Here is a 274,647-nt window from a genome sequence, read left to right on the forward strand (position 1 = left end):
CTTTTCTGGGTCTTCCTCCCTTGCTCCAGGTAGGTCAAAGGAAAGATTTCAAATGCCTCCTCTTTGTCCAATTCACGGGCTGTTAAAGGGTTCAAGGTGAAAACAGAACCTTCTTGAACATGGTCACATGTCCAGATACAGTGTCTTCCCCTGTCACTCAAAAACTGCTCTGAAGAAAGGTCAAACCCCTGTGGTTTCCTTGAAATTGCTGGTTTTCCTGTCATTGTACAAGTTCAACTTCCTTTCAAAGCAGCCATAATGTTCAACTGTTGTTATGAACTTCCTTCCAATTCTTTGCAGGAACTCCAACTCTTTGCAGGTCAGTGTCCACTGTGCAAAAAATCCTTTTCTCAGTTTTTTAAATACACAGAATTCTAAGTTTTTTTTAATACAGAAACAAAACACTTGTAACACTATTCTTAGACCCACACTTCTCACCCTCAAACTGAATGTGAAATTCTATCAGTTTATGATCACTGTTGCCTAAAGTCTCCTTTACTATGAGGTCATTCAATAATCCTGTCTCATTGCACATTACCAGGTCTAAAATAGCCTCCTCCCTGGTTGGCACTAGAACATACTGCTCTAAGAAATTGTCCCGAATAGACTCAATGAACTAATCTTCCAGGCTACCTTTGCCAATCTGATTTGTTCTATCTATATGAAGATTAAAATTACAATTAATTATTGCAGTACCTTTCTTACAAGCCCTCATTATTTCTTCCTGTGTACTCTGTCCTACAGTATAGCTACTGTTAGGGGGCCTATAAACTACTTCCACAAGTGACTTCTTACCTTTGCTATTTCTTATCTCTTTCCAAACTGATTCTACGTCTTGATCTTCTGAACTAAGATCATCTGTCACTACTGCACCAATGTCATCGTTAGTTACCAGAGCTAACGCACCACCTTTTCCGAGCTTCCTGTCCTTCCAAAGGTCAAATACCCTTGAATATTTAGGTCCCATCCTTGGTCACCTAGCAACCATGTAATGGCTATCAAGTCATGCATATTTATTCCTATTTGTGCTGACAAATCATCCGTTTCGTTACGAATGCTGCGCTCATTTTAATACGGAGCCTTTAATTCAGTCTTTTTGCCATTCTTGCAAATTCTGGCCTTATCTGCTGGTGCACTCTTCAGTTTACACACTCTGTCCTTTCCTACCATACCTTGGTATCATTACCCATATCAGTGCCCTGCTCTATTGCTTTGTCCTTTCTCTTTAATTTACCACATCTCACCTCATGTGATCCCTACCCCCAACTATTTAGGTTAAAGCCCTCTCTACCACCCTAGACCAGAGCACTGGTCCCAGCACGGTTCAGGTGAAGACCATCCAACGGTACAGCCCCCACTTTCCCCAGTACTGGTGCCAGTGTCCCATGGATTGAAACCTGTTTCTCCCACACCAATCTTTGAGCCACGCATTCAACTTTCTAAACTTATTTACCCTATGCCAATTCGCTCGTGGCTCAGGTAGTAATCTGGGGATTATTACTTTTGCGATTCTGCTTTTTAATTTTGCCCCTTGCTGCTCATAATCCCTAAGCAGAACCTCTTTCCTAGTCCTATCTATTTCGTTGGTAACCATTTAGTACCTGGATCCTGCCCCTCCCACTGCAAGTTCCTCTCCAGCCCTGAGCAGATGTCCTGAACATTGGCACCGGGCAAGCAACACAGCTTTCTGGGCTCTTGATCTTGGCTGCAGAGAACTGTGTCTATCTCCCTGACTATACTGTCCCCTACTACCACTACATTTCTATTTACTCCCTCCACATGAATGATTTCCTGTGCCATGGTCAGTTCACTCATCCACCCTGCAGCCCTCATACAGGCTGCAAGAACCTCAAACCTGTTGGACAATTGTAAGGGCTGAGGCTCTTCCACTTCTAACTTCTCAATCCCCATACCTGCCTCACTCGCAGTCTCACCCTCCTATCCCTGACCATGGACCAAATTCGAAGATGCTAGCCTAAGGGGTGTGACTGCCTTCTGGAACAAAGTGTTCAGTAACTTTCCCCCTCCCTGATGCATCGCAGTGTCCGAAGCTCAGCCTCCAGCCCATCAACTCTGAGCTGAAGTTCCTCGGGCTGCAGACACTTATTGCAGATGTGTTTGCTGTGGATCACGCTGATGTCCAGCAGCTCCCATATACTACAGCTGTAGCACATCACCTGCACTGTCATCCTTATTGTGCTTTAATTAACTGATTAATTAAGTATTTTCTTAATTAAATTTTAATTAATGCCTCAGCTGGGCTTTGTCCAATCACCATGCCTTCTCCTGCAAATCCCAGCTGTCTAAGTGATGCCAGTGACCTCACGTCGCTCTTCGGATTCCTACTACCCACCACTGAGAAAAGCAAGTCTTACAGCTGCAGCAATGGCCACTCTGTGGCTCATTTGAAGCAGCTGAGCATTTTCTGTGCCTCTTCAATGCTTTAATCAGCCCTTCCCATCTCCCTTATGGCCCCCTGCAGTGTTCACAACTTGAACACCCTGTGGTGTTCCCCCCATGGCGTCCTCTACGTTCCCAGACTTTAAAAATTAAAACCTGCTGCTGACAAGCCTGTTAATGAGCTCTTCAATAAGCTCAGCAGGCAATTAATCGGAGGCATGCAGCCGACCCGTTCCCTCCCTCCCGGCGTCGCTTTTAAAAATGGCGTTGCATTCCAGAGGCAGCGGGTCCCAGTGCTGACCTCCAAGAATACGATCTTCGAATCATGCTCACCTCTGCACCCGCACTCAGTGGGCTTTAAAGATCCATCCCAGAATGGTTCCAACCCAGTTGTTTCACTTACAGCATGGAACATTGCAGGATTTTGAGTTGGCATGCTGTGCAGAACTGAAACAGGAGGTGCAACAAAAAAGCCAAAAGGGTGATAGGAAAATGAGAAGGTTATGTGAGAAAATAGCATAGCCAAAATGTCAGCAAAAGAAAAGCCAGGAGTAGATGAAATTAATATACCGAGAGGCCTGATGAAACAGTGACGCGTGAGAAACTGCTTTCTGCTTTCCACTCAAAACATCGGACAGAATCTTGCTGGCCCGAGTGGCGGCTGGGAGGCAGGTGGTTGGTAAAATAGCAGGGAGCCGCATCGGATTGGCTCCCCAACACAATCCCACTGCCAGGGAATTTTCCCAGCGGCACATTGTGAAGCAGATCGGTTGCCCGTTCCAAGGAGAAGGGTAGCTGATTTGCATAATTAAAGGCCCAATTAAGGGCCATTTTACAGGGCTGTTGGCATTTTACTGACAGCGGAGCAGCCCTGCCGCCACATGGGGAGGCCGCCAACTTCATGGAGAGCCATCAGAGACCTGAGCTTTTTACTTTTAATGTACGTACCTGCAGGTGCCCCAAAGTGTCCTTCCTACATCAGCAGCACCCACCTCTCCCAGAGATACTGCTGGGGCTTCAAAGCTGCCAGCCCTCTGATTGCTGCTGGCTGTATTGGGAGCTCACCCACCATCCTTAATTGAACAGCAGGCCCGGGGCAGCCAATTAGAAGCACTTACATTAAAATTGCAGAGCCGGACCCTCTGCTGGCAAGTGCGGGCTCGGGACCCCTATTTCACCCTGATGTTGGGGTCTGAAGCCCATGGTAAAATTCAGCCCATTGACTTAGAGTTAAAATGAAAGGACAGTAGTTAACTTTACACATTGACATAATATACTGTAGTAGTGGCAATGGAGAAGATAAAAATTGAGAGGGAGAGGTACTGAAAAGTTTGACTATGCTTATGGTAGATAAGTCACCTGGTCCAGATGACTTGCATCCCAGGTTGCTAAAGGAAGTGAGAATGGAGATAGCGGAAGGGCTTGCCATAATCTTCCAATATTCCCTGGATATGGGGGAAGTGCCAGAGGATTGGAGAAAGGCAAATATGACATCCTTATTCAAGAAAGGGCGTAAGGACAGTCCGAGTAACTATAGGCCAGTTAGTTTAACATCAGTGGTGGGTAAGGTTTTAGAAACTATAATCAGGGAAAATATCAACAGACACTTAGAGAGGTTTCAGTTAATTGTGGATAGCCAGCATAGATTTGTAAAAGGCAGATCATGTTTCACAAATCTAATTGAATTTTTTGATGAAGTAACAGAGAAGGTTGATGAAGGGAATGTGGTGGATGTTGTTTATACGGATTTTAAGAAAGCATTTGATAAGGTACTACATAAAATGCTAGTTAACAAAATTGTAGTTCATGGAGTAGGAGGGTCAGTGTCCAATTAGATTTTTTAAAATGGCTTATGGACAGAAAACAGTGAGTCTAATTAATGGTTACTTTTCAGACTGGAGGATGGTAGACAGTGGTGTTCCTCAAGGGTCAGTGCTAGGACCACTGCTTTTTTTGATATATATAAATGACTTGGATCTTAGAATACAGAGTAGAATCTCAAAATTTGCTGATGACACCAAACTTGGAGGTGCGGCAAACAGTGTGGGTGATATAAAGCACCTGCAACAGGACATAGATAGGCTAGCAGAATGGGCAGAGAGGTGGCAGATGGAATTTAATACTGATGAATGTGAGGTGATACATTTTGGTAGAAGGAATAGGGAGAGGCAATACGTACTTAATGGCACAGTTCTAAAGAGTGCGCAGGAACAGAGAGCTGGGGTTGTATGTGCATTGATCTTTGAAGGTGGCAGGACATATTGAGAAAGTGGTTAGTAAAGCATATGGGATTTTGGGCATAAATAGAGGCAGTGGGTACAAAAACAGGTAAGTTACGCTAAAGCTTTATAAAGCTCTGGTTAGGCCCCAACTGGAGTATTGCATCCAGCTCTGGTCCCCACACTTCAGGAAGGATGTGAGGGTCCTTGAGAGAGTGCAGAGGAGATTTCCTAGAAAGTTCCAGAGATGGAGAATTTTAGTTACAAGGTTCGGTTGGAAAAGCTGTGTCTGTTCTCCTTAGAACAAAGGAGATTCAGGGGAGATGTAATAAAAGTGTAGACGATTATGACAGGCTTTGTTAGACAAGGAAAAGCTGTTCCCATTAACAGATGGTACAAGGACTAGGGGACACAGTTTGAATGTTTTGGGCAAAAGATGCAGCGGGAATATGAGGAAGCACTTTTTTACACAGTGGGTGGCAATGACCTGGAACTCGCTGCCCACAAGGGTGGAAGCGGAAACAATCACTGACTTCAAGAGGTAGTTGGAGGGCCACTTGACAGAAACAGGCTTGTGGGGTTATGGAGATCTAGCTGGGAGTGGGACTGACAGCATAGCTCCCTGGAGAGCTGGCATAGACTCGATGGGCTGAATGGCCTCCTTCTGTACTATAAATGACTCTATGACTATCATCAATGGGCTTATATTCCACTTGTTCCTTGGGTTATTCAATTTAAAGTTTTAATTACAATCAGATCTTTATGTTGAACAGCAGTCAATTATGATTTTTATATTTAAACATTTTATTATTAAGATGGGCAGTAAGATTACCATTCATACTCATGGAATAAAAACAGCAATACGTTCCTGCACCTATTTTTAAACAATAACATTTCTATGTGATTTTCTCAGTGGAAATCAATTATTTTTTAATTGCTACCTTATATTTATGGAAAGCCTTAATAGAATCAAAACCAAATGAACATTATTCAGTACTAGACATTAAAATGCATTATGTATGAGAAAGATGCTGTACTGGGATTTGTTACACAGTACAAAATCACGTATCAGACGTCAGCCGAAGCTAAGCATTAGCTCTCTCACCTCTGAATGCAGAAGATTATAGGTTCAAGCCCTGCTCCAGAGACTACTGCACATCATTAAGGCTGACATTTCAGTACGCTACTGAGTTTTTCACTGTGTTTCAGATGAGGCATTAAACTGTCCATTCAGGTGGATGCAAAAGATCCCATGGCATTATTTTGAAGAAGAGCAGGGAGTCCTCACCAGTGTTCTGGCCAATATTTATCCTTTAACCAACATCAGTAAAAACAGATTATATGGTCAATATCTCATTTGTGTTTGTGGGACCTTGCAGAGTGTAAATTGGCTGCTGCATTTGTTAAATTGCAATGGGACTACACTTCAAAACTCCTTCATTGGCTGTAAAGAAATTTGGGACATCCTGAGGTTGTGAAAAGCGCTATATAAATGCAAGTTCTTTCCTCTTTCGGGTTGTTTGTTTTGTCCAGTTTCAGCCCTAAATTTTTCAGTGATTTGTAAATATGAATTCAGCATCATAACAATATTAATGGTTTGCCGATTTTGCTCTATTGCATTAATGGGGGGTGTTTTAACCTGACAAGGTGGTTCAGTTTTCCAGCAGGCAGCAGGTTTAAAGGATTAAAATTGCCAGTGTGTCGGGAAGCCAGCAGCAATCCATCAAATTCGCCTTTAGCTTCAGCAAAATCGCATTGAGCATGAAACCCCTGTGGAACAGGTAGGTTAGCAATTTAAAATGCTCATTGTCAGTGGTTTTAACCCTGATTTGGGAATTGAACTGTGCACCAGTTTTCCGGGCTTTGTGGAATTGCCAGGGAAATCAAGGTGAAAGAAGAGTTAGAATTGAGGGGGCTGAATGAGTGACAAGCAAGAAATGTATTAAATGCTGAGATCGCACACCCTTACCTAGGTGAAAGGTTTTTGCTCACAGGCCTTGTTCTGAGGGTGTGCTTTCAAACCTTTGGAGATGATTTCCACTACTTTCAAGGTAATTTCTACTATTTTGTAGTCTACTGCATTTGATCTACACTACCCACTGTCAACCTTCAGCTTATGCATCTCTACTTTGGACCTCCTATGATAAAGAAGATGAGCAGCAGCAGCAACATGAACACCAGCAGGAACATCACCAGCAGGAACAGTGGCAGCAAGAACATCACCAACAGGAGCAGCACCAGAAAGAGCAGCATCAGCAGGAGGAGCAGCAACTTCTCTTCCACTACCTATTGCTCCACCAGACAGAGGGGATGAACACAGAGCTCCTGCCCGTAGGAGACCATCTCCCCAACACGGGGTTTACAGGCAGAGGATAAGCTTCCTGGATATGATGGAGTATCAGTGCCTCTGAAGGCTCAGAATTTCTCTTCAGGTGGTCTCTGACATTTGCAGCCCCCTGGAAGAAGACCTCCTGCCAATTGGACCAGGTGGGCACACATTGCTGGTGGCTGTCAGAGTCACCACAATCTTTAATTTCTTCACCTCTGGCTCCTTCCGGTGATCAGCAGGTTATAGTTGTAGAATCGTGCAATCTATTGCCCGCAAGTGCATCTCACAGGTGATCAATAAAATGTTTGTCAGTGCCGGGACTCATGTGCACTTCGCTACTGATGAGGTCAGTTAGAATGAGCTGGTGCGTGGCTTTTCTGCTCTGTCTGGCTTCCCGCAGGTTCAGGGGCTCATCAACTGTACACATGTGGTGATTAAGTGCCCAGATCACTTTCATCAACTGAAAGGGATTCCAACCCATTAATGTTCAGCTTGCCTGCAACCACAAAAAGACCATCATCCATGCCTGTGCAAGATTCCCAGGGAACTACCATGATACTTTCAGCCTGTGCCAATCAAGGCTGCCTGAGATTGTCATACCTTGAAGCAGAGTTAACAGATGGCTCCTTGGAGACAAGGGCTGGAATTCTGTAGAGATGGCAAAAGTCCCGCCACCAGGGCTGAAAGCAGGGTGGTGGAGGGGGCAGTACCTAGAGAATGGGGCCGTATTTTCCAGTTGGCAGCCAATTGCCGCTGGGGCTGTCATGTTATTAAGGTCGGTGGCCTGCTCCCCACAGCAGCCTCAGGAGCATCATTGCTGGGGCTGCACCTGGAGGATGAGGATGCATCGATGGCCATGCTCCCTCAAAGTCCGGTAAGTGGGGTCTGGGGGCACCGGGGCCAGTCAGACGGATCCTGGCGAAATTATCGGTGGGTGGTCGCTGAGGACAGGCAGTGTTGTTACTACGGGGGCGGCCATTGCCACCAGTGGCCAAAGAGTGCCCAAAAGGAGGGTCTTCCCCTCCAGAACCCACTGGGTGGCTGACAGGGTTTACTTGGCAGTCTCCCCACATGATGGCGAGCCCTCCTGACGGGCAAGATTCCCACAGAGGCAGGAAGAGGTCCTTATTTGGCCACTTAAGTGACTCAATTGAGCTCCAGGCAGGCAGGCAGTCTGCCACCTTTCCCGCTGCTGGCAAAACAGCACAATGGCGGGATGACGTCAGACACGCCACTTGACACCTTTCCGCCCCATTTTTCCAAACTTCCCTCCTCCCAGCCCATCATTAAAGGGCTGGAAAATCAGTCCAAGGACTACTCTCTGAACATGTGGCTGATGACTCCTGTGAGGAGCCCAGACAATGATGCTCAGGAATGGTACAATAGAAGCTGCCTGCCACCAGAGCTGTGATAGAGCAAGCAATTGGGATGCTGAAGATGTGTTTTAGGTGCCTCAACAGATCTTGAGGCACCCTTCAGTATGCACCAACCTGGATATCCAGAATGTTAGTGTTTTGCACAGCATAGCACAGTATCAAGGACTGGAGCTCCAAGAGAAAGAAGAGGCTGAGCGTACTGCCACTTCAGAGGAGAAGGAGCAACAGGAGGCGAAGCGGGATGTGGCGAGGGCACTAGCAGTTACACACATAGCGGCCCAGAATGGCCTGATTCAGGCTCGATTCCCTTAGACTTGTGGCACTGCAACCAACTGGCAAACAAATTCTGAACACACTTGCCCCGCCCCCCAAACACCCCCTCCTGCTACAATCCCCAATGTAAAGCAGTCCCACAATTAACAATTCATGCCTTTCACAGACACCCACTGCTCATCTTTAACATCTCCAATGGCCAGGCATACCAAGATTCAGCTTATCTTCAGTGCCTTCTCCTCTGTAGTTGTCAAAAAGGAGACAACTGGAGGGCCACCTACGGTCCTCTGCTTCTCCCTGATGTTCCCTGCTCTCTTCTCCTGCAAGGAGGGAAATAAGAGACCTATTAGTGTGAGAAATGGAATGTGTTGAGAGGATGGAAAGACAACATTTGTAGAGGGTAGGAACAGAGAGAGGCACATAGAAAATAGGAGCCTGCTCCACCATTCAACTAGATCATGGCCGATCTTCTAGCTCAACGCCATTTTTCAGCACTCTCCCATATCCCTTGATATCTTTAGTATCTAGAAATTCATCGATCTCTGTCTTGAACATAGTCAATTTCTGAGCCACCACTGCCCTCTGGGGCAGAGAATTCCAAAGATTCACCACTCTCGGAGTGAAGAAATTCCTCCTCATCTCAGTCATTAAATGGCCTACCTCTTATTCTGAGACTGTGTCCCCTGGTTCTAGATTCCCCAGCCAGGGGAAATGTCCTTCTTGCATCAACCTTGTCAAGCCCTGTAAAAATTTTGCATGCTTCAATGAGATCACCTCTTATTCTTCTAAACTCTGAAGACTATAGGCCCAGTCTCCTCAATCTCTCCTCATTGGAAAATCCCGCCATCCCAGGAATCAGCCTGGTAAACATTCGTTGCACTCCCTCTATGGCAAGTATATCCTTCCTCAGGTGAGGAGACCAAAAGTGTAAACAATACTCCAGGTGTGGTCTCACCAAGGGTCTATAGAATTGCAGCAGGACTCCTTTACTCTTGTACTCAAATCCTCTTGCAATAAAGGCCAACATACCATTTGCCTTCCTAATTGCTTGCTGCACCTGCATGTTAGCTTTCAGCGACTCATGAACAAGGACACCCAGGTCCCTTTGCGTGTGATATTGCATGAAGATGAGGGTGAGTGTCAGTGATGGATGGTCAGATGGGGATTTGAATAAGTGCCTCGACAGAGATGGATGGATGCACATGTAATACATGTTGGTATTAGGAGTGATGTGCAGGAGAAGGCTTAGGAATGCAGAGTGAGGTGTTTGGGGGTATGACACACATCAGGATATAATTAAATGTGCCATATCACTCACCTTTCCTGCCCTAATTAGATCATTAAACCTTTCCAGCACTGTATCCATGACTGTGGCATCACAGTCCTCATGTTGACCTCCTCAGCAACTTTTAACCAAGACTTCTTGTTTTTGGAGGTAGGCTTCTTCCTTCTGTCCATAGGGAACAGAATCTCTCTGAAGTTCCATACAGCCTGCAGCATCATCTCCAAAGAGGCATCCTCGAAGTCTGGTGCTGCCTTTCTCTGCTGTGTTTTCATAACTCCAGGTTCTGGCTCTGTCTGTAGACTTCTACAAACCTTCAAGACTGATCCTCACAGGCTGCCTTTAAACAGTTGAACTGAAACAGACTGACATGGGCCGTCATCATGCCCACTCGCTCTAAATGGTCAGGAAACCCAGATGTCCATTTCAAATGCAGTGGATGCATTAAAAAGTGACGGATAAACGCGTTGCTGAAACCTCCGGGTTCCCCAGTTGAAAAGTTAGATTCACAGGGATGGAATGGAGAGTAAGAGAGAGAGAGGGAGAGGGAGACAATTTTATTCTTGTTTATGCTCCTATTTCCAGGAATCACATTCATCATTAACATGATAGCTCAAAGTTAAAATTAGATCATAAAATTGTAAATGTTTGAGAAGGTATTTGAGTGAACAAGTCCTTCTTTCCACAGACATTGAAGAATTAATTACCTCAAGGAATTTAACCCCAATACATATATTTTGGAGCAGAAATCAGTATGCACTGTGCCTGTTTGTTAGGTATTAAACAGGCGCAACGCTGATAAATATAGGATTGGGAAAGCCTGCACCCAGTGTGTGTATACGTACATCTTAACTGGGCGTGAATAGCGGCACATGACTTCAGTGCAAAGGACAATTGAGTTGAGGCATGAGACAGGCAGCTGACCCAATGTTGCCCATTTGCCACCCTATGGAAACAGTTAAAATTAGTTAAAAAGGTTAAAGGGAAAGCAAATTGGCCAGGGCATGCCTATTTTAAAGTCCTACATTTTGTCCCTACTTTCATATAATACTTCGATTTTATATTGTTATTAGCAGTTGAACAGCAAAACTTACAACAACATTGAAAGCAAAGAAGCAGAATTGTTTAGAGCATAGGAGTTTTCTTTAGTCTGAGGAGGTGAAAGATACAGAACTAAGGCGCCGCAATTCCACCACTGATATATTGATGTAATTACATTGTTTATATAGACAGTTTCCATTTCAAATGTGGACATAGGAATTTATTATGTTTAAAGCTGGTACAAAGTGCGAGAAAAATGTGACAATAGAAAATGAGTTTTTGCATACAGGAAGCGTGTGCAGACACTTAAAATTTCCTTTTAAGTCTGATAAACATTATTTCAACATTGTATTGCAGGACTATACTTCCATAATGTACTTGTCAGGAAATGTGTCAATAGAACCATTACATCTGATCTATTTGCTATACACTTGTGCATGTTTCTATTTGAAAACTTGAAAGTAGCTCTTTAGAAGATTTACAATTCAAAAATCTCTGGAATGACTAATGTAGCAGTAAAGCCAGTACAGTATTTTTTGTAGTAAATATGTACAATTATTTGCATGTCAACACTGATAATGTAAGCTTTTGCCAACTGTGACAGAAAGTAAAAAATCATGTGTAGAAAGAGAAGAAAATTCTATTAGCGAAAGTTTAAAACTTTTGAAACTTTTGGTCTGGGCCCATTTTTGCGAGCTGCTGGCACCTGCTGTGCCTCCACTGGCAGTTCACCTGAACAATGCCTACCTTGTCAGGGAAGTCTTGGAAGATTGGATTGGAATGGGAACGGTGGGCATTGTGACTCCTGTGGAGTTGGCAGAGCAGTCCTGCACCTCCTGGCTGCACAAGAACTTTGTTTATTAAAATTTAACACCTTTCATTGGTGGTTACCAGGGCCATAGAGCGACCAGACTCTGGAAGTGGTTCAAGAGTTCACCTACCTAGGCTCAACTATCACCAGTAGCCTGTCTCTCGATGCAGAAATCAACAAGTGCATGGGAAAGGCGTCTGCTGCTATGTCCAGTCTGGCCAAGAGGGTGTGGGAAAATGGCGCACTGACATGGAACACAGTAGTCCGAGTGTATCAAGCCTGTGTCCTCAGTACCTTGCTCTACGCAGCGAAGCCTGGACAACGTATGTCAGCCAAGAGCGATGTCTCAATTCATTCCATCTTCGCTGCCTCCGGAGAATCCTTGGCATCAGGTGGCAGGATCATATCTCCAATGCAGAAGTCCTCGAGGCAGCCAACATATACACCCTACTGAGCTAGCGGCACTTGAGATGACTTGCCCATGTGAGCCGAATGGAAGATGGCTGGATCTCCAAGGACGCATTGTACAGCAAGCTCATCACTGGTATCAGACCCACCGGCTGTCTATATCTCTGCTTTAAGGACGTCTGCAAACGTGACATGAAGTCCTGTGACATTGACCACAAGTCGTGGGAGTCAGCTGCCAGTGATCGTCAGAGCTGGCGGACAGCCATAAAGGCGGGGCTAAAGAGTGGCGAGTCGAAGATGCTTAGCAGTTGGCAGGAGAAAAACAGAAGTGCAAGGAGAGAGCCAACTGTGTAACAGCCCTGACAACCAATTTTATCTGCAGCACCTGTGGAAGAGTCTGTCACTCTAGAATTGGTCTTTATAATCACTCCAGGTGCTGCTTCACAAACCACTGACCACCTCCAGGCACTTACCCATTGTCTCTCGAGACAAGGAGGCCAAAGAAGAAGAAGAAGAAGAAGATATACCCTGAGCCTGCTGTTCAACTGCTAATTAATTTCAGCAAGGGACTGTTAAATAGGCATTAGAAGTTTCTAGCTCTCGATCCAGGTCACTAATGTAATTAATGCGGCACCACTAGCCAGGTGTGTTTTTTTCAATGATTGCCTTTCACGGGTTGCCTTTGTCGGTGGGAGAGGTCATCGCACCTCACAGGGCAGCTATCGCCCGCCTCAAACCGGGCAGCCCCCGGTCAATAAGGTTCTGTCCCGCCACAGACCACCTGCTTCAATGAGTGCTTGGAGCTCAGGGTCATTGCCCAAAAAGTGGACTGCAACACCGCACCAAACAACATGAAAAAAGGAAAGAAGGTACCAGCCCTTCGCTTTGCAAGCTGGAACGTCAGAATTGTGTGTCCTGGCCTGTCGGAAGACCTTACACAAATCAACGATTCTCGGAAGACCGCCATCATTAACAACGAGCTCAGTAGACTCAATGTAGACATTGCAGCACTTCAGGAGACACGCTTCCCCGCGAGTGGATCTCTAGCAGAGCAAGATTACACCTTCTTCTGGCAGGGCAGGGATCCTGAAGAACCAAGACAGCATGGAGTGGGCTTCACCATCAGAAACTCCTTGCTCAGCAGGATAGAGCCTCCCTCAAATGGCTCGGAACACATACTGTCCATCCGACTGCTCACCACCTCTAGTCCTGTACACCTACTCAGCATCTATGCTCCAACACTCTGCTCCCCACATGAAGCTAAAGACTAGTTCTATGAACAACTCCATAACATCATTAGCAGCATCCCCAACACCGAACACATGTTCCTGCTGGGGGACTTTAATGCCAGGGTTGGGGCCGACCATGACTCATGGCCCTCTTGCCTTGGGCGCTATGGCGTTGGAAGGATGAATGGGAATGGGCAGAGACTGCTTGAGTTGTGTACCAATCATAACCTCTGCATTACCAACTCATTCTTTCACACTAAACCCTGTCACCAGGTTTCATGGAGGCACCCAAGATCACGTCGTTGGCACCAGCTAGACCTCATCGTCACAAGGCGAGCCTCCGTAAACAGTGTTCAAATCACACGCAGCTTCCACAGTGCAGACTGCGACACCGACCACTCCCTGGTGTGCAGCAGGTTAGACTCAGACCAAAGAAGTTGCATCATTCCAAGCAGAAGGGCCACCCGCGCATCAACATGAGCAGAATTTCTCATCCACAGCTGTTACAAAAATTTCTAAATTCACTTGTAACAGCCCTTCAAAACACTCCCACAGGGGATGCTGAGACCAAGTGGGCCCACATCAGAGACGCCATCTATGAGTCAGCTTTGACCACCTACGGCAAACGTGCGAAGAGAAATGCAGACTGGTTTCAATCTCATAATGAAGAGCTGGAACCTGTCATAGCCGCTAAGCGCACTGCACTGTTGAACTACAAGAAAGCCCCCAGTGAGTTAACATCTGTGGCACTTAAAGCAGCCAGAAGCACTGCACAAAGAACAGCCAGGTGCAGCGCAAATGACTACTGGCAACACCTATGCAGTCATATTCAGCTGGCCTCAGACACCGGAAACATCAGAGGAATGTATGATGGCATTAAGAGAGCTTTTGGGCCAACCATCAAGAAGATTGCCCCCCTCAAATCTAAATCAGGGGACATAATCACTGACCAACACAAACAAATGGACCGCTGGGTTGAGCACTACCTAGAACTGTACTCCAGGGAATGTTGTCACTGAGACTGCCCTCAATGCAGCCCAGCCTCTACCAGTCATGGATGAGCTGGACATACAGCCAACAAAATCGGAACTCAGTGATGCCATTGATTCTCTAGCCAGCGGAAAAGCCCCTGGGAAGGACAGCATTACCCCTGAAATAATCAAGAGTGCCAAGCCTGCTATACTCTCAGCACTACATGAACTGCTATGCCTGTGCTGGGACGAGGGAGCAGTACCTCAGGACATGCGCGATGCCAATATCATCACCCTCTATAAAAACAAAGGTGACCGCGGTGACTGCAACAACTGCCGTGGAATCTCCCTGCTCATCATAGTGGGGAAAGTCTTTGCTCGAGTCGCTCTAAACAGGCTCCAGAAGCTGGCTGAGCGCGTCTACCCTGAGGCACAGTGTGGCTTTCGTGCAGAGAGATCGACCGTTGACATGCTGTTCTCCCTTCGTCAGATACAGGAGAAATGCCACGAACAACAGATGCCCCTCTATATTGCTTTCATTGATCTCACTAAAGCCTTTGACCTCGTCAGCAGACGTGGTCTCTCCAGACTACTAGAAAAGATTGGATGTCCACCAAAGCTACTAAGTATCATCACCTCATTCCATGACAATATGAAAGGCACAATTCAACATGGCGGCACCTCATCAGACCCCTTTCCTATCCTGAGTGGCGTGAAACAGGGCTGTGTTCTCGCACCCACACTCTTTGGGATTTTCTTCTCCCTGCTGCTTTCACATGTGTTCAAGTCTTCTGAAGAAGGAATTTTCCTCCACACAAGATCAGGGGCAGGTTGTTCAACCTTGCCCGTCTAAGAGCGAAGTCCAAAGTACGGAAAGTCCTCATCAGGGAACTCCTCTTTGCTGATGATGCTGCTTTAACATCTCACACTGAAGAGTGCCTGCAGAGTCTCATCGACAGGTTTGCGGCTGCCTGCAATGAATTTGGCCCAACCATCAGCCTCGAGAAAACGAACATCATGGGGCAGGACGTCAGAAATGCTCCATCCATCAATATTGGCGACCACGCTCTGGAAGTGGTTCAAGAGTTCACCTACCTAGGCTCAACTATCACCAGTAACCTGTCTCTAGATGCAGAAATCAACAAGCACATGGGAAAGGCATCCACTGCTATGTCCAGACTGGCCAAGAGAGTGTGGGAAAATGGTGCACTGACACGGAACACAAAAGTCCAAGTGTATCAAGCCTGTGTCCTCAGTACCTTGCTCTATGGCAGCGAGGCCTGGACAACGTATGTCAGCCAAGAGTGACGTCTCAATTCATTCCATCTTCGCTGCCTCCGGAGAATCCTTGGCATTAGGTGGCAGGACCGTATCTCCAACACAGAAGTCCTCGAGGAGGCCAACATCCCCAGCTTATACACACTACTGAGTCAGCGGCGCTTGAGATGACTTGGCCATGTGAGCTGCATGGAAGATGGCAGGATCCCCAAAGACACATTGTACAGCGAGCTCGCCACTGGTATCAGACCCACCGCCGTCCATGTCTCCGCTTCAAAGACGTCTGCAAACGCGTCATGAAGTCCTGTGACATTGATCACAAGTCGTGGGAGTCAGTTGCCAGCGTTCGCCAGAGCTGGCGGGTAGTCATAAAGGCGGGGCTAAAGTGTGGCGAGTTGAAGAGACTTAGCAGTTGGCAGGAAAAAAGACAGAGGCGCAAGGGGAGAGCCAACTGTGTAACAGCCCCGACAAACAAATTTTTCTGCAGCACCTGTGGAAGAGCCTGTCACTCTAGAATGGCCTTTATAACCACTCCAGGCGCTGCTCCATACACCATTGACCACCTCCAGGCGCTTACCCATTGTCTCTCGAGATAAGGAGGCAAAAGAAAGACTAGCCAGGTGTGTTTTTTTCAATGATATCATTGAGGAATGCTGTCCCCTGAGAATCAACCTAATGCAAACTAATTTCTCCCCCCTCATTCTGTTTCCTCACTTCTAACCGGTTTTTCATTCAGTTTGTTCTGTGCTTTAACTTTGTCTATTGCTTGCCTCAGTGCGTTACGTGAAGATATATTATCTTGAAAGTGGAAAAACGATGTTGCAGTTAATGAGGCTTTTTGTAACTAAGTTTGCATATATAAATAAATGCTTTAAATTTTCTTGAATTTTGCTCCTCAAATGACTCAAGCTCTAAAATGCTAGGTGAGCATTCAATTTGCTTGTTACTAATAATGAAGTAAGTTCTCCAAAGCAAAATTAAAATAATATTACATCATAATAAAATGTAACATTCAAAAGGTTTAGGCTGAATTCAAAGATTTGCATTAATTCTGTCACTGTTTGTTATGTGTGTAACTTGTATTTGCAAGTACTGAAGTAAGCACGATGTTGTCTGTAGCTTCCGGTGGAAAATAATCCAATAGAATGTCATTGAAATTATAAAAACTAAAAATGGTCAGAGGCCAAGTATATGTAAATTGACCACGGTGAAAGACAGAAATCAATTGTAACAAATTACTGTTTGTAAATCAGGCTCAGCATGGACTCGCGCTTTGTCATTTGCTGTACTTAAGTGGAACTGCCATATTATAGATAATGAATAAATGTGCCTCTCTCAATGTTCATTTTGTTTTCAATTGATTTCTCTTACATCTGCCGGACAAACCACTTATGTACTCAAATGGTTTTGGTGGTGAACTGTATGAAAAATACTTCAAACGTACCAGTGGTCATTGCAGAATCGCTTAAGGGATGTTTAAATGTGCAGTCTCTTTTGAAACACCCCCTGCTTCCATTTCAAATTGATATATTATCTTACTTGCAAGATGTGTAATATCCATTTTCTTGTGATAAAACAGACTTACAGGATCTAAAGAGTTCAATAAACCCTTGGGCAATGCATTTCTGTAACTGAACCTGTACAACCTGGAACTCAGCTCTCTCCATTTTGGCATTCAAGACCTCTAAGCAGGATACAGGAGACAATGGGCCGGATTATACCACGGGCATATGGACTCCGACATTTGGATCAAATTGGGGTCCTGAGCCCGCACGTTCCAGCAACAGTGCAGTCTTACCGGAGGTGGCTTCCTAATTGGCCACCTCCATGGTCATGTCCTATTTAGGACAGTGGGTAGGCTCTCTGCAACCAGCCCAATCAGAAAGCGGCAGCTGTGGAGTCTCGGCAGCCCCAGTGGGAGAGGTGCGAGCTGCTGAGGCAAGTTGGGGGACCATCAGGGTGGCTCAACATGGTTTTGCCCTCAGAGGCATGGAAAGAATTCAAGAATTAAGAGGGCTGAAGCCATTATGCACCTTGAAGTGGAGGTGAAACCCCTCCCCTCCCCCAGCAGAAATAGTTTGGGCCAGGAGTGAGGCCTTACCTGCCCACAGCCCCGTCATTGGGGCAAGGAGCCTCTGGCTCCAATGGACCCTCACCTTAAGTTCAGAGAAGTTGCCTCCATTGAGATGGCGGCATCTGCACATAACGGGTGCTGCTCCACTGGGAGTAAAATGTTGTAAAATTGCCCCAATTGAGGTTTTAAGCACCTTAATTGGCTGCCTGCATCCATGATGTGGGCAGCCGGTCCGGTTTTCCCACCCACTCCTGGCAGCAGGAATGCATCAGGGAGCCATCCCAATGCGGCATCATCCCAACGCGGCTCCCCCCCTGCCCGCCCCCGTTTTCCCAGCCCCTCTCCACGGCTGGAAAAATCTAGCCCAATGTCTCTGTCCCTAAGGCCTCATGCAGGGCTCCTGCTGCAGGTGTTCGATGAATTACCACAGGATCCATAGTAGACTGCAGTGCTATTACATGATCTGTTAATACACTGCACATGTTGATATAGATCCAACCACTGGAGCTATCACCTAGTGCAGTGTTCAAGATGGTCAGTTACAAAGCATCTATTGAAGATGCTTGCTAATTTAAGGCATTCGAAGACTGCAGCAGCTCACTGTACTCCACCCCAAATGAACAAGCTCTCAAACAGAGGTATTTCTAACACTTGGAGTTTAGCAGAATTATGCAAACCAGATCCAACATAGCCAGGTGCAGAGTAATGTTTCTACAAAAGTAATGAAGATTGCTGGATAGTTCCATACAATTTATTCGAAAGAGGTTTTTTTTATTCATTCATAGGATGTGGGTGTTGCTGGCTTGGCCAGCACTGATTGCCCATCCCTAATTGCCCTTGAGAAGGTGGTGGTGAGCTGCCTTCTTGAACAGCTGCAGTCCATGTGGGGTAGGTATACCCACAGTGCTGTTAGGAAAGGAGTTCCAGGATTTTGACCCAGCGACAGTGAAGGAATGGCAGTATAGTTCCAAGTCAGGATGGTGTGTGCATTGGAGGGGAAGTTGCAGTTCCCATGCATCTGCTGCTCTTGTCCTTCGAGGTGGCAGAGGTCGCGGGTTTGGAAGGCGTTGTCGAAGGAGCCTTGGTGCATTGTTGCAGTGTATCTTGTAGATGGTACACACTGCTGCCACTGTGCGTCGGTGGTGGAGGGAGTGAATGTTTGTGGATGGTGTGCCAATCAAGCGGGCTGCTTTGTTCTGGATGGTGTCGAGCTTCTTGAGTGTTGTTAGAGCTGCACCCATCCAGACAAGTGGAGAGTATTCCATCACACTCCTGACTTGTGCATTGTAGATGATGAACAGGCTTTGGAGAGTCAGGAGGTGAGTTACTCGCCACAGGATTCCTAGCCTCTGACCTGCTCTTGTAGCCACAGTATTTATATGGCTACTCCAGTTCAGTTTCTGGTCAATGGTAGCCCCTAGGATGTTGATAGTGGGGGATTTAGTGATCGTAATGCCATTGAATGTCAAGGGGAGGTGGTTAGATTCTCTCTTGTTGGAGATGGTCATTGCCTGGCACTTGTGTGGCGCAAATCTTACTTGCCATCCAGGTCTTGCTGCATTTCTACACTGACTGCTTCAGTATTTGAGGAGACACGAATGGTGCTGAACATTGTGCAATCATCAGCAAACATCCCCACCTTATGATTGAAGGAAGGTCATTGATGAAGCAGCTGAAGATGGTTGGGCCTAGGACACTACCCTGAGGTAGTTCATCAGCACCTTGGAAATGGGCTGAGAGATGGGAAGGCTGGTAAAATTGTGCGGGAGAGCGTCAGGTGGCATGGTCATTGTCTTCCTGCCACCGTGCCATTTTGTTTACAGCAGGAAAGGTGACAGCTGGCCTGCCTACCCAGAGCCCAACTGAGCTGCTAAAGTAGCCTCGTCCCGCCTCCGCTGGCATTTTGGGTAGATCCTGGCGGCCTCCCAGTGGGCTCCGGGGGTGTCTCCTTTTTGGGCACTCTTTGGCCCACGGAGGGCACCTCCCCCTCAGGTGGCGACGCACTGCCTGACCTCAGCAATCCCCCATCCTCTTTGCCAGGGCCTGCCTGACTGGCCCAGGTGCCGCAGACCTCACTTACCTGACTCTGAAGGCGCATGGCCCTCCAGGTGCAGCCCCATCCGAGGCCACTGGAGGCAGCCCATTGTCCTTAATGGAGAGTCCCAGCAACAGCCACTTAATTGGCTGCTACCGGCAAAATGCGGCCCTGGGTCAGCTGCCCACCAAAGCAGGGTCGTTTTATCCCTCCCCCCAACCCAACCCTCCACACTTGACCCTGGTGGCAGGACCACTGTCACCTATGTAAAATCCAGCCCAGAGAATCAAAGAGTCAGTATGGCACAGAAGGAGGCCATTTCACCCATCGAGTCCATGCCAGATCTCTGTAGAGCAATCCAGTCAGTCCCATTCCTCCACTCCATCCCTTTAGTCCTGCAAATTCATTCCCTATTGAAATCATTCATCATCTCCGCTTCCATCATCCTTCTAGGTGGTGTGTTCCAGGTTATTACCACTCACTGCATAAAAGGTCCTTTCCCACATCCGCCCTGCATCTCTTGCCCGAAATCTGTGTTCCCTAGTCCTTATACAATCAACTAATGGCTTTTCTTGTTTACCTTATCTAAACCTGTCACAATCTTGTACACCTCTATCAAATCTCCCCAGTACCTCCTTTGCTCCAAGGAGAACAACTCCAGCCTCTCCAACTTAACCTTGTGGCAGAAATCCCTCATCCCTGGAACCATTCTGGTAAATCTCTTCTGCAACCTCTCAAGGAGCCTCACATCCTTCCAAAAGTGTGGTGAGACCAGAACTGAACACAATACTCTAGTTGTGGTCTAACCAGAGCTTTATAAATGTTCAGCACAACTTCCCTGATTTTGTATTCAAGACCTCTATTTATGAAGCCCAAGATCCCATATGCTTTGCTAACTGCTCTCTTAATATGTCCTGCAACCTCCTTGTACTAAATTCCATCCGCCACTTTTCTGCCCCTTCTGCTAGCTTATCTCTGTCTTGTTTCAGGTATCATCCGCACAGTATGACACACTTCTAAGTTTGGTAACCTCGGCAGATTTTGAAATTACACTCTGCATTCCAGGTTCAAGTCAGTTATATATAGCAAAAAAAGCAGTGATCCTAACATTGACCCTTGGGGAACACCACTGTCCCCCATCCTCCAGTCTGAAAAACAACTAATCTTTATCCAAGTTGGCACTGACCCTCCTATTCCATGAGCCTCCATTTTGTTAACCAGCCTTTTATGCGGTACTTTAGATTTAGATTTAGAGATACAGCACTGAAACAGGCCCTTCGGCCCACCGAGTCTGTGCCGACCATTAACCACCCATTTATACTAATCCTACACTAATGCCATATTCCTACCACATCCTCACCTGCCCCTATATTTCCCTACCACCTACCTATACTCGGGGCAATTTATAATGGCCAATTTACCTATCAACCTGCAAATCTTTTGGCTCTGGGAGGAAACCGGAGCACCCGGAGGAAACCCACGCAAACACAGGGAGAACTTGCAAACTCCACATAGGCAGTACCCAGAATTGAACCTGGGTCGCTGGAGCTGTGAGGCTGCGGTGCTAATCATTGCGCCACTGTGCCGCCCTGTGATATAATTTATTAACATCCATATAGACAACATCCTTTGCTTTCCCTATACTAGCCTTTTCTGTTACTACATCAAAAAGTGCAATTAGATTAGTCAAACGCGATTTACCTTTTACAAAACTGTGCTGGCTCTCCTTCATTAATTCAAACCTCTCCGAGTGCCTGTTGATTCTTTTTCCCCTGATAATTGTTTCCAAAACTTTACTCACCAAAGATGTTAAACTAACTGGCCTGGAGTTACTAGGAAGGTCTTTACACACTTTCTGGAATAAGGATGTCAGATTTGCCACTCACAATCCTCTGGCACCTCCCCTGTATCTAGGGAAGATTGGAAGATTATGACAAGTCCTTCTGCTATTCCCACTCCCACTTCCCTTAGCAACCTGGGATGCAAGCCATCCTGACCAGGTGACTTATCCGCTCTAAACTAGTACATCCTTCCGATCAATTTTCAACCCATCCATTACCTCTACCATCTCCGCTTCTACTGATATTTTGTCAGCATCCTCTTCCTTAGTAAACACTGGTACAAAGTACTCATTAACTCTTATAGCCTTGCCCTGCCTTTGTTCCTAGAAAGCCCACTCTTACTATCCGTTTACTATTTACATGTCAGTAGAAGATTTTTGAGTTCTCTTTTATGTTGACTGCCATTCTATTCTCATTTTCTGTTTTTGCCAGTCATATTTTCCTCTTCACTTCCCCTCTCAACTAATTGTATTTGCTTTGGTTCTCACTTGAAGAATTCATCTGACATACATCATACACTTTTTTTTTGTTTCATCATATTCTCTAACTCCCTCATCATCCAAGGAACCCTGGCTTTGGTTCTGTTACCTTTCGCCCTTGTTGGAACGTACCTAGCCTGTACCTGAAACAACTCCTCCTTAAAAGTCACCCATTGTTCTGTTACAGTTTTCCCTGTCAATTTTAACTCTTTTTGTCCCATTTTACCCTACCTAGATCTCCTCTTGTCCCATAGAATTTAGCCCTCTTCCAATTTAGAAGTTCTACTTTTGCTTGTTCCTTGCTCTTTTCTATTATTGTTCTTAACCTTATGATACAATGATCACTCTTACCCAAGTGTTCTCCCACAGACACTTTGTCCACTTGACCCAGCTCATTCCCTGTTGTGTTGTTGTTGTATTTTGTAGCATAGCTGGGGCATTCTGGAGAAAGTCTCAGACTCAGGATAAGGTCAACTAAAAACTCTTTGTTATTTACATAATACTATATGCACTCTCATCAAGGCTCCTATGGTAGCATCTTTCATGCTACTTCCTCTTCTTCTCCCAAGCCTAACCTTATGTGACTGTTACATCATCACTCTTACAGTGGGAGGGGTTGCTCTCACTGTTTTAAGGACTAGCCCTTTACCTCGTTATGCCACATTTCCCAGCACCAGATTGAGCAATGCCTCCTTCCTAGTTGGACCGAAAACTTACTGATCAAGGAAGTTCTCCTGAACACATTTCAAAACTTTCTCCCCCTCCTTACCCTTTACTCTAACATTATCCCAATCAATATTTGGGTAATTAAAGTCTCCCAATATCATAACGCTATAGTTCTTGCCCATCTCAGTTATTTCCCTGCAGATTCGCTCATCTCTCTCTCTCTCTCACTATTTGGAAGCCAATGGAATACCCCCAGTAGTGTGATCACACCCTTTTTTGCTTCTCAGTTCTAATCAATTAGATTCTGTACTTGCCCCCTCAAAGCCATGCTTTTTTCCAAAACTACAATGTCTTCCCTAATCAGTACAGCCACCTCACATCCCTGTCTTCCTTCCCTATCTTTCCTGAACACTTTGAATCCATAAATATTAAGCACCCAGTCCTCACTATTTTTAAGCCATGTTTCTGTTATTGTTTAGGAAGAAGGCGGCAGTGTAGAGGTAATGTCACTGGACTATGAATACACAGGCCTAGGCTAATACCCTGAGGACATGGGTTAAAATCCCACCATGGCAGCTGGTGGAATTTAAATTCAATTAATTAATAAAAATCTGGAATTGAAAGCTAGTCTCAGTAATGGTGCCATGAAACTATCATCAATTTTTGTAAAAACCCATCTGGTTCATTGATGTCCTTTAGGAAAGGAAATCTGCCGTCCTTACCTGGTCTAGCCTACATATGACTCCAGACCCACAGCAATGTGGTTGACTCTTAACTACCCTCTGAAATGGACTAGCAAGCCATTCAGTTGTCAAGTGTAATTAGGGCTGGGCAACAAATGTTGGCCTTTCCAGTGACACCCACATACCATGAAAGAATAAAAAAACTACATCACATTCCCACATGGCTATTTGGCTTGTAATTCACCAAACTTTGTGCATGTACATACATGGATTGTAAACCTGCCTTTGTATTCTGCGTAGTCCTTCTTAGTGTGCTCCTATTTAATATGGTACTATTTCCTTCTCTAGTACGATCCAACACTCTCACTGCTTTATGCACCTCAGTCCTCTTTTCTACTTCCACATGCTGATGCCTATCCCTCTGCCAATTTAGCTTAAATCCTCCCAAACCACACTAATGAACCTCCCCTCATGGACATTGGTCCCGGTCCTGTTATTGCTGAGTATTTCTGCTTCTGATTATGTTCAGCCGAGAATTCAGTTTGGTTTACAGTTAATTTCTTCATATCCTGCATGTATGATTTTAAAAATAAATTAAATGATTGACTTTTTTACAGAATAAATTCATTTTATTACAATAATGCTACATTCAGGTGTCAACTGATTGTGAGCAATAACCAAGAAATTCCTTGACGCTCAGATACTGAAGGGATTCTTAAGTGCACAGGAGAAATCTGTTGAAAATTTGCACAGGGACACCCTTCTTCATAACTTCCTTCAGCAACTCTACATACTCCGGTTTTGTGCAATGAACCACACATCGACCAGAAGAGTAATCTTTTCTAATATAAATTAAGTGAATAATTGACAGCTCTCAGAGGGCAGAAATTCTGTGTGGGCTGCAATGATCTCCTACCATAACTCTGGCAGGATACCAGTGGAACCCACAGAAAAGTGGCAAGAGCAGCTGTTTCCACAATTTCCCTGGTGGTTCTACCAGTCTCCTGCTGGTGTTAGGGCAGAAGATCTGCAAAATCCCATGGACTTTCAACACTGTGGGTAAAGGGGAACCAGTGGATGTACTGTACTTTAGATTTCCGGAAGGCATTTGATAAGGTGTCTGTTATGCAGACCCCCGCCTGCCAAGAATGAGGCATATTAATTTTGTCATATGATTTTAAAGTGTTTCTGGAGTGAAAAAATGACTTGTTTGAAGATCACCAGACACTGGGCTGGAAGGACATTTGCATACTAAGAGACACTGCTTGTGGAGACGAAGGACTATTCCCTGATCCAATTAACCCAAATGGATTTTGATCATCAGACATTGAAGGTGTAAGGAAGCACATTCCAGGGCCTGCTAGGATAATACAATCCACAAAACTCGCAGGAGAGACTGTTCCAAATAAAGAGCTAGTCACATGACTAACCTGCTGGGCAACCTGGTTTTTTTCATTTGTGCCATGCAGAAAGGAACAGAAGGCAGTTTGCAAGACTCGGAGGGCGGAGTTCCAGAGCGGTAAGTATAAAAAACTTACCTCGGGGATTCTCGGAGCAGACTCGGAGGGCGGAGTTCCAGAGCGGTAAGTAGAAAAAACTTACCTCGGGGATTCTCAGAGGGCGGAGTTCCGGACGGTAAGTTGCCGCGGGTGGGGAAAAAAAAACTGAAAAGGTAATGTCACAGGGAAACTGTGACCTGATTGGCTGGTAGGGAATTTGTACTGAATTTGAAAATAAAACATGGGTAAAAATTGATTAAAACACTAATTAACTAACTAATAAATAGAGTAACTAAGCCAGAGGGAGGAGATTACTGTATTTAGTTAGCATTTAATATTTATAGTATCTAGCACTAGGGACGATAGAGTTAATTATAACAATTTAGTAAGGATTTAATAAGTATTTATTGATTTTATATTAATTAATTAATTAGTGCTAGAAATGTCAGTTAGAGGGGTGAAGTGCTTCACCTGTGAGATGTGGGAGGTCCGTGACGCTTCCAGCGTTCCGGAGGACTACATCTGCAGGAACTGTACCCAGTTGCAGCTCCTCACAGACCACATGGATCGGTTGGAGCGGCAACTGGTGGCGGAAAGCGTGATAGACAGGAGTTTTAGAGAAGTGGTTACACCCAAGGTGCAGGCAGATAGATGGGTGACCGCTAGAAGGGGCAGGCAGTCAGTGCAGGAATCCCCTGTGGCTATCCCTCTCTCTAACAAGTATACCGTTTTGGATACTGTTGGGGGGGATGGCCTATCAGGGGAAAACAGCAGCAGCCAGAGCAGTGGCACCATGGCTGGCACTGTTGTTCAGCAGGGAGGGACACAGCGCAGAAGAGCAATAGTTATAGGGGACTCTATAGTCAGGGGCATAGATAGGCACTTCTGTGGACGTGAAAGAGACTCCAGGATGGTATGTTGCCTCCCTGGTGCCAGGGTCAAGGATGTCTCTGAACGGACAGGGGGCATTCTGAAGGGGGAGGGTGAACAGCCAGAGGTTGTGGTACACATCGGTACCAATGACATAGGCAGGAAGAGTGATGAGGTCCTGCAGGGGGAGTTTAGGGAGTTAGGTAGAAAGTTAAAAAACAGGACCTCTAGGGTTCTAATCTCGGGATTACTCCCTGTGCCACGTGCCAGTGAGGCTAGAAATAGGAAGATAGTGCAGCTAAACACGTGGCTGAACAGCTGGTGTAGAAGGGAGGGTTTCAGATATCTGGACCATTGGGATCTCTTCAGGGACAGATGGGACCTGCACAAGAAGGACGGGTTGCATCTAAACTGGAGGGGCACAAATATCCTGGCTGCGAGGTTTGCTAGCGTCACTCGGGAGGGTTTAAACTAGTGTGGCAGGGGGGGTGGGAACCAGAGCAGTAGGACAGCAAGTGAAGTAAATGAAGGGGAACTATTAAATAAGGCCAGTAAGACTAAGAGGAAGAGCAGGCAGGGAGATGTTGCGGAGAACAGCGGGACTGGTGGTCTGAAGTGCATTTGTTTCAATGCAAGAAGTATAACAGGTAAGGCAGATGAACTTAGAGCTTGGATTAGTACTTGGAACTATGATGTTGTTGCTATTACAGAGACTTGGTTGAGGGAAGGACAGGATTGGCAGCTAAATGTTCCAGGATTTAGAAGCTTCAGGAGGGATAGAGGGGGATGTAAAAGGGGTGGGGGAGTTGCATTACTGGTTAAGGAGAATATCACAGCTGTACTGCAGGAGGACACCTCAGAGGGGTCATGCAGCAAGGCAATATGGGTGGAGCTCAGGAATAGGAAGGGTGCAGGCACGATGTTGGGGGTTTAGTACAGACCTCCCAACAGCCAGCGGGAGGTAGAGGAGCAGATATGTAGACAGATTTTGGAAAGATGTAAAGGTAACAGGGTTGTAGTGGTGGGTGATTTTAACTTCCCCTATATTGACTGGGACTCACTTAGTGTTAGGGGCTTGGATGGGGCAGAATTTGTGAGGAGCATCCAGGAGGGCTTCTTGAAACAATACATAGATAGTCCAACTAGGGATGGGGCAATACTGGACCTGGTATTGGGGAATGAGCCCGGCCAGGTGGTTGAAGTTTCAGTAGGGGAGCATTTCGGGAACAGTGACCATAATTCCATAAGTTTTAAGGTACTTTTTATTAGATATACAGCACTGAAACAGGCCCTTCGGCCCACCGAGTCTGTGCCGACCATCAACCACCCATTTATACTAATCCTACACTAATCCCATATTCCTACCAAACATCCCCACCTGTCCCTATATTTTCCCTACCACCTACCTATACTAGTGACAATTTTTGTCACCAGTGAACAAGGATTCATGAAGGGGGAGCTAAAAACACAGTGTTTCTAAAATTAAACCCTGTTACGGTGAAACCAGGCAATGTCTGAGAACGAACCCCCAAGATCCCTTCTCACCTGGTTGTACAGAAATGTGGGGGCTAGCATCCTGCATTTGACCCACAGACAAATGAGGAAATTGGAAGTGGGAAGTCAAATTGATCCCAAACAAAAAGAGAAAAGATTTCAATACAGGTTTTCTTGTGATTGTGTGTGCCAGAATACTAACATGTCTGCGACTGAAGCTAGTAGCTCCCCAAGCCAAGGTGAAGTAACTTGGGATAAGTTAAAAGCACTGCCTATGGAGGAATTGAGGAAAATGGCTGAGCAGTGTGGGAGCAATGTACGTGGCAAGGCTAGGATGTCTGAACTCCTAGGACATTTTTCCCTTGAATCTGAAGAAGCAGAAACAGGGTTAGAAGCAGACTCCAACAGGATATTGTTAGCAAAGATACAATTGGAACAGAGGAAACTTGAATTAGAGGAGAAAGAAAGAGAGAGACAGGAGAAAGAAAGAAAGAAAGAAAGAAAGAAAGAAAGAAAGAAAGAAAGAAAGAAAGAAAGAGAGGAGAAAAAAAGAGAAAGAACCTTCCAGAAATAATGGGAAGAGAGAGAGTTAAGGCGGCTTGAGTTAACTCGGGGGTGACAGAGTAACCCGTGAAGCATGGCCAATATGGAGGAACATAATTCAGAGCTGGGTACAGAATTGTTAAAACGCTCCCAACTGATCACAAAATTCAATGAGACGTGGAAGTGTTTTTTGTGTCTTTTGAAAAATTGGCAAGGCAGTGAAAATGGCTAGCTGTGGCTTGGACTCTCCTGCTACAATGTAAGCTAACCGGAAAAGTCCATGAGGTTCATTCCATGTTGCCAGATGTGAGTTCATCAGATTATGAACTGACAAAAAATACTATTCTCAGGGCATATGAGTTAGTACCAGAAGCCTATCGACAAAAGTTTAGAATCCTCAAGAAGCAAGCTGATCAAACTTGCCTGTAGTTTGAGAGAAATAAGCAGCTGGCTTTTGACCAGTGGCTGAAGGCTCTTAAAGTACAGCTCAGCTATGAAAATCTCAGAGAAGTAATTTTGCTAGAGGAATTTAAAAACTCTGACTCTTCATAAAGACACATGTCGAGGAACAAAAGGCTCATAGAGCCCAGCAGGCAGCAGTTCTGGCTAATGTGTTTGCTCTCATTTATAAGTGAGTTTCCCAGGGGAAAACTTTTCCAAATCTCCCCTACAAATCTGAAAAGGACAAAGGGTGGGAAGGTGATAGAAACCCAAGCAGTTCTGGGAGGGAAAGAAAAGCAGGAGACCCAGGGGGTCCTCCTCCAGCCAAAAAGGAAAGTGTCGTAAGCAGGAGTGAGACCCGGAGGCCTGTGTGTTTCCATTGCAGTAAAGCAGGGCATTTAAGAGCTTTAAGAGCTGACTGCTGGAAACTAAAGGGAAAACTTGCAGAGTTAATCAGGGCACACCTGCTCAGTGAAGAAGTGAACCCTTATGGAAAGCACAGCTGTGGCTTTAACTGCAGTAAGAGAGAGAACCCTCAAGACCCATTGTCACATGGTCGTAACAGTGTTACATCAAAGGTTATTGTGGAAAATAAAAGCTCATGGTTTAGAAGGTAACATGCTGGCATGAATGAAACTGGACGGACCACACGGCATAGACCTATGCATCGGAAATGACAACGGCAATCCCAGCCCTGTTGACCCTGCCAAGTCCTCCTTACGAACATTTGGGGGCTTGTGCCAAAGTTGGAAGAGCTGTCCCACAGACGAGTCAAGCAACAGCCTGACACAGTAATCCTCAAGGAATCATACCTGACAAGCAATGTCCCAGACACAGCCATCGCCATCCCCGGGTATGTCCTGTCCCACCAGCAGGACAGACCCAGCAGAGGTGGCGGCACAGTGGTATACAGTAGGGAGGGAGTTGCCCTAGGAGTTCTTAACATCGACTCCGGACCCCATGAAGTCTCATGGCATCAGGTCAAGCATGGACAAGGAACCTCCTGCTGATTACCACCTACTGCCTTCCCTTAGGCGGCACAGTGGCGCAGTGGTTAGCACCGCAGCCTCACAGCTCCAGGGACCCGGGTTCGATTCCGGGTACTGCCTGTGTGGAGTTTGCAAGTTCTCCCTGTGTCTGCGTGGGTTTTCTCCGGGTGCTCCGGTTTCCTCCCACAAGCCAAAAGACTTGCAGGTTGATAGGTAAATTGGCCATTATAAATTGTCACTAGTATAGGTAGGTGGTAGGGAAATATAGGGACAGGTGGGGATGTTTGGTAGGAATATGGGATTAGTGTAGGATTAGTATAAATGGGTGGTTGATGTTCGGCACAGACTCGGTGGGCCGAAGGGCCTGTTTCAGTGCTGTATCTCTAATCTAATCTAAATAACTGATGAGTCAGTACTCCTCCATGTTGAACACCACTTGGAGGAAGCACTGAGGGTGGCAAGGGCACAGAATGTACTCTGGGTGGGGGACTTCAATGTCCAAATACAAGAGTGGCTCAGTAGCACCACGATTGACCAAGCTGGCCGAGTCTTAAAGGATGTAGCTGCTAGACTGGGTATGAGGCGGGTGGTGAGGGAACCAACAAGAGGGGAAAACATACTTGACCTCGTCCTCACCAATCTACCAGCCGCAGATGCATCTGTCCATGACAGTATTAGTAGGAGTGACCACCGCACAATCCTTGTGGAGACGAAGTCCCGCCTTCACATTGAGGATACCGTCCATCGTGTTGTGTGGCACTACCACCTTGCTAAATGAGATAGATTTTGAACAGATCTTGCAATGCAAAACTGACCATCCATGGCAGTGGGCCATCAGCAACAGCAGAATTGTACTCAACCACAATCTGTAACCTCATGGCCGTCATATGCCCCACTCTACCATTACCATCAAGCCAGGACACCAACCCTGGTTCAACAAAGAGTTCAGGAGGGCATGCCAGAAGCAGCACCAGGCATACCTCAAAATGAGGTGTCAACCTGGTGAAGCTAGAACCCAGCACGACCTGCATGCCAAGCTGCGTAAGCAGCATGCAATAGACAGAGCTAAGCAATCCCATAACCAACGGATCAGGTCTAAGCTCTGCAGTCCTGCCACATCCAGCCGTGAATGGTGGTGGACAATTAAACAACTAACAGGAGGAGGTGGCTCCACAAATATCCCCATCCTCAATGATGGGGGAGCCCAGCACATCAGTGCGAAAGATAAGGCTGAAGCATTTGCAACAATCTTCAGCCAGAAGTGCCGAGTTGATGATCCATCTCGGCCTCATGCTGAAGTCCCCAGCATCACAGATGCCAGTCTTCAGCCAATTCGATTCACTCCGCATGATATCAAGAAACGACTGAAGGTACTGGATACTGCAAAGGAAACATTCTGGCAATAGTACTGAAGACCTGTGTTCCAGAACTTGCCGCACCCCAAGCCAAGCTGTTCCAGTATAGCTACAACACTGGCATCTACCCTGCAATGTGGAAAATTGCCCAGGTATGTCCTGTGCACAAAAAGCAGGACAGGTCCAACCCGGCCAATTGCCACCCCATCAGCCTACTCTCAATCATCAGTAAAGTGATGGAAAGTGTCATCAGCAGTGCCATCAAGCGGCACTTGCTTAACAATTACCTGCTCAGTAATGCTCAGTTTGGGTTCCGCCAGGGTCACTCAGCTCCTGACCTCATTACAGCCTTGGTTCAAGCATGGACAAAAGAGCTGAACTCAAGAGGTGAAGTGAGAGTTACTGCCCTGGACATCAAGGCAGCATTTGACTGAGTATGGCATCAAGGAGCCTTGGCAAAACTGAAATCAATGAGAATCAGGGGGAAAACTCTCCACTGGTTGGAGTCATACGTAGCGCAAAGGAAGATGGCTGTGGTTGGTGGAGGTCTAAAATCTGAGCTTCAGGACAGCACTGCAGGAGTTCCTCAGGGTAGTTTCCTAGGCCCATCTTCAGCTGCTTCATCAATGACCTTCCTTCAATCATAAGGTGAGAAGTGGGGATGTTTGCTGATGATTGCAAAATGCTCAGCACCATTCGTGAATCCTCAGTTACTGAAGCAGTCCATGTAGAAATGCAGCAAGACCTGGACAACATCGAGGCTTGGGCTGATAAGTGGCACGTAACATTTGCGCCACACAAGTGCCAGGCAATGACCATCTCCAACAAGAGTGAATCTAACCACCTCCCCTTGACATTCAATGGCATTACGATCGCTGAATCCCCCACTATCAACATTCTAGGGGCTACCATTGACCAGAAACTGAACATAAATACCATGGCTACAAGAGCAGGTCAGAGGCTAGGAATCCTGCGGCAGTTAACTCACCTCCTGACTCCCCAAAGCCTGTCCACCATCTACAAGGCACAAGTCAGGAGTGTGATGGAATACTCTCCACTTGCCTGGATGGATGCAGCTCCAACAACACTCAAGAAGCTTGACACCATCTAGGACAAAGCAGCACGCTTGACTGGCATCCCATCCACAAACATTCACTCCTTCTGCTACTGATGCACAGTGACAGCAGTGTGTACCATCTACAAGATGCACTGCAGCAAGACATCAAGGCTCCTTAGACAGCACTTTTCAAACCCGCAACCTCTACCAACTAGAAGGACAAGGGCAGCAAATGCTTGGGAACACCACCACCTGGAAGTTCCCCTTCAAGTCACACACCATCCTGACTTGGAACTATATCACCGTTCCTTCACTGTCACTTGGTCAAAATCCTGGAACTCCCTTCCTAACAGCACTGTGGGTGTACCTACCTCCCATGGACTGCAGCAGTTCAAGAAGGCAGCTCACCACCACCTTCTCAAAGGAAATTAGGGATGGGCAATAAATGCTGGCCTAGCCAGCAACGCCCACATCCCATGAATGAATATTTAAAAAAATAGAAGATTGGCTAGCTAACAGGAAACAGAGTGTAGGCATAAATGTGTGTAACGTGTGGTGTGCCACAGGGAACAGTGCTGAGGCCTCAACTTTTTACAGTGTTCTCATAATGCATCCCAAAAGGTTAGTATGCAGTTTCAGCAAGTAATTAGGAAAGCCAATAGAATGTTGCGAGGGTAATTGAATACAAAAGTAAGGAAGTTATTCTTCAGTTGTACAGGGCATTGGTGAGACCACAACTGGAATACTGTGTACAGTATTGGTCTCCTTATTTCAGGAAGGAAGTTAATGCATTGGAAACAGTTCAGAGAAGGTTTACCAGACTAATATAAAAGCAAAATACTGTGGATGCTGGAAATCTGAAACAAAAACAAGAAATGCTGGATTCACTCAGCAGGTCTGGCAGCATCTGTGGAAAGAGAAGCAGAGTTAACGTTTCGGGTCAGTGACCCTTCTTCGGTTCCGAAGAAGGGTCACTGACCCGAAACGTTAACTCTGCTTCTCTTTCCACAGATGCTGCCAGACCTGCTGAGTGAATCCAGCATTTCTTGTTTTTGTTACCAGACTAATACCTGGAATGGGCAGATTGTCTTATGAGGAAAGGTCGGAAAGGATAGGCTTGTATCCACTGGAATTTAGAAGAATAAGAGGCGACTTGATTGAAACATGTAAGATCCTGAGGGGTTATGACAGGGTGGATGTGGAAAGGATGTTTCCCCTTGTGGCAGAATCTAGAACCAGGGGTCACTATTTAAAAATAAGGGGTCACCCACTTAAGAAAGAGATGAGGAAAAAGGTTTTCTCTCGGAGGGCCGTGAATCTTTGCAACTCTCTTCCTCAAAAGGCGCTGAAAGCAGAGTTTTTAAATATTTTTAAGGCAGAGGTATATAGATTCTTGTAAGCAAGGAGGTGAAAGGTTATCGGGGGTAGGCGGGAATGTGGAGTTGAGGCTGCAATCAGATCAGCCATGATCATATTGAATGGTGGAGAAGGCTCCAGGGACCGTGTGGCCTACTCCTGCTCTTAATTTGTATGTTCGTATGTTCATAAAATGAACATATTCTATACTATATTTCTATACTGTATGTTTGGGTTTCATTATTGGCAATTATTAGGAAGGTTTGTCATGTCAAAATATCTCATTACAATTCACAGAATGCAGTATTTCTGTAGTACTGTTCTCACATAGGGAAGCATGGAGTTCATTCTATGCTGGCAAAATCCCACAAACAATGAGTGAGCAAACAGTGAATCTAAGCTTCCTTCGATGTCATAATTGAGGGAGAAATGTCAGGAAAATTTATTTTTATTTTTTGAATATGCCATGTGTCACGGTCCTGTGTTTTTTTTCTCTCTCTCCTTGGAAATATTGTGGTGCGCCTTTAAGAGTGTAAAGAGATCAGTGCATCTTTAAGAAATCTCCGGAGATAGTGAGCCAAAGTGCATTCTGGTTGCCAGGCAACAGCCGTACAGAGAGGGAGAACAGAGGTTCAATTTTACAATTTTGACTTTTAAAATTTAGCTGAACAGTAGCCAGTTGGGACAGACTGTTCCAGCACGTGAAGGAAGATGGAGAGCTCTCTGAGACAATTTAAACTGAAGGAACAGAAGCTGATTGATTTCTCTCTCAAACTTCTAAAAAGCTTCAAGCCAAATTAAATCCTAAAGAAATAAGAAAAAAAGATTTTTATTCTTTCACGACAAATTTTTGATCTGCTGTGTCCATTGTTGGAAAAAAGAAGAGTTTAATACTACAGCTGCTGAACTGCTGAATTCCTATTGTTGGAAGGATCTTCAGTTTCATCAGGCCTTGGAAGACTGCAAGTGAACTTTGACTGTGTTGTATTAGAAGACCATTCATCGGGGACATAATCTGCAAGGACCTTTTTTTCCCTATTTTTTGGTCAGCTAATTTAAAACCAAGTATATGTATGCAAATGCGGGAGTTAGATTTTTAAATAAGAAGTTACAAGGTCTTTAGATATTGGTGTATCTTAATAGTGTTTACATTTTTTTTCGTTTTTTTAATAAATAGTTGATTTGTTGATATCTAGATACCTGGTTTGGTTCGCTTCATTCGGGTTACTAGATTGTTCAATTTGGCTGCTTTTTTTCTCATTTGGGAAAGTTTAAAGAAATATGATGTGATCTATGGAGCAATGGGACTGAATTGACAGCACGTTGTTCCCACCGCGATCAGAACCATATATTTTGATTGGGGGCTTTGTCCTGAGTGGTCGTAACACATGAGACCTTTAACTTCCATTCCCTTAGGACAATGTTTGGGCCTCAGAGGCTTCGGGCTTCTCCTCAGGTACAATCCAGTTTCTGCTCCTCTGATCAACAGCAAGACGTGGAGGAGGGCCTGGTCAGAAATGTTCTTGGGTAATGCCTGATTATTAGGCTGGGCTAGGAAAACCATCGTGCCTTCTCTCCTCACTGACAATGCTTAGCTCAAATATGCTCCAGCATTAACTCTCCATGGTACTTCAGTCTGGCTGCTCTGATGGCACACATGTTTTGCAAACATGTTGCCTTTCACTCCAAAAAATTCACTTTTCCTTGTTGCATTTAAAGCAATAACACCTCCAAAGCAGCACCTTAGAAATCACAGAATCACAGAATTGTTACAGTGCAGAAGGAGGCCATTCGGCCCATCATGTCCGCACCGGCTCTCTGAAAGAGCAAGTTCCTCAGTTCCATTCCCCTGCCTTCTCCCCCTAACTGCAGCACCAGCTTTCTGGCCATTTTCATGAATCATATTTTAAATCCAAAACCCCAATAAAGAACTGTACTGTTTACAAACTTGTGGGAGTGGCTTAGGGAATAGGATTGACTGGCAGGAGTTTCGAGCCAGGCTAACCTGACTAAGGTGCATTCGTATGCAAATGGAGATTTCACACTGACAGGCTGGGTGGAAGGAACCCAGGAAGATTCACGTCATCACCATTTAACATGATTATTGGAAACAATACCCCAAGAGGTAACTCAATAAAGCACAGTCACGACTCAGTCCCAACTGAAACGGGTGGGAGGCAGGAGATGGCCGGGCCATTGTCTTCCAGGAGATAAGTCAGTTAAGTGAGATCAGTTTGAGATTGAAACCCATTACCTGCTAATGGGAGCCGTCAACTCAGGAAACGACAGACATTCAGTAGTCAGCACTCATTGTCTCTCCGAGTGCCAGGCCTGGGAGTGGGAAAACAAAATATCATTTTTCACAAAGATTTCAAAGATTATGAGTCACTCCAGGCCATGACGGGGTGGGGAGAGGGCCAGACAGATCACCTGAGTCAATACATCGATCAGTACGGCGGCGCAGTGGTTAGCACCGCAGTCTCACAGCTCCAGTGACCCGGGTTAAATTCCGGGTGCTGCCTGTGTGGAGTTTGCAAGTTCTCCCTGTGTCTGCGTGGGTTTCCTCCGGGTGCTCCGGTTTCCTCCCACATGCCAAAGACTTGCAGGTTGGTAGGTAAATTGGCCATTATAAATTGCCCCTAGTACAGGTAGATGGTTGGGAAATATAAGGACAGGTGGGGATGTGTTAGGAACATGGAATTAGTGTAGGATTAGCATAAATAGGTGATTGATGTTCAGCACAGACTCGGTGGGCCGAAGGGCCTGTTTCAGTGCTGTATCTCTAAACTAAACTAAACTAAACAGTACTGGCTCTTCTCTCTTCTCCTCCACATCAATCTACAGTGAGTCTCCCAAGTGGAGATCGGCTCGATTCAACGGAGCACCGCCAGAAGCTGAGGGCTGCTCTTCATCCCTCATCAACGGACCTCGACTCAAACTGGAATTCTGCATCAGCGGTACAGAACCAGGAGCGAGATGTACAGGAAGAAGCTGCAAGCAACACAACGGGCAATCGGGGTGAGCCTGCGCCTACACATCCACAAGACCACTTAGCTGTGTGAGGGGATGATTGTAAGTCCCAACCAAACCTTAGAAGGGTTTAGTGCTGGGGGTCCTACATTTATTTCACGGGACGGTTCTTTTATTAGGCTGTGGTAATTTAGCACAGCAGGGCTTGTTGGACAAGCCAGGGTTGTACTGTTTTGTACTGTTTGCGAGTGTTATAGTTAATCTTATTAAACACAATATGGTTGAGCCCGAAAAACGTGGGTCCAAGTCTGATCTGTGCATATAATCCCTATCATCCAGAACTTGTAGTAAGAGGTGTGCTTTCGGTATGCTGGAGAAAACCACTTGCATAACCCTGCACATTCTTCCTTTTCATATTACTAGTATTGTTCTGCCTCTGTGCCTTGCGACTGCCACATTTTGGGGGGGAATCTTAACCTCCAAAAATAGACAGATTTGATTGAATGGTGGGTTGTTAAAGTATTGAAAGTCTGATTCCCGACCCCAACCTGTCACCAACCCACCTACTTTTGGTTTTAACGGAAGTGGGACAGAGGGTGAACAGTCAACCCACTCCAATGAGACATGTTGGCACTTTAAATATTATAATGAGGCTGCATTCCTCATTTTTATTGACCATTTGAAATTTAATGCTGCAATGTGTTTCCCGGTCTTCAGGAAACCTGACAGCTGAACTCAGGCAAAGGAGGTAAGTGCCTTTCCACTTACCGGCTGGATCCAGCCTGCGTACCTGGCTAACAACCATTGATTGGACAACCCTGTTGTGCCTAATACGCACTTGCTCTTAAAGAATCCACGGAATCCGATCGGTGAAAGGTATATCAATATTTTATTCACACACTAAACCATCAAGTACAAGCTCTCACTATCTTGCACAGTATACTACCCGCCAAGGCACGAGGTGATCAGTCTCGGACTTGCGGCTGCTCTCCTGTTCTCTGAGCCCTTGACTCAGAGGTATCTTCTCGAGTGTTCTCCACCAGGGTTCCCGTGCCTTTCCCAGTTTCAGTCAGGGGTTAAATCTTGCTTCCAAGACCCTCCCCTCTTACTTACTCATAGGGATTTGGTACATTGAAATAATTCCTTATTTGGCTCAGTGAGAACCCGTTCAACATTTTACAGTTTCCCATTGTTTACTATGAGTCTAATCATATCTGGTGTCCATGACGACTCCTTTATCTGCTACTTGCAAGGACAGTATCTGAGATCATCAATATGTCTTTTCTATACCATCTACAATTCCTTGGCCATCCATGTGCTGTGACCCCTTTCTACCCAGCCCCCTATGCTATATCACACTGTTCATTGTTCTGTAACTAGCCCCTTTGCTTCAAATAAGTTCTCATATGTTTTTACTATATGTGTTTTTACTGGGTCTACAGTCCCCCCTTTGATCCTGCAGGGCTATGCCCAAGGGATCACAGTCTCATGTCTCTTAAGTAGTACACTTGTGTAATTACAATTTCATTTTCAAAGTAAAAGCATAAGCAGTGTATTGTTAAAGAAAGCACAATTTAAGCATCACTATTGCATAATCAATCAATTGTGTGAACATAATACCATTGCAATTTCATTTTTAGAGTACATTGATCATTCATTAATTCATTTTAAGTATACATGAATAGGTTGTACAATTACCCTCGTGTTACATAACTAATTGTCTATCTTTTTATAGAGCAAGTTCAAATACTGATTGCCTTTAAGGTAGCTGTCCAACCTGCGTTCATACATCCTCTCACATTGCTTAATTAATTTCTTAAGTTTCCAAATTAAGTACGTCAAATATATCACCAGAATACCCAAAACCACTATCAGGACATGGGAGATATTTCTAAACCGGGGGTGTATCTGCACATTTGACCTCCATAAGTCCTCCCACCAAGTAGAATCGTTTATCTCGTCAATCTCATCTTGTAGCATCTTCGACTGTTCCAGATTGTAGTACACTACAGCAATGGCTTCTCTCATTACCCAAGTATGTGGGCAATGGCTGAATAGTATATTCGTATTCCCAGAGGTAATTTATCAAGTTCTCTTTAATACTTTCTGTCACAGTTATCGTTTCTCTCTTTCGTTTATGTATGTCTACCAACTCCATCTTTCCTACTCTGGTTGGTATTTGTGGGTTGAAACAGAACGTACTGTTGCTCACTGGACAAGTCCGGTTATGTCTATACTGGTACTCCTTCACCGTGGTGGTTAAGCAATATCTCCCCTTTCCCATATAGGCGATATGGGTTAGCCCTGACAGCGCTTTCCTAGCTTCCATGGTGCAATTTACAGTGGCATTAAATCCACATTTTGACTCTGCTGTTTTATATATAGGATGAAGACATATGACCACCTCGTTTTTCAGACTACACTCAGACAATGTTGTTCCAACTATCTCGTTTCCAATTTCCACAACATAGGGTAATATATCATAGTATTTTATGTAATCCTTTCCCCTTATCACCCCTATATTTTCTACTTCATATAACTTCATCCCTAACTTATCTCTCAGAATTACAGAATTATTCCAATACTCATAGATCTTGTATTTACACACTCCTGACCTTTCCATACCTTAAGTTTTCTGAGTTGGCACCTGGTAATTTTATCATTTGTGTGACTAGCTAAGTACTCCAACTGGGTGTCATTTATCCAAACTGGCACCTGTCCCTCATCAATTTGCCTCAGATTTTCTCGAATTTGTTCTAACATCCACAAACCGCATATACTACAAACACTTTCATTATCTGAAATGTCATGGACCTCCTTTACCTTTTCTATTATATCATTAATAGTATGAACATGACTTTCCAGTACTCTCACCAGTCCTGTCACTGTGTTCGTCAAATCCTGTCCTACTTTAGCTACACCACTCTGTTCCTTTTGTTCCTTTGTCAAAATATCTGACTGAGAGTTCTAACCTTCTGGTCCACGCTTTCCAAATCTATAGTATTGACAATTGGAGTTCCTGTATTAAAGACTGTGGCTGCATCATTCACTAAACTATGTTTACGTCTCTTTCCCTTCATTATTCCCTCATCACCAAATTCTTGTCTCAGCAATTGTTGTAGTAATACCTTGTACAACTCTTGGGTCTTCTCAGGGCACCAGTCAGGTAGCTGGATATCTGAGATATTAAATATTACCGGTACCAACTCAAGCTGTATATTATCACATACATTTTATTAGTTTTTATTATTGCAAGTCCATTTTCTGGTCCTACAGTTAAGGCAGGGCAAGGGAGATCAGTCACTTGTGGCTGCTGGGTCGTAACTTACTCGTTAGTATTTTGGATGTGGGGGTAACCATGGGGGTTGGTGTTTCTTGTCCATTTAATCTCACGACCTGGAATAGGAACTGTCCTTTTTTATTTTCCCCAACACAATAGAGCCAATAGCCCTTTTCATTGTGTGGTTTCACACATATTGATTGGTTTTTACAGTCTTTATCGTCGCACTGCCATACGGGGAACTCGGGGCCCCTGGTGGGTCCCTTTTGGGCATTCGAAACATACCCACTATCCGAAAGTAACATTTACAAGACCCACCACAATTCGTCCCTGAGTCTGGGATGTCCATCCTCCTGTACATGTAATCCACATCCTGTCTGCCCAATGCCATCCTCCCCTGTAGAGGCACAGTCAACAAAAAGTTTGATTGCTGGTTTGATTGCAGGCTGCTTCCCTTGTACACCCCCAATGATTTTGACACAAAAGGTCCCTTGAGGGCCTTTGCTGTCAAAACCTGACACTCATGGGGTTCGCCCTGGTAGATTAAATTGTCCACCAGGCATGTAGTAGTTCTTATTTAGGAGATTATATAAAGGGGCTGGCTTTAAGGCAAATCCATCGGTATGGTTCCTGCGATACCCAACAAGGCCCAAAAATGATCTCAGAGCCTTTGTATCTGGTGGTAGGGGGAGTTTGAGGATTATCTGTACTCGCATCTGCTCTATCTCATGCTTTCCCTGTGTTATTACTATTCCCAAATAGGAAACCTTTTCCTTCATTATCTGTGCCTTTTTAAGCTTAACTTCTGGAGGAAGGTGGAATATCGACGGACTATTCTGAAAACCCTGGGGGAGACACATCCAGGTGTACTGTTGCCCCTGGAACGTAAACATAAATTTATATTGACATTCTTGTGCCAGCGGTATGGACCAGAACCCATTGTTAATGTCCAACACAGTAAACCACTTCGACTGTTTTTATTTGTTTTCTAAAACTTTCTTTATCCTCTTAAATGTCAGATAAATTTCCCTTTGAGTGCTTTAAATAACCACTCATATCAATTAAGTTGTGTTTATTAATTCCAATTTCCGATGCTGACAGAAGTGTTTGCAACTATCTCTCCTCAAGCACTTTCTCTCATTGATAAAGATGCTGTGACGTGTTGTCTGCAATTCAGTTCTTAAATTCTTAAAGCTGCTGGATCTCTTGCTGTTGCATCAGTTCTCATGTGGCCTTGGAACCTTCCATCACCTGCTTAAAAAAAACAGAAAGAATCAATTGTGGCTCTGCCCCTGAGCCCAATGGGTGAAGCTGTCCAATTATATCTGTCAATTTAGAAATTTAAGATTTAATAATGTCCAATATGTGTAAGTTTTACTCTCAGCAATGCAAACATTGTGTGGTGGATTAAATGAAAAAACAATAGCTGCAGCAGGGTTAATTTCTTTGTTTGTCCCCAACGGGGCAGAGCAAAACATTCTCAGCTGCCTCACTTTACGTAACCTATTTTTTCTGATCGAAAAGAAGTACACTCCATTTTAAACTTTTTTTTCAATCCTTTTGGTATCCTTAGGGTTTGAAAGCAACAAAATAATCAGTAACATTATCACCTTCAAAGGAAAGGATCTCCATCAGGAAAGACAGCATTTTAGATTAAACTGCAATTGTTTTCAAACTTTTAGCATCTTTTGTAAGTGTTTTCTAATCCCAGGATTTTTTATAACAAAGATGATTCCAAATTCCAATTCACTGCAATAAATATTTAAAAATCAAAACTGCCAATGTTATATGAATGAGTCTTATGTCTGGAATTAAAGACTCCCCCAAAACTTGACATAATAAACTTGAATGTTCATTGCGGCCACAAATGAAATTACCCGTTTTTTCAACTTAACAGGTCAATTAACCTTAATAGTATAAACTTAATTCAGACTTATTAACTTAAAATACTTATTAACTACACACAGAACAGAATAGCACATGCTTTTTTTTTAAAGATAGGTAAATTACATCATTTTTCTTGTTCTTCCTTCAGGCGCATTTTCAAATGTCTGTAATAAAACCAAAAACCAAAGAAAAAGTTATTTAACATTCTTATAACAAAAGATTTAACACCAGCTTCTTAAACAAACTTTAAACAGACAGAATCTTTCCCATATCTCATTTGTTTATCCTTCTCTCCCTTAAATCAATATCCAATTCCTGACATTTGCTACTTAAAACAGTCAGTAAAACATGTCTTTAATTTAAACTCCAAAAAAAACAAGAACAGATTTTAAACTGGAACTCCAATTAAAGCAGTGTTTTAAACTTCAAATTGGATTTCTGCCAGACATCTTCAGACCTTCAAGGATGAAGCTTATCTCTTAGAAAATTGTTCATTGCCTTTTCACAGTTGCAAAACCAACTTTTAAAATAAAAATAAAACTTTAACTTAAAATATAATTCAATTTTATACCCATTCCTGGGTGCACAGTCTTAAATTGAAATGAATACACTCAACAATCACTTTTCACACTCATTCAATTCCAAACAACTTAGAAAATTGATTCCTACAATGGGTTATGAATTCAAAGTACCAAAATCTCTGTCAAATTCCCTGTTCCGATGCCAAGGAACACACAGGTTCAACTATTTAACAACCAAAATAGGTTCCCACAAAATATACACGTGTAAAAATAGAAAAAGTAACAGACTCATGCTTTCATCATTAAGGCCAGACAACAAAGAGTTAGTTCTACAGAACACAAGCTGCAAATCCCAAGGACATTCATTTCATTCGGGGAAGCTTCCCACATTCACACATTCGAATCAAAAGACACAGTAACTTGTTTTTATTCACTTGAAATTTCATTGAAACATAGTTTTTTTTCGGTCACTCTGATATAAACTTTGTCACGGAGCCATTTGAACTTATCTGCCAAGTTGGCCCGATTAAAATCGTCATTGTCATCATCCTCCCTTTCCGCAAAAGTGCATATTATGCCCCTCTGTGCTGAGAGTTGAGACTGTATTTTACTTATCTCTTGCTGACATTTGGTATGATCTACTGGCTGGTACACCTGCTCCTTCTGTGAGTGGTGCAGAACAGTCAATGCAGTCCGTAAGTCAGAGCACTTCTGTTCCACTCCTGTAAGCTGTTCCTTCGCCTTGTCCGCTTCCCTCTCAGCCTTATTACGACTGTACTCCGCCTTTTCAGCCTGAAACTGGAGTTGGATTAAATGCACTACCTGTGCTGAAATAACTGTTTCTGCCTTCAGGGCCCTATCACGCCACTCATTCTTTTCTTTTTCTGACTTTTGCAACTCCTGCTTCAATCGTTCAACTTCATTCTCTTTTTCATCTAATTCCCTCATACAAGCAGTGGCTTTCACTAACTTAGGTGCCTGTTTGGCTTGGTGGGTATGCACATCCTCCTAATGCTGTACCCCAAAGGACCCTTCGCCCGTGTACTGTTTAACTGCAAACTCTATCCACGAGGACCACTTGCCCTTCATATATTTCTGGAGCTCCAACTCTCACTCTGGCCTGGCCAGGTCCATAATTACTCAAAGGTTCAACAATCCGATCTGTCAGACTCGTAACTTTGTTTATAATTTAGTTCGAACTCAGCGAGGCTATTCAAGATAACTTTAAATAGCATTACATCCGAGTCCCTGTTCAGGCGCCAATTATGTTGTGCCTAATACGCACTTACTCTTAAAGGATCCACGGAATCCAATTGGTGAAAGGTATATCAATATTTTATTCACACACTAAATCATCAAGTACAAACTCGCACTAACTTGCACAGTATCAAGAATCATCAATGTACAAGCTCTCACTACTTGCACAGTATACTACCCGCCAAGGCACGAGGTGATCAGTCTCAGACTTGCGGCTGCTCTTCTCTTTTCTGAGCCCTTGACTCAGAGGTATCTTCTCGAGTGTTCTTCCCCAGGGTTCTCGTGCCTTTCCCAGTTTCACTCAAGCGTTAAATCTTGCTTCCAAGACCCTCCCCTCTTACTTACTCATAGGGATTTGGTACATTGAAATAAAGATAATTCCTTATTTGGCTCAGTGAGAACCCGTTCAACATTTTACAGTTTCCCATTGTCTACTATGAGTCTAATCATATCTGGTGTCCATGACGACTCCTTTATCTGCTACGTGCAAGGACAGTGTCTGGGATCATCAATATGTCTTTTCTATGCTGTCTACAATTCCTTGGCCATCTGTGCACTGTGACCCCTTTCTACCCAACCCCCCTATGCTTTAACACACTGTTCATTGTTGTGTGGCTAGCCCCTTTGTTTCAACTGAGTTCTTATGTGTTTTTACTTTATGTGTTTTTACTGGGTCTACAGTCCCCCCACTCCTGACCCTCTGGATTCCTCCGCCGCCAATCTCCTCCCCAGGCCTCTGATTTCTCTGCCCATTTACCCCCCCAGGGCTTCAACCTCCCCACTGAGGCCTATGATCCACTCCCTCCCACTGAGGCCTCTGACTTCCCCCGCGGCATCTTACAACCTCCCATCCCCTCAACCTTCAGGAGCCGAGAAACAGACTTCCCCTACCTTGGGACTGGATCCCCCCCACCTTCCCTCATGGGATCAGCTCTACACCACCACCACCACCCCACCACCCTCCCCAAGGTGCAGATCTACCTGGTCCTGAGGCCTCTTTTGTACTGCCCCCTTCCCAATGGAGGCCGGCGGGGAACCTGTCATTGACATGCACACTGTGGAGTTAAAACCACACAGAATGAGGAGGAACCCAACTTCTAGGTTCCCCACGCTCTACTAGACTCCTATGCCTAGAGGATCAGCTAAGTTAAATCAACCCCCACCTCCCCCCCCACCCCCCACTTTGTATTTCCTTTTTAATTCCTTTAAGATAACAAGGCAATTGTTCCTGACACTGTGGGCCAGCTATGCTGAAAATTTACTAAATGAGCTAATCTCTCATAATGTCTTCAGATGTTTAGCATGTTTAAGGTGATCTGTAATTGCAAGTTGTAGTGTGAAAATCCTTTAACCAGGGCTTTCAAGCTTTTTTGTCATGAATCATATAGCTGTACACTCTGGAGCCTTTAGGATCGTGTTCAAGTCCACACTTCCGTTAATTTGTATCTCAAGTTGCTGATACTAAGAGATCATGCTATTCTGATTTAAGATTTATCTAACAATAAAACAATAATACTAAAAATAACACTTTTTAAATCTCCATGTCCATAAAATTCACAGGCTGACTTGTTAGGCCCCAATGGGGGAAAGCACGGAGGCGGATGGGCACATAAATTCATGCCACTGGCCAGTGTGCCAGTTTCCCAGCACAGGAAGCCTTGTCCTGCAAGCGGCGGGTAGCCAATTCAGCTGGTTAAAGGACGATTTAGGCCTATTGTCGGAGGCCAACTGGAATTATCTAGTCGGCCTCCAGGTCCCCAGAAGCTCTGTGGAGGGCCTTTCCATCTGCCATGGTGGCCTGGCTGTTAAGGGCTTTTTTTATTTTAACTTAAAAAAAAGTTGGAGATAGGGCACCTCCACCTTAGGACGCCTTCTGTCTCACTGACCTGAAAAGGCATCCTGCTTCTTCATCAGTGCTAGACGATCCCCTATCGGCCCTCCAGTTTCAAGAGCCTGCTGGCCATGCTTAATTGGATGTCAAGCCCGCCTTCTGGCAATTAATTGGCCAATCGGAGAAAATCACGGCCGGGTGCCTGCTCCCTACACAGTGCTGGTTTCTGATTCCCATTTGACCATGACGGCAGAAAATTTTGCCCCAACTGGAATAAAACATGAATAAGAAAAAGCACAAAAAGGACTGATTTGCCTGGCCTTCGAGGGTTGGATTGGCAAGGCTTGGGTTGCACAAATAGTCCTTGGGCTACAGAATGGACATCCCTGCTTTACCTGTTATTTCAACTGAGGTATTAACCATTTTAACCTTTCGCTGTCAGAAACTCATTGCTTTCATTTGTGTTTCCAGCACTTACTTGTTATATTTCAGGCTTCCAACATTTGTATGTTTTCTGTTTAACAAGAACAAATCTATTTATTGAGCTGAAAATAAAACTCTGTCCAGTCTTTATTCAAAGAAGGAATTTTTAAACAACTAAATCTTAGAAAATTAGTCATTATAGAAGAATTTTTCAAATGAGCATTTATACTTGAGGACTAATTAATTTTGTGATTTCAATTTGAGGCTGGCAACTCCAAATTGTGTCGATAGCACATATGAAAATATGGTTAATAAACTTCTCATGAGGTTTGAAGATTTATTGCACATGAGCTGTTATGGCCCAGAGAAAGACAGGGAGAATTTGAACATGTGTAAGCATGTCGGTTTGGGTGCGAGTGAGTGGTGAAATGCCAGAAACAGGTAAACATGTCGGGAAGTCGGCTCCAAACCACTGACTTCCGCATTTCACTGCATTGTGTTAGGCTGCGTGCGTGCAACCCCCTTGGCAGTAGCGGGGGTTGTCAACTTCAATATGTTTGCGCTGGTGTGCTCAAGATTCTGGGTAGCTGCCATAATGTTTTATCCTACGGCAGTCCACCCTCCCAACATCTTCACACCTGAAAGAAGAGCTATCAACTGGCTGCTTGGAAATAAGTGATATGCGTTTTAAAATTAGCTGATAACACCTCTCAGAAGCCCAAGGCATGAGGCACAGGAGCGATACAATGCCATATGACCACCAGATCTATAATCGAATAAGCTATCGGCATGCTGAAGATGTGCTTCAGGTCCCTGGACAGATCTGGAGCTGCCCTTCAGTGTGCACCAGCCAGGATCTCCAGAATGGTCATCGTATGTTGCACTCTGCACATTATGCAGCAGCGAGGTTTGGAACTGCAGGAGGAACAAGGCACAGAGCACACAGCCTCCTTGGAGGAAGATGAGTGGGATGGGGAGGAGGAGGCGGAAGGTGAAGTGGGCAATGCACCATCGGTGGCACATATCGTTGCCTGGGATGCACACGATGCCCTTATTATTGCAAATTTCACTTAGGTTTCACCATACGCTCATCTAACAGCCCCTTGTAATAGATTCTTTTCTAACCCTCCCCATGCATCTCCCAACCACCCCAAGGCACTAACACAAAGCAGCCATGCAAGAGACCAAGTGGCCCTGTAAGACTTTGTGCTTTCTAAAACTCTCAATCTACTTAAAGTTCATCTTGTTCGACGAATTACAAGAGAACACACTGATGACTCACAAAAAAAAGTTATGTTTGAGGGGCTTAGTTTATTTTGTACCCACGATTGCAGATTTAAAACGGGCACCAAATTAAAATGATTATACGAAAATGAAAATGGTTACAGATTTAACAGATTGAGAAAGAGGAGGAAAGGAAAATGATGATGAAAAAACTATTTTACTGCTCTCACTCCCAGCAAATGAATGCTTCACCGATATCTAGCATTTGAATTCTCAGATATGTCCCCACCCACCCCCCCCCCAGCAAGTAAATGCTTCACCTAGATCTAGATCAAATATGTTATTAACTATGGTCACACAATCATCCAAAGTGGCCAGCTCCTGTGGTTGTAGATTCTTCTCCCGATGATCAGCCAGGCTCTCTCCTTAAGATCGCCTTCTGACAATTCCACTGGGGTCTCCTTCCCCTAAGTGCAGTAAAGATCTCCAATATGTTCAACCTTTGATACCTTTTTTCAGGGGATAGGGTTAGGTTATTATGTTGACAGACCATACCATTCTATGAAGCTTCTTTTAGAAGCACAATACCCAATTATAATTCTGCACCTTCCTTGAGATAATATGATTCCATCAATGTATGTGTGGTCAGCATCCTGTGAAGACAAGCATGATTTGCATATGCAAACCAGGGGGTGCCTAATATTTGTTTCAGGCTGCCTTTCCAAAATTTGATCACGCATGACAGTAGCATGCACTGTGCATGCCGCGATACGTTTTTTCAAATGTTTACCAGTCAAACCAATGTTCCTTAATGGGAGGCTGCCAGGAAAGGGAAAATTTAAACTTTTTTGCTTACCCTACTGTGGAATCAGTAGGAGCAGGAGTTGTGCAGTGATCACGTGCCAATTTGGATGTAATCCAATTTCTAGACTGATGATTCCTGAAATTGCTTTGAACCATGTCATAACAACTTGCTGAAATCTGCTTGCTGTTGTCCTGATTTTGTCTCAGTCCAGACTTTAAAGGGAATGGGCAGATTACCAGCCTGTCTTGCCTATATAAAAACAAAATTGCAACAAATGCATAGTGATTTTCCTGTTGGAATGATAAGTTTATAGATTCTTGTAGGGGTAATTTAGCTTGCTTCAAATGTAGTATGGAGGTAACTACATTTGCTGCAGGCAGTTGGAAAACACAAGCTGAATTTGCATACAAATAAGCTTGTTTTTTTCACTGCAAGAGTTAGCTCCGGATGAAAGGTAAATAAAATGGGTAATTTTAGCTTTGACGTGTCTGCTCACACGGATTTTTTAAAAAATCTGTAGGTGGCAGCTGTAGGATGGTATATCACTTTGTATCAAATGTTGCGCAGAATAGCATATAGAATCACTAACCTCTGTGCATAACATATTTTTAATGAAAGGAATCTTTTATAAAGAAGTTTCCATATAAGACCCACAGTATCATATTGTCCACCGTCGTCAAGCCCAAAGTTTCTTTAATACCTGTTAAAATGTCTTCTGGCACTGAATTTCCATGCGCCTCAACCCCATCCAACTGGCAGGGGTGGCGGGGGGGCACCTAAGTTACATGGGATTGGCAAGTGTCTGTGCCAATATGGATAAGTCCTTGGTATCAACCTACTCCATGCAGCTGGAATATCAAAAGCCAGCCCACCATTGGGGTGGTGATTTTCAAGACACCCCGCCCCTAAAACACTATTTTGCTCTCACTCAGCCCCCTGTGCAAGAGTTTTTTCTTAAAGTCTTTATCCTTTTCTCAAGACTCACAGACAACTCTCCTGCCCTGAGCTTTGTCCCCTCCGGTGGGCCCATTTGTGCACATCTGGAGAAGGTTTGCTTATTTTTTTCTATTATCTGTAACACATTAAAATCAGTATAGGTTTTAGGAGCATCATTTTGCACATAGTTAAGCATCTTCTATGGATTTCTGCCATGTTAAAATATTAACACTTGTCTGTCACCATTCCCTTTCTTCTAGGTATTCTCTCAGTAATATTTTCCATTGCTGAATAGAATTTCCTCTGTGTTATTTTTAATTTATTATTACCTTATTTTCCTTATTTTATAAAAACTAAATGAAAAAAATATTTTGATACATTGTAGATGTGATATCCAAGTGCACCAGCCTCCCTTACTAAGTTTCACTGATCCTCTAGATCAGATCTCCAAGCTATGCCTGGATGGCTCTCCCGTCTGTCATTCTTAAACTACAAATGCTTGAAGTATTTCTCTTTCAATCTTTATCTAAATTTAATTACACAAACTAAAACTTAAATATTTCCCTAAGTAAAATAACATCAATCATCATTTCACTGAAATGTTACATTTTAATATTAAAATTAAATTTTATTATTTTACTCAGCCAATGGAAGGAAACATTGCAGGCAGCAAGACTGTACATGTTGCAACTGTTTCTTGGCTTGTCACACAATAGGCATGCAGCAATGGATGACTTGGGCGTGATAACACTGGAATGGCGCACTGGAGAGGCAGCACAGTCATAGCAGATGGCAGATGATGGACTACACAGGAGCAGTGTGGATGGCTTTAACAGTTACGTGTAAAGTACAGAATATTTCCTCTGACTCACCATGGTTAAAGCCACAGGAAATCAACTTGTCATATATGAAAATTCTTGCACTTACTGTTCTCACACTTTCTTACTTCTTGTTTCATGGTTTTCTCACCTCTTGTGGAATTTCGTTTTGCCTGCTTACATTACTTTTAATAGGTAATGTTATAACATTTGTCAAAATAACTCTTATATTTACCCCATTTGCCTTATCTACTCCCTTGAGAACATTTTATTTTTAAATGGCAAAATCCTGAACCTCGGCCAATTTTGCCTCTTCCCAGCCCTCCCTCATACCTAAACCCCCATAGTCTGTGTCTCTTTTTGGTGCCAACCCCAGCCTAAGTCTTCGCTCCCTGCTCATTCTACCCCTGCATCAGCCCATCCTCACATTTCCAGTATCCCACTCCCAGTGCTACCACCATGACTATGTGATGTATACCCTTGTCAAGTCTGTCACCTTAGGCCTTGATTTTTCTCCCATACCAGAAATTCTTCTTATGCTGTACTTATGGTATATTGCAATAAACATAAACATAGGAAACAAAGGAAGATGGGAGGTGGGAATAAGGATTAGAAGTCAGAAGGGGAAAGGCAACTGAGATGTGAAGGAGGACAGAAAGCACATGTGGGGTGAAAAGGGGTGAGGGGTATGGAGGGGTTAAGTAGGAGTGAGAGGCAAATTTTGGAAGTAAGGGAAGGGAAGGTGCATTGGAAGATCAGGTACATAGGGAAAAGATAGAAAAATGAGAGTGAGATGATCAATGAAAGTGGGAGCGAAACTGGGGGTGAAAAGATGGGGCAGTGATAGTTAATACATGTCACAAGGGAGAAGGAAGAAACATTTGTAAGTGATTGATAGTAATATGCAAAAATAATTGCATCTAGCATGCACTTACTGATTGTCACCGACTTCACCTATAATGCCACACCTACACTCACAATACTCACATTCTTCCCATCATCCTTGTTAATTGACTCAAAATCTAACAGCAGCAAATCTGAGCTGAAAAAGTTGGGAAAAACTAATCAAAAGTAAGACAAGTGGCTACAGAACTGACAATGAGTGGCTATTAATGGCGTATAACACAATCAAATGTGAATTAACAGTCAACTGCCAGCAAAAAAAAAGAAGAACCAATTGAATCATGCAAAACACCTGCTGAAATTTTTTTATTTGCTTTTTCTTCTTAGTAACTGAAATTTCTCAGCTCTAAATTTCCTCTCAGGCACAATGGTGGTGGCTCTTTGCTTAGTTTTCCTCTGACTCAGTCCACCTTCTGGGGTCAGAGTATTTACATATTTTGAATGTGCGCACATGCCATCTAGAATGCATTTGCGATGCCACCTTGAGTAGAAGGGAAGAAACCTGGGACAGTGCCTTACTGCAGCATAACTGGCCACATGTGTGTTCGAATAATGACTAAAAAGTTTCTCATTTTTTAAAATAGGCCAGCTTCTGTAGTGCAGTCAATTGAACTCTGCAATCATTTTGCAGCAGGGGAACCCCAGCAACCAGTAACACTAAGAATACAGTATACAGTTGTCCATTGGTCCCATCATTCTGAGGCTGTAAATATTGGGAATTATATTGAATGATTACACATTACTAATTTCAATTAAACAAAAAGATGCAATCTTCCAGATTTGACAGCGGGGCATTTAATGGAGCAATTGTCCATGCAAAGTGATCAATGTATGAACAGCTAGAAACACCGTACTTCTCTACAATGTAGTTGTTTCAGTAGTCAAAACAGGTAATCCGACCATGGCCAAGATCATCACAATTTAGCTCTTTAATAAGTAGGAAATGTGCTTCTTTGCTTTTCATTTAAATTAACAGCCAATCCAATGTGACATTTCATGTAATAGCCCAAAAGTTATTGTGAAACATTTGTTTCAGGAACATTGACATATCAGTATATCACAATATCAGTACTAAACTAGAACGCAAGTTTGAGAGATCGCCTACAGTGCAATCAAATTTCTGTCACCCACTAAATATGGTGGGATGTCAGGGAATGTTTCCATCATATGAAGAAAGCAACAAAACTAAAACAGGCCTTCAACTGTCAGGCAAAAAAAACCATGGGTGATGGGCTTCAGGTATTTGAAGTTCACATACAACTGGAAGAAGTTACGATAGAATTCTTTAACTTAGAGTTTGGAATCAGTAATTTAGGCTGACACTGCCATGTCTGCATCATGAGATGAGGTATGGGACTGAGATGAGTAATGCTACAGAAGTGGAAGTAATTAGTCTCAATGATGGATTACGATGTGGAGTTAATAAATAAATAACAAATATTTTCTGGGTCAAACAAGATATCAAGGTTCCACAAGCTAATTCAACCTCAGCGAGTGACTTGGGGAGGTAATGGAATTCGACGAGATCAACCACAAAGGCTTTAGTCTTCCGAGAAAAATTTTTAAAAATACATTTCAATCGCACTTTTCATGACTTCAAGGCACACCAAAGCCAACAAAGTACCTTCAAATAAAAACAAGAAATGCTGGAAATACTCAGCAGGTCTAGCAGCATCTGTGGAGAGAGAAGCAGAGCTAATGTTTCAGGTCAGTGACCCTTCTTCAGAACTGGCAAATATTAGAAATGTGAAGGGTTTTAAACAAGTAAAGCATAGGTGGGGCAAGAGATAACAAAGGAGAAGGTGTAGATAGGACAAGGTCACAGAGAATACCCGACCAGAAGATCATGGAGCAAAGGCAAACAATATGTTAACGGTGTGTTGAAAGAAAAAGCATTAGTACAGATAGGCTGTTAAAGGACTGAAAACTGAACAGCCACAAGCACAAACATGAAAAAAACAGTGGGTAGGCAAACTGAACAAACTAAGATGAAATAAAATAAAATAAACACAAAAAAAGAAAAAATAAGTTATTTTTTCTTTTTTATATATTTTTGTGTGTTTGTTTTATTTTATTTTATCTTAGTTTGTTCAGTTTGCCTACCCACTGTTTTTTTCATGTTTGTACTTGCGGCTGTTCAGTTTTCAGTCCGTTAACACCCTATCTGTACTAATGCTTTTTCTCCACAGATGCTGCCTGACCTGTTGAGTTACCCCAGCACTTTCCACTTTGCTGCCAAATACTTACCCTGCTGTGTCTCAGTGTCCTGTGAAGTTTCGATCCTCTTCTCCCACTCAAGTGTAAAATTCCTTCTTGTAGGCGTGCCGCACCTGGGTGAATAATCTTACTTTTGTACATTCCAGGATGTGAGACTTAAATAGACCATAAAAGGTATTAGAGGGGTTTACAGAGAACACACAGACACAAATGGGAATACACGGGTGTCACAGCAATGTAAATACATCTTTCACTAAATGTCCCTCACCAACATGTGTGCCCTTTCCTCTGTGTGAATGATGTGTGCCAGCATGTAGCGCCAATGTTAAATCCCTTTGCACCGTTGGCCCTTCAGGAGAGCCAACATATACAATAACATCATTGCCATGCCACCATTACTCATGAGCATCTCCGTGGACTCAGTGACATGGACATTAGCTCAGTCAGCTGCTGCCTCTAATGGTTTATACAGGGATGCTGCAGATGTAGACTGGTGCACAGCAGGTGAGCGAGGGTGATGTGTGGCTTGCAGAGCTCATGTCGGTTCCTATAGAGCAGACAGCCTTTGTTTGATAAGCCACTTCCGTACATCCCTAGCTCACTGCTAGCCCTGCATACAGAGCTTGGGTGCCAACTGCTCTCCCATGCGTCTTTCATGTTGTAGGTCCTCAGCGTCCTCATAGTCCGAGGAGGAATCCTGTTGACGTCTCTCCTCATCCTACCAGGCCTGACACCTATTGGGTGTGTAGTTGTGCAGAGCAGCAAAGAAATGAGCTGGCCTTTTCAGCCTCTAGTACAGGGCATCACCCTATCCATCCAGGCATTGGAGGCACTCTTTCATCATGCCGATCTCCTGCTAAATGGAGGCTCATGTAGCTCAGTGGCTGGCATTGTATCTCTCCTCTGCAGCAGTGGTGGAGTCTCTCACTGCTGTTGGGAGCCACGTCTGCAAGGGATAGCCCTTATCTCCAAGAAGCCACTCCTCCATCTGAGCCAGTTCAGTGAACAGCGGTGGCAGCCAGGACTGGCGCAAGACCCAGGTGTCATGGCAGCTGCCTGAGAAGTGGTCACACATTGTTGCAAGCATCTGCGGTGATCACATACCAGCTTCACCTAGATTGAGAGGGCTCCTTAAATGGTGATATCTACAGGTGGTAGCCTGGCAGTAGGCCTGATGGCCACATGAGTGCAGTCTATGAACGTTACAACCTATCGTTCTCCAGCAATGGTGCCAAAACCGATGGCCCTCTGTGCCTGGCTGTGAGAGTCCGTCCTGAAGTGGATATCCTCACTGGCCCTCCGGTGCAGGGCATTGGTGACCTTCCCGATGCAGGGGTGCACTGCTGACCCTACTAAGGTCTCTGTTTTGCCCCGAAAAGGCTGCAGGGGTGTCAGTCCTGGGAACCACTGCCACTATGAGGAACAAAGACATGGGATGTCCACTGGACCCCATGGGCTGCAGGTCATCCTTGAGAAGGGCACAGAGACGTGTCACCACCCTCTCTAAATGCGCAATCTCCCCTGGCACTGATGCTCTGAGATCCGATGACATGACATGTGGGGCCAGTAGATGCACGGCAACCATAATGGCGGGCTCCCCTTGGGGGATGCTGCTCACGACCGGGGGCTTCTATATGGATCGCACCTGCCTGTTGGCATTGCCTCTGGCACATATGGATCCTCATGTGCAGAGGATCACACAATGTAGGATGAGCCATACCTATTTCTATGTGACAAATAAAGTTGAGTCATGCATGTATTCGAAAAGTTCCTAACAGGGCATGGATTGGTTTTGACGGGTACATCAGCTGCTTTCCTGGATTAACTATGTGGCGTGCCATGGCATTGCCCATCTTGGCCAACACTCAGAGTGGCACAGCATGACCACGTCAAGATCCTACCAGCTGAATCGATTGCCCCCACTATCCATTAAACTTTAATGCTCCTGTCCTTTCTGGCATCCTCCCCACACACAGGGTGCCTAGTGTGCCATTGCCCCCTCATAAATAGAGAGCGTACACTGTTAATGGAGGGATGGTACATGGTACTTCCTTTCATGCCAGCACAGCTTTCCCTCCAGTAGTCCCAGACCCCCTCCATTTCAGAATGCAGAGTAGACTCCTGTGTAAACCACCCTTTAAGAATGCACAGTTTAGACCCCTGTGTATCCCCCCTCCCTCCTCCCTTTCATAATGCAGAGTTAGACCCCTGTGTATCCCCCCTCCCTTTAGGAATGCCCAGTTAGACACCTGCATATTGCCCTCCTTCCTCCCTTTAAGAATGCAGTTAGACCCCTGCATATGCCCCCCTTTCTTCCTTCCAGAATGCAGAGTTAGACCCCTGTGTATCCCTCCTCCATCCTCCCTTCCGTAATGCAGAGTGCGGACCCGCCGGCTTTTCAGATCGTGACCGGGACGGCAATTGACGGTCGCCCGTTCAACAAAAAATCTGGCAGTGTCGGTGGAGAGGCAGCTGCCTGCATAATCAGCAAAGGTAAGTAATCATTACCATATGTTGATTATGGTGCTGCCTCCGTGCGGAGGCGGGGGGTGGGGGAGCCGCACTGAGGTCCCGCCGCCCCTGGTAATATGCGGCAGGCCTCTCTCAACATCGCAGGTCGAGGCGGGCCTCTCCCTGCAGCATTTTAACGGCCTCCGCGCCACAATCCGGGGCATCAAGGGGCCGGTAAAATTCAGCCCTCTATGTGCATTATGTGTAATATGGACAGCGTTAGGCATTACACCTTGGAGCACAGATCTGAAAGATTTTGTCATGTAAGTTGCATTATCACAAATTGAAATCTGCACCATATTTTGAAACAGTTTTATTACTGGAAAACTTTGGTGTAATTAACAGCTTCTAAGTGGACGCAGGCTATGACTACTGCTGTTAGCTTTCCTGACTGTACATCTTCGACCTTACCAGACATAAAATCAAACAAAACATGCAGCACATAGTTGTCTTGCTCATCGGTTTGGTGGATTCATCACAAATAATTTAGGGGGAGGCAGTGGCATTGTGGCTAGACTAGTAATCTAGAGCCTAGGCTAATGCTCTGATGAAAGGTCACCAACCTGAAATGTTAACCCTGCTTCTCCCTCCACAGATGCTGCCAGACCTGCTGAGTATTTCCAGCATTCTGTTTTTATTTCAGATTTCCAGCATTCGCAGTATTTTGCTTTTATTATTATTCATTGCTCTGGGAACATGGGTTCGAATCCCACCACAGCAGATGGTGGAATTAGAATTCAATTAATAAAGTTGGAATTAAAATCTAGTCTAATGTTGGCCATGAAACCATTGTCGATTGTTATAAAAACCCATCATGTTCATTCATGTTCTTTAAGGAAGGAAATCTGCTGTCCTTACCTGGTCTGGCTGACATTTGACTCCAAACCCACAGCAATGTGGTTGACTCTCAAAAATGCCCTCTGAAATGGCCTAGCAAGCCACTCAGTTCAAGGGCAATTAGGGATGGGGCAATAAATGCTGACCTAGACAGTGACGCCACATCGCACAAAAAAAATTGGCAAATGGCTCACGTATTAATCTGAGACTTCATCTCCTCACAGTGTGTAGCACAAACCTTCGGTAAGTAGTTCCTATCATAGTTTATTTGCACTTAGCAAGCAACCACCATTTTGCACATTCCATTGAATGAATACCCGCAGCTTTGGGTGATCAAGTTTCTCCAATGGTATGTTGGCACTTGCAAAAGCATCTACAAGTTCCACTGTAACCAACAGACGATTTTCTGAGCTCTCTGTCAACTTCTTAAAAAGAGATGAAATCGTTGCTTTTTTCTTGCGTATTCGTTTTCCAGCAGTGCAGTGATGGATGCTCTTTTTCTGTTGCGATGGCTTTTGGACGCTAAGTGGCACGACCCGAGAGCTCCTGTGTGTGATCCAATGAAACATTGTAGCTTGTACAAAATAGTATTCCACCATTGACATGCAGCATTTGATTTCCAAATTCTTTCACTGGATAAGCTGCAGTAATGGTTGTGGTCATTTTTGATTTACTTATTCTGGCATTCTCACTTGTCTGCTAATATTTGAGATTGCTTCTCTTAAAAATGCAGCAGAAGCCCTCCCTCATCGACCAATCAGCAAGGTGAGCCTTGTGGTAATGAATAAAATGCGCAAAGTTCGCAAAATGGCTGATTTCATAGAAGATCCGAGGTTTCACAGTCTGTGACGCATTTTTCACAGCCATGAATTTGCTAGGGCCAGATGTAGTCTCAGTTGACTCGTGTTCTTCATCTGAGATACCTATGTCGGAATTATATTCAATGCTTGTGAGTGTTCTTTTCAGTGCTTTGAAGAATAATGCTTTTCTTTGCTAATCGCGCTTAGCAGTGATCATCGGTCCTTTTGTGTTGGTCACAACAAATGGTTGGATGACAGAAGGGATTGTTTGCTTTCCAACATGACCATCACGTTTCATAAGTACTTTTGTCCTGGCTTAAGCGATGTAGCTCTAAATTTCATGTTTTGATCTGCATTGACTTTCATTTGATCCGTCTGTTCTTGATTGCGTCCATTATCATTGCATTGATCATTAGCTTCGCAGGGTAGCTCATGAAGACCTGTTCGCATAGGATGTGCAAAGATGGGTGTAGCTGGAGGCTTTCCAGTTGTCCAGTCGCTCTGTAATTATGAAGAAAGTGATATAGCTCTTGCTTCCATGAATTGTTCTTAGATGTAGCTGTATGGATCACTTTTTTCAAGGTTTGCATAAATCTCTCAAATTCTCCATTAGCTCGTGACCAATGGGGTGTGATTTTCTGATGAGTGAACCCTAGGTAGTTTGTGAATTTGCTGACCTCATTGCTGTTGAATGGGGGACCATTGTCTCTTCTTATCATTTGAGGGATTCCAAACAAGGCTAAGATCTGGTCAAGCTTTGGGATGACTGGTTTTGTTGAAGTTGACATAACTAATTCCACGATTGGGAATCTGTAGTTGTCAGTGACAACAAGCAGGTGTTCACCAGTGGGAAAATCTGTGAAGTCAACGCTGACTTCAATGGTCCTGGAGGTAGTTCAGACCCCTTTAGAGAATCATGAAGATTTGACATTGTGGTTGCTTGACATGGCAAACACTGATTGATTTTGTGCTCTAACATGCAGTCAATTCCTGGGAACATATCTTTTCCATAAGGAGTTGTTCTGACTATTCCCTGGTGTCCGTCATATGCTATAGCAACACCACATTAAAGGCCTGTTCAGGTTGACAAAAAGAACCCGACCCGAACCCAACCGAACCACAGCGGACCCAAGCCCGACCCAGCCCGAGTCCCTCCGATTTTGCCCTGAGCCCGACCTGACCCGAGCCCGACCCGACCCGACCATCCCTTTACTTAACTTCCGCCTCTGAACCTCCAGGAAGCTGCAGCACATGCGTGATGACGTCATAGTGACGTCACTCGCTCACTGCGCAGACTCAATTTCGCCTGGACTCCCAGCACAGGTATGTTTTTTAATTTCAATACTTACCAGCAGAGCACTTATCGTGTGTGTCTGGCCCAACCCAGACCCAGCCCGACCCAGACTCGGCCCGCCCCGACCCAAGCCCGTAAGCTGGACCCGGAAGAGAGGCCCGACTCGCCCCGAACCTGACACAAGTCGTCGGCTCCCGTCGGGTTCGGGTCGGGTAGCAGGCCTTTACACCACATTCCCTCAATGAGTGTGGAATGACAATACAATTGTTGCGTAATACGAGATCAGGTGTGGTTGTAACAGTTAGCTCAGATCAAACATTGTGAAGACCTTGCAGTGTGTGGGCAATTTTGTTCGTAGACGCTTTCTCGATCACATCTTTCCAGCTTCATGATTCCATAACCTTCACACATAATTGCAAAGCCTCATCTTGTTTTGATGCTGCTTTGATGTCAGATAGTTTTAGGGACTTTGACACCGCATTTATGCTTACATAGTTAAGATGTTGTTCAGCAACCTTTTCCTCACAACTAGTAGGGCCAACTGTTGGCAATGGATGTCGCAAAAGTTAGTCCGCTGGGTTCAGCTTGCCTGGCTGATACTCAACATGGAACTCTTACTCTTGTAGTTTGAGTATCCAACATTCTATTCGAGAGAGTGTTATGCCATGTGGATTGTTGAACAAGCACATTAGTGGTCTATGATCTGTTATTACTTTAAATACGCTTCCATATAAATAGAGATGAAAGTGTCAAATACCCTATGTGATTGACAGCACTTCACTGTTTGCAAATAAAGTTGCTCTACAGGTGTTATTGATCTGCTTGCTATTGCCATGATTGATAGGTTACCTCTCTTGTCTTTCTGTACGAGAACTGCACCTAAGGGCTTGTACCACGACTAGCTGGGTAATTTTCCCAGGGTCAAAATAGGCATTTGTGCAACTTGCTGACAAACATTGTTTGATCTGGTGTACCACCTGTTTGTGTGATTTAGTCCATTCCCACTTGGTGGTCTCTTTTGTCAGATTGCGCAGGGGGACAGAGAGCGTAGCAAGGTCAAGAATGAAGTGACTACAGTACATGATGAGTCCCAGCAGACAGCAGAATTCTTGTACGTTTATAGGATCTTCAGCGTTTGCAATGGCTGCTTCACCACTGAACATGTGATGGAAGAATTCAATTCTGCTTTCACTAAACAAACACTTGTCTTTGTTCAAGGTGCGGTTACATTCTCTGAAACGTTGTAGTTATGCATGTAGGGGTGTCTCGAGTTCCTTTTTGGCCATAGATGAGAATGTCATCACTGATGTTCAGCATGCCTTCAAGTCCTTGAAGTGCATACTGAATCAATCGCTGAAATACCTCAGCTGCTAAATTGACTCCAAAGTTGAACCTCCTATTTCGAAAAAGTCCAATGTGAGTAGAGAATACAGTAATATATCACGATTTTTCTGCAAGCTCAATTTGATGGTAGCCTGCATTGAGGTCAAGTTTAGCAAAGTGTTCAGCACCATTCACCTATTCTATGATATCACTGATTGCCGGTGTCAAGTGTCTCATTGTATGGCTTGGTTTGATGATCGCATATCAATGCAGATTCTAATCTGGTTCTCGCTCATGGGTTTCTTGATGACTTGTATGGGTGAGACCCAAGGGTTAGGCTCATTCCCAACTTTCTCAATAACATCAAGGTCACTGACCCGAAACGTTAACTCTGCTTCTCTTTCCACAGATGCTGCCAGACCTGCTGAGTGGTTCCAGCATTTCTTGTTTTTATTTACGGTCAAGTAGTCATTGAACGTCCCTCTCTGTCTGTTTCCTGACATGAAATAGTATTCGTTACTTTTGATATGTAACTGGGGGCACATTAGAGTCAACATGCAGCTTGCATGTACCACTTTTCAGTTTGCTGCTTCCAGTGAAGTGATCAGCATACAGTGCGAGAATGTTTTTGTTATGCGTAGGAATCACATATGTGACTGCAATCATGTGCAGATCTGTTGCGCTGTGGAAACTGATAAGCGTGTCACATTCTCCAAATATGACGTAGAATACATCATTCGTTCTAGTGTCTTTGAATGAGACTAGCATTTCAAATGTTCCGAAGATTTTCAGCAGTTTTCGTGATCCCTGGTTTGCAGAGAATGGGGCAATCCTGAAGTTTGTTGAATGTTTTGTCTTCCATGACATTGACAGATGCTCCTTTGTCTATGAGAGCATCTATATCAGAGCAGCCAATGGTCACAGACACATGTGGCTGTTTGCTGTGTCTGAGAGAGAGGACAAAAGTACGTTCAGGGTCATCCGCCTCTATGTTGGCTATATTCTCTCACCCTTTTGCTGTGGTACGTAGACATGGCACCCTTCTGTTGGTATTGGTCTTAATAGTTGATTTTGCTGATGAGTGACAAACACAAGCAAAATGGTTGAGTTTTCCACAAGCATTGCACTGTTTACCAGTAGCAGGACACTCTGTCCGGTGTGGGTAAGCACCGCCAAAGTGGAAACATTCTTTGGATAAGTCGCAGCTCTGTTTTTGAGATGGCTGTATTTGCTCTGCAGGTGGTTTCCTGGCATGTGAGCGATAAACAGTGTTCACAGGAGTTGAACTTGGAGTATGCTAGTTACTGTGAGCAGCCTTAACATCAGTTGCTCTGGACTGTGAAAGCGATTGTGATCTTGCTAACTCCAGCAGCTCTGGCAGCTTTCTGTCTTTCTTGAGTACTTTTCAGCGTAGTTGACTGGAGAGACAGCCTTTGACTATTTGTGTTTCCATTTCCCGTTCAACATGTTCAACTTCACCAAAGTCACATCTGGTTGCTCGTTGCCTCAATTACATGCAGTATTGGTCAATTGTCTCATTTGCTTCTTGTTTTGTGCATTGGAATACAATAGTTTCGTATATCGTATTTTTCTTGGGCATAAAGTAAGTCGTTAGTGCATTTTTTGCTGAGTTGTAGTCATTTTGTTCAGGTGTAAGTGTCTCAAAGATATCTTCTAATTCTTCACCTCTATTGTGTTGAAGCAAGGCCTTTTTCCTTGTGTCATCTGTGATTGCGAAAACTGCCATCACTCTTTTGAAATGTCGCAGCCACTTTTGCCAACGTGAGGACACAGATGATGACTCTAAATGTACATGTACAGCACAGAAATAGGCCCTTTGGCCCATCGTGTCTGTGCCGGCCATACAGCACCCAGCAATTCAAATCCCATATTCCTGTACTTGGCCCAAAGCCCTGTATGCTATGGCGTTTCCTCATCTAAATACTTCTGAAATGCTGTGAAGGTTCCTGTCTCCACCACCTCTTCAGGCAGTGCGTTCCAGATTCCAACCAGCCTTTGGGTGAAAAAAATGTTTCCTCAAATCTCCCCTAAACCTCCTGTCCCTTACCTTAAATCTATGCCCCCTGGCTCTTGACCCCTCTGCTAAGGGAAACATTTTCCTCCTATCTAACCTATCAATGCCCCTCATAATCTTGTACACCTCAATCATGTCCCCCCTCAGCGTTCTCTGCTCCAAGGAAAACAACCCCAGCCTTTTCAGTCTCTCTTCATAGCTGAAATGCTCCAGCCCAGGCAACATCCTGGTGAATCTCCTCTGCACCCTCTCCAGTGCAATCACATCCTTCCTATAGTGTGGTGACCAGAAATGTACACAGTACTCCAGCTGTGGCCTAACTAGCATTTTGTACAGCTCCATCATAACCTCCCTGCTCTTATATTCTATGCCTCGGCTAATAAAGGCAAGTATCCCAGATGCCTTTCTAACCACCTTATCTACCTGTGCTGCTGCCTTCAGTGATCTATGGACAAGTACACCAAGGTCCTTCTGACTTTCTATACTTCCGAGGGTCCTACCATCCATTGTGTAGTCCCTTGCCTTGTTAGTCCTCCCAAAATGCATTACCTCACACTTTTCAGGATTAAATTCCATTTGCCACTGCTCCGCCCATCTTGCCAGCCCATCTATATCTCCCTGTAATCTAAGGATTTCCTCCGCACTATATACAACACCACCAATTTTCGTGTCATGTACGAACTTACTGATCATACCTTCTATATTCACATCTAAATCATTAATGTACACTACAAACAGCAAGGGTCCCAGCACCGATCCCTGTGGTACACCACTGGTCATAGGCTTCCAATCGCAAAAACAGCCCTCGACCATTACCCTCTGCCTCCTGCGACTAAGGATCCAATTTGCCAAATTGCCCTGGATCTCATGGGCTCTTACCTTCTTAACCAATCTGCCATGTGGGACCTTATCAAAAGCCTTACTGAAATCCATGTATACTACATCTACTGCTTTACCCTCATCGACACATCTAGTCACCTCCTCAAAAAATGTAATCAAGTTACTTAGACACGATCTGCCCCTGACAAAGCCATGCTGACTATTCCTGATTAATCCCTGCCTCTCCAAGTGGAGATTAATCCTGTCCCTCGGAATGTTTTCCAATATTTTCCCAACCACTGATGTTAGACTCACCGGCCTGTAATTACCTGGTTTATCCCTACTACCCTTCTTGAATATGGTACCACATTTGCTGTCTTCCAGTCCTCTGCTACCTCTCCTGTGGCCAGAGAGGATTTGAAAATTTGTGTCAAAGCCCCTGCTATCTCCTCCCTTGCCTCACATAACAGCCTGGGATATATTTCATCTGGGCCTGAGGATTTATCCACTTTTAAGCCCCCTAAAACAGCTAATATTTCCTCCCTTTCAATGCTAATATGTTCAAGTATATCACAATCCCCCTCCTTGATCTCTACACCTACATCGTCCTTCTCCATAGTGAACGCCGATGAAAAGTAATCATTTAAAACCTCACATATGTCCTCCGGCTCCACACAAAGATTGCCATGTTGGTCCCTAATGGGCCCTACTCTTTCCCTGGTTATCCTCTTACCCTTAATATACTTATAAAATGCCTTGGTATTTTCCTTTATCTTGCCTGCCAGTCTTTCTCATGCCCCCTCTTCGCTCTCCTAATTACTTTAAGTGCCACCCTACACTTTCTATACTCCTCTAGTGCCTCTGCTGTTTTCAGCACTTGGGATCTGCCGTAAGCCTCCTTTTCTTCCCTGATCCAATCCTCTAGATCCCTTGACATCCAGGGTTCCCTAGGCCTGTTAGTCCTACCCTTCACCTTAATGGGTACATGTTGGCTCTGAACTCTCACTATTTCCTCTTTGAATGACTCGCACTGATGTGAAGTAGACTTTCCTACAAGTAGCTGCTCCCAGTCCACTTTGGCCAGATCCTGTTTTATCATATTGAAATCGGACTTCCCCCAATTCAGTAGCTTTATTTCTGGTCCATCTTTGTCCTTTTCCATAACTACCTTAAATCTTACAGAGTTATGGTCACTATCCCCAAAATGCTCCCCCACTGACACTTCTACCACTTGACTGGCTTCATTCCCGAGGATTAGGTCCAGTACTGCTCCTTCCCTTGTTGAACTTTCTACATGCTGGCTCAAAAAGCTCTCCTGTATGCATTTTAAGAATTCCACCCCTTTTAAGCCTTTTGCACTAAGACTATCCTAGTTGATATTGGGGAAGTTGAAATCTCCTATTATTATTACCCTATTATTTTCACACCTCTCAGAGATTTGCCTACATATCTGCTTCTCTATCTCTTCCTGACTGTTTGGAGGCCTGTAGTAGACACCCAGCCAAGTGATTGCCCCCTTTTTGTTTTTAAGTTCTACCCAAATGGCCTCATTTGAGGAACCTTTTAAGATGTCATCCCTCCTTACTGCAGTAATTGACTCCTTGATCAACAGTGCAATGCCACCTCCTCTTTTATGCCCTCCCCTGTCGCGCCTGAAGATTCTGTACCTTGGAATATTGAGCTGCCAGTCCTGTCCCTCCCTCAACCATGTCTCTGTGATCGCAATAATATCATAATCCCATGTGCTAATCAATTCATCTGCCTTACTAGTAAGACTCCTTGCATTGAAATAGATGCAATCCAACCTTGCATTTTTCCCTTGTGCCTTACCAGGTCTATGTTTGTTCTGCCTTCCAGGCAGACTCATTTTCTGTTCCATATTACTCCTACTGTACCTCCACTCTGTATCCCATCCCCTGCCAAATGAGTTTAACCCCCCCACCCCCCGCACCCCCCCCCCAACAGAACGAGCAAATCTCCCAGCAAGGTTGCTTGTCCCATTCTGGTTCAGGTGCAACGCGTCCAACTTGTACAGGTTCCACCTTTGCTAGAAACAGACCCAGTGATCCAGGAAACTAAAGCCCTCCCTCCTGCACCATCTCCTTAGCCTCGCATTCATCTGCTCTATCCTCCTATTTCTAAACTCACTCGCATGTGGCACAAGGAGTAATCCAGGGATTACAACCTTAGAGGTCCTGCTTTTTAATCTGCTACATAGCTCCCTAAATTCTTGTTACAGGACTTTATCCCTTTTTCTACCTATGTCGTTGGTACCAATGTGTACCACGACCTCTGGCTGCTCACCCTCCCCCTTCAGAATGTCCTGCAGCCGCTCTGAGACATCCTTGACCCTAGCACCAGGGAGGCAACATACCATCCTGGAGTCACATTTGCGACCACAGAAATGCCTATCTGTACCCCTTATGATAGAATCCCCTATCACATTAGCTCTTCCACTCCTTTTTCCTCCCTGCTGTGCAGCAGAGCCATCCTTGGTGCCACGGACCTGGCTGTTGCTGCTTTCCCCTGGGAGGTCATCCCCCCCAACAGTATCCAAAGCGGTATATCTGTTTGAGAGGGGGATGGCCACAGGGGACTCCTGTACTACCTGCCTGCGCCTACTACTCCATCTGGTGGTCACCCATCCCTTTTCTGCCTGTGCTGCCATTACCTGCGGTGTGACCACCTCTCTAAATGTGCTATCCACGACGTCCTCAGCATCGCGGATGCTCCACAGTGAATCCACCCGCAGCCTTGGTTCAAACATGGGCAAAAGAGCTGAACTCAAGAGGTGAGGTGAGAGTGACTGCCCTTGACATCAAGGCAGCATTTGACCGAGTATGGCATCAAGGAGCCCGAGCAAAACTGAGGTCAATGGGAATCAGGGGAAAAACTCTCTGCTGCCTGGTGTCATACCTAGCGCAAAGGAAGATGGTTGTGGTTGTTGGTGGTCAATCAGCTGAGCTCCAGGACATCACTGCAGGAGTTCCTCAGGGTAGTGTCCTAGGCCCAACCATCTTCAGCTGCTTCATCAATGACCTTCCTTCAATCATAAGGTCAGAAGTCGGGATGTTCGCTGATGATTGCACCATTCGTGACTCCTCAGATACTGAAGCAGTCCGTGTAGGAATGCAGCAAGACCTGGACAATATCCAGGCTTGGGCTGATAAGTGGCAAGTAACATTCGCGTCACACAAGTGCCAGGCAATGACCATCTCCAACAAGAGAGAATCTAACCATCTGCCCTTGACATTCAACGGCATTACCATCGCTGCATCCCCCACTATCAACATCCTAGGGGCTGGAGTAGCCATATAAATACTGTGGCTACAAGAGCAGGTCAGAGGCTAGGAATCCTGAGGCGAGTAACTCACCTCCTGACTCCCCAAAGCCTGTCCACCATCTACAAGGCACAAGTCAGGAGTGTGATGGAATACTCTCCACTTGCCTGGATGGGTGCAGCTCCAACAACACTCAAGAAGCTCGACACCATCCAGGACAAAGCAGCCCGCTTGATTGGCACCCCATCTACAAACATTCACTCCCTCCACCACCGACGCACAGTGGCAGCAGTGTGTACCATCTACAAGATGCACTGCAGCAATGCACCAAGGCTCCTTAAACAGCACCTTCCAAATCCGCAACCTCTACCAACTAGAAGGACAAGGGCAGAAAATGCATGGGAACACCATCACCTGCAAGTTCCCCTCCAAGTCACACACCATCCTGACTTGGAACTATATCGCCGTTCCTTCGCTGTTGCTGGGTCAAAATCCTGGAACTCCCTTCCTAACAGCACTGTGGGTATGCCTACCGCAAATGGACTGCAGCGGTTCAAGAAGGCAGCTCACCACCATCTTCTCAAGGGCAATTAGGGATGGGCAATAAATGCTGGCCTGGCCAGTGACGCCGACATCCCATGAATGAATTAATAAAAAAAGCTCTAGCTCCGTAATGCGTACAGTCAGTAGCTGCAAATGGATACACTTCCTGCACACATGGTTGTCAGGGACACTGGAAGCGTCCCTGATATCCCACATAGTGCAGGAGGAGCGTACCATGGGGCTGAGCTGTCCTGCCATGACTTACCTTTAAATTAATTTAGTTACTCCCTCTAAAAAATACTAGTTACATTAAGGGTCTTGTTCTACTCCAAACACTACCTACTACAATCTAATGTCCTTAATAAATTACTCCAATTTAAGTAGTACTACTCACCTTATCACGTGAGGTTTTTTTAAAAAAAAACTTTCCCTTTTTAAGCAATTTAAATGCACTAAAAGCTGTTACTTACCCAACCAATCACCTTGCAGAATTTCACTGATGACACTGTAAGTTTTTTTTTCCTGTTTTTTGAGTCTCAGCGCGCGCTGAGAGACACAGGAAGTCTGCCACCGCTCTAGATCAGGTTCCACGCAGGTCCACCAGCCGTCGCTCCGCTCCCAGGTAAGTGAAAGAGGGCCTCGAGCCCCGCTCTTTATTTACAGCCGCCGCTCCGGATCAGGTTCCTCACAGGTCCGCCAGCCACTGCTCCGCTCTGCTCCCAGGTAAGTGAAAACTTCTCTGCAATGATCCAAAATTAATTTTTTTTTTGATTGGATGGTTATTTTGGAGAGTTCTGTGTGTGTATAGACACTGTCCAAGCTTCCTGTGTGTCACTCGAACACAGTCTGCAACTTAAAATGCTGTCTGTAAAAGGAGACAAAAACCTTCCAAAAATTTCATACCTGAAAGCAATGTTTCCTGTTTTTCATCATCCATTTTCTTTTCACCCCATTCTGATGTTCTTGAAACTGGCGTGAGGTTTAGGCGAATTTAGTAAGAAATATGAAGCAAAGACTGAGACAGGAGCAACATGCTGTTGAACATAATGGAGTCTTCTTTATTCTGTTTTACTTTCACTTTCTCTTTCAGCTCCCTCTGCTGGCTCATGTGTGCATGGTAGCCTCAAGTGAACAATATGTACAATGCAATTCTCAAAACACTACAGCCTATGTGGATTTTAAGACAGCATTTGACAAAGTATCAGATAAAAGAGTGTGCATGAACAGAGGGACCTGTGGGCTCATGTGAATAGATCTTTGAAGTTGGGAGGACATATTGAGAGAGTAGTTAGTAAAGCATATGGGACCTTAGGATTCATACATAGAGGTATTGAGTACAAAAGCATGGAGGTTATGCTGAGCCTTTATAAAGCTTTGGTTAGGCCACAACTAGAGTATTGCATCCAGTTCTGGTCACCACATTTCAGGAGGTTGTGAGGATCTTTGAGAGGGTGCAGAGGAGATTTACCGGAATGATTCCAGGGATGAGGGATTTTAACTACAAGGTTAGGTTGCAGAAGCTGGGGTTGTTCTCCTTGGAGCAAAGGAGGTTGTGGAGAGATTTGATAGAGGTGTACAAGATTATGGCAGGTTTAGATAAGGTAGGCAAAGAAAATCTGTTTCCATTAGCTGATGGTACAAGGAATATGGGACACTGATTTACAGTTTTGGGCAAGAGATACAGGGGGGATGTGAAGAAAAAATGTTTCCACAACGAGTGGTAATGACCTAGAACCCGCTGTCTACGAGGGTGGTGGAAGGGAAGATGATCAATGATGGCAAAAGGAAATTGAATGACCACTGGAGGGAAATAAATTTGCAAGGTACAGGGATAGAGAAATAGGACTGACTGGATTGCTCTACAGAGAGCTGGAATGAATTTGATGGGCCGAATGGCCTCCTTATGTGCCGTTATGACTCTATGATGGTTGTAGAATTGAAGGAATTGGCAGAAAGCTGGGACTTATCTCACCCATTTGAAAGTTGATGTGTCCATGGACAATATTCCTGAAGAGCAGTATGTTGATGAGAAAGTGGATAAATCCCTGGGAACTTCAGAAGTGACTGCATGGAAGTCTGGAGAGAAGCCATTGCTGCAATTCTGCTGCATTTCGACAGGTTGCAGTGGAATCAAATAATGGCTGTCCTACAGAGTTGGACAATAAGAGAAAGGAGTTGGAACATGTACCATCACCAGGGAAGGTACTACATTCTCCATGCTTGGCGAGTGCTTATAAGTTCATGATCCACCAACTTGTGAATGTGCAAGTGTTCAAATTCTGTGCTGTTACCTTGTCCAGAAGTTCTGGGTATGTGAGAATCCTGATCTGATTTTCTGTCTCTCATTTGGGAGCATTCTTGGAATCTCTCACAGCAGTACATCTGATATTCCAAACTGAGTGCAGTGGAATCTACATTAACCACACCACTGTATTCTCCTTAAGTCTAAAATAAAAGTATGATCAAACTAATGGGGTAGGCAGGGGCACATCACATGCTTTTAAAGAACCTGCCTGACTTTCCATTTATTGATTTAAATGGTTCTACAATCGCCATAAAATTGGCCCCTCCAGATTACTGCCAGTCAGTGAAGATGAAAATCTACCCGAATGTGTACACTGTTCCGTTTAAATAAAAGAGCAAAGTCATATTTTGTAACAGAAAAGATAAGTAAGCTTATGTGAGATTACAACTAGGATTTTAGACTTACTGTGAAGTTGTCGACAACTGACAAACCCAAAGAGGTACTTGATGCTCAGAAAATACATTGACAACGATAATATTTGATGATTTGGCTATAAATGCTGTCAGAACAATTGTCGTTGCTAGTTTTGCAGTATCCTTAGTCAAAAAAGTTGGGAAATGCACATTTATTTAACTTATTATTTAGATACTTGGTATGTAACCTCCCAGCAGTCTGATAAAATGAATTGCAAAATTGAGAAAATCTGGAGTTAATAATTTGTATATTTAGTGTTAAAGCAGTTAGGTAGGTTTACACAAAATTGCACAATCTTGTTAAACAATAATTTTTGACCCTAACAAAAGCATCTGCTTGTTCCTCATAACATTATTGCATTGCTGATTAGAGATCCTTGCAAAGAATGTACAATATTAGCTGCCTCCAAAAAATTCTGATGAAAGCACTTAATCTAATGTGTAAGCAACTAGGTAAGCAGTAAGTAAATTACTATGGTTACAGTTCCCAATAATTGTTTTAATTTAATCTGAGAAGAGGAGAAACAAGTTCCATCAGCTGTAAGTGGATTTGATTAATCAATGTTAAAGCTGACTTAATGTAAAACATAGGTAGAAAAATTTGGCTCCATAGTGCCTGGTTTTTCAGAGCTACAAGTGTTGTTTGGCCTCCAAAATAAAAACCACGGCACACACCCATATACTTCAGGTGCTAGCAGTATAAATCACAGAATAATAGAGTGCAGAAGAGGCCCTTTGGCCCATCGAGTCTGCACCGATGCATTAAAACACCTGACCTGTCTACCTAATCCCATTTGCCAGCACTTGGCCCATAGCCTTGAATGTTATGACGTGCCAAGTGCTCATCCAGGTACTTTTTAAAGGATGTGAGGCAACCTGCCTCTGTCACCCTTCCAGGCAGGGCATTCCAGACCGTCACCACCCTCTAGGTAAAAAAGTTCTTCCTCAAATCCCCCTTATACCTCCCGCCCCTCACCTTAAACTTGTGACCCTCGTAACTGACCTTTCAACTAAGCTTCTCCCTATCCACCCTGTCCATGCCCCTCATAATCTTGTACACCTTGATCAGGTCACCCCTCAGACTTCTCTGCTCCAGTGAAAACAACCCAAGCCTATCCAACCTCTCTTCATAGCTTAAATGTTCCAACCCAGGCAACATCCTGGTGAATTGCCTCTGCACCCCCTCCAATGCAATCATATCCTTCCTATAATGTGGCGACCAGAATTGCGCACAGTACTCCAGCTGTGGCCTTACCAAAGTTGTGTACAACTCCAACATGACCTCCCTGCTTTTGTAATCTATGCCTCGATTGATAAAGGCAAGTGTCCCATATGCCTTTTTCACCACCCTATTAACCTGCTCTTCTGCCTTCAGAGATCTATGGACAAACACGCCAAGGTCCCTTTGTTCCTCGGAACCTCCCAGTGTCAGGCCGTTCATTGAATACTTCCGTGTCACATTACTCCTTCCAAAGTGTATCACCTCACACTTTTCAGCGTTAAATTCCACCTGCCACTTTTCTGCCCATTTGACCATCCCGTCTATATCTTCCTGCAACCCAAGACACTCCACCTCACTGTTAATCACTCAGCCAATCTTTGTGTCATCCGTGAACTTACTGATCCTACCCCCCACATAGTCATCTATGTCGTTTATATAAATGACAAACAATAGGGGACCCAGCACAGATCCCTGTGGTACGCCACTGGACACTGGCTTCCAGTCACTAAAACAGCCATCTGTCATCACTCTCTGTCTCCTACAACAAAGCCAATTTTGAATCCACCTTATCAAGTTACCTTGTATCCCAGGTGCATTTGCTTTCTTGCTAAGTCTCCCATGTAGGACCTTGTCAAAGACTTTGCTGAAATCCATGTAAACTACATCAACTGAACTACCCTCATCTACACACCTGGTCACATGCTCAAAAAATTCAATCAAATTTGTTAGGCATGACCTCCCTCTAACAAAGCCATGCTGACTATTCCTAATTAAATTTTGCCTCTCCAAGTGTGATAGATTCTCTCCTTCAGAATTTTCTCCAATAGTACTTTAGATGGGTCTGTTTTTGTCCAGTGTGTGCAGGAGGGTTTTCTGACACAGTATGTGGACAGGCCAACCAGGGGCGATGCCACATTGGATTTGGTACTGGGTAATGAACCCGGCCAGGTGTTCGATTTAGATGTAGGTGAGCACTTTGGCGATAGTGATCACAATTCGGTTAGGTTTACCTTAGCGATGGGCAGGGACAGGTATATACCGCAGGGCAAGAATTATGTCTGGGGGAAAGGAAATTATGACGCGATTAGGCAAGATTTAGGATGTGTAGGATGGGGAAGGAAACTGCAGGGATGGGCACAAACGAAATGTGGAGCTTATTCAAGGAGCAGCTAATGCGTGTCCTTGATAAGTATGTACCTGTCAGGCAGGGCGGAAGTTGTCGAGCGAGGGAGCCGTGGTTTACTCAAGAAGTTGAAGCGCTTGTCAAGAGGAAGAGGGCGGCTTATGTTAGGATGAGACGTGAAGGCTCAGTTAGGGCGCTTGAGAGTTACAAGCTAGCCAGGAAGGATCTAAAGGGAGGGCTAAGAAGAGCAAGGAGAGGACACGAGAAGTCATTGGCGGATAGGATCAAAGAAAACCCTAAGGCTTTCTATAGGTATATCAGGAATAAACGAATGATAAGAGTTAGAACAGGGCCAATCAAGGATAGTAGTGGAAAGTTGTGTGCGGAATCAGAGGAGATAGGGGAAGCGTTAAATGAATATTTTTCGTCAGTATTTACAGTAGAGAAAGAAAATGTTGTCGAGGAGAATACTGAGATACAGACTACTAGGCTAGATGGGATTGAGGTTCACAAGGAGGAGGTGTTAGCAATTTTGGAAAGAGTGAAAATAGATAAGTCCCCTGGGCCAGATGGGATTTATCCTAGGATTCTCTGGGAAGCCAGGGAGGAGATTGCAGAGCCGTTGTTGTTGATCTTTAAGTCGTCATTGTCGACAGGAGTAGTGCCGGAGGACTGGAGGATAGCAAATGTTGTCCCCTTGTTCAAGAAGGGGAGTAGAGACAGCCCTGGTAATTATAGACCTGTGAGCCTTACTTCGGTTGTGGGTAAAATGTTGGAAAAGGTTATAAGAGACAGGATTTATAATCATCTTGAAAAGAATAAGTTCATTTGCGATAGTCAGCATGGTTTTGTGAAAGGTAGGTCGTGCCTCACAAACCTTATTGAGTTTTTCGAGAAGGTGACCAAACAGGTGGATGAGGGTAAAGCCGTGGATGTGGTGTATATGGATTTCAGTAAGGCGTTTGATAAGGTTCCCCACGGTAGGCTATTGCAGAAAATACGGAAGTATGGGGTTGAAGGTGATTTAGAGCTTTGGATCAGAAATTGGCTAGCTGAAAGAAGACAGAGGGTGGTGGTTGATGGCAAATGTTCATCCTGGAGTTTAGTTACTAGTGGTGTACCGCAAGGTTCTGTTTTGGGGCCACTGCTGTTTGTCATTTTTATAAACGACCTGGATGAGGGTGTAGAAGGGTGGGTTAGTAAATTTGCGGATGACACGAAGGTCGGTGGAGTTGTGGATAGTGCCGAAGGGTGTTGTAGGGTACAGAGGGACATAGATAGGCTGCAGAGCTGGGCTGAGAGATGGCAAATGGAGTTTAATGCGGAGAAGTGTGAGGTGATTCACTTTGGAAGGAGTAACAGCAATGCAGAGTACTGGGCTAATGGGAAGATTCTTGGTAGTGTAGATGAGCAGAGAGATCTTGGTATCCAGGTACATAAATCCCTGAAAGTTGCTACCCAGGTTAATAGGGCTGTTAAGAAGGCATATGGTGTGTTAGCCTTTATTAGTAGGGGGATCGAGTTTCAGAGCCACGGGGTCATGATGCAGCTGTACAAAACTCTGGTGAGGCCGCACCTGGAGTATTGCGTGCAGTTCTGGTCACCGCATTATAGGAAGGATGTCGAAGCTTTGGAAAGGGTGCAGAGGAGATTTACTAGGATGTTGCCTGGTATGGAAGGAAGGTCTTACGAGGAAAGGCTGAGGGACTTGGGGTTGTTTTCGTTAGAGAGAAGGAGGAGGAGAGGTGACTTAATAGAGACATACAAGATAATCAGAGGGTTAGATAGTGTGGATAGTGAAAGTCTTTTTCCTCGGATGAGGATGGCAAACACGAGGGGACATAGCTTTAAGTTGAGGGGTGAAAGATATAGGACAGATGTCAGAGGTAGTTTCTTTACGCAGAGAGTAGTAGGGTCGTGGAACGCCCTGCCTGCAACAGTAGTAGACTCGCCAACTTTAAGGGCATTTAAGTGGTCATTGGATAGACATATGGATGTAACTGGAATAGTGTAGGTCAGATGATCGGCGCAACATCGAGGGCCGAAGGGCCTGTACTGCGCTGTAATATTCTAATTCTAATTCTAATTCTAATAGTTTCCCTACAACTGACATGAGACTCACTGGTCTGTCGTTCCCTGGCTTATCTCTACAACCTTTCTTAAATAGTGGGACCACATTAGCTGTTCTCCAGTCCTCTGGCACCTCCCCCGTGGCCAGAGAGGAATTAAAAATTAGGGTCAGAGCCCCTGCAATCTCCACCCTCACCTCCCACAGCATCCTGGGACACAAATCCTCCGGACCTGGCGATCTGTCCACTTTTAAGCCTTCCAAAACCTCCAATATCTTGTCACTCCCTATGATAATTTGCTCAAGAACCTCACAGTCTCTCTCTCTAAGTTCCATATCTATATCCTCTTTCTCTTGGGTGAAGACAGATGTGAAGTATTCGTTCAACACCCTACCAATGTCCTCTGGCTCCACCCACAAATTCCCCCCTTGGTCCCTAATGGGTCCTACTCTTTCCCTGGTTATCCTCTTCCCATTGATATACTTATAGAATATCTTGGGATTTTCCCTACTTTTACCAGCCAGAGCTTTCTCATATCCCCTCTTTGCTTTCCTAATTGCTTTCTTAAGCTCCATCCTACACTTTCTGTACTCCACTAATGCTTCCATTGATTTGCTCTGCTTGTATTTGCTAAAAGCCTCTATTTTCCTTCTCATCGTACCCTGAATGTTTCTGGTCATCCATGGTTCTCTGGGCTTGTTGCTCCTACCTATTACCCTAGAGGGAACATGTTGGGCCTGTACCCTCCCCATTTCTTTTTTGAATGCCCCCCACTGCTCTTCTGTAGATTTCCCGACAAGTAACTCTTTCCAGTCTACCTTGGCCAGATCCTGCCTTATTTTACTAAAATTCGCTCTCCCCCAATCCAAAACCTTTTTTTGCAACTTGTCTATTTCTTTCTCCATAACAAGATTAAATTGTAACATGTTGTGGTCGCTATCACCAAAATGTTCCCCCACCAACACATCAACCACCTGTCCGGCTTCATTCCCCAGAATTAGGTGCAGCACTGCAACCTCCTTGTTGGATCTTCTACATATTGAGTTAAAAAGTTCTCCTGTATACATTTTAAGAACTCCACTCCATCTAAGCCCTTAACACGATGACCATCCCAATTAATGTTGGGAAAGTTGAAATCACCTAATATGATTACCCTGTTGTTATTTTTGCACACATCTGCAAATTGCGCACATATTTGCTCCTCAGTTTCCCGCTGACTATCTGGGGGTCTATAATAAACACCTAGCAATGTGGCTGTCCCTTTTTTATTCCTAAACTCTACCCATAAAGCTTCATTTGATGCCCCCAACACCATTTTGGTGGTGTGGTTAGCGTGTCCACAGGGGGTACCCGCTGGATGTATGCATGGTACTCAGATCATGATGTCAATCAGCGTGCAATGCTGATTTGATGCCAATGCTGCCATTTTGGTGCTCAGTGCTCCAGCTAACACCTTCTCATGCGTTCAGCAGCAGAAAGGAGCCTCCAACAATGCTATCAACAACAACTACTTTCAGGTGAGTTGCTGATTGATTTCTGTTGACTCTTGCCAGAAGTGTTTGGTGTTTTCCAGAGTTGTTTGAAGTTGCTGAAGACTTTAGGAAGCATCATGACATGTGCTGTAGAATTTTATTCTGACTTCAAGTATTCTGCCCAAACCACATGTTCCCCCATACATGGGTACAGTAGTTTGCAGCTCCCTTGATCTACAGCATGTCAAGGAGAATGAGCGGAAAATGACACAAAGCAGGACAAGCTGCTGGATGAAGGATGAGGAGAAGGGGGAGGGGGAACTGCTCTTAACAGGAGGCTTTAGTCACCCAGGGTATTCAGGAAGCAATTCTCCTATGTGAACTTCAGCGACGAACAGAGTGTCAGATGTCTCTATTTCATAAGAACGTCCTCACTGAAATCTGCCACCTGCTGCAGCCACAACTGCAGCCTAAGAGCAGGCCAAGGACGGCATTGCAAGTGGCTGTGAAGGTGAGCATGGCCATAAACGTTTATGCATCTGGCTCCTTTAAGGGTGCAGCAGGCAACATTTGCTACCTCTCTCTGTTTGCCATCCACTGTTGCATAAGGGAGGTCAATGAGGCTCTGTATTTCAACACAGCTGAATACATTTCATTCTCTCTTGCTAGAGAGAAGCAAGTGGAGTGAGCATGTAGCGTCACAAGTATTGCCAACTTCCCCAAGGTGCCGGTGCCATTGACTGCACACATATCTCTTTTTAGGGGCCACATGTCAACGCTGAGATGCACCACAACCAAAAGAATTTCCGCACCCTCAAAGTCCAGCTGATATGAGATCACACACAGCATATCACATAGGTCAATGCCCAGTAACATGGCAACAGTCATGATGCCTTCATTCTGCAGCAGTCCACTGTGCCATCTACATTTGAGCCACCAGGACAAACCAGAGAGTGGCAACCAGGTGATCAGGGCTATCCTTTGACAGAATGGCTCATGACTCTGGTGTGAAACATATGCATATGTGGGCAGTATGCATCTAATGAAAGTCGTACTGCCACACGAAATGTGATAGAGCAGACCACTGTCATGTTTAAACAGCACTTCATCTGCCTGGAGGTACCGTCAATACACAGCACAGCAGGTGTCAAAGTTCATGGTGGCATATTGCCTGCTGCACAATCTCGCCACTGTAAGGGCACAGCCCTTGCCGCCAGCTATATGGAAACCAGCTGAAGAGGAAGATAGGAAGTGGAGAGGAGGTAGAGGAGGTGGAAGAAGAGGAGGAGGAGGAGGGGGGAGGCGACAATCAACACAGCCCCTTTCAGACCAGGCTGTCCGGGATCAACACATCTGACGGCGATACCAATAACCGCAACCCCAATGCCCCATTCACCAACAGTCTCGCACCTTCGCTTCCCTCTGTCACTGTTACATCACAGCATCCGCTAGGCCACAATGCAAAAGTAAGAGTCACCATAAAATAACATTTCAAACCAAACTTGCAAATCAAAACATGCCATATTGCATACAAATGTCAAAAACCACCCTTGTGCATTTCCTTAGTGCCTGTCTTCCAAGTGGCTTTCCGTGTCCTAGGAATCCCACACAGTGCTATCCCATTGGCTGCAGCATGGCTGGTGGAAGGCTGCTGATGTTTAGTAGAAGAGACTGCCTTGCAGGATGACCTCAAGTAGCTCTGGGCCTAGAAGGCTTGGCTTCAGACTGCACCATCTCCACATGGGCAGTAGAAGTCTGGGATGATTGGCTGGCAGGCAACAGCAAGAGCACTAGTGGATTGGCAGTGCCGAGAGGGCAAATGTTGTCATTCTGACAGAGGACAGCAGGTTCATGCTCCACAGAGCCACTGCCAAACCCCTGGGACGACACCTCAGCTAACCTAGAAACATGTTGGAGGACAGATTGCTGGATTTCTGTGATACCCTGCAAGCCCCTTTAAAGACTGGTATCCCCATCTATGATGACAGCATGATGATGATGTGTAGCATGACTTCAGTCTGAGCTTCCACTGCAGCACCCAGATGTTGAGTGGCTTCTGCTTGTGCTGCAATGGAAGCTGAGACATTGGCCATCGGCAGCTGCAACATGGTTGGCTCTGCAAATGTGCTAATGGCTTTGGCCACCACTTCCACGCTGTGGAAAGCCCTGTGCCAAGTTGGTGCAGGACTCCTCCATGCTCCGTAACATTGACCGAAGGCATTTCATTATGCATACCCATCAGCCTTTTCTGTAAGCTGCCCCCCCAAAGTCCTCATTTGAGTCCTCTGCAGCAGAACACGTATGCAACATCACCCTAGGGTGAGTTGGCACCTGCGCTACCCTTGTCCCTTTCCCTGGCTGCAGACCACTTGTGTCCCACCACATGCAGATCCCGCCTCAAAGCTATCCTCTAAAATATAAGCAATGTCAATATCTGAAGTGGTGACTGCAAGTGAAAGCGAGTGGTGGTGTTTCTTCTTCATCACTGTCTTCCTGCTTTTCTATCTCTTGCTGTTCCACTGCTTCTTGGCCAGGTTGCAGCTCTTCGGTATTTGAAAGGAGAAAGGCAGAAGAGTAGGACTGTGATGAATCAGGGAGGCATCTCTACTCCTCTCCACCTCCCGCACCAAGGCTTCCATTACAGCATTGGGTAATCTTGCAGCATGCTCTCTACCATATTGTGTCATCCTTGCAACTTTTCCAAGTTTGGCGCAGTTGTAGAATGAATTCCAGCACCTGTTCCAGCCAAATTGCACCTCAACTTTAAGAGGTGCAGGCTGGCTTTAAGTAGTGTAATCTAGTTTTAACTCGTGCTAGGCTCTAACAACTTTGCATCCCCTGTTCAGACCAGTAGACATTCAACACACACTTAGGATCATCAAGCCATCAGATAAATCTATAAAGTGTTTTTTTAGCCAAGAAATGCAGATTTTTCATTGAATGTGTTACCACCAGGTGAGAAAGAGGTCCAAGGTTCCCTTTCAGCCTTCACCTGCTCTTAATGTAACAGAGTTTAATTTTAAACACACTGTGTTTTTAGCTCCCCCTTGGTGAATCCTTGTTCACCGTTTTCCAATTATAAGGCAAAGAAACCAGTACAAACAGGCTTTCCTAGATTTAAAGAAGAAAAGTTGAAATTTATTAAACTTAAACTCTAATTCGGTTAACACCTATGGTTACACGCTGCACGCCACGCTAGCATGCATACGTGATACACACATGCAAACAGAGACAGAAAAGAGCAGAAGAAAAATAAAGTGGAAAGGTTTGAGGCAATATCTGAAGAGTTGTTGTTACAGTTCTTCAAGCTCACTGTAGAGTCCTTGATTGTAGGTAGATCTTGCTTTTCGTTGGGGCCCAGTATTCTTCTTAAACCTTGTGCGCTGTAGGAGACTTTTCTCTCTTGGGGTTCATGTGTCTTCAGTGGATTCAGAGGCTTGTGAGAAAGAGAGATGGCAGCAGACAGGAGAGAGATCTTCTCAGTCCAGGAGCAAACAGACTTTTCTGCCCAAACTGTTTGTACAAATAAAAAAAACTCAGGTTGCCCAGCAGGTTAGTCATGTGACTAGCTGTCTGTTTGTGTATTCGGCCATCTTAGCAGTCAACCTGGAATGCGAGCTCCCCCACCATCAATGTCTGGTGATCAGAAGTCCATTGTGGGTTGAATGTCAGGGAATAGCAGCTTTGTCCTTCCAAACATCATCTGCCAATATACAAACGTCCCTTCCAGCCAAGGCCGATTTGTTCAACTAGTCCTCCCCTCACTCCAGTAACAGTTTAAAATCAATGTTCATGACAAAATTAATGTGCTTCATGCTTGGCAGTTGGGGGCCTAGCATGACAAATGGCATTGGTTCTGTTTTGCATTCTGCAGACTTGACTATTCAAGCAAGACAAGACAGTCAATATAGCCCTGCGCCCACTGAGAAAGACACATTAATTCTGTGTACCATCCAATCTACTAATGCAGAAAGAAATGATGATGGTCACCCTACTGAGAGAGGCAAATTCAAGTGGTAGGCATCTCAGAAAATCTATTTAATATTTTTAGCATATGATCCTTATAAGTGATATACTAACAGTATTGCAGTAATGGTAATAAAATACATTTAAGGAATATGCTTGGCTAACTCTAACACAACAACTTGCATGTTGTAGTACAGAAGATAATATTCCAGACATACCTATCAACCATTTCATTTTAATCAAGACGTCTCAACATTAAACGGCGCTGCTGAGAGAAGTAGTGTAGCACACAAGATTTTCAACCTGACAAACTTGCTGATTTATCAGTTCTACAGAAAGCCATACTGGCACCTTCAATGCTAATCTAACTTCCTCATTAACACTCTTCAGGTTGAGAGCTATGGTCCCAATACAGTTAGTTCTGGCATATCTGTACAGCATGAAAAATATTTTTAGCAATTTTGGCTGTGATTTTCCAGAGAAGCCTGAGGTCCTGCCGCCTTGACTGGAAGCGTGATACCGCTTCCACTTGCAAGTCGATCCATCAATGGAAAGCAATCTTGTGCTGGCTGGCCAATTCATTGCTGGCAGGTTTTGGGGAGGCGGAGTGGGGGGGTGGGGGGAGTGGTGAGCAGTCCTGGAACTGAGGTGGGCAGTAAGGCGGCAGCTGCAGCATCAGGTGATGCCACAGGAGATGCTGGTGCCATATTTAAAGGACTGTCAGCATTCTCTGATTTTAGCGGCTGCCCTGATTGGAGTCACTGACTCAGTGCAGCTCTGCCAGTGAGGGAAGCCCAATTGCTGACTGAAGCAGGCATTCTGAAGGCTTGAGGAACAAGGCGGTTGTAGGCATGGCAGAAGGAAGATCCCAGGTGGCCCCACAGTTCCATGATGAGTCCCTTCAGGTACTCAGGAAAGGCGGGAGGTCCCCTTCCCCAGGGATAGGAAGAGGAGGCTACTCCAGCTGATGAAGCAAGCCTGGATCAACATGACAGAGGAGGTCAGCAGCTGTGGGATTGTATGTAGAACCTGGCTGCAGTGCCACAAGCACATAAATGACCTTATCCATTCTGCCAAGGTGAGTATTCCATTTGAGAGGGCATTTAAGAGTCACCAACATTGCTGTGGTTCTGTGGAGTCACATGGAGGCCTGACCAGGTAAGGGCAGCAGATTTCCTTGCCTAAAGGTTTTTTTTTACACAATGATAGTTTCATGGCAACAATATTGAGAACAGCTTTCTATTCCAGATTTTTATTAATTAATTGAATTTAAATTCCACAAGTTGCTGTGGTGAGATTTGAACCTGTGTCCCCAGGGCATTAGCCAAGGACACTGGATTATTAGTTCAGTGACATTACCACTATACTACTGCCTCCCCCGAACTGCATGAACTTTGTTGCTTCCTTTCCATTTGTTTTCCCTGTCTTGTGACAGGCTGAAATGTGTCCTAGTGCCCATGAGAGATCATATATTAAGGAGGGCAGGGCTGTGATCACATTGGCATTGCTCTACGGGGAAGGGAGAGATCAGCAGCTCATAATTAAGGCATAATGGAACATGGCTTTCAGCCAATGATGGCTAATGATTTGGACAAAAGGAACTTTTAATTATTTCCTACAGAACATATTAAAAACACCCGTGAGACCCAAAGTGTGACTAGCTGGTTTTTTAAATACGTTTGCTAGTGCTCCTATGTGATCTGATCCCTGCGGACAGCAGCTGGGCTGGAGGCAGATTGCTGATCAGGCTCTCCTTGGCCTATGTGACTTTGGCAGCTGCCCTCTTGCTGCTTGAGGCCTGGAGGGCCCTGGCTGCCTGTCAGTGTCCAGCAGGACTCTCCTCAGGCATTATGGCTACTGGAGCTGGGCTCACTGGCGGAGAGACTGAGGAACCAGTGTCCACACTCGCAACATCTTGAGGGGAGCCCCCAGATGTGGATGGCAGCCTCTCCTGCCCCGTTTGAAGGCTCGCTTGAAACTCCCTGCTCATCAGAGAAGGACCAGGAATGGGAGTAGTCTTCAGGCTCCTGGTCATTCCCTTGCCTTGCCACTGCTGCATCGACCTCATGGCCAAGGTGATGGTGTGCAGGTCTGCATGCATCGGTGGGAACTGACTCTCCATGAGGGTTGCCAACCTCTCAATGGAGGAAGCCATGCACTGACATGCCTGAGAAATGGCAGCGCTCATGGCATGGATGGACTCCTCCATCGTCCGCTCATGGCTGCGCATGGCCTCTGGCATCTCTGCCAGATGATGCCTTGCCTCTCTCTGTAACTCCAGCATGCCCTGTGCTGTCAACAACAGAGGCTCATAATTACCCTGGCCACCCACAATGCTTCGGCTGTCTTGGCCTCAGCTGTCTTGGCTTCAGCCAGCTGCTTGGACGCATGTATGGTGCTCTCACCAGCTTGTGACCCTGATTCTACAGCCAAGCTTTACCCACTGAGCTGAAAGTATCTATGCTGGTGGAGGGTGCTGGAAAGTCAGGAGATGGTGCATCCTCTGAGTGGTCCTCCTCCGCAGAGTTGAACAACTGTCCCCCAGTGGCTGTGGTCTCCTGCACATGCCGATCTGCATGAAAGAACACAAATATTTGTGGGTTAGGCTGTGCAGATCTCCTAATGCCAATCATGCATGACGTGGGACTCCAACATTAATGAGTATGCCAAAGGGAGAAAATCCTCACTCCCTTGCACAGGGACTGCGGTCTCCCTGTCCGAAATAGCGCAGCCACCCTGGGTGCCCGCCACCTCCAAGGCCTCTTCCTCGATGGTGGTGAGAGGACACAGATCTGAAGCTCCTTCACCAGTCCTATACATCTCGCTCCTACTGTGGGCCCTCTTGTCCTGCAAGAGGAAGGGTGGAGATAGTAGAGCATGGCAGTGAGATCAACATGACAGTTCTGCTATTTTCAGCCCCTCGTCCCTTACTGGGGGATCTGATAGCTCTTAAGCTGCCACACGCTGTCAGGGGTGAGCTATGAAGGAAGGTGGCCTATGGACGAGATGCAGCCATGCATCTGTTAGGATGAGATAACACCTTAGCCTCTCTGCCATTGCCGTAATAGTACCACACTCCCCATGTTACAAAACCTCCCGCATAGTCAGATGCAATCCCCAAAAGGGAAAGAATTATGGAGTACTGACCTTGGCGGAATGCAGGAAGTCATTGATTCTCTTTCAACACTGGACCCAGTTTCTTTGGGTGACCCCACAGCTGCTGACCCCCTCTATGACCTCCATCCAGGGTTGCTGGTCAGGCGGGAGGACCTCTTCTTGCCATTGCTGGGAAAGAGAACCTCCTGCCTTTCCCTTGCAGCCTGGAGGAGAATCTGCAGGGAGGCATCACTGAACTGTGGGGCTGCACTGTGTGTCTGGCCTCAAGCATCCTGCGCTGTCCTCCTTGTGGGGGGGGGGGGGCATTGGGGGGGGTTCCATAAATGAGCTCAACAATGTTTTCAGCAGGACACTGAAAGTTGTCAATGATTCTAAGGCAGGAGTGCATGCAGGGCTGGCAGGCCTTTAAATATGGTGCCAACACCTGTTCCGCAGTCATCTGACACCGTAAATCACCGACTTGCCTCCCGCCCATGCGTGATTATGGGAGAGTTGTGGGGGGGGGGGGGTGGGTGCGGCATCACCTCCAGTATGTAAAACGGCCAACTGTGTGTGATCGCTGTGGGCTGGCCGGCCATGTTGCATTTGGGAATGGCGCCCATTTTGGGGCCTGCGCCAGGACCGGCGGCAGGCTCACAAAATTCAGCCCTCTGTCTCCAGGGCCTATCAGCCACACGCTTCCTGCCACCACCACACCCCACTCCCTCTTCCTCCCCTTTAAATCCACACAAGTGCCAATTGTCAGATGGCACTCTGGTGACACACCCCCAAAGCCCTGGCACCTTACCCCACTACCCCACCCCGAGAAACGATGCCCACCCTTCTCTACTCTTCATGTCAAGACATGTTGTCCCACCTAACAGCTGCCAAGTGAAACCAGAACTGACCAGTCAACTCTTTGCTGCCTTCGTATACCAGCCAGGGCTCTGATGCCCCGTGCCCCCGTGGACGTCCTGTAAAATTTGAACAAGTCTGTAAAGTAACGTTCTATTGGCACTTAAATTACCTAAGGCACTTTCATTACAGCAAGGACATAATTGCACTAGAGAGGGTACAGAGGAGATTTACAAGGATGTTGCTGGGACTGGAAAAATGCAGCTGTGAGGAAAGATTGGATAGGCTGGGGTTGTTCTCCTTGGAACAGGGAAGGCTGAGAGGAGATCTGATTGAAATGTACAAAATTGTGAGGGGCCTGGATAGAGTGGAGGTGAAGAGCCTATTTACCTTAGCAGAGAGGTCAGTGACTAGGGGGCATAGATTTAAAGTGGCTGGTAGAAAGATTAGAGGGGAGATGAGGAAAAGTTTTTTCACCTAGACAGTGTTGGGGGTCTGGAACTCACAGCCTGAAAGGGTAGTTGAGGCAGAAACCCTCAACTCATTCAAAAGAAGTCTGGATATGCATCTCAAGTGCCCCAATCTGCGGGGCTACAGACCAAATACTGGAAGATGGGATTAGAATGCGTGGATCGTTTTTCGGCCGGCACAGACACGATGGGCCAAGTGACCTCTTTCTGTGCTGTAAACTTTCTATGAATCTATGATTCAATTGGCTCGATTACCCTGATGTCGAGGCACCCTTTCGTCCCGCAATGTCACACCGCCTTGCAAAATCTGGAACTGATGTGATGACATCATAGTTCCGTTCTGAATCTTCCCCATGCGATATTAAGCCACCCCCCCCCCCCCCCCCAACCAACCACCACACATACCCCTTCTCCAGCTCCGAGCCTCAGAAGGCCTGGAAAATTCTGGGTTTAGTTCCTGTTGTCTCAAAGTGTAATGTAGGGAGGGGACTGCTGACTTAACAGCTCTTTAAAACTGCAATTAGCTTAATTTTTGCTTTTACAATGTAACTCAACAGAGGATTCCACAAGCTAGGTGAGTTACACTTTAGTTAACTATACTATAGTCTTCCAATTAGATATCGATACTCTTTTGCTATTTTCCCCTTGATTCATTCTCCTCCTTACACTTGATGTTAACAACGTATTCCAAGCAATCAGCCATGGTTTCGGATAAGTAACACTGAACCATATGTATACTTTCAAACCCCAATCGAATGCACATATAATTAGTCTACATTTTGTGTTGCTGCTAAGATTAGAATTTTCCAGGTCCTCTGAGACAGACTGGGAGGTGGAGGATGGGGGTATGTGGGGCGGGTGATGTAATAGCGCATGGGGAAGCTTCGGAACAGAACTACGATGTCATAAGGATAGTGAATGATACAATAATGTGTAAAATATAAAAAATTCCGGAGTTTCAGAACTCAGGAAAGATAAATCTAACGTTCAGAGTGGGCGATAAACTAGTGGTTGCTGAGCAGTTTTCTGTTACATGCCTTTCCAATTTTCCATTTCAGTAGAAGTCAATGGAGTGAAAAATCGGGTGAGGAATATGCGCAGTGGCTGATCTGCAGCTGACAGCTTATCGCCCAAACTGAAAGTGAAAATTACTCCCATTAACTTCGGTGGAACTGAAAATCAGGAACGGGCGACTGATCCACAACTATTAGTTTACTGTCCGCACCAGAAGTGAAATTCAGGTCCTGTGCATTTTCCTTCATCTTAGCTCATGTGGTGCTCAAAAAGGGCCCTAAATTTCCTTACATTTACGCCATTATTATGCTGTTAATGCTTCAAAAAAGATCGAGGAAGATCTCACTCAGCACATTGCGCCACTTATGTGCAGTTAATGTAGCAAAGGCAAGTTTCCTCAATCTTTTTGTCACCTTTGATGTATTGCCTGCCTGAGCCCTCAGCAGTTCATTCGCATAGAACGCTAGACATTTGCTGTTGCTGCACCTGAACATTTCTTGCTTTTATGCCGCAACTGCACACTGCAAAAGCTAGATCCAAATCAAGTAAAGTTGCTCCCTGATTCACTGATTTAAGCAGAGTTCAGATGTTTGAGAAGTTTGTGGAGTCTCCATACTTGTCTTTCTAATGTCTTGACTTCACAGGCAGTTTTCCTCATTCTGCTTTTTTCAGTTTTGCTTACTGAAACTTGCAGTTTACCTCCTCATAGCACTACAGTCTTAACAAATCACTACATTTTTCGACTCTTTCAACCAACTGGCCTCCCATATGCTCAGAACAACTTTGCAGCAGGCATGGGATTTTTTTTTTATAGAACATTACAGCGCAGTACAGGTCCTTCGGCCCTCGATGCTGCGCCGACCTGTGAAACCATCTGACCTGCACTATTCCATTTTCATCCATATGTCTATCCAATGACCACTTAAATGCCCTTAAAGTTGGCGAGTCTACTACTGTTGCAGGCAGGGCGATCCACGCCCCTACTACTCTCTGAGTAAAGAAACTATCTCTAACATCTGTCCTATATCTATCACCCCTCAACTTAAAGCTATGTCCCCTCGTGTTTGCCATCACCATCCGAGGAAAAAGACTCTCACTATCCACCCTATCTAACCCTCTGATTATCTTATATGTCTCTATTAAGTCACCTCTCCTCCTCCTTCTCTCCAACGAAAACAACTCAAGTCCCTCAGCCTTTCCTCGTAAGACCTTCCCTCTATACCAGGCAACATCCTAGTAAATCTCCTCTGCACCCTTTCCAAAGCTTCCACATCCTTCCTATAATGCGGTGACCAGAACTGCACGCAATACTCCAGGTGCGGCCTCACCAGAGTTTTGTACAGCTGCAGCATGACCTCGTGGCTCCGAAACTCGATCCCCCCTACTAATAAAAGCTAACACACCATATGCCTTCTTAACAGCCCTATTAACCTGGGTAGCAACTTTCAGGGATTTATGTACCTGGACACCAAGATCTCTCTGTTCATCTACACTACCAAGAATCTTCCCATTAGCCCAGTACTCTGCATTGCTGTTACTCCTTCCAAAGTGAATCACCTCACACTTTTCCGCATTAAACCCCATTTGCCATCTCTCAGCCCAGCTCTGCAGCCTATCTATGTCCCTCTGTACCCTACAACATCCTTCGGCACTATCCACAACTCCACCGACCTTCGTGTCATCTGCAAATTTACTAACCCACCCTTCTACACCCTCTTCCAGGTCATTTATAAAAATAACAAACAGCAGTGGCCCCAAAACAGATCCTTGCGGTACACCACTAGTAACTAAACTCCAGGATGAACATTTGCCATCAACCACCACCCTCTGTCTTCTTTCAGCTAGCCAATTTCTGATCCAAAGCTCTAAATCACCTTCAACCCCATACTTCCGTATTTTCTGCAATAGCCTACCGTGGGGAACCTTATCAAACGCCTTACTGAAATCCATATACACCACATCCAGTGCTTTACCCTCATCCACCTGTTTGGTCACCTTCTCGAAAAACTCAATAAGGTTTGTGAGGCATGACCTACCCTTCACAAAACCGTGCTGACTATCGCTAATGAACTTATTCTTTTCAAGATGATTATAAATCCTGTCTCTTATAACCTTTTCCAACATTTTACCCACAACCGAAGTAAGGCTCACAGGTTTATAATTACCAGGGCTGTCTCTACTCCCCTTCTTGAACAAGGGGACAACATTTGCTATCCACCAGTCTTCCGGCACTATTCCTGTCGACAATGACGACATAAAGATCAAGGACAAAGGCTCTGCAATCTCCTCCCTGGCTTCCCAGAGAATCCTAGGATAAATCCCATCTGGCCCACGGGACTTATCTATTTTCACACTTTCCAAAATTGCTAACACCTCCTCCTTGTGAACCTCAATCCCATCTAGCCTAGTAGTCTGAATCTCAGTATTCTCCTCGACAACATTTTCTTTCTCTACTGTAAATACTGACCAAAAATATTCATTTAACGCTTCCCCTATCTCCTCTGATTCCACACACAACTTCCCACTACTATCCTTGATTGGCCCTAATCTAACTCTAGTCATTCTTTTATTCCTGACATACCTATAGAAAGTCTTAGGGTTTTCCTTGATCTTATCCGCCAATGACTTCTCGTGTCCTCTCCTTGCTCTTCTTAGCTCTCCCTTTAGATCCTTCCTGGCTAGCTTATAACTCTCAAGCGCCCTAACTGAGCCTTCACGTCTCATCCTCACATAAGCCTTCTTCTTCCTCTTGACAAGCGCTTCAACTTCTTTAGTAAACCTTCAACCCCATACTTCCGTATTTTCTGCAATAGCCTACCGTGGGGAACCTTATCAAACGCCTTACTGAAATCCATATACACCACATCCACTGCTTTACCCTCATCCACCTGTTTGGTCACCTTCTCGAAAAACTCAATAAGGTTTGTGAGGCATGACCTACCCTTCACAAAACCGTGCTGACTATCGCTAATGAACTTATTCTTTTCAAGATGGTTATAAATCCTGTCTCTTATAACCTTTTCCAACATTTTACCCACAACCGAAGTAAGGCTCACAGGTTTATAATTACCAGGGCTGTCTCTACTCCCCTTCTTGAACAAGGGGACAACATTTGCTCGCTCAACAACTTCCTCCCTGCCTGACAGGTACATACTTATCAAGGACACGCAGTAGCTGCTCCTTGAATAAGCTCCACATTTCGATTGTGCCCATCCCCTGTAGGTTCCTTCCCCATCCTGCGCATTCTAAATCTTGCCTAATCGCATCATAATTTCCTTTCCCCCAGCTATAATTTTTGCCCTGCGGTATATACCTGTCCCTGCCCATCGCTAAGGTAAACCTAACCGAATTGTGATCACTATCACCAAAGTGCTCACCTACATCTAAATCTAACACCTGGCCGGGTTCATTACCCAGTACCAAATCCAATGTGACATCGCCCCTGGTTGGCCTGTCTACATACTGTGTCAGAAAACCCTCCTGCACACACTGGACAAAAACTGACCCATCTAAAGTACTCGAACTATAGTATTTCCAGTCAATATTTGGAAAGTTAAAGTCCCGCATAACAACTACCCTGTTACTCTCGCTCCTGTCGAGAATCATCTTCGCTATCCTTTCCTCTACATCTCTGGAACTATTCGGAGGTCCATAGAAGACTCCCAACAGGGTGACCTCTCCTCTCCTGTTTCTAACCTCGGCACATACTACCTCAGTAGACGAGTCCTCAAACGTCCTTTCTGCCGCTGTAATACTCTCCTTGATTAACAATGCCACAACCACACCCCCCCACTTTTACCATCTTCTCTGTTCTTACTGAAACATCTAAATCCCGGAACCTGCAACATCCATTCCTGCCCCTGCTCTACCCATGTCTCCGAAATGGCCACAACATCAAGATCCCAGGTACCAACCCATGCTGCAAGCTCACCCACCTTATTCCGGATGCTCCTGGCGTTGAAGTAGCCACACTTTAAACCAAGTTCTTGCTTGCCAGTGCCCTCTTGCGTCCTTGTAACCTTATCCCTGACCTCACTACTCTCAACATCCTGTACACTGGAACTACAATTTAGGTTCCCATTCCCCTGCTGAATTAGTTTAAACCCCCCGAAGAGCACTAGCAAATCTCCCCCCCAGGATATTGGTACCCCTCTGGTTCAGGTGAAGACCATCCTGTTTGTAGAGGTCCCACCTACCCCAGAAAGAGCCCCAATTATCCAGGAAACCAAAACCTTCCCTCCTACACCATCCCTGCAGCCACGTGTTCAACTCCTCTCTCTCCCTATTCCTCGCTTCGCTATCACGTGGCACGGGCAACAACCCAGAGATAACAACTCTGTTTGTTCTCGCTCTAAGCTTCCACCCTAGCTCCCTGAATTTCTGCCTTAAATCCCCATCTCTCTTCCTACCTATGTCATTGGTGCCTATGTGGACCACGACTTGGGGCTGCTCCCCCTCCCCCTTAAGGATCCCAAAAACACGATCCGAGACATCACGAACCCTGGCACCTGGGAGGCAACACACCAACCGTGAGTCTCTCTCGTTCCCACAGAACCTCCTATCTGTTCCCCTAACTATGGAGTCCCCAATGACTAATGCTCTGCTCCTCTTCCCCCTTCCCTTCTGAGCAACAGGGACAGACTCTGTGCCAGAGACCTGTACCCCATTGCTTACCCCTGGTAAGTTGTCCCCCGCAACAGTATCCAAAACGGTATACCTGTTGTTGAGGGAAACGGCCACAGGGGATCCCTGCACTGCCTGCTGGTTCCCTCTCCTTCCCCTGAGGGTAACCCATCTACCTACTTCTTTTACCTGAGGTGTGACTACCTCCCCATAACTCCTCTCAATAACCCCCTCCGCCTCCCGAATGATCCGAAGTTCATCCAGCTCCAGTTCCCTAACGCGGTTTTCAAGGAGCTGGAGTTGGGTGCACTTCCCGCAGATGCAGTCAGCAGGGACACTCTTGGCGACCCTTACCTCCCACATTCTGCAGGAGGAACATACAACTGCCTTAACCTCCATTCCCACTATTCTAAATTCCCAACAAATCTACTGAAAAACCAAAAAAAAAAAGTCAAAACTTGTTAGCTTAGCAATCCGACGGACAGAACCTTTTAAATAAAAAGCTTACCTTATCAACACACCAGAGTCCTTTTTCTTTGGTTATAGGAGGAGGGTGGGTGGGAGACACGACACGTGTAGTGTCTCGGGTACAGCCACCGCCCAAATATATAGTTTTTACTTACCCAGCAGTCCCCTGGTCCTCCGAAAACAAAAGGGAATTAACTTTTAACTTACACTGAAACTGACCTCCCAGCTGCAAGTTCGCTCCGTACCTCCGCTTCTGTCAAAGCTGCTGCAACCAAAACTAAAAGAAAGTGATTTCAAACCGCCCAAATATATAGTTTTTACTTACCCAGCAGTCCCCTGGTCCTCCGAAAACAAAAGGGAATTAACTTTTAACTTACACTGAAACTGACCTCCCAGCTGCAAGTTCGCTCCGTACCTCCGCTTCTGTCAAAGCTGCTGCAACCAAAACTAAAAGAAAGTGATTTCAAACCGCCCAAATATATAGTTTTTACTTACCCAGCAGTCCCCTGGTCCTCCGAAAACAAAAGGGAATTAACTTTTAACTTACACTGAAACCGACCTCCCAGCTGCAAGTTTGCTCCGTACCTCCGCTTCTGTCAAAGCTGCTGCAACCAAAACTAAAAGGATTCCCCTTAGGCATACCTGTCTCTGCCATCCTTATAGATGAGGTGGAACAGCAAAATGTCAAACATGACAAAAGACCAGAAGCTCACCCAAATACTACCTTCCACAGCATGTCTATATGGATCACAGAGGAGCTCTTTGTTTAACGGGTGTGATTGCCAAGACTGCTATTGTATATATGTGCAACTTTCTTTGTAAAGAGCTTCAGTCTGGCGCTGTCTGTCACTGTTAAACTGGCTACTGCCCTGATCCTTTCAAGATGCCACAAGGGATCTGTACAATATTACCCAGGAGTCAATCCCAAATATCTTTCATCCCTTCCAGGTGGGCTTGAGGGTCTTCCGTGAAAGGGTCAAAATCCTGGAACTCCCTTCCTAACAGTACTGTGGGTGTACCTACCCCACATGGACTGCAGAGGTTCAAGAAGGCAGCTCACCACCACCTTCTCAAGCGCAATTAGGGATGGGCAATAACGACACCCACATTCCATAAACAAAAAAACATTAACAACCCTTGGGCAAAATAGTGCCCTGCCATGACTTACCTTTGACTGCTCATGGCTCTGGCAAGAGACACTTCAGATGTGAATGGGAGATGGCCTGAATGGACAGAATGCAAAGGGGGTTGAGGAAAGAATCTCTGCAACCTCACCTTGCTGTGACTAAGATGTCTAATAAAGACAGCAGTCTTCATACATGCTACACCATTTCAAGTGTCCTGGAGCCTAAGCTGCTCACTGTGCTTTTAGAATGTTATTACACTAGAACTTACACCACTTCATACACCAATTAATTTGCCCAGGAAATTAATACACAACACTTTCTGCTGGTGAACACTGTAATTTCCAGTGCAATAGGCATTCAGGCAATTCAGGGCCTTTGTTGTTTTTGGAATTGCTGAAATAAGTATTGTCACTAAAACAATAATGATTGGAAATTTTAAATTTTTCCCAGCATTTGGGCTGGAATAAGGTCTGTGGAAGTGAAAGTACTATTGTTGAAGACTACAGTATCATTTCTAGTTAACAGGAATGCCAGTAACTTACATTTTTGTTGGAAAATATTATGGCAGGTATAGTGTTGGGATACTTAATAGGAATATATATAGTTTCAGAAGTGACAAAGAAAGCCACTTTGTACAAAATAACATGAGAATTAGAAGCATTTGGCCTGCTAAAATAAGGTGCTCCTTGTCCTTCTCTAATCTTTGTCACTACTTGAGTGACAATGGGGATTGCAACAAGAATTACAACTTTGTCATCCTTGTCTCTTGTCCACCTTTTAACTGCTTCTATGGCCCACTTATAAAAGGTTGCAAGCTGCTCCAAGATTCAAAATCTGATATTACACACTCTGGTTGCACTGCCACATTTTGCAAGTTATTTTCCTTTAAAAGGCCAGTTCACATGTTTCATATTTCAAGTTAACTGTCCAGTTAGTTGGGGAAATAAACATACACTTGAAACACTTGAATCATCACTACAGGAATTCCTGCACAGAACTGCAATTTTCAGTGTTCGGCTTCACTGACATTTAAACTGTTTATAAAGAGCAGCGAGACATTTTTATGCTAAAGATTACTGTGTAAACATAATTTTTTTATTTTCATCAGTTCTCATACTTTCTCTGGATGTGTTGGCATTGACAAAGCTGAATTTACTGCCCACCCCTCATTGCCCTGAAAAGATAGTGGTGGACTGTCTTCTAGATTCACTGCAGTCTTTATAGTGACAGTGCACCCAAATACCAGGCTTTTGAGTCAGTGATTATGAAGGAACGCTGATATATGATCAAATAAGGATGTTGTTTCTTTGTGCAATGTTGCATCGCATCTGTAGATGGAATACTGACCATTCACCCAGATAGGTGCAGACACATACAACACTCCAGAAGGTCAATACTATCCAGGACACAGCCATTGACTTGATTGATGTCCCTGACACTGGACTCCATATCCATCCCTCCAGCACTGTGGCTGCAATAAGTGTGATCTACAGGATGCAATACATTAACTTGCCAAACTTACATTGGTAATATCTCCCTTCTTGTGACTTGTGCAGGACAAGAGCAGCAACATCATAGGAACATGATTATTGGGTTGCCACCTCCAAAATACACAGCATTCTGACTTGGACATATATCATCTTTCTTTCATCATTGCTCAGTAAATTAATGAGCCCTCTAGGGACGGGCAGGGTGGTGGTGGGGGGGAGCATAAAATTGTAAGGACAGGCAGGGGATGGAGTGCCTGTTGCCTTCCTGATACCATTGAATTTAATCCTGGACAGGGAATGTCGAGTATGGCCTTCCTGCCCAGAGGCCAATTGAGCACCTTAAGTGGCCAATTAATGACCACTTAAGGGTCTCTTCCCTCCACCACTGGCATTTTAACAGGGGGCCCTTTGCCACATGCAGAGGCTGCCCAGTAAAGCCAGGCAGCCGCCATGTGGGCTGGTGTGGGGAGGGGTGACCTCTTCCATAGGCAATCTGTTGGCTAAGGAGGGCCCCCAGTGGCAAAGGCCGCCCCTGTGCCACAACCCAACCTCCTACCCTCAACAAACCATACCACCCTGCTTGCTGGGGCCTGGCTGACTGGCACTAGTAAGGCCGCCCCCACTTATCTGCAGTACGGGGCTCCATGGCTGCTCTGGGTCCGGTGACTGCTGCAGTTCCAGCAGTGCTCACTACTCCCAGTGGCACTGCTGGGATTGCTGAGCTGCCTGCACTCTGATTGGCTGGCAGCTCTTGGAGGCAGGATCCTCATCCTTAAAGGGACAGGGATCCCGACGCCGGGAAGTAAATTGCCCAAGCACCATGAAGCGGGGGGGGGGGGTTCCCCAAACGGCTGAGGCGAGGTTCCCCTCACCTTTTTGGCCTAGCGTCGGGGCCCCTACCAGCTGCATAAAATTCAGCCCATAGAGTCATTATGGCACAGAAGGAGGCCATTTGGCCTATTGAGTCCATGCCGGCTCTCTGTAGAGAAATCCTGTCAGTCCCATTCCCCTGCTCTATCCCCATAGCCCTGCATGTTTATTGCCCTAAAGTGCATATCCAATATCGAATATCCTGGTATTCCTTATCAAACACCATTGTGGGAGCTCCATCACTACAAAGACTGCAATGGTTCAAGGGAATTTCCTCTCAACACCTGCTTCGCCCCCTCTCACTCCTCATCCTTTAGCCCGATTGCAAATGTCAGAAGGAGCTCCATGAAAAAGTGTATATTCAGATGTCGCTTAAGATTTCAGACTGTTATATAACGATGACAACCACTTCAAGAGCATTTAAGTTGCAAAAAAATCTAACTAATGCAAACAAAACATCTCAGACATGTGTTTAACGTTGTAAATAGTTTTCAAATTACTAAAAATAGTTTAATACTGCCATAAAATACTGTTTGTAATTAAACTACATTTCTCTAGACTAGTTAAAGTTTATTGGAGTTCCTGTTGGAATTTATTCAAATTTCAAAATATAATTTAACCCTTTTAGGAGACAATAGTAATTATTTCTAAAAATTGGCATTTAAATCTTACTGATTGTATGAAACATTTTTTAATAAAACAATCTTTGGAGTAAAAGAGAGGTGTGTCTGACCCTTCTTCTATTGCAACGTCTGCAGGGGTGGTCTTTGGGTGAAACCTGGCCTCTCAAAGCAGCGCCTTCTCTGGGTGTCCACAATGCATGCCTCAGGCTCCTGCATTCTGGGATCTTCTGGTTCTATTGCCACCTCCCCTGGTTTGTCCAGTCCTTCCATCATGACATAGATGTGTAGGGTACAGCACAAAATGACAGGCCTCTCTACACTTTCTGGGAGCATTGGAGAACACCCCCAAATCTGTCCAGGCAGCTGAAATGGTTCTTTAACATGCCACTGGTGCTTACAAGCACCTACTTGGTCGGCCAATTAACTTAGTTGTATCTTTACTCAACTTCTGAGTATGTGATATGAAAAGGCATAGGGCGGCACAGTAGCGCAGTGGTTAGCAGCGCAGCCTCACAGCTCCAGTGACCCGGGTTCAATTCTGGGTACTGCCTGTGTGGAGTTTGCAAGTTCTCCCTGTGTCTGCGTAGGTTTTCTCCGGGTGCTCCGGTTTCCTCCCACAAGCCAAAAGACTTGCAGGTTGGTAGGTAAATTGGCCATTATAAATTGCCCCTAGTCTCGGTAGGGAAATATAGGGACAGGTGGGGATGTAGTAGGAATATGGGATTAGTGTAGGATTAGTATAAATGGGTGGATAATGGTCAGCACAGACTCGATGGGCTGAAGGGCCTGTTTCAGTGCTGTATCTCTAAAAAAAAATCATCAGCCACGGCAGCAAGGTGTAAGCTTGACCACCAAGGATCCATCTCCTACTCACCCCAAGTTCGCAAGCATATGCACAATGACCGATTGCGTACAACAAATACATAAATTCAGTCCCCATGTGCTTCCGTTCACATACAAGATGTACAGCCCTGCATCGCAGATCATCTGTTCATATAGCTTTGTGAGTTCTGATGGGGAGACATTAGTGTGATATCTGTTCCATTAATTGGCCCCAACTCTGTGGCAGCCAGTAATTCTGTAGTAACTTAATGCTTTCTGCCTTTGCTCCGTCACGACATGCCAAAACTGATGAATTCCTTAAGCCTGCAGAGAAAGGCATAAGTCACTACTAAACCTAGGCCCCTGTGAATGTCTGGGAAGGATTCAGTAAACATTGAGGGCCGTGGTGACCTTCCTTTCTACAGTTAAAGCTCTGCTGCATGTCGGAACTTTAAGTCATGGTGGAGAGTTGTCACAGAATCCGGCCCATAACATGCTTTACAAATGCAGATTGTTCTTCTATGGAGGCAAAGACACTGACTGGCCATTTCTTTGTTTGAGATCTGCTGCAGATTTCATTGCAGCTGCCACTTGGAAGGGTTTTGGGGCAAAGGTAAGAGTATGGTCAGATTGAATCTTCTTCTCCTTATCATTTCTATATGTGACAGGAGTAATAATGGTCCTAACTCCACCCACTTCTTCTCACCATCATCTTTATCCAGCTGAGCCCCCTATTGCTGTCTGGTTCTGCAGGAAACAGTAGCAAAACGTAAGTATGGATGAACATAATGCCTTCAGGAGTTCTAAGGCTGAGTATGTGTGGTGCTGCAAAGGGCTGCCAAGGCATTATTATAGGAGCTGCATTACTAACCTCATGCCAGCAAATGCCAATGACCTCGAAATCTGCCACAGCAATTGCATGTGTATCTATGAGCTTTGTAAACTAATACTCATAGCAGTTAAGGGATTTGAAGATAAGGATACTCCTCGGGGCATTGTGCATCAACTTATCCTGTAAAGGAACAAGTGAATATGCATAAGGCTAGCAGCTAAATAGTTGTAGCAAATGGTATGGAAGAGGTGAGGTAAGAGATGCGGGGGTGTGAATGTGTTGCAATGGGGTTGTACAAGACAGTTGCTATGTGCACGAGGAGCAGTGTAGTCATCATGCAGGATAGCTGGATGGAAATGCTCTTAGCAGTGTGCAGGATTAGTTTTATGCATGTTTATTTAAGAAGGTGAAGTGTTCAGAGGTGCCCAGCGTGAGTAAGGATGAAGGAGACAGTGGCCAGTGTGCTACTTTGCCAGGCCTGGTTTAGTCGTTGAATTTCTTTTGGCACTATTCAGTAGTCCTAGGAGTGAAAGAGTTGTTAGTCTCCAGGCAATACAACTAACATTCCTGGCTAACTTGATGGATTATAGACCCAAGCGTCTGTCCCTCTGGTTTCAATCTCATTCAGGAATGCATGAAGGTCTTCAGGGAAGTTTTGGACCCAGCACCTCGCTGTAGCCCAGCTCTGCTGCTTACTGGGCACAGATAGCATTTGACAACTCATAATGCTGCTAAAATATTATAAAGATATTGGTGAGAAATGCATTGAAGTAATTTGAGAGAGAAATTAAAGAGAGAAGGAATGATTATGACTCACTGTTTTTGTCTCAGAAATCTGCTGAAGAGTATATGCTGGTCAATGGTTATTGAGAGGCTGCACAGAAATTATGTGTAGTTTCAGCTGTTTGCACACATTTTACACAGGTTTTACACTAATACTTGCTCAAAAGACATGCAAATGACCATTCCCAGGAGACATCCATGTATCTCCCTCTAGAGGCCAGATGTAGCTGTACAGTGAAATCTGTTAGGGACATTTAAGGGATTTGCATCAGGTGTCTTTTATTTACAGGTGTACTTATTTTCAAAATGCTTATTGTATGTACAGTAAACCTAAGGAATCAAACATCATGGGATTGGCTACAACCTTCCTTCTTTCTATCTCTCTCAACTGTGGTTCAACTGTACCTAATTCTGGAGTCCTGACAGCAGAATGTGATTTCAGTTTATTTTCTGTTCATTGGCTTTCCCAGTTCATTGCCATCTTGGGGTCCTTTCTCATTGATGAAGGATCCTAGTCCTGCAATCTGCTAGATTTGCAGTCTGCACAGGGCAAGTTGGCTGCTTTAGGGCCAGAGTACCTGGGAGATCCCACGCAAATTGAGGGCAATTAAAGGCCTGCAGACTCCAGTCTGTGCGCTGCAGCACTAATTTTTGAAGTGCTGAGTGGTAGATAGGGGGCAGTTGGTGACTCATCAGAATCTGCCGTACTGGTGGTGTGATCTTCCAATTGCAGCTTTACGTTCTCCTGCTCTCTCCAGGCGCTTGCACATTTTCAGTTGAGTTTTGAGTGCTCGGCTTGTGCATTGCGACCATTGTTTGCAGCTTGACTGGAGCTAGCCTCCTGCATGGTCATTTTCATAATCTACTCTACATTAAATGGCCCAGGTTTTGTAGTTGTAATGACAGCAAAACTGTCAACATTCGCCGTCATTACAACTGTGAAATTGATAGTCATTTCTAGCATCCGCATATAGCAGTTAATCATGAACATCCAAAAGTTGCAGGTCGATAACAAGGGGGCATAGATTTAAGGTGAGGGGCAAGAGGTTTAGAGGGGATTTGAGGAAAAAAAAATTCTCTCATAGGGTTGAATATGGAACACACTGCCTGAAGATGTGGTAGAGTTAGGAATGCTCACAACACTTAAGAAGTATTTAGATGAGCACTTGAAATGCCATAGCATACAAGGCTACGGGCCAAGTGCTGTAAAATGGGATTAGAATAGTTAGGTGCTTGATGGCTGGCACAGACACGATGGGTCGAAGGGCCTGTTTCTGTGCTGTATAACTCTATGACTCCACAGATGCTGCCAGACCTGTTGAGTATTTCCATAATTTCTTGTTTTTATTTCAGATTTCCAGCATCTGCAGTATTTTGCTTTTAGTCTAATTGGTAGTATGTGATTAGTGGTGTCCCGTTAGGATCTGCTTTGGGGGTTGAACTATTTGCTGTATTTATTAATGACTTAGATGATGTCATAGAAATGGGTGCGGGAACTATATGTAACATTTCCAAGTTTGCAGACGACACAAAGCTGGGGGGAATGTGAGCTGTGAGAAGGATGCAAAGAGGCTCCAGTGTGATTTGGACAAGTTGGGTGAGTGGGCAAATGCATGGCAGATGCAGTATAATGTGGATAAATGTGAGGTTATCCACTTTGGTTGTAAAAACAGAAAGGCAGATTATTATCTGAATGGTGATAGATTAGGAAAGAGGGAGGTACAACGAGATCTGGGTGTCCTTGAAAGCAAGCATTCAGATGCAGCAAGCAGTTAGGAATGTGAATGGTATGTTGGCCTTCATTGCAAGAGGATTTGAGTACAGGAGCAAGGATGTCTTACTGCAGTTATACAGGGCCTTGGTGAGACCACATCTGGAGTATCGTGTGCAGCTTTGATCTCCTTATCTGAGGAAGGATGTTCTTGCCTTGGAGGGAGTGCAAAGAAGATTTACTAGGCTGATTCCTAGGATGGCAGGATTGTCGTATGAGGAGAGATTGTGTCGACTAGGCCTATATTCATCAGAGTTTAGAAGAATGAGAGGGATCTCATAGAAACCTATAAAGTTCTAACAGGATTAGACAGGCTAGATGCAGGGAGGATGTTCCCGATGGCTGGGGAGTCCAGAACCAGGGGTCACAGTCTCAGGATATGGGGTATGCCATTTAGAGCCGAGATGAAGAGAAATTTCTTCACTCAAAGGGTGGTGAACCTGTGGAATTCTCTACCACAGAAGGCAGTGGAGGCCAAGTCATTAAATATATTCAAGAAGGAGATAGATATATTTCTTAATGCCAAAGGGATCAAGGGATATGGGGAGAATGCGAGATCAGGGTACTGAATTAGACGATCAGCCATGATCTTTTTTGAATGGTGGAGCAGGCCCGGAGGGCTGAATGGCCTACTCCTGCTCCTAATTTCTATGTTTCTATGGACAGCAGAGATCGGCTGTAGTTGACGTCGGAATCAAATTAACATCCGGAAAGGTGAGATTGCTAGATCTTTTTGGGCAGCTTTCTTTGAGGTCAGCGCTGAGGGCCACCACTTCCCTGCTCACTGCAAATTGCGAGCCCACACTGCTTTAAATCAGAAAAATGTGGTGAAGGGTCCCACAGTCTAATAACCCTCAGGTTAAAAATAGTTTTGCTTGTGTCCCCCTTGGTTCTTCCATTTTACTGACTCATCTCTCAGTACTGCTCCTACTCCATGTTGTTACTGCTTGCTCCGAGCTCTGCAGAAAATGATGGTGGCCCCTTGCCAACTCCTCCGATTTCAGAGATTCCATCAAAATGTTGAGATCCACCTGCCGCCACAACGATCTTAGCGAGATATAATTTTAGAAACCAGCTCTCAAATGCAGAGACCCGCCACTGAATGCAGAAAGCCCCCCAAATGCAGAAACAACCTCATTGACTCCTGGCTCTCCTGCCCATTTCAGACTGAGCTCCACGTTGTCATGGTTCTTTGCGGTGGTCCGGTGATGCCACAGAGCAAGCGGACAGTGGTGGGTAATTTAATCCAATAATTGCCACATAAATAATCTAGAAGCCACGACTGGGAGACCCAAACCCCATTTTGCAACTGTACCAGTTATTTTGGTGCAGTTCCTGGCTTTTGAAAAATGGCGAGTTTTGTTACCCAGCATCCGTAGCAGCAGAGAAACTCCTCTTTCTCTAGAAATGAGTCATGCAAGCTTTCAATCCCAGAGACAGAAAGGTTTCACAGCTGCTCTTGATGCTGGCTAAAAAACCTCCATTACACAGTTTAGAAAGTGCTCTGTTCTATCCTTTTTAGGTCCAAAGTGGATGACCTCACATTTGCCTACATTGAAATCCTTTTATAATCATGGAATCATAGAATGGTAACAGCACAGAAGGAGGCCATTCGGCCCGTTGTATCCATTTGACACAGTTTTGCCCATTTACTTAATCTATTAATATCTCTTTGTAATTTGATACTTCCATCTACACTGCTTACAATGCTGACTATCTTTGTGCTATTGGCAAACTTGTGCATTTCTATGATGTCATCTAAGTCATTAATAAATACAGTGAATAGTTCAATGCCCAATGCAGTTCCTTGCGGGACACCACTAATCACATACTACCAATTAGACTAAAAGCAAAATACTGCAGATGCTGGAAATCTGAAATAAAGACAAGAAATGCTGGAAATACTCAACAGGTCTGGCAGCATCTGTGGAGTCATAGAGTCACAGAGTTATACAGCACAGAAACAGGCCCTTTGGCCCATCGTGTCTGTGCCGGCCATCAAGCACCTAACTATCCTAATCCCATTTTCCAGCACTTGGCCCGTAGCCTTGGATGCTATGGCATTTCAAGTGCTCATTAAGTGTTGTGAGCATTCCTAACTCTACCACCTCTTCAGGCAGTGTGTTCCAGATTCCAACCACCCTCTGAGTGAAAAGATTTTTCCTCAAATCCCCTCTAAACCTCCTGCCTCTTACCTTAAATCTATGCCCCTGGTTCTTGACCCCTCCACTAAAGGAAAAAGTTTCTTCCTATCTGTCCTATCAATGCCCCTCATAATTTTGTATACCTCAATCATGTCCACCCTCAGCCTTCTCTGCTCTAGGGAAAGCAACCCTAGCCTTTTCAGTCTCTCTTCATAGCTGAAATACTCAAGCCCAGGCAACATCTTGGTGAATCTCCTCTGCACCCTCTCCAGTGCAATCACATTCTTCCTATAGTGTGGTGTCCAGAACTGTATCCAGTACTCCAGCTGTGGCCTAACTAGCGTTTTATACAGCTCCATCATAACCTCCCTGCTCTTATATTCTATGCCTTGGCTAATAAAGGCAAGTATCCCATATGCCTTCCTAACCACCTCATCTACCTGTGCTGCTACCTTCAGTCATCTATGGACAAGTACATCAAGGTCCCTCTGACCCTCTGTACCTCCTAGGGTCCTACCATCCATTGTATATTCCCTTGGTCTTGTTAGTCCTGTCAAAATGCATCACCTCACACTTCTCAGGATTAAATTCCATTTGCTACTGCTCCACCCATCTTACCAGCCCATCTATATCATCCTGTAATCTAAGGCTTTCCTCCTCACTATTTACGACACCACCAATTTTCGTGTCATCTGCGAACTTACTGATCATACCTCTGATATTCATATCTAAATCATCAATGTACACTACAAACAGCAAGGGACCCAGCACCAACCGCTGTGGTACACTACTGGTCACAGGCTTCCAATCGCAAAAACAACCCTCGACCATCACCCTGTGCCTCCTGCCACTAAACCAATTTTGGATCCACTTTCTCAAATTGCCCTGGATCCCACGGGCTCTTACCTTCTTAACCAATCTCCCATGCAGGACCTTATCAAAATCCTTAATGAAGTCCATGTAGACTACATCAACTGCTTTACCCTTGTCTGCACATCTAGTCACCACCTCGAAAAATTCAACCAACTTAGTTAGACATTATCTCCCCCTGACAAAGCCATGCTGACTATCTCTGATTAATCCCTGCCTCTCCAAATGGAGATTAATCCTGTCCCTCAGAATTTTTTGCAATCGTTTCCCAACCACTGATGTTATACTCACCGGCCTTTAATTACCTGGTTTATCCCTGCTACCCTTCTTGAATAATGGTACCACATTCGCTGTCTTCCAATCCTCTGGTATTTGAGAGAGAAGCAGTTAACGTTTCAGGTCAGTGACCTTTCATCAGAACTGGCAAAGGTTAGAAATGTAATAGGTTTTAAGCAAATAAAGTGGGAGTGGGGCAAGAGATAGCAAAAGGGAAGGTGTTAACAGGACAGGGTCGCAGAGAATAACTAACAAGGAGGTCATGGAGAAAAGGCAAATGGTATGTTAATGGTGTGCTGAAAGACAAAGCGTTAGTGCAGAGAGGGTGCTAATTGACAGAAAAATGAACAGCCCTGGCCCAAAGCACAAACATGAAAAAAAACAGTGGGCAGGCACATCGTAAAAAAAATGAATGATGAAACAAACTAAAATGAAATAAAAAGAAAAAAGGAAAAAATAACTAAAAATAAAAAGGGGGCCTGTTATGCCCTGAAATTAGTGAGCTCAATGTTCAGTCCGGCAGGCTGTAGCGTGCCTAATCGGTAAATGAGATGCTGTTCCTCGAGCTTGCGTTGATTTTCACTGGAACACAAGCCCAGGATAGATATGTGGGCATGAGAACAGGGGGGTCTGCTGAAATGGCAAGCAACTGGAAGCTCGGGGCCATGCTTTCGGACTGAGTGGAGGTGTTCTTCAAAGCAGTCACCCAATCTGTGTTTGGTCTCCCCAATGTCGAGGACACCACATTGTGAGCATTGAATACAGTATATTAAATTGAAAGAAGTACAGTAAATCGCTGCTTCACCTGAAAGGATTGTTTGGGGCCTTGGATAATGAGGAGAGAGGAGGTAAAAGGGCAGGTATTTCATCTCTTGCGATTGTATGAGAAAGTGCCTTGGGAAGGGATGAGGTATTAGGGTAATGGAGGAGTGGACCAGGGTGTTGTGGAGGGAACGATCCCTTCGGAATGCTGACAGGGGAGGGGAGGGGAAGATGCGTTTGATAGCAGCTTCACGCTGGACATGGTGGAAATGACAGAGGATGATCCTTTGGATGTGGAGGCTGGTGGGGTGGAAAGTGAGACAAGGGGAAGCCTGTCGCGGTTCTGGGAGGGAGGGGAAGGGGTGAGGGTAGTGGTGCGGAAAATGGGCTGGACACGGTTGAGGACCCTGTCAACCACAATGAGGGGAAATCCTTGGTTGAGGGAAAAGGAAGACATATCAGAAGCGCAGTCGTGGAAGGTTGCATCATCGGAGCAGATGCGTCGGAGACGGAGAAACTACGAGAATGGAATGGTGTCCTTACAGGAGGCAGGGTGTGAAGAAGTGTAGTCGAGGTAGCTGTGCGAGTCGGTGGGCTGATAATGAATATTAGTAGACAGCCTATCCCCAGAGATGTAGACAGAGAAGTCGAGGAAGGGAAGGGAAGTGTCAGAGATGGACTATGTAAAGGTGGAAATTGGAAGCAAAGTTGATAAAGTTTTCCAGTCCGGGGCGGGAGCAGGAAACGGCACCGATACAGTCATCAATGTACCAGAAAAAGAGTTGGGGGAGGGGGCCTGAGCATGACTGGAACAAGGAATGTTCGACATATTCCACAAAAAGACAGGCATGACGAGAACCCATGTGGGTACCCATAGCAACACCTTTTACTTGAAGGAAGTGAGTGGAGTTGAAGAAGAAGTTGTTCAATGTGAGAACAAGTTAAGCTTGGCAGAGGAGGGTGGTGGTGGATGGGGACTGGTTGGGCCTCTGTTCAAGGAAGAAGCGAAAAGCCCTCAAACCATCCTGGTGGGGGATGGAGGTGTAGAGAGTTTGGACGTCCATAGTGAAGAGGAGGCGGTTGGGGCCAGGAAACTGAAAATTGTCTCTGCACTAATGCTTTGTCTTTCAGCACACCATTAACATACCATTTGCCTTTGCTCCATGACCTTCTTGTCAGTTATTCGCTGTAGCCCTGTCCTAGTAATACCTTCCCTTTTGAAAGCTCTTGCCCCACCCCCGCTTTATTTGCTTAAAACCTATTACATTTCTAACCTTTGCCATTTATGATGAAAGGTCACTGATCTGAAACGTTAACTCTGCTTCTCTCTTCACCGATGCTGCCAGACCTGCTGAGAATTTCTAGCATTTCTTGTTTTTACTACCAATTAGACAGCCTGCCCATTATCTTTACTCATAGTCCCTCTGTTTCCTGCCACTCAGCCAATTTCTGAAGGGAGGATTACCATATTGTTAATAATGTTATTGCTTGTTTAAATAGTGCCACATGACTGACTATGATACTAATAAGGTTATTACTTGTGAAAAGCAGACAACCACTGTGTAGAAAGCACGGTTATAAGGCCAGACTTACTGCATAATTCCCATGATGAATCCTCTCATGATTAATTTGATACAGTAAGATCACAAACAAGCATTGAATCGTTATGAAGCCCTTATCTTCCAGAGACAAGGAACACTCAGCCACAACCCATCTCATTTCATGTCCATAAAGTTCTGTAAAGTCCCCCCTACTCCCAAATGGAATGCCCCACATCAAACCATAGAGGGTCACCTTCCTCAGCATGACATTCAACCCAGTGGACTTCTACCATTCTATTCATAGTAAAATTCATTGTATCATAGAATGAGACAGCACAGAGAAGGTCATTCAGCCCATTGTTCCTGTGCTGGTTCTTTGTTAGAGCTATCCAATTAGTCCCATTCTCCCAGTCCTTTCACATTGCCCTGTAACTTTTTTTCCTTCAAAGACTTAACCTATTCCCGTTTGAATGTTACAATCAAATCTGTTTCAACTATACTTTCAGGCAAGTCCACGTCGTTAGTATATATCAAGAGGAGTAGTGGTCCTAATACTTCTTCTCTTCTTCTTTGGCCTCCTTGTCTCGAGAGACAATGGGTAAGCGCCTGGGGGTGGTCAGTGGTTTGTGAAGCAGCGCCTGGAGTGGCTATAAAGGCCAATATTAGAGTGACAGACACTTCCACAGGTGCTGCAGAAGAAATTCTTTGTCGGGGCTGTTACACAGTTGGCTCTCCCCTTGCGCTTCTGTCTTTTTTCCAGCCAACTGCTAAGTCTCTTCGACTCGCCACACTTTAGCCCCGCCTTTATGGCTGCCCGATCTGGCGATCGCTGGCAACTGACTCCCACGACTTGTGATCAATGTCACAGGACTTCATGTCGCGTTTGCAGACGTCTTTAAAGCGGAGACATGGACGGCCGGTGGGTCTGATAGCAGTGGCGAGCTCGCTGTACAATGTGTTTTTGGGGATCCTGCCATCTTCCATGCGGCTCACATGGCCACGCCATCTCAAGCGCCGCTGACTCAGTAGTGTGTATAAGCTGGGGATGTTGGCCGCCTCGAGGACTTCTGTGTTGGAGATACGGTCCGACCACCTGATGCCAAGGATTCTCCGGAGGCAGCGAAGATGGAATGAATTGAGACGTCACTCTTGGCTGACATACGTTGTCCAGGCCTCGCTGTCATAGAGCAAGGTACTGAGGACACAGGCTTGATACACTTGGACTTTTGTGTTCTGTGCCAGTGCGCCATTTTCCCACACTCTCTTGGCCAGTCTGGACATAGCAGTGCAAGCCTTTCCCATGCGCTTGTTGATTTCAGCATCGAGAGACAGGTTACTTAAGGCTGATGGTTAGGCCAAATTCGTTGCAGGCAGCCGCAAACCTGTCGATGAGACTCTGCAGACACTCTTCAGTGTGAGATGTTAAAGCAGCATCATCAGCAAAGAGGAGTTCCCTGATGAGGACTTTCCGTACTTTGGTCTTCGCTCTTAGACGGGCAAGGTTGAACAACCTGCCCCCTCATCTTCTGTGGAGGAAAATTCCTTTTTCTGAAGACTTATACTAATACTGATCCCTCTGAAACAGCACTGTATACTTCCCTCAAGTACATATGAACATGCTAACGTAGGAGAGTGAGCAGGCCACTCGACCCCTCGAGCCTGCTCCGTCATTCAACAACATCATGGTTGATCTGATTGTAACCTCAATTCCACATTCCCGCCTACCCCCGATAATCTTTCATCCCCTTGCTTAACAAGGATCTATCTACCTCTGCCTTAAAAATATTCCTACGCCTTTTGAGGAAGAGAGTTCCAAAGACCCACAACCCTCTGAGAGAAAAAAATTTCTCCTCATCTCTTGTTAGGAAGGTTGGCTAGCTAAACAGTGACCTCTAGTTCTAGATTCTTCCACAAGAGGAAACATCCTTTCCACATCCATCCACTCAAGACCCCTCAGGATCTATATGTTTCAATCAAGTTGCCTCTTACTCTTCTAAACTCCAGCGGATACATGCTCATAAGACAACATGCCCATTTCAGGTATTAGTTTAGTAAACCTTCTCTGAACTGCTTCTAACGCATTTGCATCCTTCCTTAAATAAGCAGACCAATACTGTACTCTGTACTCCAGATGTGGTCTCACCAATGCCCTGTATAACCTCCCTACCTTTGTATTCAATTCCCCTCGCAATAAACAATAATTAGGTACTATAATTGCAGACTAAACTTTTGCGATTCATGCACTAGGACATCCAGATCCCTCTGCATCTCAGAGCTCTGCACTCTTTCACCATTTAGATAATATGCTTCTTTTTTATTCTTCCTGCCAAAATGGGCAATTTCACATTTTCCCACATTATACTCCATTTGCAAGATCTTTGGCACTTAATTAACCTATCTATTATCCCTTTGTAGCCTCCTTATGTCCTGTTCACAACTTATTTTCCTACCTATCTTTGTGTCATCAGCAAATTTAGCAACCATACCTTTGGTCCCTTCATCCAAGTCATTTATATAAATTGTAAAAAGTTGAGTCTCAAGCACTGATGCCTGTGGCACACCACTCATTACATCTTCCCAACCAGAAAATGACCCATTTATGCCTACTCTCTGTTTCCTGTTAGCTAGCCAATCTTAGAGTCATAGAGTCGTACAGCATAGAAACAGGCCCTTCGGCCCACCGCTTCTATCCATACCAATATGTTACCCCCTATACCATGAGCTTTTATTTTCCGTAATAGCCTTTGATGTAGCACCTTATCAAATGTCTTCTGGAAATCTAAGTACAGTACATCCACCGGTTCCCCTTTATCCACAGCACATGTTACTTCTTCAAAGAACTCCAATACATTGGTTAAACATGATTTTCCTTTCACAAAACCATGTTGACTCTGCCTGATTACCTTGAATTTTGCTAAGTGCTCTGCTATAACGTCTTTAGTAACGATGTAGATAGTCCAACTAGGGATGGGGCCATAATGGACCTGGTATTGGGGAATGAGCCCGGCCAGGTGGTCGAAGTTTCAGTAGGGGAGCATTTCGGGAACAGTGACCATAATTCCATAGGTTTTAAGGTACTTGTGGATAAGGATAAGTGTAGTCCTCGGGAGTCTTTCAAATGTCAGTTGATTAGAATCCAGGACCAGCATGTTCCTGTGAGGAAGAAGGATAAGTTTGGCAAGTTTCGGGAACCTTGGATAATGTGGGATATTGTGAGCCTACTCAAAAAGAAAAAGGAAGCATTCGTAAGTGCTGGAAGGCTAGGAACAGACGAATCCCTTGAGGAATATAAAGAAAGTAGAAAGGAACTTAAGCAAGGAGTCAGGAGGGCTAAAAGTGGCCATGAAAAGTCATTGGCAAACAGGATTAAGGATAATCCCAAGGCTTTTTATACATATATAAAAAGCAAGAGGGTAACTAGGGAAAGGGTTGGCCCGCTCAAGGACAGAGAAGGGAATCTATGTGTGAAGCCAGAGGAAATGGGCGAGGTACTAAATGAGTACTTTGCATCAGTATTCACCAAAGAGAAGGACTTGGTGGATGATGAGCCTAGGGAAAGGAGTGTAGATAGTCTTAGTCATCTCATTATCAAAAAGGAGGAGGTGTTGGGTGTCTTGCAAAGCATTAAGGTAGATAAGTCCCCAGGGCCTGATGGGATCTACCCCAGAATACTAAGTGAGGCAAGGGAAGAAATTGCTGGGGCCTTGACTGAAATCTTTGCATCCTCATTGGCTACAGGTGAGGTCCCAGAGGACTGGAGAATAGCCAATGTTGTTCCTTTGTTTAAGAAGGGTAGCAAGGATAATCTAGGAAATTATAGGCTGGTGAGCCTTACATCAGTGGTAGGGAAATTATTAGAGAGGATTCTTCGGGACAGGATTTACTCCCATTTGGAAACAAACAAATTTATTAGCGAGAGGCAGCATGGTTTTGTGAAGGGGAGGTCGTGTCTCACTAATTTAATTGAGTTCTTTGAGGAAGTGACAAAGATGATTGATGAAGGAAGGGCAGTGGATGTTATCTATATGGACTTCAGTAAAGCCTTTGACAAGGTCCCTCATGGCAGACTGGTACAAAAGGTGAAGTCACACGGGATCAGAGGTGAGCTGGCAAGATGGATACAGAACTGGCTCTGTCATAGAAGACAGAGGGTAGCAGTGGAAGGGTGCTTTTCTGAATGGAGGGATGTGACTTGTGGTGTTCCGCAGGGATCAGTGCTGGGACCTTTTGCTCTTTGTAGTATTTATAAATGATTTGGAGGAAAATGTAGCTGGTCTGATTAGTAAGTTTGCGGACGACACAAAGGTTGGTGGAGTTGCAGATAGTGATGAGGATTGTCAGAGGATACAGCAGGATATAGATCAGTTGGAGACTTGGGCGGAGAAATGGCAGATGGAGTTTAATCCGGACAAATGTGAGGTAATGCATTTTGGAAGATCTAATGCAGGTGGGAAGTATACAGTAAATGGCAGAACCCTTAGGAGTATTGACAGGCAGAGAGAGCTGGGCGTACAGGTCCACAGGTCACTGAAAGTGGCAACACAGGTGGATAAGGTAGTCAGGAAGGCATACAGCATGCTTGCCTTCATCAGTCGGGGCATAGAGTATAAAAATTGGCAAGTCATGCTGCAGCTGTACAGAACTTTAGTTGGGCCACGCTTAGAATATTCTGCAATTCTGGTCGCCACACTACCAGAAGGACGTGGAGGCTTTGGAGAGGGTACAGAAGAGGTTTACCAGGATGTTGCCTGGTCTGGAGGGCATTAGCTATGAGGAGAGGTTGGATAAACTCGGATTGTTTTCACTGGAACGACAGAGGTGGAGGGGTGACATGTTAGAGGTTTACAAAGTTATGAGTGGCATGGACAGAGTGGATAGTCAGAAGCTTTTTCCCAGGGTGGAAGAGTCAGTTACTAGGAGACATCGGTTTAAGGTGAGAGGGGCAGAGTTTAGAGGGGATGTGCGAGGCAAGTTCTTTACACACAGGGTGGTGAGTGCCTGGAACTTGCTGCTGGGGGAGGTGGTGGAAGCAGGTACGGTAATGACGTTTAAGAGGCTTCTTGACAAATACATGAATAGGATGGGAATAGAGGGATACGGTCCCCGGAAGTGCAGAAGGTTTTCGTTTAGGCAGGCATCAAGATCGGCGCAGGCTTGGAGGGTCGAATGGCCTGTTCCTGTGCTGTACTGTTCTTTGTTCTTTGTAATAATATCTTCTAACTTTTTCCCTATTATGGATGCTAAGCTAACTGGCCAGTAGTTTCATGCTTTTTGAATAGGAGTTACATTCACTATTTTCCAATCTAATGGAACCTTTGCCAAATCTAAGGAATTTTGGAAAATTAAAACCAATTCATCAACTCTCTCTTTTAAGACCCTAGGATGAAGTTCATCAGGACCCAAGAACTTGTCAGCCCGCAGCTCCAACAGTTTGCTCAGTACCACTTCCCTGGTGATTGTAATTTTCCTGAGTTCCTCCCTCCGTTCCATTTCCTGATTGACAGCTATTTCTGAGATGTTACCTGTATCCTCTATAGTGAAGACCGATGCAAAATATCTGTTCAATTCATCTGCCATCATCTCAGAGTCATAGAGTCGTACAGCATAGAAACAGGCCCTTCGGTCCATGCCGACCATAATGCCTATCTATACTAATCCTACCTGCCTGCATTAATTCCATATCCCTCTATGCCTTGCTCATTCAAGTACCTGTCCAGATGCCTCTTAAATGTTGCTACTGTTCCTGCCTTCACCACCTCCTCAGGCAGCTCATTCAAGATACCCACTATTCTTTGAGTGAAAAATTTACCCCTTTGATCCTCTTTAAACCTCCTCCCTCTCACCTTAAATCTATGCCCTCTAGTTTTAGTCACCCCTACCATAGGAAACAGACTCTTGCTATCTACAACCTTATTATCCATTATTAATTCCCAGGCTCACTTTCTATAGGACCAACGCTCCCACTATTTCTTCCTTTAAACCCCGTCCTTTTTTAAATTCATTCATGGGATGTGGGCATCACTGGCATTTATTGCCCATCCCTGATTCCCCTTAAGAAGGTGGTGGTGAGCTGTGGTTGTGGTTACCATGTGGTTACTGTTAGGGGGCCTGTACACCACTCCTACGAGTGACTTTCTTGTCTTTATCATTTCTCATCTCTACCCAAACTGCTTGACGGTGCTTTCTGTCCCTTATCCAATGTTGTATCCTTGTTGCCTATGTTCCTTTAATCCAAGAGGTTTTAACTTTGCGAACAAGTCAATTATATGGTACTTTGTCAAACGCCTTTTGAAAGTCCACTTAGACAATATCAACTTATACTAATCCCACCTGCCTGCATTAATTTCATATCCCTCTATGCCTTGCTCATTCAAGTACCTGTCCAGATGCCTCTTAAAAGTCGCTACTGTTCCTACCTCCACCACCTCCTCAGGCAGCTCATTCCAGATACCCACGATTCTTTGTGTGAAAAATTTACCCCTTTGATCCCCTTTAAACCTCCTCCCCCTCACCTTAAATCTATGCCCTCTAGTTTTAGTCACCCCTACCATGGGAAACAGACTCTGGCTATCTGCCCTAACTATGCCTCTCATAATTTTATATACCTCTATCATGTCCCCTCTCAGCCTCCTTCGCTCCAAAGAAAACAGACCCAGCCTATCCAATCTCTCTTTATAACTCAAGCCTTCGGTCGGCATGGACGCGGTGGGCCGAAGGGCCTGTTTCTATGCTGTACGACTCTATGACTCTATGACTCTGCACTACTTTCATCAATTTCATTAAAAGAAAACTCAATCAAGTAGTCAAACACAGTTTTCCTTTAACAAACCAATTCACTTATTAACGTTCACTTATTAACCGCTACTTTTCCAAGTACCATTGTATTGCCTCTAAAAGTCTACCCACCACCAAGGTTAGGTTGAGTGATCTGTAATTACTGGGTTTATCTCACTCCCCCGTTTTAAAATACAGGTGTAACATTTGAAATCCTGCAACTATACGTTTTATGTGTACTAGAATTGCATTTTTTTCGAGCCATATTTTGGGCTCTAGTGCCGCGCTCTTCAGAACAATTCTTGCCTTGGCACGGGCTTCCTTGAGTGTGATGGAGAGAGGACATGCGGTGGCGGGAGTTCCCTGGTCCCGCCTGCGGTGGCAGCGCACGTGCGCAGTGCTGGTGCTGGAGGGAGCTGATGGAAGGCGGGAAGAGAGCGAGCTGTCAGCGGGCAGGCATAAGAAGGAGACAACTGCTGATTCACTTTGCAACCTATTAACACACATCCCAATGCTGAATGAACACTGAAGGCAGCTCAAGGCGCTGAGGAGGGTATTTAACGCCTTCGTCCGCCTGCGTTGTGGTTTTCTTCAACCTCATTGTGTGTCTCACTCCCTCCCTCCCTCCCCAGCTCCTCCTCTGGCTCAAGTGCAGATGAAGAAACTGAAGAAATTGTCACTTTGTGTGTCGGTTCGTTGGGTTTGGAATTACAAAACGCTATCAATGTTCAACATTGAACTATCTGGTACAAATGAAAATTTGGTCACGTCGTCTCTTGGGGGACTGTTTTAGCATCTGATCCGAGACCCATTTATGTCAGCAATAAGGAGTTACTGGGGGGGGGGAAATGTTTCAAGGCACGAAAAAAAGAGCCGATCACTAAAGTGTATTTCACGCTTCCTGAGCAGATATTCGATATCAGGATGTGAAACATTGACTAGTAAAAATTTCCGTGGACAAAAATAACACGATGCGGCTTTAGAATACCAAGTAAGTGGTCATCCTCAGGTTGTCGTTTCTCTATTTTGCAAACTAGCAAAGGGCTGAATGGCAACTGTTAAAAAGCTGTTAGATTTTGTCGCCTTCATTCCACATTTTTAGTATTTTTTTTAAATACTTGTGTCCGCAGATACCAACAGAGAGTTGTGTGGAATGGGGGCAAATTATTTCGATCGCATTTGATGCTTGTGTTTAATTCTGAAATGCGTTACTGTCAACTAGTTCAGCCGTAAATATTGGCGTTACTGTTTCCAATCTCCCAGTCAACACCTATTCACTCAAACGAGTAGTTACCTGAATAATAAACGTCTGTTGTTGACTCTATGTCGACATTTCACATACGGTTAAACTATTAAATCAGTGCGTCAGTGGCTGGTACAGCTTTATCCTCGGTGAAGGGCGCCACCGGTGGACATCGCCATATCTCTTGTCAACATTTGTTTTTTCGTCTATGCAATAATCACTTTAATTTCGGGGATTCCGCCCAGTAGTTTAATTAAATAAGTAAGAATGCGTGCATTATTTGTAAATTAATCCATTAGAAATTGAATGACTGTTTCAAACCATGTATATTTATAAATCAGTTTAGAAAGTTTAGTAGATGTAGAATGGAGTGCATTAAGCTGTAAATTTTTTATCATTATCTACTCAGGATAAACATGAATTTTAAGACTAGGGAACGGGACCTCTTATTAACACTGCGCCAGTATTTTGTAAACTAGATACAGACTGAGAGAGGAATGCAAAGCTTTGGGTAAGCTATGGAGAAGTCAACTTTGTTAGTAGCCAGCTCTTTGTTAATTCATTATTGTATATCTGTTTCCTAAACAATGTCTGCATGGGTCTGCATGTGGAACATTTTGCAGAGCCAGAAAGCAGTTCCATGCAATAATTCACTTCCATCGAAGAAATGCATTTTCTGTTCAGAACGGACCGGGTTTACTCAGGAACTATAAGGGAGCAGCGTCTTCACGAAAAAAAAGTATGGCAAACCGTTCATTCTTTTTCTAAAACACACAATGCAATAAGTAGTGTCACCTGTACAAGACGGGGGATGGGGGTGGGGAACGTATTGCACTGCTGATTTGGATCTTCTTTTCCTTTGCCAAACACCGTTTCATGAAGACAGTGCCCATTAACAGCAAACATTACTTAATCCGGTTAGGTTACATATCAACCAGGCATCAGACATTAAAGGATAACAAACATGTGCAGTGTTTTAATACCCATTTTATCTGACAATTGAATGCTTTTTAATACTTGGTCGGGTGCTTATCCAGGGAGAATTGCATTTCGGAGCCTCCAGTCTCAAAATTCTTTGATACTGCCCAATGAGAATCAGTTTTTGTAGCAGTGGATACAGTAAGGTGAGCATTACTGCTGCAAAAGGATGAACACTTAGATTGTTCCAGGGACTGATTAACCCATTTTAAGTTTTTTACAAATAGTGAACATGCATGTAGCATTTGAAATCATACAGAAACGTTAAGCATTCGTTTGCTAATATCGTTCCTTGCAATTTCTAGGTTTATATGTGCTGCAGCTCAAAGACATTTACAAATCATTTCCCACAATTATAATGGCTCCCCAATAATTGCACGAAATGATGGGATTTAGTGATGAATTTTACGAATAGCATGGAGGTTCACCAATTTCTGAGAGTATATTAGGAATTCAGGAGGGGGGGGGGGGGGGTCCATTAACTTGACCAATAACACAGGTTGCTGCCAGATGAAAATACAACTGCGTGTGCTTCCATTTAAAATAGGTGCAGCAGCTTTCTAAAACCCGTCTCTTTGCATCCAAACTCCCAACGAAAGCCAGCTAAGCGGGGGAAGCATACCATTCATAATTAATTGTGAATGAGTCTATAAATGTCTAAATGTCAGTTATGATCAGCATGCTGCATCGCTGTTCCATTTAATATATTTTTTAATTTATTGCGGGAATTGATTCCAGCTATTGTAGATTAAATTTGTACATGGAGCATGTGTTTAATTGAAAACTCATTTCGAGTATATGCACTACCAGTTTATGACCGTAGGTAGCACTATAATGGGTATTTTCAATGTAAAGAGTGCCACGCCAGATGAACAATATCTGCTGGGAAAGTACATCAACCTATGCAATCTAGCCACAGGGTTTCCATAAATAGCTCAAAATGCTTTCTGATTTGTTTATCTGTTTTCGGGTGACTGAAATTTCTAAGGTCAAAAATGTTTGAAATAATAAAAATGTCAAAAAGTACATATTTCACGGTCATATTATTTAATTATCCACCGAATTGTCTTTTGTGCCATTTAATGTATTCACTATTATTGTTACATAAAAATCTTTAACTCCTCCCAAAAACTGTGGTATGGACTTGATAGTGTTGATTGTGAGCTGAATTTGGATTGTGCAATCTGAATATGTGCACTGTGACCAATTGGCTAAATTACATCAATATCATTAATTTATCTGTTCTGATGGTATATGTTTCTTTTATGTCGAAGCACTTTTCATTCATGTATTTCTTCCAATAACTTTGTTAAACATGAGTACAAATTTCAAAAGTCTTATGGCGATAACATTTATATTGAGTATTTTTCAAAAAAAATGTTTTTTATGTATTTGAGAGAAATCCAATGATATAATTCTGATTGTAGAACTGTTGTGGCATTTGTGTTGTACAAACTTTAGAAAGTGTATTAAGCTGAAGGGGAGAGTGACTGGGGTTAGGGAGAAGGGGAGAGAAAGGGTCATGAGAAAAAATGACAAGAAAACATTTAATTTTGAAGCTGTCTAATTACCCACTTGTGTTTGTCGACAGAATAGGTAATTGCTAATTATAATTTACTCCTGTGAAAGATGATGCTAATTATTAACACCTATGAGGCAGAGAAAGCTAGCAGAAGCCTTTTTTAAATGAGTAAGTTTGAATTTTGAAAGCAAATGAAGACACTTAGAAGAAAACAGATTAATAGGGAGGATAAGAGAGTGAGAGGAAGACAGAAATGAAATAGGTTGAAGGTGATGTAATCTCACCATGGAGCAGGGGATTGAAGGATACAATGCTTGAGCAAGGAGTTCAACATGGAAGAGGTAGGTAGTAGTTATGAATGGTAATTGGAATTAGATAGTGGGAAGCTGAATGCATGGCTGATTTCATGGAAGTTTTGAAAATAATTGCAATTGGGGAGATGGAAAGGAAGGTGCAAAGGGCCCACCAGATGTATACAAAAGGAAAGAAGAAAACAAAATATTAGAAGCAGAAGTCAAAAGGCAGAGAATCAAAAAGAAGAGTCAGTAAGAGAGAAGCAGAAGAGAAGTGAAAGGAACATTGAAACAGGGATAGGACCAGGGATAGGCTGGGATATGTTGCACCATGAATATTTGACAAAATTATTGACTGCCACGGACCTGGGGGCAATTAATTTATAATATATAAAGTGCATCACCAATCTTATGCCACCCAAATACAGTCCGATTTAAAACACTTTTCTCCCTATTAATAAAGTGGCTTAAGCATACAAACATCAATGGAAAGCAGCACAACTGCATTAGCTAGCTAGCAAACAAAATAGTATGCAATGCCAATGCGAGTTACTTTTATTGACAGAATAGAGCTGGCTACACCATGTCAGGAGTGGTAGATGGACCTTATCGGATGACCTCTGTGGATTCACACTTTGTCAGGCGTGCAAATGCATCCAATAAACCATGAGACTCAAGGAGAGGATTGTTATTATTATTATTGAGGTGAGGCAGTAGAAAAACTGGCAATAGGAAGATGGACCATTTCTCACACTGCTGCTGTCACAAGACAATTTAACCCACGATGGTCAATGTTTGTGCAACTTCTGCGCCTGCTTGTAATGTGTCTGAAGACAGGATAGCCAACAAAAGGGCAGTGATCTCTAAATCAGGAGAATTTTATAGGATGGAGCAGATAATACTTCAGAAGAGTCATGTAAAACAGAAAAGCGAAGTGGGACAGGAAGGGACAGAGATAGGTAGCCATGGCTATTTTATTCATCTCGACAGGCTGTTAAACTAGTTCGTGGTTTCTAAAATATAGAAACAACAGCATCTCTCATGGACAAAATGTCATTTACTCACCAAAGTTAGTGACAAAATTAGATAAATACAATTACAAATAAAGAGTGCCCTTCAGTTCCTGCAATAAAGCTATCCTTTTAAATCACTTATGTCTATATCTAAGTCTATCACTGTTGATTCCGATTCAGCTCTGATAAGATGATTATTAACAAAAAGCCTTTCTGCAAAAAGTTGAGTTGCATGTACTATTCAGTTACAAATGTTTAGTCACTATCTGAAAGATTGTACTCCAGACTAACCAATTTATGTCCAAGCCAAATCTCTTACCTGTGAGCAAGGTGCACTTATAACATGATGTAGTTACATGATACAGACAACTTTCAAATGACATTGGCCACTCAGGTTATCTGCCCACAAACTGGATAGTAAATTATGCACATTGCAGTTACTGATCTTTGACATACTTGTAAAACTTGTCCTTTAGTCCAATTCGCAGAAAACAAGATCAGTTAATGACTGTTTTTAATATGGTCATTGAAATATAATAAATTTTTACCAAGTCTTAGGTGGCAGTTTTTAAAACTGCAAATGCAGCATGGATTTTGTTAAGGAATCATAGACAATGCATCATAGATTAAGGTTTATTAAAGGTATCCATTACATTGTTTTACTAACTACTGTATATGGGTCAGCAGCATCCTGTTTTTGCCAGCATTACTCAGCCCCATTACACTGTACTCTTGTATTCATGAGGAACTTACAGTGCTGACTTCTGGAGATTCCTTGAATTTTCTTGCCTGTTTTTCCCTTAATACAAGTTCTGGAACAATGTGATTCCAAATGGATAGCAGTGCAATTGTGACATTTATATAGAAGTAAAAGTCCAGCGACTTTCAACATGCCGTTGAGCTTGTGTCCAAAGTGAAAGTAATGTGTGCCAAGCGTAGAAATCGAGACATTCACGAACTGACTTTGCCATTTTAAAATGAATTTACATAACACAAGCCTTTAAACTTGTTTTTTAAAATAGCCAAGCTGCTAAGTTATTTTAAAACACAAGGTTAAAGGTTTAGAGCAGGGGTATCCAACCTTTTGGAGGGACTCATTATATTTTTTGTCTTACACAGGGAGCCAGTGAGACAATTTAGGAAAGATAAAGGCATTAAATATTTATCTTACTAAAACAAAACAACAACAAATGTGCATTTTTGTGAAGAACCTTTAAATGAGACTAATTTATTGACTTACTTTCTCTTCACTTTGTTATACCCCGATTTAGTGAGATACCTGGCATTTATTTTTTTGCTTGCACAGGTAGTCTGTATCTGCCCGCACACTTATAGTGATGCGGAGTATTCCAGATACTCCAGAATGTCCATCTGTCAGGTGTGATCTTGATCGTGCTCTCTCTTTCTCTCTCTATGTCTCTCTCTCTCTCTGTCTGTCTCTCTCTCCCCCTCCCTCTTTGTGTCCCCCCCTCACTGTGTCATCCCCCCCTCAGTGTTGTTCCCCCGTGTCATTCCCCCCTCTCTGTGTCATCCTCCTGTGTCGTCACTCTCTCCCTCTGTTGCCTCCCCCATCCCCCTCTCTCTGACCCCCCCTCACTCTCTGACCCCCTCTCTCTGTTCACCCATTCTCTCTCTGTCACCCCTCTCTCTCTCTGCTCCCCCGCCCCTCTCTCTCTCTCTGTCCCCATTTCCCCCTCTCTCTCTCTCTGACTGTTGCTGAGAGCGGGAACAGTGGTTTCTGAACTTCGGACAGCTTTGTGGCTTTCCAGCGGGCTTTAAAAAAAATTGGAAGTTTGGAAAATGCCGCTCCTGCGCTTTGAACCCGTCAGTTGTGAATATGGAAAGGAGTGTTAATGAGCATTAGATAAAAATCTGAGCTTAGATATTCCAATTCAGTTGTGAAACTGACAGTGCAAATTTTTTAAAATCTGGTCTGATCGGAAAGAAGAAGCCAATGGGAAATTTCTCATTCCTGAAATTATCATTCACGGACCTCAAAATCTTGTACCATGGACTGTGTACGGACACATTGCCAACCCCTGGGTGGGACACCTAGCTCCTTGAGCCTGTTCTGCCATTCATTGCTGATCTGTGACCTAACTCCATGTACCCACCTTTGCTCCATATCCCTTAATACTTTTGGTTAACAAATGTATCAATTTCAGATTTAAAATTAATAATCAACCTAGCGTTAATTGCTGTTTGAGGAAGAGAATTCCAAACTTCTGCTGCCCTTTCTATGTAGAAATGTTTCCTAACTTCACTCCTGAAAAGTTTGACCCTAATTTTTAGACTACTGCTAGTCCTAGACTCCCCAACCAGTGAAAATAATTTTTCTCTGGTATATAAATAGTCGTTTGGTAGTACAGAACTTGAGTATTGCTGAAAATAGAGACATTATGTCAAAGCTTTACAGCTTGCACTCATCAGGACAATTCGCAAGATAATGTTGCAGTGTGCAACATTAGATGTGATTCTGCGATTGGACAACATTTGCTAAATAATCCTCCGTGTACTAAGTATTACGCTGACAACCAATTTAAGATTGCCAGTCGGGCTCGCGGTGTGGTGCATTTACACGTACTAGCAGCTACATATATTAATACACACATTGCGCCTGTTTCAGCTAAACAAAGTAAGTGACAGACATTCGTTGGTTCATTCCCAGGGCAATTCAGTCGGAGTTCACTTGCCAACCAATCAGCACTCTCTTCGCATACTGTGTAAATTTGTTGTTTCCCTTGCATTACTATTCTTGTAATTTGTCCTGATGAGTGCCAGATGAAACGCTTAGACAAAATGTCTCTATTTTCAGCAATATTCAATTTTTCTGTATTTACTGTTACGATCAGGTGAGAAAGATGTCTAGGGGTCTTTTCAGCCTTCGCCTGATCTTATTGTAACAGGGTTTAATTTTAAACACTGTGTTTTGAGCTCCCCCTTGAAAGCACACCACTTTCCAATTATAAGGCAAAGAAATGAGCATAAACAGGCTTACTTAGGTTTAAAGAAGAAAAGTGAAATTTATTAAAACTTAAACTTAAACTCTAATACAGGTAATGCCTACGGATATACGACGTGCCCGCGCTAGCATGCACATGCGATACACACATGCCAATAGGGACAGAAAAGAGCAGAAGAAAAATAGAAGTTTGAGGCAATATCAGAAGAGTTTCTTATTTACTGTGCTTCGAGCTCACTGTAGTCCTTTTGTAAGTAGTCTTGCTTTTTGTTGGGGCCCAGTATTCTTCCTAAACCTTGTTCACTGTGGGAGACTTTTCTCTCTTGGGGTTCACGTGTCTTCAATGGGTCTTCAGTTGCATGAGAAATAGATGAGAGCAGACAGGAGAGAGATGTTCTCAGTCCAGGAGCAAAGAGCTTTCTGAGTTTTAAATCACTGTGGCAAGTTCAAATTCAAAAAGCTCCAACCATGTGGCTAAACTGATCTGACCAGGTCTTTTGTGTATTGGGGAAGCAGTCTCTGGTTCCTTTGTTCCAACACTGTCTGCGAGTGTGCAAAAAAGGTCTTTCCGGCGAGGGGCCTGACAATTCCTTGTGATAGGCCTTCTTTTCTTACCCGCAACAATTTTAAGTTTTAATGTTCATGTGGCGAAATAATGTGTGCCTCATTCTTGGCAGGTGGGGGCCTGCATGACACTACCTAATAAGTTCCCCTTAATAGCTTCTAAATTTCGATCAAATCACCTCTTAAACTTCTAAATTCCACTGAATACAAACCTAGTTTGTGTAATCTTTCCTTGTAACTTAAGTCTTGAGTGCAGGTATCATTCTGATAAATCTACACTGCACTCCCTCCAAGGCCACAATATCCTTCCTAAGGAGTGGTGCCCAGGATCGCACATAGTACACCAAGTGTGGTCTAACCAGGGCTTTGTATAGTTGAAGCCTGCCTTATATCCCCTTGTATTCTAGTCATTTAGATATGAGGAGTAGCATTCTATTAGTACAAAAGCAAAATACAGCGGATGCTGCAAATCTGAAATAAAACCAGAAAATGCTGGAAATACACAGCAGGTCTGGCAGCATCTGTAGAGAGAGAAACAGAGTTAACGTTTCAAGTCTAAAAGGTTACAGACCTGAAACGTTAACTTTGCTTCTCTACCCACAGATGCTCCCTGACATGCTGAGTATTTTCAGCATTTTCTGTTTTTATTGTAGCATTCCATTAGACTTTTTGATTATTTTCTGCGCCTGTTCATGTACGTGGACCACCCCCCCCCCCCCCCCCCCCCAACCACCAAGTCTCTTTAGAACTCCAATTTTTCTAGCTTTACACCATTTAGAAAGTACCTTGTTCTGTTTTTTAGGTCCAAAATGGATGACCTCACATTTACCTAAGTTGAAATCCATTTGCTATAGTTTTGTCAATTGACTTAATCTATGAATATCTCTTTGTAATTTTACCTTCCATCTACACTGCTTACAATGCTGACTATCTTTGTGTCATTAGCAAATTTAGATGTGTGGCCCTTTATCCCATCATCTCAGCCATTAATAAATGTGGTTAATAGTTGAGGCCCCAACACAGATCCTTGCGGGCACCACTGGTCACATCCTGCCAATTAGAGTACCTACCCATTATGCCTACTCTCTGTCTTCTGCCGCTCAGCCAGTTTCCTAACCTGGCCAATAATTTGCCTTCAATTTCTTCTTATGCAGGACTTTATCAAATGCCTTCTGAAAGTCCATGTAAATAACATCCATAAACATTCCCCTGTGTGCTACTTTAATCACCTCTTCAAAAAATTCTCAGATTTGTCAGACATGACTTACCCTTTTCAAATCTATGCTAACCTCTTTCTCTTCTGGAAATACTGGCGCAACATAATTATTCAGCATGTCTGCCATTTCCTTATTTTTATTGGCAATATCACGGTGATCTGTTTTCAAGGGGTCCACGTTGCTCCTGACTGCCCTCTTCTTCCTAATATACTTATAAAAGAACTTTGTGTTGATTTTTCGTACTCCTTTTTGAAGCTCTTACTTTCTGTTTTGTCACCTGTTGTTCTTTGTAACTTACCCAATTACCAGGATCTGTGCCTTTTTTTTGCATTGTTGTATGCTTTTTCTTTTAGTTTTATATTGTCTCTTTAGTTGTTCTTGGCATTTTTTTCTTGGCAAGTAGAGATCTTGCCCCTTTTGGATACAAAATGGTTCTGTATCACATTAAATTCTTTTTTGAACACATCCCACTGCCTCAACTACCCTTTCAGCCTGTGAGTTCCAGACCCCCAACACCTTCTGGGTGAAAAAACTTTTCCTCATCTCCCCTCTAATCTTACCACCAATCACTTTAAATCTATGCTCCAAAGTCACTGACCTCTCTGCTAATATAAAGAGGCCCTTCACCTCCACTCTATCCAGGCCCCTCAAAATTTTGTACATTTCAATCAGATCTCCCCTCAGCCTTCTCTGTTCTAAGGAGAACAACCCCAGCCTATCCAATCTTTCCTGATAGCAGTATTTTTCCAGTCCTGGCAACATTCTCGTAAATCTCCTCTGCACCCTCTCTAGTGCGATTACATCCTTTCTCTAATGAGGTGACCAGAACTGCATACAGTACTCATGTTGTGGACTAACCAATGATTTATACAGTTCCAGCATAACCTCCCTGGCCTTATATTCTGTATCTTCGTTAATAAAGGAAAGGATTCCATATGCCTTCTTAACCACCTTATTGACCTGTTCTGCTACCTTCAGGGATCTGTGGACATTCACTCCAAGGTCCTTCACTTCCTCTACACTTCTCAGTATTTTACCATTTATCGTGTATTCCTTTGCCTTGTCTGACCTCCCCAAATGCATCACCTCACACTTCTCTAAGTTGAATTCCATTTGCCACTTTTCTGCCCATCTGACCAGACCATCAATATCTTCCTGCAGACTACAGCTATCCTCCTCGCTATCTACCACACCGACAATCTTTGTGTCATCCGCAAAGGTCTTGATCATGCCCCCTACATTTACACCCAAATCGTTAATATACACCACAAAAAGCAGGGGAACCCAGTACTGAGCCCTGCGGCACACTACTGGAAACAGCACTCGAGTCGCTAAAACAGCCGTCAACAATTACCCTTTGTTTCCTGCCACTGAGCCAATTTTGTATCCACCTTGCTGCATTTCCCTGGATCCCATGGGATTTTATTTTTTAACCAGCCTATCATGTGGGACCTTGTCAAAAGCCTTGCTAAAAATCCATGTAGACCACATCAACTGCACTACCCTCATTTATCTACCTTGTTCGTCTTCAGAAAATTCCATCAAGTTGGTCAAACAAGATCTTCTCTTAACAAATCCATGCTGACTATCCTTGATTAACCTGTGCCTTTCTAAGTGACAGTTTATCCTGTTTCTCAGAATAGATTCCAATAATTTGCCCAATACTGAGGTTAGACTGACTGGCCTGTAATTGTTTGGTCTATCCTTTGCTCCCTTTTTAAACAGAGGTACAAAGTTAGCAATTCTCCAACCCTCCAGCACCACATCTGTATCCAGTGAGGACTGGAAAATGATGGTCAGACCCTCTGCTATTTCCTCTCTTGCTTCTTTTAACAGCCTGGTGTATATTTCATCTGGCCCTGGTGATTTATCAACTTTCAAGGATGCTAATCCCATTAATACTTCCTCTCTCCCAATGTTCATTGTATCCAATACTTCACACTGTTCCTCCTTAACTACAATATCTGCATCGTCCCCCTCTTTTGTGAAGACAGATGCAAAGTATTCATTAAGAACCATACCAATATCTTCCATCCCTACACATAGGTTACCTTTTTGGTCATTTATTGGCCGTACTCTCTCCTTAGTTATCCTCTTATTCTTAATGTATTGATTAAACATCTTTGGGTTCACCTTGATTTTGCTTGTCAATATTCTTTCATGCCCTCTCTTACCTTTCCTAAGTTCCTTTTTGATTTCACCCCTCCACTTTCTATACTCCTCCCGGCTTTCTGTCGTATTGAGTTCTTGGTGTTGGACATAAGCTTTCCTTTTCTGCCTTATCTTACCCTATAGGTTTCTTTCACATCCATGAGGCTCTAGATTTGGCCACCTCACCCTTTTTCTTTGTGGGAACATGTTTACTCTGAACCCCTTGAATCTCCCCTTTGAATGCCTCCCACTGCTCTGACACTGATTTACTTTCAAGTAGCTGTTTCCAGTCCACTTTTGCTAAATCACTCCTCAGTTTAGTAAAATTGGCCTTGTCCCGATTGCGAATTCTAATTCCTGTTCTATCTCTGTCCTTTTCCATAATTATGTTAAAACTGACTGAATTATGATCACGACCACCAAAATGCTCTCCCACTGCCACTCCTTCCACAGCCCATCTTCATTTCCTAAAATGGAAGTCTAAAACTGCGCCTTCTCTTGTTGGACTTGCTACATACTGACCAAAAAAGTTCCCTTGAATGCACCTCATGAATTCTGCTCCCTCAATTCCTTTCACACTAAAACTATCCCAGTTAATATTGGGGTAATTAAAATCCCCTCCTATTACTGCCCTGTTGTTCTTACAATTCTCAGATATTTGCCTACATATCTGCTGTTCTCTCACCCTCTGACTCTTTCGGGTCTATAGTACACTCCCAGCAGTGTGATTGGCCCTTTTTTGTTCCTTAGCTCAATCCATATGGCCTCATTTGATGAACCTTCCAACATATCATCCCTCCTCACAGCTGTAAGAGTTTCCTTGACCGAAATTGCCACTCCCCCTCCTTTCTTATCCCCCTCTCTATCGTGTCTGAAAACCCTGTAACCAGGAACGTTGACCTACCGTTCCTGTCTCTTCTTAAGCCATGTTTCAGCAATAGCTATGATATCATACTATCATGTGTCTGTTTGTGCCCTGAGTTCATCTGCTTTATTCGTGTGGGGGGGAAAGGGGGTGGGTAGCATGGATTTAAAGTGATTGGTAGGAAGATCAGAGGGGAGATGAGGAAGAACCTTTGCACCCAGAGGGTGGTGATGGTCTGGAACTCATTGCCTGAAAGGGTAGTTGAGGCAGAAATCCTCAACTCATTCAAAAGGAGTCTGGATATGCACCTCAAGTGCTATAAGCTGCAGGGCTACGGACCAAATGCTGGAAGGTGGGATTAGAATTGGTGAATCGTTTCTCGGCCGGCATAGAGATGATGGGCCAAGTGGCCTCTTTCTGTGCCTTAAAATTTCTATGATTCTGTGATTTCTATAATTTCTGCCACCTCTAGCATGATGCCACCACCAAACACATCTTCTCCTTCCCTCCCCTTTCAGCTTTCCAAAGGGACGATTCCCTCCGAGACACCCTCGTCCACTCCTCAATCACCCCAACAGAATCACAGAATCACAGAATCGTTACAGTGCTGAAGGAGGCCATTTGGCCTATCGTGTCTGCACCGGCTTGCTGGAAGAGCAATTCCCTCAGTTCGATTCCCCTGCCTTCTCCCCGTAACCTTGCACATTCTTCCTTTTCATATAAGTGTCTAACTCCCTTTTGAATGCTTCAATTGAGCCTCCCTGCACCCTGTTCTCAGGCAGTGCATTCCAGACCTTAACCACTTGCTGCGTGAAAAAGTTTTTCCTCATGTTACTTTTGCTTCTCTTACCAAATACTTTAAGTCTGTGCCCTCTTGTTCTCGATCCTTTCACAAGTGGGAACAGTTTCTCTCTACCTACTCTGTCCAGACCCCTCATGATTTTGAATACCTCTATCAAATGACCTCTCAGCTTTCTCTTCTGCAAAGAAAACAGTCCTAACTTCTCCAATCTATCTTCATAACTGAAATTCCTCATCCCTGGAACCATTCTTGTGAATCTTTTCTGTACTCTTTCCAGTGCCTTTACGTCTTTCCTAAAGTGCGGCGCCCAGAGCTGAGGCTGAACTAGTGTCTTATACAAGTTCAACACAATTTCCTTGTTCGTGTACTTTGTGCCCCTATTAATAAATCCCAGGATACTGTATGCTTTATTAACTGCTCTCTCAACCTGTCCTGCCACCTTCAATGACTTATACACATATACACCAATGTCCCTCTGCTCCTGCACCCTCTTTAGAATTGTACCCTTTATTTTATATTGTTTCTCCATGTCCTTCCTACCAAAATGAATCACTTCACATTTCTCTGCATTGAATTTCATCTGCCACCTGTCTGTCCATTCCACCAATTTGTCTATGTCCTTTTGAAGTTCTACACTATCCTCCACACAGTTCACAATGCTTCCAAGTTTTGTATCATCTGCAATCTTTGAAATTGTGCCCTGTACACCAAGGTCTAGGTCATTAATATGCATTAGGAAAAGCACTGATCCTTGGAGAACTCCAATACAAACCTTCCTCCAGCTTGAAAAACATCCATTAACCACTATTCTTTGTTTCCTGTCACTCAGCCAATTTCGTATCCATGTTGCTACCATCCCTATTATTCCATGAGCTACAAATTTGCTCATAAGTCTGTTGTGTGGCATTGTATCAAACACCTTTTGAAAGTTCTTATACCCCACATCAACAGCATTGCCCTCATCAACCCTCTCTGTTATCTCCTCAATAAACTCCAGCAAGTTAAACATGATTTTCCCTTAAGTAATCCATGCTGGCTTTCCTTAATTAACTCGCATTTGTCCATCTGACAATTGATTTTGTCCCGAATTATTTTTTTCTAGAAGTTTTCCCGCCTCCGATGTTAAACTGACTGGCCTGTAGTTGCTTTTTGAACAAGGGTGTAACATTTGCAATTCTCCAGTCCTCTGGCACCACCCCAAGTCTAAGGAAGACTGAAAAATTATGGCCAGTGCCTCTGCGATTTCCACACTCACTTCCCTCAGTGCTCTTGGATGCATCTCAACTGATCCTGGTGCTTTATCCACTTTAAGTACAGACAGCCCATCTGTCCGGTTCTGGGGCAGATGGGACCTGTACAAGATGGATGGGTTGGATATTAGCAAGAGCTCAAGCTTCTGGTGGCCTGCCATTTTAATTCTCCACCTTGCTCTCACGCTGACATCTCTGTCCTTGACCTGCTGCAGTGTTCCAATGAAGCTCAATGCAAGCTCGAGGAACAGCACCTCATCTTTTAATTAGGCACTTTACAGCTTTCCGTACTCAATGTTGAGTTCAACAATTTCAGACCATAATCTCTGCAACCATTTTGTTTCCATTTCTTTGCATGTTTCGGTATTAAACTTGTTTTCTTTTGTTTTGCTTTTGGACAGCAGCTGTTCATTATTCTGCCATTCACACCTCCTCTGAACACATCTTTTGTCTCTTTACTTTATCCCATTATGACTCCCTTTGGCTCTGCTCCACCACTCTTGTCATTTAATGTCTCCTGTCTTCTGCCCTATCACAGACCTTCCTTTTTGTTCATTTTCCGTCTTTCCCCATTTGACCTACTCAAAACCGATTACATTTCTAACTTTTCCCAGTTCTGATGAAGGGTCATTGACCTGAAACGTTAACTCAGCTTCTCTCTCCACAGATGCTGCCAGACCTGCTGAGTATTTCCAGCATTTTCTGTTTTCATTCCATATACCCACAACTGTGTATGGGGGGGCAGCGGTGAGGATGCACTCTATTTTTTTGTCACAGTGATGCTTGTTTATTTCAGAACCTGCTTCCTGCAGTCCTGTATTCAAACCATACAACACTATTATATGTGCATCAACTATTCTTGTCAGCATTTTAAAGATTTCAATCACTTCCCCCCTCAATCTTCATGTGAAAGCAGGTTCAGTTCTGCATGTCTGTTCTCATTACTGTGAGTTGAGCTGACTCATTTTCTTTGAACAGTTTCCAATGTATCAATATCTTCTAGGAAATAAAATTATATGAAATATAATGGTCTCATTTGTGATGTCACAAACTTAGAATAACACTTCACCTGATTAAAAAATGTCCTTAATATATCATAGAATCATACATTATAGAACAGAAATAAGCTTTCTCACCTATCAAGTTTGCATTGGTATTTTTCCCCACTTTAAGCTATCTAATCTAATTTCACTCTCCTGCTCACTCTCCATACCTTTTAGTATTATTATTTTCTGAAGAAACTGTCTCATTCTCTTTTTAAATAGTTTATTGATGCTGCTTCCATATTTATGATAGAGAATTGTACATTCTGACCACCCTAGAGTATAAAAATATATCCCAATAATTGATTAGTATTCCTGATAAGAACTTCACACTGACTGCATTTTACTGTAATTTCCAATCGACCCCAAATGAATGCCCCTTTACATGTAACTGAGGAATATCTATTTGTTGTCGACATTCGTTTGTTATTTCTTGTTCCTGTATTCATTACTAAACACACATACATTAAAATCATCTCTCATTGCTTAACCCAGTTGCTTAATTGGTCCTAATCTCTTGAATGCTGCTGATATAATTGCCATCGATCTACTTAGTTTGGTATCATCAACAACTTTTATAATATATAAAGTTTTCTCCTTCAGGGAGTTTATAGATAGTGTGAACAGCAAAGAACACAGAACAGATTCCTTTTGAGCTGAAATAGTCAGTGCAGGGCAGTGTTTCCCTTTATTATTACTTTTGCTTCTTTACTGTCAACTTACCATTAATTTCATGATCCTTAAGATGTTTATAAATATCACTTGTGGAACATTATCTAATGTCTTTATCTAGTAGTCTCATTAACCCCTCATTAATTCCATGAGATAAGTAAAACATGACCTAGTGATTCTAAATTTATAAAAATTACTTCTTATGGTACTCACTCCTCAGATGATGATTCACAATGTGCAGTACAAAGTTCTCACACTGTTTCCCCAGTTTGGATGCTGGACTAACTGGATTTGCAAGTTTACTTCTTTTCTAAACACTAGGATTACAGTTACCATCAGATGTTGCTCCATTATTTCCTTGAGGATTCTAGTTTGTATCCCATCTGACCATTGTAGCCATTTTGGGGCTATTTTTCTGCTTGGCAAGAGTATTGACACTGGGTTTAAAAGGGGAGTAGTGGCCATAATGATTTGCTACCAGTGGGTGGAAAACAACATTTAGGTCCATTAGGGCATTACAGTTCAAGGTTCTTAATAATATAATATCTTTCTCATTGGATTCAACTTTTCTTAACTGGATTTTATACCCAATTATTTTGAAGCTGTAACCTTTTTGATATCTGCTGTTGCAGAAATACATGATCCATCATTTTAACAATTACCCTTTTGCAGTAAAATGAAAACTGCATTAACTCTTGGATTACACCATCATATTTTTCAAATTGACAAAATACCAAATACTGATTAGAGGGATTTTTATAAGCTAAAGCAATTAAAATATTTATTTACTAAAAACAAAATGTAGCATAATAGAACAGTTAGCAAGTATAGAAGGGAAACATAAATCTACTCTTGCTGCTGTGTTATAGTGCTGCTATAAATAGCACAGAGATTTAATCTGATTGCTATACAACAAATCATAAAAGCATTCTTTTAAAATACTTTTTCAATTTTACTAGAAACAGCAAACATAAGAAACATTTGCACCATTTTTTTGATGATTCTAATACATAATGGGCAAAGGAGACCCACTTTGTACTGAAAAAGATTTGTAATGGCTAATTTATCCTTTTCAATTATTTAACTTGTAGCATCGAAAATGTTTCTCCATAATTCATGGAATCGTACAACACAGAAGGAGGCCATTTAGCCCATCGTGCCTCTACCAGCATATTGTTATTCAGTGTCCTTAATAATGTACTAAAAAAGCAGCTCCTTTCTTTCTTTACATCAAATGATTTTCTCAACTGACCACCAGCCTTTGCAACCTTTCCAGCATTTATTCTTTAACCTACTGATCTGTATGAATTAGGTAATCAGGCAAAACTTTTAAGATTACATCCACAAATACAATTAGCAAAGCTTATGTATGTTTGAATAAATCTATATTTAAGTAGAGCTTGACAAACTTTATATGATCCAGTTATCATATTTTACACACCCATCTACAGAATGCCCTGTTTTGCAAACTCATCTGCAGAAGTACCAAACCTTAACCGTTCCCCATTAATTAATTAATCATGAAAATTAACTACTCTGAATTTTTCAATTTATTGGCTGGAACCTACTACCTAACCTTTTCATCAAAAATGATGAGCACATCTATACATTTGTGATAAATGGGTAGATCCAATCAATTGTAGCCAAGCTGTAACATTGGAATAAGTCAGTCTAGGAAGTCTAGGAAGTTCCGAAGAAGGGTCACTGACCCGAAACGTTAACTCTGCTTCTCTTTCCACAGATGCTGCCAGACCTGCTGAGTGAATCCAGCATTTCTTGTTTTTGTTTCAGATTTCCAGCATCCGCAGTATTTTGCTTTTATTATAGGAAGTACTGTAGTCTGTTTCTGATAATTCAATCATTTGTCATGCTAAAGAAATTGAATTATCTAGTAAATTGAATTAAATAACTAATAAAATAGCAGTTGAATTTTTTTTTGTAAGCACAATTCAAATTCATGTTGAGTAATTTGAATTAAGCAACATAGAGTTACCAGGATTAAGTTATACATGCTTGAATAAAGCAGCAAATCCAACAAGGGAATAGCCATTTGTTCCATATGTGACTGCCTTTAAGAGGAAAAATAGAATTTATAGTACCAGAATGTCTTAAGAGAACAGCAATATTTAGAAGATTAAGGCTCTCTAAGGCGCCACTCATAAAAAATTTGTTGGAAGGTAATAGGTAACTTAAGGATGCCCTTTGTGATTCAAACTGTTCTTCCTGTGGCTGTAAAGTGTTACAGCTATCTTTAAATGCAATTCAAATTACCTGGGTGAGATTTCTCAGGTATTAGTTAAGGCAATGCATTCACCTGCATCCATGAGATACACTTTCCTTGCAGAGTCACCAGCTCATCTTTTTCTTTACAGGTTCAGCAAATCATTTGAAGACAGTACAATTTCATGCTATCAGTGACTTTCCCAGTGTCATTGTCATAATTGACTGTTCTCACATGGAGATAATCACATGCACATCATATCTGCTAGGATGGATGCTGTCTTTCATAAACATTGGAGCTGAACTCATAGACATTCTTCTTGCTAGTCTTTGCTCTGGCAACAACTGCATATGTGTGTATATATATATACATGTCCCATTCAAGTACACCTCTAGACATGACCATAGGTGGACTATGTAGTTAAGGTATAAACTTAGATTGTTTCCCTTCCTTCTTCATGCAGCATTAAATTAAATAAAGTGTATACACTGCTCTGTTTGGATAATTTGATATATATATATATAATAGGGGATGCTAATACAATGATTGATACTTTGGCAAGATAGATTCTACTGCAGAGGGCTATGGAGCAGCCATGCTTTGTATAGTTATCTGTCGTTCAGTCATGCAGTATGTAGCAGGTATGATTCGTGGACACTCCAAACTATACAAGCTGCTTAGCACACTCTCAAAAGACTACATGAATTGCTGATGATTGCTTACAAACTGCAATGGCAACTGCTTTGTGTTGTTGTTGTTGTAGTAGTAGTGTACCTAGGGTGTTATTGATAAAGTCTGAGTCTATATAAGGTTAACTAATAACTTATTATTTACACATCTCTATTTACTCCCTTAAGTCTCTCCAGCTCGCATCCTTCGTGCTGCTACTCTCTTCTTCCAAAGCCCATTACCATGTGACTGTTACATCGTTACTACAGTGGGAGAGGTTGCTCTCACTGTCTCCAACATTAACCTTTTCAGGTTCCTTTCTACTATATCTCCCCCAAGTCTTTATCCATACATTTTCTTAAACATATCTACATTCTTGACTTTACCTACTACCATTTCTCCCCCCAAGTCTCTGACTTCACAAATTTAGTCTGTTAGGAGGTTTCACCACTCTCCCTGATCTTGCTCTAGTCTGAATGGGATGATCAGCAGTCTTTCTTGTAAGTCTTGATCACTGACTTGGTTGATTTCTACTAAGGATTTTAGTTTCTGTTTTCTTTGGGTTTCTTCATCGTCATCTGTGTCTTCCAAATGAATGGTTGACAGTGACTTCTGGGGAGAGGGATAATGTTTCTCCTATTTCTACATACGTTCCCTTTTTGTAAGCACGATTCAAATTCATGTTGAGTAATTTGAATTAAGCAACATAGAGTTACCAGGATTAAGTTATACATGCTTGAATAAAGCAGCAAATCCAACAAGGGAATAGCCATTTGTTCCATATGTGACTGCCTTTAAGAGGAAAAATAGAATTTATAGTACCAGAATGTCTTACATAGGCCTAAGAGAACAGCAATATTTAGAAGATTAAGGCTCTCCAAGGAGCCACTCATAAAAAATTTGTTGGAAGGTAACAGGTAACTTAAGGATGTCCTTTGTGATTCAAACTGGTGTGTGTACCACATATGATCTCTGGTAGTTTTCATCTCTGGATTACAGTACTTTACCTTTCGAGGTCATTTATCCATATTCTTTGGCCTTCATTTGGTTTCGGAAAGTCTCTGGCATGAAATCTTTTGTTGTAATTTTGAGTTTGTTGCCTTCTATAAGAGTTTTCTTAGTCTTACTCTCTTAACAGATGCCCCGCTATGTTGCTTTCATTGATCTCATCAAAGCCTTTGACCTCGTTGGCAGACGTGGTCTCTTCAGACTACTAGAGAAGATCGGATGTCCACCAAAGCTACTAAGTGTCATCACATCAGTCCATGACAATATGAAAGGCACAATTCAGCATAGCGGCGCCTCATCAGACCCCTTTCCTATCCTGAGTGGTATGAAACAGGGCTGTGTTCTCGCACCTGCATTGTTTAGGATCTTCTTCTCCCTGCTGCTCTCACATGCGTTCAGGTCTTCAGAAGAAGGAATTTTCCTCCACATAAGATCAGGTGGCAGGTTGTTCAACCTTGCCCATCTAAGAGCGAAGAGCAAAGTACGGAAAGTCCTCATCAGGGAACTCCTCTTTGCTGATGATGCTGCATTAACATCTCACACTGAAGAGTGTCTGCAGAGACTCATCGACAAGATTGCGGCTGCCTGCAATGGATTTGCCCTAACCATCAGCCTCAAGAAAACGAACATCATGGGACAGGATGTCAGAAATGCTCCATCCATGAATATCGGCGACCACGCTCTGGAAGTGGTTCAAGAGTTCAACTGCCTAGGCTCAACTATCACCAGTAATCTATCTCTCAATGCAGAAATCAACAAGCGCATGGGAAAGGCTTCCACTGCTATGTCCAGACTGGCCAAGAGAGTGTGGGAAAATGGCGCACTGACATGGAACACAAATGTCCGAGTGTATCAGGCCTGTGTCCTCAGTACCTAGCTCTACGGCAGCAAGGCCTGGACAATGTATGTCAGCCAAGAGCGACGTCTCAATTCATTCCATCTTCGCTGCCTCCGGAGAATCCTTGGCATCAGGTGGCAGGACCGTATCTCCAACACAGAAGTCCTCGAGGCGGCCAAAATCCCCAGCATATATACCCTACTGAGCCAGCGGCGCTTGAGATGGCTTGGCCATGTGAGCCGCATGGAAGATAGCAGCATCCCCAAGGACACATTGTACAGCGAGCTCGCCACTGGTATCAGACCCACCGGCCTTCCGTGTCTCCGCTTTAAAGATGTCTGCAAAAGTGACATGAAGTCCTGTGACATTGATCACAAGTCGTGGGAGTCAGTTGCCAGTGATCGCCAGAGCTGGTGGGCAGCCATAAAGCCAACTGTGTAACAGCCCCGTCAACCAATTTTATCTGCAGCACCTGTGGAAGAGTCTGTCACTCTAGAATTGGCCTTTATAGCCAATCCAGGCGCTGCTTCACAAACCACTGACCACCTCCAGGCACTTACCCATTGTCTCTCGACACAAGGGGGCCAAAGAAGAAGAAGAAGGACTCTGTCGTAGTCCTGGACATGCGATCCTGGAAGCAAATAGGCAACACAGGAAGTTGTGTTCTTATCTTCCTGCCCATCAGTGACTGCAGCTGATAGTCCACACATCAACAGTGTAGATTGATAAATTGGAAGTGAGGTTGGAAGGTCTTCATTCTTCTTCAATACGGACTTTATGGTTCTTGCACCTCTTTTCAATTCATTCAACTGTGGATAATCTGGTGAATTTGTCAGATGTTGAAACCCATTCTTGTCGCAAACTGTGTGAAATCTTCATTCGCAAACTGCGGTCTGTTCTCCAACAGTACTTCGTCAGGGATACCAGTGTTACAAGGATGTCTTGTAGAACTCTTACAACTGCTTCTGTTGTTGTTGAATATAGCCTTCTCACTGCTATCCTCCTTGAGAAGTAATCAATGATGATTATGTAGACTTTCTGTTGAACATAAACAAATCCATACTTAGACATTGCCAAGGTCTAGTTGGAAATTAAGTAGTTAACAGAGGTTCACGCTGTTCTGGTCTTTGTATTGCACAGATCTGGCAGTTTTTGATCATATTTTCGGTGCCTTTGTATGTTCCTGGCCACCACACTGATGATTGTGCCCTTGCTCTGCACGTCGTAATTCCCATGTGACCTTGATGTAGATGTTCTAAGATCTCCGATCTCAGAACTAGGAATGACTAGTCTATCATTATAAACAAACAAATTACGATGATTAAGTATTTTCTATATTCATAGAAAGTTTTCATCATCTCCCCACTAGGACGTTCTTGTGGCCACCCACTTGTGTTCAATACTGCCTTATATGAATACATTCTTCATCACTTTTATGGGCATGATGAATTTCTTGCAATTTCTGTATGCTTGCCAGCTAGTTTTGTACAGTGTATTGTGAATATGACTCTATTTCGGCCACAAAATTCACATCTTGTTGTGTCGGATGGTCTACCATTGTTCTTGACAGTGCATCAATAGAGGTTTGCATCTTTTCCTGGACATATACGGTCTCATACGTACATCTCGTCAATCTTAAACAAAATCTTTGAATTCTTGGAAGCATTTTTGCGATCATCTTTTCATCCAACAATGATACCAAAGGTTTATGGTCTGTCTCGATGGACAACTCTCATTCCAACAGTATAATCAGAAAATTTCTCACATGCCCATGTGATGGCAAGTTTTTCTTTTTGAATTACTGCATATCTGTCTTTGTCTTGGACAAAGCTCTAGATGTGTAGTATATTGCTCTGCAAGAACCATCAGGTTGCTCCTGGAAAAGGACTTCCCCTAACCCATGGAGGAGGTGTCTGCAGCTATCGTTGTTGGTAGTGTAGGGTTATAGTGTGCCAAGATGTCCAGTGATATGAGCATATCTTTAATCTTCCGGAATCCTTGTTCTTTATGTGAACTCCAACACCATGCTCATCTTTTTTGAGAAGCTGTCTTAGCGATTCTGTTACCTGCGCTAAATGAGGTACAAATTTGGCTAACTGATTCACCATTCCAAGGAATCTTTGGAGCTGCTGACCGGAAATAGGAGTGGGGAATTCTGTATTGGCTCACGTCTTCTGTGGATCTGCCATTATAGCTTTGTTGCTAACTATGTGTCCCAAGAAAGGATTGATGTGTTGGAGAATTCATACTTCTCGTTCAGTGTTAGTCCTGCTTCTTGAAGTCATTGTAGAACTTCTCAGACTCATTGGTCATGTTCCTCTACTGACTGCCCATGTATCAGGATGTCATCCATGTGACAAATAACTCCTTTGAGCCCTTCTAAAATACTAGACATAGACCTTTGGAAGATCTCTGGTGCGGAAGTTATCCCAAATGGTAACTGATTGAAACAAAACTTCCCAAATAGTGTTATAAATGTGGTTAGTAATTTTGAAGTCTCATCTAAGGGTACCTGCCGAAATCCACTATTGGTGTTGAGCTTGGGAAACATGATGCTGTTGAGACAATTTCACCAAGCTGTCATCCACTGTGGACGTGGGATGAATTTCACTCACTAATGCTTTGTTAAGCTGCGTTAAATCCACACAAATACGAAGAGCACCATTTTGTTTTGGGACAGAAACCATTGCTGAACACCACTCTGCTGGTGTCATAACAGAAGAAATGACTCCCATCCTGGGCATCTCTTCCAACTGGTCTTGAACTTGGTTCATCAATGGATAAGGTATCTTTCTGGGTGTTGCTACGATCAGGTGAGGAGGGGTCGAAGGGCTCCCCTCTTTTCCCTCCTTGTTTGACAGCAAAGTGAAATGAATGTACTTGCCAATTCAGTGAGTGTTTCACTACTTACATGTTATGATCAGAAAAGAACCAATTGGACAGGTTTTCTTGAATTTAACAACGAAAGAGGTTAGCTTTATTGTACCTAAACCAATCTAAGTAAAATAATAAACTATGCTCCAACTTACACACACACACGCACACACACGAGGGTCACACGCACACGCAAATAGGTTACATAATGGGGAAGGATAGATTGGTCAGATTAGAGTCCACAGCAATAAAAGAGGTATACAATCTGTAGAGTTTGATGACTCGGTTGTCTTCTGGATGAAGTCGGTGGTCCTGAGGCTTCCAGCTTGTAGATGTGGCCAGCAGATTCAGTGGTCCTGGAAAACAGTGATGCGGATGAGTTCCTTCATGGGGTCTCTGTCCGCTACAGTGATGCTTAGGTGGTTATGGCCAGCAGACAAGGTTCAAAGCTTGCCAGGTGTACTGGGGGAGAGAGGGAGAGGGGACCTCACTTGGGCTCTTCTGATCAGTGTCAGTTGCTGTCTGCTGCAGAGATAAAGACCATCTTAAAACACACAGATGGTGAGCCTGTCACATGATGGCTCAATGTGTATTTCCTCTTGCAACTTAATTAGTTCATGTCTAGGACTTCCCTTCTCTCAATCAGGGTCCCATTGTTCAAGTGATTATCTTTGAGTGGTCTGTATCCACCAGTTTAATGTCCCAAGATTGCCTTTAATGTCTTGTTAATGGAGACTAACCAGATGAGGCACTCCAAACTTCTCAAGTCATTGTTCTGGAGCGGACTAGCCAGACAATTCGACTCCCTCTTAATGCAGTAGAATGCAAGGGATTTTGATGCAAATTTCAGTGGCCATTTTAGCTGATAGCAGTCAGCTTTTGTTAGTTCCTTTTTCCTTTATTAAAATGTAATTCAGGTTTCCAGCTGATGGATTAAAAAAATGATCGTTCTGCACAGCACTTGTTTGTGACAGGGTAAAGATACACACTGGTCTGGCATCTTTTTGAAGTGTGATTCTATACTCTGTTTTGAGTCTTCCAAGACTTGTGAAAAGTTTCAGGGTAGTCTGCTTGAAAGTGACTGTTTGCCTGTGGCTGTTTGACTTCATCAATCTTCTTGATCATATGTAGGTCTAAGCATGCTTTTCTGCTTAGGAGGGAAAATTCGTGGTTTTGCAAGACTTATTGGGTTTCCATAATTTGTCTCCCTCTATATTGGAGAGTTTCTTGAAGCTTACGCTTCACTTTCAGTTGGGTCCTGCCTGGACCATGCAACTGTGTGTGTCCACCAGTTGTAGGCAATGTCTCATCAACCATGGCTCTTGGTCTGGCAGAACTGTTACACTAACACCATTGTCCAATTTGAAATTTGTTAGGTGTCCATTTACATAAATGTCCAATGTCCAAATTCTCTGATTTGGGTTATTAATTTTTCCTAGGAAATCTCTTGGTTCCTTTTTTGCTGGAAGTTGATGTACTTCATTCACCGCTCTTTGTGTGAAGGTCTTTTGCTTTGTGATTTTGAGTGAAGGGGTCTTACTCTGGCATAATTTTTCATAATACCCAGTCTTTTTCAGATGAAGCACTCCACTTTACTTACAGGACACTGCTTCCGTCTGTGGGTCTTTCTGGCTCCACAGCACTGGCATGGTTTCCCGGTGTCTGGCACCTTCTCACCTGTGTGTGTCTTCTTCTCAATAGATTGTCTCTCCGCCTTTGGCTTCAAGAACTATACAGTCATTGGATTTCTTCTAATCCTAGGCTTCTCTTCAGCCCACAGAATGGCTGTGTTTTGTCTTTGGACTTCCCCCTGTTGTACGATTTGAATTGCTTTCTCAAGTGTAAGGTCATCTTCCAACTGCAAGAGATCTGATAAAGACTCATCAGCTATTCCTACAACTATTCAATCCCTTATTCCTTCCGCCTTCAATTCTCCATAGTCATATCCCTCAGCCAATCTAAACAGATCTAAAAGAATAAAAGAACCTATGGAATAAAAACAAGAAATGCTGGAAATACTCAGCAGGTCTGGCAGCATCTGTCGAGAGAGCAGCAGAGTTAACATTTCAGGTCAGTGACCCTTCTTCAGTTCTGAAGAAGCATCACTGATCTGAAAAGTTAACTCTGCTTCTCTCTCCACAGATGCTGCCAGACCTGCTGTGTATTTCCAGCATTTCTTGTTTTTATTTCGGATTTCTAGCATCCGCAGTATTTTGCTTTTATGAAAGAACCTATGGATTCCCTATCTTCTGGACTCGCTTGTTAAATTTTGCTCTTTTCAGAATTTTGTTACTGCGTAAATTGAAGCATTTGTCGAAGGCTTGTTGCACATCCTCAAATTTATCAGATGCCTCGTTTATCCCTTACCACACAATCGTGCCATCTGCAATTGCATCCATAGAGTATAAGAGGGTATTTACTTGTTCTGCTTCTGAGCTAGTATGCAGCTGGAAAACAATCCTACATCGTGGCGATAAATCCCCAGGGCCTGATGGTATGCATCCCAGAGTACTTAAGGAAGCGGCCATAGAAATAGTGGATGCATTGGTGGTCATCTTCCAAGATTCTATAGTCTCTGGAACAGTTCCTACAAATTGGAAGGTAGCCACTATTTAAAAAGGGAGATAGAGAGAAAGCAGGGAATTATAGACCAGTCAGCCTGACGTCAGTAGTGGGGAAAATTCTAGAGTCCATTATCAAAGATTTTATAGCAGAGCACTTAGAGAACAGTGGTAGAATTGGGCGGAGTCAGCATGGATTTACGAAAGGGAAATCATGCTTGACAAATCTATTAGAATTCTTGGAGGATGTAACTAGTAGAGTTGATGAGGGGGAGCCAGTGGATGTGGTTTATTTGGACTTTCAGAAGGCTTTAGACAAAGTCCCACATAAGAGATTAGCAGGTAAAATTAAAGTGCATGGGATTGGGGTAATGTATTGCGATGGATAGAAAATTGGTTGGCAGACAGGAAACAAAGAGTAGGGATAAATGGGTCTCTTTTCAAATGGCAGGCAGTGACTAGTTGGGTACTGCAGGGACCGGTGCTAGGACCCCAGCTATTCACAATATATATTAATGATTTAGATGAAGGAACTAAATGTAATATCTCCAAATTTGCAGATGACACAAAACTGGGTGGGAGGGTGAGTTGTGAGGAGGATGCAGAGAGGCTTCAGGGTGATTTGGACAAGTTAAGTGAGTGGGCTAATGTGTGGCAGATGCAGTATAATGTGGATAACTGTGAGGTTACCCACTTTGGTAGCAAAAAGAGGAAACAGATTATTATCTGAATGGCTATAAACTGAGAGAGGGGAATATGCAGTGAGACCTGGGTGTTCTCGTACACCAGTCGCTGAAGTTAAGCTTGCAGTTGCAACAGACGGTAAAAAAGGCAAATGGTATGCTGGCCTTCATAGCGAGAGGATTCGAGTACAGGAGCAGGGATGCCTTGCTGCAATTATACAGGGCCTTGGTGAGGCCACACCTGGAATATTGTGTGCAATTTTGGTCTTCTTATCTGAGGAAGCATGTTCTTGCTATGGAGGGACTGCAGTGAAGGTTTACCAGACTGATTCCTGGGATGGCGGAACTGACGTATGAGGAGAGATTGAGTCGGTTAGGATTATATTCACTGGAGTTTAGAAGAGTGAGGGGGGATCTCATAGAAACCTATAAAATTCTAATGGGACTTGACAGGGTAGATGCAGGAAGGATATTCCCAATGGTGGGGGAGTCCAGAACCAGGGGTCATAGTCTAAGGATGCGGGGTAAATCTTTCAGGACTGAGATGAGGAGAAATTTCTTCACCCAGAGAGTGGTGAGCCTGTGGAATTCGCTACCACAGAAAGCAGTTGAGGCCAAAACATTGTATGTTTTCAAGAAGGAGTTAGATATAGCTCTTGGGTCTAAAGGGATCAAAGGTTATGGGGAGAAAGCGGGAACAGGTTACTGAGTTGGATGATCAGCCATGATCATAATGAATGGCTCTTTCTTTTTAAATCATTTTGGCTTTAATTTGCACTCTTTCTGGGGGTTCCCACACTTTCCGGGAGTTCCCGTGCTTTCTTTCCGAGGTCTGGTAGAGTAATGGCTGCTTACTCCGCCTGACTCCTAATTCACCTTTTCACTCGACATCTACCTCGTTTCCCGACTTTTCAAGCCGGTGCGCTGTTAATCAACAATCGCCCATTTAAAAAATTCTCTCACCCAATCCTGGACCTTCGGCCGGCACTGTGACTCGGAACTCAATCACTGGACCTGGATGTTTCGTTGCAGACCACCATGCTGCTGTGGTGCAATCTGAAAGTTTGCATGGCTGATTCACTGACTGTCTACAACTTCTTCGGTTATGGACCAGCTTTGTAGCTCATTGCAGTTTGCTGAAGAGATCTGCTGTTCTCTTGGCACTACTGAGTTACTATTAATGGGTGGTTGTTGGTCGGCACAGACTCGGTGGGCCGAAGGGCCTGTTTCAGTGCTGTATCTCTAAATAAATAAATACTAAATAAATTCTTCGTGAAGTAAGTACTTGTCATTTTAACTGATGTTACCATTATGTGTAATAAAAGCAAAATACTGCGGATGCTGGAAATCTGAAACAAAAACAAGAAATGCTGGATTCACTCAGCAGGTCTGGCAGCATCTGTGGATAGAGAAGCAGAGTTAACGTTTCGGGTCAGTGACCCTTCTTCGGAACGTTCCGAAGAAGGGTCACTGACCCGAAACGTTAACTCTGCTTCTCTTTCCACAGATGCTGCCAGACCTGCTGAGTGAATCCAGCATTTCTTGTTTTTGCTACCATTATGTGTGTTGTTCTTCTAGTAGTAAAAGCACAGCTCGGGTGCTATTGATAAAGTCTCGAAGTCTAGCTAAGGTCAACTAATAAGTTATTATTTACACATCCTTATTTACACTGTCCTCAAGCTTCTCTAGCTCGCATCCTTTGTGCTGCTACTCTCTTCTTCCAAAGCCCATTACAGTGTGACTGTTACATCATCATCGCTGCAATGGGAGGGGTTGCTCTCACTGTCTCCAACATTAATCCTTTCAGGTCTTTATACTACAACAACCATGCCCTGCGAAGTCCAAATCTCTGGGCTCACAAACAGAAGAAGCATTGAACTGGCTCTCTGGCTGACAAGTTGCAATTTATTTTCCCATCTCTGTGTTTTACCAAGTGTTCCCTCCTGCAACTCACAACAAGACCCCCAGAGTACATATCTCTACAGGTGCTTGCTAATGTAGGACTGGCACAGAGTGCTGTGGTTGAGGTTGATAATTTTGACAAACATCTCCTGTTCAGTACCTAGAGAGCAGAAAAAGATAGTTTGGAATCCTGGCAGTAAGACCCGCCTTGAAACAGAACCTTACATTGGAAGATATTGTCATGTATATAAATGTAAATTTTGAAGGATTGAATGAGTGAGTGACTGCTAAGAAAAGGAATGAAAAGCAAAAGATGATACTAATCACCAGCTTGGAGAAGTGACTTCCCCACCTTCCCCACCCCCAGTTTCTCAATTACCTCCACCTCCAGAATCTCAATGTCCCTCTCCTGATAAAAGCCAAGGATTGCAGTGCTGGACAAGCTCGTCCTGTCTGTTGGTGCCAGTTACGTGTGACTTTCTACTGCAAGTACATGAAAGGGATATATGTTATGAGGAATATGAAAAAAGTTGTGTTTAACCTGAGTGCTCAGGCTAGCATACGCTTTATGTGACTCTGTGAATTTGTATTTTTTAGGTATCTGGTTTGGACAGTGTGCTTGGTGATTATTTGCCACACTGAGAGAGAGCAAGAGAGAGAGAACATATATAGCACCTTTCATGACCTCAGGACATCCCAAAGTACTTCAAAAGCAATGAAGTACCTTTGAAGCACAGCCACTCTTGTATTGGAATGAAGCAGGGTAAAAGCCTTCTCCCACTGGCAATGCAGGATGTCATGAGAAAAGATGGGCATTTGAAAAATGTGTGAGCAGTTAGCTGAGTGTTGTATATTGTACATCTGTGCTGCAACAACAAGCTTATATCTAAGTGCTGTTAAGATGTATTGTAAGGCAGCATTTTGAAAGAAAAAAAGAAAAGATAGAACATTCTTGTATATAGTGCCTTTCGTAATCTCAGGATGTTGCAAAATACTTCATAGTCAGTGAAATACATTTGAAGTAGTCACTGTTGTAATGTAGATGAATGTGGCAGACTGTGCACATCAAAATTCCATAATCAGCAATGAAATAAATGACCAGGTAATTTGTTTTATTTTAATGATGTTGGCCAGAATACTAGGAAATCTCCTCTGCTCCTCTTCAAAAAATGTCATTGGATATTTTACATCAGTCTGAGAGATGTATGTGGTTTAACATTTCATCTGAAAGATGGTACCTCCAACAGTGAAGCATTCCTTCAGTACAAAGAACAAAGAACAGTACAGCACAGCAACAGGCCATTCGGCCCTCCAAGCTTGCGCCGATCTTGATGCCTGCTTAAACTAACACCTTCTGCACTTCCGGGGCCCATATCCCTCTGTTGCCTTCCTATTCATATATTTGTCAAGATGTCTCTTAAACGTCGCTATTGTATCTGCTTCCACCACCTCCCCTGGCAGCAAGTTCCAGGCACTCACCACCCTCTGTGTAAAAAACTTGCCTCGCACATCCCCTCTAAACTTTGCCCCTCGCACCTTAAACCTATGTCCCCTAGTAACTGACTCTTCCACCCTGGGGAAAAGCTTCTGACTATCCACTCCGTCCATGCCGCTCAAAACTTTGTAAACCTCTATCATGTCGCCCCTCCACCTCCGTCGTTCCAGTGAAAACAATCCGAGTTTTTCCAACCTCTCCTCATAGCTATTGCCCTCCAGACCAGGAACATCCTGGTACATCTCCTCTGTACCCTCTCCAAAGCCTCCACGTCCTTCTAGTAGTGTGGCGACCAGAATTGCACGCAATATTCTAAGTGTGGCCTAACTAAGGTTCTGTACAGCTGCAACATGACTTGCCAATTTTTATACTCTGTGCTCCGACCGATGAAGGCAAGCATGCCGTATGCCTTCTTGGCTACGTTATCCACCTACGTTGCCACTTTCAGTGACCTGTGGACCTGTACGCCCAGATCTCTCTGCCTGTCAATACTCCTAAGGGTTCTGCCATTTACTGTATACCTCCCACCTGCATTAGACCTTCCAAAATGCATTACCTCACATTTGTCCGGATTAAACTCCATCTGCCATTTCTCCGCCCAAGTCTCCAACCGATCTATATCCTGCTGTATCCTCTGACAATCCTCATCATTATCCGCAACTCCACCAACCTTTGTGTCGTCCGCAAACTTCCTAATCAGACCAGCTACATTTTCCTCCAAATCATTTATATATACTACAAACAGCAAAGGTCCCAGCACTGATCCCTGCGGAACACCACTAGACCCATCCCTCCATTCAGAAAAACACCCATCCACTGTTACCCTCTGTCTTCTGTGACTGAGCCAGTTCTGTATCCATCTTGCCAGCTCACCTCTGATCCCGTGTGACTTCACCTTTTGTATCAGTCTGCCATGAGGGACCTTGTCAAAGGCTTTACTAAAGTCCGTATCGACAACATCCACCGCCCTTCCCTCATCAATCATCTTCGTCACTTCCTCAAAAAACTCAATCAAATTAGTAAGACACGACCTCCCCTTCACAAAACCATGCTGTCTCTTGCTAATAAGTTTGTTTGTTTCCAAATGGGAGTAAATCCTGTCCCGAAGAATCCTCTCTAATAGTTTCCCGACCACTGACATAAGGCTCACCGGCCTATAATTTCCTGGATCATCCTTACCACCTTTCTTAAACAAAGGAACAACATTGGCTATTCTCCAGTCTTCTGGGACCTCATCTGTAGCCAATGAGGATGCAAAGATTTCTGTCAAGGTCCCAGCAATTTCTTCCCTTGCCTCCCTCAGTATTCTAGGGTAGATCCCATCAGGCCCTGGGGACTTATCTACCTTAATGCTTTGCAAGACACCCAACACCTCCTCTTTTTTGATAATGAGTACGTCATTAAACTATTGTGTGCTCAAGTCTCTGGAGTCAGACTTGAATACATAACCTTCTGACTCAAAGGCAAGAGTGCTACCACTGAACCAAAGTTGATATCTATGGAGCAACATTTTCATTGGCAAACTCGCTTGAGACCAGCAAAAACTACCTGACCTGCTTCCAGGTACTGTGTACAAAGGCACTGCATTCACCTATCCAGCCATTCACATCTAGGCTGCTCTTTGCTGAAGGTTGTCCCTCAGCTGGATAAAAATGCCACTTTTCTTTGCAGGACCTCCTGCAACACCACTCCCAAAACAATTATCAGCCCCATGATCTGCTTTATTTTTCTGTACAGAATTTCATGTATATTGTATATAGGGAGGGACTTGTAAAGAAAGACAGACACCAAGATGGCCAGATCACATGTTTAATTATATCATCACACATTGGGCATGCTCATAACATGGAAATATATTACACAGCTTCTCCCTTAAAAAAAAACTATTTATTAATCAACTTCAAAAAACAAACAAATTAGATTAGATTAGATTAGAGATACAGCACTGAAACAGGCCCTTCGGCCCACCGAGTCTGTGCCGACCATCAACCACCCATTTATACTAATCCTACACTAATCCCATATTCCTACCAAACATCCCCACCTGTCCCTATATTTCCCTACCACCTACCTATACTAGTGACAATTTATAATGGCCAATTTACCTACCAACCTGCAAGTCTTTTGGCTTGTGGGAGGAAACTGGGAAACCGGAGCACCCGGAGAAAACCCAAAATCTTTGAGAATATGCACACTTGGCAAAATAACAACTCATTCTTTTTCTTTAAATGATATCTATAAATCAAGTCTAACTGGTTTATGAAATCTTCTTGATCTTCTCACAGGTTTTGGTGTAGAGTCAGGTTTTGGACTGTCTGGTTTCAGTTCAGGACTTACAGAAGATCTTGTTTCTTTTTCTGAAACTGGTACTTCAGACACGGAACCCTGAACTGGTTCACACTCTGGCAATAGCTCGCAATCAAGTAGGTCAAGCTCAAGCTTTGGATCATCCCTCGCTGGGATCATGTGATCTACAGAGACTTTTTGAAATGGTTCGGTCGACCATGATCATGATTGCAAAGGAGTTTTTGGCAGCTTATTCTTGCAGTTTTGACAAATGGTACATTTGCTAACCAATGATTCTAGATCAACGTCTATACCAGGCCAATAAACAAAATTTCATCCTAACTGTACCCATGTGTTCAGCTTGAAGCTCTGCCAGAATCTTGTCTCCTAAAGAACTAGGTACTACCACTCTGTGACCCCACTTAATGCATCCCATTCACATAACAACTCGTTACGTTGATTGTGGAATTCAGTTCCTCGTCTGTACACTTGTCAAACTGTGCCACCCATTCGACGTCTGTTTGAAGACTCTTTTCAAAGCTAGGTATTTCTGAGTTTCAGCTGCAATGATTGGAAAGTCCCCATCCATGACTCCTGTTGTGAAGATTGCACCTTCACAGCCTTATTTTGAGTCTTCATGCGGCAAACACGACAGTGTGTCAACTATATCATTCTCCTTTGAACTACGATATTCAGTGTTCTAGTCATACTGTGAGAAAAGTACAGCCCACCACTGCATTCTTGATGCTGCCATTCTCGGTAATGCAGATTTTGGACCCAGAATAGCTGCTAAGGGTTTTTGATCTGTAACTAGCATAACATTTCAACCAAACTGTATTAAATTTACAGCTTAGATTAACTAATAGAATTCCAATTGGAGTAAGTACCACAGTAACTGAATTAGTAAGAGTATTAGGGCAGAGCAGATCTAGAGGCATTTTATTAAAATTAATAGTTCATTCAAGATACTAATCAGATTATAAAAGAGGGAAGAGATATTTTTCTTAGATTATGCATGGGCAGCTGAGACCTGTTGCTTGCAATTCCTGTGCCATATGGGAACTTCAGGATGCTTCATGTGTCTTGGAGGACTACATGTGTAGGAAATGTCTCCAGCTCAAGCTCAGGATTTTCAAGCATGAGGAGAAGCTGCGGTCACTGTGGAGCATCAGGGAGCTGGAGAGTTTCTTGGATTGTACATTCCAGGAAGTGGTCACCCTACAGGTAGTGAGATTTCAGGATAGTAGATGGGTGGCCAACTGGAAGAGTAGGAAGAGGCAAGAGGTGCAGGAGTGTTTGCTGTGTATGCCACTCACTGGTACTCAGCATTGGAGACTGCTAGGAGTGATGACACCTTGAAGGAGTACAGTCCAGACTCTAGCATCAATGGGTAAGGGACTACACAGGAGGGAACAGCAAAGAGTAACAATGCAGTCATTATAGGAGATTCCATAATTGGGAGGACAGACAGGCATTTCTGTAACCATCATCATGAGTCCTGCATGTTGTGTTGCCTCCCTGATGCAAGGGAATGGAGAGAGTCAGAATTTGTGGTACATTCATTTTAGGCAGAAAATGCCAGCTTTAAGATAATATAATTTTGATAATCTAGGCTTGTCCTAGAACATGGTTAACAGCATTGTTAGGTCACTGACAAGTGATTAACAGTATTATTGCAAGTGAATTATGATTGGCTTAACTGCTGTCCTGGGAATGGCACCAAAAACATTAGGAGTGGTCGGATTGTGCCGTCAATCAGCCGTTCTGGCTGAGTTGGCAGAGGTTTTTGAAACTTGGATCATGCAGGTCCAGTGTACGCATTTACTCTCAGCTGAACACGTGTTCAATTGCTCAAGGAACCCCTCACTGGCACTTTTTAAAGGGACAGGCATACAATTTGCAGGTAAGGAGCAGCTGCAATCACTGAAGCATCAGGGAGCAGGAGAGTTCTGCTATTGAAAAGTTGGGTGGAAATATTGTGGCTTGATTTTGGAGGGCTTGAGGTGAGCTGGTGCATCCATTCAATGCGGGCAGAGGATTTGATCACCTTTACACACCAAGGGTTGGATTTTGTGTACGAGGCAGGGCTCCCAGTGCCAGGCCGAAAAGGCAGGGGGATCCCTGCCTCAGCCTTTTCCTTCCCTCACTGCCCACCACCCACACCCCACCACCCCCCCCGGGAGCGATCCTCTGGTCTTTTTACATCAAAGTGTCACGAACCGGGATCCCTGTCCCTTTAAAGACGGGGATCCCGCCTTCATGAGCTGCTGGCCGATCAGAGGGCGTGCAGCTAAGGAAGGGAAACGATGGCGCAGTGGTGATGTCACTGGTCGAATAATCCAGAAGCCCAGGAATGCTCGGGGGAGTTGGGTTCAAATCCCTCCTTGGCAGATGGTGAAATTTGAATTCAGTTAATAAGTCTGGAATTAAAAAAGCTAGTCTAATGGTGACCATGAAACTATTGTCGATTGCTGTAAAAATCTATCTGGTTCACTAATATCCTTGTATGGCCTACATGGCCCACAGCAATGTGGTTGACTCGTGAATGCCTAGCAAGCCACTCAGTTGTATTAAACTAAGAAAAGGAATGAAACAGGACATCGACCTAGGCACTTGATACGACAACGGCAAAGCCAGGCCTGTCGACCCTGCATAGTCCTCTTTCTACAGAGTAGATGGCTTAGTGGTAATGTCATGGGGCTAGAGATCCAGACTCCCATCCAAGGCCCCATACACTCCTTCCAGGTGAAGCAGTGATTTACTTGTACTTCCTTCAATTTAGTATACTATATTTGCTGCTCGCAATGCGGTGGCCTCGACATTGGGGGAGACTGCTTTGCGGAACACCTCCGCCCAGGCCGAAAGCCTAACCCCAAGCTTCCGATTGCTTGCCATTTCAATACACCACCCTGCTGTGATGCCCACATTTCTGTCCTTGGCTTGCTGCAGTGCTCCGGGGAACATCAACGCAAGCTTGAGGAGCAGCACCTGATCTTTCGATTAGGCACTCTGCAGCCTTGCGGACACAACCTTGAGTTCAACAATTTCAGAGCATAAATTTCCTTTTCTATTTTTCTATTTTTTGTATTATTTTGTTTTATTTTTTAACCATGTGCCCATTTTTCATGTGGCCAGAGCTGCTCATTATTCTGCCATTAACACTCTCTCTGGACTAATGCTTTGTTTTTCATCACAAGCATTAACACACTCTTTGCCTTTGTCCCATGACATCTTTGTTATTTAATCTCTCCTGCCCTCTGCCCTATCACACACCTTCCCTTTTGTTCTCTTCCCTACCAAACCCCACCGCGCCCCCTCACTTGCTTAGAATCTAATTCTTTTCTAACCTTTGCCAGTTCTGATGAAAGGTCACTGGCCTGAAATGTTAACTCTGCTTCTCTCCCCACCGATGCTGCCTGACCTGCTGAGTATTTCTAGCAGTTTATGTTCTCATTTCAGAGTTCCAGCATCCACGGTATTTTGCTCTTATAATACTCTGGGAACATTGGTTCAAATCCCACCACAGCTGTTGGTGGAATTTAAATTCAATTAATTAATACATTCAAGGAAATTATATTGAACTTATGTAAGACACTAGTTCGGCCTCAGTGCCCAGTTGTGAACGCTGTACCTTAGGAAAGATGTGAGGGCATTGGAGCGAGTTCAGAAAAGATTCATGAGAATATTTCCAGGGATAAGGAACTTCAGTTATGAAGATAAATTGGAGAAGTTAGGACTGTTTTCCTTGGAGAAGAGAAGACTGAGGTGGATTTGACAGAGATATTCAAAATCATGAGGGGTCTGGACAGAATAGATAGGGAGAAACTGTTCCCACTTGTGAAAGGATCGAGAACGAGAGGGCACAGATTTAAAATAATTGGCAAAAGAAGCAAAAATGACATGAGGAAAAACTTTTTCACGCAGTGAGTGGTTAAGGTCTGCAATGCGCTGCCTGAGAGGATGGTGGAGGCAGTTTCAATTGAAGCATTCAAAAGGGAATTAGACAGTTATATGAAAAGGAACAGTGTGCAGAGTTGTGGAGAGAAGATGGGAGAGTGGCACTAGGTAAATTGCTCATTCGGTTAGTTGGTACAGACACAATGGGCTGAATGGCCTCCTTCTGCGCTGTAACAATTCTGTAATTCTGTATCAGCAGCTCCACTGGGAACAGTGGCTACTGCAGAGTCCTCAGACCCAGGCCCGGCAGTGGAATTCTGGAACAGAGGTCGGTGAGGCAAGGTAGCCAGGGCCAGTCTGGAAGGTCCTGGCGAGAGGGGTGCGAGGGTGTAGTCATGCAGCCTAGAAGGAGAGGGGTCCCATGTGGTGAAGTGGTTCCCGACGGGGGTCCTCCATGCGTCACAGATTGGTCACGGAGGAGGGACTCTCCCTGAGCCCGCAGGGAGTGCGCCTCGTGTTACAAGGTGACCTCCCGGCGTGGCAGAGGACCCCAGCGGCGTCAGGAAGATTGGCCTCTGTGCGGGTAGGCCATCATCAGTCTATCCAGCCCCCAGGAAGATCAATTGGCGATGGGCCCTCCGCCCGCGCCACCCAGCGCAATACCCAGTGCCTCCCTGCCTCCGAACCCCGCCTCAGGGGGGCCCATATAAACCTGGACCAAGTCTGCAGGAGGTATGAGAGATGTAGTTGCAATGCCTCTGGATCTGCGATATGATCAATAAATGGAGCAGAGTCTGGAGAGGGGAAGCTCTGCGAAGAAGGAGGAGGAGGGCTCTCCACAGAAGGCGCTACCCACCATGGTTTTTCAGGAACCACTTCTCATACCTCCACCTCAACCAGGAGAATGCCTGAGATGTCCCAGATTCAACAAGACAACACAAAAGCAAAATGCCGCGAATGCTGGAAATCTGAAATGACAAAATGCTGGAAATACTCAGCAGGTCTGGCAGTATCTGTGGAGAGAGGGCGAGAGTAAACATTTCAGGTCTATTGCATCAGTTCTGGTGAAAGGTCACAATCCTGAAAAATTAACTCTGTTTCTCTTTCCACAGATGCGGCCAGACCTGCTGAGTATTTCCAGCATTCCCTGTTTTTATTTCAGATTCAACAGGAGGTGACCACAGAACTGTGCCACCTCTTTCAAGAGGACCTGTAGCCTCGCAGCAAGGACAGTGCTGCCAGTGGCTGTAAAAGTCACAGTCACATTAAACTTCTACTCAAGTGGATCACTCCATGCTGGAGGGGGCGATATACCGAACATCTTCATGTATACTGGCCATTGATGCATCCGGGAGGTGACGGAGGCAGTTAGTGTTTATGTTGGAGAATGCCCACTATCCTGGGAGCAGCCACAATGCCTACATCCTGAAACAGTCTACAGTTCCTGCTGTCTTAGGGCCTCCAAGAAGAACTTGAGGGTGGTTGCTCGGAGACAGGGTCTACACCTTTGCATCTCTACATGACTCTACCCTCTACACCTGGCTAATGATCCCCCCTCCGCCATCTGACCACGCGAGGACAACGGGCGTATAATGAAAGCCATGCTACCACCAGAAACATAGTGGAGGAGACCATCAGCATACTAAAGCAACAGTTCCACTGCCTGGATCAAGCTCATCGTGATATGTTGCATCCTCACCATCGTGAAGGCTCAGCCATTGCCACCAGGCAGCTGGAGGCCACCACAGGAGGAGGAGGAAGAAGAGGAGGAGGCAGAGAGGATGCATCCAGGACCCCTTCAGTTTGAACGGCTGTCCTTGAGAGCCTGCTCAGACACCGGTTCCCTTACAGGAACATTCCCACCCCATTATGGCTGCATCATTACTTTATATCCATATTTTACACCCTACTACATCGTCCCCTTGGCTCACGATCCTGCAATGAAAGCCACCAACAACAGCCTATCCATAACATTTTTTCCAACAACACATCCACTTATACAAACAAAAATTAACTATTTATCCTTGTCTTTCCTTTAGTGCCTATCTTGCAGGTGCCCTTGCCTGTCCAAATGCTCCTATGCACTGCTATCCCAGTGGCTGCAGCATAGCTGGTGGAAGGCTGCTGACTTTCAGTGGGGTAGGCTGCAGATGGTCTTGCAGGATGACCTTGATCAACAGTGGGCCTTAAAGGCCTGGCTTTGGACTGCACTATCTCAGCATGGGCAACAGCAATCTGCGCTGGCTGGCTGGCTGAGGCAGCATCAAGGGCATTAGCATTGTGGCAATGGAGGGAGCATGAATGCTGTCATCCTGAGAGAGGACAACAGGGTTTTCCCAACAGTGCCACTGCTACTCCACAGGCGGCACCTCACCAATCTTAGTAATCTTCTGGAGCTGCACTGCTGCAAGAGCCTGCAAGCCCCTTGAGCACTGAGATCCACAGCCATTATGGCAGGAGTCTGAGCCTGCATGCTAGCAATCATGGATCTCATGACATCAGTCTGAGGTTCCACCGTAGCACTGAGATGTTGGGTGGCTTCTGCCTGTGCTGCAATTACATGGAGAGACTGAGGAAGCTGGGAGTGCTCTCCTTCTCTGCCCTAAGGTTAAGAGGAGATTTAATAGAGAAGACAAAATCATGAAGGGTTTTTATGGAATAAATAAGGAAAAACTGTTTCCAGTGGCAGAAGGGTCAGTAACCAGAGGACACAGATTTAAGGTAATTGGGAAAAGAAGCAGAGGTGAGACATGGAGATTTTATTACCAACGAGTTATTGTGATCTGGAATGCACTGTCTGAAAGGCTGGCGGAAACAGCTTCACTGTAACTTTCAAAAGGGAATTGGAAACTACTTGAAGGAGAGAAAATTGCAAGGCAATGGGGAATGAACAGTGGAGTGGGACTACTTTGATAGCTCATTCAGGCAAGATGGGCTGAATGGCCTCCTCTTCTGTAAAATTCTATGGGCTGAATTTTGTGGAAGATGATCAAGTCCTGTCATCAGGACCAAAAGTGGGAGCCAACCCTGTTGCTGCGGGTGGCAGGACTCTGGAGCGGCATTTTGTTGGCAGTGGCAAATTAAGCCCTGCCAGCAACGCTGTCCAATTGAGATCGGCAGCTCGTCCCCACAGAGCTGCTTGCTCAATCAGAGGGTCAGCAACACAGCAGCCTCGGAAGCACAACAGCTAGCGGTGGACACTGCTGAGGCTGCATCATTAAGGAGAGGGTGCCTCAGTGCCAAGGCATCCTTGTAGACAGGTGAGCTTTTCCGGGGACGCTGGAGCCAGCCTGGCATGCCCTGGCGATCAGGGGATACGGTGGTGGGGTGGGGGAGGGGGGGATTGCAGCAGTGCCTTGGGCCCAGGGGTGGCCATTGCCACAAGGGGGAGGGGGGCCCACTATGGGCCATGGAGGTAGTTAGGGTTTACATGGCGGTCTCCCCATGCAGCAGCAGGCCCTCCCACCATGGGCAAAATGTCCTCAGGAGCGAAAAATGTTCCCTAATTGGACCCTCAAGTGGCTCAATTGGCTGCCCATCAGGTGCCGTGCTGCTAAGGTTCCCGCCACTTGCTTTATGCCATGGCCTTGGGAAGACATTGGGCTCTCCTCCCAACGCCTTCCCCTGCCATGTTGCCTGCCCTCCCATCTTGCAGCCCGCCTTCAAAGGGCCTAGAAATTTCAACCCAATGATTCTATGCAGTGGAAGCTGCGACAGCAGCCAGAATGCTGTATTACAGCTGGGTCTGCAAATGCTATCATGGAGCTGGCCACACTTCCATGCTGGGAAGGATGGGCTCCAAGCTCTGCATGACGTTCTGTGCCGCCTTGGAGACAGACTACTCCATGCTCCTTGACAGTGACAGATGGCAGTCCAGCAGGCCTGCCAAAGCGCCAAGCATCTTGGTGTGCATACTTATCAGCATTCTCCTGCCTGCCACCCTATTGAAGTCCTGATCTGAGTCCACTATAGCAGAACTCATCTGCGACCTCGCCCTCTAGTGAGCTGACAAAAGAGGTAGCCGTTCCCTCTGGTCTTGCTACAGCCCGCTTATGCCCAGTGACTCACCATGTGCTGATCTCAACTCTGTACTATCCTCTAAAGTTCATGCAATGTCAGTACTTGAGCTGGTGGCTGCGAGTGTCTGATCAAGTGATAGTGCTTCTTTACTGGTTGTGTGATGCTGATCTCTCTGTTCCTCCTGAGGTTGCAGTAGCTGGGCAGGTGGCAATTCTTGGATGTCTGAAATGAGAAAATCAGATGTAGAGTGTTGTATTGAGGGAAGGGGTTTGGATTGTAAAGCAAAAGGTCCATAGTCACACCATCTGCAATTTGCACTTCATGCCAGATAGTGGGATGAGAATAAGGTAGGAGTTGAGCGTAAGGCAGTAACAAACTCATCCTCAGTGTTCTCAGCGACACCGTGTGCAACGGGCTTTCTCGCATTGGGATCCATATTGCGGAGCACCATCTCTGTAGGGCTCAGGGGATGCAGGTGTGTTTGTCCCCCACTTTTTCTGCTCTGCTCCATTCTATTGTGTGCCACCTTGCCTAGCTAGAAAAGAAGAGTGTCAGTGATTGTGTTGCACTGAGCTTTGCATAAAGTGTCTGCCATAGCTGAAAAGCTGAAGGTATGTGGAGGTAGCAAGAAGTGGGTGTGAGGATGGCTTCATTGGAATGTGTGTGAGGGTGAGGTGGAGTATCTGAATGTAATGCCTGAGTCCTGACTGCAAGGGACTGCTAATGGGTGAATGGGTGTTGTGCATTGAGCAGTTTGAAAGCATCTTGGTGTGTAATGGGTATGAGATGCCCTTTGAAGATGCATTCACTGATCATGATCACCCATGTGAGGTCATTGAATTTTTTCAGGCACTCAGATCCTCAGGGCCAGGCTCCTTGCATTGACCTCCTAGGTCACCTGATCCCATTGTCTTCAGAGAGCATTCCTTGATGTCCTCCTAGCCCTCTGTGGAAACAGCGTCTCCTCTTGTCTATCTCCATGATTAAGTCCTCCAGCGTTGCATCTGTTAACCGGGAGCCCTCTCTCTGTCCTGGTGCTCCATTTTCTTTGTTTCTTCTTGCAGATAATTGCAGTACTGGCAGTCAGCAGCAGTTTACTATGATTTAATGCAATTTCCATTTAAGAGGAGCAAACCGCCTTTAAGAGCTGGAGGCTAGCTGGAACACATGCTAGTCTTGCACAGTGTTAGGCCCCCCGGTTGAGCTTGCAGCCAGCGAGCAGCATGGGTTCCACTGTGCCGCAAGCTAAAATTAGACAAATAAGGAGGCAATATGAAGCTTGTGTAGACACTGAGAGGTTGTTTCCCCTGGCTGGGGAATCTAGAACATGGGGGCACAGTCTCAGGAAAAGGGGTCGATCATTTAGGACTGAGATGTAGAGAAATTTCTTCACTCAAAGGGTTGTGAATCTTTGTAATTGTCTACCCCAGAGGGTTGTGGATGCTCCATCATTGAATATATTTAAAGCTGAGATAGAAAAATTTTTGGTTCCTCAGGGAATCAAGGGAATATGGAGAGTGGACGGGAAAGTGGAGTTGAGGCCAAGGATCAGCCATGATGGTATTGAAAATTGGAACAGGCTCGAGGGGCTGTATGGCCTACTCTTGCTCCTATTTCTTATGTTCTTGTATTCTTAAATTCTTATGTTCAGTGGGACTTGGCGCCAGTGGATTGAAAATTGCTAACCCCATGCCCGAAAATAGGTGGAGATGAATTTTCAGCTCTTTTTTTCTCCCCTTTACTTATCCTTCCTCTTGAAAGTTTTGACCCTTGTTGAGATTCAATGAATGCCATCAGCCCTCTGGCATTTTATCCAAGCAGCTGTTCTTCTTGTGTGAGCCTAACAGTCAGTGTAGGCAAGTTACTTCTTATAAGTCATGATGTGCAAGTTCCAATAGAGGCCCTTGAATGGCAATCAAAAGCAGGAACTTTGGCTGATTTCCCCCTCCTTAGCCCAGCAACTCTGTGGCTAATTCTGGCAGTCCAAATACTGCTCTGGCTGAGATCATTTAGTTCAGCAGAGACCTTAGATTCTTATGGGATTGTGCTGCACTGCATTTGGGCACAAATATATCAGTAATAGAATATTCTAGTGAATACCAATTTATACATGTGCATTTTCTTATTTAACAGTCCCTGGAAAGGACTTTGAGATATTCCTGTGTATAAATGCAAGTAATATTTATTTTATGTTAACTTTATTTTTCTGATGTTCCAAACAATTATCTAAAACTCTGAATAAACTAGTCCAAAGATTATATTATGGGTAACAGTAAGGGAGGCAGTATTTCTTGGAGAGATGCTGCAGATTTGGCAGGATTATATAGTTGCTGGATGTAATACATAGAATGTGAAGAGGAGGCAGTATGAACATCAAATGGCTCGATGGTGAAAAAGAAACTGCTGCTGCTGATGGAATGAAGAGGTTGTGAAAGAGGTTAATGTTGCTGTCAGATATTACACAGGCAAGTCAAGGATGTCAGTATGGATGTCACGGTGTGAGGAGGTATAAGACATGATATATGACCACTGGAAAATAAGGTGGCATAAAGGCTTTTGAAAAGGGTCATTATACTTTAAAACCTATTATTGTGGCCATTAACAGTCTGAACTTCACAATTCGTGTGATTGTTTTTCTTGCTAGCTAAAATGTTTGGGGGTTTACTATTCATCAGCATGGACAATTTAACTGGCTTTCGCCCTTTTCTACATTTGGATGCGTCCCAATATATTAACCACGATATACCTGTAAATATATAGTAATTGAACACAATATTTCAGGGAATAAAATCGTTATGAGTTGCATGAACAAGAAACTTCAAGCTCATGTGGCATCCCCAAGCATACCTCAGGCAAAATTTAGTACCTGGGTAGTCCTGGGCATCTATCCAGCAGGAGGTCACAAGGGTCATTGGTGGTGACTGTGTGCTCATCTTTTCAGTTACACAAAACAGTTAGGCCCATACAAATAAAGAGAGGCATAAAAGAAGAGACATGACTCAAAAATTCCCCCATGACAAAATAAATTTAAAGCGGATGTTACAAGTTATAACATAGTTGGGGTATAAAAATGTACAAAAATTCTAAATTCTGTGAAAATGAACATTTTACCATTTACTTCCAATTTTGATATCAATTCAACTTTGGTAAGCTAATCTAGAGCTGCTTGAAGATTCTTTGAAATGCAGGTTAGATTGCTGTCTGAATTAAACCTGTTTTAATAAAGTTATTTATAAAATTCATAACTAAAACTGCAACAAATTTGTGATGATTTATAAACAATGCGACTTTGAAAATTCTGTGAATAATATATTGAGCGCATGCTGCTAATATTGATGCAGAGTTTAAAATTATCACTGAAGCTTTGGAATATTTATTACCATAACTAATGAGCCGTACTGATTGTCAGTATTTCTAGCTGCAGGTCTTTACAACTGAAAGATGACATGAGTATAAAGCTGGCAGTTTTGTTATTTTATTCCAAGATTCAGCTTTTGTCTTTTTTTTAACTCTAAGTAGTTTTCTTGCAGTAGGAATGACTAATATAAAATACATACATATATACAAAATCATATACATCTTTATATAAATATATATTAGCTGGGTATGTGTAATTACATACCCAATGAATTGTAAGCCAATGAATGAAACAAGTAGTAAGATCAATCAGGCTAACTTAATGACTAATACAAAAAGAAACTACTACAGATGCTGGAAATCTGAAATAAAAACAGAAAATACTCAGCAGGCCAGGCAGCATCTGTGGTGAGAGAAATAGAGTTAATAGGTTGAATTTTTCCACCACAGCTGAGCCTCCTGCTTCGGCTGGTAGCAGCACCCGGGGAGGCACATTCTTAGTGGTGGCCAAGTAAGTGGCCACCACTGGGGCTGCCATCCCAATTAAGGACAGCAGCCCGCCCCCAAGAGCTGCCAGACCAATCAGAGGGCCAGCGGCTCAGCAGCCTCAGCAGCACCACTGCGAGCAGTGGTCATTGCTGAGACTGTAGCTGCAAGGAGAAGGCGCTTCAATGGCCAAGGTGCCCTCGAAGATGGTTGGTGGGATCGGGGGATGCAGGGCCCAGTACCATTGCCACAAGGGGGCCCCTCCGTACTCTGTGGGCCCAAAAGGAATGCCCCTACTGGGAAGCTGACAGGTTTCACTGGACAATCTCCCCAGGCGGCAGCAGGAAAATTACCCGCGGAGGCGGGAAGTTACCCTTATATGACTACTTAAGTGGTTCAGGCGGGTGACCGATCTGCCACCTTTCCCGCTGCTGGCAAAATGGCATGCTGGTGGGAAAAGGTCAGGCATGCCTAATGTCATCCCGCACCGTTTTGCCAGCCGTTCCGCCTCACAACCCGTCTCCAAAGGCCTGGCAAAATTCCAGCCAACGTGTCAGGTTGATCACTTTTCATCAGAACTGAAAAAAGATAGGGATACCTTAGGATGTAAGCAAGTGAAAGAGGGTAGGGTGGAAAAAAGAACAAAAGGGAAGGTCTTTGATTGGGTGGAAGGCAGGAGAGATTAAATGGCAACAGGGTTCATGGTGCAAGGCCAAAAGGAGTGCTAACGGGGCAAGTAAAGAAACAAAAGTTGTGAATGGCAGAATGATGAACAGCTATGGTCCAAAAGCAAAATAAAGGGGGAAAAAAAGAGAAACAAGCTTTGATACTCAATTTTGGAGACTGCTGGGAGTGATGACACCTTGAAGGAGTGCAGACCAGACCATGACACCAATGGGCAAGGGTGGTACGGCCAAATCTAGAGCCCTCTGGTTATCAAGAAGCATACAGGGTAAGTTAAAGCAGAAAAAGAAAGCTTATGACGATCACAAAAAACGTAATACTTTAGAAATCCTAGAGGAGTATAGAAAGTGCAGGATTGAAGTAAAAAAGGAAATTAGAAAAGCAAAGAGACGACATGAAAAATTATTGGCAAGTAAAATCAAGCAAAACCCAAAGATGTTTTATCAGTACATTAAGAGCAAGAGGATAACTATGGAAAGGGTAGGGCCTATCAGAGATGGACAAGGGAACTTACGCCTGGATGCAGAAGATGTGGACAGGGTTCTTAATAAGTTTTTTGTCTCTGTCTTCACAAAGGATGCAGATGATGCAGACGTTGTAGTAAAAGATGAGGTGTGAAAGATATGATTAGCATAATGAGAGAGGAAGTACCAAAGGGTCTGACATCCTTGAAAGTGGATAAATCACCAGGGCCGGATGGATTGCATTCCAGGTTGTTAAAGGAAGTCAGGGAGGAAATAGCGGATGCGATGAGTATCATCTTCAAATTCTCACTGGATACAGGCGAGGTGACAGAGGATTGGAGGTCTGTGAACGTTATACCATTGTTTAAAAAGGGTGTGAGGGATAGGCCAAATAATTATAGGCCGGTCAGTCTGACCTCAGTGGTGGGTAAATTATTAGAATCAATTCTGAGGGACAGGATAAACTGCCATTTAGAAAGGCATGGATTAATCAGGGATAGTCAGCATGGATTTGTTAAGGGGAGGTCATGTCTTACTAACTTGATTGAGTTTTTTGAGGAAGTTAAAAGGAGAATTGATGAGGGTAGTGCAGTGGATGTGGTCGACATGGATTTTAGTAAGGCATTTGACAAGGTCTTGCATGGCAGACTGGTCAGCAAAATGAAAGCTCATGGGATACAGGGGATTGTGGCAGGTTGGATCCAAAATTGGCTCAGTGACAGGAAACAAAGGGTAGTAGTCAATGGATGTTTTACAAATGGAAAGTGGTTTCCAGTGGCGTTCCACAGGGCTCAGTGTGGGACCCTTGATGTTTGTAGTATATATTAATGATTTGGACTTAAATGTGGGAGGCATGATTGGGAAATTTGTTAATGACATAAAAATTGGCCGTGTAGTTGATAGTGAAGAAGATAGCTGTAGACTCCAGAATGATATCAATGGTTTGGTTGAGTGGGCGGAAATGTGGCAAATGGAATTCAATCCAGAGAAGTGTGAGGTAATGCATTTGGGGAGGGAAAACAAAGTGAGGGAATACATAATAAATGGGAGGATATTGAGAGGGGTAGAAGAAGTGAGAAACCTTGGCGTGCACGTCCACAGGTCCCTGAAGGTGGCAGGACAGGTAGATAGAGTGGTGAAAAAGGCATATGGAATGCTTTCCTTTAGTGACCAAGGTAAAGAATTCAAAAGCAGGGATGTAATGCTGGAACTGTATAAAAGGCTGGTTAGGCACAGCTGGGGTATTGCATATAGTTCTGGTCACCACATTACAGGAAGGACATAATTGCTCTGGAGAGAGTACAGAGGAGATTTACAAGAATGTTGCCAGGACTTGAAAGTTGCAGCAATGAGTAAAGATTGGATTGGCTAGGGTTGTTTTCCTTGGAACAAAGGAGGCTGAGGGGTGACTTAAATGAGGTGTAGGGGACCTAGATAGAGTAGACAGAAAGGACCTGTTTCCCCTAGCGGAGAGATCAATTACTGGGGGCACCAATTTAAGGCGATTAATATAAGGATTAGAGGGGACATGAGGAAAAACCTTTTCACTCAGAGGGTGGTGGGTGTCAGGAATTCACAGCCAGGAATGGTGGTGGAGACAGAAACCCTCAACTCATTTAAAAGGTACCTGGACATGCACCTGAAGTGCTGTAACCTGCAAGGCTACGGACCAGGTGCTGGAAGGTGGGATTAGATTGGACGGCCAGATTTTTCGGCCGGGGCAGACACGATGGGCCAAATGGCCTCCTTCTGTGCCATAATTTTTCTATGGTTCTATGACTGCACAGGAGGGAACAGGAAAGGGTAGAAATGCAGTCGTTATAGGTGATTTCATAGTTAGGGGGACAGACAGGCATTTCTGTAACCATCATTGAGTTTTTGCATGGTGATTTGCCTCCCTGGTGCCAGCATAAAGGACATCATGGAAAGGGTACAAAATATTTGGCAGGGAGTGAGCCAGAATTTGTGGTACACATCTGTACCGACAACATAGAGAAAGCAGCTATTGAGGTCCTATGGTCAAATATTGAGAAGGTTGGGAGAAAGTTAAAAAGTAGGACCTTGAAGGTAGTAATCTTTGGATTATTCCAAGTGTCATACATTGACGAGAGTCGAAATAAGAAGATGGGGAGAATCAATGCACGGCAAGGAGGGCTTCAGATTCTTGGGACATTGGGACCAGTTCTGGGGCAGGTGGCACCTATTTAAAAGGGAGCAGTTGCACTTCAATGGACTGGGACCAATGTTCTTGCAGGGAGGTTCACTAGTATGGTTGGGGAGTGTTTAAATTAAATTGGCAGGGGGTTGGGCATCAGCATATGGAATTAGAAAGGAGGAATAAGGTGCATAAAGGAGTGAGAGTATTGGATAGTACTGGATAAGGAAGTAGTACCATATTTACTAGGAGGAGACTGAGAAGGTCTATGATGAATACAATGACAGGTTTAGAGCGCCTGCATGTAAATGCACAAAGTGTGATGAATAAGGTTTTTGAGCTACAAGCACTAATAGTTCTGTGGGAATATGATGTAGTGGCAATAATGGAAATATGGTTTAAAAATGGTGAGGCTGGGGACTTAATATTCATGGATACAAAGTGTTCATTAAAGATAGGGAAGGAAAAAAGGGAGGTGAGTGGCAGTTTTGATTTAGGAATACATTGTGGTGTGGAAAGGGAGGATGTCCTTGAGGGGGCAAAGACAGAATCTGTTTGGTTAGAGTTGACGAGCAAAAAGAGTATGATCATGCTACTGGGGGTATTCCAAAGGCTTCCAAACAGTGAGAGAGAGATAGAGGGAAATGACAGAGATTTACAAGAGCTATAGATTGGTGATATTGGGGGACTTCAATTACCCAAATATCGATTGGGATAATATTACAGCAAAGAATAAGGAGGGGGAGGAATTTCTGAAGTGTGTTTCGGAGAACTTCCTTGACCAGTATGTTCTCGGTCCAACTAGGAAGGAAGCATTGCTGGATCTGGTGTTGGGAAATGAGGTGAGCCAAGTGGACCAAGTGTCTGTGGGGGAACACTTAGGTAAGAATGATCATTGTATCATAAGGCTTAGATTAGTAATGGAAAAGAGAAAATAACAATCTAAAGTAGAACTTCTAAATTGGAAGAGGGCTAACTTCAAGAGGGCATCTAGCCAGAGTAAAATGGAACCAAAGATTGACAGGAAAACTGTACCAGAATAATGGATAATCCTTAAGGAGGAGATGTTTGAGGTACATACTAGGCGCATACCAGCAAGGGCAAAGGAAACAGAACCAAAACCAGTACTCCTTGGATGATGAGGGTGTTAGAGAATATGATGATACAAAAGTGTATGATGCATACCAGGTGAATTCTTCAAGTGGGAACCAGACCAAAAGAATAAGTTGAGAGGTGAAGTGAAGAGGAAAATAAGACTGGCAAAGAAAAAAATATGAGAATAGAATAACACAACATAAAAGAGAACCCAAGAATCTTCTACCAGCATGTAAATAATAAACAGGTAGTAAGAGGCGGGGTGGGTCCTGTTAATTACAAAAATATATTTAGGCGCACAGGGCAATGCTAGAATACTTAATAAGTGCTTTGTATCAGTAAATTCCTCAAAGAGGATTCTGACACAATATCAATGGAAGCAGAAATGGTAGAGGTATTGGATGGGGTGAAAATTGATAGGCAGGATGTACTGGAAAGGCTGGCTGTGCTTACAGTGGATAACTCACCTGACCTGGATGGCTTGCATCCCAGATTGCTGAAGGAAGTGGGTGTGGCGATAGCAGAAGGGCTTGCCATAATCTTTCAATCTTCCCTAGATATTGGGGAGGTGCCAGATGATTGGACAGTAGCAAATGTGACACTTTTATTCAAGAAAGTGTTTAAAGACATTCCTAATATCTACAGGCCAGCCAGTTTAACATCAGTGATTGGCAAGATTTTAGAAACAATCAGGGAAAAAATCAACAGGCACTTGGAAAGGTTTGAGTTAATTAAGGAGTGCCCGAGGGATTTGTAAAAGTCAGATTGTGCATGACTAATCAAATTGAATTTTTTGATTAAGTAACACAGAAGGTTGATGAAGGGAATGCAGTGGATGTTGTCCATATGGAATTTACAAAAGCATTTGACAGTGTACCACATAAAAGGCTGGTTAACAAAATTGAGGCTCATGGAATAGGAGGGTCGGTGTCAGCTTGGATAAAAAAATTAGCTTAAGAGCAGAAAACAGCGAGTTGTGGTAAATGGTTGTGTTTCAGACTGGAGGATGGTAGATAGTAGTGTTCCCCAAGGGTCAGTACTGGGACCACTGTTTTTTTTGATATATATAAATGACTTGGATAGTGGAATACAGAGAAAAATTTCAAAATTTGCTGATGATTCCAAACTTGGAGATGTAGCAAGCAATGAGGATGATACAAATCGATTGCAGCAACACATAGATAGGCCAGCAGAATGGGCAGACAAGTGGCAAATGGAATTTAATACAGACAAGTGTGAGGTAATGCGTTTTGGCAGAAGGGATAAGGAGAGGCAATAAATGCTTGATGGCACAGTTCTAAAAAGTGTGCAGGGACAGAGGGAGCTTGGGGTCAATGTGCACTGATCCTTGAAGTTGGCAGGACATATTGAGAGAGTAGTTAGCAAAGCATTTGTGATTCATAAATAAAGATATTGAGTACAAAAGCAGGGAAGTTATTCTGAACCTTTATAAAGCTCTGGTTAGGCCAGAACTAGAGTATTGTGTCCAGTTCTGGTCACCACACTTTAGGAAGGATGTGAGGATCCGTGAGAGGGTGCAGAGAAGATTTACCAGAATGGTTCCAGAGATGAGGAATTTCATCTACAAGGTTAGGTTGGAGAAGCTGAGGTTGTTCTCTTTCGAGCCAAGGAGATTGAGGGGAGAGTTGATAGAGATGTACAAGATTATAACAGGTTTAGATAAGGTAAAAAAAGAAAAGCTGTTTGTGCCATTAGCTGATGTTACAAGGAATAGGAGACACAGACTTAAGGTTTCACGCAATAGATGTAGGGGTGAAGTGAGGAAGAACTTTTTTACACAGTGAGTGCTAATGACCTGGAATTCACTGCCTACAAGGGTGGTGGGAGCAGAGATGATGAATGATTTCAAAAAGAAATTGGATGAGCCTTGAAGGAAATAAACTTGCAGGGCTACAGGAATAGAGTGGGGAAATGGTTGGATTTCTCTACAGAGAGCTGGCATGGACCCGATGGACGAAATGGCCTCCTTCTGTGTGGTAATCACTCTAAAACTGTATGCCTCTAAGATATAAAAGCCAAAACCAGCAAAAAAAGGAAAATAAGTCAAAATGGGGGCTGATCGTACCTACACCAAATGGACTGCTGTGGTTCCAGAAAGCAGCTCACCAGTACCTTCTCAAGGGGAATTCGGGATAGGCAATATATGATGGCCTTACCAGCGCCGCTCACATCCCATGAATAAATTTTTTTTAAAGTGCAATCAGAGTTGATTTTAACCCCAAGCCTGTATTAGACATGTTGAGGAAACAGGGAAAGTGCAAAATGTACTTACAGGCCTTAGTTTTTAGGCAGGGGCATTATAACCCAAAACCTCATCTGGTTAGATGCCTGCCTGAAATAGGCGGAAAGGGGCAGATGGGCAGCAGATGGCAAAAGCTTCCAGCCGGCACTATAGGAATGCAAGCAGGAAAGTCTTGGGCAGTGGAGTTTAGGAGAGTCTTGCATGAGGAAGAGATTGTAATCTGGAGCAGGGTAGGCCGTGACTTTCATTGCAGAACCCAGAGGAGTAATTCTGATCCTCCTGGACCCACAAAGGAAAGTTTTTCATTTATCTTGGTGGGGCCTTTTGTCCTTCACAACAGCTACTGACCAGTTTTCACTTGGCAGGAAAGTCTTGGTGATTTCCCCAGTCAGGCCCAGGCTAAAATGCAATCAGTGCCCGATTGACTTATTAGGACACTGATTTGCATAAATCTATGAGGCTCCTGTCTGCTTCTGGCAGATGCCTCACCTACTAAACTGCAGTGAGCAGTTAAGACGCTGGCCAGCAGGAATAGGGTGGTAAATCACAACATTTTACAGCATTTTAAAGGCCCTACCCCTGCTCTGTTCATTCAAGAAAGTGTGGGTTAAAATTGACCCTTAGGACAGTGCAGCTTAAACTGCTGATGGCATTTTTCCACTGTAGCTTTAAAAGTCTTTGGCTGCGATTTTGGGCTCCAGTGGAAGTCTCAAAAGCATAAAATGGCACAAGCCGCACTGCTGGTCACTTAGAGTGTGTACCACGCGGTGCCCAGTGCTGGGCGGGAGCTAGCTCGGCCTTGCCATGCGTACACAGGTAGCATGAGAAGAGGTCAGAGAGTGACATCAATCAGCCGTTCCGACTGATTTATCATGCATCTTTCAAACTTGGCCTGCATATGCCCACTGAACACCTGTACTAATCACTGTCAGCTGCATGAGGAACCCCTCACAAGCTCTATTTAAAGGGACAGGCATCTAACTTGCAGGTGAGGTGCTTTTGACTTACTTCTGCTACCGCAAAGTTGGTGTTTTTGGAGGACTGATGGTGATCTTGTGCATCCAAGGGCAAAGGATTTTGCCACCTGTAGTCTGCAAGAGTTATGGAGCCTGACATCGCAGTGCCTCTGGGTCTCAACACGACCAACAAATAGAGCAGAGGCTGTAGAGAGGGGAAGCTCTGTGAAGAGTGAGGAGGAGGAGGGCTGTCTACATAAGGCCCTACCCACCACGGGGCTTCCAAGATCACTTCTCATACCTCCATCTGAGCCAGGAGCAAACCCTGAGGCGACTCACGTTCACCAAGGAGACATTACCGACCTGTGTCACTTCCTTCAACACGAGCTGCAGCCTCACACCAGGGCTCTGCCATTGGCCATAAAAGTCACAGGGGCATTGAACTTCCATACAACCGGATCTTTCCAGGCGGGAGTCGGTGACATATCCAAAATCTTCCAGTACGCCATCCATCGATGCATCTAGGGGGTGAGGGAGGCCCCATATGTCAAGAGAGGCATTACATTATGTTTTTGCTAAGGAGGGAGAACCTGGATGAGTAGGCATGAGGATGTGCCAGGATGGTGGGATTCCCAATGGTGTAGGGAGCCATCAATTACACACATGTGGATCTGCAGGCCCGCCAATGTCAACGGAGAGAAGGGTATAGGAACCGCAAGGGTTACGATTCGATCAATGTGCAGTTGGTGTGTGACCATGCAGAGTGCATCATGCCATTGAATGCCCACTGTCTTGGCAGCAGCCCGGTTGCCTTCATTCTGAGGCAGTCTTCTGTTCTCGCTGTTATTTGGTTCCAAAAACAACCAGAGGGGGGATGCTTGGGAGAAATGCTAGCCCCTGTATACTTAGCTGATGATACTCACTCCACTGACCACATGAGGACGGTGGACATCTAACGAGAGACATGGAGTTACCAAGAACATCATGAATCCGATCCTTAGTGTGCTGAAGTAACATTTTCGTTGCCTGTACTGCTTGGGGGAAGCCCTCCAGCACATGCCAGTGCATGCCTCCAAGTTCAGGGTGGTCTGCTGCATCCTCCACAACAACACTGTCATGAGGCAGCTGCCATTGCCACCAGGAATCTGGAGGCCACCTCAGGAGGAGGTGGAGGAAGAGGAGGCATCCAGAATTCCCTAGCTCTGGCTGGACTGCCAAGAGCACCTGCTCAGATTCTGCTTCCAGTTAGAACAATTTCACTTCACCACCATGACTCCACTATTCCCCACCTGACCATCCATCTGGGACATTCCATGACAGACCCTGCAATAAAAGCGGGCAACAGTAAGCTTTCCATTACATCTTAATCCAAAAACACATTCATTTATACAAACAGAAATGAACTATTCACCCTTGTGGATTCCATTAGTGCTGTCTTGCGGGTGCCTTTGCTTGTTCCAGTGCTCCTATGCAGTGCTATCACAGTGGCTGGAGCATGGTTGGTGGAAGGTTACTGAATTTCATGGGGAGGCATCAGCTGGTCTTGCAGGATGACTTTGAGCAGCTGTGAGCCTTGAGGTCCCAGCTTCAGACTGCAGCACCTCAGCATGGGCAGCAACAGTTTGGGCTGACTGGCTGACAGGCATCAGCAAGGGCACCAGCAGAGTGGCAGTGGCGGGAGGATGAATACTGTCTTCCTGAGCGAGGACAACAGGTTTATGCTCCACTGTGCCAGTCCACCAGTGGCAGCACCTCAGTAATCCTGGTAATCTATTGGAGGACAGATTGCTGGAATGCCGCGGGAGCCTGCATGCCGCTTTGAGCACTGAGATCCACAACTATGATGGCAGCAGTCTGAACCTGCATTGCAGCAAGCATGGATCTTATGACCTCCGTCTGAGCTTCCACTGTAGCACTGAGACCTTGGGTTGCTTCCGCCTGTGCTGCAGTGGAAACTGGGAAAGCAACTACCAGACCCTGCAACACGGCTGGGTCCGCAAGTGCTGCCATGGAGTTGGCTACTTCCACACTGAAAAGGATGGGCTCCAATCCCTGTGATAACCCTGTGCCATGTTCCTTGACAGTGACAGGAGGCCGCTTGGAAGGCTTGCTAATGCACCAACATCTCAGTGTGCATGTTCATCAGTATTCTCCTGTGTGTTGCCCCATTAAAGCCCTGATCTGAGACCCCTCCAGTGAGCTAGCATGCAAGCTATCCTTTCTCCCTGTCCTAGCTGTAGTTCACTCATGCCCAGTGACTCACCATGTGTAGATCCTGACTCTGTAAAGTTTTTGCAGGGCCAGTAGCTGGCTTGGTGGCTGCGAGTGTCAGATCAAGTGATGGTGCTCCTTCAGTTGTGGTACGGTGTTGCTCTCTCTTCCTCTTGGGGCTGCAATGGCTGAGCAGGCAGCAGTTCTTGGGTATCTGAAAGCAAGAGCTTGGAAGTGGAAAGGTGGGGTGAGGTAAGGCGGGGGTGCACACTGTGCCAGATAACAGGATGAGGGTGAGGTGGCAGTTGAGAAGGGCTGTATGGCAGTAACACATCGTCATTCTGAATGGTCTTAGTGGTGCCAGAACAAAATGGGGACAGAGGTTACAATCTAAAATTGTTGAACATAGTGTTCAGTCCAGAAGGCTGTAAGGAGCCCTGTCGAAGGATGAGGTGCTGTTTCTCGAGCTTGCTTTGAGCTTCACTGGAACATTACAGGAGGCCAAGGACAGAAAGGTCAGAGTGAGAGCAAGGTGGAGAGTTAAAATGACAGGCGACTGGAAGCTTGGGGTCACGCTTGTGGACTGAACAGAGGTGTACCACAAAGCTGTCCCCAATGTAGAGGAGATTGCATCGTGAGCAGCAAATACAGTATACTAAATTGAAAGAATTAACAGTAAATCCTGTTTCACCTGGAAGGAATATTTGGGGCCTTGGATGGTGATAAAGGAGTAGGTAAAAGGACAGGTGTTGCAGAGGAGGGCACATTGCTTGAAGAGGGAGGAGAAGGAGAAGGGCTCTCAGCAGGAGGCTATATCTACCCAGGGTCATAGAAACATAGAAAATAGGAGCAGGAGTAGGCCATTCGGCCCTTTGAACTTGCTCTGCCATTCATTATGATCATGGTTGATCATGGCTGATGGGTCTTCAGGAAGTAATTCTCCTACTCCAATCACTGCAAGGAACAGTCTGTCCAATGATTCTATTTCACTAAGGAGGTGCTAACTGAAATCTGACACCTTTTCCAGAGAGACCTGCAGTTTCAGAGCAGGATGAGGACAGCATTGCCAGTGGCTGTGAAGTTTACTGTGACCCTGAATTTTTTTGCATCTGGCTCCTTCCAGGCTGGAGCAGGCAATATTTCCAACATCTTGCAGTTTTTCTTCCACTGTTGAATAAGGGAGGTCACTGAGGCTCTGAATGCAAGGAGAACTGAATATATTTCATTCTCTCTTGGCAGAGAGAAGCAGGTGGATCAATCACATAGCTTCGCCAGTAGTGCATGGTTCCCCATGGTGCAGGTTGCCATTGACTGCACATACGTCACTTTCCAAGCACTGCGTGTAAATTCAGAGATGTACCACAACTGTAAGGGAGTCCACTTCCTCAAGATCTAACTGGTGTGTGACCATACTCAGCACATACAGATCAATGCCCAGTATCGTAGCAGCAAGTCATGATGCCTTTATATAGCAGCAGTTTGCTGTACCATCAGCATTTGAGCAACCACGAGAAACCAGATGGTGACTACTGGGCAACAAGGGCTATTCTATGATCATCTGGCTCATGATTCCAGTGCACAACCCATGCATATGTGCGCAGCATGCATAGAATGAGAGCCATGCTGCCACATGAAATGTTACTGATCAGACCATTGGGGTGCATAAGTAACGCTTTCACTGCCTGGACCATGCTGGAGGAGCTCTGCAGTACTCTCGAGAGCCCATCTTGTGATTTGCTGTAGTCTGCTGCGTCCTGCACAATGTGAGGATGCAGCCCTTGCCACCAGGTATGCAGTGAGCTGCTGAGGAAGAGGAGGAGAATGATAAAGAGAAGGAGGAGGAACAGAAGGAGGAAAGAAGGAGGCAACCAACACAGCCGCTTTCCAGCTGGGCTGTCCATGATCAGCGCATCTGACTGCGATACCACTGAATGCAACTCCACTTCCCCATTCAAAACCAGGCCCACTCCTTACCTTTCCTCTTTTACTGGCCATCACAATGTCCCCTTGGCCACAATGCTGAAATAATAGCTATGCCAAGCAAACATTCCAAACTAACCTTATGTATCAAACCATCCAACATTCCACACAAAAGTCAACTACTCACCCTTGTCCTGCCTGTTCTACTGCTCCTACACAGTGCTACCCCAGTGGCTGCAGCACGGCTGGTGGAAGACTGCTGACTTTCAGTGGAGCAAACTGCAGATAGCCTTGCAGGATCACCCAGAGCAGCACTGGCCCTAGAAAGCCCAGTTTTGGACTGCACATCTCAGTAAGGGAGGCAGCAGTCTTGACTCACTGGCAGATGGAAAACAGTAAGGACGGCTAGGAAGTGGCAGTGGTGTGAGGATAACGCTGTCCCCATGAGTGAGGCAGCAGGCTTGTGCTCCAGGGAGTCACTGCCAATCTTCCAGAGCAAGTCCTAACAATTCTAGCAATCTGTTGGAGATTAGATTGCTGGACTGCTGTGGGACCTTGAACACTGGTATCTGCAGCAATGATGGCAGCAGTCTGAACTTGCTTGGCAAAAAGCTGTGCTTGCATGGCAACAATCTGAGCTTGGAAGACTTCTCTCTGAGTTTCCACTGCTCCGCTCAGATGTTGAGTGGCTTCTGTTTATGCTGCAATCAAAGCTGAGACACTGGCCATCAGACAGTGCATTATGGCTGGGTTCACAAGTATGGTAGTAGTTCGTCATCATTTCCACACTGGAAAGAATGGGCTCCAAGCTCTGCGTAAAGCTGTGTCCAAGCTTGGTGCTGAACTCTTCCATGTTCCTTTACAGTGACCGCAAGCTTTCTGGCAGGCCTGCCATTGCAACAAGCATTTCTGTATGCATACCGATCAGTGTTTTTCTGTATTCTGCCCATCAAAATTCTCATCTGACTCCTCTGCAATGGAACCTCAATCTCCGACCAGCTGGCACTGCACTAACCTTTCCCCCTGCACTGGCTGCAAGACACTCGTGCCTGATGTCTCACCGTGTGCAGATCCTGCCTCTAAGTTAGTTTCTAAAGTGTGTGCAGTGTCAGTATCTGAGTCGGTGGTTGCGAGCGTGGGAGCTCAAGTGACAGTGTTTCTTCACCATCAGTCTCTTCTTCCACTTCCACATCTTGCTCCTGCACCAGTGCCTGGTCAGGTTGCAATACTTGTGTATCTGAAAAGAGAAAGGCATGAGGGTAGGGTTGCAGGGAGGAGGGGAGGAAAAGCAAGAAGTGAATGCTTAGACCATCTACAGCTTGGAAGTCAGAAGAGATTGTGGGATGAGAGGGAAGTGGGATGCGAGAAGGAGAATTAGGTATGAGCCTGCCATCATCTTCGATAATTTCTGCCCCACTGCTGTTCACGGGCTCAGACATGGCCGCTCCAAAGATGGTGAGCACCATCATCTCCACCATCCGGGTGAGGGCATGCAGCCATGCCTGTTCATGTCGGTTAGGTGCTGCTGCCTGTGGTTATGTTGTCCTGAAAGAGAGAGGATAGTATGCCAGTGAGTGTGGTGCAATGTATTTGAGTGATGCGTCGGTCATAGTTGAATAGCTGGCAATGCATACAAGCTGTGAGATGTGGGTGCATAGCTTGCAGTAATGCTATTTGTACTGGGTGCCAGTGAAGCTATGAATGGCAGGTATGTGTCGTGATTGTTAGAGATTGTTGGTAGGTGAGTGATGGGGGTGTAGTGAATTGAGGCAGCATCAGGAGTGCACCCACCATCCTTAATAGGATGGTGAGTGTGGAGGCAGCCAACTACGAGGCCACCTCCGGCAAAGTATGCACCCCTCCCTAGAGTGGCTCTCGGCAAGTGTGGGCTTGGGAACCCCATTTGGTCCCTAAGTCGGGGTCCAGATGCTCTTGGGAAAATCCTGCCCATTGTAAAAGACATTTGTTCCCTACAAACAGATACTCACCATAGTCTGTAGACATCTTACTTTAAGATCTTACTTTGATTTTCTAAATGACAGTGGATTAAAAGGCCGTGCTTCTCTCTGGAGGCTTTTGAGGAACATGTCAGTTGCAGAATGCCTGCAGTCCACTTCCATCAGGTGAATGACATTGTCTGGAAGAGTCAAAATCACCACTGCCATTAATTTATTTGCAATTGGATCCTTCCATAGTAGAATTAGCCACATTAGTGAGATAGCAGCTCCCCGCTGCATCAATAGTTGACTGATTCAATAGGCTGCACTATTCATATCCTTCCCAGTGGAACCAGAGAAACAAAGAGAGAATTATCCTCTTCTAAGACTGCAAGAAGCAAATGATAGAACAATTGTTCACTCAATGCCCCACATGACAACCCAATCCATTTTATGAACAGGAAAGACTTTCATTCTATTGATCTGCAGCTAGCGAGCGATCCCAATCACCTTATACTGTACATAAATGTCTGATATTCAGGAATCTGTCTTTAGTTTCATCATGTAACAATCCACTGTAGCAGCCCACATGACCCAGACTCTTGTACCAGGATGGTTGGTGATCAGGGCAGTCATGGCTTTATGGCACAATTAAGGCTTCCACTAGGGTGCAAGCAGTTATAATGAAGCCGATTTCAGTACAAGAAATGTCATGGAACTGATTATATGTGTTCTGAAGCCTCAATTTTATCGCCTGGATAAAGCTAATGGAGCCTGCAGAGCAGTCCAGCAAGAGTCTCCAGAATCATTTTAGATTGGCGTGTACTACATATAATCGCAATAAAGAAAGATGAAGACCGGGATAGGGAAGGAAAGCATCTCCACCCCCACAGTATGAGGAGGTTGCACACGAAGGGGAGAATGTGGAACAGGACAGCTGGCAGCTAGAGAGGAGGATGAATGAAATTTATAGCTCAGCTCCTTTAAATACATAAAAATTGTCATACTAAATAAAGTCACTTAACCCCTGCCTGATTGCCCCGGCCTCACAGCCCCACAAAGTTTCACACTCTCAAAGAATAATATCAGTTTATCTCAACAACCTGCATTTATACAGCACCTTTAATATAGAAGAGTGTTCCAAAGTTATTCTCTGTGGAGTAAAAGAAGAGGATGCTGAGCTAAAGAATGAGATATAAAGAGGGGTGACTAAAACCTTGGCCAGAGAGTGTTTTAAGAATGGTGTTAAAAGAGGAGAGGGAGGTGGAAAGGCAGAGAAATTTACAGAGGGATTTTGAGAGTGTGGGGCTGAACAAGATGAAACATTAAAACTGAGGTTCTGTTTGTCCTTTCAGGTGGATGTAAATGATCCCAGAGCACTATTTGAAGAAGAGCAGGGGAATTCCCCCCAATGTATTGGTCAATATTTATCCCTCAACCAACATCACTAAATCAGCTTATCTGGTCATTATCTCATTGTTGTTTGTGGGACCTTGCTGTGTGCAAATTTGCTTCTGAGTATAGTACATTACAACGGTGACTCCACTTCAAAAGTACTTTTAAGGTGCAAAGTACTTTGAGATAGTCTGAAGTTGTGAAAGGTGCTACATAAATGCAAATTCTTTTTTTATCTCTTTCTTGTGCACCCTCCTCGTTCTGTGAGTGAGTGTCTATGTGTACAGAAGAGATACCTTCGGTGATGCCTTCATTTAAGAACCTCCAACATAGCCTGGTCTATGTCTTAATTCTTCTCTTCATAACATCAAAATAAATATATTGCCCATGACAAATCCATGTTTAGAGTGCAAGCAGTACTTTGAGCAGAGCTGAGTAATAGTAGCAACAAAAGTAATGACTTAATTCCCAAAGTACTAAAAATATTGTTATGCAGTTAAAGAAATACCAACCATCAGTAGTAGCACACAAAAAAGCAACCTCATTGTGGTGTTGTTGTGGTTACCCGCATGGGTCCTAGTTATGCCTATCTTTTTGTGGGATATGTCAAACATTCCTTGTTCCAATCCTACTCAGGCCCCCTCCCCCAGCTCTTTTTTTGGTACATTGATGACTGTATCGGTGTCGTTTCCTGCTCCTGCCCGGAACTGGAAAACTCGATCAACTTTGCTTCTAATTTCCACCCTTCCCTCACCTTTACATGGTCCATCTCCAACACTTCCCTTCCCTTCCTCAACTTCTCTGTCTCCTAATATTCATTATAAGCCCACCGACTCCCACAGCTACCTCGACTACACTTCTTCACACCCTGCCTCCTGTAAGGACTCCATTCCATTCTCCCAGTTTCTCCGTCTCCGACACATCTGCTCTGATGATGCTGCCTTCCATGACATCGCTTCTGATATGTCTTCCTTTTTCCTCAATCGAGGATTCCCCGCCCCCCCCACTGTGGTTGACAGGGCCGTCAATCGTGTCTGGCCCGTTTCCCGCACCTCTACCCTCACCCCTTCCCCTCCCTCCCAGAACCGCGACAGGGTTCCCCTTGTCCTCATTTTCCACCCCACCAGCTTCCACATCCAAAAGATCATCCTCCGCCATTTCCGCCACCTCCAACGTGATGCCACTATCAAACGCACCTTCCCCTCCCTTCCCCTGTCATCATTCCGAAGGGATCGTTCCCTCCACGACACCCTGGTCCACTCCTCCATTACCCCCACCACCTCGACCCCTTCCCACGTGACCTTCCCCTGCAATCGCAGGAGGTGTAATACCTGCCCATTTACCTCCTCTCTCCTCACTATCCAAGGCCCCAAACACTCCTTTCAGGTGAAGCAGTGATTTACTTGTACTTCTTTCAATTTAATATACTGTATTCGCTGCTCACAATGTGGTCTCCTCTACATTGGTGAGACCAAACGCAGACCGGGTGACTGCTTTGCAGAACACCTCTGCTCAGTCCGAAAGCATGACCCCGAGCTTGTGATTGCTGGCCAATTCAACACTCCCCACTGCTCTCATGCTCACATCTCTGTCCTGGGCTTGCTGCAGTGTTCCAGTGAACATCAACGCAAGCTCGAGGGACAGCATCTCATTTACCGATTTGGCACACTACAGCCTGCTGGACTGAACATTGTGTTCAATAATTGCAGAGCATGACGGACCCCCCCTTTTTATTTTTATTTTTAGTTATTTTTTCTTTTTTCTCACGTTGGCAAGCTGGGGAGAGTCTGACACTCGCCCCACTGGTCCCACACTTGCCCATTGCGCCCACAGTGATTTTGTTCTAATTGTTTGTCAATTCATCTACATTTCATCGTTGTTGCCAAGATGTTACCAGTATTAATGGCGAGAAATGCAAATGTTCTACTTTGGTACTCCGACTGCATACTAGATTCACATGCCACTCCCCACCCTGTAATTTACCATCAGTTAGAATAAAAACATCCATTACAATGACAGCCAGCAAGCCACATCAACAGATTGGTAGTGGCAGCTGAGTAGGAGTAATTTCGTTCTACACTAAAAATGTAATTTGTGTAAGTTCTGGGTGTGTTTAATTTCACTGATGATACAGAAAAAAGAACAAATGCAGGGTTACTCAGATGTTTGAGAAATAACAAGCACTGGTGGGAGAATCATTAATTATATAGCCCCCTCTGGCAGGATGAATAATTTGTTACATTAACAAAGAACAAAGAAAATTACAGCACAGGAACAGGCCCTTCGGCCCTCCAAGCCTGCGCCGATCCAGATCCTCTATCTAAATCTGTCGCCTATTTTCTAAGGGTCTGTATCTCTTTGCTTCCTGCCCATTCATGTATCTGTCCAGATACATCTTTAAAAGACGCTATCGTGCCCGCGTCTACCACCTCCGCTGGCAACGCGTTCCAGGCACCCACCACCCTCTGCGTAAAGAACTTTCCACGCATATCCCCCTAAACTTTTCCCCTCTCACTTTGAACTCGTGACCCCTAGTAATTGAATCCCCCACTCTGGGAAAAAGCTTCTTGCTATCCACCCTGTCTATACCTCTCATGATTTTGTACACCTCAATCAGGTCCCCCCTCAACCTCCGTCTTTCTAATGAAAATAATCCTAATCTACTCAACCTCTCTTCATAGCTAGCGCCCTCCATACCAGGCAACATCCTGGTGAACCTCCTCTGCACCTTCTCCAAAGCATCTACATCCTTTTGGTAATGTGGCGACCAGAACTGCACGGAGTATTCCAAATGTGGCCGAACCAAAGTCTTATGCAACTGTAACATGACCTGCCAACTCTTGTACTCAATACCCCATCCGATGAAGGAAAGCATGCCGTATGCCTTCTTGACCACTCTATTGACCTGCGTTGCCACCTTCAGGGAACAATGGACCTGAACACCCAAATCTCTCTGTACATCAATTTTCCCCAGGACTTTTCCATTTATTGTATAGTTCACTCTTGAATTGGATCTTCCAAAATGCATCACCTCGCATTTGCCCGGATTGAACTCCATCTGCCATTTCTCTGCCCAACTCTCCAGTCTATCTATATTCTGCTGTATTCTCTGACAGTCCCCTTCACTATCTGCTACTCCACCAATCTTAGTGTCGTCTGCAAACTTGCTAATCAGACCACCTATACTTTCCTCCAAATCATTTATGTATATCACAAACAACAGTGGTCCCAGCACGGATCCCTGTGGAACACCACTGGTCACACGTCTCCATTTTGAGAAACTCCCTTCCACTGCTACTCTCTGTCTCCTGTTGCCCAGCCAGTTCTTTATCCATCTAGCTAGTACACCCTGGACCCCATGCGACTTCACTTTCTCCATCAACCTACCATGGGGAACCTTATCAAACGCCTTACTGAAGTCCATGTATATGACATCTACAGCCCTTCCCTCATCAATCAACTTTGTCACTTCCTCAAAGAATTCTATTAAGTTGGTAAGACATGACCTTCCCTGCACAAAACCATGTTGCCTATCACTGATAAGCCCATTTTCTTCCAAATGGGAATAGATCCTATCCCTCAGTATCTTCTCCAGCAGCTTCCCTACCACTGACGTCAGGCTCACCGGTCTATAATTACCTGGATTATCCCTGCTACCCTTCTTAAACAAGGGGACAACATTAGCAATTCTCCAGTCCTCCGGGACCTCACCCGTGTTTAAGGATGCTGCAAAGATATCTGTTAAGGCCCCAGCTATTTCCTCTCTCGCTTCCCTCAGTAACCTGGGATAGATCCCATCCGGACCTGGGGACTTGTCCACCTTAATGCCTTTTAGAATACCCAACACTTCCTCCCTCTTATGCCGACTTGACCTAGAGTAATCAAACATCTATCCCTAACCTCAACATTCGTCATGTCCCTCTCCTCGATGAATACCGATGCAAAGTACTCGTTTAGAATCTCACCCATTTTCTCTGACTCCATAATGATTGCATAATGTTGTCCATGATCCTGTAAGCTGCATTGAAAAAGAGCTCTTCAGTTTGGAAGGAAGAGAAATAAAAGTACAGAGTAAGTTACATCAAATGGCAGCATCCTCTTGGCCAAAATCCTGAAATAAAAGACATCCCAAAAAAACTATTCCATAACAATTTTATCCATCAAAACTTCCAGTAATACATATGAAGCTAAACTATTCACTCTTGTGCATTCCCTTAGCGCCTGTCCTATGGGTGCCTTTGCCTGGCCTAGTGTTCCTACGCAATGCTCCCCCAGTGGTTGCTGCATTGCTTGTGGAAGGCTGCTGACTTTCAGTAGGGGAGACTGCAGATGGCTTTGCAGGAGACCATCGCTCAGCTCTGGGCCTTGAGGACCTGACTTTGAACTTCACCACCTCAGCACGGGAGGCAGCAGTCTGGGCTGGCTGGCTGGCTAACTGACAGGCAACAGTCAGGGCACTGGCGGAGTGCCAATGGTGGGAGGATGAATGCTGTCATCTTGAGAGAGAACAGCAGCTTGGTATACCACGGTACCACTGCCACTCTCCTGGGGCATTGCCTCAGATGCTGTATCATGGCTAGGTCAGCAGGTGCTGTCATAGAGTTGGCTACCACTTCCACACTGGAAAGGATGGACTCCCGAGCTCTGCACAAGTTGAAGCCAGACTCCTCCATGCTCCTTGACAGTAACAAAAGGATCTATGGCAGGTCTGCCAGTGCACCAAGCGTCTCTGTGTGCATGCTGAACGATGTTCCCTGAGAGGAAAAAGCTCCATTTCACAGAAAAAAACAGGCATGGACAACTAAAGAGATTAGAAATAGCAAAAACAAAAAGGAAGGACTTACAAAAATGCAAAATGCAACACAGATCCGACCGAATGGGATCGATACAAAGACCAGCAAAGGGTCACAAAGCAGTTTATAAGAGTTACTAAAAGAGATTATGAAAGGAAACTTGCAAGGGACATCAAAATCAATAAGAAGAAATGTTATAGTTACATAAAGGGAAAGCGGGTGGTCAAGAGCAATGTAGGCCCATTAAAAGCTGAAAATGGAGATATTGTCATTGATAATGGGGAAATGGCAGACATGTTGAACAATTACTTTGCCTCAGTATTTACAGTTGAAAAGGAGGATAACTTGCCGGAAATCCCTTAAAAAAAATTAATAGCCGATAGGGGACAGGGACTTAATGCAATTAACGTAAGTAAATCATCAGTAACAAGGAAATTAATGGAACTGAAGAGTGAGAAATCCCCAGGACCTGACAGTTTCCATCCGAGGGTGGTAAATGAAGTAGGGGAGCACATTATAGATGCCCTAACTATAGTCTTTCAGAGTTCCCTAGATTCAGGAGTGGTCCCTCTGGATTGAAAAGTTGCACATGTCACTCCACTTTTTAAGAAGGGTGAAAGGGGGAACCAAGGAAATTACAGACCAGTTAGCCTGACATCTGTGGTGAGCAAGTTGCTGGAGTCTATAATCAAGGATAGTGTGACTGAACACCTCAAAAAATTTCAGTTAATCAGAGACAGCCAGCATGGATTCATGATGGGAAGGTCATGCCTGACAAATCTCATTGAATTTTGTGAAGAGGTGACTAAGGTAGTGGACAGGGGAATGTCTATGGATGTTATTTATATGGACTTCCAGAAGGCATTTGGTAAAGTCCCACATAAGAGACTGTTAACTAAGGTAGAAGCCCATGGAGTTGAGGGCAAATTATTGATATGGTTAGGAAGTTGGTTGAGTGGTAGGCGACAGAGAGTGGGGATAATGGGTAAGTACTCTGATTGGCAGTATGTGACTACTGGTGTCCCGCAGGGATCTGTGTTGGGGCCTCAATTATTCACATTATTCATTAATGACTTGGATGATGGCAGGGTAAGTCATATATCCAAATTTGCTGATGATACAGTTAGGCGGCATTGTAGACAGTCTAGATAATAGCATAAAATTGCAAAGAGATATTGACAGACTAGGTGAGTGGGCAAAACTGTGGCAGATGGATTTCAATGCGGGCAAGTGTGAGGTTATCCATTTTGGACCAAAAAAGGATAGAGCAGGGTACTTTCTAAATGGGGAGAGGTTAAGTACAGTGGATGTCCAAAGAGACTTGGGCGTTCAGGTGCATAGATCTTTAAAATGCCACGAGCAAGTGCAGAAAATAATCAAAAAGGCTAATGGAATTCTAGCCTTTATATCTAGAGGATAGGAGTATAAAGACACAGACGTTGTGCTGCAGCTGTACAAAACCTAGTTAGACCCCACTTGGAGTACTGTGAGCAGTTCTGGACACCACACCTTAGGAAGGATGTATTGGCCTTGGAGGGAGTGCAACGTAGGTTTACAAGAATGATACCTGGACTACAGGGGTTAAGTTACGAGGAGAGATTACACAAATTAGGACTGTTTTCGCTAGAATTTAGAAAGTTAAGGGGTGATCTGATCGAAGTCTTCATGATATTAACAGGAAAAGACAGGCTAGATAAAGATAAACTATTTCCACTGGTTGGAGATTCTAAAACTAGGGGGCATAGTCTAAAAATTAGGAGCAGACCGTTCAGGAGAGATGTTAGGAAGCACTTCTTCACGCAAAGGGTGGTAGAGGTTTGGAACTCTCTCCCACAAACAGCAGTTGAAGCTAGAACAGTTGTTAATTTTAAATCTGAGATAGATTTTTGTTAAGCAAAGATATTAAGGGATATGGGCCAAAGGCAGGTATATGGAGTTAGGCTGTGGATCAGCCATGATCTCATTGAATGGCAGGACAGGCTCGAGGGGCTGAATGGCCTACTCCTGTTCTTATCTTCCTATGTTCCTAATGTTCTCCTGGATGCTACCCCATCAAAGTCCTCATCAGAATCCTCTTTCTTTTGGGCCTCCTTATCTCGAGAGACAATGGATACGCGCCTGGAGGTGGTCAGTGGTTTGTATGGAGTGACCTCTCCATGGCGCATGCCTGGGCAAATTTATGGAGGTTGAGAGTTGCCCAGTCGTCAAAACCCCCCTCTCGGCCTTTCTGGTGGGGTCCAAAGGAGTGCAGGACACGACGTTTGGCACCAGTATGGCTGCAGGAACTGCCGGAAACATGCCAAAGGTGACACATGACCGCCTACGGGGTTCCGCTCCGGATTTTCTGTTAGGGTTTACTCCCTTAGCCTCCTCTGCAGCAGCACATATCTGTGGCCTTGCCCTCCGATGAGCTGGCACATGCTGTATCCTTTCCCCCCAGCCTGGTGACTTACCACGTGCATATCCCGCCTGTATGCTATTCTCTAAAGTATACGCAGTGCTGGTATCTGAATTGGTGGCTATGAGTACCAGATCAAGTGCTGATGCTTCTTCATCAGACACCTGTTCTTGCTCACGTCCTTCATGGTGAGGCTGCACTGGCTGGCCAGGTGGCAGTTTTTGGGTATCTGAAAGCATAAATACAGAAGAGGAGGGTTGGGTGGAAAGCAAAAAGTTCATGGTCACAAATTTGCAGCTTGCACTTCATGCCTGATGGAGGGGAGGTCGAAGCGGGACTTGAGTAGGTGCATTAGGCAGGAACATTCCGTCATCCCGAATGTTCTCGATGACACCGTTTGCAATGACCTTAGTCACTGCTGCACTGATAATAGCGGTCAGCGTTAGGACCCCTACTTTTCCTGATATATATTAATGACCTAGACCTGGGTGTAAAGGGCACAATTTCAAAATTTGTGGATGACACAAAACTTGTAAGTATTGAGAACTGTGAGGAGAATAGTGATAAACTTCAAGAGGACATAGACAGGCTGCTGGTAGATGAAATTTAATACATATGGGGTTTGAAGCTCAGTTCAGGTTGAGAAGAGTACTGACACTGACGCAGGGGTGTGTGTTTAAATGGTAAGCAACTGAAAGCTAGGGGTCATGCTTGCGGACTGAATGGAGGCATTCCGCAAAGTGGTCACCCAATCTGCATTTGATCTCCCCAATGTCGAGGAGACCGCATTGTGAGCAGCGAATACAGTATACTAAATTGAAAGAAGTACAAGTAAATCACTGCTTCACCTGAAAGGAGTGTTTGGGGCCTTGGATAGTGAGGAGGGAGAAGTGCAGGTATTACACCTCCTGCGATTGCATGGGAAGGTGCTGTGGGAAGGGGACGAGGTGTCAGGGGTAATGGAGGAGTGAACCAGGGTATCGCGGAGGGAATGATCCCTTCGGAATGCCAGTTCTGATGAAAGATCACAGACCTGAAACATTAACTGTGCTTCTCTCTCCACAGATGCTGCCAGACCTGCTGAGTATTTCCTGCACTTTCTGTTTTTATTTCAGATTTCCAGCATCCGCAGTATTTTGCTTTTATTACGTCTACATCTGTACCTGTCTCAGGCTGTGTGTCTGTTCTTAGCATGTGCAATTGCACCAACCATTTTGGGATATGCGACCTCTGTCTTTTGGCCATGTCTCATTAATCTGGACATTTTACTCTTGAAGGCACTGCAACTTTAATTCATGTTGTCTTGTCATATTTCATGTGACCATTGTTGAAACGTTGTAGCTTGTAGAGGCACATTTCATCTGTTTAATACTTCCTATCTGCAGTGTACAACATTAATGTACATTTATTGCTGAATATCATACTCTGAGATAAATTGCTAATAGAAAATACTAAAACTACTCTTCTTTTACCTCGCAGTTATATGCATTTTGTTAGAGAAAAAAGAAAAGATGAGAATATTAGACAGTGCACGCATGTTAGATTTCTCAGTTTACATTCTTTCTACAAGATTTCACATGAAGAGACGTTAAGAACTGGTGTTAAATTATGACTGTTCAAAAACATAAGGGTCATTTTCTTCTGATCCCTAAAATGAATTGCAACTATTATGGTAAAGGTTCCCCAGTAAGATAGCCCATTAAAAATTATTTTTATGCTTTCCTTTCTTTAAGAGACAAGACTTTGACATGGCATGAACAATGGCTCAGCTGTACTACAAAAGAAGTGACAATGCACCGTACAGAGATCGAATTTCTCTTCGAATTGTGAGAGCAGAATCTGAACTCTCTCCTGCAGAGAAGAATTATCTGAGCGCAGTTGAGAAAGGCGATTATGCAAGTGTCAAACAAGCCCTTGAAGAAGCTGAAATTTATTTTAAAATCAACATTAATTGTATTGACCCTCTGGGGCGGACTGCACTTCTCATAGGCATTGAGAATGAGAACTTGGAAATCATTGAACTTCTCCTGAGTTTCTATGTGTATGTAGGAGATGCTCTTCTCCATGCCATCAGAAAAGAAGTTGTTGGAGCTGTTGAATTACTATTAAATCATAAGAAGCCTAGTGGAGAAAAGCAAGTAAGTTAAATAAAAAATGCAATGTACAGCATCTACGGCAGATCTGAACTGTATCTTACGGTCCATCATTTATCCAACAGCGTATTTTTTTAATCTACAGGTTCCTCATTATAAATTGTAGTTCAGATGTTCAGAATTTTGAATCTACACTAGAAATTGCCTAATTTTAATTTTTGCTGCCATAATGTCATATGATGGAATGGATTGAACAGATAATAGAAAGACCATAGTTGAGATCTGAGCCAACACATAGACAAATGGAAAAGTTAATCAAGCAGAAAGGGAAAAGAAACTTTATAACTACACTCAAGGTATATTTCTGAGGGCATTAAAATTTTAATAAAGGATTAATTTATTTGTAATTAGTTACTTTTATAGGCTTTTACTTCAGACAAGCAGTAAAATTCAAATTCATCTTAGTCTGTATGCATAGTTGTGGTGTATTTGGAGGTTATAAAAATGGAAAGGGCACATATAGAACCATTTTGGGTAGAATTAAGTGATGATAACAGCGGTAAACATATGTATTTGTCCATCAAAGATTGTTTTTTTCATCGATCTTTCTAAAATGAAACTGTTAAATGTCTTCAAACTGATTGTTTTGCACATTTATGAACTTAGGAACATAGGAATTGCTCGGCCAAAAAATAAGGTCCATCGAGTTTGCCATCTACTGTCCTGGTAGTCACATGATACGACAATAATGGAGTTATTGAATAATCATGGCAATCAATCTCTAGCAATTAGTCTACAACAGACACAGTGATGAGGTGAGGAAAACCCCCAGTTGTGGGAAGTTTTGGGAACCATAAGTCCAAAGTCACCTGTTCACCTCTCCCCCAAGCATGCTACACTTAACATACGTCATGTCTCAAACTACTCATATACTGTGCCCCAAAATATTATTTTCTGAGTTAAATTTATCTAATCTACATTTGAATGAATCAATACTATTTGGTTCCATTGTCTCCCGATGGAGTTTCTTCCATAGATTTACCACTCACTCACTGGAATAATGACCCAGAATTTGCTGGAGCAGAGAATATCATGGTGAGCAGCATGGGTTAGTTTTTTTCCTCATCTTTTCATTCTAATGCATTTTGTGATGTAAATTGTTGGAAGTGAGATTTGATAACTGGACATCAACAGGGTATCTGGGACCTTGGAGAACAACAGCATCAACAGACTATTCCCTTACCCAATTAAATAAAAGGATAAAGAAAGAAACAGAGTGAATGACAGAGAAGGAAGTAGGATGGATTTGAGTCAAATTAGATACAGGTGGAGATATCAAGAGAGGAAAAAAAAGATTGAATTGAGAGGGAATAAAGAGACAGAAAGGGAAAAAAATTTAAAAACCCCTGTTGAAGCTGTTCACTACCTGCAGATGCGAGACTCCACAGTTTCACTTGTTCCCTTTCTCGGCCTCTGAAGTTGAGTGACATTGCAAAAGCATAAATTTCATCGTTAAAAGGATTCTAACATTGTGAAATAGCAGCCCTAACTTTCTGCAGTGAGTTTATTTCGTATTTACAGTGCAAATGCGACCATTTCTTGAAACTGATGGGGAAGCTGACAGCAAGCTTCAGTGTTTGCGAGGCTAACAGAGGAGCGCCGCGGATTGTCCAGTAATTTCTGGCGATTCACAGCTCACAACATAGCTCATCCTCGCCAAGTGCTGGATCTTTTACATACTAATAATGGCATGGACCTTTAACTCGCCATTATTTTACTAACCAATTCTGGTACATTGTTTCTACAGATTTGTTTAGAATTTACCACTCTTCAAGCGCAGGCCATGTCCTCTGGTCCTACTGTTCTGGACAAACTGAAATAGCTTGTCATGCTGTACATTATTTTGTCCCTCTAAGATCCTAAAAACATCCACATATCACCGATCAAACATTTCTTACCCATTTAAAGTTTAAGAATAGGTTGAGATTGCTTTGGCCCCAAATTAGCTACTCAGTTGTATCAAACTGCTACAGAAAGAAACACTGTGGGTGTATCTACACCACAGGAACTGCAGCGGTTCAAGAAAGTTGCTCACCACCATCTTCTCAAGGGAAATTAGGGATTAGCAGTAAATGCTGGCCTTGCCTGTGATGCTCACATCCCAAGAACAAATAAAAAAAAATGTTCCTGTGAGAATTTGCCCAATATACATACTCTTTCATCATAATCCAGCCCCTCCACCTCTTCAATCATTCTGGTTGCTCTCTTCTGTCTCCTTTCAATAGATGCAATTTTCTTTTTGCATTGCGGAAACCAGAACTGCACACCATATTCTGAGTGCTGTCATACCAATGATTTATAAAGTGAAAGAAATAACTCACTATTTCAGCTCAATACTGACCTTTTAATACATTCAACATCTAATTTGCTTTATTTCACTGTCACCGAACTATATTGCGATAGCTTCAATTTATTGTCAAGGGGACGGCGAGATCAAGCAACATCTGTGAAGAGAGAAACAGAGTTAACGGGGGTGGAGGGAGGGGGGACTTTTAACCCTGAAAAACAGATGGGTTTGGAATGGTTGGAAAGGAGAAATGAAAAAGAATCTCAAACCTGAGCCCAACCAGCCTCAAAACTGCATGGTTTTAACAGGGACAGGGGCAGGTCACTCATCTAAATATTTTAATGAGGCTGCATACCTCAGATTTTATCTATTCCAGCTTAACGCTGGCTGGCTAGGTTTCCCAAACCTTGAGAAACCTGACAACTCAAGGGAGGTTAGGACTGCTGCGTGAAACAATTAAAGTTGTTTTTAGCACTGCTTGCGGGCCAGGAGGAGCAGGAATTCTTCAGCCAGCTCCTCAAGCAGACATATTAACTTCCCTAGCAATTGAACCCATCTACCTCCACGATCTGATGCTCTCCTGATGCCCTTCATGGCTCATGATCTCCTCCCAGCAACCTCCCCCATGTCCTCTACTACCCTCCCACAATCTTCTTCCCTCCTCCACCAATCTCTCCCCAATCTTTTTGGCCCCTCATTGATGTCCACCCCGATCTACCTGGGTCCCCCATTGATGGCCTCCACATAGATGTCCTACAAAACCCCCGATCTCTCACTTCCCTCTCCTACTCCCTGGCATGACCAGGTGCTGCAGGCCTATCCCTCCATCCGACCTACAGCTGGGAAGTGTTAAATTCAGCAGGACCTGAGGGGTACCCCATTTTTTTCTTTATCCCAGGTTCCCCATCATCTTGTTGCACCCCCTTACATCCCCATTAATGTTGGCCGGAATTTTATGCCTTCCCCCCATACAGGAGCACGCTGGTAGCGGGTGGGGGAGCTGTAAAAAAGAGTGGGAGATGGTGGGGGGTGCTGTGCCTGATGCCTTCCCGCCCCTGCTGCAATTTTACAATGGGTGGCGACAGCGAGAAACAGCCTGCTCGCCCCAGGCTGATCAAGGTCCTGACATGGCCAATTAACTGCAACTTAAGGGCCTCCTCCTGCCACCGCTGGTATTTTACCCAGGCGACTCAGGGCTTTAGAAGGCCACCAGTTAAAACCTGGCGGCCTCTTTGTGGGCTGGGGGAGGCCCTCCTGATCGGGCACCCTGTGCCTCATGGAGAGCCCCCCACTAAGCCCTAATTGCCCCGCTGAAATAAAGTCCCCCCCTCCCAACCAACACCCTCCCCCCCGCCCCCTTGCCTTGCCAGAGCCCGGCCAATTGTCCCTGGCCAGGCCCCAAAAACTTACCTTGTTTCCAGGGCCGTCGTCCGTTTTGCTGCTGCGGCTGGGTGCAGTCCCAGCAGTGGCCACTGCTCCCGGTGGCGCTGCTGGGACTGAGAGCTGTCGGCCCGCTGATTGGCCAGCAGCTCCATTAGGTGGGACTTCTTGCCTCGGAATGGTGGAAGTCCCGCCCAAGGTCAATTAAGGGCCTGGGGAGCATAAATTCCCGGCGTTGCTCCCCAGGCCCGGCGGAGGTGGGCTCACCACTGACTTTTCAGCCGGTGGGTGGGGCCTCCCGCCCAACATAAAATTCTGGCCATTAACTCTACAGATGCTGCCAGACCTGCTGAACGTTTCCAGAACTTTCTGTTTTTATTTCCAAAGAAACTGGGGCTCTTTTCACTGAAATAGAGGTTAAAATGAGATCTGATCAAGATATGCAAACTTATGAAGGTTTTTGATAAGGTAAATAGGGAATAAACTGGTTAGCGAGTTGATAACTAGAAGGCTTAAGATTGCCATAAAGTGAAAAAGGGAGAAGTTAGGAATTTTTTAACACAGGGAATAGTTAGAATATGGAAACAATATTGAAAACAGAATCCATTGTAGATTTCATAAGGAAAATGAATAAATACTTGGTAAAATTTTATAGGATATTGTGGGGAAAGGAAAGAGGAATGGGACTAAATTGATCGCTCCTTTAGAGTACCAACACAGGCAAAATGAACCAGATGGCCGCCTGCTGTAGTGTAAGTTTCTGTATTGGAGATTGGTTATATTTCAAGTCATAAAGGACTCCAGATTGAAATATTTCTTTATGGGATTTCATAGCTGGCAAGCATTGTAGCTATTTTAAATTTGAGTGCTGCCTCATTCAGAAAAGAACAAAATGATCTCACTGGGACTCCCATCTTAAGTGGCTGATAACTATGAGAATGGAGTGTCTTTCTATTGGTGATGTAATTTATTACATTTGATAGAATATGTGAGGGTGGCACCAGGCACAATAGGGAGGAAACATTAATGCCCTATTCTTCAGCAAGTGAGTGATTTACCATACATCCAGACATTAGAGTTAATAATTAAGGAACGGTGGAATTTTCTCCCCAAAAGGCTGTGAATGCTGGATCAATTGAAATTTACAACACTGTAATTGATAGATTTTTATTAGATAAGGGTATCAAGGAATATAGATCAAATGCATGTGAATGGAGTTAAGGTACAGATTTGGCATGATCTAACTGATTGTAGGAACAGTCTTTCAATCTGGAAATTGCACTGGTTAGGTTACAGTTCAAGTTTCTGCTAAAATTCACTTGTACAATCACAAACCTAAAATATTCCATGAACCAAGCAATCAGGCAGAGCAGTAGAACATAATTATTTCTTATTATTTTCTTTCCATTGCCTTGATGTATTTAAAAGTGGTAATCTGGTGTAGTTTAATTAATACAGCTGAAAATGGGTTTATTGCCATAAATAAGCATTTTTAATAAGGGTGTCCAGTTCTCCACCTTGAGTAACATGATTTAAAATCACTAAACATTACTTAATAAAACTATACTGAAGCATTGACTAGTATACACAAGTCAGTTTTTTAGTAAGTGAACAAGTCTTTGATAGAAATTTTTTTTTTAAAAACTGGTGTACCAGTGGCTGTGCTCCTAAGGAGCACAATTTGAATTGCGTATCTGAACCAGTGCAATCACCGGAATCCGGAGAGCCAGTTCTGTGGGTGAATTGAATCTTGAGCCAGCATAAAGGATTGCCAACAACGCAACATGAGCGGTTTGGGAATAACTCACTTCTAATTATAGCTCGCTGATCTTTCGCGCTGGTTTGGCCAATTTGTGCCAACATTGCACTCATATAACAAGTGGGAAATCTGATCCCAATTGATTCAGCTGAAAATGATACATTTCCTGATTTGCTCCACAGGTTCCACCAATATTACTGGATAAACAGTTTTCAGAATTTACACCAGATATTACACCAATAATTCTTGCAGCTCACACCAACAATTATGAGATAATAAAGCTCCTTGTGCAGAGAGGAGTTTCCATACCCCAGCCTCATGAAGTTCGTTGTAACTGTGTTGAGTGTGTTTCCAGCTCAGATGTTGACAGTCTACGCCATTCTCGATCAAGGTTGAACATATACAAAGCCTTAGCAAGCCCATCTTTAATTGCTTTGTCCAGTGAAGACCCCTTTCTTACTGCATTTCATTTGAGCTGGGAGCTTCAGGAACTAAGTAAAGTGGAAAATGAATTTAAATCGGAATATGAGGAATTATCACATCAGTGCGAATCGTTTGCAAAAGATTTATTGGACCAGACAAGGAGCTCCAGGGAATTAGAAATTATACTTAATTATAGGGATGACAACAGCATTCTGGATGTGCAAACTGCTAATGATCTTTCCAGGTTAAAGTTGGCAATTAAGTATCATCAGAAAGAGGTAAGACTTCTAGAAATCATATATTATTAATCTTTGACTTGTGGTGAGTTAGAAATGAGTGAGTAGATGGGTCAGCAACTTTCAGAATGTAATAAAATGTGGATTCATATAAAATTATACTGCAGATATTTTCTTATCTTTTTCCCCCTTCATGAATAATGCCTATTGGCGTTGTTTAGAGAAAAGCACAAATGAAAGACAAAAGTATTAAATAAAGATGTTACTTTTTCTTAGAGTAATTAATAAATTATCAAAATAGCCAAAATACACAAAGACATAAGTTGGGTAGTTGTAAGACTCTGTGGATCTGAATTATATAACAAAGAGCATATTATAATTAAAATCCTGGAGGCATTGTTTCTCCAGACACAGATCAGTAATAAGACACAGAGGAGAAAGGAACATTTGGTCCATTGGCCTATCATCATTCATTAGAAATTGCTCCAGCAGCATTTCACATAATCACTATTGATAGCAATCTCTATCTCTTAAAAAAAAACTGATTCTAATTGTCACCCACTTAATTGAATTATATCTAAGCCTGTAGGTATGGACTTTCCTGCTTGGGCACAACCCAGAAGTTTGACCCAAAAATGCACCCAATGTTGCCCTTATTTTACTGAGGTCAAGTTACACCAAGTATTTTCCCATTCTCATTAAAATACACACAACTTTAATTGAACATATAACAGTGTAAACAATCGGAGCCCAAGGAAATGCTGAACCCACACCAGCATATTTCTTCTTTGAGTCTTAAAATCTAAGTATTTAATCATCATTCATGCTCATCAGGCACAGCATGTTCAAGAACCTCCAATCTTTTAAGCCAAATAATTGGTTTCCACCCAGATTGCAAGTATATCTGGGGGGAAATGCAGAAGAAACTCCATACAAGCATACGAATTAGGAGCAGGAGTAGGCCATTTGGCCCCTCGGGCCTGCTCCACCATTTGATAAGATCATGGCTGATGTGAATGTGGCCTCAACTCCACTTTCCTGTCTGCCCCCACCCCTCATACCACTGACTCCCTTGTCTATCAAAAATCTATCTAACTCAGCCTCGAATATATTAAATGACCCAGCCTCTACAACTCTCTGAGGAAGCAAATTCCTCCAGACTATACTCTTCATATATTATTCGATATAGGAACAGGAAATTAGTCCTGGAATACCTGGGTGGTAGAAACAGATTCAGTGGTCACTTTCAAAAGGGAATTTGATAAACACTTGAAGATGAAAAAATTGCAAGTCTGCGGGGAAAGAGCAGGAGAATGGGATGAATTGGATAGCTAATTTCAAAGAGACAACACAGTGCAATAGTCAAATGGCCTTCTTCTGTGCTGTATAATTCTGTGGAAAAATACCTTAATGCTTGAAGTAACTTTTTAGCTTTAGTGCTCCAGATGCAGAGGATTGCCACTGGAGGTACATATCAGGAGTTTGGGAATGTGCCTCCCATGAATTTCTGTCCATAAAATGAACACATAGAAAATCATTATTGGGAGGGGGAGATGCACCAAATTCCTAATGTGTTCTCTAGGCACTGCATTGCAAACTCGGCTAGCCTTGAATTTACACAGGGGCTGCTGGGATTATGACTGCCCTGCAGCTCCAAATCTGCTAGAGTATGCAGGATGAGGGTGAAGGCACCAAATGATCCTGGGCCTGGCAGGCAGGTGCTCAAGCTACAATGGGTGCACATTGGGTGCCTGCCAGTCTACAGAAGCTGGAAACCATAATGCTTTGTTACAATCTGAGTGGATTCCCCCCCTCTCCCCCACCCTCACTGGCCACCCACCCTTGCCAACTGGAAGAATTATCTGCTGGTCGCTTCACCCGCACCTCCCCCATCTCCCCCACCCCTACAAAGAAGGCTGACAAATTTTAAAGAGATACCTTACCTTGGGAGCCCACATGCACCATCAGGAGGCTGGTGTACCTAAACTAAACAGGGTAAACTGGCCTTCACACTTACAGTGTATCCCTCTGAAGCTGGCTCATGGTCTAACTTGTGGGAATTCTGCTGAACCCCTGCTGGCGTAATGGCAGGAGTTCACCAGAAAGCCTGCATATCTTTAGAGTTAAAAATTTAGGTTCCAGTGCCTTGTTCCATATGGATTGATTGGGTACATTTTTGCCTGTTGTCACTTTGAATTCAACATTAATTTTAAGATATTTTTGCATATACACAATCATTACAGCCCTGGAGACAGAAATTAATCGGTATTTAGAATAACTTTCCAAATTCACCAGGTTTTACACTGATAAGGTGTGTAGAATGAAGCAAGCATAGTCAGGGTGACTTTGCAAGGCTCTTCTTCCAACTATTACGACAGAGGCAGGAGAAGTGCACTATTTTTCTAGTTCCAGTTCTCCGCAGGTCACAATATATATTTAGATTTTTTCCCAGCTACCGATATGGTCAATCATAGACTCTTATTTTTTATCTCAGAATAAAATACACCAACCAGGTTTCTTTAATAAACAACAAAATTATCAGTTTATTAGAAAACAAGTCTTAATCAGTAACTAAGCAAAGCATTAACACACAGATTGAGATACAAAAGTTCCCTTTTAACCTAGCTGTTCACACACACATACACCAGTTAACTGAAAAAATAGAGATTTACTCTTCAGAGCTATATTACAAAAAAAAGGCAAAAAAGAATACTTTGGCTAAATACTTGCTAATTCTTGAAGAAAAAAGAGAAGATATAGAAAGATGTCGGATGTCCTTTTTTCCCGGTTTGGCATCCCAAATACACGTAGACACCTGTCACTGGGATCTTCCTAGAACAGTTCTTTTCAGGCAACGTTGAAGATCAGTTTGGGCAGGCTTTCCAGGAGAAATGCAACAACAGGGGTTTTCAGGCAAGTCTTGAAGAAGGAATGCAGCATCAATTTCTCTATTTCTTACACTTGCTTCTAAGAGCTTCTGAAAGAGATGGAAAAATTGGCAGGCTTGTCAAAGAGCTGGAACAGGCTGAGTTGGAACAGGCTGAGTTGGAGTTTGTCCTTGGCAGCTTGATTTTTTAACCCCTTTTCAGAACACTGTCCATACCCCAACTGCCTGTCCAAGGTGAAACGAAGAACATCTCAGGAATCAAGCCTGCTGATCGCTATAAATCTTGACCTGTTATTTCTCTGTACACATCTTCCTCAAGTCAAAAAAGCCCCCTGCTGAGTATTTATCTGAAAACAGGTGCCTTCCAGTAACTGTTGTTTACAAGCCAAATCCAAAAAACCTTCTGATGACCTCTTTTTAAAAAAACAAAGTTCCAGCATCTATGGAATCATTTTTCAGTTTTAAAACACAAATCCTCATAATTTAACAAAAAAAAAATGGAAGAACTCGTAACACAGCATAGTAGAAGTGGTCAGAAAACTGCTACTGTATTTGGCAACAACAGGATTATATGCCAGGAACATCACCACCTGAAAGTTCCCCTCCAAGCCACAAACCATCCTGGCTTGGAACTATATCGCTGTTCCTTCACTGTCACTGGGGCAAAGTACTGGAACTCCCTGACTAACAGCACTGTCAGTGTACTTACACCCAAGGACCGCAGCGGTTCAAGAAGGCATCACACTACCACCTTCTCAAGGGCAATTAGGAATGGGTAATAAATGCTAGTCTAGCCAGCAACGCCCACATCCCACAAATGAATAAAGAAAAAGAGCAGAAGTTTGCAAGTATAATAATAGAAGTATGTTGAAATGAAAATAATTCATAAGTCATAGAGTTATGCAGCACAGAAACAGGCCCTTCGACCCATTGTGTCTGTGCCGGCCATCAAGTACCTATCTATTCTAATCCCATTTTCCAGCACTTGGCCTGTCGCCTTGCATGTATGTAGTTTCAAGTGCTCATCTAAATACTTCTTAAATGTTGTGAGGGTTCCTGCCTCTACCACCCCTTAGGGTAGTGTGTTCCAGATTCCAACCACCCCCTGGGTGAAAATTGTTTTCCTCAAATCCCCTCTAAACCTCCTGCCCCTTACCTTAAATCTATGCCCCCTAGTTATTGATCCCTCTGCTAAGGTAAAAAGTTTCTTGCTCTTTATCCTATCAATGCCCTTCATAATTTTGTACACCTCAATCAGGTCCCCCCTTAGCCTTCTCTGATCTAAGGAAAACAACCCTAGCCTATCCAGTCTCTCTTCATAGCTGAAATGCTCCAGCCCAGGCAACATCCTGGTGAATCTCCTCTGTACCCTCTCCAGTACAATCACATCCTTCCTATAATGCAGTGACCAGAACTATAGACAGTACTCCAGCTGTGGCCTAACTAGCGTTTTATACAGATCCATCATAACCTCCCTGCTCTTATATTCTATACCTCAGCTAATAAAGGCAAGTATCCCACATGCCTTTCTAACCACCTTATCTACCTGTGTTGCTGCCTTTAGTGATCTGTGGACAAGTACACCAAGGTCCCTCTGACCCTCTGTACTTGCTAGGGTCCTACCATCCATTGTATATTCCCTTGCCTTGTTCGTCCTCCCAAAATGCATCACCTCACACTTCTCGGGATTAAATTCCATTTGCCACTGCTCCGCCCATCTTAGCAGCCCATCTGTACCATCCTGTAATCTAATGCTTTCCTCCTCACTATTTACAACACCACCAATTTTCCTGTCATCTGCGAACTTACTGATCATACCTCCTATATTCACGCCTAATCATTAATGTACACTACAAACAGCAAGGATCCCAATACCGATCCCCGTGGTACACCACTGGTCACAAAGTCTGTGCTTTTTAGATAAGAACAAAGAACAGTACAGCACAGGAACAGGCCATTCGGCCCTCCAAGCCTGCGCCAATCTTGATGCCTGCCTAAACTAAAACCTTCTGCACTTCTGGGGCCCGTATCCCTCTATTCCCTTCCTATTCATGTATTTGTCAAGATGTCTCTTAAACGTCGCTATCGTATCTGCTTCCACCACCTCCTATGGCAGCAAGTTCCAGGCACTCACCACCCTCTGTGTAAAAATCTTGCCTCGCGCATCCCCTCTAAACTTTGTCCCTCGCACCTTAAACCTATGTCCCCTAGTAACTGACTCTTCCACCCTGGGAAAAAGCTTCTGACTATCCACTCTGTCCATGCTGCTTATAACTTTGTAAACCTCTATCATGTCGCCCCTCCACCTCCATCGTTCCAGTGAAAACAATCCGAGTTTTTCCAACCTCTCCTCATAGCTAATGCCCTCCAGGGAACCTCCTCTGTACCCTCTCCAAAGCCTCCACGTCCTTCTGGTAGTGTGGCGACCAGAATTGCACGCAATATTCTAAGTGTGGCCTAACTAAGGTTCTGTACAGCTGCAACATGACTTGCCAATTTTTATACTCTATGCCCCGACCGACGAAGGCAAGCATGCCGTATGCCTTCTTGACTACCTTCTCCACCTGCGTTGCCACTTTCAGTGACCTGTGGACCTGTAGGCCCAGATCTCTGGGCGGCACAGTGGCGCAGTGGTTAGCACCGCAGCCTCACAGCTCCAGTGACCCGGGTTCAATTCTGGGTACTGCCTGTGTGGAGTTTGCAAGTTCTCCCTGTGTTTGCGTGGGTTTCCTCCGGGTGCTCTGGTTTCCTCCCACATGCCAAAGACTTGCAGGTTGATAGGTAAATTGGCCATTAGCAATTGCCCCTAGTGTAGGTAGGTGGTAGGGAAATATAGGGACAGGTGGGGATGTGGTAGAAATATGGGATTAGTGTAGCATTAGTATAAATGGGTGGTTGATGGTCGGCACAGACTCGGTGGGCCGAAGGGCCTGTTTCAGTGCTGTATCTCTAAACTAAAACTAAGTCACTGATCCCTGCGGAACACCACTAGTCACATCCCTCCATTCAGAAAAACACCGATCCACTGATACCCTCTGTCTTCCATGACCCAGCCAGTTCTGTATCCATCTTGCCAGCTCACCTCTGATCCCATGTGACTTCACCTTTTGTACCAGTCTGCCATGCGGGACCTTGTCAAAGGCTTTACTAAAGTCCATATAGATAACATCCACTGCCCTTCCTTCATCAATCATCTTCGTCACTTCCTCAAAAAACTCAATCAAATTAGTAAGACACGACCTCCCCTTCACAAAACCATGTTGTCTCTCGCTAATAAGTTTGTTTGTTTCCAAATGGGAGTAAATCCTGTCCCGAATAATCCTCTCTAATAGTTTCCCTACCACTGACGTAAGGCTCACCGGCCTATAATTTCCTGGATTATCCTTGCCACCCTTCTCGAACAAAGTCACAACATTGGCTATTCTCCAGTCCTCTGGGACCTCACTTGTAGCCAATGAGGATGCAAAGATTTCTGTCAAGGCCCAAGCAATTTCGTCCCTTGCCTCCCTTAGTATTCTAGGGTAGATCCCGTCAGGCCCTGGGGACTTATCTACCTTAATGCTTTGCAAGACACCTAACACCTCCTGCTTTTTGATAATGAGATGACTGAGACTATCTGCACTCCCTTCCCTAGGCTCATCATCCACCAAGTCCTTCTCTTTGTTGAATACTGATGCAAAGTACTCATTTAGCTCCTCGCCCATTTCTTCTGGCTCCACACATAGATTCCCTTCTCTGTCCTTGAGTGGGCCAACCCTTTCCCTGGTTACCCTCTTGCTCTTTATATATGTATAAAAAGCCTTGGGATTTTCCTTAATCCTGTTTGCCAATGACTTTTCTTGACTCCTTTTAGCCCTCCTAACTCCTTGCTTAAGTTCCTTCCTACTGTCTTTATATTCCTCAAGTGCTTCATCTGTTCCTAGCCTTCCAGCCCTTACAAATGCTTCCTTTTTCTTTTTGACTAGGCTCACAATATCCCGTTTTATCCAAGGTTCCCGAAACTTGCCAAACTTATCCTTCTTCCTCACAGGAACATACTGGTCCTGGATTCTAATCAACTGATGTTTGAAAGACTCCCACATGTCAGATGTTGATTTACCCTCAAACAGCCGCCCCCAATCTAAATTCTTCAGTTCCTGCCTAATATTGTTATAATTAGTCTTCCCCCAATTTAGCACCTTCACCCGAGGACTACTCTTGTCCTTATCCACAAGTACCTTAAAACTTATGGAATTATGGTCACTGCTCCCGAAATGCTCCCCCACTGAAACTTCGACCACCTGGCCGAGCTCATTCCCCAATACCAGGTCCAGAATGGCCCCATCCCTAGTTGGAGTATCTACATACTGTTTCAAGAAGCCCTCCTGGATGCTCCTCACAAATTCTGCCCCATCCAAGCCCCTAGCACTCAGTGAGTCCCAGTCAATATAGGGGAAGTTAAAATCACCCACCACCACAACCCTGTTACCTTTACATCTTTCCAAAATCTGTCTACATATCTGCTCCTCTACCTCCCGCTGGCTGTTGGGAGGCCTGTAGTAAACCCCCAACATTGTGACTGCACCCTTCCTATTCCTGAGCTACACCCATATTGCCTTGCTGCATGACCCCTCTGAGGTGTTCTCCCGCAGTACAGCTGTGATATTCTCCTTAACCAGTAATGCAGCTCCCCCACCTCTTTTACATCCCCCTCTATCCCGCCTGAAGCTTCTAAAGCCTGGAACATTTAGCTGCCAATCCTGCCCGTTCCTCAACCAAGTCTCTGTAATAGCAACAACATCATATTTCCAAGTACTAATCCAAGCTCTAAGTTCATCTGCCTTACCTGTTATACTTCTCGCATTGAAACAAATGCACTTCAGACCACCAGTCCCGCTGTGCTCAGCAACATCTCCCTGCCTGCTCTTCCTCTTAGTCCTACTGGCCTTATTTACTATGTCCTCCTCATTTATTTCACTAGCTGTCCTACTGCTCTGGTTCCCACCCCCCTGCCACACTAGTTTAAACCCTCCCGAGTGACACTAGCAAACCTTGCAGCCAGGATATTAGTGCCCCTCCAGTTTAGATGCAACCCGTCCTTCTTGTACAGGTCCCATCTGTCCCTGAAGAGAGCCCAAGGAAAGCTATTAATGACCAACGAACTGCAGGAAAGTATGTCATATGAAATGGTCATTCAGTCCATTCAGCCTTAGTATATAATTCATCTGTTCTATCTTAATTGTTCTTTCCCAAGATAAATCATTAGGGAATCTTACAGTTTGTTGTAAAAATTCAACAGTTAAGATGACTTCATTCCAGTTTAGCAGGAATGTAAACTTCTGTTCCAGTATTTTTGGCACTCATTATTTATTAGCACTACTTGACTGTAAATGTACTCACTGTATCTAATATGAGAACCAAATGGTCTCCATCTGTGCTGCAATTTCTATTATTCTTTTTGATGCTTTACCAGAAAATCTATTAGACAGTTGACCTTGGGGCTAATGTTAACTTGGGACGTCATCTTGACCCCAGGTGAGCAGGACAACCAAGATCCATTCCATCATGACAACTTAACTGCATGAACACCACCTTAGGGACAGCTGTTTGGGGGGGGGAAGTAGTTACTCATAAGGGTTTTTACCAAGTGAAGCACTGAACACTGGTGGGCATGAGGATCCGGGAGTGGAAACTACCCCTTCCAGCTTGGGTGGGTGGAGCCAGCAGACCCAGTGTTCAAAATAGCTATGATAGGAGAGTATTGATCACATGCGGAGGCAGTGGAAATGCCTGTGACTGAGATGATATAGAAGTAGGAGGAGTCCACAATGTACATCTGCAACACATTTCAGGAAGTCTCACAATATAGAGAGCACCCTGGGGAAAGTAGAAGTCGAAGAGATTTCTGGAGCAACAAAAGGCGAGGAGTAGGTAGTAAGGACATTAATGGCTTCTGGAGTGGCAGCTAAATAGACACCTTGAAAGTCAGCCTGAATGCCATAATTCTGCAGGGCATCCCTGATTGGGACGAATCAATCTGTAATGACACCCACCAGTCTCTGTGTCCAGTACCAGTGATCTGAAAGGAGTGGCCACAGATGGTGTTGTCTCTCCAGAGACTGGCAATGGACCTGCTTTCTTAAGGCCCCCTCTATTTCCACATGAGGGATCTTTAAACAGAGGCCCACCAGTCTTTAACACTGCAAGAGAAAGACTGTCAGAAGCTGATCCCTCTCAGCTAAGCTGCTTCAGTAAAATGATAGTCACCTCAAGCCTCTAAGACTCCAGGGGAGTCATCCCAGCCATCCATTCCTCAACCTTGCCTCACTCAGAGCACCTCATAGAAGTAGTAGGCCTGGTACTAGAGCAAGTAAGTTATCTGGCATTAGTTGGGGAGGCAATGGTGTGGTGGTATTGTCACTGGACTAGTAATCCAAACACCCAGGCTGTCCCCCTGGGGACATGGGTTCGAATCCCACCATGGCGGAAGGCGGAGCTTGAATTCAATTCATTAAAAAAAAAATCTGGAATTAAAAGCTAGCTAATGATAGCCATGAACCCATTGTCGATTGTCACAAAAAATCATCTCGTTCACTAATGTCCTTTAGGGAAGGAAATCTACTGGTCTACATGTGATTCCAGACCCACAGCAATGTGGTTGACTCTTAAAATGCCCTCTGAACTGGCCTGGCAAGTCACTCAGTTGTACTTAACCACTGAAAAGTCAATAAGGAACGAAACCGAACGGACCACCCGGCATCGACCTAGGCACCGGAAACGACAATGGCAAATGCAGCCCTGTCGACCCTGCAAAGTCCTCCTTACTAACATCTGGGACCTTGTTCCAAAGTTGGGAGAGCTGTCCCACAGACGAGTCAAGCAACAGCCTGACATAGTTATACTCACAGAATCATACCTTACAGACAATGTCCCAGACACTGCCATCACCATCCCCGGGCATGTCCTGTCCCACCGGCAGGACAGACCCAGCAGAGGTGGTGGCATAGTGGTATACAGTCAGGAGGGAGTTTCCCTGGGACTCCTCAACATTGACTCTGGACCCCATGCAGTCTCATGGCATCAGGTCAAACAGGGGCAAGGAAACCTCCTGCTGATTACCACCTACTGCCCCCCTCAGCTGATGAATCAGTACTCCTCCATGCTGAACACCACTTGGAGGAAACACTGAGAGTGGCAAGGGTGCAGAATGTGCTCCGTGTGGGGGACTTCAATGTCTGTCACCAAGAGTGGCTTGGTAGCACCACTACTGGCCGAATCCTATGGCAGTTGGTGAGGGAACCAACAAGAGGGAAGAATGTACTGAATCTCATCTTCACCAATCTGCCTGCCGCTGATGCATCTGTCCATGACAGTATTGGTAGGAGTGACCATTGTACAGTCCTTGTGGAGATGCAGTCCCGTCTTCACATTGAGGATACCCTCCATCCTGTTGTGTGGCACTACCACCGTGCTAAATGTGATAGATTTTGTACAGATCTAGCAATGCAAAACTGGGCATCCATGAGGCGCTGTGGGCCATCAGCAGCAGCAGAATTGTATTCAACCATAATCTGTAACCTCATAGCCTGGCATATCCCCCACTCTACCATTACCATCAAGCCAGGAGACCAACCCTGGTACAATGAAGCATGCAGGAAAGCATGCCAGGAGGAGCACCAGGCATACCTCAAAATGAGGTGCCAACCTGGTGAAGCTACAACCCAAGACTACTTGCATGCCAAACAGCATAAGCAGCATGCGATAGACAGAACTAAGCAATCCCACAACCATTGGATCAGATCTAAGCTCTGCAGTCCTGCCACATCCAGTCATGAATGGTGGTGGACAATTAAACAACTAACAGGAGGAGGTGGCGCCACAAATATCCCCATGCTCAATGATGGGGGAGCCCAGCACATCAGTGCAAAAGATACGGCTGAAGCATTTGCAGCAATCTTCAGCCAGAAGTGCTGAGTTGATGATCCATCTCGGCCTCCTCCTGAAGTCCCCACCATCACAGATGTCAGTCTTCAGCCAATTCGATTCACTCCGCCTGATATCAAGAAACGACTGAAGGCACTGGATCCTGCAAAGGCTATGGGCCCTGACCACATTCCAGCAATTGTACTGAAGACCTGTGCTCCAGAACTTGCCTCTCCCCCTTGCCAAGCTGTTCCAGTACAGCTACAATACTGGCAACTACCCAGCAATGTGGAAAACTGCCCAGGTACGTCCGGTAGACAAAAAGCAGGACAAATCCAACCTGGCCAATTAACGCCCCATCAGTCTGCTCTCGATCATCAGTAAAGTAATGGAAGGTGTCATCAACAGTGCTATCAAGCAGCACTTGCTTAGCAATAACCTGCTCAGTGATGTTCAGTTTGGGTTCTGCCAGGGCCACTCAGCTCCTGACCTCATTACAGCCTTGGTTCAAACATAGACAAAAGAGATGAACTCAAGAGGTGAGGTGAGAGTGACTGCCTTTGACATCAAGGCAGCATTTGACTGAGTATGGCATCAAGGAGCCCTAGCAAAACTGGAGTCAATGGGAATCAGGGAAAACGTCGTACCTAGCGCAAAGGAAGATGGTTGTGGTTGTCGGAGCTCAATCATCTCGGCTCCAGGACATCACTGCAGGAGTTCCTCAGGGTAGTGTCCTAGGCCCAACCATCTTCAGCTGCTTCGTCAATGACCTTCCTTCAATCATAAGGTCAGAAGTGGGGAAGTTTGCTGATGATTGCACAATGTTCAGCACCATTCGCGACTGCTCAGATACTGAAACAGTCCGTGTAGAAATGCAGCAAGACCTGGACAATATCCAGGCTTGGGCTGATAGGTGGCAAGTAACATTCGTGCCACGCAAGTGCCAGGCAATGACCTTCTCCAACAAGAGAGAATCTAACCATCTCCCCTTGACATTCAACAGCATTACGATCGCTGAATCTACCACTATCAACTTTCTGGAGGTTACCATTGACCAGAAACTGAACTGGAGTAGTCATATAAATAAAAGCAGGGCAGAGACTAGGAATCCTGTGGTGAGTAACTCACCTCCTGACTCCCCAAAGCCTGTCCACCATCAACAAGACACAAATTAGGAGTGTGATGGAATACTCTCCACTTTCCAGGATGGGTGCAGTTCCAACAGCACTCAAAAAACTCGACACCATCCAGGACAAAGCAGCCCACTTGATTGGCACCCAATCCACAAACATTCAGTCCCTCCACCACTGACGCACAGTGGCAGCAGTGTGTACCATTTACAAGATGCACTGCAGCAATGCACCAAGGCTACTCAGGCTGTACCTTCCAACCCGCGATCTCTACCACTTCGAAGGACAAGGGCAGCAGATGCGTGGGAACAGCACCACCTGCAAATTCCCCGCCAAGCCACACACCATCCTGACTCGGAACAATATCACCGTTCCTTCACTGTTGCTGGGTCAAAATCCTGGAACTCCCTTCCTAATAGCACTGTTGGTGTACCTACCCCACATGGACTACAGCAGTTTAAGAAAGTAGCTCACCACCATCTTCTCATGGCTATTAGGGATGGGCAATAAGTGCTGGCCTGGCCAGCGATGCCCACAACACATAAAACGAATAAAGAAAAAAAAATACAGGGTGGGCACAGCGTGGAGAAGCAGTTGTATATAGGTTGTGTAGATTGTTTGACACTTTTGTGAATGTTGTTCTGCAAAGTTAACATCGCTTGACCTCATCGAGTTCTACATTCATTTATATATATAGCTTGAAACTATTTGCAGTTCAATTATGGGATTTGGACTGTAAACTTCTATCTAATGAAGGAAAAAGGCAGAAGTCTTTAACAGTGAAAAACTTTGGGAGTGCTTGGGGGCAGAATAGGAATGTGTGAATTGGCATTATTTGGTGTGTCGACTTTTATTTATTGAAAGCACTGTATCCTCCTTTCTTTGGCTACTGGCTATCCTGTTCCAAGTTCTCTCCTTCCTGTACAGCCTTCTCATCCTCCCTCTCAGCCAACAATTTCTGTAAGCAGTAAGACTTTCTTCATTGCAATTGTGTGTCAAATACTTGCCATAGAGGAAGTGCAATGGAGGTTCACCAGACTAATCTCTGGGATGGTGGGATTGTCTTAGGAGAGACTGATGAAACTAGGCCTGTATTCCCTAGAGTTTCGAAGAATGAGAGGTGATCTCATTGAAACTCATTGAAACTCATTGAAAATTCTTACAGGGCGTGACAGGGTGGATGTAGATCGGATGTTTCCCCTGGCTGGTGAGTCTAGAACCAGGGGACATAAGGCTGGATTTTGTCGTCCTGTCACAGGAGCGGTGGATTAGATTTTATTTAATGAAAACAGCTAATTTAAATATGTAAAGTCTTGTCCCGTCGCAGAACAGCGGAAGGCCTGCCACTGGGAAGATTGGGCTCGCCAATCTTGGTGTCGGGTTCCTTGATGGGCCACTGCCACTCTGATCTTCAGGCCCCCCCCCGCCGCGGAGCCTGACGTTGGTAGGGGAACAAAATCCAGCCCAATGTCTCAGAATATGGGTAGGCCATTGAAGACTGAGATGAGGAAGAATTTCTTCACTCAGAGGATGGTGACTCTTTGGAATTCTCTACCCCAAAGGGCTGTGGCAGTTCAATCATTGAGCATGTTCAAAACAGAAATCGATAGATATCTGAATACTAATGACATCAAGGGATATGGGCATAGTGCAGGAAAATGGCGTTCAGTTACATGATCAGCCATGATCTAACTGACTGGTGGAGCAGGCTTGACAAGCTGAATGGCTTACTCCTGCTCTTATGTTCCTACAGCTGGTTATAATAATTGTGGAGACATTTGCTGAGCTGTATTTTAGGATAATTGTCATCTTCTTTATGCAACAGTGAACTGCTGCCTTGCTGATGTAGCAAAGGTGCTTGAAAAGAAACTGTGACTAAGAAATTCATGATACTGGTGGCTTTTATTGGTGCAGACAGTGCTGTTCTTCTGGTTGAAATAAGTTGTAGGTCTTCAGGCAGTAGTTGGCACATCTCCCCAATAGTCTCTGGAGAGAAGTGCAGCCTTAAGAACAGAAGGAATAGGAGCGGGAGTAGCCCATTTAGCCCTTTGAGCCTGCTGTGTCATTCAGTAAGATGATGGCTGATTTTCTGCTTCAATTCCACCTTCACGCACTATCCCCATATTCCTTGACTCCCTTAGGGTCCAAAATCCAATGACCTCTGTCTTTCATATAATCAATGACTGAGCATCCACCACCCTCTGGGGCAAAGATTTCCAAAGATTCACAACCCTCGGAGTGAAGAAATTTCTCCTCATCTCAGTCCTAAATGGCCAACCCCTGATTCTGAAACTGACCCTTAGGTCTAGACTCCCCAGCTCGGGAAACATCCTCCCAGCATCTACCCTGTCAAGCTGCTTAAGATCACCTCTCATTCTTCTAAATGCTAGGGAAGATAGACCAAGTCTACTCAATCCCTTGTTGTAGGACACTCCCTTCATCCCAGGGTTTAGTGAACCTTTGATGTAATCCTTCAAAGGCAGTTATATCCTTCCTTAGATAAGGTGACCAAAAATCTCTGAGGCAGTGAAGTGCAGATAAATCTAAGACCTTCGTAATCCACAAAACCTGATGAGTGTCTGTTTGTAGCGACAGATACGTTCTGTAATACTTCACTTTAAGAGCTTTCAATCTATCCTTTTCCATTGCTTCATCCCCCTCCCTTTCATAACATAAATATTTTGGACAATCTATGTCCCCAGTCCAAATGCTGACCTTGCCAGCAATGTTCACATCCCATGAAAGAATTTTTAAAAAGTACTTTTTGCAGAGCTGACCTACCAGGGCAGTAAAATCCTGACAGACACTCCAGAGCACCAAACAGTTAAAATCGATTTGTCGGCAAAGTAGAACCAACATTCCAAAACTAAAATCAAGATGGCCATCTTCATTCAGTATCAGGGAGACCATTTTACAGCTCAAACCACCACTGCATACGTGACAGTATACCTTGGGGCGGATTTGGGTCAAAAGTTTGGAGTAGGAACAGGAGGTTGGTTATGTCCATTTGGCTGCATTTAAATGCAGTGTGGTGGTCTACCAGTTAGCGTTAAAGAAAAATGGCACTATTTCTATAGGTTAATTATTATTCAAGTTTTTACTGGCATATTTGAAGCAGTAATCACCAGCACTGTATTTTACTGAATCTCGTGCCCTAGAACCAGCCACAGGTAAATGGTAAATCAAAAGAAAATTCAATCTGTGCTGGGTTTGTTTGGGCATCAATGGCTTTCATACAAAATGCCTGATATGCGAATTAAGAATTGATAGTGATTAAGATTCATCAATGAGGGGTGGTGTTTTGTGGAACAGAGGTCCACCTAACTTGACGAAAAATAAATCTGTTTAAAGATATTCATTTAAGTCTCCATTTGCAATAGACACTGACATCCAAACCATTGCTTGGGCACCCCAGGCATACTAAGGAGTTTTCCCCTAGTTGATAAACAAATTGCGACTTTTCATGAGCCGTGCACATAGTACGTAAAAAGGCTGTATGTAACAACAGTGCTTGGTAGCATATTGTGCACAGAAACATGACCCATAGTACCTTTCCTAATATGGTGAGCAACCCTCTTCCACTCATAATGAGCGTTAGTTTCCTGCCCGCCATATCAGAAGCTTAGGAGGCCATTTAGCACCCGAGAGAATGACGCCTTGTGGCCAAATTTCTTTAAACCTTAATTTGTCCTTTTAGTTCATATTACTGTATTGAGTACAATTTTAAATATTCTGACAAAATACTTTTTGATACTGATATTGTAAGGTGAATAATATCTTACATAAGAACATAACTTAATAGGAGCAGGAGTAGGCTGTATGGCCCCTTAAGCCTGCTCCACCATTCAATAAGATCATGGCTGATTTTCTGCCTCAACACAATTTTCCCACCCTATCCCATAACCCTTGATTCCCTGAAAGACCAAAAATCTGTCGATCTCGGTCTTAAATATAGACAATGGCCGAGTGTCCACAGCTCTCTGGCATAGAGGATTCCAAAGATTCACATGCCTCTGAGTGAAGAAATTTCTTCTTATCTCAGACCTAAGACTGAGACTTTGACCCCTAGCTCTTGATTGTGCAGGCAGAGGACTATGCAGCCTTTTGGCATCTAACCTGTCACGCCTTCAATTATATATGTTTCAATAAGATCATCTGTCATTCTTCGAAGTTGCAGAGGCCATTAAGTGCATATGATTTGAACTCTAAAACTTTTATTCATCTGTCAAATTTCTCGCCACTATTTCTTAACACTGCCAATTGCAAGTTTAAACTGGAACGATTTTTGGCTTGGTGGAAATTGAGTGGTGGTTTTAATTTTATCTGTTATTGGGATGTGCGTCCACAAGCAAAGCTGCATTTATCAGGCATCATTAGTTGCCCCTTGTAGGTACTGGTGGACATTATTTTAGCAATTGTTTAGCAATTTTCCCTCGAATTGAATAGAGTGCTTGTATCATTGGCTGGAATCACACATTAAGAATGGCCACTTATTACAGACAGGCTGATGCCAGTGGAACTGCATCCTAACTAAGCGTCACTACCTCCGAGAGAGGAGCGAAAGATATTGGTGAGGGGGTGGCGGGTGCAGTTGAATCTCATTCATTGTAAAATTCAATTATAGACATGAAAGTGCTTATTTTAAACTGTGAAATATATGTTATAACTATCAAAGTATGCTGGCTTACACATTAATCAAGGAAGTCTTGTCCTCCTCGTACTTTTTCTTGTGCATTACTCTGCTTTTTTAAGAAATTTATAATTCTTGTCTTGTCTTCTAGTTTGTCGCCCAGCCAAACTGTCAGCAGCTCCTTGCTTCCCGCTGGTACGATGAGTTTCCCGGCTGGAGACGGCGACACTGGATCGTTAAATTCTTGACCTGCATCAGCATCGGACTACTATTCCCAATCTTTTCTGTGTGCTACTTGATAGCACCAAAAAGCACATTAGGCCTTTTTATTAGAAAACCATTTATTAAGTTTATCTGTCATACTGCATCGTACTTGACTTTTCTTTTCCTGCTGTTGTTGGCATCTCAACACATTGATCGAACAGATTTAAACATGCAAGGTCCTCCACCAACCATTGTTGAATGGATGATACTTCCCTGGGTGCTAGGTAACTTATTTGTATGTGACAATTAATATGTAAATGCAAACACTATGGTAATCACATTAAAGTAGTGGCTTAAATGTAGTTATGATGCATATAATATCATATTGTTTCTTGTAATATTTGTGGAACATAATCATTACTAGTAAAGTATGGCAAACTACACAAGCCATTTGAAAACACTTTGGGAGTCAGAATTGGGAGTTTAGAATTGTGTTGCAATTTTGTTTCAGTATATTCAAAATAATCTAATAAACTGTATTGTGCTTAATGTAATGGTTTAGATGAATTAGAGAACTGACCTGTAAAAAAGATTTATTAAGAACAGAAGAATGCATGTAAAGATATTAGTTTTACTGCATAAGTTGTATTCAAATGTAAAAACCAAATTGAAATACAAAAGACCCAATGGCTCAGTTTAGTGTTAGACAAAGTGTAAGTAAACCATAAAATGCTGATCAAAAAGTCCCAGGTTCAATTACTGCTCTGTGCTGAGTTAGTTATCTCAGCCAGGGAGCCAGTGGCTGCTACACTTGATATCGTCAGCCTGCGAGAGGTAGGGGAAAATCATCATGGGTTCCAAATTTGGGTTGTGGCTTCTGTTGGAAAGTTTCAATGTTTGAACCTCAGATGAGTACAGAATCTGGTGGAGCTGAGATGTGTACCATAGTTGAATACCATTCCAAAACTAACCAGGTTTACACACAAAGGTCTGGATTTTATGGAGCCGGCAAGGGGCCCCAACGCGGGCCCAAAAGGCGAGGGGAACCCCACCTCACCCCTTTAGAGAACGTCCGGCTCTATTTAACGGCGCTCAGGCAATTAACTACCCAACGCCGGGGTCACCATCTCTTTTAAGGTGGGGATTCTGTCTCCAAGAGCTGCCACCAATCAGAGGGCCGACAGCGCAGTAGTATCGGCAGCGCCACCAGGAGTGGTGGCCACTGCCGGTACTACAAGAGACCTGGGACCAGGACCAGTGCTGGAGCCCCAGACCAGTGTGGTGGGGTCATCGGGGCCAGCCCGGCAGTCCCCAGCGAATGGGGTGGGAGGATGGTGGTCTTTGAAGGGGTGGGGTGTTAACGGAGGAGCGGCCTTTGCTATCTGGGTTCCTCTGAGGGCACCCGCTCACTCCCCAAGCCCGCAGGATGGCCACCTTATTTTACTGGGTGACTTCCCCATGTGGTGGGACCGCCACCAGCTGCTGGTAAAATACCAGCAGTGGCGGCAAGAGGGCCTTAAGTGGACATTAATTGGCCAGATACACCCCAATTGGACTGGGCACCTTTCCATTAAATTATAGATTTTCCCCTGACTCCATTAACTTTGGTAATGCCAGAGATTAGGGATTCCAAGGTATTTACTCTGGAATGATTGGGCCTGGAGTTTTTGGCCCCATCAGGCCTTTGGTAAGTTAGCTGATTGCAGCCATTAGGAACAGTACAATTAGCCTCAGTGCCCTGGGTCAAGGAGAAGATAAATTACTCTGAGTTCTTGCTACTGATCACTATCCAGTTACCTCAACAGTGATTTCCCTCCAACATTTAATAGTCCTTAAACGTGCACAGTAACAGTCATTGCTCAGGCTCATGCATGGAGAATACCCACTTTGGCAAATTATAAATTCCAGGAGAGGAAAGAATATTGGAATTCTGAAAAATATATTAAAATGGAGCTGAAAAATCAATTTAGTTAGATTAGCAATGTGTTAGATGGAAAAGTGATAAAGGGATATGGAAACAGAGTTAGAACTTAGGTTTGGACTATTGACATGTGTGGAGGATAAACACCAACACAGCCTGCTTCAACTTTCTATGTAACTCAATGTAAAATAAAAATGTACTGATTGAATAAGAAGCTCTGAAAGCATAGATTTTAGCTGTCCTTAGTCCTGCGTCATACCTTGTGCATACCATTTTTCCAGAATTTCTCATTATATTGAATAGACTAATTTAGTGCCCATAACAGAGCACTGCTAGTTGTAAACATTGCAGGGATAGATTTTAAAACACTATCAATCACATAGTGGGCACAGTTCAGGTAACATTGATCTGTGTTTTGATTATGCTAGAGGATATTAGCGTAAAAGGCCTCAATGGAATTAAGGTAAATTACCTGAGATGATAGATGCAAACTGGGGCTCAAGATAAATTTTATGAATTCATATTCCTAGCATGAAACATCACCTGCCAGGAGCACACATTTAAAAATTACCCTTCACGTGTCAAAACCATAAGTTTATCATCTTTTAATTTAATTTCTTCAATTTTTTGTCAAACACAGTGCAAGCTGACCTCTGTTCAAAATCCTGGGCCTAGAAATTCAGGGGTGTTCATTCTTAGACTCTGTGCCTGAATGGTGAGGCCTGAGGCGCACCTGAGATTGTGTGGCAAGAACAGTCAGCCTGCAAAAAGTAGACCAAGATCAGGCCGCTGTAGTGTTGCAGTGGCCGTTATGTAAATGAAGCCAGGAAAGGGTAATCAAAGGCCTGGGGAGAGAGATTGAAGTCTGGTGGAGAGTGGGGGAGGTGTTGGTGGAATGGATCAGAGCCCAAGATGGCAAAGGGGAGTCGCAGGGAAGAGATCAGAGGCCAAGGGAGGTTTAGGGGATCAGGATTGGAGGTTGCGGGGGTAGATGGTCGGAGTTAAGGTCAGGAGTGGTGAGAATCGGACGGGAGAGGTGCGCGGTCGGGAATGGTCGTCAGCTTTCGTTGAATCTGAGATTGAGAGGGGCAAGAGTGATCTACATTCAAGCAAGCATATGTGAAAAACTTACTTTGTTGGTAGCAGGCAGTCCTGAGGTCTGGTTTAGACATGAGCTGCTTCAGGAAAACCAAACTTGAAGTATCGGCCTCAAGCAGGCATTAGGCCCCTTATTTGCATGTGCAAAAGCCCTGTTCTTTCAGGCGTAGGTCCTGGATGCCTTTTATTTCCTTTCCCAATGTGGCAGGTTCCCGGCTGTAAATGGGTGTGCGCTTCCGTACTGCAGAATTGGGGGCTTGGTATATGATAACTAGTGCCTGAAAAACGGGTGCCGAGTAGCCAAATTTATAGGCCCTGATATTTCTTGAATGTTGTTTGAAACAATTATTAATTAGCAGAGGCCTAGAAATAACTGCAAAATATTAGTGCACAAAGCTTATCTTCATATGAAATTCCTTTGTTTGATTATTTCTGAAGGCATTAACCTATTTGTTTTAACTGCATTAGTGCCGCCACTAAAATAGCAGACCACGATTTTATATGGAATAAAAACAAGAAATGCTGGAACCACTCAGCAGGTCTGGCAGCATCTGTGGAAAGAGAAGCAGAGTTAACGTTTCGGGTCAGTGACCCTTCTTCGGAACTGACAAATATTAGAAATGTCACAGGTTATAAGCAAGTGAGGTGGGGGTGGGGCAAGAAATAACAAAGGAGAAGGTGTAGATTGGACAAGGCCACATAGCTGACCAAAACGTCATGGAGCAAAGGCAAACAATATGTTAATGGTGTGTTGAAAGACAAAGCATTAGTACAGATAAGGTGTTAACGGACTGAATATTGAACAGCAGCAAGTGCAAACATGAAAAAAAACAGCGGGTAAGCAAACTGAACAAACTAAGATGAAATGAAATAAATGCAAAAAAAAGGTTGTAAAAAATGTAAAAAAGAAAAAACAACTAAAAATGAAAGTAAAATGGGGGGCTGTCATGCTCTGAAATTATTGAACTCAATGTTCAGTCCGGCAGGCTGTAGTGTGCCTAATCGGTAGATGAGATGCTGTTCCTCAAGCTTGCGTTGATGTTCACTGGAACACTGCAGCAATCCCAGGACAGAGATGTGAGCATTAGAGCAGGGGGGAGTGTTGAAATGGCAAGCAACCGGAAGCTCAGGGTCCTGCTTGCAGACTGAGCGGAGGTGTTCCGCAAAGCGGTCACCCAGTCTGCGCTTGGTCTCCCCAATGTAGAGGAGACCACATTGTGAGCAGCGAATACAGTATACTTCATTGAAAGAAGTACAAGTAAATCGCTGCTTCACCTGAAAGGAATGTTTGGGGCCTGGGATAGTAAGGAGAGAGGAGGTAAATGGGCAGGTATTACACCTCCTGCGATTGCAGGGGAAGGTGCCTTGGGACGGGGACGAGGTGGTGGGGGTAATGGAGGAGTGGAGCAGGGTGTCACGGAGGGAACGATCCCTTCGGAATGCTGACGGGAAGGGAGGGGAAGATGCGTTTGGTAGTGGCATCACGCTGGAGGTGGCGGAAATGGCGGAGGATGATCCTTTGGATATGGAGGCTGATGGGGTGGAAAGTGAGGACAAGGGGAACCCTGTCACAGTTCTGGCAGGGAGGGGAAGGGTTGAGGGCAGAGGTACGGGAAATGGGTCGGACACGGTTGAGGGCCCTGTCAACAACAGTGGGGAGGAATCCTCGGTTGAGGAAAAAGGTCATACCAGAAGCCCCGTCTTGGAAGGTAGCATTATCAGAGCAGATGTGTTGAAGACAGAGAAACTGGGAGAATGGAATAGAGTCCTTACAGGAGGTAGGGTGTGAAGAAGTGTAGTCGAGGTAGAGGTTTAGTTTTAGTTTCAGTTTTAGAGATACAGCACTGAAACAGGCCCTTCGGCCCACCAAGTCTGTGCCGACCATCAACCACCCATTTATACTAATCCTACACTAATTCCATATTCCTACCACATCCTCACCTGTCCCTATATTTCCCTACCACCTACCTATACTAGGGGCAATTTATAATGGCCAATTAACCTATCAACCTGCAAGTCTTTGGCATGTGGGAGGAAACCGGAGCACCCGGAGGAAACCCACGCAGACACAGGGAGAACTTGCAAACTCCACACAGGCAGTACCCAGAATTGAACCCGGGTCGCTGGAGCTGTGAGGCTGCGGTGCTAACCACTGCGCCACTGTGCCGCCCTGTGTGGAAGTCGGTGGGCTTATAATGGATATTAGTAGACAACCTGTCCCCAGAGATGGAGACAGAGAAGTCGAGGAAGGGAAGGGAAGTGTCAGAGAGGGACCATGTAAAGGTGAGAGAAGGGTGGAAATTGGAAGCAAAGTTGATAAAGTTTTCCAGTTCAGGGCGGAAGCAGGAAACGGCACCGATACAGTCATCAATGTACCGGAAAAAGAGTTGGGGGAGGGGGCCTGAGAAGGACTGGAACAAAGAATGCTCGACATACCCCATAAAAAGACAGGCATAACTAGGACCCATGCAGGTACCCTTAGCGACACCTTTTACTTGAAGGAAGTGTGTGGAGTTGAAGGAGAAGTTGTTCAATGTGAGAACAAGTTCAGCCAGGCGGAGGAGGGTGGTGGTGCATGGGGACTGGTTGGGCCTCTGTTCCAAGAAGAAGCGGAGAGCCCTCAAACCATCCTGGTGGGGGATGGAGATGTAGAGCGATTGGACGTCCATAGTGAAGAGGAGGCGGTTGGGACCAGGAAACTGGAAATTGTCAAAATGACGTAGGGCGTCAGAAGAGTCACGGATGTAGGTGGGAAGAGACTGGACCAGCGGAGAAAAGATAGAGTCAAGATAGGAAGAAATAAGTTCAGTGGGGCAGGAGCAGGCTGACACAATGGGTCTGCCGGGACAGTCCCGTTTGTGGATTTTGGGAAGGAGGTAGAAGCGGGCTGTCCGGGGTTGCGGGACTATGAGGTTGGAAGCTGTAGGGGGAAGATCTCCAGAGGAGATGAGGTCAGTGACAGTCCTTTGGACGGTGGCTTGATGTTCGGTGGTGGGGTCATGGTCCAGAGGGAGGTAGGAAGAAGTGTCTCTGAGTTGGCGTTGAGCTTCTGCAAGGTAGAGGTCGGTACGCCATACAACAACAGCACCATCCTTGTCTGCAGGTTTGATGACCACGTCGGGGTTAGACCTGAGAGAACGGAGTGCCTCAAGTTCAGAGGGGGACAGGTTAGAGTGAGTGAGAGGGGCAGAGAAATTGAGATGACCAATGTCTCGCCGACAGTTTTTAATGAAGAGATAAAGAGCGGGTAAGTGGCCAGGGGGAGGGGTCCAGGTAGAGGGAGAATGCTGGAGGCGGGTGAATGGGTCTGCAGGTTGGGAGGAGGACTCCTGGTCAAAGACGATTTTATATGGTCATGTTAAGTGCTCATACACTCTTATCACTGTGTAATTTCTAAGCCTTAAATACAAGACAAATTTAATTACCAAGTTTTGAAACAAGTTAATCAATTGTAATTGTCTGTTTACAGATGCTCCATAGTTTTGCCCTGTCACTTAATTTGTCTTTGCCCATTTGTAACTTCCTCCTCTCATCTACACAACAGATGGGGCTGGATTTATTGCTGGCACCAGGGGTCCCACCGCTGGGCCCGAAAGCATTAATTGACTGCCCCGGGGTGGCCGTCCCTATTAAGGACGGCAGCCCGCCCCCCAAGAGTTGCTGGCCAATCAGCGGGCTGGAGGTTCAGCAGCATCAGCAGTGCCACCGGGAGAAGTGGCCACTGGTGGGGCTGCACCTGGAGGAGGTGGACCCATTGTTGGACGTGTGTCCTCACAACCAGGTAAGTGGGATTTGGGGTGAGGGAGGGAGGGGGATTGGTGAGGGCAGGTGGCACTGCTGCTGTGGGAGTGGCTATTGCCACCAGGGGCATCTCTGTGGGCATAAGATTGCCCAAAAAGGAGTCCCCTACCCCCTTGCCACTGCTAGTAAAATGTCACCAGAGTTGGGAAGAGGCCCTTAGTTGGCCACTTAAATGGCTCAATTGGGCTCTGGGTGGAAGGGCTTCTGCCACATTTCTGAGCACTGACAAGATGGCATGGCAGCAGGAGGACAACGCTCATGCCACCCTCCACCTTCCGTGCCATCTTGCCACTCTTCCTGCCTCACAGCTTGTCCCCAAAGCGCCGGTAAAATCCAGCTGATTATGTCACCTAACTTGGTATCAACTGTAAACTGGATATAAAATGCTTTATTGCTTCATCTAAATCATTCATATATATGGTGAAAAGCTAATCCCCTAGTGCAAATCCCTAGGGAACACCACTTGTCACATCAAAGTACATCCCCTTTTCCCTACTCTCTGTGTTTGACCTCCCAATCAATTACCAACTCATGTCACAAAGTTACCTCCAGTTCTGTGCGCTTTCATTTTTGCTAAAAATCTCTTGGCTTATGAAATACGTTCTGGAATTCTTTATAAACATGGATATTCACCTACCCACCCTGCCAGTGGCCTTCTCAAAAAATTCAGCTACGTTGATCAAATATGAACTACTCTTTACAAATCTATGCTGATTCTCTTTGATCATCTCATCCTTGTCCAAGTGTTCTGCCTCTGATGATGGATTCCCAGTAACTTCCCCACTACTGATGTTAAACTGGTCATTACCTGGTTTGTCCAACCCTCCCTTCTTAGATGGGAATTGACATATGCAATTTTCCAATCCAAAGGCACAATTCTTGAATCTAGAGAGCTTTGGAAAATTATGATCAACACATTTGCAATTTCCTCACCAATTTCTTTTAGTACTCTGGGGTAGATACCATCAGGTCCCGGAGATTTGTCTATCTTAAGTCCCATTATTTTCTACATTACCGTTTACTTATATTAAATCCACTAAGTTCCTCCCCTTGACTTATTTTTAGGTTCCCTTGTACTGCTGGTATTTTGTCCTCTTCCTTCACTGTGAAAATGGATACAAGGTACTCATTTAACAAATCTGCCATTTCCATATTGTCCTTTATAGTCTTGCCTGCATCTGCCTTCAATGGGCTCACATTCCCCTTCCCCTGACATCACTACTATCAGGAGGTCTGTAGTTACCTAAAGCTCTTTTTATACTTGTTCCTTTTCTCTTGACAGTTGTATTTTTCATAGCGAAATATTTTAGGCTCATTTCTTTTGCCAACACATATCAAGAAAATCATGCTTTCCATCCATTGACTTCAATGCATGCTGACTGCAAATGTGCACTTGGAAAGATTACCCTATTGCGTCAAGACCATTATATAGATACGCCGGTATTATCACAGGACCTATAGTTGGATCAAGGACACTAGTCATCGACCCGACTTAATCGCCTGTCTCACACATGATTGAGCATTTGGTTAAATACATTGCTTTAATTGCAATGTAGGACACCAAACTTACACTGATGTGTGAACTGAAGTCATGTTGATGCATCTATCCATGAATTTTAATTTGTATTCTAGTTTCAGCTCTGGCTCAGTGGGCCTCTAAGTCAGAAGGTAGTGGGTTCAAGTCCCACTGCAGAGACTTGGGCACAAAAACCTTGCTGACATACAGTGCAGTACAGCTGGGAGTGCTGCACTGTCAGAGGTGCTGTCTTTCAGATGAGATGGTAAACCGATACTCTTTCAGGTGAATGTAAAAGATTCCATGGCATTACTTGATGAGAGGAAGGGAGTTCTCCCTGGTGTCCTGGCCAATATTTATCTGCAACCAGCATCATTAAAAACAAATTATCTGGTCATTACCACATTGCTGATTGTGGGAGTTTGTGGTGCCCAAATTAGCTGCTGCATTTCCTACATTACAACAGTGACTACACGTTAATAAAAAATATTCCATTGGCAGTAAAGCACTTTGGAATGTCCTGAGATTGTCAAAGGCTCTATATAGATGTAAGTCTTTTTCTTTCTGACCAAAATCAGTTAAAAGTTCTCTTTCATAATAAATAAAACTACAGAAATGTTGAAGTTTATGTTTAAAGATACAGTGTACACTTTCTCCGGTATGCAGATTAGATGGCTGGGAACCTCTCACAGTTATGTAAGAATACTTCCATTCTAATACTGGAGCCTATTCATAAAGCAAATGTGCTTTATTGGTATGATTATAACAATGTTTAGAAAACACCGAACAACATATCTTAAAGGAGCCAGTTAAAAATGTATTTTTAAAATATTTTATTATATTCTTGCAAATAAAATGTGTTTAACTGAAAATTTTCCAAATAACATAACTTGAAATCTTAGCACAGTATGCTGAAAAAGAAATTGGGGTAGATTTTTCTCTTTGCCACCTGGGTAGTAATCTGTTGCATTGGACCAACCACCCTTTTATAGAACCCACCTGATTTTCATTTCATTGCTATCAATGGAATGAAAACCAGACCGGTTTTATAATGGGCAGGAAATTTGCTCTGTCAGATTGCTAGCAAACATTGAAGACTAACATCTACCCACTGTTCTTAAAATTTATAACAGAACATCTGTTATTTCCTATCACAACATGTTCATGTGTGTTTGATTTCTTTAACCGGTCCACAATTTTAGATTTACTGTATCTACTCATCAGTTTGCTCTGACAGAAAAAAAAACTTCTTAAACAAACTACTGTGAATAGGATTTGTTGTCTTTTATAATTTGAGAAATTTTAAGCTGACCGAAAGATAAAGGAACATAAGAAATAGGAACAGGAGGAGGCCATTCAGCCCCTCAAGCCTGCCCCGCCATTCAATAAGATCATGGCTAATCTGACCCAGACCTCAACTCCTCTTTCAGGCCTGTTCCGCCTAACCCTCGACTCCCCAAGATTTCAAACATCTATCTACCTCCTCCTTAAATACATTATTTCACCTAGCCTCCACAACTTTCTGAGGCAGAGAAATCCAGAGATTCACCACCCTCTGAGAGAAGAAATTCCTTCGCATCTCAGTTTTAAATGTGTGCCCCTTATTCTGTAACTATGTCCTCTAGTTTGAGACTCCCCCACTGGTGGAAACATTTTCTCAACATCTACCCTGTCAAGCCCCCTTAAAATCTTATATGTTTCTATAAGGTCACCTCTCATTCTTCTAAACTCCAACGAATAAAGGCCTAACCTGTTTAGCTGTTCTTGATAAGACAACCCCTTCATCCCAGGAATCAGCCTAGTGAACCTTTTCTGAACTGCCTCCAACGCTAGTATATCCTTCTTTAAATACAGGAACCAAAACTGTACGCAGTACTCCAGGTGTGGCCTCACCAACATCCTGTACAGTTGTAACAAGACTTCCCGATTTCTAAACTCTAACCCCCTAGCAATAAAGGCCAAAATTCCATTTGCCTTCCTAATTACTTGCTGCACCTGCATGCTAACCTTTTGTGTTTCATGCACAAGAACACCCAGATCCCTCTGTACTGCAGTATTTTGTAGTCTTTCTCCATCTAAATAATAATCTGTCTTTTTATTCTTCCTGCCAAAGTGGATTACCTCACACTTTCCCACATTGTGCACCATCGGCCAAGTTTTTGCCCATTCACTTAACCTAACTATATCCCTTTACAGATTCTTTGTGTCGTCATCACAACATGCCTTCCCACCTATTTTTGTATCATCAGCAAATTTGGATACACTGCACTCTGTCCCTTCCTCCTAGTCATTAATATAGATCGTAAATAGTTGAGGCCCTAGGACTGATCCTTGTGGCACCCCACTAGTTATGGCTTTCCAACCTGAAAAGTCCCAATGATCCCAACTCTCTGCCTTCTGTGTATTAGCCAGTCCTCAATCCATGCCAACACATTACCCCCAATACCCTGAGCTCTTATTTTGTGCAATAAAGAAGCAGGGATAGGAATTTGAGTCAATCAAAAAGGGACAATTTGGTGGGTATTTTCCCAATTCTGAATTTCTTACATTCCTGGAATAACTATAAGCATATTAATATTTATATCTTTATTTTTTAAGAATATTGATGAGTACAATTTCAGATGTCTTTCTTTTCTCTGGCAACAGGTTTCATTTGGGGTGAAGTAAAGCAAATGTGGGATGGTGGACTTCAGGATTACATACATGACTGGTGGAACCTCATGGATTTTGTAATGAATTCTTTATACCTAGCAACAATTTCTCTTAAAATTGTTGCTTTTGTTAAGGTAATTCCTTTACTACTCTTCCAATTCTTCTCAAGAACTGAAATTTGCAATTGTACAAAAACCTCAATAAACAAATAACTTCTTACATTACGTGGCTGTAATTGAATGAAAATACTGATTCTAGCAAGGTTTACAACTGCAAAAATTATTTGAAAAACTCAAAACAACAAAACTCCTTGATATTATTTTGGTTCACTCAAAGAGCATTAGGTAATAGGTGACAAGAAAGAAATTATATGAAGAGAAAGGAAAGTGAAATAAAGTAAGAGGAAAGAAACAGGAGTGAACAAGAAAAATATTAAATAAAGAATGAATAAAAACAGGAGTGAAGGAGGAGATGGAGAGCAACAAGGAATACAGAAACAAGATAAGATGCTAGAAACTGAAGTGAAAGGAGAAAAAAAACAGCTGGAAGTTGAAAGAGAAACAAATGAAAACAAACAAGTCAAGAGGAGAATAAAAATAGAAGATTAAAAGAATGGCAAGAGTGGATAAAAGAGAAACACGTGAGAGGGAACGGAGAGAACCTAGTGATAGAAACAGGATGAGGAGAAGGCAGAAATGGAAGCCTAAAAAATAAAGAGCGAAGAACTAGAATGTAAACTTTGCAGGCTTTTTTTTAGAAGACCTTCCGCTAGCAGCAATAACTCGTCAGGCTCAACTGGCTATAAAATATTTCTGTTGGGATTCAGGCACAATAAAGGAGAACTATAATTCCATCATCTTTGTTTCTAACCTTGTACCACAACTAAAGTTTCAAAATTTGAGGATAAACTTTCTGAGTTCTTGCCTGGGTCTAGGTACCTAGTGTAGGTCCATGATTCTCTGATATACCTCAGCACATCCAAGTATTTAGAAAATCTAACCTGTAGTGTATAATAAACTGAGATTGTTTAGTTATACTAAAGAAATAAATCACATTTCATAGTAAATGAAATTTTAACACAATTTGTTTTCCTACATAATTAAAAAGAACCACATCTTGTATATCAAGTGTTTACAATTACAAATTAATGTTTTGTGGGCAAACAAAATTTTCAAAGCAAGGTTTTCAATTCTAATAACTATTTGTATTTTATGAGGATTTTTTTTAACACACTACTTTCTTTGAAAAATCTATAAAGTTTAACAGTCTTTGATGATGTAGTCTACAAATTGTAAAGTATTAAAAGTAACCAGATTAAGTAGTCCTGCTCAAAGCTGTCTATTAAAATAAAGAATTATACTTCTGAAAAGTCAAACACTCCTCATCTATCAGATGTTTTATTTTGAGTTCTATTTTCCATCTTTAATTTAACAGTCTCCTGTAATTAAGCAGGAATTTGAAGAAAAGATTACCCCGCACATCATTTCCAGATCAATTAAAAACACAATGATTTTCACAGCAGTAATCATTATGCTTTCAAAGAAATAAGATATCTTTTTGAATTTAAAAACTTCTAAAAATACAATCTATAGAATATATAGTACCTGTAAACATCCAGAAACAATGCTTAACATCTGCTCCAATAAATCAGTAAAACAGTAAGAGAAGGCAGTCATTGGGTCTGTCATTTTCGGTTTGATAACTGTGTCAATGACAATAATTAAACTGCAAATCATTATGTTCCTGTATTTTGAAATTGATATCTGATGTATGCTAATAACTGTAGATGTTATATTTAGACTGCATAGGTCAGTAAAACAAAACCAACATTGTTTCTTTAAATAGGGATTATTATGATCATTTTCTGATTTATACAATGGAATATTTTATTTTTGGGACAAACAAATTGCCATTGACCTTTATCAAGCTCATTTATGAAGAAAAATCAAAGTTGATACATGTTTTGTACTGACAATATTATTTTGTTTAAAGTACAGTGGTTCACGCCAACGTGAGGACTGGGAAATGTGGCACCCCACCTTAGTTGCTGAGGCATTATTTGCTATTGCAAACATCTTCAGTTCCCTTCGCCTAATCTCACTATTCACTGCTAACTCTCATCTGGGACCTCTGCAAATATCTCTTGGACGTATGCTATTGGATATTCTAAAGTTCTTATTCATATATTGTCTGGTGCTACTAGCTTTTGCAAATGGTCTGAATCAGTTATACTTTTACTATGAGACCAACGCATCAGATGAACCAAATAACTGCAAAGGAATAAGGTGTGAAAAACAGAACAATGCCTTTTCAACGTAAGCACTTTTGTTTTCTTTCAAATTTCTATGTGTAGTTTTAGGTACCCATTAAGCTCATGGGGGTAACTTTCTGAGTTCGTGCCCAAATTTCTGACGTTCTTTGTTGGCAGATGAGGGAGCATGTACTAGAAATTGAACTAGAGCTGTAGTGGTAAGAGTTGTGTGGTGGGGGGGGGGGGGGGGGGGCAGTGTGGGGGGGAAAAAATCCCATAAATATGCCTTGTGCCTAACTGGCACCAGAATCATCTGTTATTTTACAGCCAGTCTGCGCTAGGTTTGCTGGACGCTCTCAGTGACGATACTTGAGGGCTTCATAAAGCCCACAAAAATTATATCAAATATTCCGGCCCTGCACTTTTCTGCAGATAGTCTTGGAAATGCACAGGCAGCAGAGTAAGCCTACAAAATGGGTGGATGGAAGACCACTATTAGACTGATTTGTTATTTTTAATGCTTCAAATTTATCAATATGATGGAATTTTGTAATGTGTGGATCTCTTTTCTGGGCCTTGTTGAATACATTTAATTTATTCTTTTGCTTTTGACTTTGTCTCAGACTTGAATTTTGGATTTGTCCAACTTGCAACATTGCAAGCAACATGGCTAATGGGGCGAAGTTGCACTGCTGTCTGTGAATTCGTATTCTAACATGAATCGCTGCCTTCAGGAGAAAAGGGATGAGGGATTCATCCCTTGTTTTTCATGTTTTCTGCTTTAGACTTGATAATTAAAAACAACCTGGAGCAGGGGATTTGTGTAGAAGTCCCCTGCTATGACAAAAGAACCAGAGGGAAGATGAGGAATTTTTTTTTTACACAGCGAATTGTTGTAATTTAGATTTAGAGATACAGCACTGAAACAGGCCCTTCGGCCCACCAAGTCTGTGCCGACCATTAACCACCCATTTATACTAATCCTACACTAATCCCATATTCCTACCACATCCTCACTGTCCCTCTATATTCCCCTACCACCTACCTATACTAGGGGCAATTTATAATGGCCAATTTACCTATCAACCTGCAAGTCTTTTGGCTGTGGAAGGAAACCGGAGTACCCGGAGGAAACCCACACAGACACAGGGAGAACTTGCAAACTCCACACAGGCAGTACCCAGAATTGAACCCAGGTCCCTGGAGCTGTGAGGCTGCAGTGCTAACCACTGCGCCACTGCCGTCCATTAGAATTCATTGCCTGAACGTGTGGTGTAAACAGATTCAATAGTAACTTTCAAAAGGGAATTGGATATATACTTGAAACTGAAAGATTTGCAGGGTTATGGGATATGAACATGGGAGTTTGAATAAGTTGATAGCTCTTTCAAAGAGCTGGTACCAGCACAATGGGCTGAATGGCCTGTGCTGTATAATTCCAAAATGTCTGGAACAAAAATTAAATCTTCACAATTTAATGTATAAGCAAAAATAGCTGGCTTTATTTTGTTTCAAACTGTAGGAGAAACTGAACAATCTGTTTGATCACCCACCTTATAGAAGCTTTGATAAATTAAAATTACATGCTGTTTTGTTTATTTTAGTGTTCAGGATTCTTTATTTTTTGAAAAATAAAATGTACGCTTACCAGATGGTCAATTCTTTAATTTTGCAGAGAATAACTTCAAATAGCTTTCCTTCCCGTTCCTACACCTTTACTTCTGGTATCCCCCAGGATCTACCCTCGGCCCCCTCCAATTTCTCATCTACTACTGGCCCTCAGCCACATTAACTGATGTCAGAAATCAGAGTCAGTTTCTGCACGTATTCTAACGACAGCAAGCTCGACCTCACCAGTACCTCTCCTGATCCCTGCACGGTCTATAAATTATCAGAGTGCTTGTCCAATTTTTTTTTTTATTTCCAAAATATACTTTATTCATAAAAATCTGTAAAAATTACATTGCCAAACAGTTTCCAAACAGCACCAAAAAATACAAACATTGCAAGGGAGATCAGTTTCCTTCAATACTGTCATGAGTTTCTTCCCAACCCTTCCGTTTCTCAATTGTCATGTCAATTACAGTTTTACATTTACAGCAATTCAGAATATTAACGATACAGTTCGAGGGGTTTCCCATGGATCCAGCCCCTCAGTCTAGCTTGGTGGGGGAACCTTACACTGTGGTCTTTCCCCATTGAGCCTTTGCTGCGGCTGCCCCAAGCTTTAGTGCGTCCCTCAGCACGTAGTCCTGGACCTTGGAATGTGCCAGTCTGCAACATTCGGTGGTGGACAACTCTTTGCGCTGGAAGACCAGCAAGTTTCGGGCAGACCAAAGGGCGTCTTTCACCGAATTGATAGTCCTCCAGCAGCAGTTGATGTTTGTCTCGGTGTGCGTCCCTGGGAACAGCCCGTAGAGCACAGACTCCTGTGTTACAGAGCTGCTTGGGATGAACCTTGACAAAACCCACTGCATCTCTTTCCACACCTGCTTTGCAAAGGCACATTCCAGGAGGAGGTGGGCGACCGTCTCTTCCCCACCACAGCCAACGCGGGGGCACTGTGCGGAGGGGGCGAGACTTCGGGTGTGCATGAAGGATCTGACGGGGAGGGCCCTTCTCACCACCAGCCAAGCTACGTCTTGGTGCTTGTTTGAAAGTTCTGGTGATGAGGCATTCCGCCAAATGACTTTGACGGTCTGCTCGGGGAACCATCCGACAGGATCCACCGTTTCCTTTTCCCGTAGGGCCTTGAGGACATTCCGTGCAGACCACTGCCTGATGGACCGGTGGTCAAAGGTGTTTTTCCGCAGAAACTGCTCCACGAAGGATAGGTGGTACGGCACGTCCCAACTGCACGGAGCGTTCCGCGGCAATGTGACCAGGCCCATCCTTCGCAACACCGGGGACAGATAGAACCTCAGCACGTAGTGACACTTGGAGTTTGCGTACTGGGGATCTACACATAGCTTGATGCAGCCGCACACGAAGGTGGTCATCAGGATGAGGGCCACGTTGGGTACATTTTTCCCGCCCATGTCCAGAGATTTGAACATCGTGTCCCTCCGGACCCGGTCCATTTTAGATCCCCAGACGAAGCGGAAAATGGCTCGGGTGACTGCCACGGCGCAGGAGTGGGGTATGGGCCAGACCTGCGCCACGTAGAGCAACAACGTGAGCGCCTCGCACCTGATGACCAGGTTCTTACCCACAATGGAGAGAGATCGCTGCCCCCACATGCCCAACTTTTGTCGTACCTTGGCTACTCGCTCCTCCCATGTTTTGGTGCACGCCCCGGCACTTCCGAACCATATCCCCAGCACCTTCAGGTAATCTGACCTGACGGTGAAGGGGACAAAGGATCGGTCAGCCCAGTTCCCAAAGAACATGGCCTCGCTCTTGCCGTGGTTAACTTTGGCTCCCGAGGCCAGTTCGAACTGGTCGCAGATGCTCATCAGTCTGCGCACGGACAGCAGATCCGAGCAGAAGACGGCGACGTCATCCATGTACAGGGAGGTTTTGACCTGAGTGCCTCCGCTGCCTGGGATTGTCACCCCTCTTATGCTCGCATCCTTCCTAATAGACTCAGCAAAGGGTTCAATACAGCAAACAAACAAGACCGGGGAAAGAGGACAGCCCTGTCTGACTCCAGATTTGATCGGGAAACTTTCAGATTCCCACCCATTGATTGAGACTGCGCTACTGATGTTTGTGTAGAGCAGTTGGATCCAATTGCAGATTCCCTCCCCAAACCCCATTTTGGAAAGCACGTCCATCATGTAGGTGTGCGATATCCTGTCAAAAGCCTTCTCCTGGTCCAGGCTGATGAGGCAGGTGTCCACCCTCCTGTCCCGTACGTAGGCGATCGTATCCCTGAGTAGCGCGAGGCTATCAGAGATCTTCCTGCCGGGTACAGTACAGGTCTGATCAGGGTGAATCACCAGCTCCAGAGCAGACTTGACTCGACTGGCTATGACTTTGGACAGAATCTTGTAATCAACATTAAGCAGTGCTTGTCCAATGAGCAGAAATTTCCCCCAATTAAGAATTGGGAAGATCAAAGCCATTGGGTTGAATTTTACAGACCCCCCCGCCCTGACTTCAGGGTCATGGCGGGGAGCCGGAAAATGCCTCCGGGAGAGGCCTGCCACAGATGTCGACACTGGGAAGGCCCGGCCCCATATTGCTGGCGGCGGCGAGGCCTCATGGCGGCCCTCCCGCTGCTCGGTGACGGGAGCCAATTTAAATATGTTAATTCATGTAAATAAATGAATTGATTACCTGCTTGCTCCCACCGTCTGTCCCGGAGCGATATTGGTGCCAGTGGCCAGCACTCCTGCGCCTTCAAATCCCCGTCCAGGGATCCGAGGCAGAACATTGGTGGGGAGGGGAGAGTAGGAAAGTTTTTAGTGCAGGAGTGGGGGGAGTGGGGTCAAACTTATCTGATTGGTGTAGGGGATGGTGGGAAGGGGTGAAGTTAAAAATTTGTGAACTCTGGGGGGGGGATGGTCAGGTGCACAAGGTAAGTACTTTGGGGAGGGAGAGGGCAAGAAATTAAATCAATTTGTTGGGGGAGGGGTGTGAGATAGGCAAGATCAATTACTTAAATTTTTAAAAATCCATTCTCCTTTAAATTTTCAATTTAATGATAGGGCTCGAAGCCTTTTAAAAAATGGCGACAGCGCCTGCGCAAAGGGCACATGATGCCATTGCCAGGGATGGACCGCCCACCCCCTCTGCGTCATCGGGGGTGACTGCTCCGTCCCCGCTAATTAAAACAGCCCCCGCACGTAATATCGTGGGGACTCCTCGGCGGAAATTCCATATCGATAGGCCGCTGAGTTGAAAGCGCGCCGTCGCAGAACGTGGCACACAATTAAAATTCAGCCCAAAGTGTCTGGTCATTTGAGGGGGGGGGGGGGGCGTGGTAGAGGGGATTCCAGCTTTTTCTATTTTTTAAAATCAATATGAAATCAATTTCTTTTTAAAAATGTAAATTCAATTGAAGGGCTTGAAGCCCTTTAAAAATGGCGCCGCACCTGCACAGTGGCACCAGATGCCATTGCCGGGGACGGAGCGGCCGCCCCCTTTACGTCATTGGGGGTGGCCGCTCCACCCCTCCATTTAACTGAGCCCCCACGCAAAAAATTGTGGGGACTCTGCGGCGGCACTTCCATGTCGGAAGGCCGCTGAGTTCAAAGTGCACCGCCGCGATGTGCGGCGCACTAATAAAATTCAGCCCAAAGGGTCATGAAAGTTTTGAACTCTTTCAGCTAACAGCAGTTGATGCTGGATAAATTGTTAATTTTAAATCTGAGATCGAGAGATTTCTGTTAACCAAAGGCATTAAGAGATATGGGACAAAGGCGGGTATGTGAAGATAGGTCACAGATCAGCCATCTCCTCAATGAATAGCAGAACAGGCTTGAGTGGCTAAATGACCTGCTCTTATTCCTGTGTTCTTAAGTTCTGGTTATTGTTGTTTTCAGGTTATTTGAAACTCTACAATCACTGTTCTGGTCAATATTTGGTCTCATTAACCTCTATGTGACAAATGTGAATGCTCGTCATGAATTCACGGAGTTTGTAGGTGCCACCATGTTTGGAACGTACAATGTCATCTCTCTTGTGGTTTTACTCAACATGCTGATAGCTATGATGAACAATTCTTACCAACTTATTGCAGTGAGTTTTTACTGAATATTGTCTGCTGTTAAAAAGGGAGAATCATTTCAAATATGACCATATTTATTTCAAACACAGAACTAAGCATAAACTAAGGAGTAAAGATTAAGTCATGGAAATGTGAAATAAAAATAGAAAATGCATATAGGCAAATTGACATTTAAAAGAGAAATGAATATCTCAAATGTGACCCAATTGATTATTTCTGATAGTAACCAAAATATTCACCTGTCTTTTTTCATATATTGACTATGCTCCCTATATTTGCAGCATTTTCTGTTTTATTCAGTGTTAAGCTAAACCAATTTGAATTTGCTATTATGGAGATATCAAAATAGAATTACCATATAGGTTTAAGACATGTTTGCAAATTAAATTCAACACAAGTGACAGAAAAATATGGAAATGATAAACTATTGCAAAAAAGAAATTAGCAGGCTTTTTGGTGGAGGTTCTGACACCCATTTATATTGAAACGGTGAAACACAAACTTGTGTGGGAGGCTGTGATTCATGCATATTCCAACAGACCATTTACAAATGTCACCATTCTCATTTGATTGATTTATGCAGGACCATGCAGATATTGAGTGGAAATTTGCAAGGACAAAGCTTTGGATGAGTTATTTTGAAGAAGGTGGAACTCTTCCAACTCCTTTTAACATTATTCCAAGTCCAAAGTCTGTCTGGTACTTAATAACATGGATTAGAAGACATTTATGCCTCAAACTTTTCTGCAAGCAAAAGCGAAGAAAACCTGAAAGTCTTGGGTCCCTCGGGGTAAGAAATTTATTTTCTTTCTGCATATTTTACCAGATGTTAATATCTGAAGGACAAAAAGGTTCAATTGCTTTTTCAAACCATACGTCTTTATTTATTTACTCAATTTGTATTTATCTTTTTTTGAAGAGGCGTGCAGCGAACAATCTGAGAAGAAATCACCAGTACCAGGTAAGGGAAGTCTTTAAAGTATGTTTTGGTTGCTGCAACAGCTAAATTAATAAAGCACCACGATTACACTGAGACTGAGAAATAGTTCTCCGAACTTTCTTAGCTGTAATAGCATTTCCACATAAAGTGCTACCATAGATCGCATACATGTCTAAACCATTAATTGTTTTATTAATAGAAACTGGCCTAGTGAGGTTTAAATACCAAGTGTTTCCTAAGAACTGCTTCCACTGTGCCAGAGGTGTAGCAGAATCCTGTAAATTAGATTTTCCGTAAACCTCCAGGAAAATTACAGTAGCGAAGAGGCAGTAGTTCCAAAAAAGTTCCAGACTAATGCATTTTTGAGAGCTGGATTTGTGATTTACTTCATACTGAATTCTATTTTGTAGTACAATTTGCCTGGATTTTTGGTAGGAAGATTTAAAAAATCTGGATGTCAGAGTTCCTATGTGCATTCCTGTCTTTAATTTTTTTTGGAGGTGCAAGAACAGAGACAAATAAGGGATGCAAAGGGAGTTCATTTGTTCCAAAGTCAGAATGCTTGTTCTCCACTTCTCACTGCAGTTCTCTGCATAGACCCAGGCCCACCTAAGAGGCCTGTTTCTGCCTCTTTTCCAGGTCCTCCTGCAGATGCTAAGCCTTGGCAGGAATAAACTGGAACTGCTCCCCAGGCTATTTAAACAGCTTAAAGCAAGAAGCAGAGGCTATTCCTGGGGCAGACCAGCTGTGCTTTTCCAGTTTAATATGAAAGAAATTATTGCTCCATTGTCACCATTGCCTAAAAAGAGCAAATAGTCCCAGAGATCGGAGGTGCCTCATGGACATCCAGAGACCAGCTAGGCCGCTTGATATTCCAGCATTCTCAATCCAATGGGCTGTCCTAGTGTGCTCAATGTTCACCCATATACTGCTGTCCTGATGCTAATGAGGTCTGGCCGTTAAAATGGACTGGACATCCTGTCAGAACCATCAGTCAGCCAGCTACTGCAATCTGCTGACCAGCCACCTGAAGTTGGCTTCGTGGGAAAGTCTACTGCAATGAGATACATGTAGTTGCCATTACCATTGAGCATGGTGTAACCAAGACTTCCTCCAGCTAAAGCAATCTTTTTATTTCCCCCCTTTCCAGTCCCCACCAGAAAATTTGCATCTTAGCGCTTGACTGCATTCCTTTTCCTTGATCAGACTGAACCTCTGACTCTGAGCAAGGACATTCGGTCCATCAGCGGAGTTGACAGTTGAGCAAGTGAGTGCAGGATAGAATGTGGTCAGCAAGAAAACTCACTTCTACCATATGGTCCATTTTGTCATTTCCAGGCACAACATCTCTCACTTTTCCCTTACTGGTTTACAGAAATTCTAACTCATCCAACAACCACATTCTATCCTGCACTCACTTGCTCAACTGTCAACTCTGTCCTAGGCAAACTACAGTGATTTAATTGTCTCTAACATATTGATATCAAGGCCCATATAGTCTACAAAACCCTCCATGGCCTTGCCCCATCCTACTTCTGGAGTATTCTTGAGCCCAACATTCTTTCATTCTTCCTACTGTGATTACTCCATTCCTTCCACTGTACCATTGGTGGATTTTTTTTTCTTGGGATGTGGACATCGATGGCTAGACCAGAATTTATTGCACATCCCTAATTGCCCTTCAGAAGGTGATGGTGAGCTGCCTTCTAGAACTGCTGTAGTCCTTAGAGTGTAGGTACACCAACAGTGCTGTTAGGAAGGGAGTTCCAGGATTTTGACCCAGCGATAGTGAAGGAACGGTGATATAGTTCCAAGTAAAGAAGGTGTGTGGCTTGGAGAGGTACTTGCAGGTGGTGGTGTTCCCATGCAGCTGCTGCCCTTGTCCTTCCAGGTGGTAGAGGTCACGGGTTTGGAAGGTGCTGTCGAAGGAGCCTTGGTGAGCTGCTGCTGTGCATCTTGTAGATGGTACACACTTCTGCCACTGTGCGTTGGTGGTAAAGGGAGTGAATGTCGAAGGTGGTGGATGGGGTGCCAATCAAGCAGGCTTTGTCCTGGATAGTGTCCTGCTTCTTGAGTATTGTTGGACCTGCACCCATCCAGGCAAGTGGAGAGTATTCCATCACATTCCTAACTTGTGCCTTGTAGATCATGGACAAGCATTGGGGAGTCAGGAGGTGAGTTCACCACAACCTTCTCAAGGGCAATTAGGAATGGGCAATAAATGCTGGCCTAGCCAGCAATGCCCACATCCCCCAAACGAATAATTAAAAAGAGTTACTCACCACAGAATTCCTAGCCTGTGACCTGCTCTTGTAGCCACAGCATTTATGTGGCTGGCCCATTCAGTTCCTGGTCAATGGTGACCCCCAGGATGTTGATAGTGGGAGTTTCAGTGATGGTAATGCCATTGAATGTCAAGGGGAGATTGTTAAATTCTCTCTTGTTTGAGATGGTTATTGTGGCACTTGTAAGGCGCGAATGTAACTTGCCACTTATCAGCCCAAGCCTGGATGTTGTCCAGGTCTTGCTGCATCTGGACGCGGGCTGCTTCACTATCTGAGGAGTCGCGAATGGTGCTGAACACAGTGCAATCATTAGCGAACATCCCCATGTTCTGACCTTATGATGGAGGGAAAGTCATTGATGAAGCAGCTGAAGATGGTTGGGTTAGGATATATTGAATATTCACATATTGGAACCCGCTACTTTGTAACATATCTTCCCACTTTTACCAGTCCTTTTGAAAATTTACCTCTTTTTCTACACATTAGCCACTTCTCCATCCCTCCTCAGATACTACTGCTCGGTATCCAAACCTTCTTTATAATACATCCTGGATTTTTGACTAAATTTAAGGGACTCTATAAATGCAGTTTGATGTTGTAGCTTAAGGAACACTGTGATATATAAAGAGAATAACAGCAGAATCGTGACTTTCAATGGCTCGGCCATATGGCAAAGCAATTTAAAAGCTCATAGAATGCTGGGACACAAAGCCAGAACAATCAAGTCTACAGAAATTATGCAAAGATTTACAATATGCTCATCAGACCAGAGGTTGAATATTTGTGTTCAGTTCTGGTCGCAATCTCACAACGGAGTACAAAGAGCAATGATACTAATCCTAGGTACAAAAGGAATGCACTATAAGGAAGTTTAGAGAAGCTCAAGCTATACAATCTAGAAAGAAAACTATTCATCAAGAAGTCTCATTGAGCGTTACAAGTTTTCTGCAATATGTAAATAAATTACACCCAGAATATTACATCAAAAGTAGAACACAAATTTAAAATAGTGAGAAATAAATTTAAAAGAATTGTTATTTTGGGGTCAGGACCCAAAACTTCCAGGTCCCAACCCCATGTCGCATTGCCGTCAGATGCCAAATATGACCTTTGTAGGGCCGGCCAATTAGTGGCCAGGTAGTGTGCTCACCAATCAATTAAGCATGGTGGCTGGATTCTGAGGCTGCAAGGCCAATAGGTGGCCCTCCAACAATGACACATCAGCAGTCCCCATTGTCAGAGATGGGAGCTGCCAATGTGGCAGGGGAGAACAAGAGAACAAGAGGTGCTCTCTGAAGACAAGGAAAAAAAATTAAATTTTAAAAAGGCTACAGCTGCCACGCAACCCCTCCACTGGACGTCCAGTGGCCGCAACTGTGCCATGGAGGGTGTGAGAAGTGGGGTGATGTTCCCTAGCGGGATGGAGCACTATCCCCACCACCTGGTCTGCCGCCAGGAGGCCACATCCATCCCCAGACAGTGTTTCTGACACCATGGGGGGCCCGACTACCAACTGGAAATTTCAAATCAGCATCCCCCAGTGCCCAAAATAGGCCCTTTAAGAGCTTTAATTGACTACCCATCGCTTGCTGTTAACCCATCCCTTCACCATCCAATTTTAAAATGGCCCAGAGTCAGGAACATGCTGATAACCTGGCACCCTGCTCTCCAAAGCCAACTTTCCAGCCCTCCTTTCTCCAGTCCTGTCTCCTCCGAGGATCAAAAATCTGCCCGTTAGGAAGAACATTTTTATTGTGAAGAGTGTTTGGAATAATGGAGAACTAGAGATAACACTGTCGCTACAACAAATAATTCCTCTACCTTAAAAGAAGCTGGAACTGAACAGAGCCAAGAATGTAACTTCTAATTTCTAACCAGCATGTGAACGGTTGCGCAAGTAATGAATATGGACCAGAAGTAGGCAGTGAATTCTCTTAAAAGAGGCGAGGAAGATTAAAGCCTGCACTAGATCTCCCTTCTCCTGAGGTGGATGGGTGTGCAGCCATTGACTGTGCTCAACCCTTGCATGGAGAACACCTTGTACATGCTAATCACAGGGAGCAGAAAATGGCTTTGCTCCTCCAGACGTGACTGATGAACACACTTCAGGCTGGATTTTATCTGGCCAGTAGGAGCAGGAGTCAAGGCGTGGCATGGATGTACTTGGGTGGATGTACTTGCCCAGAAAGCTGAAGTCATGGCACATTTGTTCCAGATTTTGTCAGTAGCAGGACTGCAATTTGACAGCTAGTTAAAATGCATTTACATTGAATTGAAGGCAGTTTTGTGGGGCGGTGTGGGAGGGTTCAGATTTAGTCTGTGGCGCACTGGGATCGCGTGCCTTCAGATCCCCAGCTGTTTAGAGGTGGTGGCACCTAGGTGAGGCTTCAGTGACGCTGCGGGAAGGCAGCCATCTGGAGCTGCAGATAAGGGAAGAAGGAGGAGCGAAGGCCATTGTCGGCTGGCTGTGCTGGGTTCTCGATGTGGGTTGGTGCAGTCTCAGGTGCAAGGGTAAGGTGGGTGCAGTCTTGGTTCTGGGCTGGCTGACTGAAGGACATTAGTGCATATTCAGAGGGGAGTAGCCCAATGCAAGTTCATGTCTACAAGGACAGTGCACAGAGGGGTAAAAATCAGCTGGCATGGGTCTCATACATCCCGGCCAGAATTTTACATTGGGCGGGAGGCCGGCCAGAAAGTCGGTGGCGAGCCCGCCTCCTCCAGGCCTGGGGTGCAAGGCCGGGATTTTTCGCTTCCCAGGCCCTTAATTGGTCTTGGGTGGGACTTGCACCTCCTTGAGGCAGGAAGTCCTGCCTAATGGAGCTGCCGACCAATCAACAGGCTGGCAGCTCTTAGTCCCAGCAGCACCACCGGAAGTGGTGGCCACTGCTAGGATTACACCCATCCATCAGAGGCAACAGGAAGGATGGCCCCGGAACTCAGGTAGGTTTTTAGGGCCTCACTGGGGACAATCAGATGGGCCCTGGCGTCCCAAGGGGGGTCGGTTGTGGGGGGGGGGGGTGGTGGGGGTAAATGTTGTGCATTAGGAGCGGTTGGGGCATCAGGGATGGCTCTCTGTGAGGCACAGGGACCCCAATCAGGAGCCCCCCCTGATTGGCAGTTAATTGGCCACTGAAGGGCCTTGATTGGCCCGAGGTGGGCAGGCCGTTTCTCGCCGCCGCCGCCCTGCATAAAATCGCAGCGGGGGTGAGAGGGGATCGGGAACGGCCCCGCTTCCCACTCAATTTTACGGCCCCCCCCACCACCAGCCTGCTCATTGGGGGGCTGTAAAGTTCTGGCCCCCACCTTTGTGGACCCCCATGCCATGTAGCAGTGGCTTAGAGGGATGGAGGACCAGGATCCATTTGGACCCGCCCCTGAAGCTCCAAAAGGAGAGCGGCAGCAGCTGGCCATGCTAAGTATGGCCTATCCACACCAGCAAGAGTACGTGCTCATCTCAGCTACCTCTAAATGTCCGAGTGGCATTGTCAGCTCTCCGGGGAGGCTGGCACTGACTTATGTGCTTTGCTGCAGGACGAACTGCGTCCCATGGGCTTCAGTGGACACCCAATGCCCATGGCCCTGAAGATCACCGTGGCACTCAATTTCTATGCATCTGCCTCTTTCCAGGGATCCACTGGGAACATGTGTGGGCTGTCCCAGGCAGCAGTCCACTACTGCATCAAAGAGGTGACCAATGCCATTTTCAAGAGGGCTGGCGACTATTTGGGGCACTGTACTGACCCTGAAAGTCAGGCGGAGAGGAACAGCGGCTTCAGAACCATCACTGGATTCCTCCAGGTACAAGGTGTCATCGACTATACATGTGGCCATCAAAGATCCCAAGGATCAGCCTTCATCAACAGGAAGGGCTTCCATTCTTTCAAAGTACTACTGTTCTGCGACCATTGGAATCACATTACATGTGTGTGCCCACTTCTCAGGAAGCAGCCATAATACCTACATACTTCGATAGTCCCAGGTGCCACAGCTTCAGTGATGATTCTCAGGGACAAGGGCTTACCCATTGAAGACATGGCTACTCACACCGGTGAGGAACCTTTGCATTTGGGCGCAGGAGAGATACAACACCTGCCATGGGTCCACCCGAGTAACCATCGAGCAGGCCATTGGGCTGCTGAAGATGAGATTCTGGTGCATCGATCAATATGGTGCAGCCCTGCAGTATGTGGCAGCAAGGGTCTCGCATATCATGCTGTGCTCTGCACAATATAGCACAACAGAGAGTGGGAGGCCTTGCATAAAGAGGACATGATTGATCACCAGTCCTCATCCGACAAGGACAATGTGCAGGAGGCCAATGGATCTTGCTTCCTTTGCACTAGAGGCCAGGGCCATTGAGAGACGCATAAAGGAGGTGTCATGCTTGGAAAGAGCTGTGATGAAATGAACAATGAACTGGAGAAATTATGAAATATAAGTAAATTGTTGAACTGAACCACAAGAAAATGGACACATTTGTACCATAGACAAAACGGAGTAGAGGTCAAGTGACCCCCTCCTATACTGTCAATAAACACATCCACCTGCTGAGGATCAAACTCATTTACCTCATCTGAATTAGCTCTGGGGAGAACCCATTAAAATTGAAAGAAGCCCATTACGTATTGATGACTGCTATCTACAGGAATGAACTAACAAAGGTTCTCTAGACAGACTGACTCCACAGCACAAACCAAGATGAATAGGTGTGAATTAGCACCAGTGTAACAAAATGCTCACCATCCAGGCACCAACAGATAGCAATGGTCGTCATATGTGTGGTCACAACAGGGGAGAGAACCCTTTGTCACCTGACAAGAGACTCAAATGTGATGGATTTTTTACCTTAAAAGGTAGCCCTCTGGAGAGAGAGAGGGGAGATCAACAAAAGACTACAGAAAGCCAGTTCCAGGTAGAGGGTGAGATATGATCCAACTGAGGAGAAGAACCCTGCTGAATAAGAACTTGAACAGCCACTGCAGCAGAGAAATTGCAAGGTGATTTTGCAACTCTCCATCTGTGAAAGTAAACCATTTTCATACCACCAACTTTGGGCTGAGTTTTTTCCACAGAAGACTACAACAACTACAGCAACTCCCAGACAAGCTGCATTCAGGCCTGCAACACTATTATAAAATTTCCTCCCAAAAGAAACTCTGAAGGTCTTTTAAGCAATACACTCTTGTACCGTAATTTGGACCTTAACTGCATCCTACCCTTTTCTCTCTGTGAATGCGTCTGTGGGTGAGCTTGCGACCATTTCGGGAATTGTTTAAAATAAATAGTGTTATGACCAAGGTGGGAAGAGTGCTTTGATTTTATAGTTCCACTTCTCCGCGGGTCACAACATATATTTAAATGTTTACCCAGTTGCCGATATGGTTAATCATGGACTCTACTCTTTATCCCAGAATAAAATACGCCAACCAGGTTTCTTTAAAAAACAAAATTATCAGGTTATTATAAAACAAGACAAAACCAGTAACAAAGCAAAGCATTAACACACAGAGTTACATATGAGAGTTCCCTTTTACCTTAGCCCCCTCCCCCCCCCCCCCCCCCACCCCACACACACACACACACACACACACTCCGGTTTTTAGAGCTCTGCTAGAAAAAAAGAGAAAAAGAATACTTTGGCCAAATAGTTGCTAATTCTTGAAGAAAACAGAGAAGGTATGGAAAGATGTCAGTTGTCCCTTTTTTGATTTGGCATCCCAAACACGCGCAGATGGCTGTCACTGGAATCTTTCTCTGGAGCAATTTGTTCAAGCGGTGTCAAGGATTTATCCGGCAGGTTTTTCCAACATCTCAGGAGAAATGTGGCAACAGGGGTTTCAAGTTGGCCTTTCAGGACAATTTCTCTATTTCTTACACTCTTTTCTAAGAGTTTCTCAAAGAGATGGAAAAGCTGTCAGTCTTTTCAAAGAAATGGAAAAGGCTGAGCTGGGGTAACTGCTCTTTTTAAAACTCCAACACACTGTCCAAAGCAAAACCAAAAACAATATCTCAAGGGTCAAGCATCCTGACCCCTATAAATCTTGGCCTGTCAGTTCTCTGTAAACATCTCCCCCAAGGCAAAAAGCCCCTTTGGGTGTTTATCTGAAGACAGGTGACCTCCAGTACATGTTGTTTGCAAACAAGACCTCTCAGTCCTTTCAATGACCACAGTAAAAAGAAAATCCATGGAATCCTTTTCAGTTTTCCCAAATAAAACACAAGTCCTCAAAATTTAACACAAATTGGAAGTACTTTCAGAACAATAGTTATCTTTCCTTTTTAACCTATGCAAAAACCTGTCATTTGTCTGTTTATTTGACCCTGAAGACACTCAGGGACTCTATGGGCTGAATTTTATGAGTGCGCACACATCGAGCGATGGACTCTGATGTCAGCGGCATGCCCGCATGCATCGGCCACCGCTGAGACCCCGCAATATTACACACGGGGGCTCATTTAAATGGAGGAGGCGGAACGGCCACCCCCAATGACGTAGGGGGGGCAGCCGCTCCGTCCCTGGTAATGGCGCCTGGCGCCATTTTTAAGGGCTTCAAATTCTTAGCAAAAATTTGAATTTTTAAAGGTTTATTATTGTTCATTTTCATTAAAAAATATTAAAAGCTGGAGGCCCTTTCCCAAGCCTCTTCCCCCACCACACATGTTTTTTTTATTGGCCTATATGCAGAAAATTTATTTTAGTCCCAACCCGAACTTACCCCCCAACCTCTTCACATTTTCCCTTCAACCCCTTCCCACCATCCCCACAGCCAATAAGAAGTGTTTTTCCTGCTCTCTCACCCCGCCTTGATAATTTTGGTCCTCCTCCCGCCCCCTCCCTCCCTCCCCCCAACCAGGCGTGCGAGCTGCGGCTGGCGGCCGTAAAATCGACGTGGGACGGCCGCCCAGATCAGGTACGTTTATTTGCATTTTATTTTAATTAATTTTAATATGTAAATGAAGGCCCTGCCACATAGCAGCAGGGGTGTGGGACCGCAGTGGCGAAGCCTCGGTGTGGCCCCCCTGCTGCCAAGTGGCAGGGCCTTCTCGGCATCTTGGGTTGTGGCGGGCCTCTCCCGCAAGTATTTTACAGGCCCCCCTGCCACAACCCACGCGTGGCCTGGTTAAATTCAGCCCTATCTGTGGTCAGTTGGGAGGTCCAAAGTGCAAGCCACCCACACCACTTAAAACCAGTCCATAATAGAGGCAAGAGATAATTCATACATACCCGCTTCCTGCCATCAGGATGGCCTCTCAAAGTGAACCCAATAAAGACTCAACTCACTGTATTCTGTCTGTCGCCTCCTTCCTATTGCACTCCTGTGCCCAGCACCCAGCTTCACCACATGGTCTGACTGAGACGCTGACAAAACACGGCCTGTGCCTACACTGGCAGCTCATTGAGGGAGCAAGGGTGAAGGTTGCATCTCACAAATCAGCAATGAAAGCATGAGCCAGTTACAGCAATGATTCTGACCTCCAATTAATTATTAGCACAATTGTAACAACCAATGCAAAGGCCACAGTTAATACACCCGTGAAGCCCCAAGTGTGTCTTGGTGCTCTTCTTTATACGTTTTTGTGTGTGTGCATCTGGCACGACCCCTGTACTGGCAGCTGAGGTGGAGGCAGGTTGCTGCTTGGGCTGCTGCTTGGCCTGGGATGATTTTGCTGGGCGCCCTCTGGCTCTCTGAGGCATGGAGGCCCCTGGCTGGCTAACGGGTTCCTGAACCGGTGCAAGAGCCTTCTCAGTCGTCATGGCTACTGCAGCTGGGATCACTGGTGGAGGGGCTGAGGAGCCACTGTCCATACTCAGTGTGGCATAAGGGGAGCCCCCAGATGTGGAGGTCAGCCTCTCCTCCTCCCTTTCTAGGCTTATTTAAACCTCTCTGCTGACCAGAGAAAGACAAGACCTGGAGAAAACTCCAGGTGGCTTGGCCCTCTCTCACCTTGCCACTGCTGCGTTGAGCTCATGGCCAAGGCAATGGCATGCAGGTCTGCGCACATTTGTGGGATCTGGCTCTCCATGAGGGTCACCAACCTCTCGATGGAGGAAGCCATGCGCTCACATGCCTGAGACCTGGCAGCACATGGTATGAATGGACTCCTCCATTTTCTGCTCATGGCCGCACGTTGCCTCTGGCGGCTTCACCAGATATTCGCTTACCTCTTTCTGCAGCTTCAGCATGTTCTGTGCTGCCGACACCAGGTGCTCGTCATCAGCTTGAATCTCAGCATGGCCCTGGCCACCCAGAGACCTCCAACTGTCGGTGGCCTCAGCTGTCACAGCTTCCATCAGCTACTCAGGCACATTTGTCATGCTCTCACCAGCTTGTGACCCTATATCTAGGCCCGAGCACATACCCACTGATGTGAAAGTATCTGCGCTGGTGGAGATTGCAGGAGAATGATGTTAGGGTGAATCCTCTGATGCTCCTCCTCCTCAGAGGTTGATGGCAGGCCCCCTGACTCAGTGATTGCACTTGCCTCCAAAGTGCCATGGTCTGTATGAGAGAACACAGACATTTGTGGGTTAGGTTGTTCAGATCTCCTCATGCCAACCTTGTGTGATGTGGATCTCCAGAATTGGGGTGGAGGACACATGAACACAATGTCTTCTCACTCTCTTGTGCAGATACTCCAGTTTAACTGTCCACGATTGTACGGCCCCTGCTTGCTCCAGAGCCTTCTCCTCTGCCAATGTCAGAGGACTCACATCAGGGATCGCACCACTAATGCTCAATGTCTCCCTTGTGTTATGGGCCCATTTCTCCTGCAAGCAGAAAGAGGGACACGGTTAGACCTCACACGAAGAACAACAGAACACCTATGCTGATGGCAGCCCCTCATTCCCTGATGGGGTCTCCTAAATGGCTCCTCTCCACACCCACTCTCAGGGGGTGTAATGGGGTTGAGCTCTGAAAGAAGACAGTCTGTCGCCAAGATGCAGCTATGCATATGACAGGATGCGCTGATGTCTCACCCCCTTGCCACTGCCTTTGTGGTTTCTCCCTCCCTACATAGCTGCATGCAAGCCCCAAAGAGGAGATGGGTATGGAACACTCACCTTGGTGAAGTGAAGGAGGTCATTGACCCTCTTGCAGCATTGGACCCAGTTCCAAGGTAGGGGGATGGGGTGACCCCAGAGCTGCGAAACTCCTCCACAATCTCCATCCTGGCTTGCTTGGTCAGGTGGGAGGATCTTTTCTTGCCATCCCTTGGAAAGAGGACATCTCGCCTTTCCCTTGCAGCCTGGAGGAGAATCATCAGGCAGGCATCACTCAACCATGGGGTCACCTGGTTTCTTGCCCTGGACATGGCCCCTCCTGTCTGCAGTCCTGGTACAGGATCACAGGGAGGTGCAGAAGTTGAACCAATAGTAGAGGGGGATCCAGCAGCAGCAGTAGTAGAGGGGTTCCAGGAGTTACAGCAGCAGTAGTAATAGAAGGTGATCCAGGAGTTACAACAGCAACAGTAATAAAGGGGAATCCAGGAGTTACAGCAGTGGTGGAGGGGGGGTTCAGGAGTTACACAGCAGCAGAGGGGTCCAGGAGCAATCCAGGTTCACTGCATCAGTGAAAGGCAGCTGTATAAGTAGGGCTGGCAGTCTTTAAAGTTGATGCCTGCATCTGCGTTCTGGCCATCTGACACTGCTGTCAGCTTCTCGTAGCCCGCCCCATCCTGCAATAGGATAGGCCCCCTGACTCGGTTATGTTAATTAGCTGGCTGCCACGTTGGTCGGCTGGCTGCATATGTGACATGCAGCAACAGCACCCATTTCCGATGCTGCCGCCGGGATCTCCAACAGGCTAACAAAGTTCAGCCCTTCTTTTACATATCCTTTGAATTAGCAGAAATTTTTCATTTTACATTGATTTTTCAATCAGATCACAACTTTCAAGTTAGAATTTTTCAACAGACCCATAACTTCTTCCAATCTGCTATTCTTATACTAAATATGCACCAAATGAATAATTTTTATTTGAATGGAAATATTTTATTTATGTATTTAAAATGATGATTTTGTATAAGGCAACGAAACGTTAGCATAAAAATGTGTTCACAGGTGCTAACAGTATGATATGAGGCCTATTTTCTTATAATCTGTAAAATAAAGTGATTTTTACTTTGCCTGTTTCTGCATTTCAGGAAGTTATAAGAAATTTGGTGAAAAGATATGTTGCAGCAATGATCAGAGATGCCAAAACTGAGGAAGGGCTGACTGAAGAGAATTTCAAGGTAATTTTCTGACTATTGCTTGCCAAATTCTTTGCCTCGACAAAGTATTACAGTGACAGCTGCAATAATTTAAAAGTTAGCAATGATCATGCCAGTTGAAAGGAAAATATTATGTGATAGCACCAGAAGGACAGTTTGTATTTATAACTTTTTCAGAGTAGAAATGCTTTAGAATCAGTTCACAAAGTGTCCAATGTCCAGTGTCACCACTTATTCTGCTTCTAACTTATTGGTAAGGGTAGAAAGAAGTTTGATTCTTCATTCTTCATTATTCTGAAGTAGGTAACCTGCACTTCACCCATTTATAATTATTAAAAATGTGTCTATTTATTTGGGGTGGGTGTATATATATATTGCAGCTGCAATACAACAGTAGCTGTGGTTCAATATATAAGGTGTAAAGAAACTGTAATCCTGTTCTTTATAGACACGTTTTCTAGTTGACGCACCAGTCACACTGAGGAAGGTCACCCCAATTTATACGTGGGCCAGAATATTATCAAAAGGGAAACAGTTACCCTGCTGGGATCAAAAGTGGGACCCAACCCCATGTAGACAGATGGCGGGATCCTGGGCAGCATTTTACCATCAGTGACTTCTTAATTGGCCAATGCCGGGATCACCATCCAATTGGGGATGGCAGTTTGCCTTCCAGAGCAGCTGGCCTAATCAGAGGGCTGGTTGCTCGACAGCCTCGATAGCATCACCAATAGTGGCAGCTACTGCTGAGGCTGCAGTAACGAGAGGGCACCTGCATGCTGAGGCACCCTTGAAGGCAAGGTAAGTTTTTTTATTTAATATGCAGGGACCTGGCAGGGAGGCCCCAGCACTCGTGGGTACACCTTTGTGTGGCAGCCATAAAGGAGGGCCTACCCCAAGTACCCTCTGGAAGGCCACCAGGGTCTTACCACACAGTGGCACCGGTAAAATGCCAGCGGGGAGCGGGGAGCTACCAATAATAGGTCATTTAATTGGCCTCTGGCCGCGCCGCTGTGGTTCCTGCCGCAGGTAATATGCTGTGGCGATGGGAAGACGTCGGGCTCCCCTCCTGATGCCTTCCACCATTTTATGAGGCCTATTTGAAGCTAGCCATTTCTCACTGCTACTGTGCAGTAACAACATGAGTGGTATTTTCCACTAACAGGATGCTGCCATCAAGCCAAAAATACGTTCTGCCTACCACAAAAATTAGTAACGTGGTATATTAATTTCAGTGTCAGTGCGATGCCAGGTCCATAAGCCATATGTCCCAATGACTGGTGGATCATATCAAACAGAACATCCCTTTGGCTGTTCGCAATAGGCAGGGTACTGACAGGCTCTAGAGGCCGAATGACCTACTCCTGCTCCTAATTTGTATGTTCATATTATTACGACCGACCGCTCCTGTCAAAGCCCCCCAATCAAAATATATGATTCTGATTGTAGTGGGAGAGATACACTGATAATTCAATCCTGTCGCTCCACAGATCGCCTATCATATCATTTAAAACTTTCCAAATTAAAGAAAGACCCAGCCAAATTATACCGTCTAATAACCCCCGAATGAGGCTAACCAAACCAGGTGTCTTTAAGTCAACAAATTAACTCTTTAATTTAAAGAACTAAATTCTTAAAACACTATGAACATTTAAAAATAGAAAAATTAGAGTCCTTGCAAATTTACAGTCCAATGTTAGTTGAAGTCCCCCGCAGAATGTTGTTCGAAGTCCAGTGAATTTCAACAATTAACGGCTTGCAAACACTTTCAACAGAATCAATCTGACTTTAGAGTTTTTTGAGGGATAAAAGATTGTCACAGTTTAACTTCCCTTTCTTCAATTTAAATTACCAGAGATCTCTGTCTTGGTTTGACTTTATAGAATTTCGAGAGATAATAATTAGACAGACAAAAATCCTATTTCCTTCAGTTTAAATGGTTGAGAGCTCTTTTTCAGTGCTGACACCACAGTTGCCTGTGTCTTCTGTCTGTGTTCAGTTAGGACAAACTGTCTTACTAACTGACAATTCAAACTGAATTGTAACAAATGTATCGCATCAGTCTCACTCCCAGTGGCTGTTTCCATGGTATCGAGAATGCACCCTTTGAATCACAGTCTCCAAATGGCTGTTTGTAAGGCAACAGTTCCCTGGTGTATTCTGCATGGCAATGCCTCAACCAATCAGAGTCGACTTGCCAACCAATCAGCACCCCTTTTCTCATGCAGTATAAATTGTTGCACCCTTTGAAATTTGGCATTCTTGCATCTGTCCTGATGAGTGCAAGACAAAAAGTTTTGATAGCATATCTGTTTTTCCAGCAATACTCAAATTCTGTACTACCAAGCGACTAACTAACTATACCCACTGTTAACTGCAAAAGTGGGATTTTATAGTATTACCAGTGGTTTAGCCACAAAAACAAATGTTGCATGCTGACTACCCAGTGTGTTTGAGCATCATGAAGTTTCCCTGATTATTACTAATTCTGCTAGCAAGGTGTTCACAAAGAAATATTAATATTATTGGAAAATGGATATTTCTGGATCATTTTGTCAAAATATATGGATGTGTGTTTGCTGTGTTTTGGCATCATTGAAGAAATGACTTTTACTGTGGTTATAGGAACTGAAACAGGATATTTCCAGCTTCCGCTACGAAGTTTTGGGTCTTCTAAAAGGAAACAAGCTTCCTGGTATACCGGCCGCTAGCTTTAGCACAGCATCCAGAATATCAGATCCAGAAGTATTTAAGACTGAAGATCGAGCAGTTGAACACATGACTGTTTCAACAAAGAAAATAACACGTGCAAATGAACAGAAGAACAAGCTAAGCTTTTATGATTTAACCTCTTTAGTTTGTCCAAAGCCAATGTCTAAAATATCAGACACTCCAACAGCATGTAATACCTTAAGCAACGGGTCTACGCCAAAAGCAATTGATACATCCAAGGAAAAGCAAAACAATAAGAGCATTGTTAAAGACTCTATCAAAAATTTAGGATTCTTTCGAAAAAGAACAAAACCATGCAATGCAGAGCAGAATAGCAATAGGATTTACACAGTTTCTGAGGAAATTACTCAAGAGGAAAACCTACTGAATAACAAAGAAAGCTCTGACTGTGAGGGCATGAGAGACTTGGACCAAATGGTGGTCAATGAGACTGACTCAGACATAAAGGACCTAAATAGGAGTAACACATGGAAGCCAGAAATGGAAGAAAAGATACATGTACTTTCACACAGACAGTCTCCAGATGGCAACACCAGTGCTCACTCATTAGACGCAACAGAGGAAACCCTGGCAAATGATTCAGGGAATGAAGACAGTGTGAATCAATGGACTGTGACGCAGGGTGATTATGTGACAACTAGATTATAATAGTATTTATTTTGCAGATTGCTTTTGAGAATAATAATAAAGGAATTATATTAAGAAGATATGATAAACCCTCATATTAGCAATGCTTGTTTCTTTTAAGTTATTGATTATTGTCTCAGTGCTCATATACGTAGCCTTTGCAAATAACCTGAGTTCCTGAATGAGTCCGTGGAACTCCGGAAAAATGTAACTGACAATCTAATTTATATGGGTAGAAATCAGGGTGAAACAGTTAATATTTCCCAAGAAATATTGCAGCCATTGAAAGTGGTAGACTAACTGCTGTCTGTAGTTTTTTCGGTCTTGTTTCCATTGCTAAGCTTAACATATAAATTCAATGTAAAGCTTTAGCAATTATTTTTCAGCTGATGCATATACACCAGGTAGATGGAGACAGTACTAGAAATCTAGAAGTCTTTTCTAATTTTCTGAATATGTTTTGGCCCAGGCACCAAATCAGGAGCACATTATGAATGTGCAGCATAGGTTTTGTTGACATTAGCACCCTAGCATATTAACTAAATGTCATAGTATAAAACTAAGCACATTTACTTAAAAAATATTAGTAGTACTTGTAGCACTTGTCATATGAATAGTAGGAATAGGAGTAGGCCATTCAGGTCCGCGGGCCTGCTCTGCCATTCAGTTAGATCATGGCTGATTTGCACCTCAACTACATTTCCCACCTTTGCTCCATATCCCTTGATACCCATACCTAACAAAATCTATCTATCTCAGTCTTGAAAGCTTCAGTTGTCCCAGCATCTACAGACCTTTGAAGGAAGAGAGTTTCAAATTATTACTACCCTTTGTGTGAAAAAGTGCTTCTTGATTTTGCTCCTAAATAGCCTAGCTCTCATTTTAAGATTATATCCCCTTGTTCTTGATTTCCCCCACCAGAGGAAATAGATTATACTTATCTTCCCTATCAAATTCTTTTAATATTTTCAACACCCCAATCTGATGACCCCTCAATCTCCTATACTCAAGGGTATACAAGCTAAGTTTATCCAACCCATCCTCATAGTTTAAGCCTCTAATAATATCCCTCAACACTATAAAGACTTGTTTTGAATTTGATATGATATTGTGTTCCACAATGTTAGTAGATATGTAAAGGAAATAATTATTTATACATTTCCAATCAAAAACATGAGCAGTTACACATATGTCCTTCCTAAAAATGGAGTGGCATAATAATGTGTCACATTGAAGCACTGAGTCATGCAGTGGTGTCCTGTAGGTTCAATTCCCCACTCCATTGAACTCCTGAATTCAGCTGCATTGATGATTGTGGGACCAAGAAGACAGCAGGTATCTCCCCAAAAGCAGAGAAGCAGATTTCAAGTGACATCCATCACTGGTATGTTCTCATGTTCAGCCTTGGAGCGGCATTGGCAAGACCTATAGAAGACCATACCCAGCCACACCTCGTGTACGGCCAAGGAGACAAAGGGAACTTTTGGTAAAAATAGAGTAGTTTCATACCCTAAGAAAAGTAAATTGACACTATATAGTATTTAGGGATTCAATTTATAAAAATAAATCATGGTAGAAATATTTGGGGGTGGGGAGGGAATTTAGAATCAGAGGGGTAGGAATTTGGAGCACAACTTGTTTCCACTTGATTTCTGCTCCTTTTTGTCCTTAAAGTCAATTTCTGGTGTCAGTGAGGCCAGTGCTTCTTTTCCATACCCTCCAACTCACCCTCCCATTGTAATATCATTGAGGTGTAGCAGGCATACATGCTGTACAGGATCCCACAATGTCATATTCGAATGACAATTAATCCAAGAGAAATTGCTATATGTTCAGATCAACAAGGGAGCAGCATCACTCAGAAATCCTGCTGACTCTGTGGGGTGGGTATTCCAGGTGCACTGCTATTGGTTTGAGTGCCAGCCCACATTAACAAAATTTCCCTGTCCCTGCAATTTGGGACGGTGTTTATGCACGTGCAAATGAGCAGGCAGAAGTCCTGTCCCACCCATCACATTTCTGGCTGAAGTAAACAAAAATTCTAAAACTATTGCATCTGATTCCTAGTTCAAGCTATAGCAGAATGACAGTGTTTTCCTGAATCCTGTACAGAAATTCCAATGTTAAAGTCTATTGAGGCAGTCGTACATCACTTTGGTTCTACACTAGCATCCAACTAAGCAGAAATGAGTCTTGAACCAGTACCAAGTAGTATAACTGCATCCTAAATGTTTGGATTAATTGCAAGTATGATCATGAATTTAAAACTTAAAAATGTGTTTATTTCTTCAATTGCCACCTGCATTATCTCCATTTACTGCCATCATTCAGTTATTCCAGAAACTTGTGGAGCAACACCTTGAGCTTCAGTTGAAGTCGCTTTCTAGTGGCTAATTAAGAGAAGTACTTTACTATATAGGATAGGGCTTCCTGCTGACTTTGCCTGAAATGGAGATAGCAGATCCTGCCACTATGAAGTCCTTCAACCAACAAAATAGCCAAGAATCATGAGAACTCAGTTATAGTGAGGAGTCAAGTCTAAATGGCAGTCAAAACTGGAGTGGAATTCCACATTGGGCATCTCAACATGAGTCCATACACTTATACTAGAGTTACTGGGCTACCTAATATCATTTATAGCAAATTGCACCATATATTCTAAAGTAATAGTACAAGTTATCTGATTATCTGAGTACATGTATACAAGGATAGATGCAATCATTTTCTAATGTGCAACAGCTTCAGCGTAATATTTTAAATGATGTCCAAATAATAAAAATTAATAATTTTGAATAGTATGCAAGAATCCAGTCAGAGAAGGACTTCTATTACATCATGCCAAAATACTTCTCATAATCATTAAACCATTAACCACTAACATCTCTCAACTACTACATATATCATAGCCGTAAACATAGGCATCATCACCTGGAATTCCCTTGGGAGTTTTCCCAATCATCCAAAACTATGGCAGGAGATCAGGGAAGCCCTGCAAAAATTCTACTGGACATAAACAATTGGCCATTGGTAAGATAACTGGTGAGTTCTGCCTTTATAAATCCAGTTGCCTGTGAATTAATTTTTAACAAAAGAATTGTCCTGTAATTGACTTATCTTTTGGCAGTTTTAACTCTGAGAGGCCTTAACTATTACTGAGAAGAATGAAACAGGAGTTAGGATCTAGTACTGGTTGTCTTCAATTTTGTTTGATTTAAATGGGAGAGAAGAAACAATACTGAAGTTAACACTTCTAGGTATTTCAGTTTATCATTAGGTGTAATTTGCAGAAGCTATGTTTCCAGTACTTTCATTCCTCTTCTTGACCACATTAAAAAACTGTTAAGTCTAGAGTTCTTCAAAGATGCTGATATTTAAAGAGAAACCTAAACCTTCAAAATAAGTATTAATTTAAACTTCCTGAACTTTATTTTTAACTGTCATATGTAATTATTGCACTATTACAAGAACACATTTTCTAATTTCTGTCTCACTACTATAATAAGTAACTTATTGTAATGTATGATCAGCAGCTTAGCCGCACTGTTGTTTAATGTGACAACCTTATAATGCCTTTGTAACTTAATGTTTTATTCTTAAATCTAGATAACTGAACCATCAAGAGGGAAAATAGTTACCTCATGTTAAATCTTGAATAGTGCAGAACTTTATGCACAGGAATACCATGGCTCTGAAATTACGCAATAGGGTAAACCGTGCATAAATGTCAAAGCACTCCTCTAATGTCCCTGTCTCCAGAATCTTATTGGACGCATAAAATCATAGTAAAATAGCACAGAGAAGACTCTCAGATGAACATGTTAAGTGCTGTCTCCCACAGCTTAACTTTAGGTCTATATCTTTGAACTTTATATCAGTCTCCTTCATACTTCTTGGTAGTAAAAACAATAAAATGCATGTTTGCATTTGGCAAAGATTTGGTATGCCATGCATCTTTAGTAATTGGTCATCAATTTATATAAGATGTGGACATTAAGTGCATGCCTTGCTGAAATTAAAATACATTCTTCACACAGAAACCCAATGGGTTCATCTTTCAAATATGGTGAATGATAACAGCTATTGGCCCTTTGGCACCTTCCACAAGAAGATCTGCATTCTCTCTTTTATCAACATTTAAAAGTGCCTTAAATTCTACCCTCTGCTGTACACATTGTTACAAGATTTCAACTTGACATTTGCTGTAAACATTGAGGACTTTTTAAAATGTAATGTGTAATGATAATGTTGGCTTACTGTTTCATTCCAGAGATTAGATTTTCTTATTTCCTATGCCATCAGTGTTAATGATGCCTGACTACCACCTCTCCACAAACATTAATTTGGCAGTTCAATAATATACAATACCTTTTATTAGATTTTAATCAAACCACATTAGTAACTTTTATTCATCACACTGGGTTTCTAATAAAAATGGGCATGTTGTGAACTTTCTGTATATCCTATTTTAAAAAGATTTGCAGTTATATAGTACCTTGTCAAACCTCTCAGAATTATCCCAAAGTTCTTCATTTCCAATAAATTATTTTGAAGTGCAGTAGCTCTTGTTATGTGAGAAAACACTTATACTTTCTAAAGATTGCTGTTTTGGATCAGTAACTTAAAAGCACCAAGTTTAATTTGGGTTCTTTTCGACTGTTTGGCTGCAGCTCTGGCCATTAATTTGTTCCCTGAATCGCTGAAAAAATGTTTAACAAAAAAATGATAGTCGCACTCAAAACTTTCGGCATGAAATTCGGATTGGTAGCACCTGTCGTATGGGTGCCACAGGTGTTGTTTGGCATCCAAAATGACATTTCCGGTGTATGCACACACTTTTGGGCCATGTCACGCCATACACCATATTGGTTAAGGTGTTAGCACATGCACAGTGAATGGCTGTCGGAAGTATGCAGGACAGGCAGATCATGAAATCATCGGCATTCAATGCTGAGTTGATACCAATGGTGCCATTTTGGAGCCGAACACTCCAGTTAATTCTTCACCTCACACAAGTGAACCCACATTCAGCAGCAGAAAGCATTCCCCCCCCCCCCACCCCTACCACCAGCACTATTTTAAGGGATCATCAATTGCTTACAGGTTAGTTGCTGGTTGATTTCTTCTGGATGTTGCTTAGATTCATCAAGTGTTTGGCGCTTTCTATAGTTGTTTAAAGTTGCCACATCAATAGGGAGCAGTGTGGCAGGCACTCAAGGAGTTTTTGGCCGCCTTCAAAGCTTTTTTTTTATTCGTTCCTGGGTTGTGGCTGTCGCTCCCTGAGCCAGCATTTGTTGCCCATCCCTAATTGCCCTTGAGAAGATAGAGGTGAGCTGCCTTCTTGAACCGCTGCAATCCACGTGGAGTAGGTACACCTGCAGTGTTGTTAATTCTGCAAAAATTAGATGCTTTCAGACATGGATGCACTAGTAGTCATTCCCCTTTGGAATACAGCAGGACTTGAAGAACAGAAGCCATGCACTGCAGGACCAGGTGCTGGAAGAAGGAGGAGGAGGAGAGGGAGAAGGGCTCTCAGCAGGAAGTCATATCCTCCCAGGGTGGTCAGGGAGCAATTGTCTTATCTGAATCTCAGTGATTAATAAAGCATACTGTATTCGAGCATTATTAATAGGGGCATAGAGTATTTAAGCAAGGAGGTTATGTTGAACTTGTATAAGACACTAGTTCAGCCTCAGCTGGTGCTTTGCGCCCAGTTCTGGGCGCCGCACTTTAGGAAAGATGTGAAGGCATTGGAGAGAGTACAGAAAAGATTTGTGAGAATGTTTCCAGTGAAGAGGAGCTTCAGTTATGAAGATAGATTGGAAATTTGGGACTGTTTTTCTTGGAGAAGAGAAGGCTGAGCGGAGATTTGATAGAAGTGTTCAAAATCATGACGGGTCTGAACAGAGTGGATAGGGAAAAAAACGTTCCCATTCTTGAAAGGATTGAGAAACAGAGGGCACAGATTTAAAGTGATTGACAAAAGAAGCAAAAGCAACATGAGGAAAATCTTTTTCATGCAGCAAGTGGTCAGGATCTGGAATGCACTGCCTGAGAGTCTGGTGGAGGCAGGTTCAATTGAGGCATTCAAAAGGGAATTAGACTGTTATCTGAAAAGGAAGAATGTGCAGGGTTATGGGGAGAAGGCGGGGGAATGTCATTAGGTGAATTGTTCATTCGGACAGCCGATGCAGACACAACGGGCTGATTACCTCCTCCTGTGCTGTAACAATTCCTTGAGTCTCAGAAACAATTTGAGCAATGTCTGTCCTTCAATAAGGACGTCCTCACTGAAATCTGCCACCTGCTGCTGCCACAATGGCAACATCAGAGCAGGGCATGGATTGCATTGCCAGGCCCTGCAAAGGTAACCATGGTGATGAACTGGCTCCTTCCAGGCTGGAGCTGGAGATATTTGCGGTTTGTCAAAAACTGTTGCATAACAGAGGTCACTGAGGCTCTCTATTCAATATTAGCTAACTGCATATCATTCTTACTTGCCAGAGAGAAGCAGGAGGAGAAAGCATGCAGCTTCCATTGCAGGCTTCCCCATGGTTAGGATGCCATTGACTGCATACATATCACTTTGCCAATACCACTTGTCAATGTTCATTGTATATTCATTGTGTTTAATTGTATGCAGGTGGGCTTTAACTGGGGATTCACTTGATTCCCTATAAATAGACACAGACAAACTGTGGTGGTTGAGTTAGGAGGTGCATGCTTGTAATGTGTAACTCTGTAAATAAATATATTAGTATGTAAAGAATGGTTCCAGGTCTATCCTTCACCAACTGGCTTCCTGGAACGTAATACCGTAGCAGTGGATTGTTACCTAAAGGTGAAAGTTGGAAGCTAATAAAAAGAAAACCTACAATCTACAAGTACAATCCCAGTAGCCATTGTGGAAAATGACAGAAAGCAAATGTAAATTGTTGGGGTATGATTGTCCTCTGATGTTCTTGGAGTCTGAACCATAAGGTCATTGGAAGAATCAAGTGGATACGTGGACACAGGTTACATCTCTACCACAGAGGAAACAAGGTAAAGCCTTAGTATTGCCATTTCCTATCAGAAGTAAAATCATAAATAATGTATTTCGTTAGCTGGATGTTCATTAGTTGGATAGTGATGAAGCGTTGGACCTTCCATTAGAGTTTTTGGATGATAATTACAAGAAAGGTGATCTGTTAAGTGCCTATGTGGCATAGTCAGAGACGAATAGATTTCAGAAAACAGATGAGCATTCCATGGAAGAATATACCATGGGCTTTAACAAATTGTATAAAAGATTAATGAAATTCCATTTGGGGATCCCTGGATCAGTACCAGCATTTAAATTGCTGGGTTATGTTAAGGTACCTCATATGAATAGGCTACTGATTTGAACTGGTGTTCGGTTTTCGGAGGGGGATCAGATGTCTGCTGCTTTGAAAAAACCTCCTTTAGAAACAGTCATTTCTTTCAGCTTTTGTGGAACAAATGGGACATTCCATGATGACACAAAGAATAGAAAGATTTCCAGATTTTGGAATGGTCCAGCTACTGGACACATAAGCTTATACAATGGAAGGATTAAAGACAGGCAGAATAAGGATGAAAGCTCCTTTAGCAGAGCCAGCTATTACAACAGAAGCCAGAATAGGAACAGCAATAACAGGCGAATGAATCTCAGGAATGCCCAAGGAACAGTTGCTTCAGGTGTGATTAGAAGTATCAATATGCAATAAGATGCACAAAGTGAAGAGGCAGAGTCCTCAAAAAGACAAATGAAGAGAATTCTGAGGAAGAGGTTGAAAATAATGATGAATCTGGACAAATTATACTGGTCACAAGGAGTTTTAGTCCCACGTTGAATGTGTTGGTTGCATACTCGGTTAACGGTGCAGTACTGGATAGTACTTGCACTTCAACAGTATGTGAAACAGATTAGTTGAAATGTCATCTTGAGGATCGATGCAAGGTTAAGGAATATAACAGTACTACCTGCTTTCGGTTTGGTGTTGACAACACATAGAAGTCACTAAAGAGAGTTGTAATTTCATGTAAAATAGCTGATGTAAGCCATTTTTATAAGTATTGATGTAGCCTCTAGTAAAATACCTATGCTATTACATAAAAATTCTATGAAAAAGGCACAAATGATACCGAACATGGAGCATTAAAAGACAATTTTAGGAAAGTCAGTGGATCTGCAATTTACGCAGTCAAGGTATTATTGTATCCCCTTAACAAAACCTGAAGATCCTCGTAAAACTAATATTAATGGCATTGAGTAATAAGAATCAGGGAGACAAAAAGTAAATTGTCTTAAAGTTACATAGACAGTTTGCTCATCTTACTTATCAAAGGTTAAAAATCTGCTCAAGGATGCAGGTGTGGTTAATGAAGAGTATACAAAGAGATTAGTGAGAAGTGTGAAATCTGTCAAAAGTATCAGAGTCCACTGCCACATCCAATTATAAGCCTTCCATTGGCACGTTACTTTAGCGAAGCAGTTCCCATGGATATCAACGTATGGGATAAAGAGACAAATACTTCCATTCTATATTTTGTAGACCTGGAAAGGAGATTTAGTCTTTCTACAATAATAAATATCAAGGACAAAAGGCTTATCATAGAGAAATGGATAAGGACCGGACTGGAGCCCCAGGCAAGTTTCTGACTGATTTTGGAAGGGAATTTGCCAATGATGAGTTCAGAGACATGTGTGAAAACATAAACATTATGGTCATGAAACTGCAACGGAAAGTGGACTCTGTGTAAAGAATCATATGGTGATCAATGAAATACTGCATAAAATTTTAACTGATAAACCAGACAGCAAGTTGACAACCACCATGGTTCATACAAAAAAATTCACTCCAGATGTTTGGAGGGTATAGCACTTATCAATTAGTCTATGGAGAAACTCCCAAATTGCCTTCTGTGCTGAGCAATAGGCCCGCTCTATAGAAGGTACCACAATTAGTTCAATTTTTGTCTGCACATTTGAAAGCTTGACATGCAAGGTGATGGGCTTTTATCAAGGCTGAAGTCTCAAAAAAGATTCAGAAAGCACTGAAGCATCATATAAGACCGTCTGAAAAAGGATTTTTGGTGTATCATAAAAGGGAGGGTCAAAGGGAATGGAATGGCCCTGGTAAACTAATAGGCCATGATGGTAAAACAGTACTTATCAAACATGGCAATCAAACTGTTAACGTTCATTCCTCACTATTAATAGAATTAATTTCAACATCTCAGACTCTGAGCAGCTGATAGAAGTAAACGAGGCACCTTGTACCTCAAATGCTCATGTGATTTGTGATGAAGATCCTGAGGGACAGAATATGGCAGGATCAAGTGCTGCGTAGTGGTAATGTGACTGATCACAACACACAGGACAGAGCTATCACATCCAAAGACCAATTGCCTAGAGTTCATACTCGGGTGACATATATTCCAGAGGAGTCTAATGAATGGAGGGATGTGACGATTGTGGGATGTGCAGGTAAAGCTATTGGCAAGTTGAAATATTGGTTGAATGTTTGGGATGATGGCCAGGAAGTGAGGTCCGTGAACTGGCAGAGTGGGGTGAAAGAGTGGAGAGTAAGAAAGTACAGTGCAAGTACTGATACTTAGTCCGGAAGTGACTTTTATGTCAGAAACTGGAGAAAGATCCTTCGGCAATATTAATTGGGATAATGTTAGAGTAAAGGGAAAGGAGGGGCAGGAATTTCTGAAATGCATTCAGGAGAACTTCTTTGACCACAATGTTCCCAGCCCAACTAGGATGGAGGCATTGCTGGATCTGGTGTTGGGTCCAACAAGGGTGAAAGGTAAGGGAACCAAAGCCAGGGCTCCTTGTATGACAAAGGAGATAGAGAAAATGATGAAACAAAAAAAGGTGGTGTATGATGCATGTCAGGTGAATTCTTCAAGCGAGAGCTAGGCCAAATACAATAAATTGAGCAGGGAAGTGAAGAGAAAAATACGACTGGCAAAGAGAGAATATGGGAATAGAATGGCAGTTAACATAAAAGGGAACCCAAAAATCATCTACTGGCATGTAAATAGTGAACAGATAGTAAGGGGTCGGGTGAGACCTATTAGGGACAAAAAGGGTGATATATGCTGAGAGGCGCAGGGCAAGATTAGAATACCTAATGAGTACTTTATATTGGTGTTTACTAAGGAAGAGGATGCTGACGAAATATTGTTAGAAGCAATGATGGTAGAGGTAATGGATGGGGTGAAAATTGATAGGCTGGTTGTACTGGAAAGGCTGACTATGCTTAGAGTGGATAGGTTGCCTGGTCCAGATGGCTTGCACCGCAGATTGCTGAAGGAAATGGGAGTGGAGATAGTGGATGCGCTTGCCATAATCTTCCAATCTTCCCCAGATACGGGGGAGGGCCAGAGGATTGAAGAGTGGCAAATGTGACACCCTTATTCAAGAAAGGACATTCCTAGCAACTACAGGCCAGTTAGTTTAACATCTGTGATGAGTAAGGTTTTAGAAACAATAATCAGGGAAAAAATCAACAGGCACTTGGAGAGGTTTCAGTTAATTAAGGAGAGCCGGTATGGATTTGTAAAAGGCAGATTATGCTTGATTAATCTATTTAATTTTTCTGATGTAGTAACAGAGAAAGTTGAGGAAGGGAAAGCAATGAATGTTGTCTGTATGGATTTTAAGAAAGCATTTGATGAGGTACCACATAAAAGGCTGATTTTAAAAAATTGAGGCTTGTGGAGTTGTCATTGTTTTTCAGACTGGAGGATGGTAAGACAGCAGTGTTCCCCAAGGTTCAGTGCTAGGACCACTGCCTTTTTTGATATACATAAACAACTTGGATTTTGGAATACAGAGTAAGATTTCAAAATTTGCCAATGATACCTGGAGGTGTGGCAGCCAGGATGATACTGATCAACTGCAATAGGACATAGATAGTTGAGCAGAATGGTCAGACAAGTGGCAGATGGAATAAAAACAAGAAATGCTGGAAATACTCAGCAGATCTGGTGGCACCTGCGGAGAGAGAAGCAGAGTTAGTGTTTCACTGGGTAGGCAAACTGAACAAACTAAGATAAAACTAAGGTGTAATACCTGCCCATTTATTTACCTCCTCTCTCCTCATTATCCAGGGCCCCAAACACTCCTTTCAGGTGAAACAGTGATTTACTTGTACTTCTTTCAATGTAGGACACAGTATTCGCTGCTCACAATATGGTCTCCTCTACATTGGGGAGACCAAATGCAGGCTGGGTGACCGCTTTGCGGAACACCTCCGCTCAGTCCAAAAGCATGACCCCAAGCTTCCGGTTGCTTGCCATTTCAACACTCTCCCCTGCTCACATCTCTGTCCTGGGATTGCTACAGTGTTCCAGTGAACATCAACACAAGCTCGAGGAACAGCATCTCATTTACTGATTAGGCACACTACAGCCTGCCGGACTGAACATTGAGTTCAATAATTTCAAACCATGGCGGGGCCCCCATTTTACTTTTATTTTTAGTTATTTTTTTCTTTTTCCTTTTTTTTAAAATAATTTTTTGTGTTTATTTTATTTTATCTTAGTTTTTTCAGTTTGCATACCCACTTTTTTTTCATGTTTGTGCTTGTGGCTGTTCAGTTTTCAGCCCATTAACACCCTGTCTGTACTAATGCTTTGTCTTTCAACACGCCATTAACATATTATTTGCCTTTGCTCCATGACCTTCTGGTCGGTTATTCTCTGTGACCTTGTCCTATCTACACCTTCTCCTTTGTTATCTCTTGCCCCACCCCCGCTTTACTTGCTGAAAACCTTTCACATTTTTAATGTCTGCTAATTCTGAAGAAGGGTCACTGACCTGAAACGTTAACTCTGCTTCTCTCTCCACAGATGCTGCCAGACCTGCTGAATATTTCCAGCATTTCTTGTTTTTATTTCAGATTTCCAGCATCCGCAGTATTTTGCTTTTATTTAAATGGCAGATGGAATTTGTGAGGTGATGCATTTTGGCAAAAGGGATAGACAGAGGCAATAGATAGACTAAGGTGTTTAAAAAGAGCAGCAGCAGCGGGAAAGAACAAGACTGAGTGAGACCAGCGGTGTTTAAAAAGAGCAGCGGCAGCGCGCCTGAGTTTTGAAAAAAAAAGCCAACAGTGACATCACAGGAGGGCTGCAAGGTGATTTGTTGGTGAGTCGCTGCTGTAAGGGATTAGCTCTAAATAGCTGGGTAAATATCTCAGGTAAGAAAAAAATAAGGGGAAAGTTTTTTTTGTTGGAAAAAAACCTCTGGTGATAAGGTGAGTACTACTAAAGTGTTTTTTAAATTCAGTGTAGCTTATTTAGGACTTTAGATTGTAGTGGGTAGAACAAGGCCCCTAGTGTAATTAGTATTTTTTAAAGGGAGTAATTAAATTAATTTAAAGGTAAGTCATGGCAGGAGAGCTCAGCCCCGTGATATGCTCCTCCTGCACTATGTGGGAATACAGTGACGCTTCCAGTGCCCCTGACAACCATGTGTGCAGGAAGTGTATCCATCTGCAGCTACTGACTACTCGCATTACGGAGCTGGAGCTGTGGGTGGATTCACTGTGGAGCATCCGCGATGCTGAGGACATCGTGGATAGCATGATTAGTGAGGTGGTCACACCGCAGGTAATGGCTGCACAGGCATAAAAGGGATGGGTGACCACCAGACGGAGTAGGAGGCACAGGCAGGTAGTGCAGGAGTCTCCTGTGGCCATCCCCCTCTCAAACAGATATACCGCTTTGGATACTATTGGGGGGATGACCTCCCAGGGGAAAGCAGCAACAGCCAGGTCCGTGGCACCACGGAGGGCTCTGCTGCACAGCAGGGGAGGAAAAGACGTGGAAGAGCTACAGTGATAGGGGATTCTATCGTAAGGGGTGAAGATAGGCATTTCTGTGGCCACAAACAAGACTCCAGGATGGTATGTTGCCTCCCTGGTGCTAGGGTCAAGGATGTCTCAGAGCGGCTGCAGGACATTCTGAAAGGGGAGGGTGAGCAGCCAGAGATTGTGGTCCATATTGGTACTAACGACATAGGCAGAAAGAGAGATGAGGTCCTGCAAAGTGAATATAGGGAGTTAGGCAGAAGATTAAAATGCAGGACCTCTGGGATTGTAATTTCAGGATTACTCCCTGTGCCACGTGCTAGTGAGGGTAGGAATAGGAGGATAAGGCAAATGAATGCATGGCTGAAGAGCTGGTGTAGACGGGAGGGCTTCAGCTACTTGGATCATTCTGGTGCAGAGGTGACCTGTACAAGAGGGACGGGTTGCATCTGAACTGGAGAGGGACCAATATCCTTGCGGGGAGGTTTGCTAGTACTATTTGGGAGGGTTTAAACTAGTCTTGCAGGGGGGTGGGACCCAAAGTAGTAGTCTCTCCGATGATAGTTGAGGCAAATGTAGAGGTTAAAGCAAGCAAGTCCAGTAGGCAGGCCGGGCAGGGGCAGGACAGGGAGCGTGGAAGGTCTGGTAGGCTAAACTGCATTTACTTTAATGCAAGAAGCCTTACAGGTAAGGCAGATGAACTCACAGCATGGATTGATACATGGGATTGTGATATTATTGCTATTACGGAAACGTAGTTGAGCGATGGGCAGGACTGGCAGCTCAATGTTCCGGGGAACCGATGCTTCCGGCGTGACAAAGGTTGAGGTAAGAGAGGAGGGGGAGTTGCACTATTAATTAGGGAGGACATCACGGCTATACTTAGAGAGGATATCCCGGGGGGAACGTCCAGCGAGGCCATATGGGTAGAACTTATAAGTAAGAAAGGGGTGATCACTTTGATGGGATTATACTATAGGGCCCCCCAATAGTCAAAGGGAATTGGAGAAGCATATATGTAGGGAAATCACAGATATGTATAGGAATTATAGGGTTGTATTAGGTGATTTTATCTTCCCTAATATTGGCTGGGACTGCCTTAGTGCTAAGGGATCAAATGGGGAAGAATTTGTTAAGTGTGTCCAGAATAGTTTTCTGAAGCAGTATGTGGATGGCCCGACTAGAGAAGGGGCTACACTCGACCTGCTCTTGGGAAATGAGGCTGGGCAGGTGGTTGATGTGTCAGTGGGGGAGCACTTTGGGACCAGTGACCATAATTCTATTAGCTTCAAGATAATTATGGAAAAGGATAGGACTGGTCCTCAGGTTGAAGTCCTAAATTGGGGGAAGGCTAATTTCGATGGCATTAGACAGGAACTCTCAAAAGTTGAATGGGAGAGGCTGTTTACAGGTAAAGGGACGTCTGACAAGTGGGAGGCTTTTAAAAGTGAGATAGGAAGAGTTCAGGGCTGGCATGTTCCTGTTAGATTGAAGGTCAAGCCTGGCAAGATTAGGGAACCTTGGTTGACGAGGGATATTAAGGGTCTGGTCAGGACAAAGAAGGAGGCATATGTCAGGTATAGGCAGCTGGGATTAAGCGAGTCCCTCGAGGAGTATAGGGGACGTAGGAGTACACTTAAAAAGGAAATTAGGAGGGCGAAAAGGGGCCATGAGATTTCCCTGGCAGATAAGATAAAGGAGAATCCTAAAAGATTCTATAAGTATATTAAGAGTAAAAGGTAGCTCGGGAGAGAGTAGGTCCCCTGAAGGATCAGTGTGGTAATCTATGTGTGGAGCCAAGGGAAATAGGCGAGGTCTTCAATGGATATTTCTCGTCTGTATTTACCATGGAGAAGGTCATGGAAGCTAATGAGTTCAAAGGAGGGAACACCAATATCCTGGAGCATATCAACATCACAAAGGAGGAGGTGTTGGAGGTTTGAAGCACATTAAGGTGGATAAATCCCTAGGGCCAGACCAGGCGTATCCTAGGATGCTATGGGAAGCAAGGGAGGAGATTGCTGGGACCCTGGCAGAGATTTTTGTGTCATCGTTAGCCACGGGTGAGGTACCGGAAGACTGGAGGATAGCTAATGTTGTTTAAGAAGTGCAGCAGGGATAAGCCAGGGAACTACAGACCGGTGAGCCTTATATCAGTGGTGGGAAAGTTATTGGAAGGGATTCTGAGAGACAGGATTTATATGCATTTGGAAAGGCAAGGTCTGATTAGAGATAGTCAGCATGGCTTTGTGCATGGGAAATCATGTCTCTCGAATTTGATTGAGTTTTTTGAGGAGGTGACCAAGAGGACTGACAAGGGCAGGGTGATGGACGTTGTCTACATGGACTTTAGCAAGGCCTTTTTAAGAAGGTCCCGCATGGTAGGCTGGTCCAGAAGGTTCGAACACATGGGATCCAGGGTGAGCTAGCCAATTGGATTCAAAATTGTCTTGGTGATAGGGGGCAGAGGGTGGTAGTAAAGGGTTGTCTTTCAGATTGGAGGCCAGTGACCAGTGGTGTGCCGCAGGGATCGGTGCTGGGCCCTCTGTTGTTGTCATATATATTAATGACTTGGATGTGAATGTAGGGGGGCATGATTAGTAAGTTTGCAGATGACACCAAAATTGGTGGTATAGAGGACAGTGAAGAAGGTTGTCTCAGGTTACAACAGGATATAGATAAACTGGGAAAGTGGGCAAGTGATTGGCAAATAGAATTTAACGCAGACAAGTGCGAAGTGATGCATTTTGGGAAGTTAAACCAGGGCAGGACATATACAGTGAATAGCAGGGCCCTGGGGAGTGTTGTTGAGCAGAGAGACCTTGGGGTGCAAGGACATAGTTCCCTGAAAATGGCATATGGCATGCTTGCCTTCATCGACTGAGGCATTGAGTACAAGAGTTGGGACGTCATGTTACAGTTGTACATAAAGTTGGTTAGGCCGCACTTAGAGTACTGTGTGCAGTTCTGGTCGCCGCACTACAGGAAAGATGTGATTAAGCTAGAGAGGGTGCAGAAAAGATTCACAAGGATGTTTCCTGGTTTGGAGGGCTGAGTTATAAAGAGAGATTGGATAGGCTGGGTCTGTTTTCCCTGGAGCAAAGGAGGCTGAGATGGGACATGATAGAGGTATATAACAGTATGAGGGGCAATGATAGGATAGATAGCCAGAGTCTGTCTCCCATGGTAGGGGTGACTAAAACTCAAGGGCATAGATTTAAGATGAGTGGGAGGAGGTTTAAAGGGGATCAAAGGGGTAAATTTTTCTCACAAAGAATAGTGGGTATCTGGAATGAGCTGCCAGAGGAGGTGGTGGAGGCAGAAATAGTGGCAACATTTAAGAGGCATCTGGACAGGTACTTGAATGAGAAAGGCATAGAGGGATATGGAATTAATGCAGGCAGGTGGGATTAGTATAGATAGGCATTATGGTCGGCTTGGACGCGATGGGCCGAAGGGCCTGTTTCTATGCTGTACGACTCTATGACTAATTGGTGCAGTTCTAAAGTGTGTACAGGGACAAAGGGACGTGAGTGTTAATGTGCTTAGCTCTTTAAATGTGGCCAGACATATTGAGAGAGTAGTCAGCAAAGCATATGGGATCTTGGATCATAAATAGAGGCATAGAATAGAAAAGCAGGGAAATTATGCTGAACCATTATAAAGCGTTGGTTAGGCCACAACTAGAGTATTGTGTCCAGTTCTGTCACCACACTTTAGGAAGGATATGAGGGTCCTTGAGAGGGTGCAGAGGAGATTTACCAGAATGGTTCCAGGGATGAGGGATTATACTACAAGGTTAGGTTGGAGAAGCTGGGGTTGTTCTCGTTGGAGCAAAGGAGATTGAGAGGCAATTTGATAGAGGTGTACGAGATTATGACAGGTTTGGGTAGGGTAGACAACGAAAACCCATTCCTATTACCTGATAGTACAAGGACTAGGGACACTGTTATAAGGTTTTGGACAAGAGATGCAGTGGGGATGTGAGGAAGAACTTTTTCACGCAGTGAGTGGTAATGACCTGGAACTCATTGCCTATGAAAGTGGTAGAAGTGGAGGTGTTGAATGATTTCAAAAGGAAATCGGATGGGCATTTGAAAGAAACTTACCTTGGTCACAGACCTGAAAGTTAACTCTGTTTCTCTCTTCATAGATGCTGCCAGACCTGCTGAGTCTCTCCAGCACTTTCTGCTTTGCTGCCACATACTGACTCTACTTGTCCCAGTGTCCTGTGGAGTTGAGATTCTCCTCTTCCACTCAAGGGTAACATTCCTTCTTGTAGGCTTGCTGCACCTGGGTGAAAAATCTTAATTTTGCACATACCAGAACGTGAGACTGAATTAAATCATAAAAGACAAATACACTATCATAAATAAAAGCATCATTTAAGAATATCTACATACTATGGGCTTTTACTTACCTGAATGCGAAAAGCCGCAGACTAATATGCATTTGGAATCTGTATTCATCTCACTACATGTAACTTGAATTGAAAGAACTTCTTAAAGAACCAGGAAAATATGTCTATATTCTAGCTGCATTGCAAGACAGGAATATTACATCAATAATTATGATAAACTGCTGCAGAAGCAAAGGCTGCGGGAACATGTGTCGATCTGTCATAGATAAGAAACCAGGACAACAGCACAGATTTCCTCATTAGTCCTACATTAGTGTTCAAACATGTGCAAAACAAATCTTGCAGCCAGAAGTTTGAGCAGTTACACTGTGGAATCACCTTTGCATTTAAGGGACCAGAGCAAAAACCAAAGATGGCAGAGGAGCTCTCTAGGGTGGCCCCATGGTTCAGCGATGTCTCCCTGCTCACTCTCCTCCAGGCTGTGCGGGCAAGGCGGGAGGTCCTTTTCCCCAGCGATGGTAAGAAGAGGCCCTCCCGCCTGACCATGGCAGCCTGTTGGAGGTGGCAGAGGAGGTAAATAGCCGTGGAGTCATCCGGCAAGAAAGGGTCTAATGCCGGATGAGGATGAACAATTTGCTTCACATTGCAAAAGTAAATGGCATTCTGTCTCATGGCCCCACTGAACCTGGGTGTCCCCAGAGTAGCACATATGTGCCACTGCAATGCCAAAGAAATGGAGGTTGGGCTGGGATGAACGACATGACATGAAGGGATTAAAGTATGACAGAACTTACCCTTGTCTGCAGCTCACAACATGGCATATTGATGAGTGGCTCAGTCAATAGTGCACACCAAGCCTTCCCCACCTTTGGGCTCAGCACCCCTCTTGTTTTATGTTTCAGGTTGTTGCCTTGCCATCCTTAATCTCTGCCTTCTTGCTCCTCTGGGCAAAAAGAGTCCACAATGCTCCTGTGACGAGTCGGACTGTTGGAGGAGTGCCAGATATGCAGATGATGACACAGGCTGAGGAGGAGGCCCTCGAATTGGCTGCGCAGATTTGGACTGTGCATTCGGTGCCATTGAGCTCGGGCTCCTGGGCAAACATGCACCAATTTGATATACACATTCATCAGTGTGAAAATCGGGCTGTTTGACACAATGCTGTCACAATCATTACATGCTCACCATAAAGACTGACAGTGTGCTCTTCTCATTGTATCTTGCAGGTCAACACTCTGAGTCGGCAATGGCGGCCCAGGACACCTCCTGCACCTCAGAGGAAGGGACATTCTCAGAGGACGCAGCATCCCATGACACTCCCGCACTTTCCACCAGCACAGATACACTCACCTCGGTGGGAATCCGGTCGGGCTTACAGTCGTGTTCACAAGCTGGTGGGAGCACGACACATGCGCACGAGCAGCTGACTGAGGCTGAGACAGCCGAGGCCCCTGATAGTCGAAGGGCTGTGAGTGGCCAGGCCGTGCTGAGTCCCAGGCTGCTGATGACCCTCTGATGTAGATAACACAGGGCATGCTGGAGCTGCAGCAGCAGTCATGGCAACATCTGGTGGAGATGCCAAAGGCCATGCACAGCCTCGAGCAGACGATGGGGAAGTCTATCCAGGCCATGCCAACTGCCGTGTCCCAGGCATTTGAGCATATGGTATCATACATGGAGATGGCGGTGGCCCTCCTGGTGAACCACATTCCATTAATACGCGTTGATCTGCACCCTGCAATCCCTCGCCGAAGCCATCAGATCCACAAATCAGTAGCAAGTGCGAGAGGGAGCAGGGGCATGGAGACTGCCCCTGCCCCTGGTCCTTCCCAGGAGTGAACAGAGGTTCAAACGAGCCTTGAGCTGGAGGAGGCGAGCCTGTGTGCCATATCTGAGTCCACCCTCAAGGTGCATCCATTGTGCCACCTGCCCCTCCGCCGGTGAGGCAAGTTCCAGCAAGCGCAGGCTGTGGACCCCACAAAGGTCTCCGGTGGGCCCCTGAAATGATGCAGCAGCGTAACAATTAAGAGCCGCTGTCCCTTTGAGGGCCACAGGCATAGGATGTGTCCCGAAGCCCCTGGGCTGCAGGTCATTATTTAGCAGGGCACAGAGGTGTCACTGCCTCTCTCAACATCTGCAGTCGCCTCTGACACTGGCGCTCTGACATCTGCGGGACTTGTAGATGGGCGGTGGTCTGTAGTGGCGAGCTCTCCTTGGGGGCTGCTGCTCACGACCGGGGACCACTGTGTGTGCCGCAACTGCCTGTTGGTTTTGCCTGCGGCGCATATGGATCCTCATGGGAAGCGGAAAAATGCATATAGGGTGAAACATCTCCATCACAAAGTTTCCATTAAACTTGGTTCCTTCACTTCTTTGAAGGTACCTAACAGGGCAGAGAATGATGTTGACTGGTACATTAGGTGCTTTCATGTATCAACAATGTGGTATGGCATGGCATTGCCTGTCTTTTCTCCCTCTAAGAGTGGCACCACATGACCACATAAAGATTTTACAGGCTGCATTAATTGGCTCACCAGACATATAAGCTTCACACGCCTACTGTTTCTGGCACTCTCCCAACATAAAGGGTGACTCGTGTGCCATTGCTCCTTCACTGATAGAGGCAATCAATGACACACAGCCGATAAGCTTTACAGAGGGCGGAAACCCCTGCAAGCCTGCAGATGTGCCCCCTGCAATCCCATCCCCCCTCCCATCTCCCTTTCAGTATGCACTTGTGCCCCCTGTAATACCATCCCTCCTCCCACCTCCCTTCCAGTATGCAGAGTTGAGACCCCGGTATATCCAGACTTACCAGCACTGTGAACAAGTACTCCTATTTCTGATGTCCCGTTGGCTTTTCGTATTTGTGAATGGGACGGCACGTGACAGTCATCTGTTCAGCGAAAAACGCGGAAGTGTGGAGTGACAGGCAGTGGGTTGCATAATCAAGAAAGGTAAGTAGCGCTTTACATATGGTAATTGGGGTGCTGCCACCGAGCGGCGTGGGTGTTGCTCCGAGGTCCCACCACTGCTAGTAAAAAGAGGCGGGGCCTTCTCAGCACAGGGGTTGAGGTGGGCCACTCCCGGCAGAATTTTACGGGCCCTCCCGCCATGACCCCCGACGTCGAGAGGCTGGTAAAATTCAGCCGGTTGTCCTTTAGCTTGGGAAGCTAAGAAAATAAAAAAATGAGTTATAAGTATTTTAGCTGCTGGAACACTGGCTCTTGTGGAGGCACTGGATATGGGATTCTTTTTGTCAAATATTGTAATTGAGATTCTGTAAAATGGATGTACTGAAGATAGTATACTCATTGGATGTTATGTAGATAATCATTCATTGTGGTATTTTTATTCTTCTTGCATGGGATTTGGCCATCACTGGCAAGCCCAGCATTTGTTGCCCATCCCTAATTGCCCTTGACAACTGACTGGCTTGTTCGGCCATTTCAGAGGGCAGTTAAGAGTCAACCACATTGCTGTGGGTCTGGATTCACATGGAGGCCAGGCGTGGATGGCAGATTTCCTTCCCTAAAGGACATTAGTAAATCAGGTGGATTTTTACTACAATCGATGATAGCATGGCAACTTTACTGAGACTAGCTTTCAATTAGTTAATTGAATTTATCAGTTAATTAAATTTAAATTCCACTGGGTGCTTTGGTGGGATTTGAACCCATTTTCCCCAGGGCATCAGCCTGGGCCTCCAGATTACTGGGCCAGTGACATTACCACTATGCCACCATCACCAACAGGAATAATGTACACTTTACGAAAAATGTGAGTGAGCAAAGGTTACGGATTGATTTTACTGGGTTGAAACATGCTGGACAGAAATCTCTAAAACTACCTGAGCTGCTTATTATTCTGCCATTAACACTCTCTCTGGATTAATGCTTTGTTTTTCACCACAAGCATTAACACACTCTTTGCCTTTGTCCCATGACAGCTTTGTTATTTAATCTCTCCTGCCCTCTGCCCTATCACATACCTTCCCTTTTGTTCTTTTCCCCACCAACTGCCCCCCACTGCCCCTTCACTTGCTTAAAACCTAATTCTTTTCTAACCTTTGCCAGTTCTGATGAAAGGTCACAGACCTGAAACATTAACTCTGCTTCTCTTTCCACAAATGCTGCCTGACCTGCTGCATATTTCCAGCACTTTCTGTTTTTATTTCAAGTCTCCAGTATCTGCAGTATTTTGCTTTTATTTTAAAATTAAATGGGTGGATGCAAGTCATCAACTATCTGATTGTATTACAAAAGAAATGCATGTTCAGGGGCCTAATGGAGGAACATTTTGCAATGTAATGCTTTGCACAGAATATAGTGATTGTTGATTGAATTTGTTTTGAAATTTTAGCTTTACATATTAACTGTAATTTTTATTTAAAGAAAGAAGGGAATCTGTCCACCATCTACAAGGCACAAGTCAGGAGTGTGATGGAATACTCTCCACTTGCCTGGATGGGTGCAATTCCAACAACACTCAAGAAGCTCGACACCATCCAGGACAAAGCAACCCACTTGATTGGCATACCATCCACAAACTCCTTCCACCACTGACGCACAGTGGCAGCAGTGTGTACTTGCTACAAGATGCACTGCAGCTACTCGGGCAGTGCCTTCCAAATCCGCGACCACTGCCACCTAGAATGACAAGGGCAGCAGATGCATGGGAACACCACCACCTGCAAGTTCCCCTCCAAGCCACACGCCATCCTGACTCGGAACTATATTGTCATTCCTTCACTGTCACTGGGTGAAAATCCTGGAACTCCCTTCCTAATTGCACTGAGGGTGTACCTACCCCACACTGACTGCAGCAGTTCAAGAAGGCAGCTCACCACCAGCTTCTCATGGACAATTAGGGATGGGCAATAATTGCTGGCCTGGCTAGTGATGCCTACATCCCATGAAAGGAATAAAAAAATTGTGTTTAATTATATGCATAGTGAGCATTAACTGGTAATTCACTTGAATCCCTATAAATAAATAAACACAGACCAAAAATGTTGTGGTTGCGTTAAGATGTGTATGCTTGTCATGTGTACCTCTGTAAATAAATATAAAAGTGTGTAAAGATTGGCTCCAGCGCAATCCTTCATCAACTAGCTTGTTGGACAACCTTGCCATCATGAGAGCACAGCCCTTGTGTGGTAGCAGTTTTGCTGACATTGGGGTCTACAGCTCTTTGCTCTGACTCGTTTGTCTGCAGCAACCTGCTAAGCAAAACCGCAACCCACACAGACGTTATCAATAGGCAAATGTGGTATCTGGAGTATGCATTGACTTAAGGAAAATAATAGCTTGTTATGTACAGCCTTATGCGAAGCTGACCTCGGATTCTGCATGGTGTATAGTCACGTGGGCCGTCCTGTGCTTATCTTGTGGTTTTGTAACTAATTGGGAAACTGTCAGCTCGGCATCTGTTGTACTATATAAATCCGCGGAGATCTGGAGCGTTTTGGAGTAGCACCGGACCGTGATTAGGAAAGGTGTGCACCCCATGATATCATGCAATAAAATTTGTTAATGCTCAAGGTCTGAGTCCGGAGAATTTCTTTGACAATCAAATTTCTTCAACAATCTAGCGTAGTCGGCAGGATCCCTTAATTACGGGATCCTGAGCGAACCTAAAGTATAGAACCGGCTGGCTGCATGATCCTGACCTGAGTCCACAGGCTGATCCCAAGTTAGGGAAAGACGCAGTGACAAGACGGAACTGGAAAGACCGCTGCCATAGAATGCCGGGAATAGTAATCAATTAAGGTGACCTTGAGAGATTGACAACGGCGCCAGCGCATGTTTGTCTTTGTTTGGTTTGTTGTTCATTTCTCCACAGATATTAGATCCGCGCTTCGGAACTGAGGAAGTGACGATGGAGTCGATGAGTTCTAAACATCAGAAAGAAGGGCCGCCCCCGGGGACAAGTAAACCATGTCCCGCTGAGAAGGGCGGCCCACGTCCGTTTGCCCCCTCGAGGAAGACGCAGAAGCGCCACGGTAAATACGTGCAATGTAAAACGAAGGTAGGAGACCCCCTGGTTCCGCCAGGGTCACCGGCCGATATTGTTTGGAGGGAGACAGGTGACAGTAGATATGTTATTCCTTTCACCTCTGATCTATACGGGTGGTCCCACGGCAACTGGCCTTATGGAGGCTCCTTTAAATTGGAAAAGATTGATTACTGGAGGACATGTGTTGAGAGTGGGTGCGGCGACCCCTGTGGGATAATGCTTACATGCTCCGGTGTTTAGATAAATTTAAAGAATTGCGAAAGGCCATCAGCCCCCTAAGCCTGAAGAAAGAAGAAAATCATTGACAAAGTTTATGGCAGAGTGACATAAAAGACTATGTTTTAGAGTAAAAACAAGTTACTGTGTCTTTGATTCGAATGTGTGAATGTTGGAAGCATCCACGAATGAATTGAATGTCTGGGATGTACAGCTTGTGTTCTGTAGAACTGACTGTCGTTAACTCTTTGTTGTCTGGCTTTAATGTTGAAAGCATGAGTCTATTAAGTTGTTTGGAATTGAATGAGTGTGAAAAGTGATTGTTGAGTGTGTTCATTTCGATTTAAGATTGTGCACCCAGGAATGGGATATAAACTTGAATTATATTTTAAGTTAAAGTTTTATTATTTTAAAAGTTGGTTTTGCAACTGTGAAAAGGCAATGAACAATTTTCTAAGAGATAAGCTTCAGCCTTGAAGGTCTGAAGATGTTTGGCAGAAATCCAATTTGAAGTTTACAATTCCTGCTTTAATTGGAGTTCCAGTTTAAAATCTGTTCTAGTTTCTGAAGTTTAAATTAAAGACATGTTTTATTGACTGTTTTAAGTAGCAAATGTCAGGAATTGGATATTGGTTTAAGAGAGAGATGGATAAACAAAGGAGATATAGGAAAGATTCTGTCTGTTTAAAAAGCTGGTGTTAAATCTTTTGTTATAAGAATGTTAAATAACTTTTTCTTTAGTTTTTGGTTTTATTACAGTCATTTGAAAAGGCGCCTGAAGAACAAGAAAAATGACGTAATTTACCTATCTTTTAAAATAAGCACGTGCTATTCTGTTCTGTGTGTAGTTAATAAGTATTATAAGTTAATAAGTCTGAATTAAATTAATACTGTTAAGGTTAATTGACCTGTTAAGTTGAAAAACTGGAAATTTCATTTGTGGCCACAATGAACTTTCAAGTTTATTATGTCAAGTTTTGGAGGAGCCTTCAGTTCCGGACACAAGACTCGTTCATATAACATTGGCAGTTTTGGTTTTTAAATATTTATTGCAGTGAATTGGAATTTGGAACCATCTTTGTTATAAAAAAAATCCTGGCATTAGAAACCTCTTACAAAAGATGCTAAAAATTTGAAAACAATTGCAGTTTGATCTAAAATGCTGTCTTTCCTGAAGGAGATGTTTTCCTTTGAAGTTGATAATGTTACTAATGATTTTGTTGTTTTCAAATCCTAAGGATACCAAAAGGATTGAAAAAAAAAGTTTAAAATGGACAGTAGTTCTTTTCGATCAGAAAAGAAAGGTTACATAAAGTGACGCAGCTGAGAATGTTTTGCTCCGTCCCCTTGGAGACAAACAAACAACTCAACCCTGCTGCAGCTTTTTGCATTGCTGAGGGTAAAATTTATACATATTGGACATTGTTAAATTTTAAATTTCTAAATTGACAGATATAAGTGGACAAATTAACCCATTGGGCTCAGGGGCAGAGCCACAATGGATTCTTTGTGTTTTTTTTTTAAGCAGGTGACGGCAGGTTCCAAGGCCATGTGAGAACTGATGCCACAGCAAGAGATCCAGCAGCTTTGAGAATTTAAGAATTTAGTTGCAGACAACAAATGTCACAGCATCTTTATCAATGAGACAAAGTGCTTGAGAAGGAGAAATAGTTGCAAGCACTTCTGTCTTTAACGTACAAAAAGTACAACCAAGTCTGGGCATAAGAAATTGGAATCAATAAACAAAATTTAATTGATATGAATGGTTATTTAAAGCACTCAAAGGGAAATGTATCTGATATTTAAGAGGACAATCAAAGTTTTAGAAAATAAAAAAACAAAACAGTCTAAGTGGTTTACTGTGTTGGATATTAGCATTGGGTTCTTTAAGTTTACGTTCAAGGGACAACAGTTCACCTGGACGTGTCTCTCCCAGGGATTTTATAATAATTGATCGATATTCCACCTTCCTCCAGAAGGTCAGAGTGAAAGTTAAGCTGAAAAAGGCACAGATAATGAAGGAAAAGGTTTCTTATTTGGGAATAGTAGTAACACAGGGAAAGCATGAGATAGAGCAAAAGTGAGTGCAGACAATCCTCGAACTCCCCCTAGCGCAAGATATTAAAGCTCTAAAAAAAAAAAGGACAGTTCCTATTCCAGGTTGTGAGATTAAACAGACAAAAAGCACCAACCCCCACGATTACCCCCACATCCGAATTACCGGCGAGTAAGGTTACGACCCAGCAGTCACAAGTGACTGGTCTCTCTTGCCCTGCCTTAACTGCAGGACCAGAAAATGGACTTGCGATAATAAAAACTAATAAAATTGTATATGATAATATAAAGCTTGAGTTGGTACCGGTATTATTGAATATCTCAGATTGGAGGCAAATTGATGCAGGACAGGTGCCAGTTTGGATCAATGGCACCCAGTTGGAGGACTTAGCTAGTCACACAAATGATAAAATTACCAGGTGCCAACTCAGAAAACTTAAGGTATGGAAAGGTCAGGAGTGTGTAAATACAGGATCTATGAGTATTGGAGTAGTGTTTGGAATACCTGTAATTCTGAGATAATTTAGGGATGCAATTATACAAAGTAGAAAATATAGGGGTGATGAGGGGAAAAGATTACATAAAATACTATGATATATTACCCTATGTTATGGAAATGTTATGGAAATTGGAAAAGAGGTAATTGTAACAACATTGTCCATTGTCTGAGTGTAGTCTGGAAAACCAGGTGGTCATATGTCCTCATCCTATAAATAAAATGGCAGAATCAAAATGTGGATTTAATGCCACTGTAAATTGCACCATGGAGACTAGGAAAGCATTGTCAGGGCTAACCCATGTGGCCTATATGGAAAAGGGGAGATATTGCTTAACCACCACAGCGAAGGAGTACCAGTATGGACATAAACCGACTTGGCCGGTGAGCAACAGTACATTATGGTTCAACCCACAAATACCAACCCGAGTAGGGAAGATGGAGTTGGTAGGGATACAAAAACAAAAGACAGAAACGATAACTGTGACAGAAAGTATTAAGGAGGATTTGACAAATTACCTCCGGGAATATGAATATACTATTCAGCCATTGCCCACAGGCTTGGGTAAAGAGTGACAGCAGCTAGAAGTCATTGCTGTAGTGTACTACAATCTGGAACAACAGTCGAAGATGCTACAAGATGAGATTGATGAGATAAATGGCAGGAGGACTTATGGAACTGGGGGTCAGATGTGCAGATACACCCCTGGTTTAGAATTATCTCCCATGTCCTGATAGTGGTTTTGGGTATCATGGTGTTATATGTGACATACTTAATTTGGCAACTTTAGAAATTAATTAGGCAATGTAAGAGGATGTATGAACACAGGTTGGACAGCTACCCGAAAAGCAATTAGTGTTCGAACTTGCTCTGTCAAAGGAGGGACAATTAGTTATGCCACAAAAGGGTAATTGTATAACCTTTTCATATATACTTAAAATGAATTAATGAATGATCAATGTACTCTAAGAATGGAATTGTATTATGTTTGTACAATCGATTATGTAACAGTGATGCTTAAATGAAATTGTAATTGTACAATTTTATGTTGTAAACAAGTAATTGAAGCCCCTGCAAAACTTATGCCTTTACAGAGTTCCCGCAGGCCCCTCTTGTGGCACAAGCAGGCAACGTATTGAGTGTGACCCCTCCGGGTGTTGAAGGCTGTTTCTAGACAAATAGAGACCATCAAAGGCACCTAGGTGGGATCAAGGGAATGATTCTTAAAAGTGTTTTGAAGAATCAAAGGGGGGACTGTGAGAACAGAATTTTAAGAACAGAATTTTATGGGGACATTTAAGATGTTTGTATCAAAGATACAAAGATAAGATGTTTAATCAATCATGTATTGCTAACAAGCTAGCTTCAGTGCTGCAGGGAGGGGCAGCTTATCAGAAATGACTTCATAACATCAGGGCTGCAGAGGCAACTTGGCCTTGCAGCTGGTACAGCGCAATAGCAGAGAGAGACATTGTGCTTCAGCAACACTCTTCTTATCTCATCACCCAGACATGACACATTCCTAAGGAACAGTTAGTGTGAGAAACATACTCACCAGGCAAACCCACGCCCCTTGTCCGAGGGTGGCTCAGCCTAACGTTCCCAGGGAGATAGGGGAATAAGAAACTGCTTGAGGAGAGGATGACAAGGCAGTGCCCCAATCAGACCCTGAGGACTACCCTTCTGATTCCGAGCCTCCACCGCCGGATAATGCCCCAGGACCTGCTCCTTTGATCTTATGATCTAAAAGGAGGGATTGTGGTAGCAGTTTTGCTGACATTGGGGTCTACAGCTCTTTGCTTTAATGACTCGTTTGTCTGCAGCAACCTGCTAAGCAAAACCGCAACCCACACAGACGTTATCAATGGGCAAATGTGGTATCTGGAGTATGCATTGACTTAAGGAAAATAATAGCTTGTTATGTACAGCCTTATGCGAAGCTGACCTCTGATTCTGCATGGTGTATAGTCACGTAGGCCGTCCTGTGCTTGTCTTGTGGTTTTGTAACTAATTGGGAAACTGTCAGCTCGGCATCTGTTGTACTATATAAATCCGCGGAGATCTGGAGCGTTTTGGAGTAGCACCGGACCGTGATTAGGAAAGGTGTGCACCCCATGATATCATGCAATAAAATTTGTTAATGCTCAAGGTCTGAGTCTGGAGAATTTCTTTGACAATCAAATTTCTTCAACAGCTTGTTACCAACTGTGCACTGAGCAGCTCAGCTGCAGGAGTGGGAAGAGGAGGAGAAGGAGGAGGCGGAGGAGGAAGGGAAGAGAGGAGGCAAGTTAGATATCCGCTTTCTGGTTGGGCTGTCCATGAATGACTAATCCAAGTGTGATACCGGTAAATGTGGCACTAACTCCCCATTCACCAAACCTTACTTTTCCTCTTGTCACTGACCATCACAGCGGTGACTTGGCCATAAAGCAAAAATAAAGCTTCCACAAAATAAACTTACTAAACCAAATTTATAAATTGAATCCATCTATGTTGCATACAAAAGTCAGCAAATATCCCTTGTACATTCTTTTAGTGCTTGTCTTCTGTATGTCTTCACCTGTCCTCATGCTCTGACACAGCACTACCCCAGTGGCTGCAGCATGGCTGGTGGAAGGCTGCTGACTTCCAGTGGGGGAGACTGCAGATGGCCTTGGAGGACAACCTTGAGCAGCTCTGGGCCTAGAAGGCCCAGCTTTGGGCTGCACCATCTTGCAATGGGCAGCATCAGTCTAGACTGGCTGTCTGACAGGCTACAGCAAAGGCACTGGCAGAGTGACAGGGGTGGGTAATCAATTGCTGTCTTCCCGAGAGGGGACAGCAGATTTATGTTCCATGGAGCCACTGCCACTCCCACAAGGTGGTGCCTCAACAATCCTAGTAATTGGTTAGAGGACAGATTGCTGGACTGTTGTGACACCCTGCAAGCCTCTTTGCACACTGCAATCCACAGCCTGTGCTTGCACGGCAGCAAGCCAACCTTGTATATCAACATTCTGAGCTTGCATGGCAGTAAACTGACCTAGCATGACTTCAGTCTAACCTTCCAATGCAGCACTCAGACTTCTGGTCAAAACTGCAATGGATGCTGAGATATCAGTCATCAGACACTGCGGCCGGAATTTTATGCTGCCCCAGCGGGTCGGATGGTGGCGTGGGGGTGGCGTAAAATTGTGTGGCAGTCTCTGGGAGGCCTAACCACCCTGATTCCGCCTCCGACCAAGTTTACGGAGGTCCGGCGGGGGCTGAGAAGCGGCCCTCCCGCCCGAGGCCAACCAAGACCCATAAGTGGCCACATAAAGGCCCTCGCCTGCCTCCACGGGTATTTTACCCATGGCAAGCAGGTGTGCCGGGGATGTAAAAGGCCGCCCAGCTATAGCTGCCAGCCTTTCCGCACCCTGGGTGGGGTGGGGGAGGCCTGGCAATCGGGCACAGGGTGCCTGATTGAGGGCCGCCCCCGCCTCCCAACCCAACCCCGAGATCCAAGAAGGCCCCCCCTCCCCAAACGATCACCCTAGCCTCACCAGGGCATGACCGATTCCCCTGGTGAGGCAACCCAAACTTACCTTCAGTACCGGTTCCTTGGTATCCTCCTCAGTCGGCTGGGCTGCAGTCCCAGCAGTGGCCACCGCTCCCAGTGGCGCTGCTAAGACTAAGAGCTGCTGGCCCGCTGATTGGCCGGCAGCTCACTGAGGCGGGACCTCCTCCCTCAAGTGGGTGCAAGTCCCACCTCGGGCCAATTAAAGCCTGGGGATCCGTAAAATACGGGACGGATCCCCAGGCTGGGCGGAAGCAGGTTCGGCAAAGACATTTACGTCGGAGTCCGGCTCCCGTCCGCCCACTGTAACATTCTGGCCTGCATTGTGGTTGGGTCCACAAGTATGCTAACTAGGTTGACCACCACTTCCATGCTAGATGAGTTCCAAGATCTGCGCAAAGGCATGTACCAAGTTGTTGTTGGATTCCTCTATGTACATTGAGTGCAACCTTTCTGGCAGGCTTTCCAATGTGCCAAGCATTTCATTGTGCATATCATCGGCCTGCTTCTGTAGGCTGCGCAGCACTTGTGGGTGAGCTCGCCATCCGGTGAGCTGTCACCTATGCTATCCTTGCCCGCTACAGGCCACTGATGCCCAGTATCTCACCACCTGCAGATCCTGCCTCTTTTGTAATCCTCTAAATTACTTGCAGTGGCAATATCTGAGCTGGTGTTTGCGAGTGTGAAATCAAGTGGCGGTGCTGTGTCTTTATCATCACTGTCTTCTTGCTGGTCCACCACTGCCTGGCCAGGTTGCACTTCTTGGGTATCTGAAAGGTGCCACGTACAAGGGTATGGTTGTGACATGGGGAGGGGTGGAAAGTAAGGGTGCATGCTTACACTATCTGCAGCTTTGAAATCAGAAACGAGTGTTGGATGAGGGGAGAGGAGATGCGAGAAGGAAGATTAGTTATGAGGATACTGCCATCTTCGATGGTTTTAGTCCCTCTGATGGTCACGGCCTCAACAATGGCAACTCCTCCATGGGTCAGGAGGTGCCTGCATGCCTGTCCTCTCCAGTTAGCTCCTGTTGCCTCCATTGTATGCCATATTGTTCCGCAAGAGAGAGGGAAGTGTGTCAGTGAGTGTCCTGCAATCTGTTTGGGTAATGTGGTTGTCATGGTTGAATAGCTGGCAGCGTGTGCAAGCTATGAGATGTGGTTGTGAGGCTCAGAGCAGTGATAAGTGTGTGAGAGTGGGATCGAGCATATGAATGTGAGGCGTGAGTCCTGATTGACAGATATTGTTGAGAGGTGAGTGATGGGGTGTGGTGAATTGAGCAGTGGCTGAGGTTAGTGGTGCAGTTGATAGGAGATGCCTTTTGAAGATGCATTCACTGGTCTTGACCACTCGTGTGAGATCATTAAACTTCTTGCAGCACTGTATCCAGGCTCTCCTGGCATTGATTTCCACAGCTATCAGCTCCCTTTGCCTTCTAAGCGTGTGTCTGGAAGGCCTACTGGCCTCTGCAGATAATGCTCCCTGCAAAATCAATTTCAAGGTTTAGGTGTGCATTGTCCAATTTATACCCTGTCGGAGTGAAAAACAACCTAATTTTAAAAACAAAATCTGAATTATAGTAGAAGATATATAACACAATTTTAGCCTGCTGAATATAAAACTAAAAGGTATCCCAAGCCCATGTGTAATAGATGTCAATATACACTGGATGGCAGCAGATAAACATTACGATGAGGAGCAATCTCCATGAAATACTTGAAAAAATAGATTGCGAAGTGTTCATGCTGCCCAGCTTGAAAGGCTCTCCACCAGTTGTACAGGTTCATAAAATTAGTTCTTGGGAGGAGAAATCCTTTATGATTCTTAATGAATGGTAAACATATTAAAGTGATATTCATCTGTTCACTGTTTTAACAAGGATGTTGATCCATTTAAGCCAGTACATCATTAAAATAGAAAACACAAGAATTTCCCACACCCCATTAACCAGGTTATTAAAAATAGTGCACAGAGGAATATGAATTTCTACCCATAAGAGTAATTGTTCCTAATATTGGAAAACTTCTAAGTGACACAGAGTTATTATATTTTTAGATCTGAGCCTTTAACTTAATTTGCTGAAATGTGGCGTAGCTTTGTGGCAACTTTTATCTTCACCTTCATAACCAACAACCAATATAGAGCACAACGGACACACCATTGTTGCCAACCATTGCTCTTTAATGTAACACTAACCTTGCCATTTCTCATTGTTTCTCTTACTTTGCCATTAGAAAATAGAACTTAAATAGACATAAATTCAAATTGGATCTTTTCTACTCATGAATTTAGGACTATATGCGATCAATTACTCAATCCAGGACTGATGAACAATTGATGATGTTGACAGGTGTACCTGACTGAGGTATTCCTTATTATTCATTCGGGGGATGTGGACATCGCTGGCTAGGCCAGCATTTATTGCCCACCCCTAATTGCCCTCGAGAAGGTGGTGGTGAGCTGCCTTCTTGAACCACTGCAGGTGTAGGTACACCCACAGTGCTGTTAGGGAGGGAGTTCCAGAATGTTGATCCAGCGATGGCGATATAGTTCCAAGTCAGGATGGTGTGTGGCTTGGAAGGGAACTTGCAGGTGGTGGAGCTCCCATGCATCTGCTGCCCTTGTCTTTCTTGGTGGTAAAGGTTGCAGGTTTGGAAGGTGCTATTGAAGGAGCTTTGGTGAGTAGCTGCAGTGCATCTTGTATATGGTGCACACTGCTGCCACTGTGCATTGATGGCGGAGGGAGAGAATGTTCATAGATGGGGTGCCAATCAAGCGGGCTGCTTTGTCCTGGATGGTGTTGAGGTTCTTGACTATTGTTGGAGATGCACCCATTTAGGCAAGTGGAGAGTATTCCATCACACTCCTAACTGTGCCTTGTAGATGGTGGACAGGCTTTAGGGAGTTTGGAGGTGAGTTACTCACCACAGAATTCCCAGCCTCTGACCTGCTCTTGTAGCCACAGCATTTATGTGGCTGATCCAGTTCAGATCCTGGTCAATGGTAACCACCAGGGTGTTGATAGTGGGGGATTCAGCAATGGTAATGCCATTGAACGTCAAGGTGAGATGGTGAAATTCTCTCTTGTTGGAGATGGTCATTGCCTGGCACTTGTGTTGCGCAAATGTAACTTGCCACTTATCAGCCCAAGCCCGGATATTGTCCGGGTCTTGCTGCGTATGGACATGGACTGCTTCAGTATCTGAGGAGTCGCGAATGGTGCTGAACATTGTGCAATCATCAGTGAACATCCCCACTTCTGACCTTATGATGGAAGGAAGGTCATTGATGAAGCAGCTGAAGATGGTTGGGCCTAGGACACTACCCTGAGGAACTCTTGCAGTGATGTCCTGCAACTGAGATGATTGACCTCCAACAACCACAATCATCTTCCTTTGTGCTAGGCATGACTCCAACCAATGGAGAGTTTTCCCCCTGATTCCCATTGACTCCAGTTTTGATAGGGCGCCTTGATGCCATGCTCGGTCAAATGCTGCCTTGATGTCAAGGGCAGTCATTCTCACCTCACCTCTTGAGTTCAGCTCTTTTATCCACATTTGGACCAATGCTGTAATGAGGTCAGGAGCTGAGTGGCCCTGGTGGAACCCAAGCTTAGCGTCAGTGAGCAGGTTATTGCTGAGCAAGTGCCGCTTGCTCACATTGTCGACGACCCCTTTATTCACATTGCTGATGATCGGGAGTAGACTGATAGGGTAGTAATTGGCCTGATTGGATTTGTCCTGCTTTTTTTCTGTGCACATGAAATACCTGGGCCTTTTACTCTATACATTCTCCCCCCTGTTTCTGAAGATTACTTAAAGTACTATTTTGAATAAGGCTCCAGTTACAAATTTCTTTCAGCATTATGTTCACAGTCTCATCTACAACTGTTGCAAATATGTCAAAAATTGATTGATCGTTATATCAAAGGTGACAGATTTTTATATCTGTATAACTCATTGTAATAATATATCAACTGTGAGACATTTGTCTGCAATATAGAGGTACTTTATAAATATGCAAATGTAGAACCAGGAGACAGACCATCAGGCTGCCACATCCAGATGTGCTGTAACCAAACACACCATTGGAATACCCATGGAATGCAGCGACACTTTGGTGAAGTGGCAGTATTCCCACATCCGAGTCAAGAGTGGAGACTGGAGAACCAGCCTGAAACTCTGAGTTAACATCCAGTAGGATCTTCACGCCTGGTGGGTGTAGATGGTCCTCCCATTCATCGTATTCATTGCAGAAACCCTGCCACAATACAAGACTACCTAGTATAAAGGAGCATTCAAGTCATGACAACTAATATTTATTCTTAGGTCCCTTTTTTGTCCATCAATGCAGAAGAAACTCTGCATGTGTAGGATTATGGGGAGAAGGCAGGGGAATGGCACTAGGTGAATTGCTCTTTCGCAGATCTGTTGCAGACACAATGGGCCGAATGGCCTCCTTCTGCACTGTAACATTTCTGTGATTCTATGGTATGAAGATGCCTGGAGTTTTCTAATCCCAATTACATGATAGTGCATTTGTTCGCATTAAACATAGGGTTGCCAATTCTGTCGAAGGCATTCTTGGAGGTTTAACTATGTGACATTCTGACCACATGAAATCTGTTTCATTTACCTTATACTTGGGTCCCGTTTGGGTAAGTATCTTTGTTCGTGATTTTGCAAATAATTCTGAGAACTGGGAGGCCACCTGTGAGCAGGTGAAGAAGGAAAACTGAGGGTGAGAAAGAGGGAAAACCAAAGAGAAGGAATGATTAACAGAGGGGAAACCAAAGCAGGCAGAAATTTTGATCCCACCAATAATTATTGATAGCTCACCAAAATTACACCAATAATTAACAGTATTACTGTTAGCACTTAGATGCCCCTCATAAAACACTTCTATACAAGTATTCACTGATGGTCTATACGTAATTGGTAGTTGTACAAGCAGGATTAATACCCTGATATTTCCTAGCTGTAGTAACGAATAGTAATCCTTTCGCCCACTGATATTCACCTTGTAAATACAGCCAGAATCTTCCTACACTGCACTGGCTCCCCAGTCAATGCCACTTTTAAGAGGACCCATCCCTCTCCCTATCTACTTGGACTTCGGCTTGGACTCGGGTTTTGTGTAAAAATGAGAACTCTGAAATAGGATCTACAATCTCATATGATCTGTATTTGGAGTTCACATGTCAAAACCAGCCAGCACAGACCAACCTGAACCAAACCAAGAGATCACATAAAGGGACGAAGGCTCAGCATTTGGGGCACTTCTCATGGGGCACATCCTAACCCTAGAGCAATGGCCGGAATTTTCCAGACCAAGTGGCCAATTAAGGGGAATATCCCACCTCCACAGGCTTTTTGCCCTCATCGGGAGGCCTGCCACCAAATGGAGTGACTGCCCAGTGAAACCTGGCAGCTTCCCAGTGGGCTCCAGACAGGGCTCTCCTTTATGGGCACTCCATGGCCCATGGAGGGACTCCTCTCGCCCCCACCACCCCCCCACCCCCAATGGCAATGGCTGCCCTCCTGCTCCTAAGTCTCTGCCACTAGCAGAGGATTACCCCCAAACTCCCACTGTCCCCGATTATGGGACTTCCCCTCGCCCTGGCTTCCCCCAGCAGTACTTATCACTCTTTGAGGGCACCACACCATTGAGGTGCCCTCTCCCTGCAACTGCAGCCTCAGCACTGGCCACTGCTAGCAGTGGCTCTGCTGAGCTGCTGGCTCTCTGATTGGCCCAGCAACTCTTGGGGGCACGCTGCTGTCCTTCATTGGGTGGGCTTCTGTCCCTAATTGGACGGCAGCCCCTGGTGTAGTGTTCAATGGGTTAACTGATCTGGGTTTAATTGTATTAGCCTGTTCACTGATCAGGGTTCACTGTGCTTCACTGCTTAAGCCTGTGGTTGGAGCTTAAGAGCTAATGAAACTGAAACTACAGGCTGGAAGGTTCTAGTAAACACAAGAGGGTTCTGAAATACATTGTACTGAACTCTTGTAAGTGCTGAGATATTTTAAAGTACTGTAAATAAACCTCTTGTTGATTGAGAACTAGTATCATATCTGCATTGTTCTGAGATAAATCAGATATTTAAAATATCCAACAAACCAGCGAAAATATAACAGCCAGCAAAATGCTGCCCTGGGTCCTGCTGTCCCTCCCGAAGCGGTGTTGCCTCCTGTTTTCTGCCCTCTCCACAAGACGCAACATAACATTTCTAAACCATTTCCTGGGCTCAGTCCCAAGAAAGAAAATTTGCATTGAATGATAGAAATTACAACACAGGAAGAAATCATTCGAACCCCAACACCTGTGCCAATACTGTCACTCTCCTGAATTCCCATTCACCTCAGACCTATTTATCTTCCTCCTTTTCAAATATTTACCCCATTCACTTTTAATTGATGTCTGGTCTCTGCCTCAATAGTCATTTGTGGTGAAGCATCACATGGTCTAATAGATCTCTGCTCAAGAAATTTCCTACTCCCGTCATCCTTGCTCAGTCTCTGTCTCTTTATACCCGTTTCACCCACCAGAAGAAACAATCGTTCATTATTTACCCACAGTGTGCTTAGGTTTCACTCACCCCTTTTTATTGGCTATTCCTCGTGTGGCACAGCCCCCACTCACCACATGTGGCTGCTGTGCCCAGGTCTGCAGAAAATGCTTGTCCACAAGGCCCGTTCCATTACACAGTTCCCATCTCCCCCACCCCAAACTCTTTGTTCCCTCCTCACTACCAATCTCCCCAACTCCTCAGCCCCTCTCAATTATCCAGCCTTCCAATAACTTCCCGTCTCACCATTGTCAGGCAAGCCCCCCACCTGCCAAGAATGAGGAAAATTAATTTCGCCACATGAACATTGATTTTAAACTATTGTTGGTGAAGAAAGAGCTTGCTTTTAAAAAACAATTGAAACCCCTGACTGGAAAGACAGTGTTGGAACAAGGGACCCAGTCCTTGCTTCCCCAATACACAGAAGTGGTCAGACCAGTTTGGTCACATGACTAGCTAACTGTTGGAGTTTTTGAATTTGAACTTCCAACAGAGAATTTAAACTCAGAAAGCTGTTTGCTCCTGGACTGGATAAGACCTCTCTCCTGTCTGCTCTCATCTCGCTCTTACCAGCTTCAGAAACCATTGAAGACAAATAAACCCCAAGAGAGAAAAGTCTCCTACAGTGAACAATGTTTGAGAAGAATACTAGGCCCCAACGAAAAGCAAGACCACCTACAATCAAGGACTGTACAGCAAGTTGAAGCACAGTAAAAAAAAACCCTCTTCAGAGATTGCCTCAAACCTCTCCATCTTATTTTTTCTTCTTTTTTCTGTCTCTATTTACATGTGCGTACCATGTGTGCATGCTAGCATGGGCGTGTCATATAGCCGTAGGCATTAACCGTATTATAGTTTAAGAAGGGCCCGCCACATATTACCGGCGGCAGGGGGACCTCAGTGCAGCCTGGCAGCGGGTCCTTCACCCGCCCATGAAGGGCCCTGCAGGCGGCGGCCATCCCACACTGATTTTACGGCCGCCGTTCGTACTTTGTGTGCCTTTGGAACTCCATATGTACTGCGGCGCACTCATAAAATTCAACCCATGATCAACAGAAGCACCATCACTCAACATATCAGTCACTGGCTTAAAGAATTCTACCCAGTTAGTAATGCAAGAGCTATGTTTGCTGAAGCCATGCAGAGAATCACCAAAAAATGTACAGAACTTTCCAAATGTTCAAAACTCACACACTGTGTAATGATTCCTAACAGTTTTCTACAACCAGTGTCAAATTCACCAATCATTCTCACCTGTGAGGGACAGCCAATAATAATAATTTCCGAGTTTGGATTTTTTAAAAATTTAAACATTAGATAAGAAACTCAATAGTACTACACAAAAGCATGCTGAAGTATGCTGTGGAGTTTGACAGGATCTGACTGTGTTAGGATTTCCTGATTAGATGATGTTAATTATGTC

General features: G+C 44.2%; 1 protein-coding gene and 1 long non-coding RNA gene across 5 annotated transcripts; one reads left to right on the forward strand and one right to left on the reverse strand.

Annotated features, from left to right (window-relative positions):
* Positions 1-36,895: 36,895 nt before the first annotated feature.
* On the reverse strand, positions 36,896-68,311 carry LOC137370938 (uncharacterized). 2 transcript variants are annotated; one of them, XR_010975144.1, is made up of 3 exons: positions 68,225-68,311; positions 41,260-41,300; positions 36,896-40,500 (listed from the first exon to the last, which is right to left on the reverse strand). It is a non-coding gene; the product is annotated as an uncharacterized lncRNA (long non-coding RNA). The 2 variants fall into 2 exon arrangements; XR_010975145.1 differs by lacking the exon at positions 68,225-68,311 and adding an exon at positions 43,035-43,140.
* Positions 68,312-109,711: 41,400 nt separating this feature from the next.
* Positions 109,712-237,199, forward strand: LOC137371236 (short transient receptor potential channel 4-like). Of its 3 annotated transcripts, none has more exons than XM_068033450.1 (11): positions 109,712-110,286; positions 178,174-178,576; positions 184,200-184,718; positions 201,377-201,713; positions 212,412-212,551; positions 214,410-214,732; positions 220,158-220,353; positions 220,926-221,132; positions 221,262-221,303; positions 233,714-233,803; positions 236,408-237,199. In XM_068033450.1, the coding sequence occupies exons 2-11, from the start codon at positions 178,199-178,201 to the stop codon at positions 237,161-237,163; spliced, it is 2,988 nt and encodes a 995-aa protein (XP_067889551.1). In that variant the 5' UTR covers positions 109,712-110,286; positions 178,174-178,198; the 3' UTR covers positions 237,164-237,199. The 3 variants fall into 3 exon arrangements, with proteins under 3 accessions (XP_067889551.1, XP_067889549.1, XP_067889550.1); XM_068033448.1 differs by lacking the exon at positions 109,712-110,286 and adding an exon at positions 110,973-111,049 and having other exon boundaries at positions 178,172-178,576; XM_068033449.1 differs by lacking the exon at positions 109,712-110,286 and adding an exon at positions 139,364-139,389 and having other exon boundaries at positions 178,172-178,576.
* Positions 237,200-274,647: the final 37,448 nt, after the last annotated feature.

This window comes from Heterodontus francisci, chromosome 6 (assembly GCF_036365525.1).
Source record: "Heterodontus francisci isolate sHetFra1 chromosome 6, sHetFra1.hap1, whole genome shotgun sequence".
NCBI classification, from domain to species: Eukaryota; Metazoa; Chordata; class Chondrichthyes; order Heterodontiformes; family Heterodontidae; genus Heterodontus; species Heterodontus francisci.

What these genes read in the sequence shown, in the direction of transcription:
- LOC137371236 (XM_068033450.1), top strand. Translation starts at nt 178,199, where the DNA reads ATGGCTCAGCTGTACTACAAAAGAAGTGACAATGCACCGTACAGAGAT. An exon ending in ATTCTTACCAACTTATTGCA is followed by an intron (nt 220,354 to 220,925) that starts GTGAGTTTTTAC and finishes TGATTTATGCAG; the next exon opens with GACCATGCAGATATTGAGTG. An exon ending in TGACTGAAGAGAATTTCAAG is followed by an intron (nt 233,804 to 236,407) that starts GTAATTTTCTGA and finishes CTGTGGTTATAG; the next exon opens with GAACTGAAACAGGATATTTC.